This window comes from Pseudophryne corroboree (genome assembly GCF_028390025.1).
Source record: "Pseudophryne corroboree isolate aPseCor3 chromosome 3 unlocalized genomic scaffold, aPseCor3.hap2 SUPER_3_unloc_3, whole genome shotgun sequence".
NCBI classification, from domain to species: Eukaryota; Metazoa; Chordata; class Amphibia; order Anura; family Myobatrachidae; genus Pseudophryne; species Pseudophryne corroboree.
Genome location: NW_026967519.1, coordinates 369208 through 657565, shown reverse-complemented (window position 1 = coordinate 657565; position 288358 = coordinate 369208). Strand labels below are relative to the sequence as shown.

At 48.1% G+C, this 288358-nt stretch overlaps 2 protein-coding genes and 1 long non-coding RNA gene across 6 annotated transcripts; all 3 read right to left on the bottom strand.

The window, feature by feature from the left end:
- Nucleotides 1–21444: 21444 nt before the first annotated feature.
- On the bottom strand, nt 21445–23688 carry LOC134983992 (uncharacterized). The gene is made up of 3 exons (XR_010191703.1): nt 23627–23688; nt 23298–23319; nt 21445–21987 (listed from the first exon to the last, which is right to left on the bottom strand). It is a non-coding gene; the product is annotated as an uncharacterized LOC134983992 (long non-coding RNA).
- Nucleotides 23689–66219: 42531 nt separating this feature from the next.
- Nucleotides 66220–249786, bottom strand: LOC134983948 (zinc finger protein 420-like). Of its 4 annotated transcripts, XM_063949567.1 has the most exons (11): nt 249589–249781; nt 230320–230460; nt 222010–222201; nt 221619–221798; nt 220551–220742; nt 219710–219833; nt 219496–219593; nt 219284–219395; nt 165022–166127; nt 143142–143152; nt 66220–67099 (listed from the first exon to the last, which is right to left on the bottom strand). In XM_063949567.1, the coding sequence occupies exons 2-11, from the start codon at nt 230410–230412 to the stop codon at nt 66226–66228; spliced, it is 2982 nt and encodes a 993-aa protein (XP_063805637.1). In that variant the 5' UTR covers nt 230413–230460; nt 249589–249781; the 3' UTR covers nt 66220–66225. The 4 variants fall into 4 exon arrangements, with proteins under 4 accessions (XP_063805637.1, XP_063805634.1, XP_063805635.1 ...); XM_063949564.1 differs by lacking the exons at nt 143142–143152; nt 165022–166127 and having other exon boundaries at nt 66220–67460; nt 249589–249786; XM_063949565.1 differs by lacking the exons at nt 143142–143152; nt 165022–166127; nt 249589–249781 and adding an exon at nt 249310–249532 and having other exon boundaries at nt 66220–67460.
- On the bottom strand, nt 87116–96008 carry LOC134983995 (uncharacterized). The gene is made up of 6 exons (XM_063949654.1): nt 95833–96008; nt 95263–95451; nt 94730–94853; nt 94528–94613; nt 94316–94427; nt 87116–87285 (listed from the first exon to the last, which is right to left on the bottom strand). The coding sequence occupies exons 1-6, from the start codon at nt 95971–95973 to the stop codon at nt 87116–87118; spliced, it is 822 nt and encodes a 273-aa protein (XP_063805724.1). The 5' UTR covers nt 95974–96008.
- Nucleotides 249787–288358: the final 38572 nt, after the last annotated feature.

The following is a 288358-nucleotide window of genomic DNA, read 5'->3' as shown; positions in this document are numbered from 1 at the left end:
TCAGGAACCCTCCAATCAAGATCCAGACAGGGTAATCTACTGAAATGCCGTGCAGCTTGCATGCTGCACGGCCAGCACATCATAAGGTAATCAGGACAGACCCAGCAACGGGGAATGCGGCTGAACGTGGCGTCCCCGTTGCTAAGGTCATAGCGGCTCCGTGCGCCCGGCGTCTAGCGTTGCCAGGGAGCCGGCGGCTGAACGCGCACGGCGTCCCTGGTTGCTAGGCGCCGGGCCGCACCGCCGAGCGGACCCCGGCGCCTAACAGTACCCCCCCCTTGAGGAGGGGTCAAGGAACCCCTAAAGCCAGGTTTCTGAGGAAATTCTCGAAAAAATGCCCTTTTGAGCCTTGGGGCATGAAGGTCCTCATCCAGGACCCAAGACCTTTCCTCTGGCCCATAACCTCTCCAATGTACCAAAAAATAAAGCTGACCCCGGGACAACTTGGAATCGAGAACCTTCTCCACCAAGAACTCCTGCTGACCCTGTACATTTACTGGTGATCTCCCCTGAGATATTTTACGAGGAAATCTACTGGACGAAACATATGGTTTAAGCAATGAGCAATGGAAGGTATTTCCGATCCGTAAAGTTTTTGGTAAATGTAACCGGAAAGCAACTGGATTGACTTTTTTGATAATGAGAAATGGTCCAATAAATCTAGGACCCAATCTGGCTGAGGTTTGTCGAAGTTTAATGTTGCGAGTCGACAACCACACCCTGTCTCCTACTTTAAAAGTGCACGGCCGCCGGAGCCTGTCCGAAAAAATTTTTTCCCGGAAAGCTGCTTTTCTGAGAGCCAGGTGCACTTTTTTCCAAATAAGTTTAAGATGAGAGGTCAGGGCCAGAGAGGAGACAGAGGAATGTTGAAAAAATGAATTAGCTCTGGGGTGAAAACCAAAAACTGCAAAAAATGGAGACACATTGGTGGAGGAATGACAGGCATTATTATAAGCAAACTCCGCCAATGGAAGAAACTCAGACCAGTCATTTTGGAGTTTGGCCGAGTACAAACGCAAATATTGTTTAAGAGATTGGTTAACTCGCTCAGTCTGTCCATTGGATTGGGGATGATAGCCGGAGGTTAATGATAATTTCATCTTCAACGAAGCACAAAAAGACTTCCAAAATTGTGCAATGAATTGTGGACCCCTGTCAGAGACAATATCAGTGGGTAAGCCATGGAGTCTGAAATCATGGCGGAGGAACAAGACTGCCAATCCCTGGGCAGATGGCAATCGGGGAAGAGCAATGAAATGGGCCATTTTGCTAAAACGGTCCACTACCACCCATATGACTCGGCATCCGGCTGACAGAGGGAGGTCCACCACAAAATCCATGGAGATATGCGACCATGGCCTAAGAGGAACATTCAAGGGCATAAGTTGACCTATAGGCAAAGAACGGGGAACTTTATGCTGTGCACAGACCTGACACGAAAAAACAAACTCTTTAACGTCTTTGGAAAGACCAGGCCACCATACTGAGCGGGAGACTAATTCCAAAGTCTTAGCGATTCCCGGATGCCCGGCAACTTTGCTATCATGAAACTCCGTCAAAACAGTTGCTCTCAAAAACTCAGGGACAAAAAGACGACCAGCAGGAGTATTTCCAGGAGCTTGATGTTGAAGCAGCTTTAACTGGGTAAATACATCCTGTGTGAGGCCTGCCTGAATGACTGAAGACGGAAGTATGGGAGTAACAGGACTGTTGTCTTGAACTGGAAGAAAACTGCGTGACAGGGCATCTGCCTTAGTATTTTTGGAACCTGGCCTGAAGGTGATAATGAATTTGAAACGAGTAAAAAATAAAGCCCAACGAGCCTGCCGGGCATTCAGTCGTTTAGCTGATTCAATGTATTGAAGATTTTTGTGATCAGTCAAAACTGAAATGGTATGGGTCGCTCCTTCAAGCCAATGCCTCCACTCCTCGAAAGCCCATTTAGTAGCCAGCAATTCCCGGTTACCAACATCGTAGTTGGATTCTGCAGATGAGAATTTCCTGGACATAAAGGCACAAGGATGTAATTCAAGGGAATCAGGATCCTTCTGAGAAAGGATAGCCCCTACTCCAACCTCCGAGGCATCAACCTCAACAATGAAAGGCAATTCTGGGTTGGGATGTCTAAGGACGGGGGCTGAGACAAAGGCTTGTTTCAAGGCCTGAAAAGATAACTCAGCTTCACGTGACCAATTGGTAGGATCTGCTCCCTTCTTAGTCAGTGCCACAATGGGAGCTACTAGGTCAGAAAAAGAGTGAATAAATCTTCTATAGTAGTTCGCAAACCCTAAAAAGCGCTGAATTGCTTTTAAGTTGGTGGGTTGCGCCCAACTAAGGATGGCCTGGAGCTTCTTTGGTTCCATACGGAATCCCCGAGGGGAAATAATGTACCCTAAAAAGGATACCTCCGTAACATGAAATTCACACTTCTCCAGCTTGGCATATAGGTGATTTTCACGTAATTTCTTTAGCACCTGACGCACCTGGGTAACATGTTGTTCTACAGAGTCAGAATATATCAAAATATCGTCTAAATAGACTACAACGAACCTTCCAAGAAACTCACGGAGCACATCATTAATGAGATCCTGGAAAACTGCCGGAGCGTTAGACAGGCCGAATGGCATAACCAGATACTCATAGTGACCTGACTGAGTACTGAATGCCGTTTTCCACTCATCCCCTGACTTGATTCTGATGAGGTTATATGCTCCTCTCAGGTCAATCTTAGAAAAAATCACAGCCGAACGTAGCTGATCAAAGAGGACAGAGATCAGCGGCAGAGGGTAAGTATTCTTTACTGAGATTTTATTCAAAGCTCTAAAGTCAATGCAGGGTCTGAGTGAACCATTCTTCTTCTCTACGAAGAAGAAACCTGCACTTAAAGGGGATTTAGATGGCCTGATAAATCCTTTCCTAAGACTTTCTTTCACATACTCATTCATGGCCACAGTTTCAGGACCAGACAATGCATATAACCTTCCTTTAGGCAACGTGGCACCAGGAATTAACTCAATGGTACAATCATAAGGCCTATGGGGAGGCAAAATATCCGCATTGCCCTTGGAAAATACATCAATAAAATCCTGGTATTCCCCAGGAATAGGTGCAGGAACGGCGGCAGCTACTCGGATAGGAAGCGTAATACATTCTTTATTACAGATGGTACCCCATTGTAAGATCTCCCCAGACTGCCAATCAATGATGGGATTATGAAAGGCCAGCCAAGGGTGACCCAGAACCACAGGAACTGCTGGACAATGGGTAAGGAAAAACTCAATCTTTTCAGAATGCAGAGCTCCCACCGAGAGCAAAACAGGAGGTGTACATAGAGAAATAACCCCATTGGACAAGGGACTCCCATCTAAACCATGCATGGTGACACACCTACCCAAGGTTAACTGAGGAATACCTAAGGTCTTGGCCCATGTTAAATCCATAAAGTTTCCTGCAGCTCCACTGTCCACAAAAGCAGAGACCGAGGAACAGAGGCTGCCAAAGGAAACTTTAGCAGGAACCAACAGTGAATTATTTGAGGAGATGAGCTGCAGACCAAAGTGAACCCCCTCACAACTCACTTGGTCAGAAAGTTTCCCGACTTGTTCGGACAACTACGGGCAAAATGTCCCTTACCTCCACAGTATAAACAAAGACCAGAATTTTGCCTCCTGGTTCTTTCTTCAGGAGACAATTTGGAGAGACCAATCTGCATAGGCTCCTCTATGTCTACAGGAATGGAAGGAACACAAGGAGTAGACCCGACAAATGCCCCTTTTTCAGCCCTCCGCTCTCTGAGCCGACGATCTATCTTAATAGAGAGCTCCATGAGTTTATCGAGAGTCTCAGGAGCGGGATACTGAAGGAGACTGTCTTTTATAGATTCAGATAAGCCGAGGCGAAACTGACTGCGCAGGGCTGGGTCATTCCATCCACAGTCGTTCGACCAACGGCGAAACTCCGTACAATAATTCTCTGCGGGATTCCTACCCTGTCTAAGAGCACGCAACTGATTCTCCGCGGACGCCTCTCTATCAGGGTCGTCATACAATAGCCCTAAAGATTTTAAAAAGGCGTCTACAGACGATAAGGCCGGATCGTCTGTCTTTAAACCAAAAGCCCAGGTCTGAGGATCCCCCTGAAGCAGAGAAATAATAATTCCAACCCGCTGAGCCTCCGTACCTGAGGAGACTGGTCTTAAACGAAAATAAAGTTTACAAGACTCTTTAAAATTAAAAAACTGTTTTCTATCCCCAGAAAAACGGTCAGGCAGATGCATTTTTGGTTCAGGGATGACCCTCGGGGAAGTCCGTAACAGATCTTCCTGTGACCTCACCCGGAGGGACAGATCCTGAACCATCTGAGTAAGTTCTTGAATATGACTAACTAGAAGCTGGCCAGGATTTGGCCCAACACCGGCGGGATTCATAAGGCCGACAAATTCTCCCAACTGAATAAGTGAAAAAATTAACTCCTGTTAAGTTAAAAAAAATTTTTTTTTTTTTTTTTTGTTTGGCCGGTGATAATGTTATGATTCCTGTACTCCAGACCAGAGGAGATCTTATGGCAGAGGTCTGAGTACAGGGAAAATATGCTGGTTGTGGGAGCAGGAGAGCCTAGTAACCCCTGGCGCCCTAACTCCGTTGTCTCGCCCGTGTTATCAGAAATCCCCTGCGAGACTATGGTTGCTTGAGCCCATGGCAGCCGCGTTCGAAGGGCGGATTATGTCTGCCCAACCCCGATGCCCCCGCAGGTCTTAATGGGAGACAAGGGGAAATCCGAGACAGGGTGATAACAAGGGGCCCTCTGACTAAGCAACCAGGCCAGGGGTTACAAGCTAACTAACTTAAACCAAAGGTATGTGCGGACTAGCCGCCAGGGAAAAGGACAACCAAAGATCCCCTGATCCGTTACTCCTATCCAGCACCGCTGGATACCAGAGTGGATCTGTGGGAGCGGAATCCTCCGCAAAAGCTCCAGAACACAAGTAACTAAATAATAAACAGTAAGCGGACAAGCCGCAACACACGGCTGAGCCGCGACTCACGAACACCACAAGATGTTAAAGGTGCTCGGTCAGACTCCAGGAACAGATGACAAATTTCCGAGTAAGGATCTCTGAGGACAGGAACAACCGGACTGAGCAGGACTGGAAACTCTCTGTAGCAGACACAGGCAAACAGGAAGCTATCACCGGCGTCTGTAAGAAGTCCTGAGGGTGCCTTTATTCAGGAACCCTCCAATCAAGATCCAGACAGGGTAATCTACTGAAATGCCGTGCAGCATAAGGTAATCAGGACAGACCCAGCAACGGGGAACGCGGCTGAACGTGGCGTCCCCGTTGCTAAGGTCAGAGCGGCTCCGTGCGCCCGGCGTCTAGCGTTGCCAGGGAGCCGGCGGCTGAACGCGCACGGCGTCCCTGGTTGCTAGGCGCCGGGCCGCACCGCCGAGCGGACCCCGGCGCCTAACAGTGCTGTCCCGTTACCTGCACAGAGCTTCTGCATTGGCGGGTTGCTGCTGCAGGAAATGCTGCTTTTACTGCCGGCTTCATGTACTGTAAATTTTACTCTTCTGTCATACATCTATGCTCTCAGTACATTAAGTCCCTCATTTCCGGTCAGATTTTTCAACACTTGCTTCTCCGGCTGGGTCCACAGGTTATCCACAGGATAACATTGGGATATGCTGGAGTGTCAGTGGATTGACACCAAATCGATCATGAGCTTTATGGCCTCCCAGGATGCACCGGGCTCATCCATATAATCCCGCCCACCGACTCAGTCAAATCTGTTTTTTGTTTGGTGCGACAGGAGTCGGACCACGGTCACAGGGCGGCTGTGTTTGGCAGCCCTAAACTTTAAATTTGATTTATTTTTATAGTCTTACTATGTTTTCTGAGTGATCTTTCCTAACAGCGTCTTACACTCATATTGGAAAGAGTCGCTCCAACAACTCTCCGCCGGGCCGCAACAACGCTTACCCACGGTACAAGTGCTGTCTCGCCGGGCGTCTGTGTCGGATATTACTAGCAGGTCCAGCAGACGTTACCAGGCTGTGGCCGGAGCACGGGGAGAAGGTAAGGCATCGGTTCCGCTTAGAAGGGGAATACGGACACAGCCGCACTCATTTGGGAGGAGACTACCAAACAGTAGCTGGCGCACCATCACCACGGGTGCTTTAGCGATCATACGGCGCCAGGATTAGTTTAAGGCAGTGATCCCTAGGGTTGATGCCAGCAGTGGGGAGTCAGACGCTCTCCTGGTCGCCCCTCCCCCCAGTTCATGACCAGTTACCGTGCGTCTCCCGCCATGAACTGTTTACCTCACTTCCGTCTCAGACGCTACCATGAGGGGACTCGGTCGCTGCGTCTGTATACACTAAAGTTACCGCTAAGAGACTGGGTCGCAGACATGAGCATCTGCATACACTAAACGTTCACTGAGCGTCTGTATCCATGAAAAATATGGAGCGGTAGTGTACACTAGAAGCGTCTGGATCCACTCAGCAGTTTGTTAACATATTGATCGATCCTGGAAGTGGGGTGAGTCTCCCTGTATCCCACTCTACAGAGTAAGGGTTATACAGCACTAAATTTCTATCTACTGTGTTAGTATGAATAGTTAAGTTTAGTGCCTATTGCATATGAGTTTTGTACAATGCTGTGGTTTTCTCCGCAATTGCGTCTGAATACAATAAAATAACTGAATAATACAGAGAACAGTAAATGTATGCCTACATACTTGAAATGTATTGTAGTTGATAATATGCTCATATGACTAATAATATCATGTGGCTGACTGCTAGTGTGATTGCTGACTTTATATATGTTTGTCAGTGTTTTTCCTGAACCTCAATGCTGGTGCATGGGTTGGGGTCGGATTGATATCACTTTTTATGCAATATAAAGTGTTTTCAGTCACAGATTGTGTAGTACTGTGGATGAGTTGATTATTTATCATGTCTAAGAGCGGCAAAGGTGACAATGTTACTACAGTAACACCAACACTCAAAGCATGTTTATCCTGCAAGGTGGGGTTAATAACTCAATCCTTGGGAAATAATGGATTGTGTGCAAATTGCTTTTCATTTCAGCAGACTAATAGGCAGATCCCTGTTCAACAACAAATAGATCCACCCTGGGCCATGTTTGCACAGACTCTATAGACTCAGTATAGCTGACAGGTTGGCCCCTGCAGCTCCTATCGCAGGAATAGGTTACGCAGTTAACCCTTACATGCAGCTCCCATCTTATGGTATAGACCCTACAGCTTCTACATGTCAACAAGCTGATAAACCGAAGGTAAATATATCATCCAATTCGCAAGCTACACAGGAGGATACAACAGATGACGACTCCATATACTCTACTTCACCTTATGAAGCACAAATAGAGGGCTTCAGCTCAGAAGATATAGCTGAGTTAATTGGAGCAATGAAGGCTATTCTGTCTTTCCAGGGTCAGAGGAACTGACGGAAATTATGGAGGAGCCTTGGGCTACGCCCAATAAGAAATACAAATCCCAAGGAAATGGGATTCGTACTACCCTTTTCCAACTGGGGACTGTTTAAAAAGAGAAGTGCCTCCTAAAGTAGATACGCACGTCATTCGACTGGTGTGAAAATCCGTTTTACCTTTGCCTTCAACATCATTAAATGATGTCACAGACAGGAGAGTGGATGTTTTTTTTTTAATTTCCCTGTCAGGGGCAGTCATAAGGCCGTCCATAGCCTCGGCCTGGATGGCAAAAGCGGTAGTCGAATGGGCTGAAGAATTAGAGAATGGGCTTTTAGCAACTACGTGGGAGCAGGAGTCTCGTATAGCCCATATGAAACAGGCTGCACTATTTCTAGAAGAAGCAGCAATGGATATGGGTACGATTGCTTACAAAGCTTCAGCCTTAACAGTAGCCGCTCGTAGAGCAATTTGGCTACGTACATGGAAAGCTGATTCCGAATCCAAAAAGGTTCTGGAAGCTTTGCCTTTTGTTGGGAACATTCTTTTTGGTAAGAAATTGACAGAAATTCTGGAGTCAGAAGCTGAATCCAAGAAGGTGAAATTTCCTGCCAGTTATACTCCTAAACCTAGGGGTTCAGGTTTTAGGCCATTTCGGTGGCATGGTAAAACAAAAGGTAAGAATGAACCTAAGCAAATCCAGTACAATAAGTCTCTGGTAAAACGAGGAAGCAGTGTGCTACTAGAGGGCCAGCTTCCAAACCAGAACAGAAACCATCAGCCTGAGGGTGCGGGCCTCCACTTGGGGGACTCCAAGGTAGGGGGCCGTCTTCTTTAGTTTGCACACATATGGCAACAGTCGACAACAGACGCTTGGGTGCAAGAAGTGGTATCTCGGGGTTATGTTTTCCCATTCAAAAAACAGCCTCCTCTAAGGTTTTTTTGTACCAGCCCGTCTCGCATAAAGACGAGGGTCAGGGCACTGCAAGAAGCAATTCACAAATTGCTTCAGCCAGGAGTAATCATCCCAGTACCTCTGGAACCACGGAGGAAGGGGTTTTACTCCAACCTATTCTTTGTCCGGAAATCAAATGGGTCGTTTTTATCCATTCTCAATCTCAAAATGTTGAACAAATACATTTGGGTACCGAGGTTCCATATGGAAACATTACGTTTCATCATTTTGGCCATGGAACCAGGGAATTACATGGTATCTCTGGCTATACAGGATACTTACATGCATGTGCCAATAGCATTGTCCCATCAGTGTTATCTCAGGTTCGCTATCCTCCAGCAACATTTTCAGTTCCAAGCCTTACCCTTTGGGTTGGCCACAGCCCCCAGAGTATTCACCAAGATTATGGTGGTTATGGCAGCTTATCTCCGCAAACAGGGGATAAGAATATTTCCATACGTCGCCGATCTTTTAATCCTGGCACAGTCCCAGGAATTGATTTTGACTCATCTCCAACAGACAATAACTTGTCTACAAAAACATGGATGGCTCATAAATTGGGCAAAGTCGTCTCTAAAAACGGATGATTCACTTACGGGCTGTATTGGATTCAGGTCTGCAGAGGATAATTCTACCTGTGGGAAAAATATCCAAGATGCAGTTGATGATTCAGGTATTGTTGCACAGTCAAACAATATCAGTTCACACGGCTATGCGAGTGATGGGGTTGATGGTGTTGACATTCGACAGGGTGGAATATGCACAATTCCACTCAAGACCTTTACAACATCTGATTCTAACCAGATGGAATGGAGTAAATCAGACAATAAAGAAACAAGTTGTAGTACTTCCGGTAAGGGTAAAAAGATTGTTAGCCTGGTGGCTACAGACATCCCATCTAGACAAGGGGAGACCCTTTAGGGTATCAGATTGGGAGATCCTCACAACGGATGCCAGTCTTCAGGGCTGGGGAGCAGTGTCTGGAAAATTATGGTTCCAGGGACAATGGACCAAAAAAGAAAGTTGCCTGCCAATAAATTTGTTGGAATTACGAGCCATATACATGGCACTGATTCAGGCAAATGACATTCTGCAAGGAAAACCAGTCCAGATCCGCTTGGACAATGCAACGGCAGTAGCGTACCTCAACCATCAGGGAGGAACTCGCAGCCAAGGAGCAATGGAGGAGGTAAGTCACATACTAAAGTGGGCAGAACTCCATCTTCCAGCATTATCCTCAGTATTCGTTCCAGGAGTCCTAAACTGGGAAGTGGACTTTCTCAGTCGGCACACCATTTAGGAAACCGAATGGGCTCTACACCCGGAGGTCTTTCAGACTCTAGTAGACAAGTGGGGGTTGCCAGAGATAGATCTCATGGCGTCCCGTCTGAATCGCAAAGTTCCGGTATATGGGTCAAGAACAAAAGACCCCAGAGCGACCCTAGTGGAAATGGGAATTTCATCTGGCATATCTGTTTCCTCCAATCTCCCTGCTACCCAGGGTGGTGAGGAAAATAAAGCAAGCAAAGGATGCCGTGAGTCTAATAGCTCCGGCTTGGCCAAGGAGGCATTGGTACATAGATCTGCAGAGGATGTCGTTGGATGCACCAATTCTGCCCCCTCAACGTCCAGATCTACTAATGCAGGGTCCTTGTTGTCACAAGCATCTGGATCGGCTGTCTTTGACGGCATGGCTGTTGTAACCTCTATCATAAGATCTAGAGGTTTTTCACAACAGGTAATTCAAACAATGCTTAGAGCAAGGAAACCTTCCTCTGCTCGCATTTATCACAGAATATGGCAAGCCTATATTCATTGGTGCAGTGAAAGAAATATGAATCTAAGATCTTTCAGAGTATCCAGAATCTTAGATTTCCTTCAGGTAGGAATGGATAAGGGTTTGAAGGTGGCTTCCTTGAGAGTTCAAGTTTCAGCATTAACTGTATGGTTGCAAAAGAAAATTGCTGCTTTACAGGATGTGCGTCCTTTTTTTTCCAGGGAATGATGCGCATTCAGCCACCCTTTGTTCCTCCTGCAGTATCTTGGGATTTAAGTCTGGTTCTCAAAGCCCTCCAGGGTTCTCCGTTTTAACCACTTAAGTGGATCTTAAATGGTTGACAGCTAAAGTACGCTTTCTTCTGACTATGGCATCAGCTAGAAGAGAATCAGATTTAGGAGCGCTGTCGTGTAAGTCTCCTTTTCTGATTTTTTTTTTTTTTTTATCCAGATGAAGCAGTTCTCAGAACTAAATCTGGTTATCTTCCAATCGTGGTCTCTAAGTTTCACCTTAATGAAGAAATTGTGGTCCCGGCTTTTCAGGTAGCGGGACTGTCTGCGGGAGAAGCGTCGCTGGACGTAGTCCGTGCATTAAGAATCAACGTAGATCGTACCAGTGCTGTCAGAAAGACAGATTCTCTCTTCATTCTCTACGGATTTCATAAGAGGGGATGGCCTGCTACTAAACAGACGCTAGCAAGATGGCTTCGAATGACTATTTTTCAGAAGCATATTCTCAAGCTGATCTCCCTGTTTCGGCTAATGTCTCTGCTCACTCTACACGTAAGATAGGTCCTTCATGGGCAGCACAACATGGTGCTACTGCAGAACAGATATGTAAGGTAGCCACATGGTCTTCCATTAACACATTCATTAGACATTATGCCTTGGATACCTTTGCCTCTCATGACGCTGAATTCGGGCGAAAGGTTCTCCTGTCCAATCAGGAGCGTCCCCACCACTAAAAATTTGCTTTGGGAAATCCCAATGTTATCCAGTCTATAACCTGTGGACCAAGCCGGAGAAATATACATTATGGTAAGAACTCACCGTTGATAATGGTATTTCTCCTATGTCCACAGGGATCCCACCCAGACGCACCTGATTTGAGAATCTTTATACTCACTAACCTCTTCCCTCTTGTGTGGAAGGGTGTGCATGTGTGTTCTTCTCGCCTGAATAGGGTTCTACATAATGCTCCTGCCTAAATGCTTTGGAAACAACTGTCGGTGGGCGGGATTATATAGACGAGCCCGGTGCATCCTGAGTGGCCACAAAGCTCGTGATTGATTTGGTGCCAATCCGCTGACGCTCAAGCATATCCCAATGTTATCCTGTGGACAAAGGAGAAATACCGTTATCAACGGTAAGTTCTTACCATAACGTATATTTCTCTGACGTCCTAGTGGATGCTGGGAACTCCGTAAGGACCATGGGGAATAGCGGCTCCGCAGGAGACTGGCACAAAAGTAAAGCTTTAGGACTACCTGGTGTGCACTGGCTCCTCCCCCTATGACCCTCCTCCAAGCCTCAGTTAGATTTTTGTGCCCGGCCGAGAAGGGTGCACACTAGGGGCTCTCCTGAGCTTCTTAGTGAAAGTTTAGTTTTAGGTTTTTTATTTTCAGTGAGACCTGCTGGCAACAGGCTCACTGCATCGAGGGACTAAGGGGAGAAGAAGCGAACCTGCCTGCTTGCAGCCAGCTTGGGCTTCTTGGCTACTGGACACCATTAGCTCCAGAGGGACCGAACATAGGCCCAGCCTCGGAGTCCAGTCCCAGAGCCGCGCCGCCGGCCCCCTTACAGAGCCAGAAGAGGTCCGTAAAATCGGCGGCAGAAGACATCAGTCTTCACCAAGGTAGCGCACAGCACTGCAGCTGTGCGCCATTGCTCCTCATACACACCTCACACTGCGGTCACTGAGGGTGCAGGGCGCTAGGGGGGGCGCCCTGAGCAGCAATAAAAACACCTTGGCTGGCAAACATACATCACATATAACCCCCAGGGCTATATAGATGTATTTTAACCCCTGCCAGAATCCATAAAAATGCAGGAGAAAAGTCTGCGAAAAAGGGGCGGAGCCTATCTTCTCAGCACACTGGCGCCATTTTCTCTCACAGCTCCGTTGGAGGGAAGCTCCCTGGCTCTCCCCTGCAGTTACTACACTACAGAAAGGGGTTAAAAAAGAGAGGGGGGCACTAATTAGGCACAGTATTAATAAAACAGCAGCTATAAGGGGAAAAACACTTCTATAAGGTTATCCCTGTATATATATAGCGCTCTGGTGTGTGCTGGCATACTCTCCCTCTGTCTCGCCAAAGGGCTAGTGGGGTCCTGTCCTCTATCAGAGCATTCCCTGTGTGTGTGCTGTGTGTCGGTACGATTGTGTCGACATGTATGATGAGGAAAATGGTGTGGAGGCGGAGCAATTGCCTGTAATGGAGATGTCACCCCCTAGGGAGTCGACACCTGAGTGGCTGAGCTTATGGAAGGAATTACGTGACAGTGTCAGCTCTTTACAAAAGATTGATGACATGAGACAGCCGGCTACTCAGCCTGTGCCTGTCCAGGCATCTCGAAAGCCATCAGGGGCTCTAAAACGCCCGTTACCTCAGATGGCAGATACAGACGCCGACACGGATACTGACTCCAGTGTCGACGATGAAGAGACGAATGTGACTTCCAGTAGGGCAACACGTTACATGATTGAGGCTATGAAAAATGTTTTACATATTTCTGATAATACCAGTACCACTAAAAAGAGTATTATGTTTAGTGAGAAAAAACTGCCTGTAGTTTTTCCTGCATCTGAGGAATTAAATGAAGTGTGTGATGATGCGTGGGTTCCCCCCGATAAAAAACTGTTAATTCCTAAAAATTTATTAGCATCATACCCCTTCCCGCCAGAGGATAGGGCACGTTGGGAAACACCCCCTAGGGTGGATAAAGCGCTCACACGCTTGTCTAAACAGGTGGCACTACCGTCCCCGGATACGGCCGCCCTTAAGGAACCTGCTGACAGAAAGCAGGAAAATATCCTAAAATGTATATACACTCACACGGGTGTGATACTGCGACCAGCAATCGCCTCAGCCTGGATGTGCAGTGCTGGGGTGGCTTGGTCGGATGCCCTGACTGACAATATTGATACCCTAGATAGGGACAGTATATTACTGACTATAGAGCATTTAAAAGATGCATTTCTATATATGCGTGATGCACAGAGGGATATTTGCCGACTGGCATCAAGAGTAAGTGCGCTGTCCATTTCTGCCAGAAGAGGGTTATGGACAAGACAGTGGTCAGGTGATGCTGATTCCAAAAGGCATATGGAAGTATTGCCTTATAAAAGGGAGGAGTTATTTGGGGTAGGTCTAACAGACCTGGTGGCAACGGCTGGGAAATCCACATTTTTACCCCAGGTAGCCTCTCAACATAAGAAGACGCCGTATTATCAGGCGCAGTCCTTTCGGCCCCATAAGGGCAAGCGGGCAAAAGGCTCCTCTTTTCTGCCCCGTGGCAGAGGGAGAGGAAAAAGGCTGCAGCAAACAGCCAGTTCCCAGGAACAGAAGCCCTCTCCCGCTTCTGCCAAGTCCTCAGCATGACGCTGGGGCTTTACTAGCGGACTCAGGCACGGTGGGGGCCCGTCTCAAAAATGTCAGCGTGCAGTGGGCTCACTCACAGGTGGACCCCTGGATCCTTCAGGTGGTATCTCAGGGGTACAAATTGGAATTCGAGACGTCTCCCCCTCGCCGTTTCCTAAAGTCTGCTTTACCGACGTCTCCCTCCGACAGGGAGGCGGTATTGGAAGCCATTCACAAGCTGTATTCCCAGCAGGTGATAATCAAGGTACCCCTCCTACAACAGGGAAAGGGGTATTATTCCACGCTGTTTGTGGTACCGAAGCCGGACGGCTCGGTGAGACCTATTTTAAATCTGAAATCCTTGAACACTTACATACAAAGGTTCAAATTCAAGATGGAGTCACTCAGAGCGGTGATTGCGAACCTGGAAGAAGGGGATTATATGGCGTCTCTGGACATCAAGGATGCTTATCTCCATGTCCCAATTTACCATTCTCACCAAGGGTACCTCAGGTTTGTGGTACAGAACTGTCACTATCAGTTTCAGACGCTGCCGTTTGGTTTGTCCACGGCACCCCGGGTCTTTACCAAAGTAATGGCCGAAATGATGATACTCCTTCGAATGAAGGGAGTTTTAGTTATCCCTTACTTGGACGATCTCCTGATAAGGGCAAGATCCAGGGAACAGTTGGTAGTCGGGGTAGCACTATCTCAAGTAGTGTTGCGGCAGCACGGTTGGATTCTCAATATTCCAAAATCGCAGCTGAGCCCGACGACACGTCTTCTATTCCTAGGGATGATCCTGGACACAGTCCAGAAAAAGGTGTTCCTCCCGTAGGAGAAAGCCAGGGAGTTATCCGAACTAGTCAGAAACCTCCTAAAACCAGGCCAAGTGTCAGTACATCAGTGCACAAGGGTCCTGGGGAAAAATGGTGGCTTCCTACGAAGCAATTCCATTCGGCAGATTCCACGCAAGAACTTTCCAGTGGCACCTGCTGGACAAATGGTCCGGATCGCATCTTCAGATGCATCAGCGGATAACCATGTCACCAAAGACAAGGGTGTCTCTCCTGTGGTGGTTGCAGAGTGCTCATCTTCTAGAGGGCCGCAGATTCGGCATTCAGGACTGGGTCCTGGTGACCACGGATGCCAGCCTGCGAGGCTAGGGAGCAGTCACACAGGGAAAAAAATTCCAGGGCTTGTGGTCAAGCCTGGAGACATCACTTCACATAAATATCTTGGAGCTAAGGGCCATTTACAATGCCCTAAGCCCAGCAAGACCTCTGCTTCAAGGTCAGCCGGTGCTGATCCAGTCGGACAACATCACGGCAGTCGCCCACATGAACAGACAGGGCGGCACAAGAAGCAGGAGGGCAATGGCAGAAGCTGCAAGGATTTTTCGCTGGGCGGAAAATCATGTGATAGCATTATCAGCAGTGTTCATTCCGGGAGTGGACAACTGGGAAGCAGACTCGACCTCCACCCGGGAGAGTGGGGACTTCACCCAGATGTCTTCCACATGATTGTAAACCGTTGGGAAAAACCAAAGGTGGACATGATGGCATCCCGCCTAAACAAAAAATTGGACAGGTATTGCGCCAGGTCAAGGGACCCTCAGGCAATAGCTGTGGACGCTCTGGTAACACCGTGGGTGTACCAGTCAGTGTATGTGTTCCCTCCTCTTCCTCTCATACCAAAAGTACTGAGAATTATGAGACGGAGGGGAGTAAGAACTATACTCGTGGCTCCGGATTGGCCAAGAAGGGCTTGGTACCTGGAACTTCAAGAGATGCTCACGGAGGACCCGTGGCCTCTACCTCTAAGAAGGGACCTGCTCCAGCAAGGACCCTGTCTATTCCAAGACTTACTGCGGCTGCGTTTGACGGCAGGGCGGTTGAACGCCGGATCCTGAAGGAAAAAGGCATTCCGGATGAAGTCATCCCTACCCTGATCAAAGCCAGGAAGGATGTAACCGCAAAGCATTATCACCGCATTTGGCGAAAATATGTTGCGTGGTGCGAGGCCAGTAAGGCCCCGATGGAGGAATTTCAACTAGGTCGATTCCTGCATTTCCAGCAAACAGGAGTGTCTATGGGTCTAAAATTGGGGTCCATTAAGGTTCAAATTTCGGCCTTGTCGATTTTCTTCCAGAAAGAACTAGCTTCAGTTCCTGAAGTTCAGACGTTTGTCAAAGGGGTACTGCATATACAGCCTCCTTTTGTGCCTCCAGTGGCACCTTGGGATCTCAATGTAGTTTTGGGGTTCCTAAAGTCACATTGGTTTGAACCACTTGAATCTGTGGAGTTAAAATATCTCACATGGAAAGTGGTCATGCTGTTGGTCCTGGCCTCGGCCAGGCGCGTGTCAGAATTGGCGGCTTTATCCTGTAAAAGCCCTTATCTGATCTTCCATTCAGACAGGGCGGAATTGAGGACTCGTCCTCATTTTCTCCCTAAGGTGGTTTCAGCGTTTCATCTGAACCAACCTATTGTGGTACCTGGGGCTACTAGTGACTTGGAGGACTCCAAGTTGTTGGACGTAGTCAGGGCCCTGAAAATATATGTTTCCAGGACGGCTGGAGTCAGAAAATCTGACTCGCTGTTTATCCTGTATGCACCCAAGAAGCTGGGTGCTCCTGCTTCTAAGCAGACTATTGCTCGTTGGATTTGTAATACAATTCAGCTTGCACATTCTGTGGCAGGGCTGCCACAGCCAAAATCTGTAAAAGCCCATTCCACAAGGAAGGTGGGCTCATCTTGGGCGGCTGCCCGAGGGGTCTCGGCTTTACAACTTTGCCGAGCAGCTACTTGGTCAGGGGCAAACACGTTTGCAAAATTTTACAAATTTGATACCCTGGCTAAGGAGGACCTGGAGTTCTCTCATTTGGTGCTGCAGAGTCATCCGCACTCTCCCGCCCGTTTGGGAGCTTTGGTATAATCCCCATGGTCCTTACGGAGTTCCCAGCATCCACTAGGACGTCAGAGAAAATAAGAATTTACTTACCGATAATTCTATTTCTCGTAGTCCGTAGTGGATGCTGGGCGCCCATCCCAAGTGCGGATTATCTGCAATACTTGTACATAGTTATTGTTAACTAAATCGGGTTATTGTTGTTGTGAGCCATCTATCCAGAGGCTCCTCTGTTATCATGCTGTTAACTGGGTTTAGATCACAAGTTGTACGGTGTGATTGGTGTGGCTGGTATGAGTCTTACCCGGGATTCAAAATCCTTCCTTATTGTGTCAGCTCTTCCGGGCACAGTATCCTAACTGAGGCTTGGAGGAGGGTCATAGGGGGAGGAGCCAGTGCACACCAGGTAGTCCTAAAGCTTTACTTTTGTGCCCTGTCTCCTGCGGAGCCGCTATTCCCCATGGTCCTTACGGAGTTCCCAGCATCCACTACGGACTACGAGAAATAGAATTATCGGTAAGTAAATTCTTATTTTCCTCAGCTCACATTTTACATCCCCAGTCACCTCTCCAGCTTACTGGTGGTTATTCCATAAAAAGTTAAGAACATTGGTCTTTGTGAATCCTATAGTTTCCCTTTTAAATACTAAGGGCCGTGTTGCCAGCCGAAATCTGACTTTTTTTTCTTTCTAAAGAGTCAATCATTTATAAGGCGTGGTTATGGGGGTCATTCCGAGTTATCGTAGCTGTGTAAATTTAGCACAGCTATGATCATGTTCCCAGACATGCGGGGGGACGCCCAGCACAGGGCTAGTCCACCCCCCCCCTCCCCCGCACAAGTACAGAAGCATCGCACAGCGGCCATGCTTATGTACTTGTGGAGTAACTCCCGGACAGTGCAGCTCCTGCGGCTGGCCGGGAGTTGATCGTCGCTGCCCCTGGTCGCAGCGGCTGCGTGTGATGTCACCCAGCCGCTGCGGCCCGCCCCCCGCACGGTCTGGCCATGCCTGCGGCCAAACACTGTCGTGCCGCCCCCTCCCGCCCTGCGACCGCTTCTGCCTGTCAATCAGGCAGAGGCGATCGCTAGGCAACGACGCAGTTCCGACCCAATCGCTGCGATAAACTGCAGCGAGCGATCGGGTTGGAATGACCCCCTATGTCTTGGACATTTTTTAAAGCACCAGTTATTTACAAGTGTGACGGGCAACCCGCACCTCCGGCCACCTGGGACGGCATTACATCCGGCCCTAAATGTTACGTTTAGCCAAGACCTTGACAAAAAGGATTCATTTTCATCTAGGAGATGTGATCCATCCAGACCAGTCAGGATTTATATCCAATTACAGCAGATCTACAAACAAATGGGGATAAACATTATTCAAGCGTCTCATGACAATACAACAACTCCTATTGCTTCCAAAGATCACAGCCAAGTCATGTGACACTGCGGAGGGGAATTATATATGGAAAGTGATACACTGGTGTAACTCTGAGCAACTTTGTTTTATTGGAAATGATTCAAATATTTTTAAACCAATAAAGAAATTTTTCTGAACATACTTCACAGAGTGTATCTCTCTTACATAGTTACATAGTTGGTGAGGTTGAAAAAAGACAAATATCCATCGAGTTCAACCTGTATTATAAAATTAAGTATAATGTAGATGCAGTAACCTTGGATATTTCAATCAGTTAGGAATTTATCTAATCCACTTATTTAGTGAGTCCACCATTACTACTTCCTCTGGTAGATAATTCCAAATCCTTACTGCTCTTACTGTAAAGAACCCTTTCCTCCGTTGTGTATGAAATGTTTTTTTCTTCTAACCGCAGGGGGTGTCCTCCTGTCCTGTGTAGCATTTTTTTGATAAACAGATCATCTGATAAATCCTTGTATTGTCCCTTACAGTATTTATAAATAATATTAATAGGGGCGAGCGCAGAAAACGTTTTTGTTTTTTCTAGCACAAGTATTTCTTAACAAGTTCTTGTTGGATGTGAATGATAGCTGGCATAATATGATGTTCTAGCCGAAATCAACAATACTGTGCGATCTTTGGACTTTTGTGTCGTTTTCTGTGATTGAACGTCTGAAAGAAACGAGATATGCAGACAACAGATTTGTACAACGTCTTTGAATTTATTGTTTAATTACACTGTAATGTACACAATATTAATTTTCTTTTATATTTACGATTGTATGATACTTTGCTTCAATAAAAAGTTAAACAATTATATATTTTAAACCACTGCGACTGCGCTTACTGACACTTTTATATTCATCCTTGGTAGAGGCAAATGTCGAGGCTGACTCAGACATTGTGGCCCGATTCAGAGTTGGACCAGACGGCCATCTGCCCACTACAAAGGCCTTCCCTGGTATACATCATCACAAAATTTGGTGCATACATTTTAACACTAAAGACCGGATAATTTCTTAAAACAGTAAACATTTATTATCCACAAACCACCTACCGTAGTAATGAGCACACAAAATATATATTATGTATATACCTATACACAAAGTGATTGTTAAAGACACATAGAACTCACTAGTTAGTTACCACTACAGTTGGTGATTACTCATTAACCAATATCACCAGTTTTCGTTATTAATCCAGATCAGTGTTCAAAAAATAAGGGCCCTCATTCCGAGTTGATCGCTAAGTTTTTCGTTCGCACAACCTATTCGCAAAGTTGCGTTAACGTAGTAAATTAGCGAACAACCGCCCCCAACGTATTTTTGCTCATTCGTACGCAGTATTACACAAAGTGGGCGTACGCCAAATGACATCGCAGCAATGCGAAAACATCGCAGCAATGCGAAACCATCGCATTAACACATACTTCATCGTAAAAATACTAAGTTGTAGTAGATTTACACATTCATAATTAAAAGTGCTCACTTTTTCGCCCAAACGCACCACAATGGGTTTTTTTTCCTATTAAGTGGAATTACACCTTTCTGTTAAAAGTCCACAAGCCCTCCTCAATTACGAATCCAATTAGTGTAAGGAATTGTAATGTTCATGATCAATTAAGTCTTTTAAAAATACCTGAGGAACACTTTGTAGGCATAATTGTCCTGCAACATTTTATTTTTAAAAATATAAAGATAGATGTTTGAAATGTGCCTGGTCTAATTTTTTATAACATTTTTTTTGGTGTAGAGTTTAATTTTGTGAATGAAGGTGTTTGCATGTTTATTTAGACAATAACAATCTAATTTTTTTTATTTTTTTTTAACAACGTACATTAGATGTGTGAAATGTTTAAGGTAATAAATGTATGATAGGCAATCTGCTGTTCCTTTATTGCATTAATAAACACAACACCCGCTTAACTTGAATTATGATTATTTTTTATTTTATTTTTTAAAATTTGTTAAAATTTAAACTGAAAATATATAATTTTTAAAAATAAACAATCATGGAAATTTTTTAAGCTGCTCCACACAAGCCAGCAAGGATAGCAGATTTTGTTGCATGGTATCCAGAATGGCCGCAAAAGTTGTGGGATCTCCAACTGCAACATCTGTAATTAAGAGGCAACATAAACATTACTAACTTACTCACAATACCTATTCTACAAGCAAGGAACAAACCACACTTTAATGCAGGCCTGTCTAAACTGCGGCCCTCCAGCTGTTGTGAAACTACATATACCAGCATTCCTTGACACAGTTTTTGGGTCCGAGAATGCAAAAGCTGTGTCAGGGCATGCTTGGATGTTTAGTTTCTCAACAGCTGGAGTGCCGCAGTTTGGACTGGCCTGCTTTAATGGCAAAGTTACTACATCATGGCTGTTTTACTGAAAAATCATTAGCAGAACAACACACAAGCCTGCTCAGCATTTTTTTATTTTTTGGCTTTGAAAAGTGTACCAGACCATGGGATACATTTACTACTCTGTGAGTTCTATTTAAGTTAAAACGTTGACCATAGCAAACAATCCAAATTAAGAATATTATCTTGTAGAAGTGCTTTAAAAAATCAAGTATAATCTTATTGGTTGCTATGGGCAACATCCCATGTTAAAGAGAACTACCATCTTAGTAAATGTTACACCATGTTGGCATTCATTCACATCTGGAGTGACAAGAATTACGTTTTTGGGGGGTTGGCCCTGCATCATCACACTGCATATCAACATCTTCAGAAGGACAACATATCCTAGCATGCCCACAATCCCTGAAAGCTGCCCTTACTAAATAAGGTCAAACAGGTTTGAATGTATCCAAACATAATTTTCAGAGTGTAACTTTCACACCACAAATCATTGTGTCATTAGGCTGCCTAACAAAGTGAAGCATGTGATTTGTAAGTGCAAATATGAAGACTACACAGGCACAAGTGTAAAAGACCAACAACATACTAAACTCCACTCTGGTCTAACTGTTTCCATCAAAACCTAACACATATAAAGCCTGTTGTCCTGGCAAACCTGTCGACCAAATGAGTGTCGACCTACAGTGGACACACAAAACATTGGCTACATAAACACTGTACATATAATTTCACTCTCAAAAATGGAAATGCAACATGTAGATGATGAATAATCACACAAATAGTTGTCCTTGGTACAACAATTCCAACAGTACAACACTGCATGTTTTGTCATTGTAAGTGTTAGTAGGTTTTGTGTTTTTTGTTAACATGTTAAAACACTTACTTTCCTCTGCAACATGATGGCTTGCAGGAAACACATCTGGGGCTTCTTGTGCCCACTCACTGGGTGGGGAAGGCGGCTGGATGGGTGAAGGCGGGTGGATGGGGGAAGGAGGAGGGATTGGGGAAGGAGGAGGGATGGGGGAAGGAGGCTGGATGGGGGAAGGAGGCTGGATTGGGGATTTTTTTTCAGAGGGTGGGTCTGATTGTGAGGGCGAGGGGTGCGGAGAGAAAGTTAAGGCAATAGAGGGTGAGGGGGGCTGAGAAGGGGATTTTGAAGTGGAAGGAGAAGGGGTATGGGAAGGAGGAGAAGGGGTCACAGAAAGAGATGGAGAGGTGGGGTGAGAAGGGGAGTGGAAAGTGGAGTGGGCCTGGGAAGCTGAGGGGGCGTTGGAAGCTGAGGGGGACTGGGAAGCTGAGGGGGACTGGGAAGCTGAGGGGGACTGGGAAGCTGAGGGGGACTGGGAAGCTGAGGGGGAGTGGGAAGTTGAGGGGGCCTGGGAAGCTGAAGGGGCGTGGGAAGCTGATGTGGACTGGGAAGGGGAGGGGGATTGAGAAGGGGAGGGGGACTGGGAAGGGGAGGGGGATTGAGAAGGGGAGGGGGACTGGGAAGGGGAAGGGGGCTGCGATCTCTGCCGTTGTTGTCGTCCTATAATGTTAATTATTAAAAAATATAGTTATCATGTTAAATTACATAGTAAACATTTAGAAATTTCACTGTTCTGTTCCATGTAAAATAATAATTTTAATTTTTGGATTAAAAATTAACATTGTAAAAATCTCTTCATGTTGCCCACATCAAACTAAATGAGTCCAAAGTATTATTTTGAAGCTCATTTCTTAATCTCTTCCATTGAGTCATATTGCCTGGTCTAGGCAACCTCACCAGATCACTATTCCAGGCACCTTATTATATAGACAGCACTGATCTAGATTTTGGGGTCAGTTACCTTCCTGGTTATTAATTATGTCAAACATGCACTTGTTTGGTGGCACTTTGCTACAGTCAGTACTGTTTGCCCTAACCACACACACTGTCCTCTTTTCAAAAAAAGGACACTCAAGGTTGCAATTAGCCTACCACTTAGTGTAAATTGTGGGTAATTCCAAGGGGATTCCCGCAGGAATTTAGTTTGCAATTGGCCAAAACCATGTGCACTGCAGGGGAGGCAGATATAACATGTGCAGAGAGAGTTAGATTTTGGTGGGTTATTTTATTCTGTGCAGGGTAAATACAGGCTGATTTATTTTTACAATCCAAAATATTTTGCAGATTGAACACACCCCTCCCAAATCTTACTCTCTCTGCACATGTTAAATATGCTTCCCCTGCAGTGCACATGGTTTTGCCCAATTGTTCACTAAATTCCAGCTGCAAACAACTTGGAATTTCCCCCATTAGCACAATTTAGGCGAATAATCTTATGTAATGTAACTTACTTCGTGTATGCATAGTTCGTATTTGCTGGCGGATCTCCGCCAACAGATCGGGAGTCCTCCTGCGGAGATCACTCCACCTCCTCTCAAGTTGGATGATTGTCCGCCTGCTGCGGACGCGAGTCCGCAGCAGGCGGCGGACCTCCGCGTAGGCCTCGCGCTTAACCCGATTGGGGATGAAGCGCCCAACGCGGCCTACGCGGCGGTCCATCACCGCAACCAGCACGCGGAGCTCCCGCCTGGTGAACGGTGCTGCACGCATCATGGCAATGGCGTTTTCCTTATTTGGGCATATATTTATAGTGTCTTTTAGCATGTGATTGGTCCAAAATCTATGTTGTCATTTCTAATAACTTTATTGATCTTTGCAATGCTGTGAAGAGCAGAGTGTTATTTCGCACGAGCGGAAATACGCATTAGCAGAAGCAAATATTTATCATAAACCAAAAAAAAAAAAAAAACACAAACAGACACAGAGACACACAGTTTTTTTAAAATTACTATACATATATGTGTACTCACCACAGTTTGTGTGATCATTCAGCTGGACAGTCACAAAGTGGGCAACATTGATTATCATTTGTTTGTGTGTTTGTTTACATAATCAGGATTTGAGGATATAAAACAAATAAGGACACTATTTAGCAACATTACAGTATTTTGTTTTCTAACTAAACATTGTAAGCTTAACGTGTTTTTGGATTTTGGCGAGAATAAAAATTAACCATTCCAACACAACAAAAGCCTTACACAATCACTTTACAATATCATACAAAATGTCAACATTTTTAAAAAAACATAAGCATACTGTGTTATAAAATATGTTAAAATAGAAAAAAAAAACACTATACCTGAAATATTCGGCAACAATCCTTGCCCTGACTTGGCTCCCCCTCCGTGTAACACTCCCCCCACCAAAGTGTCGAACAACCCCTGGCTCCTCATCAGGCAATTCCTCTGCCTGAGGAAGCTCTACACTACTCCTTACCGCGATATTATGTAGTATTGCGCACAGGACCACTATTTTACTTGCCATCTCCGGCGAATACATGATGTCGCCACCAGTGCGGTGGAGCACACGAAACCGCCCTTTAAGGACACCAATTGTGCGCTCCACCAGCTGCCTAGTGGCAGTAAGCGCGGAGTTAAATGCCATCTGTGGTCCTGGCCTGGGATTACGGTAAGGAGTCATGAGCCAGGGGGTGCAAGGATATCCACGGTCTCCTGTTGGAAGAAAATCCAAAAATTAGAAATAGTATATTTGTCAAGTTACTTTTTTTGGTTTTAAAAATTTAAGCAACAACTCACCCAATAACCACATGTCTGCTCGTTGACTTGATCTTAATCTCTGCCATATCCCTGATTGTCTAATGACATATGCATCATGTGAACTTCCAGTAAACTTGGCATTCAGGGAAAGGATCTGGAGGGATGGCCCACAAACAACCATTACATTCAGAGAATGAAACAGTTTCCTGTTTCTATAAATTTCTTCATTATGTCTTGGTGGCTGAATAGCAACATGTGTGCCATCCACAACCCCAATAACATGTGGGAAGCGACTACCACCTTCCTCAAATTGCCGCTTCACCACATCTAGGGCACCAACATCCAAAGGCATATCAATGAATTGCTTCACCCGCTTTAGGAAAGCCTGGCAGACACGCCGCAGGACCTTACTGAACTGGCCCTGCGACATGCCAACCAGGTCTCCCACAACATGCTGATATGAGGCTGTAGCTAAAAAATGTAACACAGCAAGGAATTGTGTCAATGGTGGTATTGCTGTAGGATACCGAATTTCATACTCCAGATCACTCTCTATTATGGAGAGAGTGTCTAGGATTAGATGTGGTGGCAGCCTGTATCTACGCACCACCACATCATCTGGCATCCCAAAAAGTAGGACACGGGTTCTGAAAATTGGTGGCCTAGCACGCCTCCGTTGCCTTGGTTGATGAGGAGCCGGTTGTGGGGCTGGCGGTTGGGGTGGGAGTGCTGGCGTGGGTTGGGGAGGTAGGGCTTCGGCTGCGATAAATATTGACATAACACACTTTTTTGAGAAAAAAAATAAAAAAGTTGAATAATACAAAAACAAAGTGACAAAAATATACAAACAATAAATGTAAAAAAAAATGTGGTGTCAACTTACTGCAGGAGCGTACATTTTTTCTGAGTTCAATTCAGGAACAAAATTAAATTAAAAAAAAAAAAATATTATTTGGCAAAAAAATACATATTTCATTTAGAAAAATCCCCCAAAAAAATACCTTACAAATTTCAGAGCATCAAACACATCACAAACACCAAAAAAAAAAAAAACAACATTTAAAGAAAAAATACTTAAACAAAAAAAGGCATTTAGTAGCTAGTCCAGGAAAGAAAAACACTACTTTGCAGATCAATCCTGGTAACCCAAAAAACATTTATTTCCCAAATGGAAAACAAACATAATCACAACACTTTGAACAAACACAAACAGGCACCAACACAGGCCAAGGGCACTTACCTGCTCCAAAATAAAGAAAGTCTTGGTGTTCTGTAGCACACCAAGAAATGAAATTAATCAAGGGTTATTTCACCCAAAACAAAACACCTACAAGAGAACACAAATGACAGTCAAAAACAGCATACAGACCATTAAAACAAACAAGCACCAACACAGGCCAAGGGCACTTACCTGCTCCAAAATAAAGATAGTCTTGGTGTTCTGTAGCACACCAAGAAATGAAATTAATCAAGGGTTATTTCACCCAAAACAAAACACCTACAAGAGAACACAAATGACAGTCAAAAACAGCATACAGACCATTAAAACAAACAAGCACCAACACAGGCCAAGGGCACTTACCTGCTCCAAAATAAAGAAAGTCTTGGTGTTCTGTAGCACACCAAGAAATGAAATTAATCAAGGGTTATTTCACCCAAAACAAAACACCTACAAGAGAACACAAATGACAGTCAAAAACAGCATACAGACCATTAAAACAAACAAGCACCAACACAGGCCAAGGGCACTTACCTGCTCCAAAATAAAGAAAGTCTTGGTGTTCTGTAGCACACCAAGAAATGAAATTAATCAAGGGTTATTTCACCCAAAACAAAACACCTACAAGAGAACACAAATGACAGTCAAAAACAGCATACAGACCATTAAAACAAACAAGCACCAACACAGGCCAAGGGCACTTACCTGCTCCAAAATAAAGAAAGTCTTGGTGTTCTGTAGCACACCAAGAAATGAAATTAATCAAGGGTTATTTCACCCAAAACAAAACACCTACAAGAGAACACAAATGACAGTCAAAAACAGCATACAGACCATTAAAACAAACAAGCACCAACACAGGCCAAGGGCACTTACCTGCTCCAAAATAAAGAAAGTCTTGGTGTTCTGTAGCACACCAAGAAATGAAATTAATCAAGGGTTATTTCACCCAAAACAAAACACCTACAAGAGAACACAAATGACAGTCAAAAACAGCATACAGACCATTAAAACAAACAAGCACCAACACAGGCCAAGGGCACTTACCTGCTCCAAAATAAAGAAAGTCTTGGTGTTCTGTAGCACACCAAGAAATGAAATTAATCAAGGGTTATTTCACCCAAAACAAAACACCTACAAGAGAACACAAATGACAGTCAAAAACAGCATACAGACCATTAAAACAAACAAGCACCAACACAGGCCAAGGGCACTTACCTGCTCCAAAATAAAGAAAGTCTTGGTGTTCTGTAGCACACCAAGAAATGAAATTAATCAAGGGTTATTTCACCCAAAACAAAACACCTACAAGAGAACACAAATGACAGTCAAAACAAAGAAGCACAGGTTTATTTTCACAAATGGACTTGCAAAATATATATGTGTTTTAAAACTTTTAAAAATAAAAATATAAAAAAACACTTTTACAACAAAAAATTAACAAGACGAATTCCAGAATACTCACAAACGAAAAAACGCCAAAAAAATGCAACACTGTCTATATTCAAAACGCAAACAAAAGGACAAAGGTATGCTTGACAATTACTCACTCTGCAAATTCCTCTAGCACCTTCACGCACAAGCCAACAAACAACTGAAACTCCAAACTACCTACACTCACAGCGTGCAAAGTAGGCCCTTAAATAAGCAGTGCAATCATTAACCAGAATAACAGTGTACACCTGTGTGAATTAACGATTCGCACGTAGGTATATAAGCGCACACACCTCGGCGTACACATGTCATCACAAACATGGCTTCTCGTGAGCAAATCGCAGCAGAGATAGACCGCATTGCAGAGCAGCAGATGGCATTGCAGCAAAAACGCCTAGAGTGCCAAAGGCGCATGTTGGAATACGCCTCTGCGGATGTTGAGGCAGGACCTAGTACTCTGCAAATGTCTGCTTCTGAACCACAACAATTGAGTGGGGATACCCTGCCACACACACATAGTGACCAAACTGAGGGAGAATTGACTTTAGCCACACAAACACAACAGACAGAAGCTGCTAGTGAGGAGGAAGATGGAGATGACCAACAAGAAGAAACCTCACAGGCTACCTCCAGACGGAAAAAAAGACAGCCTGCATTCACTAAGAGGGAGTTGCGTGTCTTGGTCACGCAGGCCATGGCCAAAATACATAGAGGGCCAAAAAACATGGGGGCTGCTTCAAAAGAACGCATCTGGAGAGACATCACAAAATCTGTGAATGAAGTTGGCTCTGTCGTCAGAACATCGCAGGAAGTGAGACGACGGTAAGTGCATCTTGACAATCCTTTTTCTGTGCTAAGTTGTAAAAAAATGTAGTTACATGTGATGTTATGTCTAGCAAACACAAGCAGAACATGTGTGCTATATATTTACTTCGAACAATAATAATACTCAACTTTGTCCCTCTTTCACAATACATATGTAGGTGGGCCGACTTCAAATCCCGCCTGAAGGCAAAGAGGGCTGCGGAGTGGAATGCCTCAAGGGCTACAGGGGGGGGACCACCTGTCGCTGTGGAGTTTACTGACTTGGAGGAGATGGCGATGGACTGTGTCAGTTATGAGGAGGGCCAAGGGGTGTCTCATATGGACACGGACCTGCCTGAGATTCTGACGGGACATGACTTGGAAGGTAAGTTTAAACATTTTTATTTCTGTAATTTGAACTGTATTTATAATCTTAAACAAATTTTGTTTCCGTCTTTTTCCCCACACATTCTTCTATTTGCTTGCAACAAAACACAGCACAGGGTGGTGATCAGGTTGAGTCACAGGACGGTTATGTGGTTGAGGCTGAGGTGGAGGGACCTAGTGGGTCTGGCAGTGTGGGCCAACAAAACCTACCTCTGCAGGTTCCTACTGGCCCCCCCACCCAACCCTCTGCTATCCCGGAGATCCTGCTTGAAATTGCTAGGTATGGTGAGAGCCTAAATACGTTTCAAGACGGGGTCATCCGGGAGGTAAGCCAGATAGCTGTCCGGCTCACTGAGCTCCAAACCTGTGTTGAGCAAGGTGTTGCTCAACTCTGCCAAAGTCTGGCAGAGATCAGGCAGGGCCAAGAACAACTTGCCTCCTCAAACCAAAGCCTTGCAAATAACATCTTGCAAGGCCTCCAGGCCATCGCTGTCTCCCTTGCCCACAGTGGCAGAGAGCCAACCACATCGGCTCCCTCCCCTGCCCCTGCCCAGGAAGAACAGGCCACTGGGCAGGCCCAACGAAGGTCACTCCGCAGACCAAGCAAAGAAGATCAGCCTCAGGCGGGGAGAAAAAGAAGAAAGTGATGTCTCTCCAGATGGGCAGCACCCATGTTTTTGTTGTTGCCTCTATGTTATTTTGGAGTTGGCTTGTGTGGCCAGAATGGCTAACTCCCTCTTAGTGAAATGTCTTTTTTTCTGTTTGGAGGAATTGTAGCCTGTGAGTTTTTAATAAGAAACACCAGAGCCATCTTCCTCTTACTAGTGTGCTGTGTATTGTTGTGTTTGTGTGGTGGATCCTAATTCTTTCTCATTTGGTATAAAATTTGTGTGTGGCAGGGTGTGTTATATGTTTAATGTATGCTTTGAAAATATACTTTTGACAGAAGCAGAAATTTGCAGAGTACTGAGTTCTGATATATCATTATTGTCAGTGCCATCTGCTTGCTGCTTGGTCCATCTCTGCCTGTGAGACTCACGTGGAGCCATGTTGGTTAAATGTTGTGTAATATTATTACAGAAATTAAAAAAAAATTATTTAAATTTGTGCAGTTTCTTCAAGGTAATGCATTAGGTAAATCTTAGTTCCAGAAAGATTAGGTCAACATATAGACACTTGTAGACCAATCTGCAATTTCTCCTTTAAATTTTTTAAAAAAAAACAGGTATGCTTTGCACCACACTTTAATGTCCATATTAAGTAAACAGACACGACAAATTAATAAAATATCTATGGTCAACAGGACATCATTTAAAACATTGACAGATATTATAAACATATATTATTGTGACTTTTAAGACTAAATAATAGTGTATGCTGCATTATGTGGTTGTTGGGAAATTTTTAACAATGTAGCAGATTTCACTACCTTTAAATAATAATTTCACTTGTTTGTATTTAGTAGTCTAACACACATTAAAGCAAAAAACAAAATGCTTACACACCAACGTGAATCAAAATAACAACCTTATTTGACAGTGTGTGAGATTAATATGTGAGTAGAATAAACATGTAATGTGTGTTCAGACAATTGCTGGTTGGTAACTTTCATCTGCTCATTAATTAACAAGTAATTGGACATCAGATGAATGTGCTCTCCAATTAACTGCTAATTACTGCATACACACTTGTACCAGTACTTCGCAAATGTAGAGTAACTGCAGACCTACTCTGCTGCTGCGTGAATGTTGCTACGGTTTCCTATGTTAGTTTTAACAGCGACAATGTTTATTTGCGAAAAACACGCCCATTGCAAGTTGCATACTCCCACACTGTACGCCCACTTTCACGCCCATGTCGGAGCATTGCGAAGTCTCGCCTCCGCCACGCCCACGCCACTCCTCGTTTTCGTTTGCCAGTTACGGTTTTTTTTTTCAGAGTAATTTTGCACAGTTGTCGTACGTATGTACTCGCGCATGCGTAATCACGCATTTGCGCATGCGCAGAAACTTACATTTCGTACATTTGCGTTGCGATGACTCTTAGCGATCAACTCGGAATGAGGGCCAATATTCATGTTACTATTTGCAAATAAGTGCATTTATGTGTAATCACAATATCATCAATTATATAAGAATTATTGTACCATCTGTTATACTAAGCATTGTGATTTATAAAGGTATTTACAGATTATAGAGATACATCATTTCTCACATACAAACACCAAATAGAGGGTGAGCGCAGGTATCCAAAACCTGTACGATAATACTAGGCAGTGTTAACAAGTTAACAAATCGGCCAGTTATATCAGATAATTATTTAAATAGAAACAATATGTTATAGATTTAGAATCCACAAAAGACAGATAATCTGTTGATTGAGAATGGAAATAACAGATAGTATATGTCAGATACCACAAAACAAAATAATAAATGAAAATGCAAAAAATTGAAAATATGCTGGCCACTGTTGGAGTTGTAGCCCATATAGGAGAGCAAGACTCACATACAGATAGGATACTAAGCTCCAGTTAGCAATGGATACATTTGCATTCATAAGCTGCCTGTGTATGATGTTGCTGCCTGTGTGACCACAGAGCAGTGAAGGCTTACGATACTCTAGACAGTGGACAGGAGGATGAGTCAGTGCATAGTCAGGTGCAAGGAGCTGGCACCGTGCAGTCACTCCATGTGCGGACCCCCGTGTGGAAGACGCGTTTCGCCCGCTAGGGCTTGTTCACTTCCGGGTTTGTGAAACCCTCCCAGGCCTTAGGTCCTACTGAGATTGGCATTTAAGCAGGATTACATCAATATCATGGATGGCTGTTGCTCATGATCACTGTGAAAGATCTGTGGTCAGTAGAAAACCGGTACCAGCAACCATCTCTATGGGAGCATGGATACTGGGCGTGGCTTCTCAGAGCATTCCTTCATTAGTTAATGACATCTGCAGATGGTATGTACCTTTGTGTGACGCAGCGCAGGAGATGTATTATTTATTAACAGTTTCTTATATAGCGCAGAAAATTGTGTTGCACTTTACAATTGGAAACAATAGTGACAACACAAGACTGGGAAAGAACAGACATAGAGGTAGGAAGGCTGTGCTCACAAGCTTACACTCTATAGGGAAGTAGGCATTGATATAAAAGGATAGGTGTGATCTGTTGTATAATGGCCCACCAGATTGCAAAGGTTCTTGGTGGGCTGTATGAAGTGGTTACTCAGCAATGTTGGCCTGGGGTCAGGAGGATGGGAAAGTGAAGGAGAAAATATGTGTAGACTACCGTGGGGATGTAATTGGATAGGAAAGTTTATGAAGATTATTTGGGCAGTCACAGAATTTGATAGGCTTGCCTGGAGAGGTGAGATTTCAGGGAACGCTTGAAGGTTTGGAAACTAGAGGAGAGTCTTATTGTGTGTAGGAGGGCATTCCACAGAGTGGACAAAGAAAGTCCTGCATTTGTGAATGGGAGAAAATAATGAGCGTGGATGAGAGATATAGATCTTGTGAAGAGCGAAGAGATTGGGTTGGGAGATATTTTGAGATAAGAGATGTACGTTGGTGCAGTTTGGTTAATGTACGCGTGTGAGTAAAAGTATTTTATACTGAATCCGGTAGATTACAGGTAACCAATGGAGGGACTGGCAGAGTGGATCAGCAGAAGAAAGCTTGGTGAGGAAGATTAGCCTCACAGCTGCATTCAGAATGGATTGTAGTGGTGAGAGTCTCTTTATGCGAAGACCAGTAAGAAGACTATTGCAATAATCAATGCGGGAGATAATGAGAGCATGGATTAGAGTTTTTGCAATGTCTTGTGTAAAGTATGGTCGTATTTTGAACTTTTTTTTAGATGGATGTAACATGATTTTGAGACAGATTGAATCTGGGGAACAAAGGACAGTTCAGAGTCAAGAATGACACCTAGGCATCAAGCTTGTGGGGTAGGGTTGATTGTTGAGTTATTAACAGTGATAGAGATATCAGGTTGATAACTATTACTGGGCGGTGGCATAATTAATTCTGTTTTGGAAATATTAAGTTTGAGGTGGCGAAATGACATCCATGAGGAAACAGCAGAAAGGCATTCAGTGACATGGACCTATACAGATGGTGACAAATCTGGGAAGGATAGGTGGATTTGAGTATCATCCAAATAATGATGATACTGAAATCCAAAAGAGCTGATCAGTTTGCCAAGAGATGTGGTATAGAGTGAGAAAAGAAAAGGCCCTAGGAGAGGGCCTTGCGGTACTTCAACTGATAGAGGTAGTGGAGAGGAGGTGGATTCAGAGAAGCGGACACAGAACAGCTATTAGATAGGTAGGATGAGAACCAAGAAACCACGTTTGCATATTTATATTAAGACCTGCAAGAGCTGTAGAAATTCTACCCACGGCAACTGTGGTGAAAGGGCTTGTGTCTCACCACAGCTGCCCACATTTCTGTGGGATCAGCTCCCACCAAGAGAGAGGCAAACAAGGCCTGCACATTCTGCATCTGCAGTAGAAGTGTGGAACTCTGGTGCTTATGGGCTGCACAGCTCAAGGTGTAAAAAAAGAATTCCGGGTCTTCCAGCTCACCCAGAGCCAGCAGAAAGTCAGAAGCAGGAGAAGGGTTTAAAACTCCCCTCCACCCTCAGTCATCACACTTTTAAACTGTCAACCACCAGTAGACAGCGGTGGGATATTGTCCAAGGTGTTAATATTGTATACACTAGGTGTAAATAAAGAAAGGAGCAAGTATTTGTAATGAGCGCATGCGCAGAAGTCCCTAAGAGCACCACACATGGGTAATACTGTATACACACAAAGGCAGAGTAGCAATTGAGACGTACGGTATCAGAAATGTCTTGGAAAATTGTTGGGCATTCCTGGGCAATAATTGGAAAGTGGCTAACCAGATGCGCGGAGATGGCCCATCTTATGGGCATGTTATGGAAGTCACGGGCATGTAGCTGAAACGTTTGCATCCACAGATGCTCAACTGTTACCACTGGAAGCCATATTCAGACCGAAAATCTGCACCTGTCATATGGCTAGTGCAAGTTTCGATGGTGAGACCAATGGTTTCAGCTTGCAACGTTCCTGAGAAAATGGCTGTTTGGCAACAAAGTATTACAGCACTCAGGTGACTTGGCAATAGTCCGTACTAACACCTCATGTAGCACTTTATAACACTTATACTGCCTTTCACCCATGTAACACTTTTACCACTTAAGCTGCTAGTTCTTAATAATGTAACACTTTTTAAAACTTATACTGCTACTTCTTACTAGTGTGATGCCTTGAAGCGATTGGGTTGTGCTGGAGCTGGAAGTCCCGTGTTCTGGACTTGAACCTTAGGAATGTTAGAGACCCTCTTGATGAGGTCGCAGTAGGTGGACCCATATAATACTTTTTGTCCAAAATGATTCGAAGAACCTCAATTCTACTTCATGTTGAATTGCAGAGTTTATTATAATTATTCTTATTACCATTGTTCTTTGAGTACATTCATACATCCAAATATACTAACGGTTTACTCAGAGGTTACTGCAGACTCTTACCAAGTCACCTGAGTGCTGTAATACTTTGTTGCCACACAGCCGTATTATCAGGTATAGTCACTCATGGATAGATTATGAAAAAGAGGATTATTGGGGGTCATTCCGAGTTGATCGCTCATTGTTTTTTTTTCCGCAACGGAGCGATCAATCGCTAACGCGCATGCGCAATGTCCGCAGTGCGACTGCGCCAAGTAAATTTGCTATGCAGTTAGGATTTTCACTCACGGCTTTTTCATCGTTCTGGAGATTGTAATGTGATTGACAGGAAGTGGGTGTTACTGGGCGGAAACTGGCCGTTTTATGGGTGTGTGCGGAAAAACGCTACCGTTTCTGGGAAAAACGCGGGAGTGGCTGGAGAAACGGAGGAGTGTCTGGGCGAACGCTGGGTGTGTTTGTGACGTCAAACCAGGAACGACAAGCACTGAACTGATCGCAGATGCCGAGTAAGTGTGGAGCTACTCAGAAACTGCTATGAGGTGTGTAATCGCAATTTTGAGAATCTTTCGTTCGCAATTTTAAGAAGCTAAGATTCACTCCCAGTAGGCGGCGGCTTAGCGTGTGCAATGCTGCTAAAAACAGCTTGCGAGCGAACAACTCGGAATGAGGGCCATAGACAATTAGAGGAGAAATCCACCTACAGAAAATTAAGGAATAATCAAACAGATTTATTCCTAACCAAGCCAAGAGCGTTGAAAGAAATATATGAACAAAATGGAACCCTAAGTAAAACTGAAGTGAAGTTCCTAATACCAGAAGAGCCATTGTACTAGTGTTATATATGCACCCATAGTTGCATAATGATCTAAATAATTCTCCAGACTGTCCTATAGTGTCTGGAATTGGATCAATAAGTGCTAATTTATCACAGTATGTAGATTACCACCTCCAACCTTTGGTAGCATATAACAGGTCACATCTAAAAGACACTAGAGACTTCCTGAACATACTTACTAATATTGTATGGGAAGATCTCTGGCTTGTAAGTGCCAATGTGAGCTCTCTATACACAATTATTGAACATACACAGGGAATAAAAGCATTGTCCAGAAGCTTAGAGCAAACATAAATAGAAAAGTACTTACAGGAATTAAAAGTCAAAGATATAACTTACATTTTACATCTGAATTCTTTTTTGTTTAAAGGCACTTCTAATTTACAGAAAAGAAGAACAGCCATGGGCACCAGGTTTGCTCCAAGTTATGCCAATATATTTATGGGGAAGTGGGAGGATCAAAACATCTGGAATAACAACCTATTCGGAGCAAACCTAGTGATCTGGTCACAATATATTGATGACTTTTTTTGTTTGGCAAGGGGATTCCTCTATGTTGGAATCTTTTTTTGAATATTATAATAATAATAATAATACCAATAACATCCAATTAAGCTTTGACAAAAACCAGGCATCAGTTATATAAAGGATAATAATATTCAAACATAAAAAATCAAAAGAGCATGTTATGTATCACCTCTTACAGTTTTCCTCTTCAATAGCAGGCAGACAATTTAAATGTTTAAAGCGCAACTCCACAGTGTTGAGTACGTTTGAAGAACAGGCTTTAGACATGAAACAGAAATTGATCTCCTGTGGTTATGATAAGGAAAGAGTAGAGGAGGACCTTAAAAAAGTTAATAAGATTGATAGAAAAGAACTTCTAACTGTAAATAAGAAGGGAAAAGATGAACCACCTGAAAACTCATGGCCACTGATTACTAATTACAATGCACAGCACAAATAATTAGAAATGGTACTTAGAAAGCATTGGTCCTTGCTGTCTAGAGATCCTGTTTTGGGATTGTTAATCTCATTCACATCTCTCCCACAAACTCACACCCCCTATCCTGTGCCCTCTGGAATGCTACAGATCTGTTTGTAACAAACTGGTCCCCACTCATGACCTTTTCATTTCCAACTCCCTGCACCTACTAGTCATTACTGAAACCTGGATTACTCCCTCTGACACTACTTCTCCTGCTGCTCTCTCTGCTGGGGGCCTCGCATTCACACACACACACACACACACACACACACACCACGACCTGGGGGTCACCATGGGGATGGTGCTGGGATCCTTTTACCTTCTAGTTACTCCTACCAACTCATACCACCAGAACCATCCCTTACATTCTCTACATTAGAGGTCCATACCCCCCTGGCATTGCCTCCAAATTAATCGACAACTTTGCCTCCTGGCTTCCTCACTTCTGACATTACCTCCATTATCCTAGGTGATTTCAACATCCCTATCGATATCCCCACACAATCCCCTGCCTCTAAACTCCTTAACCTCACCTCTTCACTTGGTCTCTCCCAGTGGACCTCCTCACCCTCCTATGTGAAAGGGAGCTCACTGGATCTGGTCTTCACTCACCGTTGTGGTATTTCTGACTTTCCAACTCCCCATTTCCCCTCTCTGACCACCACCTGCTCTTCTTTAACCTATCTCTCTCTGCTTCCCCATCTCTACCTCCTAAGGCTACCATCACTAAGCGTAACATTGAGTCTACTGACACCACATTCCTTTCCTCCCTGTTTGACTCACTCCTCTCCTATTCTCTCTCTCTCATGCCCTAAACGAGCCACTTAGGTATACAATGCATCCCTTCTGCTCTTGACTCTGTCGCTTCACCAACCACTATTCACCCTCGCAAATTAACACCTCAACCCTGGCACACTGGAGGAAATCACACTCTAAGGCAGACTTCCTCCATTTCAAACTTATGCTCTCATCCTTAAATGCTGCCCTTTCTCTTGCTATACAGTCATACTTCAAAAACATCATCTCCTCACAGTCTTCCAACCCCCAGTGCCTCTTTGCCACGCTGAACTCACTCCTCTGCCCACCTCCACCTCGTCTCCGCTCCTCACTCTCTGCTCTTGACTTTGCCACTTACTTCATATCCAAAATTGACTGCATACCTCAGGACATCACATCACACAAGACCATCAGCAACCAGCCTCCTCCCATAACTTACCACCCCTCCCCATCCCTCTCACCAACTCCTAAATCTTTCTCCCATACAGTACATCTGGTGAGGAAGTCATAACCCTCATTCGTTCCTCTCCCCATACCACCTCCCCTCTTGACCCTATCCCCTCCCGCCTCCTCCGCTACCTCTGTCACGCTCGTCTTGAGTTGGGTATCTGACAACTGATCAATGACAGAACGAAACACGGAGGAAAGATTAGTTCAGCTTTAATGAGACTTAAATCATACACAACGACTAGGAGATAAGTATAAGTGAATTCTGAAGGACGGAATGTTCGTGACTATTAAACAATGATGAAGAATACTGAATGAAGAAGTGATTTATGATTTGGAAACAATGCCGAAGTTCACTGAATGAAGAGATGACTTGTAATTTGTAAACAATGCTGAAGAACACTGAATGGAGAGATGACTTGTGATTTGTAAACAATGCTGAAGAGCACTGAATGGAGAGATGACTTGTGATTTGTAAACGATGCTGAAGAGCACTGAATGGAGAGATGACTTGTGATTTGTAAACGATGCTGAAGAACACTGAATGGAGAGATGACTTGTGATTTGCAAACGATGCTGAAGAACACTGAATGGAGAGATGACTTGTGATTTGTAAACAATTCTGAAGAACACTGAATGGAGAGATGACTTGTGATTTGTAAATGATGCTGAAGAACGCTGAATGGAGAGATAACTTGTGATTTGTAAACAATGCTGAAGAACACTGAATGGAGAGATGACTTGTGATATGATGTTAAAGAGAAGATCGCTGTGAGCACCGTCAGCAAACGGAGACCCTCTACAGGATAGTGAACCCAGTGGTTAAACTGCAAGAGGCGGTGGACTTAGAGCAAAGGACTGCAATAACAGGATTGACAACCGGGCGGCCACAGCAGAACCAGGATTCCAGGGATTAACCTGGGAGCACAGAGCTTGAGCACCTTACAGCAGCAAGTAACTTGAAACACTGGCACCATAGCTAAGCATCCACCCCTTTTTATAAGGGAAGACTGCATCGGATTGGCTGGATGCGAACTGGGATACCTATTGGCTAGGCTTGATCTCCAACATGGCTGCTCCCTGCACAGAGAACACATGTGGAACCAGCACACAGCCACTACCTCTGGCCTCAGCCATCCAGACACCGCACTCCAGCAACAGGACACCGGTAAACAGACAGCTCCGGCTGCCATGCTCTGCTCCCCAGGACCCGGATCCCGACCTCCAGATGCCCGGCAGCTGCACCAGAGGACCTCGTTGCCGCAGCTCCTATCCGTCGCAGCCACACCCGCCAACCAACAGGAAGGTCGCAGGGACCAGAACCGGAGGTAAGACTCCAGATGCTGACACTCTCCTTCTGCCTGTTCCCATCTTTCCCACCTTCTCAATCTCTCCCTCTCATCAGGCACTGTCCTCTCTGCCTTCAAGCATGCACTCATCTTCTATTCTTAAAAAACCTACCCTTGATCCACTATCTCCAACTACCGACCCATCTCTCTTCTCCCTTTTGCCTCCAAACTCCTTGAACGTATTGTCTACAACCGCCTTACTTCCTTTCTTTCCGCACACTCACTGCTTGACCCATTCCAGTCTGGCTTCCATCCTCTCCACTCCACTGAAACTGCCCTTACAAAAGTCTGCAATGACCTCCATGCTGCTAAATCTAAGGGCCACTGCTCTCTACTTATTCTTCTTGATCTCTCTGCTGCTTTTGACACTGTGGGCCACCCTCTCCTACTGCAAATCCTTCACTCTATTGGTCTGCATGATACTGCCCTCTCTTGGCTGTCTTCCTACCTCTCTGACCATTCATTCTCTGTCTCCTCTCATGACTCCACCTCCCCCTCACTTCCACTAAATGTAGATGTACCCCAAGGCTCTGTCTTTGGTCCTCTTCTTTTCTCTCTCTATACATCCTCAATAGGTATACAGGGGAGGGGTCCTGGGGTGCACACCGGTAATGAGAGGTGCGACCCTGCGGAGACCTTTCAGTAGAACTGCATACAAAGAAAAAGGTTGCAGGTGCACAATTCAAACATTACCAATTTATTAATAATAATTATTGCAATAAAATTTTGCATTTTAAGCGAGGTTCTTCGCATAGTTATGGCCATAAGTAACGGCTTGCCCACCGCGTCCAGGTGACCTCATTAGTCGGGCAAGTCCCTAACATTTTAGAGGGTACAAGTCTAGGGTGCAGGACCCCCCAAAATGAAGCAGCTGAGTGGCCCCAGGGCAACACAAAAGTGAAAAAATATATAGTGAAAATAGGTTAGTGAGAGAGGCTGCTGAAAACAGCAAGGGTAAATTAGTGAGAGGTAATGAAGGGGGAGATAAAGTAGTGAGAGGTAAAGTAGTGAAAAGTGAAGGTAGGAAATTAATTACATTAAAACAAAACATACGATAGGGATGAAAGTAAATATGAAAATAAGTGTTAATATGTGTTGCTCCTGAGGCAAAACAGCCACAACAGTCCAGGGGGACCCACACCCCGGAAATGCACCTGCACCTCTCACAAACCTGCCGTTTTCATCTAAACAATATTTCCAGGATCAGACCCTTTCTCACCCAGGATGCTACTAAGTCCCTTATCTACTCACTGGTCATCTCCAGACTGGACTACTGTAATCTCCTCCTGACTGGCATTCCTGACAAATACCTCTCTCCACTCCAATCTATCCTCAATGCTGCTGCCCGCCTCATTTTCCTCACCAAACACACTACGTCCACCTCTCCTCTCCTACAGGCCCTCCACTGGCTTCCCTTCCCTTTCAGAATCCATTTCAAGCTTCTCACACTCACTTACAAAGCCCTCACCCACTCCTCTCCCATGTACATCTCTGACCTTATCTCCCTTTACACTCCCACCCGTATTCTTTGCTCTGGTAATGCATGCCACCTCTCCTGCCTACTGATCACTTCCTCCCACTCCTACCTCCAAGATTTCTCACGTGCTGCTCCAATTCTCTAGAATTCCCTACCTCTCCGCCTCTCTACAAAACTTCAAACGGGCTCTCAAGACCCACTTCTTCACCAAACCCAGCCAAATCTCATCCAAACCCTCTGTTCCACGCTCTCCATGTACCCCGTTTGTGTCACCACTGTCTGTCTACTCCTCACCTTTAGAATGTAAGCTCTCACGAGTAGGGCCCTCTTCCCTCATGTGCTTATCCTTTCTTACTTTAATAATCTTCAACTGCACCAAATCCAGCAGTCCTCTGCCACCTGATACTTATTTCAGTGTTATCTGCTGATGTAGTTATGTTTATTTACCCTGTATTTGTCCTATATTGTCTTCAACTGTAAGTTGCTATTTTCCTGTTTTGATTATTTGTTTATGAACTCTGTAACTGGTCGCTGCGGAACCCTCGTGGCGCCATATAAATAAAAGATAATAATAATAATAATAATAATAAAATAATACCAAAGAAGCCGGCTTATATTTATAGAAAATCTTCAAGCCAAAAATATTATCTAGTGACCAGTGCACATTTAGAGAAAGAATATAAACCTGGACAGGTCCTTTCAGTAGGCTTCTATAGATGTGGGGGATGTGCTGGATGCCGGAGCATCAAAGGGACCACAATGAAAAAATGTGATTCGGCTATAATTAATGGCAGGAACATGTTAAATAATTTATTACCTGGAACAAAAAAGAAGTGATTTATGCTATACAATGCAGCTGTGATAAACTTTATATAGGGAGAACCACAAGAACCCTAAGAATAGGGGAACACATGAGAAATATTGAGAGGTTTAGGAACCCATTCGCTGTCTGCACACTTTAAAAAAAGAACACTCTTCCTCCGGAGAAAATATAAGAAACGTTTCTAGCAGAAAACAGGTCAAAAAGAATGTAAGATGTAGCTCACATACTCAGAATATTGCTAAAACAGAAATAAAACTAATTTATTTATACAATATTCACATGCCTTGTGGTCTAAACAGTGATTTAGAAGTAGTGGTTGTTATGATTTTTTTATGTTAGGTCTGTTTACGTGGGATTATTAAACTGCTTAACATTGGCCCTCATTCCGAGTTGTTCGCTCGGTATTTTTCATCGCATCGCAGTGAAATTCCGCTTAGTACGCATGCGCAACATTCGCACTGCGACTGCGCCAAGTAATTTTACAATGAAGATAGTATTTTTACTCACGGCTTTTTCTTCGCTCCGGCGATCGTAGTGTGATTGACAGGAAATGGGTGTTACTGGGCGGAAACACAGCGTTTTATGGGCGTGTGGATGAAAACACTACCGTTTCCGGAAAAAACGCAGGAGTGGCTGGAGAAACGGGGGAGTGTCTGGACGAACGCTGGGTGTGTTTGTGACGTCAAACCAGGAACGACAAGCACTGAACTGATCGCAGATGCCGAGTAAGTGTGGAGCTACTCTGAAACTGCTAAGTAGTTTGTTATCGCAATATTGCGATTACATCGTACGCAATTTTAAGAAGCTAAGATTCACTCCCAGTAGGCGGCGGCTTAGCGTGTGCAACTCTGCTCAATTCGCCTTGCGACCGATCAACTCGGAATGAGGGCCATTGTTTTCTATTTACCACTTTTTGTTAATGTTTTAGGAAGGATTCTGCCTTCTAAATTTGTAAAATTTTAGTATTTTTAGTGTGGACAAATGACTATAAACCTTTTACAATACACGGACTTCAACAAAATGGCAGCCACAACCCATCAAAGATGGACATCAAACTACAACAAGATGGCCACCACATCAAACCAGGTTCCTAGACATCTATCATCGCATCACTTCTGGGGAAGTGTGGCACGTCCTGGCCGCCGGCTCCATGGCAACCTGGATGCTTAGCCGGTGCAGCGGGTGGGGTTGACGCTAGACAACGTCAGCCCAGCGGCTTCTGTGAGTTACCTGGTTACGCAGACGCCAGGCACTCACAGGAAGACAGCAGGACGTGCAATGGGGCAGCTGCATGGAATTGTTATCAAGGGCAGGCTTGGCTTCATGGAAATGCTTATTGGCTTATACTCCTTTTATCTTCCTGGTCTGCCTCTCACTCCTTGCTGGTCATAGTTCCTGGCTGCAGCAGGATCCCTTGTCTCTTGGTTCTAGCACTAGCCGTGGATACCTTTGTCTGGTTATCTTACAACCGTCCTTTGCAGAATTCCTGTGTCCAGCTCTGTCAGTTGTACTATCTGTCTCATTGCTTATTTGTTATTTCTGCTATTACTACCCCTCATCTATTTACTATACAGTCCTGTGTTTTCTCTGTGATCTATTTCTCCTGCAAACCTTCAGTACTCTCACTGCCAGTAGCTCCACCTGTTGGTTCAGAGCTTTCAGTGTTTTCGTGCTCTCACTTCTTTACAATCCAGTCCATTTCTCTGACATCCTAGTGGATGCTGGGTACTCCGTGAGGACCATGGGGTATAGGCGGGCTCCACAGGAGACTGGGCACTCTAAAAGAAAAATTAGGTACTATATCTGGTGTGCACTGGCTCCTCCCTCTATGCTCCTCCTCCAGACCTCAGTTAGTTAGTATCTGTGCCCGGCCAGAGCTGGATCCACTCTAGGGGCTCTCCTGAGCTTCCTAAAAAGAAAGTATTTGTTAGGTTTTTTATTTTCAGTGAGATCTGCTGGCAACAGACTCACTGCTTCATGGGACTTAGGGGAGAGAAGCGAACCTACCTGCTTGCAGCTAGCTTGGGCTTCTAAGGCTACTGGACACCATTAGCTCCAGAGGGATCGAACACAGGCCCAGTCTCGGTCGTCCGGTCCCGGAGCCGCGCCGCCGTCCCCCTTGCAGAGCCAGAAGACGGAAGAACCAGGAGAAAATCGGCAGCTGAAGACTCCGGTCTTCAGTAAGGTAGTGCACAGCACTGCAGCTGTGCGCCATTGCTCCCACAGCACACCACACGCTCCGGTCACTGGTGGGTGCTGGGCGCTGGGGGGGGGGGGGGGCGCCCTGGGCAGCAATAATATTACTTTTTGGCAATAAAAACACACATAATACAGTCTAGCACTGAATATGTGTAAAAAACTCCGCCATTAAACTACATAAACGGACAGAAGCCCGCCGCTGAGGGGGCCGGGCCTTCTTCCTCAGCACACCGGCGCCATTTTTTCTTCACAGCTCCGCTGGAAGGAAGCTCCCCAGGCTCTCCCCTGCAGTATCCTGGTACACAAAGGGTGGAAAGAGAGGGGGGGCACATAAATTTAGGCGCAAAAATTGTATATACAGCAGCTACTGGATAAACACTGAGTTAGAGTGTAATCCCTGGGTTATATAGCGCTGGGGTGTGTGCTGGCATACTCTCTCTCTGTCTCTCCAAAGGGCCTTGTGGGGGAACTGTCTTCAAATAGAGCATCCCCTGTGTGTGTGGTGTGTCGGTACGCTTGTGTCGACAAGTCTAAGGTAAAAGGCTCCTCTAATGAGGTGATAGAGCGGATATGTGTGTGGGAGGGTGTCTCCGTCGACAACGCCGACACCTGTTTGGATATGTGTAAGTGCTGAGGTAAACTTATTGCACAAAAGGTTAGGGAACAGAAAGGAAATCTACCCTGGTCTGTCCCTATGTCACAGACACCTTCAGAGTCTCACAATGCTCACTATCCAAATTGACAAACACTGGTATCGACACGGAGTTTAACTCCACTGTCGACTATGATAATGCAAAGTTACAGCCAAGAGGGCTAAAAAAATATTCAATATATGATTATTTGAATACAAGATGATTTGAATATCACTGATGACTCATCTGTCCCTGACACGAGAGTACACATGTTAAGAGGAAGAATGCCGAGGTAAATTTCCCTCCTCTCATGAGGAAAAAGAGCGGGAAACTCCAGACAAGAGACGGCAGCTTCCCACAAGAGAATTCTCAGACTGTATCCTTTTCCCACTATGGCCAGGATGTGTTGAGAATCTTCCCCTAGGGTGTCCTGTTTGCAACAGCTATTCTCAGGGATCCTGCAGTTAGTGTGCACATTATATTAGACTACCCAGACCGGCGATTGTGTCGGCATGGGTTTATAGCGCTGTGGCAGCATGGACAGGTACCTTATCAGCAGAGATTGAGACCCTAGTATGCATATAAATATATTAAGATGCTGTCTTAAGTGATAGATATATAATTATAAAGCATGCCCAAAGGGACATGAGTATACTGGGTCCTAGAGTCAAAGCTATGTCGATTTCTGCTTGACGTGTCCTGTAGAATATATATTGGACAGATGATGCCGACTTAAGAGGCATATGGAAGGCTGAGGATTGAGTGGAGAAAGGTTCTCGGGCCTGGTCTCCACAGCTATAGTGGGTAATTCTGCTAGTTTGCCCTATATTCCTGCACAGCTTAGGAAAGCACAACATTATTAAATGCAGCTTTCGAATAAAGAAACAAGAAAGTCTGAGGTGCATTCTTTCTTGTCAGAGCTGGGGGCAGAGGAAAAGAAGCTGTACAACACAGCTAGTCCCCAGGAACAGAAGTCCTCCCCGGCCTCTACAAAAATCCACCGCATGTCGCTGAGGCTCCATAGGCGGAGCTAGGCACGGTGGGGACACGCCTTCGTAAGTTCAGTCACAAGTGGGTTCACTCCCTGTTAGATCACTGAGCAACAGAAATTGTGTCACAGGATTACAGGCTGGACTGTGAGAAGATGCATCCTCACCGATGGCCTGGCGGGCTTCCCCCCGAAGAGAGGGAGCCAGTGTTAACTGCAATTCACAAATTGTATCTTCAACAGGTGGTGGTCAAGGGTCCCCTCCTTAAACAAGAGGGTGTTATAATTCGACCATGTTGTAATTCCGAAACCAGACGGTTCGGTTAGACCCATATTTAATTAAAATCCCTGAACATATACCTGAAAAGTGCACAAAAAAGAGATTTGGAGAGGAGTGTACAGCGCTGAAAGACCCTTAAAATCCGGATAGTGTATATATATAAAACACAAAAAGGATTATTCTATCCTTTGTACATAAAAATGGGCAGTAATCCAAGCTCTAACAAATAGCTTAGTGGATAATTAGTGAAAAAGCATATGATATAGAGAGCATTAATTAGAGCAGTTGGTAATCGTTATGCAAACTTCTATCCTTTGTACATAAAAATGGGTAGTAATATAAGCTCTAATAAATAGCTTAGTGGATAATTAGTGAAAAAGCATATGATATAGAGAGCATTAATTAGAGCAGTTGGTACTCGTTATGCAAACTTGATATCCAGCTGATTGTCAGTAGTGAGATCGGTTTAAACAGAATCTCTGTTTTTTGCTGTGCTCACTGTGAAACTGACACTCACTTTAAAAAAAACAATACCGTTCACTGAAAGGTATCTTTGTATTCCTTAATCCCATCTGGTGTCATCAGGATTCAGGACTCCAACAGACCAATCACAAATGGATAAAAAGAAGTACCCCTTAGGGAATTTATTCACAAAGACGTAACAAATTTTTCTTTAAAAAAGGAAGGAGAACACGGAACGCATACCCGCTCCCAGACAGAGGCTGTGCTTCACCACTGAGATGTCCGGAATATCTCAGTCCGCTGTAACGGCAAACAGCCTCAGGCGTGCGGGTAAGTTGCGGCTCTCTCCTGGATCAGCTCCCACGTCACTACAGCATCAACCGGTTTCGGGGGTCCGCCCCCTTTCTCAAGATACACTGTAGTAGATCCGGATCTTCCTTATATGCTCTTAATTGGGTTCTGATTGGATCATTCTCAATGAGGTCATTGTAGGCGGATAGTTTTAAATTCAATCACACACCCATTCAGACCATTATATGTTGCACTATTACATTGACATTCGTCTAAATATACAGCAAATACAATATACATGCCAATTTGCACAATAGTAAATAAATAATAAAAAGCATCTGTTTAATTAACAATAAATACTAAAAAAACATACAATATGAACAGGGGAGTATAGTTATTTGTTATTTACCTGGCACCTATCACCTAGTACCATTTCTTTTATGTGTTGCCTTGGAGTTGTGGTGAAAACTCTATTTACTAGTGTGACAGAATGCATTGGTTTGCGTATTGATAAGGTATCTACTGACCTATTGTTTCTGTATTACAGGAACTTTACAGCGGCTGCTGTGTGATTCTGTGCAAGCTGAAGCCTGTTCCTGTATATGATCTAGTGCTGGGAGGTTGTTTTATTCTGGACCAGCAATCCACCTACCTGTCCTATGAGGAGAAGCATCTGCTCGCTCTCACCACTTGTCAGTCACTGCTACCACAGACGCATTCATTGGAGACTAGAGTCCAAACATTTCCCAGATCAGTCACTGCTGATTTCCCCCCAGGAGCTGGAGGTAATTGGCTTTTATTGCTGGATTATCTGGAAAATATACCTACCTAGGAGGTGGCGTAACGTGAGTAACGCAGCAAATCGCCCCAGATAACCATTACTGGACAGGACTCTTTGGAAACTCAGATTTCACATCACTAATCAATGTACAGTGGCTGGTAGATGCCATCAGGTAACAGCTATTTTTGAACACGGATCTGGATTAATAACAAACACTGGTGATATTGGTTAATGAGTAATCACCAACTGCAGTGGTAACTAACTAGTGAGTTCTAGATGTCTTTAACAATCACTTTGTGTATTATATATTTTATGTGCTCATTACTACGGTAGGTGGTTTGTGGATAATAATAAGAATTTACTCACCGGTAATTCTATTTCTCGTAGTCCGTAGTGGATGCTGGGACTCCGTCAGGACCATGGGGATTAGCGGCTCCGCAGGAGACAGGGCACAAAAGTAAAAGCTTTAGGATCAGGTGGTGTGCACTGGCTCCTCCCCCTATGACCCTCCTCCAAGCCTCAGTTAGGATACTGTGCCCGGACGAGCGTACACAATAAGGAAGGATTTTGAATCCCGGGTAAGACTCATACCAGCCACACCAATCACACCATATAACCTGTGATCTGAACCCAGTTAACAGTATGATAGCAGAGGAGCCTCTGAAAGATGGCTTCCAACAATAACAACCCGATTTTTTTGTAACAATAACTATGGCCCTCATTCCGAGTTGATCGGTCGCAAGGCGAATTTAGCAGAGTTGCACACGCTAAGCCGCCGCCTACTGGGAGTGTATCTTAGCATCTTAAATTTGCATACGATGTAATCGCAATATTGCGATTACAAACTTCTTTGCAGTTTCAGAGTTGCTCCACACTTACTCGGCATCTGCGATCAGTTCAGTGCTTGTCGTTCCTGGTTTGACGTCACAAACACACCCAGCGTTCGCCCAGACACTCCCCCGTTTCTCCGGCCACTCCTGCGTTTTTTCCGGAAACGGTAGTGTTTTCAACCACACGCCCATAAAACGCCGTGTTTCTGCCCAGTAACACCCATTTCCTGTCAATCACACTACGATCGCCGGAGCGAAGAAAAAGCCGTGAGTAAAAATACTATCTTCTTAGCAAAATAACTTGGCGCAGTCGCAGTGCGACTATTGCGCATGCGTATTAAGCGGATTTTCACTGCGATGCGATAAAAAATAACGAGCGATCAACTCGGAATGAGGGCCTATGTACAAGTATTGCAGACAATCCGCACTTGGGATGGGTGCCCAGCATCCACTACGGACTACGAGAAATAGAATTACCGGTGAGTAAATTCTTATTTTCTCTGACGTCCTAAGTGGATGCTGGGACTCCGTCAGGACCATGGGGATTATACCAAAGCTCCCAAACGGGCGGGAGAGTGCGGATGACTCTGCAGCACCGAATGAGAGAACTCCAGGTCCTCCTTAGCCAGGGTATCAAATTTGTAGAATTTTACAAACGTGTTCTCCCCTGACCACGTAGCTGCTCGGCAAAGTTGTAATGCCGAGACCCCTCGGGCAGCCGCCCAAGATGAGCCCACCTTCCTGGTGGAGTGGGCATTTACAGATTTAGGCTGTGGCAGGCCTGCCACAGAATGTGCAAGTTGGATTGTGCTACAAATCCAACGAGCAATCGTCTGCTTAGACGCAGGAACACCCAACTTGTTGGGTGCATATAGTATAAACAGCGAGTCAGACTTTCTGACTCCAGCCGTCCTTGAAATATATATTTTTAATGCTCTGACAACGTCCAGCAACTTGGAGTCCTCCAAATCGCTAGTAGCCGCAGGCACCACAATAGGCTGGTTCAAATGAAACGCTGAAACCACCTTAGGGAGAAATTGAGGACGCGTCCGCAGTTCTGCCCTGTCCGAATGGAAAATCAGATATGGGCTTTTGTACGATAAAGCCGCCAATTCTGATACTCTCCTGGCTGAAGCCAGGGCCAGTAGCATGGTTACTTTCCATGTAAGATATTTCAAATCCACCGATTTGAGTGGCTCAAACCAATGGGATTTGAGAAAATCCAAAACTACATTGAGATCCCACGGTGCCACTGGAGGTACCACCGGGGGCTGTATATGTAGTACTCCTTTGACAAAAGTCTGGACTTCAGGAACTGAAGCCAATTCTTTCTGGAAGAAAATCGACAGGGCCGAAATTTGAACCTTAATGGACCCCAATTTGAGGTCCATAGACAATCCTGTTTGCAGGAAATTCAGGAATCGACCCAGTTGAAATTCCTCCGTCGGGCCCTTCCTGGCCTCACACCACGCAACATATTTTCTCCAAATGCGGTGATAATGTTGTGCGGTCACTTCCTTCCTGGCCTTAATTAGAGTAGGAATGACTTCCTCTGGAATGCCTTTTTCCCTTAGAATCCGGCGTTCAACCGCCATGCCGTCAAACGCAACCGCGGTAAGTCTTGGAATAGACAAGGTCCCTGCTGAAGCAGATCCCTTCTTAGGGGTAGAGGCCACGGATCTTCCGTGAGCATCTCTTGAAGTTCCGGGTACCAAGTCCTTCTTGGCCAATCCGGAGCCACGAGTATTGTTCTTACTCCCCTTTGCCGTATAATTCTCAGTACCTTTGGTATGAGAGGCAGAGGAGGAAACACATACACTGACTGGTACACCCACAGTGTTACCAGAGCGTCCACAGCTATTGCCTGAGGGTCTCTTGACCTGGCGCAATACCTGTCCAGTTTTTTGTTGAGGCGGGACGCCATCATATCCACCTTTGGTTTTTCCCAACGGTTCACAATCATGTGGAAGACTTCCGGATGAAGTCCCCACTCTCCCGGGTGTAGGTCGTGTCTGCTGAGGAAGTCCGCTTCCCAGTTGTCCACTCCCGGAATGAACACTGCTGACAGTGCTATCACATGATTTTCCGCCCAGCGAAGAATCCTTGCAGCTTCTGCCATTGCCCTCCTGCTTCTTGTACCGCCCTGTCTGTTTACGTGGGCGACTGCCGTGATGTTGTCCGACTGGATCAACACCGGCTGACCCTGAAGCAGAGGTTTTGCCAGGCTTAGAGCATTGTAAATCGCTCTTAGCTCCAGTATATTTATGTGAAGAGACGTCTCCAGGCTTGACCACACTCCCTGGAAGTTTCTTCCCTGTGTGACTGCTCCCCAGCCTCTCAGACTGGCATCCGTGGTCACCAGGACCTAGTCCTGTATGCCGAATCTGCGGCCCTCTAACAGATGAGCACTCTGCAACCACCACAGAAGAGACACCCTTGTCCTTGGAGACAAGGTTATCCGCTGATGCATCTGCAGATGCGATCCGGACCATTTGTCCAGCAGATCCCACTGAAAAATTAGTGCGTGGAATCTGCCGAATGGAATCGCTTCGTAAGAAGTCACCATTTTTCCCAGGACTCTTGTGCATTGATGCACAGACACTTTTCCTGGTTTTAGGAGGTTCCTGACAAGTTCGGATAACTCCCTGGCTTTCTCCTCCGGAAGAAACACCTTTTTCTGAACAGTGTCCAGAATCATTCCCAGGAACAGCAGACGTGTCGTCGGGGTCAATTGAGATTTTGGAAAATTCAGAATCCACCCGTGCTGTTGAAGCACTACTTGGGTTAGTGCTACTCCGACCTCCAGCTGTTCTCTGGACCTTGCCCTTATCAGGAGATCGTCCAAGTAAGGGATAATTAATACGCCTTTTCTTCGCAGAAGAATCATCATTTCGGCCATTACCTTGGTAAAGACCCGAGGTGCCGTGGACAATCCAAATGGCAGCGTCTGAAACTGATAATGACAGTTTTGCACCACGAACCTGAGGTACCCTTGGTGTGAAGGGCAAATTGGGACATGCAGGTAAGCATCCTTGATGTCCAGGGACACCATAAAGTCCCCTTCTTCCAGATTCGCTATCACTACTCTGAGTGACTCCATCTTGAACTTGAATTTTTGTATGTACAGGTTCAAAGATTTCAGATTTAGAATAGGTCTTACCGAGCCGTCCGGCTTCGGTACCACAAATAGTGTGGAATAATACCCCTTTCCCTGTTGTAGGAGGGGTACCTTGACTATCACCTGCTGAGAATACAGCTTGTGAATGGCTTCCAATACCGTCGCCCTGTCTGAGGGAGACGTTGGCAAAGCAGACTTTAGGAAACGGCGAGGGGGAGACTTCTTGAATTCCAACCTGTAACCCTGAGATACTACCTGCAGGATCCAGGGGTCCACTTGTGAGTGAGCCCATTGTGCGCTGAAATTCTTGAGTCGACCCCCCACCGCCCCTGAGTCCGCTTGTAAAGCCCCAGCGTCATGCTGAGGGCTTTGCAGAAGCCGGGGAGGGCTTCTGCTCCTGGGAGGGAGCTGCTTGCTGCACTCTCTTACCCTTTCCTTTGCCTCGGGCAGATATGACTGTCCTTTTGCCCGCTTGTTCTTATAGGAACGAAAGGACTGCGGCTGAAAAGACGGTGTCTTTTTCTGTTGGGAGGGGACCTGAGGTAAAAAGGTGGATTTCCCGGCTGTTGCCGTGGCCACCAAATCCGATAGACCGACCCCAAATAATTCCTCCCCTTTATACGGCAATACTTCCATATGCCGTTTGGAATCCGCATCACCTGACCACTGTCGCGTCCATAAACTTCTTCTGGCAGATATGGACATCGCACTTACTCTCGATGCCAGAGTGCAAATATCCCTCTGAGCATCTCGCATATAAAGAAAAGCATCCTTTAATTGCTCTATAGTAAATAAAATACTGTCCCTATCCAGGGTATCAATATTTTCAGTCAGGGAATCCGACCAAGCCACCCCAGCACTGCACATCCATGCTGAGGCGATGGCTGGTCGCAGTATAACACCAGTATGTGTGTATATACTTTTCAGGGTAGTTTCCAGCCTCCTATCAGCTAGATCCTTGAGGGCGGCCGTTTCAGGAGACGGTAACGCCACTTGTTTTGATAAGCGTGTGAGTGCCTTATCCACCCTAGGGGGTGTTTCCCAACGCGCCCTAACCTCTGGCGGGAAAGGGTATAATGCCAATAACTTCTTTGAAATTAGCAGTTTTCTATCGGGGTTAACCCACGCTTCATCACACACGTCATTCAATTCCTCTGATTCAGGAAAACTACAGGTAGTTTTTTCGCACCCCACATAATACCCCTTTTAGTGGTACTTACAGTATCAGAGATATGCAAAGCCTCCTTCATTGCCGTTATCATATAACGTGTGGCCCTACTGGAAAATACGTTTGTTTCTTCACCGTCGACACTAGATTCGGTGTCCGTGTCTGGGTCTGTGTCGACCGACTGAGGTAAAGGGCGTTTTACAGCCCCTGACGGTGTTTGAGACGCCTGGACAGGTACTAACTGGTTTGCCGGCCGTCTCATGTCGTCAACCGATTTTTGTAGCGTGCTGACATTATCACGTAATTCCATAAACAAAGCCATCCATTCCGGTGTCGACTCCCTAGGGGGTGACATCACCATTACCGGCAATTGCTCCGCCTCCACACCAACATCGTCCTCATACATGTCGACACACACGTACCGACACACAGCAGACACACAGGGAATGCTCTGATCGAAGACAGGACCCCACTAGCCCTTTGGGGAGACAGAGGGAGAGTTTGCCAGCACACCCCAAGCGCTATAAATATATAGGAACAACCCTACAGAAGTGTTGTTTCCTTTATAGCAGCTTAATATATCAATATCGCCAAAAAAATGCCCCCCTCTCTGTTATTTTACCCTGTTTCTGTAGTGCAGTGCAGGGGAGAGTCCTGGGAGCCTTCCTCGCAGCGGAGCTGTGCAGGAAAATGGCGCTGTGTGCTGAGGAGATAGGCCCCGCCCCCTATTTCGGCGGGCTCTTCTCCCGGTGTTTGTGAGACCTGGCAGGGGTTAAATACATCCATATAGCCCCAGGGGCTATATGTGATGTATTTTTTAGCCAGAACAAGGTATTATCATTGCTGCCCAGGGCGCCCCCCCCAGCGCCCTGCACCCTCAGTGACCGCTGGTGTGAAGTGTGCTGACAACAATGGCGCACAGCTGCAGTGCTGTGCGCTACCTCATGAAGACTGAAAAGTCTTCTGCCGCCGGTTTCTGGACCTCTTCACTCTTCGGCATCTGCAAGGGGGTCGGCGGCGCGGCTCTGGGACCGGACTCCATGGCTGGGCCTGTGTTCGATCCCTCTGGAGCTAATGGTGTCCAGTAGCCTAAGAAGCCAATCCATCCTGCACGCAGGTGAGTTCACTTCTTCTCCCCTAAGTCCCTCGTTGCAGTGAGCCTGTTGCCAGCAGGACTCACTGAAAATAAAAAACCTAATAACTTTTTCTAAGCAGCTCTTTAGGAGAGCCACCTAGATTGCACCCTGCTCGGACGGGCACAAAAACTTAACTGAGGCTTGGAGGAGGGTCATAGGGGGAGGAGCCAGTGCACACCACCTGATCCTAAAGCTTTATTTTTGTGCCCTGTCTCCTGCGGAGCCGCTAATCCCCATGGTCCTGACGGAGTCCCAGCATCCACTTAGGACGTCAGAGAAAAATATTTACTGTTTTAAAAAACGATCCGGTCTTTAGTGTTAAAATGTATGCACCAAATTTTGTGATGATGTATACCAGGGAAGGCCTTTGTAGTGGGCAGATGGCCGTCTGGTCCAACTCTGAATCGGGCCACAATGTCTGAGTCAGCCTCGACATTTGCCTCTACCAAGGATAAATATAAAAGTGTCAGTAAGTGCAGTCGCAGTGGTTTAACTTTTTATTGAAGCAAAGTATAATACAATCATAAATATAAAAGATAATTAATATTGTGTACATTACAGTGTAATTAAACAATAAATTCAAAGACGTTGTACAAATCTGTTGTCTGCATTTATCTCGTTTCTTTCAGACGTTCAGTCACAGAAAACGACACAAAAGTACAAGGATCGCACAGTATTGTTGATTTCGGCTAGAACATCATATTATGCCAGCTATCATTCACATCCAACAAGAACTTGTTAAGAAATACTTGAGCTAGAAAAAACAAAAATGTTTTCTGCGCTCGCCCCTCGCCCCCCCATGGGACATATAAAATGGGTATCACAGAGAAATAGGTGGATGACCTTCCGATACGCTGGTCATATACCACAAAGTGTTGGTTAGGGAGGTGTGAATGTGTCATCTTACTGAAGCAGATAACGTTGCTATGTAACTCTCCCACACTTCAACATATTGCTTTACTTTTCTGTCCTTCTCTAGAGCCACTCCCACCCATTCCACTGGAAAAAGGTAAAACGGCTTTGCTAGGAATAAGGGTAATGACGGAGGCTCTGGGTGGAGCCACACTTGTAGTATGGATTTGCGTGCTGCTACAAGTCATTTTTTGCCACCTTCTGACATGGCTTGGTCATTTAAAAAATACCAAAGATTGCCCATTCTGGCAACAGGTGTAAATAGTTTACCAGGCAACATATCTACATATTTGTACCCAGAAGCTTCCAATCAGGGGGCATAACCAAAAACTATGATAAAGGTCTGCTCGAGAATCTCCGCATTTCCAGCAATTATGAGTGGTTGAAAGAACTATTAAAAATATTTATGAGAGAGAAAATGTAAAGTTATGCACTTTGGGATTAAGAATAATCGGGCAGCATATAAACTAAATGGCAAAAATGTAGGGATAACGGTGGTTGGAAAGGATTTGGGTGTGCTCATCGATTATAGACTCAGCAGCAGTACGCAATGTCAAAATGCAGCAACAAAAGCAAATAAGGTGTTAGCATGCATAAAACGGGGGATGGAGACAAGGGATGAGAGCGTAATCCTGCCATTGTATAAATCATTGGTGCGGCCACACCTGGAATACTGTGTACAGTTCTGGCCACCTCACTATAAAAAGATATCTTGGAACTAGAAAGGGTTCAGAGGCGAGCCACCAAACTGGTTAAGGGAGGCACTGAATTATGAGGAAAGACTCACAAGGTTAGATATGTTTACACTGGAAAAGAGGCAGCTGAGAGGGAACATTATTAATATTTATAAATACTGTACGGGACAATACAAGGATTTTTCAGATGATCTGTTTATCAAAAAAATGCTACACAGGACACCCCCTGAGGTTAGAAGAAAAAAAACATTTCATACACAACAGAGGAAAGGGTTCTTTACAGTAAGAGCAGTAAGGATTTGGAATTATCTACCAGAGGAAGTAGTAATGGTGGACTCACTAAATAAGTGGATTAGATAAATTCCTAACTGATAGAAATATCCAAGGTTACTGCATCTACATTATATTTAATTTTATAATACAGGTTGAACTCAATGGATATTTGTCTTTATTCAACCTCACCAACTATGTAACTATGTAAGAGAGATACACTCTGTGAAGTATGTTCAGAAACATTTCTGTATTGGTTTCAAAATATTTGAATCATCTCCAATAAAACAAAGTTGCTCAGAGTTACACCAGTGTATCACTTTCCATATATAATTCCACTCCGCAGTGTCACATGACTTGGCTGTGATCTTTGGAAGCAATAGGAGTTGTTATATTATCATGAGACGCTTGAATAAGGTTTATCCCCATTTGTTTGTAGATCTGCTGTAATTGGATATAAATCCTGACTGGTCTGGATGGATCACATCTCCTAGATGAAAATGAATCCCTTTTCTCTGACGTCCTAGTGGATGCTGGGAACTCCGAAAGGACCATGGGGAATAGCGGCTCCGCAGGAGACTGGGCACAACTAAAGAAAGCTTTAGGTCACCTGGTGTGCACTGGCTCCTCCCACTATGACCCTCCTCCAAGCCTCAGTTAGATTTTGTGCCCGGCCGAGGTTGGATGCACACTAGGGCCTCTCCTGAGCTTCTAGAAAGAAAGTATAGAATTAGGTTTTTTATTTTCAGCGAGACCTGCTGGCAACAGGCTCACTGCAGCGAGGGACTAAGGCAGGCCTGGCCAACCTGTGGCTCTCCAGCTGTTGTAAAACTACAAGTCCCATCATGCTTTGCTACAGTTTTGCTATTAGGGAAGGATAAAACTGTGGCAGGGCATGCTGGGATGTGTAGTTTCACAACATCTGGAGAGCCACAGGTTGGCCAGGCCTGGACTAAGGGGAGAAGAAGCGAACCTGCCTGCTTGCAGCCAGCTTGGGCTTCTTAGGCTACTGGACACCATTAGCTCCAGAGGGATCGACCGCAGGCCCGTCCTTGGTGTTCGGTCCCGGAGCCGCGCCGCCTTCCCCCTTACAGAGCCAGAAGCAAGAAGAGGTCCGGAAAATTGGCGGCAGCAGACATCAGTCTTCACCAAGGTAGCGCACAGCACTGCAGCTGTGCGCCATTGCTCCTCATACACACTTCACACTCCGGTCACTGAGGGTGCAGGGCGCTTGGGGGAGGGGGGGGGGGGGGGGGGCGCCATGAGCAGCAATAAAAACACCTTGGCTGGCAAAAATACCACAATATATAGCCCCAGAGGCTATATATGTGGTAAATACCCCTGCCAGAATCCAGAAAAAAGCGGGAGAATAGTCCGCGGAAAAGGGGCAGAGCTATCTCCTTCAGCACACTGGCGCCATTTCTCCCTCACAGCTCCGCTGGAAGGAAGCTCCCTGGCTCTCCCCTGCAGTCTACACTACAGAAAAGGGTAAAAAAGAGAGGGGGGGCACTAAATTTAGGCGCAGTACATATATATATATATATATATATATATAGATAAAAGCAGCTATAGGGGACATAATTCAGTTAGTCCCTGCATTATATAGCGCTCTAGTGTGTGCTGGCATACTCTCACTCTGTACCCCCAAAGGGCTTTTGTGGGTCCTGTCCTCTGTTAGAGCATTCCCTGTGTGTGTGCGGTGTGTCGGTACGGCTGTGTCGACATGTTTGATGAGGATAATGATGTGGAGGTGGAGCAGATGCCTATAGAAGGGATGTCACCCCCTGCGGGGCAGACACCTGTGTGGATGGGCTTATGGAAAGAATTGAGTGCAGGACAGCCGGCTTCTCAGCTCGTGCCTGTCCAGGCGTCTCAAAGGTCATCAGGGGCTCTAAAACGCCCGCTACCGCAGATGGCAGACGCAGATGTCGACACGGATACTGACACCAGTGTCGACGACGATGAGTCTAATCTAATGTCCACTAAGGCCATTCGCTGCATGATTGAGGCAATGAAAGAGGTGTTACACATTTCTGATATAAATCCAGGTACCACTAAAAAGGGTATTATGTTTGGGGAGAAAAAACTACCCGTAGTTTCTCTGACGTCCTAGTGGATGCTGGGAACTCCGTAAGGACCATGGGGAATAGCGGCTCCGCAGGAGACTGGGCACATCTAAAGAAAGCTTTAGGATCACTTGGTGTGCACTGGCTCCTCCCCCTATGACCCTCCTCCAAGCCTCAGTTAGATTTCTGTGCCCGACGAGAAGGGTGCACACTAGGGGCTCTCCTGAGCTCTTTGTGAAAGTTTTAGTTTAGGTTTATTATTTTCAGTGAGACCTGCTGGCAACAGGCTCACTGCATCGAGGGACTAAGGGGAGAAGAAGCGAACTCACCTGCGTGCAGAGTGGATTGGGCTTCTTAGGCTACTGGACATTAGCTCCAGAGGGACGATCACAGGTTCAGCCTGGATGGGTCCCGGAGCCGCGCCGCCGGCCCCCTTACAGAGCCAGAAGAGCGAAGAGGTCCGGAAAAATCGGCGGCAGAAGACGATCCTGTCTTCAGATAAGGTAGCGCACAGCACCGCAGCTGTGCGCCATTGCTCTCAGCACACTTCACACTCCGGTCACTGAGGGTGCAGGGCGCTGGGGGGGGCACCGCCCTTAGACGCAATAAATCGATAAAAACCTTATATGGCTAAAATAAATGCATCACATATAACTCCTGGGCTATATGGATGCATTTAACCCCTGCCAAAACATACAGAAAAAGGATGATAAGGACGCCGAGAAAGGGGCGGAGCCTATCTCCTCAGCACACTGGCGCCATTTTCCCTCACAGCTCAGTTGGAGGGAAGCTCCCTGGCTCTCCCCTGCAGTCACTACACTACAGAAAGGGGTTAAAAAAAGAGAGGGGGGCACAAATTAGGCGCAGTATAAACAATACAGCAGCTATAAAGGGAAAAACACTTATATAAGGTTGTCCCTGTATATATATAGCGCTCTGGTGTGTGCTGGCAAACTCTCCCTCTGTCTCCCCAAACGGCTAGTGGTGTCCTGTCCTCTATCAGAGCATTCCCTGTGTGTGTGCTGTGTGTCGGTACGTTTGTGTCGACATGTATGAGGAGAAAAATGATGAGGAGACGGAGTAGAGTGTCTGTAATAGTGTTGTCACCCCCTAGGGGGTCGACACCTGAGTGGATGTACTGTTGAAATTGCGTGACAGTGTCAGCTTTGTATAAAAGACAGTGGTTGACATGAGACAGCCGGCTACTCAGCTTGTGCATGTCCAGACGTCTCATACAGGGGCCCTAAAGCGCCCGTTACCTCAGATACAGACGCCGACACGGGTACTGACTCCTGTGTCGACGGTGAAGAGACAACCGTGATTTCCAATAGGGCCACACATTGCATGATTGAGGCAATGGAAAAAGTTTACACTTTTCTGATAATATGAATACCACCAAAAAAAGGGGTATTATGTTTGGTGAGGAAAAACTTCCTGTAGTTTTCCTGAATCTGAGAAATAAAATGAGGTGTGTGATGATGCGTGGGTTTCCCCCCGATAACAATTGATAATTTCTAAAAAGTTATTGGCAGTATACCTTTTCCCGCCAGAGGTTAGGGTGCGTTGGGAAACACCCCCTAGGGGGGATAAGGTGCTCACACGCTTGTAAGAACAAGGGCTCTACCCTCTCTTGAGATGGCCGCCCTTAAGGATCCTGCTGATAGAAAGCAGGAGCGTATCCTAAAATGTATTTACACACATACTGGTGTTATACTGCGACCAGCAATCGCCTCAGCCTGGATGTGCAGTGCTGGGTTGGCGTGGTCGGATTCCCTGACTGGAAATATGATATCCTAGATAAGGACAGTATATTATTGCCTATAGAGCAATTAAAAGATGCATTTCTATATATGCATGATGCACAGCGGAATATTTGCCGACTGGCATCAAGTATAAGTGCGTTGTCCAATTATTCCAGTAAAGTGGTCAGGTGATGCGGATTCCAAACGGCATTTGGAAGTATTGCCTTAAAAGAGGGGATGTACCCCAGGTCGCCTCTCAAAATAAGACGCCGTATTATCAGGCGCAGTCCTGGTTGGCAAGCGGACAAAAGGGTTCCTCTTTTCTGCTCGTGACAGAGGGAGAGGAAAATGGCTGCAGAGATCAGCCAGTTCCAAGGAACAGAAACCCTTTTCCGCCTCTGCCAAGCCCTCAGTATGACGCTAGGGCTTTACAAGTTCAGGCACGGTGGGGTCCCGTTCTCAATGAATTTCAGTGCGCAGTGGGCTCACTCGCAAGTAGACCCCTGGATTCTTCAGATAATATTTCAGGGGTACAAATTGGAATTCGAGACGTATTCCCCTCGCCGTTTCCAAAAGTCTGTTTTACCGACGTCTCCCGCTGACAGGGAGGCAGTTTTGGAAGCCATTCACAAGCTGTATTCCCAGCAGGTGATAATCAAGGTACCCCTCCTGCAACAGGGAACGGGGTATTATTCCACACTATTGTGGTACCGAAGCCAGACGGCTCGGTGAGACCGATTTTAAAATCTAAAATCTTTGAACACTTGCATACAGAGGTTCAAATTCAAAATTGAGTCACTCAGAGCAGTGATTGCAAACCTGGAAGAAGGGGACTACATGATGTCTCGGGACATCAAGGATGCTTACCTTCATGTCAAAATTTACCCTTCTCACCAAGGGTATTTCAGGTTATGGTACAGAACTGTATCAGTTCGGACGCTGCCGTAGGGATGGTCCACGGCACCCCGGGTCTTTACTGAAGTAATGACCGTAATGATGATATTCCTTCGAAGGAAGGGAATTTTAGTTATCCTTTACTTGGACGATTCCCTGATAAGGGTAAGATCCAGGGAACAGTTGGAGATCGGTGTAGCACTATATCAGGTAGTGATGCGGCAGCACGATTGGATTCTCAATATTCCAAAATCGCAGCTGGTTCCGACGACTTGTCTTCTGTTCCTAGGGATGATCCTGGACACAGTCCAGAAAGAAGGTGCTTCTCCCGGAGGAGAAAGCCAGGGAGTTATCCGAGCTAGTCAGGAACCTCCTAAAACCGAACCAAGTCTCAGTGCATCAATGCACAAGGGTTCTGGGTAAAAATGGTGGCTTCCTACGAAGCAATCCCATTCGGCAGATTCCACGCACAGTGGAACCTACTGGACAAATGGTCCGGGTCGCATCTTCAGATGCTTCAGCGGATAACCCTGTCACCAGGGACAAGGGTATCCCTCCTGTGGTGGTTGCAGAGTGCTCATCTTCTAGAGGGCCGCAGATTCGGCATTCGGGACTGGGTCCTGGTGGCCACGGATGCCAGCCTGCGAGGCTGGGGAGCAGTCACACAGGGAAGGAATTTCCAGGGCTTATGGTCAAGCCTGGAGACATCTCTTCATATGAACATTCTGGAACTAAGGGCCATTTACAATGCCCTAAGTCAAGCGAAACCCCTGCTTCAGGGTCAGGCGGTATTGATCCAATCGGACAACATCACGTCAGTCGCCCACGTAAACAGACAGGGCGGCACGAGAAGCAGGAGGGCAATGGCAGAAGCTGCAAGGATTTTCGCTGGGCGGAAAATCATGTGATAGCACTGTCAGCAGTGTTCATTCCGGGAGTGGACAACTGGGAAGCAGACTTCCTCAGCAGACACGACCTTCACCCGGGAGAGTGGGGACTTCACCCAGAAGTCTTCCACCTGATTGTAAACCGTTGGGAAAAACCAAAAGGTGGACATAATGGCGTCCCGTCTAAACAAAAAACTAGACAGATATTGCGCCAGGTCAAGGGACCCTCAGGCAATAGCGGTGGACGCTCTGGTAACACCGTGGGTGTACCTGTCAGTGTATGTGTTCCCTCCTCTGCCTCTCATACCAAAAGTACTGAGAATCATAAAGGAGGAGAGGAGTAAGAACTATACTCGTGGTTCCGGATTGGCCAAGAAGGACTTGGTATCCGGAACTTCAAGAGATGCTCACGGACGAACCGTGACCTCTACCTCTAAGAAAGGACCTGCTCCAGCAGGGGCCTTGTCTGTTCTAAGACTTACCGCGGCTGCGTTTGACGGCATGGCGGTTGAACGCCGGATCCTGAAGGAAAAAGGCATTCCAGATGAAGTCATCCCTACCCTGGTCAAGGCCAGGAAGGACGTAACCGCAAAACATTATCACCGCATTTGGCGAAAATATGTTGCGTGGGGTGAGGCCAAGAAGGCCCCTACAGAGGAATTTCAACTGGGTCGTTTCCTCCATTTCCTGCAAACAGGACTGTCTATGGGCCTAAAATTAGGGTCCATTAAGGTTCAAATTTCGGCCCTGTCGATTTTCTTCCAAAAGAACTGGCTTCAGTGCCTGAAGTTTAGACATTTGTAAAAGGGGTACTGCATATACAGCCTCCTTTTGTGCCTCCAGTGGCACCTTGGGATCTCAATGTTGTGTTGAGTTTCCTAAAGTCACATTGGTTTGAACCACTCACCACTGTGGACTTAAAATATCTCATGGAAGTGACGAGTTAGCCCTGGCTTCAGCCAGGCGTGTGTCAGAATTGGCGGCTTTATCATATAAAAGCCCTTACTTAATATTTCATTCTGACAGGGCAGAATTGAGGACTTGTCCTCAATTTCTACCTAAGGTGGTTTCTGCATTTCACATGAACCAACCTATTGTGGTACCTGCGGCTACTAAGGACTTGGAGGATTCCAAGTTGCTTGACGTGGTCAGGGCCCTGAAAATATATGTTTCCAGGACGGCTGGAGTCAGAAAATCTGACTCGCTGTTTATCCTGTATGCACCCAACAAACTGGGTGCTCCTGCTTCTAAGCAGACGATTGCTCGTTGGATTTGTAGTACAATTCAGCTTGCACATTCTGTGGCAGGCCTGCCACAGCCAAAAATCTTATAATGCCCACTCCACAAGGAAGGTGGGCTCATCTTGGGCAGCTGCCCGAGGGGTCTCGGCTTTACAACTTTGCCGAGCAGTTACTTGGTCAGGAGCAAATACGTTTGTAAAATTCTACAAATTTGATACCCTGGCTGAGGAGGACCTGGAGTTCTCTCATTCGGTGCTGCAGAGTCATCCGCACTCTCCCGCCCGTTTGGGAGCTTTGGTATAATCCCCATGGTCCTTACGGAGTTCCCAGCATCCACTAGGACGTCAGAGAAAATAAGAATTTACTTACCGATAATTCTATTTCTCGTAGTCCGTAGTGGATGCTGGGCGCCCATCCCAAGTGCGGATTGTCTGCAATACTGGTACATAATTATGGTTACCAAAAAATTCGGGTTATTGTTGTAGTGAGCCATCTTTTCTAGAGGCTCCTCTATTTTCATGCTGTTAACTGGGTTCAGATCACAAGTTGTACAGTGTGATTGGTGTGGCTGGTATGAGTCTTACCCGGGATTCAATATCCTTCCTTATTGTGTACGCTCGTCCGGGCACAGTATCCTAACTGAGGCTTGGAGGAGGGTCATAGGGGGAGGAGCCAGTGCACACCAGGTGATCCTAAAGCTTTCTTTAGATGTGCCCAGTCTCCTGCGGAGCCGCTATTGGTCCTTACGGAGTTCCCAGCATCCACTACGGACTACGAGAAATAGAATTATCGGTAAGTAAATTCTTATTTTTTCCCCCATCAGAAGAATTAAATGAAGTGTGTGAAGAAGCGTGGGCTTTCCCTGATAAAAAATTGGTAATTCCTAAGAAGTTACTAATGGCGTTCCCTTTACCGCCAGAGGATAGGTCACGTTGGGAAACACCTCCTAGGGTGGATAAAGCGCTCACACGTTTGTCTAAAAAGGTGGCACTACAGTCTCCGGATACGGCCGCCCTCAAGGAACCTGCTGATAGAAAGCAGGAGGCGATCCTGAAGTCTGTATACACACACTCAGGCATTATACTTAGACCAGCTATTGCGTCAGCATGGATGTGCAGTGCTGCCGCTGCGTGGTCAGATAACCTGTCAGAAAATATTGACACACTAGACAGACACTATTCTGCTAACCATAGAGCATATCAAAGACTCAGTCTTATACATGAGAGATGCACAGAGGGAGATTTGCCGGCTGGCATCTAAAGTAAGTGCATTGTCCATTTTTGCTAGGAGAGGCTTATGGACTCGGCAGTGGACAGGGGATGCAGATTCAAAAAGGCACATGGAAGTTTTGCCTTGTAAGGGTGAGGAGTTATTTGGGGATGACCTCTCGGACCTAGTTTCCACAGCAACATCTGGGAAGTCAGCATTTTTACCCCATGTTCCCTCACAGCCTAAGAAGGCGCCGTTTTATCAGGTTCAGTCCTTTCGGACCCAGAAAAACAGGCGTGGAAAAGGCGGGTCTTTTCTGTCCAGAGGCAGAGGTAGGGGAAAAAGGCTGCAACAAACAGCAGGTTCCCAGGAGCAAAAGTCCTCCCCCGCTTCTTCTTCCAAGTCCACCGCATGACGGTGGGGCTCCACAGGCGGAGCCAGGTACGGTCGGGGGCCGCCTCAAGAATTTCAGCGATCAGTGGGCTCGCTCACAGGTGGATCCCTGGATCCTTCAAATAGTATCTCAGGGGTACAAACGGGAATTCGAGGCGTCTCCACCCCACCGGTTCCTAAAATCTGCCTTGCAGATTGCTCCCTCAGACAGGGAGGCGGTGCTAGCGGCAATTCACAAGCTGTATTCCCAGCAGGTGGTAATCAAGGTGCCCCTACTTCAACAAGGCCGGGGTTACTATTCCACACTATTTGTGGTACCGAAACCGGACGGTTCGGTGAGACCAATTTGAAATTTGAAATCCTTGAACACATACATAAAAAAATTCAAGTTCAAGATGGAATCGCTCAGGGCGGTTATTGCAAGTCTGGACGAGGGGGATTACATGGTATCCCTGGACATCAAGGATGCTTACCTGCATGTCCCCATTTACCATCCTCACCAGGAGTACCTCAGATTTGTGGTACAGGATTGCCATTACCAATTCCAGACGTTGCCATTTGGACTGTCTACGGCACCGAGGGTGTTTACCAAGGTAATGGCGGAAATGACGATACTCCTTCGAAAAAAGGGAGTTTTAATTATCCCGTACTTGGACGATCTCCTAATAAAAGCGAGGTCCAAGGATCAGTTGTTGGTAGGAGTAGCACTATCTCAGGAGGTGCTGCACCAGCACAGTTGGATTCTGAATATTCCAAAATCACAGCTGGTTCCGACGACACGTCTACTGTTCCTGGGTATGATTCTGGATACAGTCCAGAAAAAAGTGTTTCTCCCGGAGGAGAAAGCCAAGGAGCTGTCATCTCTAATCAGAGACCTCCTGAAACCAAAACAGGTATCGGTGCATCACTGCACGCGGGTCCTGGGAAAGATGGTAACTTCTTACGAAGCAATTCCTTACGGCAGGTTCCATGCCAGAATCTTTCAGTGGGACCTGCTGGACCAATGGTCCGGATCGCATCTCCAAATGCATCGCTTAATAACCCTGTCTCCAAGAACCAGGGTGTCTCTGCTGTGGTGGCTGCAGAGGGCTCATCTTCTAGAGGGCCACAGATTCGGTATACAGGACTGGGTCCTGGTGACCACGGAAGCCAGCCTTCGAGGCTGGGGGGCAGTCACACAGGGAAGAAACTTCCAAGGACTGTGGTCGAGTCAGGAGACTTCCCTACACATAAATATTCTGGAACTAAGGGCCATTTACAATGCCCTAAGTCAGGCAAAATCCCTGCTTCTACATCAGCCGGTACTGATCCAATCAGACAACATCACGGCAGTCGCTCATGTAAATCGACAGGGCGGCACAAGAGCAGGATGGCAATGGCAGAAGCCACAAGGATTCTCCGTTGGGCGGAAAATCATGTACTAGCACTGTCAGCAGTGTTCATCCCGGGAGTGGACAACTGGGAAGCAGACTTTCTCAGCAGACACGACCTCCACCCGGGAGAGTGGGGACTTCATCCAGAAGTCTTCCAAATGATTGTAAATCAATGGGAACGGCCACAGGTGGACATGATGGCGTCCCGCCTAAACAAAAAACTAGAGAGATATTGCGCCAGGTCAAGGGACCCTCAGGCGATCGCTGTGGACGCTCTAGTGACACCGTGGGTGTACCAGTCAGTTTATGTGTTCCCTCCTCTGCCTCTCATACCAAAGGTATTGAGAATAATAAAAAAACGAGGAGTAAGAACAATACTCGTGGTTCCGGATTGGCCACGACGAGCGTGGTACCCGAAACTTCAAGAGATGATCTCAGAGGACCCATGGCCTCTGCCGCTCAGACAGGACCTGCTGCAGCAGGGGCCTTGTCTATTCCAAGACTTAACGCGGCTGCGTTTGACGGCATGGCGGTTGAACGCCGGATCCTGAAGGAAAAGGGCATTCTGGAGGAAGTCATTCCTACGCTGATTAAAGCCAGGAAAGATGTAACTGCAAAGCATTATCACCGCATATGGCGGAAATATGTTGCTTGGTGTGAGGCCAAAAAGGCCCCAACAGAGGAATTTCAACTAGGTCGATTTCTGCACTTCCTACAAGCAGGAGTGACTATGGGCCTGAAATTAGGCTCCATTAAGGTACCGATCTCGGCTCTGTCGATTTTCTTCCAGAAAGAACTAGCTTCACTGCCTGAAGTTCAGACGTTTGTGAAGGGAGTGCTGCATATTCAGCCCCCGTTTGAGCCTCCAGTGGCACCTTGGGATCTCAACGTGGTGTTGAGTTTCTTAAAATCTCATTGGTTTGAGCCACTTAAAACCGTGGATCTAAAATATCTCACGTGGAAAGTGGTCATGTTATTGGCCTTGGCTTCGGCCAGGCGTGTGTCAGAATTGGCGGCTTTGTCGTGTAAAAGCCCTTATCTGATTTTCCATATGGATAGGGCAGAATTGAGGACTCGTCCCCAGTTTCTCCCTAAGGTGGTATCAGCTTTTCACTCGAACCAACCTATTGTGGTGCCTGCGGCTACTAGGGACTTGGAGGAGTCCAAGTTACTGGACGTAGTCAGGGCCTTGAAAATTTATGTTTCCAGGACGGCTAGAGTCAGGAAAACTGACTCGCTATTTATCCTGTGTGCACCCAACAAGCTGGGTGCTCCTGCTTCTAAGCAGACTATTGCTCGCTGGATCTGTAACACGATTCAGCAGGCGCATTCTGCGGCTGGACTGCCGCATCCTAAATCAGTAAAAGCCCATTCCACAAGGAAGGTGGGCTCATCTTGGGCGGCTGCCCGAGGGGTCTCGGCTTTACAACTTTGCCGAGCTGCTACTTGGTCAGGGGCAAACACGTTTGAAAAATTCTACAAATTTGATACCCTGGCTGAGGAGGACCTTGAGTTCTCTCATTCGGTGCTGCAGAGTCATCCGCACTCTCCCACCCGTTTGGGAGCTTTGGTATAATCCCCATGGTTCTTTCGGAGTTCCCAGCATCCACTAGGACGTCAGAGAAAATAAGATTTTACTCACCGGTAAATCTATTTCTCGTAGTCCGTAGTGGATGCTGGGCGCCCATGCCAAGTGCGGATTGTCTGCAATACTTGTACATAGTTATTGTTAACTAAAGGGTTATTGTTGAGCCATCTGTTGAGAGGCTCAGTTGTTTTCATACTGTACACTGGGTATAGTATCACGAGTTATACGGTGTGATTGGTGTGACTGGTATGAGTCTTACCCGGGATTTATAAATCCTTCCTTATTGTGTACGCTCGTCCGGGCACAGTGTCCTAACTGAGGCTTGGAGGAGGGTCATAGTGGGAGGAGCCAGTGCACACCAGGTGACCTAAAGCTTTCTTTAGTTGTGCCCAGTCTCCTGCGGAGCTGCTATTCCCCATGGTCCTTTCGGAGTTCCCAGCATCCATTACGGACTACGAGAAATAGATTTACCGGTGAGTAAAATCTTATTTTGTCAAGGTCTTGGCTAAACGTAACATTTAGGGCCGGATGTAATGCCATCCCAGTTGGCCAGAGGTGAGGGTTGCCCGTCACACTTGGACATTTTTTAATGCGCCAGTTATTTACAATACATAGGGGGTCATTCCAACCCGATCGCGCGCTGCAGTTTATCGCAGAGATTGGGTAGGAACTGCGTCATTGCCTGATTGACAGGCAGAGGCGGTCGCAGGGCGGGAGGGGGCAGCACGACGGTGTTTGGCCATCCTTATGGGGGTGCAGTCCGGCAAACGAAGGTGTGGCCAGACCGTGTGGGGGGGGGGGGGGGGGGGGGGGGGCGTGCGACATCACACACAGCCGCTGCGACGATCAACTCCCGGCCAACTGCAGGAGCTGCGCTGGCCGGGAGTTACTCCACAAGTACATAAACATGGCCGCTGTGCGATGCTTCTGTACTTGTGCTGTGAGCGGACTGTATCCCTCTCCTATAACTATAACTCCCTCTCCTTACACTCAGACCTATATCATGGGTTCACTCTTGTGTGACTTTTCTGATGTTTAGTAAGTACTGAATTGCATGTAAAGCATTTCCCGCATTCAGAGCAAGAATACGGTCTCTCTCCGGTGTGACGTCTCTGATGTATAACAAGTCCTGTATTACTTTTAAACCCTTTCCCACATTCCGAGCAAGAATACGGTCTCTCACCTGTGTGACGTCTCTGATGTCTAACAAGTTCTGATTTATATCTAAAACCTCTCTCACATTCAGAGCAGGAATATGGGTATGCTCCTGTGTGAATCATCTGATGTCTAACAAGTAGTGCATTTACTTCAAACCCTTTCCCACATTCTGAGCAAGAATATGGTCTCTCTCCGGTGTGACGTCTCTGATGTACAACAAGTTGTGAATTACGTGTAAAGCATTTCCCACATTCCGAGCAAGAATACGGTGTCTCTCCGGTGTGAAGACTCTGATGTCTAACAAGATGTGGATGGCGTGTAAAACATTTCCCACACTCAGAGCAGGAATATGGTCTCTGCCCCGTGTGACTTTTCTGATGTCGAGCAAGATCTGATTTCCGTGTAAAAGATTTCCCACAAGCAGAGCAGGAAAATGGTTTCTCTCCGGTATGGCTTCTCTGATGTTCAACAAGATCTGTATTACTTCTATACTCTTTATCACATTCCGAGCAAGAATATAGTCTCTCACCTGTGTGACTTCTCTGATGTTTAACAAGTAGAGATTTAATTGGAAAACATTTCTCGCATTCCAAGCAAGAATAAGGTCTCTCACCTGTGTGACTTCTCTGATGTATAACAAGTTCTGATTTAGATCTAAAACATTTCTTACATTCAGAGCAGGAATATGGGTATGCTCCTGTATGAATCATCTGATGTCTAACAAGATGTGAATTTACTTTAAAACATTTCCCACATTCTGAGCAAGAAAACAGTTTTTCATCTGTATGAATCATCTGATGTACAAGAAGTTCTGAATTACTTCTAAACCCTTTCCCACATTCTGAGCAGGAATATGGTGGCTCTCCTGTGTGACTCATCTGATGTATAACAAGGTCTGAATTAAGAGTAAAACATTTTTCACATCCAGAGCAAGACGCATTTGTAATGCAGTTGCTTTTTATATGAGTAGATATTTTCTGTGTATGATCTGCGGCTGTATACATGTCAGTATGTGTGAGGTCTCCATCACATGAGACTGATTCCTCCTTTATATCAGTAGATGGATCTTTAGAGGAGTCTGTGGGTAAAAATATAGGAGGTTAGTCATTCAATGTAATTGTCCAATTCACTCCATGTGCTAACCAGCCCTTTCCTGGTGTACAGCCATACATCTGAATCTGTGAGGCCTGAGACACTCATCGAAATGTGCACCAGCCCTACGGTAGGTGCAAATTCTTCATCTGAGCAGGGTTGGCTGGTTTAAACCAAATGTTTTTTTTGTTTGTTTTTTTAAACACATTCTATTTTTTATTTTTTTTATCATGCTGTGACCACAGGCACGGTGCCGTGACTTCTTAAAAAAAGCCTATTACCTGTATAATGGAATCCCCCTGGTATTATTCCACATTCTTGTTGCTTGGATCTTCATTTGAGTGAGCTGAACCAATGCAGTAAATTCACACACAACAGAGAAATAGGTAAGATGGGAGGGTGAACCAGATCAGAGAGTTACTAAATCTTCCTAGCATCAGCTAAGACTCCACAAACTCCTCCCCAACAATCCTAAAGTACAGGAGAAAACCATAACTAATATTCTCATTTTCACTTATCTCGGAGTGTAATTTGTATATGTTTTAATATATTTAGTCTACCTACATATATTCAGATGAAATAGGAATAATAAGCAGTAAAAACTAAGAATTTACTCACCGGTAATTCTATTTCTCGTAGTCCGTAGTGGATGCTGGGTACTCCGTAAGGACCATGGGGGGTATAGACGGGCTCCGCAGGAGACTGGGCACTCTTAAAAGAAAGATTAGGTACTATATCTGGTGTGCACTGGCTCCTCCCTCTATGCCCCTCCTCCAGACCTCAGTTAGGGAAACTGTGCCCGGAAGAGCTGACATTACTAGGAAAGGATTTGGAATCCAGGGTAAGACTCATACCAGCCACACCGTACAATTCGTGATAACTATACCCAGTTAACAGTATGAAAGAAGAATGAGCCTCATTAACAGATGGCTCAAAACAATAACCCTTTTGTTAAGCAATAACTATATACATGTATTGCAGAGAGTCCGCACTTGGGACGGGCTCCCAGCATCCACTACGGACTACGAGAAATAGAATTACCGGTGAGTAAATTCTTATTTTCTCTGACGTCCTAGTGGATGCTGGGTACTCCGTAAGGACCATGGGGATTATACCAAAGCTCCCAAACGGGCGGGAGAGTGCGGATGACTCTGCAGCACCGAATGAGCAAACTCAAGGTCCTCCTCAGCCAGGGTATCAAACTTGTAGAATTTTGCAAAAGTGTTTGAACCCGACCAAGTAGCAGCTCGGCAAAGATGTAAAGCCGAGACCCCTCGGGCAGCCGCCCAAGAAGAGCCCACCTTCCTCGTGAACTGGGCTTTTACGGATTTAGGATGCGGCAGGCCAGCCGCAGAATGAGCAAGCTGAATCGTGTTACAGATCCAGCGAGCAATAATCTGCTTTGAAGCAGGAGCACCCTGCTTGTTGGGTGCATGCAGGATAAATAGCGAGTCAGTTTTCCTGACTCCAGCCGTCCTGGAAACATAGATTTTCAGAGCCCAGACTACGTCCAGCAACTTGGAATCCTCCAAGTCTCGATTAGCCACAGGCACCACAATAGGTTGGTTCAAATGAAACGCTGATACCACCTTATGAAGGAATTGAGGACGAGTCCTCAATTCTGCCCTGTCCATATGGAAAATCAGATATGGGCTTTTATACGACAAAGCCGCCAATTCTGACACCTGCCTGGCCGAAGCCAAGGCCAACAGCATGACCACCTTCCACGCGAGATATTTTAACTCCACGGTCTTAAGTGGCTCAAACCAATGTGATTTTAGGAAATCCAACACCACGTTGAGATCCCAAGGTGCCACCAGAGGCACAAAAGGGGGCTGAATATGCAGCACTCCCTTAACAAACGTCTGAACTTCAGGCAGTGAAGCCAGTTCTTTTTGAAAGAAAATAGATAGGGCCGAAATCTGGACTTTAATGGATCACAATTTTTGGCCCATAGTCACTCCTGACTGTAGGAAGTGCAGAAATCGACCCAGATGAAATTCCTCTGTTGGGGCCTTTCTGGCCTCACACCAAGCAACATATTTTCGCCATATGCGGTGATAATGTTTTGCTGTCACGTCCTTCTTAGCTTTTATCAGTGTAGGAAAGACTTCCTCTGGAATGCCCTTTTCCCTTAGGATCCGGCGTTCAACCGCCATGCCGTCAAACGCAGGCGTGGTAAGTCTTGGAACAGACAGGGTCCCTGCTGCAGCAGGTCCTGTCGGAGCGGCAGAGGCCATGGGTCCTCTGAGATCATTTCTTGAAGTTCCGGGTACCAAGTTCTTCTTGGCCAGTCCGGAACGATGAGTATAGTCCTTACTCCTCTCTTTCTTATTATCCTCAGTACCTTGGGTATGAGAGGAAGAGGAGGGAACACATAAACCGACTGGTACACCCAAGGTGTCACTAAAGCGTCCACAGCTATCGCCTGAGGGTCCCCTTGACCTGGCACAATATCTTTTTAGCTTTTTGTTGAGGCGGGATGCCATCATGTCCACATGTGGTCGTTCCCAACGGTTTACAATCAGCTTGAAGACTTCTGGATGAAGTCCCCACTCTCCCGGGTGGAGGTCGTGTCTGCTGAGGAAGGCTTCCTAGTTATCTACTCCCCGAATGAACACTGCTGACCGTGCTAGCACGTGATTCTTCGCCCATCGAAGAATCCTTGTGGCTTCTGCCATTGCCATCCTGCTTCTGTGCCGCCCTATCGATTTACATGGGCGACTGCCGTGATGTTGTCTGACTGAATCAGCACCGGTTGGTTTTGAAGCAGGGATTCTGCTTGACTCAGGGCATTGTAAATGGCCCTTAGCTCCAGAATATTTATGTGTAGGGAAGTTTCCTGACTCAACCATTGTCCTTGGAAGTTTCTTCCCTGAGTGACTGCCCCCCAACCTCGGAGGCTTGCATCCGTGGTCACCAGGACCCAGTCCTGTATGCCGAATCTGCGGCCTTCGAGAAGATGAGCAATCTGCAGCCACCACAGCAGAGACACCCTGGCCCTCGGGGACAGGGTGATCAACCGATGCATTTGAAGATGCGATCCGGACCACTTGTCCAATAGATCCCACTGGAAGATCCTTGCATGGAACCTGCCGAAGGGAATCGCTTCGTAAGAAGCTACCATCTTTCCCAGGATTCGCGTGCAGTGATGCACCGACACCTGTTTTGGTTTCAGGAGGTCCCTGACCAGAGATGATAATTCCTGGGCCTTCTCCTCCGGGAGAAACACCTTCTTCTGTTCTGTGTCTAGAATCATACCCAGGAACAGCAGACGCGTCGCAGGAATCAGCTGTGACTTTGGGATATTCAGAATCCAGCCGTGCTGATGCAGCACTTCCTGAGATAGTGCTACGCTGATTAGCAACTGTTCTTTGGACCTCGCCTTTATCAGGAGATCGTCCAAGTACGGGATAATTATAACTCCCTTCTTTCGAAGGAGTATCATCATTTCGGCCATTACCTTGGTAAATACCCTCGGTGCCGTGGACAGACCAAACGGCAACGTCTGGAATTGGTAATGACAGTCCTGTACCACAAACCTGAGGTACTCCTGGTGAGGTGGGTAAATGGGAACATGTAGGTATGCATCCTTGATGTCCAATGACACTATAAAATCCCCCTCTTCCAGGCTTGCAATAACCGCCCTGAGCGATTCCATCTTGAACTTGAACTTCCTTATATAAGTGTTCAAGGATTTAAAATTTAGGATGGGTCTCACGAACTGTCTGGTTTCGGTACCACAAACAATGTGGAATAGTAACCCCGCCCCTGTTGAAGGGGGGTACCTTGATTATCACCTGTTGGAGGTACAGCTTGTGAATAGCTGCCAGTACTACCTCCCTTTCTTTGGGAGCAGCCGGTAAGGCTGATTTGAGGTAACGGCGAGGGGGAGTGGCCTCGAACTCCAGCTTGTATCCCTGAGATACCACTTGCAGAACCCAGAGATCCACCTGTGAGAGAACACACTGGTCGCTGAGGTTCCAGAGACACGCCCCCACCGCACCTGGCTCCGCCTGTGGAGCCCCAGCGTCATGCGGTGGACTTAGAGGAAGCGGGGGGAGGATATTTGTTCCTGGGAACTGGCTGTCTGGTGCAGCTTTTTCCATTTTCCCTTGCCTCTGGGCAGAAAGGAAGCGCCTCTGACCCGCTTGCCTTTTTGGGGCCGAAAGGACTGTACCTGATAATACGGTGCTTTCTTAGGCTGTGAGGAAACCCGAGGTAAAAATGTCGACTTCCCAGCTGTTGTTGTGGATACGAGGTCCGAGAGACCATCCACTAAACAATTCCTCACCCTTATAAGGCAAAACCTCCATGTGCCTTTTAGAATCAGCATCACCTGTCCACTGCCGAGTCCATAATACTCTTCTGGCAGAAATGGACATTGCATTAATTCTAGATGCCAGCCGGCAAATATCCCTCTGTGCATCTCTCATATATAAGACTACGTCTTTAATATGCTCTATGGTTAGCAAAATAGTATCCCTGTCTAGGGTATCAATATTATCTGACAGGGTATCGGACCAAGCTGCTGCAGCACTACACATCCATGCTGAAGCAATTGCAGGTCTCAGCATAGTACCTGAGTGTGTATATACAGACTTCAGGATAGCCTCCTGCTTTCTATCAGCAGGCTCCTTTAAGGCGGCCGTATCCTGAGACGGCAGTGCCACCTTTTTTGACAAGCGTGTGAGCGCCTTATTCACCCTAGGGGTTGTCTCCCAACGCAACCTGTCCTCTGGCGGGAAAGGGTACGCCATCAGTAACTTTTTAGAAATCACTAGTTTCTTATCGGGGGAACCCAACGCTTCTTCACACGCTTCATTCAACTGATGGGGGAAAAACCACTAGTTGCTTTTTCTCCCCAAACAGAATACCCTTTTTAGTGGTACCTGGGTTAATGTCAGAAATGTGCAACACATTTTTCATTGCCGTAATCATGCAACGGATGGCCCTTGTGGATTGTACATTAGTCTGATCCTCGTCGACACTGGAGTCAGACTCCGTGTCGACATCTGTGTCTGCCATCTGAGGTAGCGGGCGTTTTTGAGCCCCTGATGGCCTCTGAGACGCCTGGGCAGGCACGGGCTGAGAAGCCGGCTGTCCCACAGCTATTATGTCATCGAACCTTTTATGCAAGGAGTTGACACTGTCGTTTAATACCTTCCACATATCCACCCACTCTGGTGTTGGCCCCGCAGGGGGTGACATCACACTTATCGGCACCTGCTCCGCCTCCACATAAGTTTCCTCATCAAACATGTCGACACAGCCGTACCGACACACCGCACACACACAGGGAATGCTCTGACTGAGGACAGGACCCCACCAAGTCCTTTGGGGAGACAGAGAGAGACTATGCCAGCACACACCACAGCGCTATATAATGCAGGGATGCACACTATACAGAGTGATTTTTCCCCTATAGCAGCTTATATACACAGTTATGCGCCTAAATTTATGTGCCCCCCTCTCTCTTTTACCCTAGAAGTCTGGAACTGCAGGGGAGAGCCTGGGGAGCGTCCTTCCAGCGGAGCTGTGAAGAGAAAATGGCGCTGGTGTGCTGAGGAAGACAGCCCCGCCCCTTTCTCGGCGGACTTCTCCCGCTTTTTTATATGCGTTATGGTGGGGGATTATGCACATATACAGTATATTGGCTGTATTATGTGCTATTTAGCCATGTAAGGTACTCTAATTGCTGCCCGCTAGCTGCAAGCAGGTAGGTTTGCTTCTCTCCCCTCAGTCCCTCGTAGCAGTGAGTCTGTTGCCAGCAGATCTCACTGAAAATAAAAAACCTAACAAATACTTTTTCTAAGAAGCTCAGGAGAGCCCCTAGTGTGCATCCAGCTCTGGCCGGGCACAGATACTAACGGAGGTCTGGAGGAGGGGCATAGAGGGAGGAGCCAGTGCACACCAGATATAGTACCTAATCTTTCTTTTAAGAGTGCCCAGTCTCCTGCGGAGCCCGTCTATACCCCCCATGGTCCTTACGGAGTACCCAGCATCCACTAGGACGTCAGAGAAAATGGTTTTATTGAAAGATGTAACATTAACCCTTTCAGTGGTAACTTTTTTGAATTTTGTCACGCCTCCCAAGATTGTTTTTTTATATTTTTTACCTGTTGTTGCCAGGGGTTTCATGTGCATTGCCAGGGGTTTTACACACTAGGTGTCATACTCTTTGACAGGGTTTTCATGCACTAAGGGGGTCATTCCGAGTTGATCGTAGCTGTGCTAAATTTAGCACAGCTATGATCATGTTCCCAGACATGCGGGAGGACGCCCAGCACAGGGCTAGTCCGCCCCACATGTCTATCTGCCCTTCCCCACACAAGTAAAAAAGCATTGCACAGCGGCGATGCTTTTGTACTTGTTGAGTAACTTCCGGCCAGCGCAGCTCCTGCGGCTGCCCGGGAGTTGCCCGTCGCATCGGCTGCATGTGACGTCACGAAGCCGCTGCGGCCCGCCCCCCGAATGGTCTGGCCACGCCCCCACATGGTCCAGCCACGCCCTTATAATGGCCCCGCCCGCCCACTGCCTGTCAATCAGGCAGAGGTGATCGATAGGGAACGACGGCCTTTGCCCATTCGGCATGCTGCGGCGTCTGCGCAGTTACGAACCGATCGCTGCGATAAACTGCAGCAAGCAATCGGGTCGGAATGACCCCCCTAAGATCCATGCTCGTTGGCAAGGGGAAAGCTAGTTGCCGAGGGGATGCTCGTTGCAAAGGAATGCGTACACACTAGGCTGTTTTATAATTCCGGTGCGTTGGATCGTCAGCTATGTCGTGCAGTGTATACCTTAATGCAAAAAAAGAAAAAGAAAAACTACTTTCAAGTAAAAAAGAATATATGATTCTCATACGTCCTAGAAGATGCTGGGGTCCAATTTAGTACCATGGGGTATAGACTGGTCCCTTGGGAGCCATGGGTACTTTAAGAGTTTAAATAGTGTGGGCTGGCTCCTCCCTCTATGCTCACTCCCGCAGCACTGCCGCCACCCCCTAACAGAGTCAGAAGATACGGTGGTGAGTAGGATGCCAACGCCCCGGTAAGCGAGGAGCCGGTAAGAATGGCGGCATTAGGGTGGGAGCGCAGCACTGATGCTGCGCTCTGGAAGGCTCAGAGGTACGTGTGCGGTGCTGTGAGGGGCGTCCTGGGCCAGCGCAATACCCTAAAAACTGGTCACAGAAAGCTACAGGGGCTTGTACTACTGTTAGCTGCAGTTTCACCTCCGGCCAGTATAATACCATAAGTGTGGGAAGGCGCGCCATTACAGTGGGCGGGGCTTGTCCTCAGAGAGGATCCAGCACTCACCAGCACCATTTTCTCCCTGCAGATCACACACAGAGACACTGACAGGGAGCGCTGCCCTCCACATAACTCCAGCTATCCTGTGCGGTACCAGGGGTTATAGAAGGGAGGGAGCGTGTTTTGTTAACTGTTTGAAGTTACTCCAGTCAGCGCCAGGCATTTATTATATAACTGCCTACTGGGGCGCTGTGTGTGCTGGCTCCTCATATTCTGTGTCTCTCTGAAAGACTCTGTGGGGAAACGGTCTCTACATTTTTGTGTGTGTGTCCTGTGCTGCAGAGTGTTTCTCTTCTCCAGAGGAGTCTATTCCATGTACTCAGGAATGCAATATACTGTCTCAGCCTTCTGAAGCCGAACCACCGGAATTAGATTTTCTGGATAGAAGGGACATTGAAATGTTTTTACGTCACATACAGGATTCTGCAGGTTTCATGGTGGAGGCCATGAAGGACCTGGGTCATCTGAATGCAAGGACGTCTTCCATGGCTGTCTCGGCACGCAGGGGTCTCTGGCTACGCCAATGGTCTGGGGATGAGGAATCCAAGAAAAGCGTGGAGAACCTACCCTTCACAGGTCAGGCTCTGTTTGGGGAGGCATTGGATGCGTGGATTTCCACGGCAACCACAGGTAAGTCAACCTTTCTTCCCTCAGCCACCCCACCGACGAGAAAATCTTTTCTTACGTCTACAATGCAGTCCTTTCGGACTGCAAAAGGTTAAAAAGGCCAAGTTCCACTTTCTTCAGAGGTGGTCGAGGGAAATCCAGAAAACCTGCATCAACAGGTTCCCAGGAACAGAAGCCTGGTTATGCTTCCTCAAAATCGTCAGCATGACGGTGGATCTCCCAGCCTGGAGATCGGGCAGATGGGAGCATGACTGAGAAATTTCAGTCACGTCTGGGCGTCATCAGGCCTGGACCCCTGGGTGCAAGATATTGTGTCCCAGGGGTACAGACTGGAGTTTCAAGAACTCCCACCTCACAGATTCTTCAAATCAGGCGTACCAGCTTTGCTGACAGAAAGGACTATCCTACAGGAAGCCATTCAAAAATTGGAAAAGGCAAATGTCATTGTTCCAGGTCCACATCATCTGAAAAAATAAGATTTTAAACCTACCGATAAATATTTTTCTCCTAGTTCGTAGAGGATGCTGGGGACTCTTTAAGGACCATGGGGTTTAGATGGGCTCCACAGAAGACATGGGCACTTTAAGACCTTTTAATGGCTGTGAGCTGGCTCCTCCCTCTATGCCCCTCCTCCAGACCTCAGTTATAGGAACTGTGCCCAGAGGAGATGGACATTTTGAGGAAAGGATTTTGTTAATTAAGGGTGAGATACATACCAGCTCACACCACAACACACCGTACAACCTGGGATATAACTAAACCAGTAAACAGTATGAACAAATAAGATCAGCAACAGGTTGATCTGAACTGCAACACAACCCTTGTGTAGACTTATCAATAACTATGTACAAGTACTGCAGATTTATTCCGCACTGGGACGGGCGCCCAGCATCCTCTACGGACTAGGAGAAAAAGATTTACTGATAGGTTTAAAATCTTATTTTCTCTTACGTCCTAGAGGATGCTGGGCACTCCGTAAGGACCATGGGGTTTATACCAAAGCTCCAGACCGGGCGGGAGAGTGCGAATGACTCTGCAGCACCGATTGAGCAAAAAAAGAGAGGTCCTCATCAGCCAGGGTATCAAACTTATAGAATTTAGCAAAAGTGTTTGAACCCGACCAAGTAGCTGCTCGGCAAAGCGGTTATGCCGAGACGCCTCTGGCAGCCGCCCAAGAAGAGCCCACCTTCCTAGTGGAATGGGCCTTTACCGATTTTGGTAACGACAATCCAGCCGTAGAAGGGGCCTGCTGAATCGTGTTAAAGATCCAGCGTGCGATAGTCTGCTTGGAAGCAGGAGCACCAACCTTGTTGGCTGCATATAGGATACACAGAGCCTCCGTTTTCCTAATACGAGACGTTCTGGCTACATAGATTTTTAAAGCCATGACTACATCAAGGTACTTGGAATCCTCCACCGGCACTACAATAGGTTGGTTCATGTGAAACGACGAAACCACCTTAGGTAGAAATTGTGGACGAGTTCTCAATTCTGCTCTATCCACATGGAAAATCAGATAGGGGCTCTTGTAAGACAAGGCCGCCAATTCTGACAGCCTCCTTGCAGATGCCAAGGCCAATAACATGACCACTTTCCAAGCGAGAAATTTTAACTCAACAGTTTGAAGTGGTTCAAACCAATGTGATTTAAGGAACTGTAACACCACGTTAAGGTCCCACGGTGCCACTGGGGGCACAAAAGGAGGTTGGATGTGCAGTACTCCCTTCACAAAAGTCTGCACTTCTAGAAGAGAGGACAGTTCCTTCTGAAAAAATATTGATAAGGCCGAAATATGCACCTTAATGGAGCCTAACTTTAGGCCCATATCCAGCCCCGCCTGTAGAAAATGGAGAAAACGACCCAGCTGAAAACCTCCGTAGGAGCATTCTTGGATTCACACCAAGACACATAATTCCTCCAGATACGGTGATAATGTTTCACCGTTACCTCCTTCCTAGCTTTAAGCAGAGTAGGGATGACCTCTCCTGGAATACCTTTCCTAGCTAGGATTTGGTGTTCAACCGCCATGCTGTCAAACGTAACCGCGGTAAGTCTTGAAACACACACAGCCCCTGTTGTAACAGGTCCTCTCTTAGAGGAAGAGGCCAAGGATCTTCTGTGAGCATTACCTGAAGATCTGGAAACCAGGCCCTTCGAGGCCAGTCTGGAACAATGAGTATCGTTTGAACTCTTGTTCTTCTTATGATCCTCAATATCTTTGGGATGAGTGGAAGTGGAGGGAACACATAGACCGACTGATAAACCCACGGTGTCACTAGTGCGTCTACTGCTATTGCTTGAGGGTCCCTCGACCTGGAACAATACGTCCGAAGCTTTTTGTTGAGGCGTGACGCCATCATGTCTATTCGAGGGAGTCCCCAACCATTTGTCACTTCTGCAAAGACCTCTTGATGAAGCCCCCACTCTCCTGGATGGAGATCGTGTCTGCTGAGGAAGTCTGCTTCCCAGTTGTCCACTCCCGGGATGAAAACAGCTGACAGAGCGCTTACATGATTTTCTGCCCAGCGAAGAATCCTGGTGGCCTCCGCCATCGCTGCTCTGCTTCTTGTTCCGCACTGGCGGTTTACATGTGCCACGGCTGTGATGTTATCTGACTGGATCAGTACAGGTAGGTTGCGAAGAAGATGCTCCGCCTGTCTCAGGCCGTTGTATATGGCCCTCAATTCCAGCAAATTTATGTGCAGACAAGCCTCCTGGCTTGACCATATTCCCTGAAAATGTTTTCCTTGTGTGACCGCTCCCCAGCCTCGGAGGCTCACATCCGTGGTCACCAGAACCCAATCCTGGATTCCGAACCTGCGACCCTCTAGGAAGTGAGCACTGTGGAGCCACCACAGGAGATATCCTGGCCCTGGGGGACAGGCTCATCATCCGATGCATTTGGAGATGGGACCCTGACCATTTGTCCAGTAGGTCCCACTGAAATGTTCTTGCATGGAACCTGCCAAACGGAATGGCCTCGTAGGCCGCCACCATCTTTCCCGACACTCGAGTGCATTGATGAATCGACACTCTTTTTGGTTTCAGCAGATCCCTGACCATGTTCTGGAGTTCCAGAGCTTTTTCCATTGGGTCCAGAATCATGCCCAAAAACGACATTCGAGTTGTCGGCATCAACTGCGACTTTGGCAAATTTAATAGCCAGCCATGTTGTTGTAGTACCCTCAGAGAGAGTGCCACGCTTTTCAGTAACTGGTCTCTTGATCACGCCTTTATCAGGAGATTGTCCAAGTACGGGATAATTGTGACACCTTGCTTGCGCAGGAGCACCATCATTTCCGCCATTACCTTGGTGAAAATCCTCGGGGCCATGGAAAGCCCAACCGGCAACGTTTGAAATTGGTAATGACAATCCTGCACAGCGACTCTCAGGAACGCCTGATGAGGAGGATATATGGGGACATGAAGGTATGCATCCTTTATGTCTAGTGACACCATAAAATCCCCCCCGTCCAGACTGGAAATCACTGCCCGGAGAGATTCCATCTTGAATTTGAATCTTTTCAAATACAGGTTGTCAAAGTCAGAAAAATATCCCCATACACACTGCCATATTTGCACCTCACCCTGGTACGCCCTGCGCATGCGTGCGCTTTCCCGTGATAGCGCATACCCGCTGTTGCGTGCACCCGCTCTCACTCGGTATGCGTATTTACGGTAAAGAGTATGTATTCGTAGCGTGCGACCCAATAGTTCCATATTCTCCCAATTAATGTAGTTTGTAGACCATGGTCCCTTTGATAGATTCTGAAAGTTTGGTTAATATAGAATGTCCCTGAACGGAGGAATCCCTCTTTGTATTGTGCGAAGGGTCTAACAGGAGTCATACAGCAGTGTTTGGTACCCATCGGAAGAGTATTTAAATAGCAATATTCCGGTGTTGGTTTGGAGCGTATTAATCGCTCGTGCGAATAGTTATGGACATAAGAAGTTTATGTCCATTACTATTATTTACTCTTACTCAGGTATGCGGCGGGAAACCTAGTTTCCCACCCACCTGAGCTGTTTGAAATCGTCACAGCCCACCTGTATGAATCAACCTATGACCTTTTGTTATGATGCGAAGCCGAATTCCTGCGTCCAATGGACAATGAGATTGTAGGGACCATTGGACTGCATTGTGTGTGTAGCATAAAAGACGGGCCTGTGGCATCCAGCTTTCACTTCTCTTCAACGATTCTCATTGCTGACAATCGGGAGCTGGATGTCCAGAGGCGCTTGCGATCGTTACCCTTGTGCGTAAGTTTCTCTCCGTAATCATATTGTCTTACTGTGAGCCATTTCTCTCATATCTCTCTCTCTCTCCCTCTCTTCTCTGTCTCTCGTATTTTCCCTTGATTAGATTGTATTGTATTGTATTTATTGTGTAGTTATTTGGTTAGGAAGTCTCTGTTATATTGTAGTGTATCATTTGTACTGTGATTCCTTTTTGCAAGTATATTAGTTATAATACATATAATAGGCTTTGGACCCTAAACAAGTATCTGTGTATTTTCTCATAGTGTTAAGTGTTCACAGAGCGTCAGTGACGCTCAAGCAGCTTTGTAGTTAATCAGGTTACACCAGGTTGCACTTACACATTGTCTCTACATAAAAGTATACTGTATTTCTCATTGTTTAAGGTATAGATATCAAGGTATAGCGTTGTGAGCGTCTGCGCCGCTGGTGATCTCCTCGTGGTCTCAAGCGTCCGCTACGCCATAGCGAATCATTACGTTAGTCACAGCCAATAGCGTGTCTGCCTGTGATCTCTGGGCCGTGAGCGAAAGCGACGCTTGAGCGTCTCGCCTACGGCTGAGCGATCGATACGCAACTAGCGTACCCTTACGGTACTTCTTACGTAGTCAGCGTACAGTGTTCTTAGACCTCATAAAGGGTTGTTTATACGATAAAAGAATTCAGCTTTATCAAGGTTTAGGGATTTTAGGTTCAGAATTGGTCTGACCGAGCCGTCTGGCTTCGGGACCACAAATAGAGTTGAATAAAACCCCTTTCCCTGTTGCAACAGGGGAACCGTGATAATCACTTGCTGTTGACACAGCTTTTGTATCGCAGCTGAAACTATTTCTCTCCCTGGGAGAGAAGCTGGTAAGGCAGATTTGAAAAATCGGTGTGGAGGCACGTCTTTGAACTCCAGTCTGTATCCTTGGGTTACAATTTCTAGCACCCAAGGATCCAAGAGTTCGAATGAATCCAGACCTGGCTGAAGACGTGCCCCCACCGGTGCGGACTCCCGCAGCGGAGCCCCAGCGTCATGCAGTGGATTTGGTAGAGGCCGGAGAGGACTTCTGCTCCTGGGAACTAGCCGCAGCTGGGTGTTATTTTCCCTCTACCCTTGCCTCTGGCGATGAATGATGATCCACGTCCCTTTCTGAATTTATGAGACCGAAAGGACTGCATCTGGTATGGAGGCATTTTCTTTTGCCGTGGGGGAACAAAAGGCAAAAAGAAGACTTACCCGCGGTAGCTGTGGAAACCAGGTCCGCGAGGCCGTCCCCAAACAAAAGTTCACCCATGTACGGCAAGGCCTCCATAAGTCTCTTGGAGTCAGCATCACTAGTCCATTGACAGGTCCACAACGCCCTCCTAGCTGAAATTGCCATGGCATTGGCCCTTGATCCCAAGAGGCCAATATCTCTCGCAGCCTCCCTTAGGTATAACGCTGCGTCCTTGATGTGACCCAATGTCAACAATACACCCTCCCTGTCGAGGGTGTCCATGACAGATGACAAGTTATCTGCCCATCCTGCAATCGCACTACTCACCAATTCCGACGCTACCGCCGGTCTGAGCAGGGTTCCCGTAGTTGCATAAAATAGATTTCAAGGTAGTTTCCTGCCTGCGATCCGCAAGATCCTTTAGTGTCGCCGTGTTTGGAGACGGTAGAGCCACCTTTTTGGATAAACGCGTCAAAGCCTTATCTACCGTGGGTGACGATTCCCACCATAACCTGCCCTGTGAGAGGAAAGGATACGCCATAACAATTCTCTTAGGAATCTGCAGTCTTTTGTCTGGAGTTTCCCAAGCTTTTTCAAATAGAGCGTTCAGCTCATGGGATGGGGGAAATGTTACCTCAGGTTTCTTCTCCTTAAACATACAGACCCGTGTGTCAGTCACAGAAGGGTCCTCTGTGATATGTAATACATCTTTTATTGCAATAATCATGTACTGAATACTCTTGGCCACCCTTGGGTGTAACCGAGCGTCATCATAGTCGACACTGGAGTCAGAATCCGTGTCGGTATCAGTGTCTACTATCTGGGTAAAGGGACGTTTCTGGGACCCTGATGGGTTCTCTGACATTAATATCCATGGATTGTCTCCATGCTTGGTTCTGGGACTCAGATTTGTCCAACCTTTTATGTAATAAAGCCACACTTGCATTCAAAACATTCCACATGTCTACCCAATCAGCAGTCGGCGGTGCCGACGGAGCTACTATTACATTCTGCTCCGCATCCTTTCTGGAAGAGCCTTCCGCCTCAGACATGTCGACACACACGTATTGACACCCCCACACACACTGGGATATAGGGGACAGACCCACAGTAAGGTCCTTTAGAGAGAGAGACAGAGAGGGAGTTTGCCAGCTCACACCCAGCGCCACTGCAGTCTGAAATATTAATAATGTCCCAGACCTGTAAGCGCTTTTTGTATCACACTATCACCAAATTAATGTGCCCCCCCCCCCCCCTCCCTGATTTGCACCCTGTTACTTGTATACAGCGGTGAAGGGAGTCCGGGAGCAGCGTCTCTGCAGCAAGCTGTGGAGAAAATGGATCTGGTTAGAGCTGAGGGACTAAGCTCCGCCTCCCTCGATGGCACGCTTCGGTCCCGCTAATTTTTATACTGGCGGGGGTCTGTATATACTGCCCATGCAGTACCTATGCGTGCCAGTGAACGTTTATGAGGTAATTATTGCTGCCCAGGGCGCCCTCCCTGCACCCTTGCTGTGCCTCGTGTGTGTGTGTGTGTGTGTGAGCAATGGCGCGCTGCGCGGTACCTCACGAAGATCTGAAGTCTTCTGCTGCCTTTGAAGTCTTCTTGCTTCTCATACTCACCCGGCTTCTATCTTCCGGCTCTGTGAGGAGGACGGCGGCGCGGTTCTGAAACGAACAGCTAGGCGTACCAAGTGCTGCGACCCTCTGGAGCTAATGGTGTCCAGTAGCCTAAGAAGCAGAGCCTATCAGTAAAGTAGGTCTGCTTCTCTCTCTCCTCAGTCCCACGAAGCAGGGAGCCTGTTGCCAGCAGTGCTCTCTGAAAATAAAAAACCTAACAAAGTCTTTTTCCAGAGAAACTCAGTAGAGCTCCCCTAGTGTGCGACCAGTCTCCTCTGGGTACAGAATCTAACCGAGGTCTGGAGGAGGGGCATAGAGGGAGGAGCCAGTTCACACCCATTAAAAGGTCTTAAAGTGCCCATGTCTCCTGCGGAGCCCGTCTATACCCCATGGTCCTTACGGAGTCCCCAGCATCCTCTAGGACGTAAGAGAAACATGGGTTACTACTCAAACCTATTTGTGGTACTGAAACCGGATGGTTCGGCGACGCCAATATTGAACCTAAAATCTTTAAACCCCTATTTGGAGGGAATTCAAGTTCAAAATGGAGTCTCTGAGAGCGGTCATCTCAAGTCAGGAGGAAGTGGAATTCCTGGTATCCCTAGATATAAAGGATGCATAACTTCACATTCCGATTTGGCCGCCACACCAGGCTTATCTCAGATTTGCTCTGTTACTATCAGTTACAGGCACTGCCATTTGGCCTCCCCACGGCACAGAGAGTGTTCACCAAAGTAATGGCAGAAATTATGCTACTCCTCCGCAAGCAGAGAGTGAACATAATTCCATATCTGGACGATCTACTGATAAAAGCATCTTCCAGGGAGAAAATGTTACAGAACATTGCTCTCACAACTCGAGTACTCCGGGATCATGGCTGGATCCTGAATCTTCCAAAGTCACATTTGGAGCAGACAAGGAGATTGTCTTTTCTAGGGATCATCCTCGACACGGAAGTGCAGGTGTTTCTACCGGTGGAGAAAGCGTTGGTGATACAATCAATGGTCCGGGATGTCTTGAAGCCAACCTGGGTATCGGTTCATCAGTGCATTCGCCTTCTGGGGAAGATGGTTGCCTCTTACGAGGCTCTACAGTACGGAAGATTTCATGCACGGTCCTTCCAACTGGATCTCCTGGACAAATGGTCGGGGTCTCTACTTCACATGCACCAGAGGATACGTCTGTCTCCGAAAGCCAGACTCTCGCTCCTCTGGTGGCTGCAAACCTCTCACCTACTAGAGGGCCGCAGGTTCGGGATTCAGAATTGGATTCTTCTAACCACGGATGCAAGTCTCAGAGGTTGGGGAGCAGTCGCCCAAGGGGAAACCTTCCAGGGAAGGTGGTCAAGTCTGGAAACCATTCTTCCAATAAACATTCTGGAACTACCGCCTGTAGAAGACCGTTGTACATGGCCCTTAGTTCCAGAATGCACATCTTCTGCAAGATCGTGCCATTCAGGTTCAGTCGGACAACGTCACAGCGGTGTCCTACATAAAACAGGCAGGGCGGAACGAAGAGCAGAGCTGCAATGTCAGAGGTAACAAGAATCATCCTCTGGGAGGAAAGACACGCAGCGGCGCTGTCAGCAATCTTCATTCCAGGAGTGGACAACTGGGAAGCGGACTTCCTCAGCAGACACGATCTATATCCGGGGGAGTGGGGCCTACACCCAGAGGTGTTTGCAGAGGTGACAAGTCTTTGGGGCTTACCTCAAATAGACATGATGGCCTCACGCCTCAACAAGAAGCTTCGGCTGTACTGTTCCAGGTCGAGGGATCCACAGGCAGTGGCAGTGGACGCCCTGGTAACTCCGTGGGTGTTCAAGTCAGTGTACGTATTCCCTCCACTCCTGCTCATCCCAAGGATTCTCAAACTAATCAAAAGAACAAGAGTTCAGGCGATCCTCATTGCTCCGGGCTGGGCAAGAAGGGCTTGGTACGCGGATCTTCTGGAGTTACTACTGGAAGATCCGAGTCCTCTTTGAGAGGACCTTCTGCAACAGGGGCCGTTCGCTTATCAAGACTTACAACGGCTATGTTTGACAGCATGGAGGTTGAACACCAGATCTTAGCTCGGAAGGGCATTCCGAACAAGGTTATTCCTACCCTGATACGGGCTAGGAAGAGAGTAACGTCAAGACCTTACCATAGGATTTGGAAAAAGTATGTGTCTTGGTGTGAATCCAAGAAGTTTCCTACGATGGAATTTCAACGTGGGCGGTTTCTCCTCGCCCTGCAAGCAGGAATGGATGTGGGCCTGCGCTCCATAAAAGTCCAGATTTCGGCCTTGTCCATTTTCTTCCAGAATATCAATTGGCTGCCCTTCCTGAGGTTCAGACTTTCTTGAAAGGGGTTCTGCACATCCAACCTCCCTTTGTGCCGCCTACGGAACCTTGGGATATTAACGTGGTGCTGCAGTTCCTGCAATCGGATTGGTTCGAACCTTTACAGGAGGCTGAAGTCAAGTTTCTTACTTGGAAGGCTGTCACACTGTTGGCATTGGCATCTGCTAGACGTGTGTCAGAATTGGGGGCATTGTCCTGCAAGAGCCCCTACTTGATTTTCCATGAAGATAGAGCTGACCTCAGGACGCATCAGCAGTTTCTTCCAGAGGTTGTGTCGGCTTTTCATATCAACCAACCTATTGTGGTGCCAGTGGCTACTGACTCCTCAATTACCTCAAAGTCCTTAGATGTTGTGAGGGCTTTGAAGATTCATGTGAAGAGAACTTCTCGTCACAGAAAGTCGGACTGTCTGTCTGTTTGTCCTTTATGATCCCAACAAGATTGGGTGTCCTGCTTCTAAGCAGATGATTTCTCGCTGGATCAGGTTCACTATCCAGCATGCTTATTCTACGGCAGGATTGCCACGTCCAAAATCGGTTAAGGCTCACTCTACTCATAAAGTGGGTTCTGCCTGGGTGGCTGCCCGGGGTGTCTCTGCTTTACAACTTTGCCGAGCAGCTATTTGGTCTGGGTCGAACACGTTTGCAAAGTTTTACAAGTTCGATACTTTGGCCTCTGAGGACCTTAAGTTTGGTCAATCTGTTCTGCAGGAGCCTCCGCGCTCTCCCTCCCATACTGGGAGCTTTGGTACATCCCCATGTCACTAATGTGGACCACAGCATCCTCTAGGACATATGAGAAAATAGGATTTTAATAACCCACCGGTAAATCCATTTCTCGTAGTCCGTAGAGGATGCTGGGCGCTCTCCCAGCGCTTCATTTTCCTGCAGTTGTTACTTGGTTCAGTACTGCCTTGTTACTTGGTTAAGTAATGTTGTTCAGCGGTTGTTGACTTGTTTCAAGCTAGTTAGCTTGGTTGTCTGTTATGTGTGAGCTGGTGTGAATCTCACCACTATCTGTGTATTTCCTTCTCTCGAAGTATGTCTCCTCGGGCACTATTTCTAGACTGGGTCTGGTAGGAGGGGCATAGAGGGAGGAGCCAGCCCAGACTATTAAACTCTTAAAGTGCCCATAGCTCCCAAAGGACCCGTCTATACCCCATGTTACTAATGTGGACCCCAGCATCCTCTACGGACTACGCAAAAAGGATTTACCGGTAGGTAATTAAAATCCTATTTTTTTCCCAACCCCGCATCTATGATTTACTATGTAATCAGTGGAACATCTCTGTACGCAACCACCTTTAGCAACACACCCATAAAATGCTACCTGTACGTGCATCTTTTTATTCACGCCCCACCCCGCGTTACAGTTCACATTTTCCAGACCACCTAGCAGGTGCACAGGTGTATTCATTACTCACACATCTTAAAAGATCCACAGGTGGAGCTAGTTACATCACTTGTGATTCTGTGAGGAGACCTGGAAAGCGTTAACTGTTGGTAACTCTCTAGGACTGGAGTTGGCTACCCCTGCTCTATATCCTACTGGTAATGGTTGGATAACTACATTATTTTATTTTATAATTGTTTAACTCCTAAACCAGGTTATTGCCTTAACCCACTAATTGTTGTGTGCTTACTATAGTGGTGCTCCAAAGTTTGTGAACCCTTCAGAATTTTCTACATTTCTGCTGAAATTTGGACTAAAACTACCTCAGATTTTCAGTCCTAAAACTAGATAAAGAGAACCAAATCAAATGAGACAAAGAAATGAGACGTGCTCATTTTTATATTGAGGAATGATCCAATATCACATATCTATAAGGGGCATAAGTATGTGAACCTTTGCTTTCAGTATTTGCTTTCAATAACTACATCTGTTTCCAGTAATTGTTGATTAGTCCTGATCATCAGCTTGGAGGAATTATACCCCATTCCTCTGCAAAACAGCTTCACCTCTGTTATGATGTGGAATGACCTGAAGCGAGCAACATTTCGATTGGATTAAGGTCAGGACCTTGACTTGGCCAATCCAAAACTTTACATTTATTCTTCTTTAACCCTTCATTGGTCAAATGACTTGTGTACTTGCTGTATGACCCACGTTCTCCTGAGATACAGCTCATGGACCTTTAGAATATTCTGGTATAATTCAAAATTCATTGTCACATCAATGATGGCAAGTGATCCTGGGTCAGATGCAGCAAAACAGGCCCAAACCATGATACCACCAGCACCACCGTGTTTATGAGGTGTTTATGCTGGAATGCAGTGTTCTCCTATCTCCAAACATAACACTTCTCATTTAAGCCAAAGAGCTCTATTGTGGAATCATCTGTCCACAAAACATTGTTCCAATAGCCTTCTGGATTGTGCAGGTGATCTTTAACAAACTGCAGATGGGCAGCAATGTTTCTTTTTGGAGAGCAGCTGATTTCTGTTTGCAATCCTGCCATGCACACAGAATTGTTGTTAAGTGGTCTCATTAACATTAGCTAATGTGAGAAAGGCCTTCAGTTGCTTAGCGGTTACCATGGGTTCCTTTGTGACCTTGTAAACTTTTAGACGCCTTGCTCTTGGCGTAATCTTTGTTGGTCGACCACTCTTGGGGAGGGTAATAATGGTCTGGAATTTCCTCCATTTGTATTCAATCTGACTGTTGATTGGTGGAGTCCAAACTCTTTAGAGATGGATTTGTAACCTTTTCCAGCCTGATGAGCATCAACAACTCTTCTTCTGAGGTCCTCAGAAATCTCCTTTGTTCATGGCATGATAGACTTCCTCAAACGTGTTGTGAACAACCGACTGATAGATCCCTGTTCTTTTAAAAAGACAGGTTGTCCACGCACACCTGATTGTCATCCCATAAATTGGAAATACCTTACTCTAATTTCACTTTCAAAATATCTGCTAAGCCTAAAGGTTCACATACTTTTGCCACTCACAGATACGTGATATTGGATAATTTTCCTCAAAAAAAAAAAAATATAAAAAAATGAGCACGTCTATTTTTTTTGTCTCGTGTGTGATTTGGTTCTCTTTATCTTCTTTTAGGACTTGTGTGAAAATCTGAGGTCGTTTTAGGCCAAATTTCAGCAGAAATATAGAAAATGCTGAAGGGTTCACAAACTTTCAAGAACCACTGTATGTCTTCTATCTGTATGTCGGACATTTCAACTAAACACATTTTGAAAAAAAAAAAAAAAAAAAAAACACGTTATCCTTACATTATAATACATATAATTTATAGTAGTCCATGGACTTAAACTCTTGCAGTGCTGGTGGTACTGGGAATTTCCTCTCCCGGACCACGTGTTCTGCAATTCACACACATTGCCACTGGTGCAGCCCTGTAGCTTCTATGCCCGATTTTACACCGTACAGCACTGAGGGACAAAGCAGCAGGAAGCAATGTGGGGCTGTGGTGAAACATATAAATACGTTTTTTTTAACATTTAATTTTACATTTTAGTTATTTATACATGACGCCTAGTGCCGACACTGCCCATAATGGCACCACCCCAGAGGGCGTACCATTCTGAGACCATGCCCACCATCATGGCTATGTGGAACAGGGTCCCAGCCACAGTAAGAAAGTATTAGAAGCCAAGGAGCATGTAGGTTCCAGCTAGATCTGTGGATAAGAAGCCTCCACTCTCCTGAAACTAAGGGGTTATATTTACTGAAGTGCGGGTTTTAGATTCTAATTGTCTTCTAGAAGGTGCTAGATAAATAAGGAGAATGTGATTGGTCGCTATGGAAAACATCCCAACTTCTGCAGACCCACACATTAGTAAATATACCCCTTAGCATTACCAAACATACTCCTAAGCATGATCACTTTTCTGGACAGTAAGACAATGGGATTAATGTATCAAGAAGTAAAAAATAGGATTTCAATTATCTACCGGTAAATCCTTTTCTCGTAGTCCATAAGGGATATTGGGGAGACTTAATACGATGGGGTATAGACGTGGTCCAAAGGATCCGGTGCACTTTATATTTCTTCACTAGGTGTGCTGGCTCCTCCCCTCTATGCCTCCTCCTACAGGCAGTTATAGGTAAAATAGTGCCTGAAGGAGAAAGGACATATACGAGAGAAGGAAACATGATAACAAAGAGTGGTAAGATTTATATACCAGCACACCACGACCATATAACAACCGGCAATGGCCGGCAACAACAACATCTGAACAGGTAACCACATAACGAGAACCTGCAGAAAAGTCAACGCACTGAGGCAGGCGTCCAATATCCCTTATGGACTACGAGAAAAGGATTTACTGGTAGGTAATTCAAATCCTATTTTCTCTAGCATCCATAAGGGATATTGGGGAATCTAGTACGATGGGAACGTACCAGAATGGGCAGGAACGTGTGGAGACTGCTTCAGCACCGCCTGCCCAAACTGGGTATACTCTTTGGCCAGGGCATCAAACTTGTAGAACTTAACAAATGTTTTCTTCCCCGACCAGGTAGCTGCTCAGCACAGTTGCAAGGCTGAGACTACACTTAGGAACAGGTAAAGCTGCCGACACATGGGCCTGTTGGATAGTAAGCCTAATCCAACGAGCAATGGACTGCTTCGAAGCAGGACAACCCTTTTTCTGGGCATCCTAGAGCACGAACAAAGGATCCGTCTTTCTGATCCGAGCCGTTCGCTTGCTATAGATCTTCAAAGCTCGTCCATCATCTAAAGCCTCCAGAGGAGGAGAAGAGTCAGAATTTGAAGGAACCACAATAGGTTGATTCGGTGAAACGCGGAGACAACCTTCGGCAGGAACTGCTGTCCTGTACAGAGCTCCACTCTGTCCTCGTAAAAGTCCAAGTAGGGACTCTTACACGATAAGGCCCCCAATTCTGAGACACTTTGAGCAGAAGCCAGAGCCAATAACATCACAGTCTTCCACGTGAGGTACTTGTCTTCAACCGTCATCAGAGGTTCAAACCAGAAGGACTGTAGAAATTCCAACACTACATTCAAATCCCAGGGTGCCGTAGGCGGCACAAAAGGAGGTTGGATGTGGAGTACCCCTTGCAAGAAGGTCTGAACTTCTGACAACATTGTCAATTTCTTCTGGAAGAAAATGAAGAGATCCGAAGTCTGCACCTTAAATGGAACCCAGGCATAAGCCCTTATCCACATCAGCCTGCAGGAAACATAAGAAAAGTCCCAAGTGGAACTCTGCAGGTGGATATGTGTGTTTCTCGCACCAAGAGACATATCTCTTCCAGATATGATGATAATGTTTTGACGTCACAGGTTTCCTGGCCTGAACCATGGTAGCAATAACCTTTTTGGAAAGGCCCTAGGATGTTCCGCTCAACCTCCCTGCCGTCAATTGAAGACGTCGTAAGTCCGGGTAGATGAACGGTCCCTGTTGAAGAAGATCTCTTCTTAGTGGGAGAGGCCAAGGGTCTTCGACGGACATGTCCAGAAGATTTACGTACCACGCCCTCTGAGCCCAAACAGAAGTGCCTGGACTCCTTAATTCCCGATTCGCTTTAGCACCCTTGGGAGCAACGGAATCGGGGGAACCAGGTAGACCAGCCGGTAAGGCCAAGGTGACGTCAGTGCATCCACTGTCCTCGCCTGAGGGTTCCTTGTTCGTGAGCAATACCAGTGAAGCTTCTTGTTGAGTCGAGAAGCCATCATGTCTATTTGCGGGCAGCCCCACCGGTTGATGACCTGATGGAACACCTGCTGGTGAAGTCCTCACTCCCCCAGGTGGAGATCGTGACGACTTAAGAAATCCGCTTCCCAGTTTACCACACCCGGAATGAAGATTGCCGACATTGCTCTTGCATTTCTATCTTCCCAGGGGAGTATGTTTGACACTTCTCGCATGCAGGCTCTGCTTTTTGTCCCTCCTTGCCGATTGATGTACGCCACGGCTGTGGCGTTGGCCGACTGTACTTAGATCGCGTGATCCCTGAGCAGAGGAGAGGCCTTAAGCAGAGCTTTCTAGATCAACGGAAGTTCCAGAAAGTTGCGGCTTTTCATGGGCTGACCACCTGCCATGGAACTGCGCCCCTTGGGTGACAGCTCCCCATCCACTTAGACTAGCATCTGTCGTAAGGAGGGTCCAATCTTGGATCCCAAAACTCCGGCCCTCCAGTAGATTGGAGGACTGCAAGCCACCACAAGAGGGAAATCCTGGCCTGAGGTGACAGCCGAATCATCCGGTGCATCTGTAGATGTGATCCGGACCACTTGCTCAGGAGATCCAACTGAAATGTTCTGGCACGGAACCTCCCATATTGGATCGCCTCGTATGAGGCGACCATCTTTCCCAACAATCTTATGCAAAGATGGATGAACACTCGAGTAGGTCAGAGCACCATGCAGACCATCTCCTGAAGTGTTCTCGCCTTGTCCCCTGGTACCTTCTAGGCCACAGTATCCAGCAACATCCCCAGGAACAGGAGCCTTTGAGTTGGCTCCAGGTGGGACTTCTGTAAGTTGAGGATCCACCCATGGTGTGACAGAAGGTGGATAGTGCGGTCGATATGGAGCAATAAAAGCTCCCTATATCTTGCTTTTACCAGAAGATCGTGAAGGTAAGGGACAACATTGACCCCCTGGACCATTATCTCCGCCATCACCTTTACGATTAACCTCGGAGCTGTGGACAGGTCAAAGGGCAGGGCCTGGAACTGGTAGTGATCGTCCAGCAGGGCAAACCTCAGGTACGGTTGTGAGGTGGTCAAATCGGAATATGAAGGTAAGCATCCTTGATGTCCAAGGAGACCATGAATTCCTGTTCCTCCAGGCCCGCAATCACTGCTCGCAAGGATTCCATTTTGAACTTGAAAACCTTCAGGTAAGGATTCAAGAACTTCAGATTCAAAATGGGCCTTACCAAACCATCCTGTTTTGGTACCACAAACAGGTTGGAGTAATAACCCTTGCCTCGTTGTGGTATTGGTACTGGAACAATGACGTAGGACTGGACCAACTTTTGGATGGCCTGTTGTAACATAACCTGCATAGCCATCAAAGCTGATAAGCTTGATTTGAAAAATCGTTGGGGAGGAGCACCGTCGAACTCCAGCTTGTAGCCCTAAGAAATGAGATCTCTGACCCAGGTATACTGGCAGGAAGCCTACCAGACGCGGCTGAAGTGACGCAGTCGAGCTCCCACCTCGAGATCCCCTCGGGGTGGGTGGGCACCGTCATGCTGAGGTCTTAGTGGAAGCAGAACTGGTGGTCTGTTCCTGAGAGCTGGTGCTTGCAGGTTTTCTTGACTTACATCTGGTGCCTCTATTCGTATTTGAGGCACCTCTGGCCTTAGAACGAAATCTGTAAGACCGAAATGACTGCATAGACAGCCCCGTGCAGGAGCGTCTCGCCGGCGGGGCCACAGAGGGGAGAAACGTGGATTTCCCAGCCGTATCTTTGGAAATCCACGCATCCAACTCAACCCCAAAGAGCCATTCCCACCGAAAAGAGGAGGGAATTCACACTGCGTTTTGATTCTGCATCCGCAATCCAATGACGCAACCACAAAGCCCTGCACGCCGACATTGCCATGGCAGAAGTACTAGCATTAATATTTCCCATCTCCTTGAGCGAGTTACACAGGACGCGTGTAGTGTCCTGAATGTGCTTGAGGAGAGTCACCATAGTGACCGGCACATAACTCTGGAGAGGCCTTCCTGAATCTGAGTAACCCACATATGAATGACATGGGTCATCCAGCTATGACCGGCCTCTGTGATACACCTGCTGCCACGTAAATAGATTTTAGCGTAGTCTGTATTTTCCGGTTCCCAGGATCCTTCATGGTAAAGGAGCCCGGGACAGGCAGCACCGCCTTTTTAGACAGTCGAGAGACTGATACCTCAACCCCTGGGGCTTCCACCCAAAACTTCCTGCCTTCAGGAGGAAATGGGAAAGTGCGCAGCGTCCTCTAGAGGGAGCTTTAACACGTCCCGTATAGCCAAAATTAGGGGTTCAATACCCCGAGCAGAATTGGAATCCCCACTAATGGGATCCAAGTCTTCCAATCTTCCTGTATATCCTCATCTGTATCAGAGAGTAGAGCAGGTAAACCACGCTTTTGTGGACCTGCATGAGAGAGAGCGGGGCTGTGTAACATCTGCCCTAGCAGCTAAGTCTGCAACAGCTTGTTGTAGTAGCCGAGTTTTATGTACATTAGCAGTGAGCTGGGATGACATATCAGACATCATAGTTTGAAGAGACTCTAGCCAGTGGGGCACTGGACCCTCTCCCACAGCCCCTTCACTGATTTGTGAAGATTGGCTGCATTGTTCACAAAGAAACAGAATCAGATGACAATAGAGAGAATCTGGTGTGACATACACGGCATAGTTTGTGTTTACCCAAGATTCACAGTAAGCACAGTAGAGGGGAGGAGCCAGCACAGCCAGTGAAGAAATTTAAAGTGCATCGGCTCTTTTGGACCCCGTCTATACCCCATCGTACTAGATTCCCCAATATCCCTTATGGATGCTAGAGAAAGAGTGGAGATGTGGACCACGAGAAAAGTTGCCCCTAGCAACCAATCAGCTTTGAGGTAGCATTTATATAGCATCACATATATATGTATAACATACATTAGTGCTGGTATACGACTTGTCTCAGACGCAAATCAGAAAAGTATTTCATATACAGATATTATTACTCTTATTGCAAAGGGAGGACAATATGTAATGTCAGGAGGATCTTGGGATATGTGACACCACATCTCTTTCCACTATTCAGAGAATGAATGGCTACAATGTTTCAAAGGTCAGAAAGATGTTACACCTAGTGTTGTATACCAAACACCAGAGAGTGTGGGGAGGAGACTGGTCAGATCTCTGGGCTGGTAACACACAGTGACATGATGTGAGGAGGAGAGCAGGAGTATAATAGGTTCTGATGGCTCCTGATGTATGAGATACACCAGAGAGTGTGTGGAGGAGACTGGTCAGATCTCTGGGCTGGTAACACACAGTGACATGATGTGAGGAGGAGAGCAGGAGTATAATAGGTTCTGATGGCTCCTGATGTATGAGATACACCAGAGAGTGTGTGGAGGAGACTGGTCAGATCTCTGGGCTGGTAACACACAGTGACATGATGTGAGGAGGAGAGCAGGAGTATAATAGGTTCTGATGGCTCCTGATGTATGAGATACACCAGAGTGTGTGGGGAGGAGACTGGTCAGATCTCTGGGCTGGTAACACACAGTTACATGATGTGAGAGGGAGAGTAGGAGTATAATAGGGGCTGATGGCTCCTGATGTATGAGATACACCAGAGAGTGTGTGGAGGAGACTGGTCAGATCTCTGGGCTTGTAACACACAGTGACATGATGTGAGGGGGAGAGCAGGAGTATAATAGGGGCTGATGGCTCCCGACTCCAATGGGCAGATACTTTGCCCTTATTAGTCTGTACTAACAGTAGATGGTGGAGAATAACAGATTGCTGTAGTGACTGAACAAGGAGAATATGTGATTATTACTCACCTGTGCTGATATCTGTAGGGATTTCCTCCTCCTTACACTGCTGATCACCCATCACATGTGTCTGCTCTTCTACTTTTATATCTTCTACTTTAACATCAATAAGATCTTCACCCTAAATAACATAAAAATATCAGTGTTCAATATTCAAACACCTTCAGTACAGATCCTTAAGTGTATATTCATCTGTATTTCAGTATTGTGTGAGACCCTACCCGTCTCTCCTGTGGGACACTGTGATTCTCCTCTGTATGGTCCTGGGAATAAAGAGGACCTGGGGTATTCCTGTTACTGGACCCATCTGTAGGAGACGCACAGTGACTGAGTACATTGTATATATGTGATTATCAGATGATGTGTATCTAGGTGGTCCCATAGCTGCTCTCTCCATTACACTACACGACAGTCTCCTCTTACCCAGTGATGTGAGGGGCCGGTGATTCTCCATCGTCACGTCCTTGTACAGACCCCTGTGTTCCTCTATATACTCCCACTCCTCCATGGAGAAATAGACAGTGACATCCTCACACCTTATAGGAACCTGACACACACAATGATACAGTCATTACCCAGACACATTCCCCGGTGTTACTGTATAATGTCCCATTCCCAGCAGTCACCTCTCCAGTCATCACCCAGATACATCCCCTGGTGTTACTGTATAATGTCCCATTCCCAGCAGTCACCTCTCCAGTCATCACCCAGACACATCCCCTGGTGTTACTGTATAATGTCACATTCCCAGCAGTCACCTCTCCAGTCATCACCCAGTCACATCCCCCGGTGTTACTGTATAATGTCCCATTCCCAGCAGTCACCTCTCCAGTCATCACCCAGACACATCCCCTGATGTTACTGTATAATGTCCCATTCTCAGCAGTCACCTCTCCAGTCATCACCCAGACACATCCCCTGGTGTTACTGTATAATGTCCCATTCCCAGCAGTCACCTCTCCAGTCAGCAGCTGAATGATCTTGTTGGTGAGATCCAGGATCTTCTGGTGATTGTGCCTCTCATGTATCAGTGAGTGAGCTAGAGGCACCGTGATGGGGCTCTGGGTCCTCCCCAGTCCTGACACACGGTGATGGCTGCTGGGTGTCTCACACTCTCCAGATGTTCCCTTCACTACTGTGTGATCCTGTGTACAACATTCATTAAATTCTACCATGTGAACAGTAGATGCTTACATACATGTACCGTGTCATTATTACTAATAAAACCTGCTGAATTAGAAGAAAGCGAAATCTGCATATTGGGCTGATGTATCAGATAGTAAGGAGTAAATTGATTTTGCACATTCTGGTCAGTTCAGGGTCACCGACAAGACTCAGAGATTAAAAAAATATTCATATAAAGTTTGATTGGAGAAATAAATAATGAAAAGAAAACATCACATGTAAATAGAATCTATAATCGCCTCCTTCACTATTTTATCACCAATGTCCTATGTACCTATAATCTGCAGGCCTCTGCTGTCATGTATGAGACAAGAGGACATGACATTCCCAGAAACCCTCACCTCTCCAGTCAGCAGACAGATGATGTCCAGGAAGAGATTTATTATCCTCTCAGTCATATCCATCTTCAATGCCTGGTGATTCTCCATCATCACGTCCTTGTACAGGCCCCTGTGTTCCTCTATATACTCCCACTCCTCCATGGAGAGATAGACAGTGACATCCTCACACCTTATAGGAACCTGACACACACAATGATACAGTCATCACCCAGACACATCCCCTGATGTTACTGTATAATGTACCATTCCCAGCAGTCACCTCTCCAGTCATCACCCAGACACATCCCCTGGTGTTACTGTATAATGTCCCATTCCCAGCAGTCACCTCTCCGGTCATCACCCAGACACATCCCCTGGTGTTACTGTATAATGCCCCATTCCCAGCAGTCACCTCTCCAGTCATCACCCAGACACATCCCCCGGTGTTACTGTATAATGCCCCATTCCCAGCAGTCACCTCTCCAGTCATCACCCAGACACATCCCCTGGTGTTACTGTATAATGCCCCATTCCCAGCAGTCACCTCTCCAGTCATCACCCAGACACATCCCCTGGTGTTACTGTATAAAGTCCCATTCCCAGCAGTCACCTCTCCAGTCAGCAGCTGAATGATCTTGTTGGTGAGTTCTAGTATCTTCTGGTCACTGTGCCTCTCATGTGTCAGTGAGCGAGGTGGAGGCACCGTGATGGGGCTCTGGGTCCTGCTCAGTCCTCCTGACACACAAGGATGGCTACTGGGTGTCCCACACTTCCCAGATGTCTTCCTCACTACTGTGTGATCCTATGTATTGAGAGAGCCATCAATAAAACTGAATGGAAAACGACATCTATATCTCATGCCTAAAGCTGGCGTCATTATAACCAACAGTATGTTAAAAGTAAAACCTGGTAAAAGAATGCAAAAGGACCATGTCACCGCTCTCCACAACTGCTCCAGTGGGGTACCATGGCAAACCAGCCAAGAGGCCACGATCATACAAGTCGAATGAGCCCAGAGGGACGTCGGACAGGCGCATCGGGAGATAGATATGCCTGACGAATAGTGGCAGTAATCCACTGAGCAATAGATCCTTTGGAGGCTAGTCAGCCACAATTGGGAGCTACCACAAGGATCAAAAGTAAAAATTGAAAGCAAGATCTCTTGGTTCAAATGGAAAGCACCTTAGGTAAAAAGAGGTCTTCGTCCGTAACACCACCCTATCAGAATTAAGGATAAGTAAGGGAGGCTTAGAAGACAGGGCCACCAATTCCAATATCCTCACAGAAAAGGCAATACCTAGGAGGAAAACCACCTTCAAGGTAAAGTAGCAGAATTTCACTATCTCAAGAGGCTCAAAAAGGAGGTGAAGAGTCTCCATAACTAAAATTTAAATTCCATGAAGGGATAGGAAGAATGTATGACGGGAGTATATGAAGGACCTCTTAAAGGAAAGCTTGCACAGCCGGAATGAAAGTCATCTTTGGAAAAGGACTGAAAGTGCAGACACTTGTCACTGTCACTCTCTCTCACCTCCCCAGTTATGTCCCTGTGTTAGACACTCCCAGATCTCACCTCCCCAGTCAGGTCCCTGTGTTAGTAATACGAATATGAGTGATGTCACTGTGACACTCCCGGGATGAGCATTTGTATTCACACTGAAAGTATTACGCTTTTCCTGGACAATGCGGCAATAATTCAGTGAGACGCCCAGTCATGGAGCGCTATTAACAGCTTGTCCACACTGAAATAATCAGTAACAATTAAAGTGGGCACAACTCTACTGTGACAAAATACAACATGGATACATTTGTATATAAATTGGCTTGTGTGGGCAACATAGTGTAGAGTTCAGAGAACAGAGGATTGTTGAACCATATCTGCGCAGCTAACTCTAATCAATTGATATCTTCATAAGTTTATGAGCAGTTGTATCCACACTGACAGCACGAGATTGATACTAAGAATCTGCCTTCTTGGGACAGTCATTATTAAAAATTAAGACTGCAAGAGAACTGATTTATATACATCCTAATTAACTTTGTATGTGAACACAAAGGCTGATATTACAGCGAATAATAGAGTTTAAATATATTAATTTTGTGACTGACAGTATAGTTATCGACATTTTGAATCACAAATGAAGTAAATATCAGGAGTGTTCATTGACATCCCGGTACTATATATTTTAATTCTTTTTTCTTTTCTTTATATCTATCTTTTAATATTTCACCTTTTTAGCTTCAATAGATGGGGATTTATTAATTGCATATATCTAATAAAAGTTATGTTTTATAATTGACCATTACATTAGAGTGTTGTTTTAGGTGGGGAATAATTAATCAATTCATAATCTAACTAATATATATATATATATATATATTGTGAATGGTCATGGTGACTGAGGCCACGGACCATGGACCCCCTCACCACAGAAGCAGGCGGCACTCCACGGATTTGATGGTGAAAAATTTTTTTATGAAGCAAAATACATGACAAGTCCAACGTTTCAACACCGCAATGGGTATTTTTGTCAAGGACACATGGTTTGCACCATGTGTCCTTGACAAAAACACCCATCGCGGTGTTGAAACGTTGGACTTGTCATGTATTTTGCTTCATAAAATTTTTTTTCACCATCAAATCCGTGGAGTGCCGCCTGCTTCTGTGGTGAGGGGGTCCATGGTCCGTGGCCTCAGTCACCACGAACATTCACACCGTGTATGCATCTGAGGAGGGCACCCCGGTCTGTATCCACGTTGCTCCTGAGTGCCAACTATTTCTACTATATATATATATTTATTTATTAATTAAAGATATATTTGATATTGATTGCGAAACTCTAATCGCCGTTGAGCACAATAATGCTACCACCTTTCCTCTGGTAGCACGCGCCCATACATGGCTACAATTTCTTTTGGGTTGACATTGTGAATGGGATGTAACCGTCGAATTGAACTTGCGCGGGAACGTTTGTCTGTCTGTCTGCCCCTCACCTTTCCCGTCAGCAGCTGGATGACCTCCACAGTGAGGTTTAATATCCTTTCAGTCACATGACTCCTGTCCTTGTCCATCCTCCGTGACATCATTTACGTGACTTCTAGTAAAGGGTCTCCGGTTCCTCACAGCTAAATGGTCTAAGAATAAATGTAATAATTAAAATAAATATCAGAGAGAGTTTACAAGTACCATAGTCATACAGCAACTCTGTATTACTATCTGCATAATTCATTCTTCTAGTCTCACACATTAAGATTCCTTATAGAGCTCTGGGGGAGATTCATTCAGGCTTAAGGTCTGAATACGGACACAGACCAGTCTGAAACTTAATTCCAAATTGGAACTTTTAAAAAAATAAATCCCATCTCTTTGACCGACTCGCAGTCATCCGCATTGTCAGATCTGGAGCTGCGACTCCCTCCCGTCATAGCTGCCTGAGATGTGACTGGAGTGCGGCCGGAGGTGTTACTTCCCTGACAGTGCAGAAAACACTAATGATCGCAGCACAATGGAAATGTATTGAAGTTAATGGCCGGACTGTGCAGCTAATGAGGCCCCAGGTGGCTTCCGGCATCTGACCTGCTCCATAAAACAGACGCAAACTATATAAATATAATCTTATCTCCAAACATATAGATAAAAGTGCCCATCCCCAATTGTTCATCCCAGAGACAATGTGGTGTGTAAAGTGTGCTGATAAGCAGTGCTCCTGCTGTGTTCATATATACGGAAAAATGGGGGCGCTATTCCCATTTGCCACCAATTGAGCGCCATCATTAGCAGCTTCACATGACCCGGTTCCCATCACTCTGGGGGCGTGTCCAGCGTTCTCCGAGCTGCTGAGCTGCCACCGGACCCTTCCAGCACTGTTTAGGTGACGTGCACATTTCCTCCCCCAACCTTCCCTCTCCGCAGGATGCTGGCGTTAGTAGGTTGGATGGTGGAGTAGTGCCCGAGAAGAGGGAAGAGGAGGGGGGGGGGGGGGAATTGGCTGTTGACCCTTTGACCCGAATGGCCTTTTGACCTAAGTACACCAGAGTACATTGCATCCGGGAAGTATTCACAGCGCTTCACTTTTTCCACCTTTTGTTATGTTACAGCCTTATTCCAAAATTGAACAAATTCTTTTCTCTCGAAATTCTACACAATACCCCATAATGACAACATGAAAAAAGTTTGAGATTTTTGCAAATTTATTACAAATAAAAAAACTAAGAAATCACATGTACATAAGTATTCACAGCCTTTGCCATGAAGCTCAAAAAGGAGATTTATGGTAGACTTAACATTGTTAAAGCTCTTTCTGCGAGGTACACTGGATTCCACAGGGAAAACATTGGGTGTAGAGTGGACCCAGAGAAGCACCAACAAGCTAAAGCTTTAGGCTGTCCCAGGAAGTATTGGGGGGGGGGGGGGGGGACGGGACTCCTCTATAACCCCACCTCCAGGCACTGTGAGCTCAGTTTTATTAACCAGTCCAATGCAGGAGAAGGTAAAAGAAAAGGTAGATGTTAGTCACACGACAGGAGAAGGTACCAGCAGCTAATGCCATACAAACCCATAGAAGCTAGGTGCGTCAGGGTGGTCGCCCAGTGGAACCCAGTGTACCTCACAGAAAGATTTAACAATGGTTAGTCTACCATAAATCCCCTTTTCTGCAGCAGGGAACACTGTGTTCCACAGGGAAAACGTTGGGTGATATCCTAAAGCAGTTCCTCAAGGGAGGGGACGCGCCTTAGCGGGTATGAGAACCCGGCGTCCAAAGGAAGCATCCTGGGAGGCGGAAGTATCAAAGGCATAGAACCTTATGAACGTGTTCACTGAGGACCACGTAGCCACCTTGCACAATTGTTCCGTGGATGTGCCACGGTGTTCCGCCTACGAAGGTCCACCAGACCGAGTAGAATGGGCTTTAATGTCAACAGGAGCTGGGAGTCCAGCATGCGCATACGCTTGTGCAATCACCATTCTAATCCATCTGGCCAAGGTTTGCTTATTCGCAGGCCAGCCACGTTTGTGGGAACCATATAGTACGAAAAGGTTATCTGACCTCCTAATAGAGGCAGTCCTCTCTACATAAACACGGACAGCCCTTACCACATCCGTAGACCGCTCTTTGGGAGACAAGTCAGAAGAGATAAAGGCCGGAACAACAAGCTCTTGGTTAAGGTGATATGATGACACCACCTTAGGTAAATAACCAGGGAGAGTTCTAAGAACTACCCGGTTATGATGAAATATCAGACAGGCGCTTTGTCCTGTCGTCCACCCTAAGTCCAACACCCTTCTAGCAGAGCCAAAAGCCAGTAGAAACAGGACCTTGGTCGTGAGCCATTTTAGGTCCACCATCTCAAGAGGTTCAAATGGAGACTCTTGCAGCGCTTTCAGAACAATAGACAGATCCCATGGAGCCACAGAAGGGACAATGGGAGGCTGAATTCTTAACACACCCTGAGTGAATGTATGAACTTCAGGAATAGATGCAATCTTTTTCTGAAACCAAACAGTGTTAGGGTCTCCTGCCCTGTGCTGCCACGTCGTCAAGGCAACCGGGAGACAAATGCTAGCAGAGTAACCTGAGCGCAGCTGATACTCCGGTTCGGGTCTTTTGCTGTGCAGTGGTTACAGGCTCTGTGCACGGCAGGGGATCCGGTGCTGGTTTTTGTGCTCACAGTCTGTGAGGTCTGAGTGGGGCGTGGACAGCACCTGCTATATAAGGCCTCTTCTCAGGTTAAGCAGATGCTGAATCTTTGTTGGTTAGTCAGTTCCTGAAAGTTAGCCAGTACTGTGTAGCTTTGTATTTGTTGTTGCTTACTGCAAATAGGCCTGGGGATTTGGTACTACACTCTGCCAATCCAGACCTAGCAGTAAGACTGGAGTCAGTCGTTTAACTTGCTGGGGTTCTTTTGCTACTCTGTGAACTTAGCAAGTTTGCGGCTGTATTCTCAGATTTGCCTGCTTAAATCCTGTCTCACTGTGCAAGGTGTTCAGGTGTCAGTTTAGTGGCAGTAAGATGAACCTGTGCACTGCAAGTGAGGATTAGGATTGTGGAGACTCTCCTTGTGTCTATCATTCCATCTTTGACCAAGGAGTTTACTGCCACACCCGTTGGTAACCCTTTAGGGTTTTGCTGTTGTCCTTAGCAACAGCATTTCGGGTTCTCTACGTATTAAAACACAACATCTTGCTTTTTCCATCTGAGCATTACTAATACTAGGGAGACACCCAGTTTTTTAGCCTCTGGGCTTCTCTGTTCACTTTGTGTTTATTTTGTTACCCTATCACCTTCTGTGTACGTAATGTCATATTCCCCAGTCTGTCTGAGTTCATTTGTTTTGCATCCCTATCCGTTCAAACACCAGTACATTCCTGCAGGCACTGGTGTGCATAACAGCTCAGACACCAGTACATTCCTGCAGGCACTGGTGTGCATAACAAACAGACAACAAGGTAGATAAATGAACCTTGAGGGAGGCCAGATGAAGGCCTAAACCCAGGTCTTGTTGTAGAAAAGCCAAGATTCTAGAAGTTTTGAATCTGTAGGCATCAAAATTCTTATCAGCACACCAGGTGAAGTAAGAATTCCAAAATATAAAAAGTACTAAATTGCGCTATGAACGGGATTTTTTTAGCAGCTCAGTTCAAGGTTTTCATATAGTGTAAAAGTAAAAAAGCGCTTGATATGTGTAAATATGTGTATGCGCAAAACCTGTGAAAAAAGAAAGATTAGTAAAAAATGTTTACAGCCCTTTTTGGACTATTTGGGACTGGATTGCAGTTCAGCCAAAAAGAAGATCAGGATAACTATCTACCCCTATCAAAATAATCAGTCCGTAAGTTGTAAATGACTGATATTTATATTAGGAGTATCTTAACCCTGTTCGTTCTTGCTTCTTAGCAGCGGTCCCGACACCCATGGTACAAGGTGTTGTTGTTAGGTAGGCGGCTGATGTCTAGCCGCTCTTTGATCAGCGGCTGGCGGACTTGATTGGCGGCTAGCTGGCTGCTAGTTCCCCGTCCAAGCGGCTGGCGGCTTTAATTAGCGGCTAGCTGGCTGCTAGTTCCCCGTCCAAGCGGCTGGCGGCTTTAATTAGCGGCTGGCTGGCTGCTGGTTCCCCGTCCGTGTTCCACAGTCTGATTTTGCAAATTCGGTGCACAGTAGGGGTTCCTTAGTGTATAACCCAACGCGTTTCAGGCATAAGCCCTTCATCTAGGATAACTGATGGACTTCCTCAATCCCTTTTTATAGGATAAAAAAAACTTTATTAAAAAACGGAAATTCAATTAAAACAGGCGGTTACCATGTGTCCTGATTTTTTGTTAGGAGTGAAAAAGCAGAAAGCTGTCCATAAAATTACTTTTTTCTTTCGATGTTTATCTGGTTTTGCGCAATTCTAATAAGGTGATATGTATATAATATATTTATACTAATTTATAAAAAGGCATTAAGTTCTAGGTCAATGTATAAACCCTTGGGAGTTAACGTATCCATGAAATAAATCCATTTGGTTTCTTTTTGTCTCAAAATTTGTGAAATGTCGCCTCCTCTCCAATTATTTTCCACCCTTTGTATGCCCATACATTTTAACTTTGAAGCATCTTTAGTATGACAGTCTAAAAAATGTTTGGACACACTGTGGGTCTCCAAGCCTTTTTTAGTATTTAGTATGTGCTCAGATATGCGAATCTTCAATTTTCTTTTAGTCTGTCCTATGTATCGGTGTCCACAAGGGCACTCTAACATGTAGATTACCTTTTCGGTGTCACAAGTAATTCTACCTTTTACATCAAATTCTTTTTTTGTGACATTGGATTTGAATTTCTTTATGGGCTGTACTGATGTTTGCTTGGTTGTCTTACATGCTACACATTTTAAGCAAAAGAAACTTCCCTGATTTTCCTTTAATTTGGTGTCTTCAGATGGTAAATAACTTCTAACCAGACTCTGTTTTAGATTCTGTGCCTTTTTATATATGATCTGTGGTTTATCTTTGATCAGTGGTTTTAACTTGGTATCCAGTTGTAAAATATCTCCACGTTCCTGCATCCGGAGATCCACCTTGACGCAGAGAGAGGTCAGTTCGTCCAACGAATCCGGGAGTTCCCTAGTGACCAGCTCATCCTTCAGGCGATCAGAGAGACCGTTCCAGAAAGCAGCTCTCAGGGCGTCATTATTCCAGCGAAGTTCAGAAGCAATGGTCTGAAAATGAACCACGTACTGGCCCACGGATCGGGAGCCCTGACGGATGCGTAGCAAGTCAGAAGAGGCCGTGGTCATCCTGCCGGGCTCGTCGAAAATTCTTCGGAAGGACGTGATGAACTCAGTGTAATTGGAAACCAATGAATCAGATCGTTCCCATAGTGGAGACACCCAATCCAATGCAGAACCTTCAAGCAAAGAAATAATATATGCCACCTTGGACCTGTCTGTGGGAAAATTATGTGCGAGTAGCTCAAAATGAACTTCGCATTGGTTTAAGAAACCTCGACAATTTTTGGGATTCCCATTATAATGGGAAGGGGTAGAGAGTTGAAGGTGCGGACTGATACCAGCCAATGGTTGAACATTGCTGGGGGCGGCAACTGGTGCGGCTACGGGAATCAGGGCCGGAATTACAGAAGCTAAGGATGCTTGAATCTGATCCAGACGACCGGACAACTCCTGGAGGTACTGCATCACTTAGCCCTGTGCTGCTTCCTGACTTTGCACGCGGGAAGCCAAGTTCTGGATGGCACTTCAGTCCGTGTTCCGATCCCCCGGGTCCATGAGGCCTGAGTATACTATCACTGACCTGGTTTGGAGGTGTTGTGGACTCGGGGTTTCTTCCGGTGACCGGGAAGAGGAACCGCAACTGGGACGCAGCAGAGACGGCCGAATATAGGTTTTCCTCATGCAGGATTTGGTCGGCAGACAGGAGGCACGTGTGGACGCTGGAGGTCTTCTGAAAGACAGAACTTGAAAAGGCGTTGATGAATCGGTGAAGAGTATCAGATGCTGGAGACACCAACCGCGCTTGAGAGCACTGGGTGCTTGGAGGCACCGAGGTGCTTGTAGGCGCTGAAGTGCTTGGAGGCACGGAGGTGCTTGGAGGCACGGAGGTCACAGCTTCTGTAGCAGAATAGATGATACTCAGGCGCCGGAGCTCTGCCCGGCGTCTGAATTTGAACTTCCCGCCAGCGTCTGATTGGAGAAGCGCTTGATGACGTCACCCGCACCTTCAGTGAACGCCGGGCGTATCCGTGACGTTCACACTATGAGCGCTGGACGGAGCGCCGGGAGCCGGGGACCGCCAGCGAGGACGGCTGCCCGGAGATCCAGCGCCCCCGGAGAGGCAATTACGGCGGCGGCATGACAGTCTGGGCGTTGAGGAAGTAGAAGAGGACGCTCTGTCGACAGACCCTGCAGGTTTTAGAACCAATGCCGTCTAGGCCACGCTGGAGCGACTAGAATTAGTATTCCTCCTTCTTGCTTGAACTTCCGCAGGACACTCGGCGGGAGTGACACTGGAGGGAACACGTATGGCAGCCGAAAGTTCCATGGAATGGCTAGTGCGTCCACTAACGCTGCTCGAGGATCCCTGTTCCTTGATCCCAAGACCGGAACTTTGTGATTGTGTCGAGACACCATCAGGTCTATGTCGGGTAGGCCCCACCTGTCCACTAGGAGTTGAAAGACTTCCGAATGAAGACTCCACTCTCCAGCATGTACGTTCTGGCGACTGAGGAAGTCCACTACCCAGTTTAGGACGATCGGTATGAAAACTGACTATATTGCTGGCAGATGGCGTTCCACCCAACAAAGGATCTTTGACACTACCAACATTGCCATGCGGCTTCAAATGCCGCCTTGATGGTTTTTGTATGCCACCGTGGTGGCGTTGTCGGACCGTACTTGAACAGGTTGTTCTGTAGTAGAGGTGGGGCGAGGGTTAATGCATTGAACACCGCCAGCAACTCCAGAATGTTTATCGAAAGGAGTGATTCTTCTCTGGTCCAGCAACCCTGGAAATAGTGTTGCTCCAACACCGCACCCCATCCCCGCAGGCTGGTATCTGTTGTCAACAGGACCCAGTTGGGGATCCAGAAGGGATGACCCCTGGTCAGTTGCTGATCCTGGATCCACTAGGTCAGTGATATCCGAACCTCCGGAGTCAAAGTGATCATGTGAGTCCTGATCCGATGAGGTAGGCCATCCCACTTGGAAAGGATTAACCTCTGCAGAGGACGTGAATTAAATGGGGTGTACTCCACCATGTCGAATGTCGACACCATTAGGCCAAGCACTTGCATCACAGAGTGTAACGACACTCTGTAGCAGGTAAGGAAGTATCTTATCCTGTCCTGACGTTTCAGGACTTTCTCCAGAGACAAGAACAGACATTGACTTTGTGTGTCCAGGAGTCCTCCCAGGTGCACCATGCTCTGAGCTGGGACCAGCGAGGATTTCTTCCAATTGATCAGCCACCCGTGGGCTTGTAGGAAGCTTACTATCAGTTGTAGATGACTGAGGAGGACATCGTGGGAGTTTGCCAGGATCAGCAGGGTCATCTAGATATGGCAGGATCCTGATTCCCTGACGACGGAGATGCGCCGTCATTACGGCCATGACCTTGGTGAAAATCTGACGAGCTGTAGCCAGTCCAAATGGCAGAGCCTGGAACTGATAGTGTAAATTGCCAATAGCAAACCGCAGATATTGCTGATGTGACTTGGCAATAGGTATATGCAGGTACACATACTCTCACAAACTTGTTTAGTGATTTGAGGTTGAGGATAGGCCGGAAGGACCAATTCGGGTTCGGTATTAGAAACAGGGTCAAGTCGTTACCACTGCCTCTCTGGGACAGAGGTACCGGCACTACCACTCCTGTATCCAGGAGAGAACTCACAACTTGCTGCAAAGCTTGCGCCTGTAACTGATCCCAGGGGATGACAGTGGCGCAAAAATGGTGAGGGGGGACGCCTCTTAAACGAGACTACATACCCGTGAGAGACAACTCCTCGCACCCATGCGTCTGAAGTGGTCTTTAACCAGACCTGGGTGAACTGCAGAAGTCAGCCTCCCACCCAGGGGGAAGCCCGCCCCGTCAGGTGGCAGGCTTGTCTTGTTTAGACGCAGGCTGACGGGGCGCTCAGGACTGCTTTGTCTTGAGCTAAGTGGTTATGCCTGACCTTTTGCTTTCCCTTGAGGCCGAAAGGAACGAAAAGTGGTACCTTCTGCCTTCTGTGCAGAAGAATTAGTATTTGTGAGGAAGGCAGTCTTAGCAACCGCCAGTTCAGACCCAATTTTATTTAGGTCTTCTCCAACTAAAATGTCTCCCTTAAAAAGGGAGTACCTCCAAAGGTCTTTTTGGAGTTCAGGTCCACCTTCCATGACCTTAAACACAGAATACGGCTAGCCAGGACAGACGTAGTCGACACCTTGACCGCCAACGCACCCGCCTCAGAGGACGCCTCCTGTAATAGGTGGCGCTGTAATGTGAGACAGGTATTGTCTGGCACTGACAGATATATCGTCGGGCAGCTCATCCTCTATTGCCTGAACCCATGCTTCAAAACCTTTAGCAGCCCAAGGCGGCAATAGTGGGTCTACGTACAGCACCTGTAAGGGAGCAAATAGGATTTCAGGCATCCCTCCACACACTTATCTTTCGTTTCTTTCAGAGAAGTGACAGTAGTGACAGGCAGAGTGGATGACACCACTAGGCGGGTGACATGAAAATACACCGGCGGTGAATTTTCCCCACTTGTTACATAACTCTGCAGGGGGAGGATAGCGAGTCAAGGCCCGCTTAGAGAGAGAGGGAACTTTTTTTCCCTGGATTAGCCCAGGGTTCCTGCCGGATGTCCACCAAATTGTAAGAACGGAGTAATAGATCTTTAACCACCTTCTGCCTCTTAAACAAATCAGTTTTCTTAGTGACAGTAGTGGATTCCTCATCATCATCAGTGTTTTGTAGGACTTGCTTAATAGCAACCACTAGAGCAGGAACATCAATCTGCAGTTCAGAGTCCTTGTCAGAAAAACTGATTCAGTGTCTGACAGGACAGTACCCTCCTCTTCAGATGAAACATCTGAGAGATTCGTGGATTCAGAGGAAGAAGCAGCCCGCTTAGATGACCCAGAGACACGGGAGTGACCTGAGGTAGATTAACCGCAACTGGTTAGACCAGAGGTTCTCAATCTCGGTCCTCGGGAGCCCACACAGTGCATGTTTTGCAGGTAACCCAGCAGGTGCACAGGTGTATTAATTACTCACCGACACATTTTAAAAGGTCCACAGGTGGAGCTAATTATTTCACTTGCGATTCTGTAAAGAGACCTGCAAAACATGCACTGTGTGGGCCCCCGAGGACCGAGTTTGAGAACCTCTGGGTTAGACAAACCATCCGCTCAAGGCGGATTCATCACAGGGACAATTTGAGGCTGTAATGGCACAGGTGGTCCCATAGGGGGCGTCAAGCTTTCCACTAGAGTACCCAGTAGGTTTGAGAACGTAGCCCAGTATGGCTCCTGATTGGGTACAGGAGCTACGGACTGACTGAGGAAAGTATGACAGAGTAAACAGACCATCATACACAGATTCCCCGCTCAGGTAAATCTGTGGAGCATACTCTGCACGATGCAGGAGCGCCCCAGATTTCCCGCTCTTTCTGTAAGACATTGTACACAAATGCAACACAGAGCGATTTAGTAAGATGAAACCAGACAGAGTAGAATACCTGCCAATAAATCCGTTAGTATGTGACGGAGTCCCAAGTACACAACACCTGTGATTAATTCCGGTATTATGTGACTGAATACACAGTAGATCACCCGTAAAAGGTAAATACTGTGACGCAGTATATAAATGACCCTGACGCATCTAGTCCTTAGGGAAAGTGAAACCTCACAGCAGATACAGGCACACACAGTCACAGTGACAATGCAGATAATTATCAGTTATGACAATAAAACTGCACTGGACTAGTATACAATACTATATTTTATATATATATATATATATATATATATATATATATATATAATAAGATTTTACTTACCGATAAATCTATTTCTCGGAGTCCGTAGTGGATGCTGGGGTTCCTGAAAGGACCATGGGGAATAGCGGCTCCGCAGGAGACAGGGCACAAAAAGTAAAGCTTTTCCGATCAGGTGGTGTGCACTGGCTCCTCCCCCTATGACCCTCCTCCAGACTCCAGTTAGGTACTGTGCCCGGACGAGCGTACACAATAAGGGAGGATTTTGAATCCCGGGTAAGACTCATACCAGCCACACCAATCACACCGTACAACTTGTGATCTAAACCCAGTTAACAGTATGATAACAGCGGAGCCTCTGAAAGATGGCTTCCTTCAACAATAACCCGAATTAGTTAACAATAACTATGTACAATTTATGCAGATAATCCGCACTTGGGATGGGCGCCCAGCATCCACTACGGACTCCGAGAAATAGATTTATCGGTAAGTAAAATCTTATTTTCTCTATCGTCCTAGTGGATGCTGGGGTTCCTGAAAGGACCATGGGGATTATACCAAAGCTCCCAAACGGGCGGGAGAGTGCGGATGACTCTGCAGCACCGAATGAGAGAACTCCAGGTCCTCCTTAGCCAGAGTATCAAATTTGTAAAATTTTACAAACGTGTTCTCCCCTGACCACGTAGCTGCTCGGCAAAGTTGTAATGCCGAGACCCCTCGGGCAGCCGCCCAAGATGAGCCCACCTTCCTTGTGGAGTGGGCCTTTACAGATTTAGGCTGTGGCAGGCCTGCCACAGAATGTGCAAGTTGGATTGTGCTACAGATCCAACGAGCAATCGTCTGCTTAGACGCAGGAGCACCCATCTTGTTGGGTGCATACAATATAAACAACGAGTCAGATTTTCTGACTCCAGCTGTCCTTGCAATATATATTTTTAATGCTCTGACAACGTCCAGTAACTTGGAGTCCTCCAAGTCACTTGTAGCCGCAGGCACTACAATAGGCTGGTTCAGATGAAATGCTGACACCACCTTAGGGAGAAAATGCGGACGAGTCCGCAGTTCTGCCCTGTCCGAATGGAAAATCAGATATGGGCTTTTGTAAGATAAAGCTGCCAATTCTGACACTCTCCTGGCAGAAGCCAGGGCTAGAAGCATGGTCACTTTCCATGTGAGATATTTCAAATCCACCTTTTTTAGTGGTTCAAACCAATGAGATTTTAGGAAGTCCAAAACCACATTTAGATCCCACGGTGCCACTGGAGGCACCACAGGAGGCTGTATATGCAGCACTCCCTTAACAAAGGTCTGGACTTCAGGGACTGAAGCCAATTCTTTTTGAAAGAAAATCGACAGGGCCGAAATTTGAACCTTAATAGATCCCAATTTGAGACCCATTAACAATCCTGATTGCAGGAAATGTAGGAATCGACCCAGTTGAAATTCCTCCGTCGGAGCACTCCGATCTTCGCACCACGCAACATATTTTCGCCAAATTCGGTGATAATGTTGCACGGTTACTTCCTTCCTTGCTTTAATCAAAGTAGGAATGACTTCTTCCGGCATGCCTTTTTCCTTTAGGATCCGGCGTTCAACCGCCATGCCGTCAAACGCAGCCGCGGTAAGTCTTGAAACAGACAGGGACCCTGCTGAAGCAAGTCCCTCCTTAGAGGTAGAGGCCACGGATCTTCCGTGATCATCTCTTGAAGTTCCGGGTACCAAGTCCTCCTTGGCCAATCCGGAACCACTAGTATCGTTTTTACGCCTCTTTGCCGTATAATTCTCAATACTTTTGGTATGAGAGGCAGAGGAGGAAACACATACACCGACTGGTACACCCAAGGCGTTACCAGCGCGTCCACAGCTATTGCCTGCGGATCTCTTGACCTGGCGCAATACCTGTCCAGTTTTTTGTTGAGGCAAGACGCCATCATGTCCACCATTGGTCTTTCCCAACGGGTTACCAGCATGTGGAAGACTTCTGGATGAAGTCCCCACTCTCCCGGGTGAAGATCGTGTCTGCTGAGGAAGTCTGCTTCCCAGTTGTCCACTCCCGGGATGAACACTGCTGACAGTGCTATCACATGATTCTCTGCCCAGCGAAGAATCCTTGCAGCTTCTGCCATTGCCCTCCTGCTTCTTGTGCCGCCCTGTCTGTTCACATGGGCGACTGCCGTGATGTTGTCCGACTGGATCAATACCGGTTTTCCCTGAAGCAGAGGTTCTGCCTGGTTTAGAGCATTGTATATTGCTCTTAGTTCCAGAATGTTTATGTGAAGAGACGTTTCCAGGCTCGTCCATACTCCCTGGAAGTTTCTTCCTTGTGTGACTGCTCCCCAGCCTCTCAGGCTGGCGTCCGTGGTCACCAGGATCCAATCCTGTATGCCGAATCTGCGGCCCTCCAATAGATGAGCACTCTGCAACCACCACAGAAGAGACACCCTTGTCCTTGGAGACAGGGTTATCCGTAGGTGCATCTGAAGATGCGACCCTGACCATTTGTCCAACAGATCCCTTTGGAAAATTCTTGCGTGGAATCTGCCGAATGGAATCGCTTCGTAAGAAGCCACCATTTTTCCCAGGACTCTTGTGCATTGATGTACAGACACCTTTCCTGGTTTTAGGAGGTTCCTGACAAGCTCGGATAACTCCTTGGCTTTTTCCTCCGGGAGAAAAACCTTTTTCTGAACCGTGTCCAGAATCATCCCTAGGAACAGCAGACGAGTTGTCGGCATTAACTGGGATTTTGGAATATTCAGAATCCACCCGTGCTGTTTTAGCACTTCTTGAGACAGTGCTAATCCCATCTCTAGCTGTTCTCTGGACCTCGCCCTTATTAGGAGATCGTCCAAGTATGGGATAATTAATACGCCTTTTCTTCGAAGAAGAATCATCATCTCGGCCATTACCTTTGTAAAGATCCGAGGTGCCGTGGACAATCCGAACGGCAGCGTCTGAAACTGATAGTGACAGTTTTGTACAACGAACCTGAGGTACCCCTGGTGTGAGGGGTAAATTGGAACGTGGAGATACGCATCCTTGATGTCCAAGGATACCATAAAGTCCCCCTCTTCCAGGTTCGCTATCACTGCTCTGAGTGACTCCATTTTGAACTTGAACTTCTTTATGTACAGGTTCAAGGACTTCAGATTTAGAATAGGCCTTACCGAGCCATCCGGCTTCGGTACCACAAAAAGAGTGGAATAATACCCCTTCCCTTGTTGCAGAAGAGGTACCTTGACTATCACCTGCTGAGAGTACAGCTTGTGAATGGCTTCCAACACCGTCTCCCTTTCGGAGGGGGACGTTGGTAAAGCAGACTTCAGGAAACGGCGAGGTGGATCTGTCTCTAATTCCAACCTGTATCCCTGAGATATTATCTGCAGGATCCAGGGATCTACTTGCGAGTGAGCCCACTGCGCACTGTAATTTTTGAGACGACCGCCCACCGTCCCCGAGTCCGCTTGAGAAGCCCCAGCGTCATGCTGAGGCTTTTGTAGAAGCCGGGGAAGGCTTCTGATCCTGGGAAGGAGCTGCGTGTTGCTGTCTCTTCCCTCGACCTTTGCCTCGTGGCAAATATGAATAGCCCTTTGCTCTCTTATTTTTAAAGGAACGAAAGGGCTGCGGTTGAAAAGTCGGTGCCTTTTTCTGTTGGGGAGTGACTTGAGGTAGAAAGGTGGATTTCCCGGCCGTAGCCGTGGCCACCAAATCTGATAGACCGACTCCAAATAACTCCTCCCCCTTATACGGCAAAACTTCCATATGCCGTTTTGAATCCGCATCGCCTGTCCACTGTCGCGTCCATAAAGCTCTTCTGGCCGAAATGGACATGGCACTTACCCGTGATGCCAGTGTGCATATATCCCTCTGTGCATCACGCATATAAAGAAATGCATCCTTTATTTGTTCTAACGACAGTAAAATATTGTCCCTGTCCAGGGTATCAATATTTTCAATCAGGGACTCTGACCAAACTACCCCCGCACTGCCCATCCAGGCAGTTGCTACAGCTGGTCGTAGTATAACACCTGCATGTGTGTATATACTTTTTTGGATATTTTCCATCCTCCTATCTGATGGATCTTTAAGTGCGGCCGTCTCAGGAGAGGGTAACGCCACTTGTTTAGATAAGCGTGTTAGCGCCTTGTCCACCCTAGGAGGTGTTTCCCAGCGCTCCCTAACCTCTGGCGGGAAAGGGTATAATGCCAATAATTTCTTTGAAATTATCAGCTTTTTATCAGGGGCAACCCACGCTTCATTACACACGTCATTTAGTTCTTCTGATTCAGGAAAAACTATAGGTAGTTTTTTCATACCCCACATAATACCCTGTTTAGTGGTACCTGTAGTATCAGCTAAATGTAACGCCTCCTTCATTGCCAAAATCATATAACGTGTGGCCCTACTGGAAAATACGGTTGATTCGTCACCGTCACCACTGGAATCATCGCCTGTGTCTGGGTCTGTGTCGACCGACTGAGGCAAAGGGCGTTTCACAGCCCCTGACGGTGTTTGAGTCGCCTGGACAGGTACTAATTGATTGTCCGGCCGTCTCATGTCGTCAAACGACTGCTTTAGCGTGTTGACACTATCCCGTAGTTCCATAAATAAAGGCATCCATTCTGGTGTCGACCCCCTAGGAGGTGACATCCCCATATTTGGCAATTGCTCCGCCTCCACACCAATATCGTCCTCATACATGTCGACACACACGTACCGACACACAGCAGACACACAGGGAATGCTCCTAACGAAGACAGGACCCACTAGCCCTTTGGGGAGACAGAGGGAGAGTTTGCCAGCACACACCAAAAGCGCTATATATATATCAGGGATAGCCTTATAATAAGTGCTCCCCTATAGCTGCTTTGTTATATAAAAATATCGCCATAAATTTGCCCCCCCTCTCTGTTTTACCCTGTTTCTGTAGTGCAGTGCAGGGGAGAGACCTGGGAGCCGTCCTGACCAGCGGAGCTGTGAGAGGAAATGGCGCCGTGTGCTGAGGAGATAGGCCCCGCCCCTTTTCCGGCGGGCTCGTCTCCCGCTATTTTGAGAAATCAGGCAGGGGTTAAATATCTCCATATAGCCTCTAGGGCTATATGTGAGGTATTTTTAGCCTTTATAGGTACTCATTTTGCCTCCCAGGGCGCCCCCCTCCCAGCGCCCTGCACCCTCAGTGACTGCCGTGTGAAGTGTGCTGAGAGGAAAATGGCGCACAGCTGCAGTGCTGTGCGCTACCTTTAGAAGACTGCAGGAGTCTTCAGCCGCCGATTCTGGACCTCTTCTGTCTTCAGCATCTGCAAGGGGGCCGGCGGCGCGGCTCCGGTGACCATCCAGGCTGTACCTGTGATCGTCCCTCTGGAGCTTGATGTCCAGTAGCCAAGAAGCCAATCCATCCTGCACGCAGGTGAGTTGACTCCTTCTCCCCTCAGTCCCTCGCTGCAGTGATCCTGTTGCCAGCAGGAATCACTGTAACATAAAAAACCTAGCTAAACTTTCTCTAAGCAGCTCTTTAGGAGAGCCACCTAGATTGCACCCTTCTCGGCCGGGCACAAAAATCTAACTGGAGTCTGGAGGAGGGTCATAGGGGGAGGAGCCAGTGCACACCACCTGATCGGAAAAGCTTTACTTTTTGTGCCCTGTCTCCTGCGGAGCCGCTATTCCCCATGGTCCTTTCAGGAACCCCAGCATCCACTAGGACGATAGAGAAATATTTATTTATTTATTTATTTATATTATTTATTAACACAGCACAGTCCTAGACCGGAGGTATTTATCTATATCACAATACTCGTACAATGGGGGTCATTCCGAGTTGATCGCTAGCTGCCGTTCGCAGGGCAGCGATCAGGCTAAAAATCTGCATTTCTGCGCATGTCCAGCAATGCGCACACGCATCATACGGGTACAATGCCCGTTGTCGTTGTGCACAGGTTCTAGCGATGTTTTCAGTCTCACTGACGGCCGCAAGAAGATTGACAGGAAGAGGGCGTTTCTGGGTGTCAACTGACCGTTTTCAGGGAGTGTTTGCAAAAACGCAGGCGTGGCTGGGCGGGTGTATGACGTGAAATCCGGACACTAATAGGCTGCAGTGATCGCAAGCGCTGAGTAGGTTCAGAGCTACTCAGAAACTGCACAAACTGTTTTTGCAGAGCTCGGCTGCACATGCGTTCACACTTCTGCTAAGCTAAAATACACTCCCCAGTGGGGGGCGGCATAGCGATTGCACGGCTGCTAAAACTAGCGAGCAATCAACTCGGATGACCCCCAATATATCCTGTATTTGGTACACTTTTTCTTAATGAACGCTGTCTGTACATGTAGAATACTCAAGTGTTTGTAAAACCACAGCGCTGTATACAGGCGGCTTTACAAGGGAGACCTTGCCCTGCAGTCCTGGAGACCAGCTGCAGCTATTCCTAAGATGACGCCCAGCGTCTCAGTCAGGGAGTGAGGGAGAGTGTGAGGAAGCTCCATGGCGGGAAAATCTGCAGTAGATGGTGCCCTGGGCTGGGGAGGGGCTACAGGTCAAGTGCCGGCTCCCCTATGCTGGGCCTCACTGCCTGGTACTACGCAGCCTTACTAACAGGGGCGTTAGTACACCCGACCTGTACTCCTATGTCCTGGTGGATATAGTGGGGTCCCTGTGCGTAACAGCTGCGAAGATGGCGTCGCAGTCCATCTCCCTAGACTGCGATCATAGCACGAGTTAGTGGAGGGTCCCGTCTGGGGGACCCTCTTACCTCCTCCCTGTAGCAGCCACGCGAACCAGAAGAGCGTCTGCAACCGTGTGCCTAGAACCAGAGAGTATCCGCCGCAAGTACCCACGAACTGAGCCGCGGGAGTATGCGACACCACTTGGGAGGTGACGGAGACGCAGCACTGAATGTCACTCTGATGTAGAGATGTGCCCTGCATCGCAGGGCACATCAGAGCAGCAGCGACGGGTGTTCGGTGCAGGGACCGCGTATTGGTTCCCTGCACCGGACCAGAGGCGGAGACGAGCAGAGCCGCAGCAGCGGCGCTTCAAACTTGGTGGTATTGGCAGCCAATCTGAAGCGCTGGCAGCGGGATTTCAAATCTAGCGCCGTCCACAAGCCAATCACGGCTCGCGGGGCGCCGGCCAATCACGTGTGGGTGCGGCGATCCAATCGGTGCTCACCGCGTAATAGGCCCCGCCCCCAGGGTGTGATGTCAGACGCCGCCGGGAGCAAGAGAAGACGGGAGGCCGCGCTGAAGAACGGCGAAGAGCCGGGCGGTGCTGAAGAGGAGAGTACGCCGCGGGAACAGCTCCGGTGGCTGCGGAAGAGGCCAGAAGACACCGGGCTCTAGAGAGAAGATGTCAAGCGGCGGCTGGGCGCTGAGAAGAGGCGGCAGGACGGGCCAGCGGCAGAACAGCGCAGCTGAGGACCCGGAGAGGCCACCAGGGGAGGAATGCAGAAGAGCCAACGAAACTCCCCCCTGGTGCCTCTCCCACCGTAACAGGTAGGCCCTCGGTGAGGGCACCGGTTAATCCCTTCCTCCCTAGAGCACCAGGGAACGGGCATTAGGCCCGTGGGCACAGTCAGGCCACAGGCCTGTGGCGCTGCAGACAGGCACTAGGCCCATGGGTAATAGCAGGCATTAGGCCTGAGCTACATTAGAGGGCATTAGGCCCTAGTTTGCGGCCACTAGGGATATAAGGTGACCGTGGGCATTAGGCCCAGGTCACCCCACGAGCCCAAAGTTAGGCGGGCGCTAGGCCCAAGGACAAAGTCAGGCCTCTGGTCAGTAAGGGGGCAGTAGGCCCAAGTAAGTGTACGGGAGGTGGGTAGGCTGTACGGCGCCCACTCCCCAGAGAGCAGGTAGGAATTTAAAAGGACAGCACCATTTAACCTTGTACTGTGATATTGTGTTGTGTGTGGTTTCCATGCAGGTTTGCTGATAGTTTGTGTCTAGTTTGTTGCACCACACACACACACAGCTAGTTTGAGGGCTCTGGCGTTATAGTTAGTGTAGCGGTGTTACACCAGTATAGAGTTGGGCCCTGCACGGCTGTTGTTTCTCTGCCTCCTTACAGGGACCTGTAAGTGGAGAAGGAGTTTGCAGTGCAAGATTGGCAACGGTGAGAGTAACATCTGTGTCCGTCTATCTGTCCCCTGAACGCCGGAATAGGGTTTTGCTCACGGACGTGAGAACCCCCTTTTATCAACTACGCGCGAGTGTGTGTGAAAATTGGGTGGCTGAGGCTGTGATGACCTTTCACCCAAACGGTGAAGGTCACCACCACCCCTGGGGTATCCCCTTTTCCGGTGGAAGAAGGATTGATACCCCCCCTTAAGTTGGTTTACTTTCTCCCCAGTTCGTCCGTCGTCGGCTCCGAGAGGGGATCACCGTGTCCGGGTCCAACTGAAGATTTCCAGGTCCGTTGAAGGTTCCGTGACCTGAGGGCGAGAGAGTGCGGCGCCTGGTGAGTAGTGAGTCTACACCTGCACGGCAGCAGGCACTACACCGCAGCGCCACCCTCTTACACCGACATGTAACTGCGCTGCAGCTCTTGAAGTCTTTTTTACTTTTCTTCAGGCAGCCCTTCAGTTAGTGACCGCCCCCAATGCATCCTGGGACAGCCTAAAGCTTTAGTCTGTTGGTGCCTCTCTGGATCAAGATCCCACTCTACACCCCGATGTTTTCCTTGTGGAATACACAGTGTACCCTGCTACAGAAATTAAGCTATAAACATGTTCCAAACAGCAGCAGCTGCTGTATACCAGTATGACAATCGCCAAGTCCGATAGCGTGTGTCTTTCTGCACAGCTGAGGACAGGGGCCGCCCGCCATCAATGGGATTATCGGATAGAACCATCGATGGTATGAAGATATGCGAGCGCACCATCGATGGTCACTGCCGAACGCGGCGCGGGACAACTGGCGCCCCCCACCCTAGTCCACCTGCCATCACCCGCGCACCCCACCCGCTCCCCTGTCACCCGCTGCCGCCGCCGAACCCCCCTCCCGCACAACACGGCGGCCGCAATAACAAGTTCATGTCGCAGCATGCTGCAGCTGCAACGCTTACCTGCAAGACACCTGTACAGGAACTCCAACTCCCGGGATGCAGCGCGGCGGCTGTATATACGGGGAGTGCGGTCACTGAGTCATCATTACCATACAGGGGCGGGGCCTCTGCTTCACGCGGCTGGGGGCGGGGACTGGTGACGTAATTCCCTCTTGTCCCGCCCCCATTGTATGACTGCCGCAGCAGTCACACTCCTGTATATGTGTCAGTGTCACACGTGACATGTATAGTACACACATAGCAGCAGCAGCATCACTGTAATAGTCATTCTATACCCAGTCTCCCCCTCCCTAATTATACCTGCCCCATCCCTGTGCTCCCTGTATACTGCCCCTCCCCACTGTCCTGCACCCTACACACCCCTCCTCTTCTGTCTGCCCCCCACGTGCCCCCTTCTTTTCTGTCTGCTTCCCACACGCCCCCTCCTCTTCTGTCTCGCCCCTCCTGTTCTGTCTGTTTCCCACACGCCCCCTCCTTTTCTGTCTGTGCCCCACACGCCCCCTCCTCTTCTGTCAGTGCCCCACACGCCCCCTCCTCTTCTGCCTGCGCCCCACACACCCCCTCCTCTGTCTGCCCCCCACATGCCCCCTTCTTTTCTGTCTGTTTCCCACCCTCTTCTGTCTACCCCCCAAAGGCCCCCTCCTCTTGTCTGTGCCCCACACGCCCCCTCCTTTTCCGTCTGTACCCCACACGCCGCCTCCTTTTCCGTCTGTGCCCCACACGCCCCCTCCTTTTCCATCTGTGCCGCACACGCCCCCTCCTTTTCCGTATTTGCCCCACACGCCCCCTCCTCTTCAGTCAGTGCCCCACACGCCCCCTCCTCTTCTGCCTGCGCCCCACACACCCCCTCCTCTTCTGTCTGCCCCCCACGTGCCCCCTTCTTTTCTGTCTGTTTCCCACACGCCCCCTCCTCTTCTGTCTACCCCCCAAAGGCCCCCTCCTCTTGTCTGTGCCCCACACGCCCCCTCCTTTTCCGTCTGTGCCCCACACTCCCCCTCCTTTTCCGTATTTGCCCCACACGCCCCCTCCTCTTCTGTCAGTGCCCCACACGCCCCCTCCCTTTCTGCCTGCGCCCCACACGGCCCTCCTCTTCCGTCTGTGACCCACATGCCCCCTCCTCTTCTGTCTGTGCCCCACACGCCCCCTCCTTTTCTGTCGATTACCCACACGCCCCCTCCTCTTCTGTCGGTGCCCCACACGCCCCCTCCTCTTCTGTCTGTGTCCCACACGCCCCCTCCTCTTCTGTCAGTGCCCCACACACCCCCTCGTCTTCTGTCTGTGTCCCACACGCCCCCTCCTCTTCTGTCGGTGCCCCACACGCCCCCTTCTCTTCTATCTGTGCTCCACACGCCCCCTCCTCTTCTGTCGGTGCCCCACACGCCCCCTCCTCTTCTGTCGGTGCCCCACACGCCCCCTCCTCTTCTGTCTGTGTCCCACACGCCCCCTCCTCTTCTGTCTGTGCCCCACACGCCCCCTCCTCTTCTGTCTGTGCCCCACACGCCCCCTCCTCTTCTGTCGGTGCCCCACACGCCCCCTCCTCTTCTGTCTGTGTCCCACACGCCCCCTCCTCTTCTGTCTGTGCCCCACACGCCCCCTCCTCTTCTGCCTGCGCCCCACACCCCCCCTCCTCTTCTGTCTGCCCCCCACGTGCCCCCTTCTTTTCTGTCTGTTTCCCACACGCCCCCTCCTCTTCTGTCTACCCCCCAAAGGCCCCCTCCTCTTGTCTGTGCCCCACACGCCCCCTCCTTTTCCGTCTGTGCCCCACACGCCCCCTCCTTTTCCGTATTTGCCCCACACGCCCCCTCCTCTTCTGTCAGTGCCCCACACGCCCCCTCCCTTTCTGCCTGCGCCCCACACGGCCCTCCTCTTCCGTCTGTGACCCACATGCCCCCTCCTCTTCTGTCTGTGCCCCACACGCCCCCTCCTTTTCTGTCGATTACCCACACGCCCCCTCCTCTTCTGTCGGTGCCCCACACGCCCCCTCCTCTTCTGTCTGTGTCCCACACGCCCCCTCCTCTTCTGTCAGTGCCCCACACACCCCCTCCTCTTCTGTCTGTGTCCCACACGCCCCCTCCTCTTCTGTCGGTGCCCCACACGCCCCCTTCTCTTCTGTCTGTGCTCCACACGCCCCCTCCTCTTCTGTCGGTGCCCCACACGCCTCCTCCTCTTCTGTCGGTGCCCCACACGCCCCCTCCTCTTCTGTCTGTGTCCCACACGCCCCCTCCTCTTCTGTCTGTGCCCCACACGCCCCCTCCTCTTCTGTCTCTGCCCCACACGCCCCCTCCTCTTCTGTCGGTGCCCCACACGCCCCCTCCTCTTCTGTCTGTGTCCCACACACCCCCTCCTCTTCTGTCTGTGCCCCACACACCCCCTCCTCTTCTGCCTGCGCCCCACACCCCCCCTCCTCTTCTGTCTGCCCCCCACGTGCCCCCTTCTTTTCTGTCTGTTTCCCACACGCCCCCTCCTCTTCTGTCTACCCCCCAAAGGCCCCCTCCTCTTGTCTGTGCCCCACACGCCCCCTCCTTTTCCGTCTGTGCCCCACACGCCCCCTCCTTTTCCGTATTTGCCCCACACGCCCCCTCCTCTTCTGTCAGTGCCCCACACGCCCCCTCCCTTTCTGCCTGCGCCCCACACGGCCCTCCTCTTCCGTCTGTGACCCACATGCCCCCTCCTCTTCTGTCTGTGCCCCACACGCCCCCTCCTTTTCTGTCGATTACCCACACGCCCCCTCCTCTTCTGTCGGTGCCCCACACGCCCCCTCCTCTTCTGTCTGTGTCCCACACGCCCCCTCCTCTTCTGTCAGTGCCCCACACACCCCCTCCTCTTCTGTCTGTGTCCCACACGCCCCCTCCTCTTCTGTCGGTGCCCCACACGCCCCCTTCTCTTCTATCTGTGCTCCACACGCCCCCTCCTCTTCTGTCGGTGCCCCACACGCCCCCTCCTCTTCTGTCGGTGCCCCACACGCCCCCTCCTCTTCTGTCTGTGTCCCACACGCCCCCTCCTCTTCTGTCTGTGCCCCACACGCCCCCTCCTCACCAGTCTGTGCCCCACACGCCCCCTCCTCACCAGTCTGTTCTCCACATGCACCATCCTGACAAGTCTGTGCCCCACATGCCTCTTCCTCATCAGTATATGCCCCACATACACTATATGGACAAAAGTACTCAGACGCCTGACCATAACACCAACAGAGACTGTAATGACATTGTAGTCACATACATATACTGTAATATGGAGCTGGTCCCCCTTTTGCACATATAACAGCTCCCACTCTTCTTGGAAGGCTTTCCACAAGATCTTGGGAGTGTTTCTGTGGGAATTTGTGCCCATTCATTCTGTAGAGCATTTATGAGGTCAGGCGTTGATGTTGGAGGAGAAGGCCTGGCTCACAGTCTCCGTTCCAGATCATACTAAAGGTGCTCGATGGGGCTGAGGTCAGGGCTCATCACACCATGGGGGTCATTCTGACCTGATCGCTCGCTGCAGTTCTTTGCAGCCATCAGGTCAGAACTGCGCCGGCGCCACAGTGCACCGGCGCATGGCTGTCATTGCCTAGCGATCGCCTCTGCCTGATTGACAGGCACAGGCGGTCGCTGGGCGGCACGGCGGCATTTGACCGCCGTTTTAGGGGCGCGGTCCAGCCAACACAGGCGCGGCCGGACCGCGTGGGGGGCGGGCTGCAGCGGCTGCGTGACGTCACACGTATTCGCTGTGACGAGTAACTCCCGGCCAGCCGCACGAGCTGCACTGGCCAGGAGTTACTCTTCAAGTACAAGAGCGGCAATGCTTTTATACTTGTGCGGGGAAAGGGGGGGCGGCCAGACATGCGGGGCGTACTAGCCCTGTGCTGGGCGTCCCCCCGCATGTCTGGGAAGATGTTTGTAGCTGCTACGATCAGGTCGGAATGACCCCCCATCTTTATAGTCCTTGCTTTGTGCACTGGGGCACAGTCATGTTGGAATAGAAAATGCCTTCCCCAAACTGTTACCACTAGATTGGAAGCATAGCGTTGTCCAGAACATAGGGGGTAATTCCAAGTTGATCGCAGCAGGAAATTTTTTAGCAGTTGGGCAAAACCATGTGCACTGCAGGGGGGGTAGATATAACATGTGCAGAGAGAGATAGATTTGGGTGGGGTGAGTTCAATCTGCAATCTAAATTGCAGTGTAAAAATAAAGCAGCCAGTATTCACCAGGGACGTGCGGTGAGCTAAATGTCTTAGGAAGCACTGGCTAACCCCAGAGCCAGATTTGCATGCAATATATGAGCCAAAGGGTACATCTGGGCATTATACACAGGTGCAGTATTATAAACTCCTGGAAATCTGGTGAGTTTTGATCAGAGATGTGTGGAAAGGATACACAGGTGAGGCACTGCCTCACCTGCCATAGACTTTTTACTCCAGAGTTTGGGCTATAAAAACTATTAGAATAATGCAAAGAAGATATTTCAAACAAATTCTCAGTATTTTTCATATATTTTATTCAGTCAAAACTCTGGTTTAAACGTAAGTATGACAGGAAAGGCTCTGCCTCACCCCACCGCACGTCACTGGTATTCACCCTGCACAGAAACAAAATAACACACCCAAATGTAACTCTCTCTGCAAATGTTATATCTGCCCCCCCTGCAGTGCTCATGGTTTTGCCCAACTGCAAACAAAAGTTCCTGCTGCGATCAACTCAGAATTACCCCCATATTGCTATGCTGAAGCATTAAGATTGCCCTTCACTGGAGATAAGGGGCCTAGCCCCACCCCTGAATAACAGCCCCCTACCATTATCCCTCCACCAATCTTCACAGCTGGCATAATGCAGTCAGGCAGGTAACGTTCTCCCAGCATGCACCACACCCAGACTCGCCCATCTGACTGCCATACAGAAGCCTGATTCATCATTCCACAGACCACGTTTCCACTGCTCCACAGTCCAGTGTCGTGTGCTTTACACCCCTCCATCCCACGCTTGGCATTGGACTTGGTGATGTGAGGCTTGTATGCAGCTGCTCGGCCATGGAAACCCATTCCATTAAGCTCCTGCCGCACAGTTGTGTCAGTGGAAACTCTTCAGCTATGGAATCAGCAGAGTGTTGGTGACTTTTACGCACCATGCGCCTTAGCAGTCGGTTACCCCACTCTGTGATTTTACAGTGTGTTCCGCTTTGTGGCTGAGTTGCTGTTGTTCCTAAACGTTTCCACTTTGTAATAATATCACTTACAGGTGACCGTGGAATATCCAGCAGGGAGGAAATTTCACACACCGTCTTATTGTAATGGTGGCGTCCTATCACATCACCACGCTGGAAGTCACTGAGCTCTTCAGAACGACCCATTTTGTATCACAATTTTTTTCAAATAGGGACTGCATGGCTAGGTGCTGGATTTTATACACCTGTGACAACGGCTCTGACTGAAACACCTGAATTCAACATTAACAGGAGGAGCCAAATACTTTTATCCATATAGTGTATCTTTTCCATCACCAGCCTGTGCCCCACATGCCCCCTCATCACCAGCCTGTGCCCCACATGCCCCCTCACCAGTCTGTGAGCCACATGCCTCCTCCTTGTCTGTGCCCCACATGCCCCCTCCTCACTAGTCTGTGACCCACATGCCTTCTTCTCGCCAGTCTGTACCCTACAGAATAATACCCTGAGATTACAATATAGAGTATCAGTCTGCAGCACAGTGGGCCTAATTCCGATGTACTTTGCACATGAGCCAGACCCTTACCAAAATGGAGATTTCATGGCCTCTTATAGCATCTGCGGTGGCTGGCTTGAGCCCTAGGCGGTCACAACCTTGACGTTGACGAACCTTCGGCCTTAATTTGTCCCTCGGTCTTCATTAGCTAGACTATTTGTGAAACTCTCCCAGACCTTAGGTCCTACTTAGATTGGCATTTAAGCAGAATGACATCAATATCATGGGTGGCTGCTATTCATGATCACTGTGAAAGATCTGTGGTCAGTAGAAAACCGGTACCAGCAACCACCTCTACGGGAGCATGGATACTGGGCGTGGCTTCTCAGAGCATTCCTTCATTAGTTAATGACATCTGCAGATGGTATGTACCTTTGTGTGACGCAGCTCTGGAGAGGTATTATTTATTTATTAACAGTTTCTTATATAGCTCAGAAAATTGTGTTGCACTTTATAATTGGAAACAACAGTGATAACACAAGACTGGGAAAGGACAGACAGTCATAGAGGTGGGAAGGCTGTGCTCACAAGCTTACACTCTATAGGGAAGTAGGCATTGATATAAAAGGATAGGTGTGATCTGTTGTATAATGGTCCACCAGATTGCAAAGGTTCTTGGTGGGCTGTATGAAGTGGTCACACAGCAATGTTGGCCTGAGGTCAGGAGGATGGGAAAGTGAAGGAGAAAATATGTGTACACTACCGTGGGGATGTAATTGGATAGGAAAGTTTATGAAGATTATTTGGGCAGTTCCAGAATTTGATAGGCTTGCCTGGTGGGATGAGTTTTCAGGGAACGCTTGAAGGTTTGGAAACTAGAGGAGAGTCTTATTGTGTGTAGGAGGGCATTCCACAGAGGGCCACGTCTAGCAGAGTTTGAGGATCCGACAGCTGAGATTTGCTAAAGGAGGAGGCAGGCTGTGGAAGAACAAGATGAGGGGGTTGGATGTAGTTCCTTCGCATGGGACAGGGAGCAATGAAGAACGTAGGCGGGGTTTGAGAGTCAATGGAAAGTATTTATTATGTACAGAGCTGAGGTAGAGAACTGAGGTTGGTGAACGGTGACTTGAGAACGAAGTTGTAGACAAAGAACCGTGGAACTGTGAGTGAGGGTAAAAACGTGGCTGAAGACAAGAACCGTGGACTGTGACTTATAAGATGAGACTGCAGATGAAGAGCTGAGAACTGTGGACAGTAGTTTGGGTCGTGGCTGGAGACTAAAAACGGTAGACTGTAGCTAGAAAGATGAAGCTGGAGATAACGAGCTGTGGACTGTGAACGGTGGTTCGAGGACTTGGCTGGGAGCAATTATCTGCAGACTGTGGCTTGGAGAATGAGGCAAGAAACCCGGGGTCGTCCGTGCCCAAAGGGTCTTACTGGACCGGGTTTTCCAAGAGCGTCTCCATGGGCAGCAGCAGGCTAGGGACGGCAGGACAGCAGCAACTGAGAACTGGCAAAGCAGGGTTAGAAGTACCAGAATACAGCAGGAATCCTGGGAGCACAGGCTAAGCACCTAAAACAGGGTTGGAACTTGAAGCACTGGCATCCCTGTCCTAAACCAGCTCCCTTTTAAAGGAAGACGTCTCCCTGGATTGTGTCAGGATTCTGTAACTTTGTCTGTCCCCGGAGGGGGCCCTAGTGGGTCCGTGTAGGAGTGATAGAGGAAACGGGGAGACTGATGAAAAGTTCCGCGCATGTGCGCTTGATATTTATTATCACACTGTCAGGTCTCTGGGTTTTGTCTGTCCCCGGTGGGGGCACTAGTGGGTCAGTGTTGGTGCGATGTACAAAGCGGGGAGGCAATATGAAAGTCCAGCGCATAAGCGCTGATGTTTATTACACAGGTATCACAGAGTAGATGGTATAGCAGTGAATGATAAACTGAAACCAGGCAATAAAGTAACAGTGATTGGTAATTGAATCCAAAACAACTGAAAAGTCTCTTGCAACAGATATATAAAGTGACTTGATGCCAGGGACGTGCAGTCAGGGGAGGCAGGGGAGGCAGTGCCTCCCCTGTCATTCATTAATGATTAAAATAATACATAAAGATACATATGACACATATTCTGTGTCATATGTATCCTGTTTATATTATTCTAATAATTTTACTGTATTAAAGTAGATTGGGAGGCACTGATATCAAGTGCCTCCCGAGACAGCGTGTAGACAGTGGGAACGGGGGATAATGCCGGGGGCGGGGCCAAGCGCTGGGCTGAAATAGCCCATTACAAAATACAATGAAAGCGGCACTTATGTAAGTGCCTCGCTGGCAGGGAAAGCACGCCCCTGCTAGCGAGGCACATTTGATTGGACAGCGGATCCAGTGCTGGATCCGCTGGCCCAATCATCAATAAGCAGTGGCAGGACAAGGAAGGGACTCAGAGCTCCCCTCTCTTCCTCTCCCGCCAGCACCCGCCATCACCTCCCCGCACCCGGTGATTTAGAGGTCGAAGAACCGGGGAGGGGGCAGAGCTGAGTGTCGCCGTGCAGCAGCAGCTAATCTGCACAGCGGCGGCGGTAAACCCAGATCCAGGGAGGAAATTGTGCGGCGGCCGGCGCTCTCCTCCTCCGCTCTCTCACAGGCAGAAACCCCAATGCCTGCTGCAATCTCCTGGCGGTGGTTTCTGCACGGGTCCCAGCGCTGCCTGCTCCAGCCCAGACTGCTCTAACATGTTATCTCCGGAGAGGGCCCACCGCCACAAATCAGGTACTTCCACTTGTTGATACCCAGATCATATTTGCAGCCTTATCTGGGTGTCAGTGATGCCGGAGAGGGGATGGGGGGGGGGGGGTTGCTACAAAGTGAGCTGCTCCTGCGCTCTGAACAGCCTGGGTCTGCCTGTGGTACCCCTCATCATGTCATATATTGCTGCCGTAATGTGTAACAAGGGGGACGCTATCTGCCGTAATGTGTAACAAGGGGGACGCTATCTGCCGTAATGTGTAACAAGGGGGACGCTATCTGCCGTAATGTGTAACAAGGGGGACGCTATCTGCCGTAATGTGTAACAAGGGCACGCTATCTGCCGTAATGTGTAACAAGGGGGACGCTATCTGCCGTAATGTGTAACAAGGGCACGCTATCTGCCGTAATGTGTAACAAGGGCACGCTATCTGCAGTAATGTGTAACAAGGGCACGCTGTCTGCCGTAATGTGTAACAAGGGGGACGCTGTCTGCCGTAATGTGTAACAAGGGCACGCTATCTGCCGTAATGTGTAACAAGGGCACGCTGTCTGCCGTAATGTGTAACAAGGGCACGCTGTCTGCCGTAATGTGTAACAAGGGCACGCTGTCTGCCGTAATGTGTAACAAGGGGGACGCTATCTGCCGTAATGTGTAACAAGGGCACGCTGTCTGCCGTAATGTGTAACAAGGGCACGCTGTCTGCCGTAATGTGTAACAAGGGCACGCTGTCTGCCGTAATGTGTAAAAAGTGCACGCTGTCTGCCGTAATGTATAAAAGGGGGACTGTCTGCCGTAATGTGTAAAAGGGGCTCTACCTGGTGTAGTGGCGCAACTTTGCAGCGTAATTTGAATAATGGAGACTACTGTGCACCGTAGTATGAATTGGTATTATTTTGTGGCCACACCCCTTCCCTATGAAGCCTTGCTCCTATACATTTTTCACGCGCCTACGGCGCGCACTGCCCCTATCTTGCATGGGAAGGGGGGCGCCAATGCCGTTTCTTGCACACAGAGCTAAAATGCCTAGTTACAGCACTGATGGAACGCAGCTACTACACCTATGCCCTGAGCACAGCACTGGCATCCAAGAGCCCGTGAGCTCTGGGCTCTGCAGGGACCACGGAGAAGCAGCAGGTAGGGAGGGCTGGGGGCCCCAAATTGGTGGTGGGAGATTAGAAGAGATTGTACAGTATAGCATTTAGCTTTTTTTCTTTGGTCCACTTGTAGTGAGGGATTCAGTATGAGATGCCAGCGCTTGGGATCCCAGCGATCAGAAGACAGACGCTGGGATCCTGAAGTTTACAATGCAGAGAGGGGTGAGTTGAGGGTGTTCTCCCCTAACCTTCCCTTGCCCCAGCCTAACCCTAACCTCCCCCTATAGTTCCTAACCTCCCTGTGACGTTACCTAAACAGAACCCTCCCAACCAGCAGCCTAACCCTAACCTCCCTGCACACTAACCTCCCTGTGACGGTACCTAACCCTCCCTCTCCGCAGCCTAACGCTAACATCCCTGCGGCGGTACCTAAACCTAACTCTCCCTCTCTGCAGCCTAATCCTTCCCGTTGATGCCTAACCCTAACCTCCCCAGTGGTCTGCTAAAGTACTATGTGTAAGACTGTAGGAGGTGATGATTATACGGTATATATATTTAAAATTAGATAATATATAATTACGAGGCCAGTCCCACTTTCCTAGGAGTGTGCGCGCCTTCATTGCACACATTGGGGGGAGAGGGGGTGCTTCAACAGATCTCGCTCAGAATGCCAGTAGTTTTGGACCCAGGCCTGGCTGCTCTCCGGGTTCTTTGCAATCTGTCCTGTAATCACAGTACTGTACATACACATTTCCTGCAGTACCAGAACCCCCCCCCCCCCCCCTGTGCATTCTAATGTATTTGTTTTCCCTAAAAAGTGAGCTGAGGTTTGTGTTCTTGTGCGACTGGGGATGTACTTGAGAAGCCAGTGCCTCCCCAGCCATTGACCTCACCGCACGTCACTGCTTGATGCTGAATGTAAATGAAATAAACAGAACTCCGGTAAAACTTGAAAAACACACAGTCTCTGTATAGCAAAGTCCTTATGGCTGCACTAGGCCCAAGCAGGAGACAGTCTCTATGCAATGAGATGAAATACTTGCAGAGATGCACAGATGGTATGCAATTAGCAGTGCACAGGTAGTAATGAATGAAACACCTGAGGAGAGTCTCTTACTGCTTGATGAGCTGGTAACTGGCTGTGGATGAAGTCTGAAGAAAACAGGAGAGCTGAAGTGAGATGAGATGACAGGAGGTAACCACGGGGAATCGCTGGAAACAGGAACACAGGAACACAGGAGTCCGGAGAACAAGGCACACCGTATGTGACTCGTTGTCTGAGGCAATGTGAGTGAGCCACGGACTGGGAGTTATACCCATGGCTCTGCAGTGATTGGTCACTGAACTCTGGGTGGAGACACAGTGCTGGATTGCACACCAGGATCCACTGAGTGCAGGAGTCATGGCAACGACCACACAGGCAGGACGCCGGCACACAGCAGAATGCACACAGGACCAGACTCAGGGGTACTCAGCAATGCGGAAGATGATGCTTGCGGTCCATACACACCTGCAGCCGCAACTGGGGCCATGACCTCCGGAGGCCTGCACACCAGCGCGCTGGTAGGTGAGACGTAGCAGAGCGCCGATTCCTGACAGTACCCCCTCCTTTATGGGTGGGCACCGAACACCCACGAGGCTTGGCAGGGAAGAGTCTGTGGAAAGCTTGAACCAACCGTGGAGCATGGACATCCGTGGCGTTTACCCAACTCCTCTCTTCAGGACCATATCCAGACCAGTCAATCAGGTATTGCAAATGACCATAATGATGTCGAGAGTCTAAGATCTTCTCCACCTCGTATTCCACGCCCCGATGAGTTTGTACCTTTGGAGCTGCTGGAAGCGTTCTCTGGAAACGATTGAGAATTAGTGGTCTGAGGAGAGAAATATGGAATGAGTTGGGAACTTTAAAAAAAGCAGGCAGTTTTAACTTATAAGCCACTGGATTAATAACACTTTCCACCGGGAATGGCCCAATAAACCGTGGAGCAAATTTAATTGATGGAACTCTGAGACGGAGATTTCGGGTAGATAACCAGACTTTGTCGCCCGGTTTTAAACTAGGAACTGCTCGTCTCTTTCGATCAGCAAATATCTTATACCGTTGAGAAACTTTTTGAAGAGATAAATGAATCTTCTTCCAAATTTGAGCGAACCGCTGAAGAGCAGAAGCAGCCGCAGGCACATCTATGACGGGTAACTCTTGGAAATCAGGTACTCTAGGATGCTGTCCATAAACTGCGAAAAAAGGAGTTGTATCTGTAGAAGTATGATAACGAAAATTATGAGCAAACTCTGCCCAGGGCAATAATTCTACCCAGTCATCCTGTGAAGAAGAAATATACAGTCTCAAATAGGTCTCAAGCTCTTGATTTACCCTCTCTGTCTGCCCATTTGTTTGAGGGTGATAGGCCGTAGAGAATTTCAGTTTTACTTGTAGCGCAGAACACAGAGCCCTCCAGAACTTGGCCACAAATTGTACACCTCGGTCAGATATAATTTCTGTTGGAAGTCCATGTAACCTAAATATTTCGTGACAAAACAACTGTGCCAATTTTGGAGCAGAGGGTAACCCCATGAGTGGAATGAAGTGCGCCATTTTTGAGAACCTATCGACTACTACCCAGATGGTGTCATACCCCTTGGATGGAGGGAGATCTGAAATAAAATCCATCGATAAGTGAGACCAAGGGCGCCTGGGAATGGAATTGGGTAACAATTGGCCTGCGGGAGCCTGACGAGAAACTTTATGTTGAGCACATTTGGAACATGAAGCTATAAATTCTTGAATATCTGTTTTCATTCGAGGCCACCAATACGTTTGGGACAGGAACTTAAAAGTCTTGAGAACCCCAGGGTGACCATTAAATTTGGACGTATGAGCCCAGGACAGGAGATTTGAACGGAGCTCTGGAGAGACAAACATCTTGCCTGGAGGTGGAACTTGCGACACCCCTGTAGCTGCGAAAACCACAGGATTTAATACTGGTCGAGCAGCCTGTTCGGAAGATTCCTCATTTGAGCTCATAGAGCGAGACAAAGCATCTGCTTTAACGTTTTGTGAGCCAGGCCTAAACATTAATTTAAAGTCAAAACGGGAAAAGAATAGGGCCCACCTTGCTTGCCGAGGATTCAGGCACTGTGCAGCTTTCAGGTAAAGAAGGTTCTTGTGATCCGTGTAGATGGTAATAGGGAATCTCGTACCCTCCAGCAGATACCTCCATTCTTCAAGGGCCAATTTGATTGCCAACAGCTCCTGGTCACCGATGGTATAGTTAATTTCAGCGGGTGAGAATCTACGAGAGAAAAACCCACAGGGGTGAGTCTTACCATCAACGCCCACCTGGGACAGGACTGCGCCCATGCCAACCGTTGAGGCATCTACTTCCAGGATGAAGGCCTTATTGACATCCGGCTGTTGTAACACAGGAGCTGAAATAAAAGCTTGTTTAATTTTATGAAAAGCAGATAGTGCAGCGTCAGACCATTGGGAAGGATTCCCCCCTTTCCGGGTAAGGCAGGTGATTGGAGCTATTAACGTGGAGAAGCCTTTAATAAACTTTCTGTAGTAATTAGCAAAGCCTATGAAACGTTGAACTGACTTGAGTGTTGTTGGAAGAGCCCAGCTCACTATAGCTTCCAGTTTAGCTGGGTCCATTTGAAGATCTGTTCCGGAAATAATGTATCCCAAGAAAGATATTGAAGAAGCTTCAAATGTGCATTTGGACAGCTTGCCATACAGATGATTCTGTCGAAGACGTCGAAGAACCTCTTTTACTTGTTGGCGATGAGAAACTAAATCACGAGAGAATATCAAGATGTCATCGAGGTAAACTACCACACATTTATACAGGAGATCTCTGAATACTTTGTTGACAAAGTTTTGAAACACGGCCGGGGCGTTACTCAAGCCGAAGGGCATCACTAGATATTCATAGTGGCCGTCACGAGTATTGAAGGCGGTTTTCCACTCATCACCACTTCGAATCCTGATAAGATTATAAGCCCCGCGAAGATCCAGTTTCGTGAAGATGGACGCACCTCTAACTCTGTCGAACAACTCTGTGATGAGAGGTAACGGGTAGCTATTTTTAATCGTGATGTAATTTAAACCCCGATAATCGATACAGGGACGAAGTCCTCCATCTTTCTTCTTGACGAAGAAGAATCCAGCACCAGCTGGTGAAGAGGATGGACGCATGAACCCTTTCTGTAAATTTTCTTTAATGTATACACTCATTGCTTGGGTCTCTGGAACTGAAAGAGGGTATGTACGCCCTCTAGGCGGCTTGCTTCCTGGAACCAAATCAATGGGACAATCCCACTCTCGATGGGGAGGTAAGACATCCGCTGCTTTCTCACTGAAGACGTCAGTGAATTCCTGATAGGCCTCCGGAAGGCCAGACTGAGACTTTACACTTGAAGACTTGATTGGAAGTACTTGAGCCAGACATGACTGATGACAAGAGGAACTCCATGCTGTTAACTGTAATGTAGACCAGTCAAATTGTGGATTGTGCAATTGAAGCCAAGGCATACCCAGTACGATCTCATAGCCAGCTTTAGGTATAACCAGGAACTCAATAAGCTCGGAATGCAGGAAGCCTACTCCCAGAACCACTGGCTTCGTTTGCTGAATGATGGAACCTTCAGGAATACGGCTTCCGTCCACGGCAGTGAGATATACTGGACGACACAGTTTAGACACTGGGAGATGAAGTCTATCCACTGCAGCTTGTGTGATAAAATTCCCAGCAGCACCACAATCCACTAAGGCGGACAGAGACTGGAGTCCATCTGGCATTTCCAAAGTGACAGGTAATGTAAGGTCTTGAAAAGAAGGAGCTTTATTCAAGGTCCCTAACTTGACTCCTCCTCTACAAGTTAGGACCTGGCGTTTCCCGACCGAGCAGGACAGGAACCAATCAGATGACCAGCAGCAGCACAATAGAGACACAGTCTTTCCTTTAATCTTCTGGACCGCTCCTCAGGTGTTAAACGAAACTTGTTTACCTGCATGGGTTCATCAGCAATAATAGGTAGAGACTGTACAGGAGGCATAGCTCGGTGCTTGCGAAGATCACCTCGAGAGCGTTCACAGGCTCGCTCGCGTAAACGTAGATCCAACTTGACGCAAAGGGAAATTAGAGCTTCCAGTTGCTCTGGTAAGTCTCGGGTAGTCAACTCATCCTTTATGCGGTCAGAGAGACCATGCCAGAAGGCGGCAACCAATGCCTGGTTGTTCCACTTCACCTCTGATGCCAATGTCTGGAACTGGATAACGTACTGACCCACAGTACGTGTTCCCTGGCGGATCTGAAGGAGGTCTGAAGAAGCAGAGGTCGTACGCCCAGGTTCGTCAAAGATGCGTCGGAATGCGGCAACAAACTTTGTATAGTTGTTCAACAAAGCATCTGCTCGCTCCCACAGCGGAGAGACCCAGTTCAGGGCAGAGCCGGCTAAAAGAGAAACAATATAAGCCACCTTGGTTCTAGGTGTTGGAAAGTTCTGTGGTTGCAATTCAAAATGAACCTCGCATTGATTCAAAAATCCACGACACATCTTAGCATTACCATCAAATTTACTTGGAGTAGGTAGATGGATGCGAGACATTGGAACAGGAGCAACTGGAGAGCTAGAAACTGTGGAACTAGGAACAGGAGCAGAAACTGATGAGGACACTGAAGAAACTGAAGTTGGAAATGACTGTTGCAGAGTATCTAAGCGAGAAGACATTTCTTGCAGAAATTGTATAATCTGCTGCTGCGCAGCCTCTTGACCATCTAGTCGCGACACTAAGCCTTGGAGTGTCCCTGACCCCACACTCTGACCACCGTCCGGGTCCATGGCCTCAGACAAACTGTCAGGTCTCTGGGTTTTGTCTGTCCCCGGTGGGGGCACTAGTGGGTCAGTGTTGGTGCGATGTACAAAGCGGGGAGGCAATATGAAAGTCCGGCGCATAAGCGCTGATGTTTATTACACAGGCATCACAGAGTAGATGGTATAGCAGTGAATGATAAACTGAAACCAGGCAATAAAGTAACAGTGATTGGTAATTGAATCCAAAACAACTGAAAAGTCTCTTGCAACAGAAATATAAAGTGACTTGATGCTGAATGTAAATGAAATAAACAGAACTCCGGTAAAACTTGAAAAACACACAGTCTCTGTATAGCAAAGTCCTTATGGCCGCACTAGGCCCAAGCAGGAGACAGTCTCTATGCAATGAGATGAAATACTTGCAGAGATGCACAGATGGTATGCAATTAGCAGTGCACAGGTAGTAATGAATGAAACACCTGAGGAGAGTCTCTTACTGCTTGATGAGCTGGTAACTGGCTGTGGATGAAGTCTGAAGAAAACAGGAGAGCTGAAGTGAGATGAGATGACAGGAGGTAACCACGGGGAATCGCTGGAAACAGGAACACAGGAGTCCGGAGAACAAGGCACACCGTATGTGACTCGTTGTCTGAGGCAATGTGAGTGAGCCACGGACTGGGAGTTATACCCATGGCTCTGCAGTGATTGGTCACTGAACTCTGGGTGGAGACACAGTGCTGGATTGCACACCAGGATCCACTGAGTGCAGGAGTCATGGCAACGACCACACAGGCAGGACGCCGGCACACAGCAGAATGCACACAGGACCAGACTCAGGGGTACTCAGCAATGCGGAAGATGACGCTTGCGGTCCATACACACCTGCAGCCGCAACTGGGGCCATGACCTCCAGAGGCCTGCACACCAGCGCGCTGGTAGGTGAGACGTAGCAGAGCGCCGATTCCTGACACACACAGGGATAACGGATGACAGGAACAATGAATAATAACTTAATCCGATAAATGAATATTTCAAAAGTCACTGGTAACAAATGAGCAATGAAGATGAACTTGTAACTTGATATAAATGATAAGGCAATAATGAAATCAGATGCAGCAAACGAAACTCCGATATATAACAAACAGCAATCAAAGCACACAGTCTCTGTAGAAGCACACATCTTTAAGCCAAGCAAGGCCCTAGCAGGAGACAGTTCTAACACAGCAAGTTGTTAAGTGCTGAATGCAATGCACAATGCTAGATGCTGGTAATCAGGTGCACAGGCTGAGTAATGGAAGAACACCTGAAGAAAGTCTCTTACTGCAAGTGTTTGTGGCAAACTGTGGCTGGAGTTCATAGCAAACTGAAGACTGAAGAATGACAACAAGGAAACCACAGAAAACAGGAACACAGGAACTTGCACACTGAATGTGACTCGCAGGAGAGCTGGAGTGGTTGCTGGTACTTGTAGTTCCACAGGAACAGGGAAACAATTTGGAGATGCCAGAAATAGGAGACTGCTGGAAACAAAGGATTGAAGACTGGAACCTGGAACTGGAAAGGAACTGGAACGGAACTGCTGGGACCTGTAGTTCCACAGGTCCAATATACAGGGGTATCTCTGCAGACAGAGGACTGCAAACAGGAGACGCCTGTTCACAGAATGTGACGTGTTGCCAAGGCGATGAGACTGAGCCAGGAACTGGAGTTTATACCCCTTGGTCTGTGATGATTGGATGTTGTATTTGTGAGAACACACCCCGCTGGATTGGGTGTTCAGATCAGCTGTGAGTTAGCTGAAGCACTGTGTACTCCAGGCTGCAGTAGACTGAAAACTGGAACTGAACTGAACTGCTGGAACCTGTAGTTCCACAGTAGTGATGTGATGGAGAATGCAGATACTTGACAGATTGGCTGGAAAACTAGGAACAAGAATTATGTCAGAAACTTGGTCTCCAATATGGCGGCGCCCAGTAATGTAGACCTTTTCAAACAACATGCTGCTTATTGCCCCTGGTCTCCTAGGCAGTGGTTTAGCGAGAGGGAGCCGCTGCAGCGGCGTATCGCCACCACAAGCGGACCCCCTCAGCGACATTACCGCTGCCTGTACCCCTGAACCCAGCACTGCAGCCCTCCACTGCCGCTGCCCAGACGCCCGTGAAGCCCGTCCCGCGGTCCCAGCGATCCGGAAGACCTCCGACGCTGACAGAGTGGACAAAGAAAGTCCTGCAATTGTGAATGGGAGCGAATAATGAGAGTGGATGAGAGATATAGATCTTGTGAAGAGCGAAGAGATTGGGTTGGGAGATATTTTGAGATAAGAGATGTATGTTGGTGCAGTTTGGTTAATGTACGCGTGTGAGTAAAAGTATTTTATACTGAATCCGGTAGATTACAGGTAACCAATGAAGGGACTGGCAGAGTGGATCAGCAGAAGAAAGCTTGGTGAGGAAGATTAGCCTCACAGCTGCATTCAGAATGGATTGTAGTGGTGAGAGTCTCTTTGTGCGAATACCAGTAAGAAGACTATTGCAATAATCAATGCGGGAGATAATGAGAACATGAATTAGAGTTTTTGCAATGTCTTGTGTAAAGTATGGTCGTATTTTGAATGTATTTTTAGATGCATGTAACATGATTTTGAGACAGATTGAATCTGGGGAACAAAGGACAGTTCACAGTCAAGAATGACGGGGTAGGGTTGATTGTTGAGTTATCAACAGTGATAGAGATATCAGGTTGATAACTATTACTGGGCGGTGGCATAATTAATTCTGTTTTGGAAATATTAAATTTGAGGTGGCGAAATGACAACCATGAGGAAACAGCAGAAAGGCATTCAGTGACATGGACCTATACAGATGGTGACAAATCTGGGAAGGATAGGTGGATTTGAGTATCATCCAAATAATGATGATACTGAAATCCAAAAGAGCTGATCCGTTTGCCAAGAGATGTGGTATAGAGTGAGAAAAGAAAAGGCCCTAGGAGAGGACCTTGCGGTACTTCAACTGATAGAGGTAGTGGAGAGGAGGTGGAGTCAGAGAAGCGGACACAGAACAGCGATTAGATAGGTAGGATGAGAACCAAGAAACCACGTTTGCATATTTATATTAAGATCTGCAAGAGCTGTAGAAATTCTACCCACGGCAACTGTGGTGAGAGGGCTTGTGTCTCACCACAGCTGCCCACATTTCTGTGGGATCAGCTCCCACCAAGAGAGAGGAAAACAAGGCCTGCACATTCTGCATCTGCAGTAGAAGTGTGGAACTCTGGGGCTTATGGGCTGCACAGCTCAAGGTGAAAAAAAAGAATTCCGGGTCTTCCAGCTCACCCGGAGCCAGCAGTAAGTCAGAAGCAGAAGGGTCTAAAACTCCCCTACACCCTCAGTCATCACACTTTTCAACCACCAGTAGACAGCGGTGGGATATTGTCCAAGATGTTAATATTGTATACACTAGGTGTACATAAAGAAAGGAGCAAGTATTTGTAATGGTGCATGCGCAGAAGTCCCTAAGAGCACCACACATGGGTAATACTGTGTACACACAAAGGCAGAGTAGCAATTGAGACGTACGGTATCAGAAATGTCTTGTAAAATTGTTGGGCATTCCTGGGCAATAACTGGAAAGTGGCTAACCAGATGCACGGAGATGGCCCATCTTATGGGCATGTTATGCAAGTCGCGGGCATGTAGCTGAAACTTTGCATCCACAGATGCTCAACTGTTCACACTGGAAGCCATGGGGGTATTTCCAAGTTGATCGCAGCAGGATTTTTGATAGCAATTGGTCAAAACCATGTGCACTGCAGGGGAGGAAGATATAACATGTGCAGAGAGAGTTAGATTTGGGTGGGTTATTTTATTTCTGTGCAGGGTAAATACTGCCTGCTTTATTTTTACACTGCAAATTAGATTGCAGATTGAACACACCCCACCCAAATCTAACTCTCTCTGCACATGTTATATCTGCCTCTCCTGCAGTGCACATGGTTTTGCCCAATTGCTATCAAAAATCCTGCTGCAATCAACTTGGAATTACCCCCCATATTCAGACCAAAAATCTGCACCTGTCATGTGGCTAGTGCAAGTTTCGATGGTGAGACCAATGATTTCAGCTTGCAATGTTCCTGATAAAATGGCTGTTTGGCAACAAAGTAATACAGCACTCAGGTGACTTGGTAGTAGTCCGTACTAACACCTCATGTAGCACTTTATAGCACTTATACTGCCTCTGACTCATGTAACACTTTTACCACTTAAGCTGCTAGTTCTTATTAATGTAACACTTTTTAAAACTTATACTGCTACTTCTTACTAGTGTGATGCCTTGAGGCGGTTGGGTTGTGCTGGAGCTGGAAGTCCCGTGTTCTGGACTTGAACCTTAGGAATGTTAGAGACCCTCCTGATGAGGTCGCAGTAGGTGGGTCCATATAATATTTTTTGTCCAAAATGATTCTAAGAACCTCAATTCTACTTCATGTTGAATTGCAGAGTTTATTATAATTACTCTTATTAGCAGTGTTATAATAATAATAATAATAATAATAATAATTTTATTTATATAGCCCTCTTTCTCCAATAGGACTCAAGGCGCTTAACAGATACATAGCATAATATAGTACAGAAAATAATGAAGTACAGAACAGATTTTCATAAAATACAGAAGCATGGAGATACTAAAGGGACATTCTGAAAATGCTTGCGTAAACAGGAAAGTCTTGAGTCTATTTTTGAAGGATTCTATAGTTGGGGCCTCTTGAACTGTGCGGGGAAGTGAGTTCCATAGAGTCGGAGCCGCATGACTAAAAGCTCGACCCCCAGATGAATTACGGGAGATTCTAGGTACTGCTAAAAGTCCTTCATCTACAGATCGCAGTAATCGAGTGGGGAAGTATGGGGTCAGTAGCTGCTTCAGGTACTTTGGGCCCTGGTCATGTAGTGCTTTGAAACTCAGTAAGCTAATCTTGAAGACGATTCGCCATCTTACAGGCAGCCAGTGAAGGGAGTAGAGTATGGGTGTTATGTGGTTAGAACGGGGCTGGTTGGTTAACAGCCTGGCAGCTGTGTTTTGCACTAGCTGTAAGAGGTGCAATTCTTTTGCTGGGAGACCAAGGTAGAGGGCATTACAGTAGTCTAATCGAGATGATACAAATGCATGTATGACTTTTGGCAGATCATCTGGGGGAATTAAGTGCTTGATTCTGGCTATGTTCCTCAGGTGAAAGAATGAGGATTTGATTGTGGCTGATATCTGATGCTTAAGTGTCAAGTCACCATCTAGGACAACGCCAAGATTCCGCACACGATCAGTGGTTTGTGATTCTGAATCCCGAGTGTTCTTAGAGTATATACATACATACAAATATACTGACGGTTTACTCAGAGGTTACTACAACTCTTACCAAGTCACCTGAGTGCTGTAATACTTTGTTGCCACACAGCCGTATTATCAGGTATAGTCGCTCATGAATACAATAGATTATGAAAAAAGATTATAGACAATTAGAGGAGAAATCCACCTACAGAAAATGAAGTAATAATCCAACAGATTTATTCCTAACCAAGTCAAGAGCAGTGATAGAAATATATAAACAAAATGGAACCCTAAGTAAAACTGAAGTGAAGTTCCTAATACCAGAAGAGCCCATTGTACCAGTGTTATATATGCGCCCATAGGTGCATAATGATCTAAATAATCCGCCAGGCTGTCCTATAGTGGTTTGGAATTGAATCAATAAGTGCTAATTTATCACAGTATGTAGATTACCACCTTCAACCTTTGGTAGCATAAAACAGGTCACATCTAAAAGACACTAGAGACTTCCTGAACATACTGACTAATATTGTATGGGAAGATCTCTGGCTTGTAAGTGCCAATGTGAGCTCTCTATACACAATTATTGAACATACACAGGGAATAAAAGCATTGTCCAGAAGCTTACAGCAAACATAAGGACTTGCAGGAATTTAAAGTCAAAGGTATAATAATAATAATAATAATAATAATACCAAAAACATCCAATTAAGATTTGACAAAAGCCAGGCATCAGTTATATAAAGGATAATAATATTCAAACATCAAAAGCGTATGTCATATATCACCGCTCACAGTTGTCATCTTGCTAACTGGATACATTCAATACCAGGCGGACAATTTAAATGTTTAAAGCGCAACTCCAGTGTTGAGTACGTTTGAAGAACAGGCTTTAGACATGAAACAGAAATATATCTCCTGTGGTTATGATAAGGAAAGAGTAGAGGAGGACTTTAAAAAAGTTGATAAGATTGATAGAAAAGAACTTCTAACTGTAAATAAGAAAGGAAAAGATGAACCGCCTGAAAATAAGTACTCATGGGCACTGATTACTAATTACAATGCACATCACAAATAATTAGAAATGGTACTTAGAAAGCATTGGTCCTTGCTGTCAAGAGATCCTGTTTTGGGATTGTTAATCTCATTCACATCTCTCCCACAAACTCACACCCCCTATCCTGTGCCCTCTGGAATGCTACAGATCTGTTTGTAACAAACTGGTCCCCACTCATGACCTTTTCATTTCCAACTCCCTGCACCTACTAGTCATTACTGAAACCTGGATAACTCCCTCTGACACTACTTGTCCTGCTGCTCTCTCTGCTGGGGGCCACACACACACACACACACACACACACACACACACACACACACACACACACACACACACACACACACACACACACACACACACACACACACACACACACCACGACCTGGGGGTCACCATGGGGGTGGTGTTGGGATCCTTTTACCTTCTAGTTACTCCTACCAATTCGTACCACCAAAACCATCCCTTACATTCTCTACATTTGAGGTCCATGCTATACGTCTCTAACAACCAGTCCATCTTAGAGTAGCTGTCATTTACCACCCCCCTGGCATAGCCTCCAAATTCGTCGACAACTTTGCCTCCTGACTTCCACTCTGACATTCCCTCCATTATCCTAGGCAATTTCAACATCCCTATCAATATCCCCACATAATCCCCTGCCTCTAAACTCCTTAACCTCACCTCTTCACTTGTTCTCTCCTAGTGGACCTCCTCACCCTCCCATGTGAATGGGAGCTCACTGGATCTGGTCTTCACTCACCGTTGTGGTATTTCTGATTTTTCCAACTCCCCATTTACCCTCTCCAGGGCCGAAACTAGGGGGGGGGGGGGGGCTAGGGGGGCATACGCCCTGGGCGCCGGATTTGTATGGGCGCGAGATTCCCATTCAGCACCCTCAGACAGCTGCAGTAAGTCCCCGCTGTCTGAAATCTCTGCTTTCTCCTTTGCCGGCATCAGAGATTTACGGATCCATAATGCTGTCTGCTGCAGTCTAGATCAATCGACTGCAGAGCAGCGTATAGTGAGCGTGCCAGATCCCAGGCCAGCAGCAGCAGCAGCATATATCACACTGACAGCGTGCAGGATGTCCTATGAAGCTCTCTGTAGCAGCACAGCCCACATCCCAGGCAGCAGTCTCCTATCCTACAGACGTAAACCATGTATGTACAGTGCTATTATATGGGTCCTCTATCAGTATCTGCATACTGTCTATACCTGTAGCTGCAAACGTCTCTAGTGCTTATTAGGGTCATTAGATGGCTCTATGCAGTGGGATTTTTTTTAAATTCACTAACTTTCTTTTTTTAAAGCTAATTTAATATATTCTGTATGATGCAGTATCTTTCTCTCTCTCTCTCTCTCTCTCTCTCTCTCTCTCTCTGTTATACCGGCACTCACATGTTCACACATAGAATACTTCGCCAAGTGTTCTCCAGTTGTGCTGCCCTCAGGCAGTGCGTCTAATAGCGCCGCCTTTTAACAGATATATAGATATATATATATACACACACACACACATATTTCTTAAACCACCACTGCTCCATTAGTTGCTGCGCTGATCGCACTGTCAGGATTAACTGTTCAACCCCCCTAAAACAATAATCTAGATCCGCCCCTGCCTGCACGCATTACTGCTGTGTAGCACAATATGTATATGGGATACTAATGTGCAGTATATTGTGAATAAGGGGCTCTATTGTGTAATATGTGTGGCGTAATTTGGATTTATTGTTTTTTGTATGGGGGGGGAGGGGGCAAACTACTGCCTCGCCCCGGGTGCCGAAAATCCTAGTTTCGGCCCTGCCCTCTCTGACCACCACCTGCTCTTCTTTAACCTATCTCTCTCAGCTTCCCCATCTCTCCCTCCTAAGGCTACCATCACTAAGCGTAACATTGAGTCTACTGACACCACATTCCTTTCCTCCCTGTTTGACTCACTCTTCTCTCCTATTCTCTCTCTCATGCCCTCAACAAGCCACTTCCATATACAATGCATCCCTTACTTCTGCTCTTGACTCTGTCGCTCCACCAACCACTATTCACCTTCGCAAATTAACACCTCAACCCTGGCACACTAGGGGAAGTCACACTCTATTGCAGACTTCCTCTATTTCAAACTTATTCTCTCATCCTTCAATCCTGCCCTTTCCCTTGCTATACAGTTATTCTTCAAGAACCTCATCTCCTCCCAGTCTTCCAACCCACAGTGCCTCTTTGCCACTCTCAACTCACTCCTCTGCCCACCTCCACTTCGTCTCCGCTCCTCACTCTCTGCTCTTGACTTTGCCACTTACTTCACGTCCAAAATTTACTCCATATGTCAGGACATCACATCACACCAGACCATCAGCAACCAGCCTCCTCCCATAACTTACCACCCCTCCCCATCCCTCTCACCAACTCTTAAATCTTTCTTACATACATCTGGTGAGGAAGTCATGGCCCTCATTTGTTCCTCTCCCCATACCACCTCCCCTCTTGACCCTATCCCCTCCCGCCTCCTCCGCTACCTCTCTCTCTGTCACGCTCGGCTTGAGTTGGGGATCCGACGACTGATCAATGACAGAACAAAACACTAAGGAAAGATTAGTTCAGTTTTAATGAGACTTCAATCATACACAACGGCTAGGAGATAAGTCTGAGTGAATTCTGAAGGACGAAATGTTCGTGACTAGTAAACAATGATGAATATTGAATGAAGTGATTTATGATTTGTAAACAATGCCGAAGTTCACTGAATGACTTGTGATTTGTAAACAATGCTGAAGAACACTGAATGGAGATGACTTGTAATTTGTAAACGATGCTGAAGAACACTGAATAGAGAGATGACTTGTGATTTGTAAATGTGCTGAAGAACACTGAATGGAGAGATGACTTGTGATTTGTAAACAATGCTGATTTGTAAATGATGCTGAAGAACACTGAATGGAGAGATAACTTGTGATTTGTAAACAATGCTGAAGAACACTGAATGGAGAGATGACTTGTGATATGATGTTGAAGAGAGGATCGCTGTGAGCACCGTCAGCAAACGGAGATCCTCTACTGGATAGTGGACCCAGTGGTTGAATTGCAAGAGGCGGTGGACTTAGAGCAAAGGACTGCAATAACAGAACTGACCACCGGGCGGCCACAGCAGAACCAGGATTCCAGGGGTTAACCTGGGAGCACAGAGCTTGAGCACCTTACAGCAGCAAGTAACTCAAAGCACTGGCACCATAGCTAAACATCCACCCCTTTTTATAAGGGAAGACTGCGCCAGATTGGCTGGACGCGAACTGGGATACCTATTGGCTAGGCTTTGTCTCCAACATGGCTGCTCCCGACACAGAGGACACACGTGGAACCAGCACACAGCCACTACCTCTGGCCTCAGCCTTCCAGATGCTGCACTCCAGCAACAGGACACCGGGAAACAGACACCTCCGGCTGCCATGCTCCGCTCCCCAGGACCCGGATCCCGGCCTCCAGATGCTCGGCAGCCACACCAGAGGACCAGCTCCTATCCATCGCAGCCACACCAGCCAACCAACAGGAAGACCGCAGGGACCAGAACCGGAGGTAAGACTCCGGATGCTGACACTCTCCTTCTGCCTGTTCCCATCTTTCCCACCTTCTCAATCTCTCCCTCTCATCAGGCACTATCCTCTCTGCCTTCAAGCATGCACTCATCTCTCCTATTATTAAAAACCTACCTTGATCCAGGCACTTTCTCCATCTACTGACCAATCTCTCTTCTCCCTTTTGCCTCCAAACTCTTTGAGCGTATTGTCTACAACCGCCTTACTTCCTTTCTTTCCTCACACTCACTGCTTGACCCATTTCAGTCTGGCTTCCATTCTCTCTACTGAAACTGGCCTTACAAAAGTCTGCAATGACCTCCATGCTGCTAAATCTAAGGGCCACTACTCTCTACTTATTCTACTTGATCTCTCTGCTGCTTTTGACACTGCGGACCACCATCTCCTACTGCAAATCCTTCACTCCATTGGTCTGCATGATACTGCCCTCTCTTGGCTGTCTTCCTACCTCTCTGACCATTCATTCTCTGTCTCCTCTCATGACTCCCCCTCTTCTCCACTAAATGTAGGTGTACCCCAAGGCTCTGTCCTTGGTCCTCTTCTTTTCTCTCTCTATACATCCTCACCAGGTAAGCTCATTAGTTCTTTTGATTTCCAATATCATCTCTATGCTGATGACTCAAATCTATCTTTCCTCCCCTGACCTCTCCACTGCTCTCCTCACTCGTATCTCCAACTGTATCTCTGCTATCTCTGTTTGGATGTCGCAGCGCTTTCTTAAACTTAACATGTCTAAGACTGAGCTGATCATCTTCCCTCCCTCCCGCATAACCTCACCTCCCACAATCTCCTTATCTATTGATGTCACTACTATCTCCTCTAGCCCCCAAGTGCGCTGTCTTGGAGTAATCCTTGACTCCTCCCTCTCCTTCAAACCACACAATCAGCACCTCTCACAAACCTGCCGTTTTCATCTAAAAAATATTTCCAGGATCAGACCCTTTCTCACCCAGGATGCTACTAAGACCCTTATCCACTCACTGGTCATCTCCAGACTGGACTACTGTAATCTCCTCCTGACTGGCATTCCTGACAAATACGTCTCTCCACTCCAATCTATCCTCAATGCTGCTGCCCGCCTCATTTTCCTCACCAAACACACTACGTCCACCTCTCCTCTCCTACAAGACCTTCACTGGCTCCCCCTTCCCTTTCAGAATCCATTTCAAGCTTCTCACACTCACTTACAAAGCCCTCACCCACTCTTCTCCCATTTACATCTCTGACCATATCTCCGTTTACACTCCCACCCGTCCTCTTCGCTCTGGTAATGCCCACCGCCTCTCCTGCCTACTGATTACTTCCTCCCACTCCTACTTCCAAGATTTCTCATATGATGCTCCAATTATCTGTAATTCCCTACCTCTCCCCTCAGAATCTCCACCTCTCTACAAAACTTCAAACGGGCTCTCAAGACCCACTTCTTCACCAAACCCAGCCAAATCTCATCCAAACCCTCTGTTCCACATTCTTTATGTACCCCGTTTGTGTCACCCCTGTCTGTCTACCCCTCACCTTTAGAATGTACACTCTCACGAGTAGGGCCCTCTTCCCTCATGTGCTTATCCTTTCTTACTTTAATAATCTTCAACTGCACCAAATCCAGCAGTACTCTGCCATCTGATACTTATTTCAGTGTTATCTGCTGATGTAGCTATGTTTATTTACCCTGTATTGTCCTATATTGTCTTCAACTTTAAGTTGTTGTTTTCCTGTTTTGATTATTTGTTTATGTACTCTGTAATTAGGCGCTGCGGAACCCTTGTGGCGCCATATAAATAAAAGATAATAATAATAATAATAATAATAAAATAATACCAAAGAAGCCGGCTTATATTTATAGAAAATCTTCAAGCCTAAAATATTATCTAGTGACCAGTGCACATTTAGAGAAAGAATATAAACCTGGACAGGTCCTTTCAGTAGGCTTCTATAGATGTGGGGGATGTGCTGGATGCCGGAGCATCAAAGGGACCACAACAAAAAAATGTGATTCGGCTATAATTAATGGCAGGAACATGTTAAATAATTTATTACCTGGAACAAAAAAGAAGTGATTTATGCTATACAATGCAGCTGCAATAAACTTTATATAGGGAGAACCACAAGAACCCTAAAAATAAGAATAGGGGAAAATGAGAAATATTGAGAGGTTTAGGAACCCATTCGCTGTCTGCACACTTTAAAAAAAGAACACTCTTCCTCCGGAGAAAATATAAGGAACGTTTATAGCAGAAAACAGGTAAAAAAGAATGTAAGATGTAGCGCACATACTCAGAATATTGCTAAAACAGAAATAAAACTAATTTATTTATACAATATTCACATGCCTTGTGGTTTACAGTGATTTAGAAGTAGAGTGGTTATGATTTTTTTTATGTTAGGTCTGTTTACGTGGGATTATTAAACTGCTTAACATTGTTTTCTATTTACCACTTTTTGTTAATGTTTTAGGAAGGATTCTGCCTTCTAAATTTGTAAAATTTTAGGATTTTTAGTGTGGCCAAATGACTATAAACCTTTTACAATACACGGACTACTACAAAATGGCAGCTACAACCCATCAAAGATGGACATCAAACTACAACAAGATGGCCACCGCATCAAACCAGGTTCCTAGACATCTTTGAGTAAAATGACGCTATCATCACTTCTGGGGAAGTGTGGCACGTCCTGGCCGCCGGCTCCATGTCAACCTGGATGCTTAGCCGATGTGGCGGGTGGGGTTGACGCTAGGCAACGTCTGCCTGGTGGCTTCTGTGCGTTACCTGGTTACGCAGACGCCAGGCACTCACAGGAAGACAGCAGGACGTGCAGTGGGGCAGCTGCATGGAATTGTTATCAAGGGGAGGCTTGGCTTAATGGAAATGCTTATTGGCTTATACTCCTTTTATCTTCCTGGTCTGCCTCTCACTCCTTGCTGGTCATAGTTCCTGGCTGCAGCGGGATTCCTGGTCTCTTGGTTGTAGCACTAGCCGTGGATACCTTTGTCTGGTTATCTTACAACCGTCCTCTGCAGAATTCCTGTGTCCAGCTCTGTCAGTTGTATTATCTGTCTCATTGCTTATTTGTTATTTCTGCTAATACTACCCCTCATCTATTTACTATACAGTCCTGTGTTTTCTCTGTGATCTATTTCTCCTGCAAACCTTCAGTACTCTCACTGCCAGTAGCTCCACCTGTTGGTTCAGAGCTTTCAGTGTTTTCGTGCTCTCACTTCTTTACAATCCAGTCCATTTTACAGCTGCCTTGTCGTTGTCTGGGACACTCCTGTCTAATATCTCTGGCTCTCCCACATTTCCCTTACTAGTGTTATTCTCTTACTTTTGCCTTATCTTTGTGCTACTCCTCTCTTGTGTACAAGGGTCATTGCCCAGAAGATCTCTGGAAACCTCAGCCTCCTCGGACAGAAGATTCTTCAGTCATAACACAACCCCGTTACTCTTCACACTCCAGGTGGAGGGACAGAGCTGTATGCGGAACATTCTTGATATGCCTCTTGTTGTGAGTGCATAGAAGTGGGGGCCACCCCAATAACTGACAATTTAAGGAGGTGAATTGTACCCATGAATAGAAATTCAATATAATATACACACTGAGAAACTGTTATTATACATTGGTTAAACAGTATTTATGTACTACTTAATCATCAGATTGAGAACCATCTACAGAATATGAACAGGGGAGTATAGTTATTTGTTATTTACCTGGCGCCTATCACCTAGTACCATTTCTTTTATGTGTTGCCTTGGAGTTGTGGTGAAAACTCTATTTACTAGTGTGACAGAATGCATTGGTTTGCGTATTGATAAGGTATCTACTGACCTATTGTTTCCGTATTATCAGGAACTTTACAGCGGCTGCTGTGTGATTCTGTGCAAGCTGAAGCCTGTTGCTGTATATGATCTAGTGCTGGGAGGTTGTTTTATTCTGGACCAGCAAACCACCTACCTGTCCTATGAGGGGAAGCATCTGCTCGCTCTCACCACGTGTCAGTCACTGCTACTACAGACGCATTCATTGGAGACTAGAGTCCAAACATTTCCCAGATCAGCCACTGCTGATTTCCCCCCAGGAGCTGGAGGTAATTGGCTTTTATTGCTGGATTATCTGGAGAATATACCTACCTAGGAGGTGGCGTAACGTGAGTAACGCAGCAAATCGCCCCAGATAACCATTACTGGACAGGACTCTTTGGAAACTCAGATTTCACATCACTAATCAATGTACAATGGCTGGTAGATGCCATCAGGTAACAGCTATTTTTGAACACGGATCTGGATTAATAACAAACACTGGTGATATTGGTTAATGAGTAATCACCGACTGCAGTGGTAAATAACTAGTGAGTTCTAGATGTCTTTAACAAGCATTTTGTGTATTGGTATATACATAATATATATTTTATGTGCTCATTACTACGGTAGGTGGTTTGTGGATAATAAATATTTACTGTTTTAAGAAACGATCCGGTCTTTAGTGTTAAAATGTATGCACCAAATTTTGTGATGATGTATACCAGGGAAGGCCTTTGTAGTGGGCAGATGGCCGTCTGGTCCAACTCTGAATCGGGCCACAATGTCTGAGTCAGCCTCAATATTTGCCTCTACCAAGGATAAATATAAAAGTGTCAGTAAGTGCAGTCGCAGTGGTTTAACTTTTTATTGAAGCAAAGTATCATACAATCGTAAATATAAAAGATAATTAATATTGTGTACATTACAGTGTAATTAAACAATAAATTCAAAGACATTGTACAAATCTGTTGTCTGCATTTATCTCGTTTCGTTCAGACGTTCAGTCACAGAAAACGACACAAAAGTACAAGGATCGCACAGTATTGTTGATTTTGGCTACAGCATCATATTATGCCAGCTATCATTCACATCCAACAAGAACTTGTTAAGAAATACTTGTGCTAGAAGAAACAAAAATGTTTTCTGCGCTCGCCCCTCACCCCCCCATGGGACATATAAAATGGGTATCACAGAGAAATAGGTGGATGACCTCCCGATACTCTGGTCATATACCACAAAGTGTTGGTTAGGGAGGTGTGAATGTGTCATCTTACTGAAGCAGATAACGTTGCTATGTAACTCTCCCACACTTCAACATATTGCTTTACTTTTCTGTCCTTCTCTAGAGCCACTCCCACCCATTCCACTGGAAAAAGGTAAAACAGCTTTGCTAGGAATAAGGGTAATGACGGAGGTTCTGGGTGGATCCACACTTGTAGTATGGATTTGCGTGCTGCTGCACTTACTGCTACAAGTCATTTTTTGCCACCTTCTGACATGGCTTGGTCATTTCAAAAATACCAAAGATTGCCCATTCTGGCAACAGGTGTAAATAGTTTACCAGGCAACATATCTACATATTTGTACCCAGAAGCTTCCAATCAGGGGGCATAACCAAAAACAGTGATAAAGGTCTGCTCGAGAATCTCCGCATTTCCAGCAAAAATATTTATGAGAGAGAAAATGTAAAGTTATGCACTTTGGGATTAAGAATAATCGGGCAGCATATAAACTAAATGGCAAAAATGTAGGGATAACGGTGGTTGAAAAGGATTTGGGTGTGCTCATCGATTATAGACTCAGTAGCAGTACGCAATGTCAAAATGTCAAAATGCAGCAACAAAAGCAAATAATAAGAATTTACTTACCGATAATTCTATTTCTCGTAGTCCGTAGTGGATGCTGGGAACTCCGTAAGGACCATGGGGAATAGCGGCTCCGCAGGAGACAGGGCACATCTAAAGAAAGCTTTAGGATCACCTGGTGTGCACTGGCTCCTCCCCCTATGACCCTCCTCCAAGCCTCAGTTAGGATACTGTGCCCGGACGAGCGTACACAATAAGGAAGGATTTTGAATCCCGGGTAAGACTCATACCAGCCACACCAATCACACTGTACAACTTGTGATCTGAACCCAGTTAACAGCATGATAATAGAGGAGCCTCTAGAAAAGATGGCTCACTACAACAATAACCCAAATTTTTTGGTAACAATAATTATGTACCAGTATTGCAGACAATCCGCACTTGGGATGGGCGCCCAGCATCCACTACGGACTACGAGAAATAGAATTATCGGTAAGTAAATTCTTATTTTCTCTGACGTCCTAGTGGATGCTGGGAACTCCGTAAGGACCATGGGGATTATACCAAAGCTCCCAAACGGGCGGGAGAGTGCGGATGACTCTGCAGCACCCAATGAGAGAACTCCCGGTCCTCCTCAGCCAGGGTATCAAATTTGTAGAATTTTACAAACGTATTTGCTCCTGACCAAGTAACTGCTCGGCAAAGTTGTAAAGCCGAGACCCCTCGGGCAGCTGCCCAAGATGAGCCCACCTTCCTTGTGGAGTGGGCATTTACAGATTTTTGGCTGTGGCAGGCCTGCCACAGAATGTGCAAGCTGAATTGTACTACAAATCCAACGAGCAATAGTCTGCTTAGAAGCAGGAGCACCCAGCTAGTTGGGTGCATACAGGATAAACAGCGAGTCAGATTTCCTGACTCCAGCCGTCCTGGAAACATATATTTTCCGGGTCCTGACAACGTCTAGCAACTTGGAGTCCTCCAAGTCCCTAGTAGCCGCAGGCACCACAATAGGTTTGGTTCAGGTGAACGCTGAAACCACCTTAGGGAGAAACTGAGGACGAGTCCTCAATTCCGCCCTGTCCGAATGGAAAATCAGATAAGGGCTTTTACAGGATAAAACCACCAATTCTGACACGCGCCTGGCCCAGGCCAGAGCCAACAGCATGACCACTTTTTCTGTGAGATATTTTAACTCCACAGATTTAAGTGGGTCAAACCAATGTGACTTTTGGAACCCAAAAACCACCTGGAGATCCCAAAAGTGCCACTGAAGGCACAAAAGGAGGCTGTATATGCAGTACCCCTTTAACAAATGTCTGAACTTCAGGGACTGAAGCTAGTTCTTTTTTGGAAGAAAATTGACAGAGCCGAAATTTTAACCTTAATGGACCCCAATTTCAGGCCCATAGATACTCCTGTTTGCAGGAAATGTAGGAATCGACCCAGTTGAATTTCCTCCGTCGAGCCTTACTGGCCTCGCACCACGCAACATATTTTCGCCAAATGCGGTGATAATGTTTTGCGGTTACATCCTTCCTGGCTTTGATCAGGATAGGGATGACTTCATCCGGAATGCCTTTTTCCTTCAGGATCCGGCGTTCAACCGCCATGCCGTCAACGCAGCCGCGGTAAGTCTTGGAACAGACAATGTCCTTGCTGGAGCAGGTCCCTTCTTAGAGGTAGAGGCCACGGATCCTCCGTGAGCATCTCTTGAAGTTCCGGTTACCAAGTCCTTCTTGGCCAATCCAGAGCCACTAATATAGTGCTTACTCCTCTCCATCTTATCAATCTCAGTACCTTGGGTATGAGAGGCAGAGTAGGGAACCCATACACTGATTGGTACACCCACAGTGTTACCAGAGCATCTACAGCTATTGCCTAAGGGTCCCTTGACCTGGCGCAATACCTGTCGAGTTTTTCCCAACAGTTTATAATCATGTGGAAGACTTCTGGGTGAAGTCCTTACTCTCCTGGGTGGAGGTCGTCCACTCCCGGAATGAAAACTGCTGACAGTGCTATCACATGGTTTTTCGCCCCGCGAAGAATCCTTGCAGCTTCTGCCATTGCCCTCCTGCTTCTTGTGGCACCCTGTCTGTTTACGTGGGTGACTGCCGTAATGTTGTCCCAGTCGGACAACACCGGCTGACCTTGAAGCAGAGGTCTTGCTAAGCTTAGAGCATTGTAAATGGCCCTTAGCTTCAGGATATTTATGTGAAGTGATGTCTCCAGGCTTGACCATAAGCCCTGGATATTCCTTCCCTGTGTGACTGCTCCCCAGCCTCGCAGGCTGGCATCCGTGGTCACCAGGACCCAGTCCCGAATCTGCGGCCCTCTAGAAGATGAGCACTCTGCAACCACCACAGGAGGGATACCCTTGTCCCTGGTGACAGGGTTATCCGCTGATGCATCTGAAGATGCGACCCGGACCATTTGTCCAGTAGGTTCCACTGGAAAGTCTTGCGTGGAATCTGCTGAATGGGATTGCTTCGTAGGAAGCCACCATTTTTACCCAGAACCCTTGTGCATTGATGCACTGAGACTTGGTTCGGTTTTAGGAGGTTCCTGACTAGCTCGGATAACTCCCTGGCTTTCTCCTCCGGGAGAAACACCTTCTTTCTGGACTGTGTCCAGGATCATCCCTAGGAACAGAAGACAAGTCGTCGGAACCAGCTGCGATTTTGGAATATTGAGAATCCGATCGTGCTGCCGCAACACTACCTGAGATAGTGCTACACCGATCTCCAACTGTTCCCTGGATCTTACCCTTATCAGGGAATCGTCCAAGTAAAGGATAACTAAAATTCCCTTCCTTCGAAGGAATATCATCATTTCGGTCATTACTTCAGTAAAGACCCGGGGTGCCGTGGACCATCCCTACGGCAGCGTCTGAACTGATAGTGACAGTTCTGTACCATAACCTGAGATACCCTTGGTGAGAAGGGTAAATTTTGACATGAAGGTAAGCATCCTTGATGTCCCGAGACATCATGTAGTCCCCTTCTTCCAGGTTTGCAATCACTGCTCTGAGTGACTCAATTTTGAATTTGAACCTCTGTATGTAAGTGTTCAAAGATTTTAGATTTTAAAATCGGTCTCACCGAGCCGTCTGGCTTCGGTACCACAATAGTGTGGAATAATACCCCGTTCCCTGTTGCAGGAGGGGTACCTTAATTATCACCTGCTGGGAATACAGCTTGTGAATGGCTTCCAAAACTGCCTCCCTGTCAGCGGGAGACGTCGGTAAAACAGACTTTTGGAAACGGCGAGGGGAATACGTCTCGAATTCCAATTTGTACCCCTGAAATATTACCTGAAGGATCCAGGGGTCTACTTGCGAGTGAGCCCACTGCGCACTGAAATTCATTGAGAACGGGCCCCCACCGTGCCTGAACTTGTAAAGCCCTAGCGTCATACTGAGGGCTTGGCAGAGGCGGAAAAGGGTTTCTGTTCCTGGGAACTGGCTGATCTCTGCAGCCATTTTCCTCTCCCTCTGTCACGAGCAGAAAAGAGGAACCCTTTTGTCCGCTTGCCAACCAGGACTGCGCCTGATAATACGGCGTCTTATTTTGAGAGGCGACCTGGGGTACATCCCCTTTTTTTTAAGGCAATACTTCCAAATGCCGTTTGGAATCCGCATCACCTGACCACTTTACTGGTATAATTGGACAACGCACTTATACTTGATGCCAGTCGGCAAATATTCCGCTGTGCATCATGCATATATAGAAATGCATCTTTTAATTGCTCTATAGGCAATAATATACTGTCCTTATCTAGGATATCATATTTCCAGTCAGGGAATCCGACCACGCCAACCCAGCACTGCACATCCAGGCTGAGGCGATTGCTGGTCGCAGTATAACACCAGTATGTGTGTAAATACATTTTAGGATACCCTCCTGCTTTCTATCAGCAGGATCCTTAAGGGCGGCCATCTCAAGAGAGGGTAGAGCCCTTGTTCTTACAAGCGTGTGAGCGCCTTATCCCCCCTAGGGGGTGTTTCCCAACGCACCCTAACCTCTGGCGGGAAAAGGTATACTGCCAATAATTTTTTAGAAATTATCAATTGTTATCGGGGGGAAACCCACGCATCATCACACACCTCATTTTATTTCTCAGATTCAGGAAAACTACAGGAAGTTTTTCCTCACCAAACATAATACCCCTTTTTTTGGTGGTATTCATATTATCAGAAAAGTGTAAACTTTTTCCATTGCCTCAATCATGCAATGTGTGGCCCTATTGGAAATCACGGTTGTCTCTTCACCGTCGACACAGGAGTCAGTATCCGTGTCGGCGTCTGTATCTGAGGTAACGGGCGCTTTAGAGCCCCTGTATGAGACGTCTGGACATGCACAAGCTGAGTAGCCGGCTGTCTCATGTCAACCACTGTCTTTTATACAAAGCTGACACTGTCACGCAATTTCAACAGTACATCCACTCAGGTGTCGACCCCCTAGGGGGTGACAACACTATTACAGACACTCTACTCCGTCTCCTCATCATTTTTCTCCTCATACATGTCGACACAAACGTACCGACACACAGCACACACACAGGGAATGCTCTGATAGAGGACAGGACCCCACTAGCCCTTTGGGGAGACAGAGGGAGAGTTTGCCAGCACACACCAGAGCGCTATATATATACAGGGATAACCTTATATAAGTGTTTTTCCCTTTATAGCTGCTGTATTGTTTATACTGCGCCTAATTTGTGCCCCCCTCTCTTTTTTAACCCCTTTCTGTAGTGTAGTGACTGCAGGGGAGAGCCAGGGAGCTTCCCTCCAACTGAGCTGTGAGGGAAAATGGCGCCAGTGTGCTGAGGAGATAAGGACGCCGAGAAAGGGGCGGAGCCTATCATCCGTTTTTCTGTATGTTTTGGCAGGGGTTAAATGCATCCATATAGCCCAGGAGTTATATGTGATGCATTTATTTTAGCCATATAAGGTTTTTATCGATTTATTGCGTCTCAGGGCGCTGCCCCCCCAGCGCCCTGCACCCTCAGTGACCGGAGTGTGAAGTGTGCTGAGAGCAATGGCGCACAGCTGCGGTGCTGTGCGCTACCTTATCTGAAGACAGGATCGTCTTCTGCCGCCGATTTTCCGGACCTCTTCGCTCTTCTGGCTCTGTAAGGGGGCCGGCGGCGCGGCTCCGGGACCCATCCAGGCTGAACCTGTGATCGTCCCTCTGGAGCTAATGTCCAGTAGCCAAGAAGCCCAATCCACTCTGCACGCAGGTGAGTTCGCTTCTTCTCCCCTTAGTCCCTCGATGCAGTGAGCCTGTTGCCAGCAGGTCTCACTGAAAATAATAAACCTAAACTAAAACTTTCACAAAGAGCTCAGGAGAGCCCCTAGTGTGCACCCTTCTCGTCGGGCACAGAAATCTAACTGAGGCTTGGAGGAGGGTCATAGGGGGAGGAGCCAGTGCACACCAGGTGATCCTAAAGCTTTCTTTAGATGTGCCCTGTCTCCTGCGGAGCCGCTATTCCCCATGGTCCTTACGGAGTTCCCAGCATCCACTAGGACGTCAAAGAAAAGGTGTTAGCATGCATAAAACGGGGAATGGAGACAAGGGATGAGAGCGTAATCCTGCCACTGTATAAATCATTGGTGCGTCCACACCTGGAATACGGTGTACAGTTCTGGGCACCTCACTATAAAAAGATATCTTGGAACTAGAAAGGGTTCAGAGGCGAGCCACCAAACTGGTTAAGGGAGGCACTGAATTATGAGGAAAGACTCACAAGGTTAGATATGTTTACACTGGAAAAGAGGCAGCTGAGAGGGGACATTATTAATATTTATAAATACTGTACGGGACAATACAAGGATTTATCAGATGATCTGTTTATCAAAAAAATGCTACACAGGACACAAGGACACCCCCTGAGGTTAGAAGAAAAAAAACATTTCATACACAACGGAGGAAAGGGTTCTTTACAGTAAGAGCAGTAAGGATTTGGAATTATCTACCAGAGGAGGTAGTATTGGTGGACTCACTAAATAAGCTTAAAAATAAGAATTTACTCACCGGTAATTCTATTTCTCGTAGTCCGTAGTGGATGCTGGGAACTCCGAAAGGACCATGGGGAATAGCGGGCTCCGTAGGAGGCTGGGCACTCTAGAAAGATTTATGACTACCTGGTGTGCACTGGCTCCTCCCACTATGACCCTCCTCCAAGCCTCAGTTAGGACACTGTGCCCGGACGAGCGTACACAATAAGGAAGGATTTTGAATCCCGGGTAAGACTCATACCAGCCACACCAATCACACCGTATAACTCGTGATATTAAACCCAGTTAACAGTATGAAACAACTGAGCCTCTCAACAGATGGCTCAACAATAACCCGATTTAGTTAACAATAACTATGTACAAGTATTGCAGATAAACCGCACTTGGGATGGGCGCCCAGCATCCACTACGGACTACGATAAATAGAATTACCGGTGAGTAAATTCTTATTTTCTCTGACGTCCTAGTGGATGCTGGGAACTCCGAAAGGACCATGGGGATTATACCAAAGCTCCCAAACGGGCGGGAGAGTGCGGATAACTCTGCAGCACCGAATGAGAGAACTCCAGGTCCTCCTTAGCCAGGGTATCAAATTTGTAAAATTTTGCAAACGTGTTTGCCCCTGACCAAGTAGCTGCTCGGCAAAGTTGTAAAGCCGAGACCCCTCGGGCAGCCGCCCAAGATGAGCCCACCTTCCTTGTGGAATGGGCATTGACAGATTTTGGCTGTGGCAGGCCTGCCACAGAATGTGCAAGCTGAATTGTACTACAAATCCAATGAGCAATAGTCTGCTTAGAAGCAGGAGCACCCAGCTTGTTGGGTGCATATAGGATAAACAGCGAGTCAGATTTTCTGACTCTAGCCGTCCTGGAAACATATATTTTCAGGGCCCTGACAAAGTCTAACAACTTGGAGTCCTCCAAGTCCCTAGTAGCCGCAGGCACCACAATAGGCTGGTTCAGGTGAAACGCTGACACCACCTTAGGGAGAAACTGGGGACGAGTCCTCAATTCTTCCCTATCCATATGGAAAATCAGATAAGGGCTTTTACAAGACAAAGCCGCCAATTCTGATACTCGCCTGGCAGAAGCCAAGGCCAATAACATGACCACCTTCCACGTGAGATATTTCAGATCCACGGTTTTTAGTGGCTCAAACCAATGTGATTTTAAGAAACTCAATACCACGTTGAGATCCCAAGGTGCCACAGGGGGCACAAACGGGGGCTGAATATGCAGCACTCCTTTTACAAATGTCTGAACTTCAGGTACTGAAGCTAGTTCTTTTTGAAAGAAAATCGACAGAGCCGAGATCTGTACCTTAATGCAGCCCAGTTTTAGGCCCATATTTACTCCTGCTTGCAGGAAATGCAGAAATCGACCTAGTTGAAATTCCTCTGTTGGGGCCTTTTCGGCCTCACACCATGCAACATATTTCCGCCATATGCGGTGATAATGATTTGCTGTAACCTCTTTCCTGGCTTTAATAAGTGTAGGAATGACTTCCTCCGGAATGCCCTTTTCCTTCAGGATCCGGTGTTCAACCGCCATGCCATCAAACGCAGCCGCGGTAAGTCTTGGAACAGACAGGGCCCCTGCTGTAGCAGGTCTTGTCTGAGCGGCAGAGGCCACGGGTCCTCTGAGATCATCTCTTGAAGTTCCGGGTACCACGCTCTTCTTGGCCAATCCGGAACCACGAGAATTGTGTTTACTCCTCGCTTTCTTATTATTCTCAATACCTTTGGTATGAGAGGCAGAGGAGGGAACACAAACTGACTGGTACACCCACGGTGTCACCAGAGCGTCCACAGCTATCGCCTGAGGGTCTCTTGACCTGGCGCAATACCTCTCTAGTTTTTTGTTTAGGCGGGACGCCATCATGTCCACCTGTGGACGACCCCACTGATTTACAATCATTTGGAAGACTTCTGGATGAAGTCCCCACTCTCCCGGGTGGAGGTCGTGCCTGCTGAGAAAGTCTGCTTCCCAGTTGTCCACACCTGGAATGAATACTGCTGACAGTGCTAGTACATGATTTTCCGCCCATCGGAGAATTCTTGTGGCTTCTGCCATTGCCATCCTGCTTCTTGTGCCGCCCTGTCGATTCACATGGGCGACTGCCGTGATGTTGTCTGACTGGATCAGCACCGGCTGGTGTAGGAGCAGGGATTTTGCTTGACTTAGGGCATTGTAAATGGCCCTTAGTTCCAGAATATTTATGTGAAGGGAAGTCTCCTGACTTGACCATAGTCCTTGGAAGTTTCTTCCCTTTGTGACTGCCCCCCAGCCTCACAGGCTGGCATCCGTGGTCACCAGGACCCAGTCCTGTATGCCGAATCTGCGGCCCTCCAGAAGATGAGCGCTCTGCAGCCACCACAGAAGGGACACCCTGGTTCTTGGAGACAGGGTTATCAAGCGATGCATCTGAAGATGCGATCCGGACCACTTGTCCAACAGGTCCCACTGAAAAATTCTGGCATGGAACCTGCCGAATGGAATTGCTTCGTAAGAAGCTACCATCTTTCCCAGGACCCGCGTGCAGTGATGCACCGATACCTGTTTTGGTTTCAGGAGGTCTCTGACTAGAGAAGACAACTCCCTGGCTTTCTCCTCCGGGAGAAACACTTTTTTCTGGACTGTGTCCAGAATCATCCCCAGGAACATTAGACGTGTCGTCGGAACCAGCTGTGACTTTGGGATATTCAGAATCCAGCCTTCCTGAGATAGTGCTACTCCCACCAACAACTGTTCCTTGGACCGTGCCTTTATTAGGAGATCGTCCAAGTACGGGATAATTAAAACTCCCTTTTTTCGAAGGAGTATCATCATTTCCGCCATAACCTTGGTAAATACCCTCGGTGCCGTGGAGAGTCCAAACGGCAGCGTCTGGAATTGGTAATGGCAATCCTGTACCACAAATCTGAGGTACTCCTGGTGAGGATGGTAAATGGGGACATGCAGGTAAACATCCTTGATGTCCAGGGAAACCATGTAATCCCCCTCGTCCAGGCTTGCAATAACCGCCCTGAGCGATTCCATCTTGAACTTGAATTTTTTTATGTACACGTTCAAGGATTTCAAATTTAAAATGGGTCTCACCGAACCGTCCGGTTTCGGCACCACAAATAGTGTGGAATAGTAACCCCGGCCTTGTTGAAGTAGGGGTACCTTGATTATCACTTGCTGGGAATACAGCTTGTGAATTGCCGCTAGCACCGCCTCCCTGTCTGAGGGAGCAATCGGCAAGGCAGATTTTAGGAACCGGTGGGGTGGAGCCGCCTCGAATTCCAGCTTGTACCCCTGAGATACTAATTGAAGGATCCAGGGATCCACCTGTGAGCGAGCCCACTGATCGCTGAAATTCTTGAGGCGGGCCCCCACCGTACCTGGCTCCGCCTGTGGAGCCCCACCGTCATGCGGCAGACTTGGAAGAGGAAGCGGGGGAGGACTTTTGTTCCTGGGAACCTGCTGTTTGTTGCAGCCTTTTTCCCCTACCTCTGCCTCTAGACAGAAAAGACCCTCCTTTTCCACGTTTGTTTTTCTGGGTCCGAAAGGACTGAACCTGATAAAATGGCGCCTTCTTAGGCTGCGAGGGGACATGGGGTAAAAATGCTGACTTCCCAGACGTTGCTGTGGAAACTAGGTCGGAGAGACCATCCCCAAATAATTCCTCCCCCTTATAAGGCAAAACTTCCATGTGCCTTTTGGAATCTGCATCTCCTGTCCACTGGCGAGTCCATAAACATCCCCTAGCAGAAATGGACAATGCACTTACTTTAGATGCCAGCCGGCAGATTTCCCTCTGTGCATCTCTCATATATAAGACTGAGTCTTTGATATGGTCTATGGTTAGCAGAATCGTGTCTCGGTCTAGTGTGTCAATATTTTCTGACAGTTTATCCGACCACGCAGCGGCAGCACTGCACATCCATGCTGACGCAATAGCTGGTCTAAGTATAATGCCTGAGTGTGTATATACAGACTTCAGGATCGCCTCCTGCTTTCTATCAGCAGGCTCCTTAAGGGCGGCCGTATCCTGAGACGGTAGTGCCACCTTTTTAGACAAACGTGTGAGCGCTTTATCCACCCTAGGGGGTGTTTCCCAACGTAACCTATCCTCTGGCGGGAAAGGGAACGCCATTAGTACCTTCTTAGGAATTACCAATTTTTTATCAGGGGAAGCCCACGCTTCTTCACACACTTCATTTAATTCATCTGACGGGGGAAAAACTACGGGTAGTTTTTTCTCCCCAAACATAATACCCTTTTTTGTGGAACCTGGATGTAAATCAGAAATGTTTAACACCTCTTTCATTGCCTCAATCATGCAGTGAATGGCCTTAATGGGCATTAGATTCGACTCATCGTCGTCGACACTGGTGTCAGTATCAGTGTCGACATCTGCGTTTGCCAACTGAGATAGCGGGCGTTTTAGAGCCCCTGATGACCTTTGAGACACCTGGACAGGCACGAGCTGAGAACTCGGCTGTCCCACAGTTGGCATGTCGTCAAATTTCTTATGTAAGGAGTCTATACGTGCACTCATTTCTTTCCATAAGCTCATCCACTCAGGTGTCTGCCCCCCAGGGGGTGACATCCCTTCTAAAGGCATCTGCTCCGCCTCCACATCATTATCCTCATCAAACATGTCGACACAGCCGTACCGACACACCCCACACACACAGGGAATGCTCTAATAGAGGACAGGACCCACAAAAGCCCTTTGGGGGGACAGAGTGAGAGTATGCCAGCACACACCAGAGCGCTATATAATGCAGGGACTCACTGAGTTATGTCCCTAATAGCTGCTTTTCTATATAAATATATATACTGCGCCTAAATTTAATGCCCCCCCTCTTTTTTTTACCCTTTTCTGTAGTGTAGTCTGCAGGGGAGAGCCAGGGAGCTTCCTTCCAGCGGAGCTGTGAGGGAAAAATGGCGCCAGTGTGCTGAGGGTGATAGCTCCGCCCCTTTTCCGCGGCCTATTCTCCCGCTTTTTTATGGAATCTGGCAGGGGTATTTACCTCATATATAGCCCCTGGGGCTATATATTGAGGTATTTTTGCCAGCCAATGTGTTTTTATTGCTGCCTCAGGGCGCCCCCCCCCAGCGCCCTGCACCCTCAGTGACCGGAGTGTGAAGTGTGTGAGGGGAGCAATGGCGCACAGCTGCAGTGCTGTGCGCTACCTTGGTGAAGACTGAGTCTTCATGCCGCCGATTTTCCGGACCATCTTCTTGCTTCTGGCTCTGTAAGGGGGACGGCGGCGCGGCTCCGGGACCGAACATCAAGGCTGGGCCTGCGGTCGATCCCTCTGGAGCTAATGGTGTCCAGTAGCCTAAGAAGCCCAATCCGGCTGCAAGCAGGCGAGTTCGCTTCTTCTCCCCTTAGTCACTCGCTGCAGTGAGCCTGTTGCCAGCAGGTCTCACTGAAAATAAAAAACCTAAGTCTATCTTTCTTTCTAAGAGCTCAGGAGAGCCCCTTGTAGTGCCAATGGGAGATCCTGGGGGTGGCTCCCTGGTAAGTTAGCTCTCTGTCTGGAAATGTTTTAGTAATGACCTTTATCATGAGGCGTACTGTGACAAATTACATGGCCCAATGTGGGCACTGCTATTAAGTAGTGACAATGCTAAATTCCCTTGTCGTATAAACAACCCTTTATGAAGTCTAAGAACACTGTACGCTGTTTACTTAAGAAGTACCGTAATGGTACGCTAGTTGCGTAACGATCGCTCAGCCGTAGGCGAGACGCTCAAGCGTCACGTTCGCTCACGGCCCAGTGATCACAGGACACGTTATTGGCTATGACTAGAGTAATGATTCGCTATGGCGTAGCGGACGCTCGAGACCACGAGGAGATCACCAGCGGCGCAGACGCTCACAACGCTATACCTTTATGTCTAAACCTTATACCAATGAAATACACGGAATACCTTAATGTGAATACAGGGTGTAAGTGCAACCTTGTGTAACCTGACTAACTACAAAGCTGCTTGAGCGTCACCGACGCTCAAGTGAACACTTAACACTATAGGAAATACACAGATACTGGTTTAGGGTCCAAAGCCTATTAACTGTATTATATCTAGTATACTTGTAAAAAGGGGATAACAGTACAAATGATACACTACAATATAACAAAGACTTCCTAACCAAAATACAATACTATCTAATACAATACAATACTAGTCTAGGGGAGATACGAGAGAAAGAGAAGGGAAAGAGAGAGAGACGGAGAGAGATGAGAGAAATTGGCTCACAGTAAGATAATGATTATGGAGAGAAACTTACGCACAAGGGTAAACGATCGCATGCGCCTGGACATCCAGCACCCGATTTTCAGCAATGAGAACCGTTGAAGAGTGAGAGCTGGATGTGGTCGGCCTGCCTATTTATGCCCCACACACAATGCAATCTCATAGTCCCTACAATCCCATTGTCCATTGGATGAAGGAATTCGACCCTGTATCACAACAAAAGGTCATAGGTTGATTCATACAGGTGGGCTGTGACGATTTCCAACAGCTCAGGTGGGTGGGAAACTAGGTTTCCCGCCGCATACCTGAGTATGTGTAAATAATAGAAATGGACATAAACTTCTTATGTCCATAACTATTCGCACGAGCGATTAATACGCTCCAAACCAACACCGGAATATTGCTAATTAAATACTCTTCCGATGGGTACCAAACACTGCTGTATGATTCCTGTTAGACCCTTCGTACAATACAAAGAGGGATTACTTTAAACAGGGACCTTCTATTTTAACCAAACTTTCAGAAACTATCAAAGGGATCATGATCTATAAACTACATTAATTGTGAAAATATGTAACGAATGAGTCGCACGCTACGACTACATAAACTCTACCGTAAATACGCATACCGCGCCTGCGAGTGCACGCTATTGCGGGTATGCGCCTTCACGGGAGAGCGTACGCATGCGCAGCACGGACCAGTGTGCGGTGCAAATATGGCAACGTGCATGGGGATATTTTTCTGACTTTGACAGTAGTTAGGACTGCTGTATCAGAGAAGCCGTGAAGTGGCCAGCAGCTTAAACATGTGTTTGCAAACATTTGTGACAAATTCTCTGAATTTTATTACCAGATAGATTCAGGGATGGTTACAGGTAATTTTCAGTGTGCGGAAGGGAATTTGGGGGTGGGGATTTGCACCCCCCTTCCTCTTTGTTTGTCTATATAAATATATATACTGCGCCTAAATTTAATGCCCCCCCTCTTTTTTTTACCCTTTTCTGTAGTGTAGTCTGCAGGGGAGAGCCAGGGAGCTTCCTTCCAGCGGAGCTGTGAGGGAAAAATGGCGCCAGTGTGCTGAGGGTGATAGCTCCGCCCCTTTTCCGCGGCCTATTCTCCCGCTTTTTTATGGAATCTGGCAGGGGTATTTACCTCATATATAGCCCCTGGGGCTATATATTGAGGTATTTTTGCCAGCCAATGTGTTTTTATTGCTGCCTCAGGGCGCCCCCCCCAGCGCCCTGCACCCTCAGTGACCGGAGTGTGAAGTGTGTGAGGGGAGCAATGGCGCACAGCTGCAGTGCTGTGCGCTACCTTGGTGAAGACTGAGTCTTCATGCCGCCGATTTTCCGGACCATCTTCTTGCTTCTGGCTCTGTAAGGGGGACGGCGGCGCGGCTCCGGGACCGAACATCAAGGCTGGGCCTGCGGTCGATCCCTCTGGAGCTAATGGTGTCCAGTAGCCTAAGAAGCCCAATCCGGCTGCAAGCAGGCGAGTTCGCTTCTTCTCCCCTTAGTCCCTCGCTGCAGTGAGCCTGTTGCCAGCAGGTCTCACTGAAAATAAAAAACCTAAGTCTATCTTTCTTTCTAAGAGCTCAGGAGAGCCCCTAGTGTGCATCCAACCTCGTCCGGGCACAGAAATCTAACTGAGGCTTGGAGGAGGGTCATAGTGGGAGGAGCCAGTGCACACCAGGTAGTCATAAATCTTTCTAGAGTGCCCAGCCTCCTTCGGAGCCCGCTATTCACCATGGTCCTTTTCGGAGTTCCCAGCATCTACTAGGACGTCAGAGAAAATGGATTAGATAAATTCCTAACTGATAGAAATATCCAAGGTTACTGCATCTACATTATATTTAATTTTATAATACAGGTTGAACTTGATGGATATTTGTCTTTATTCAATCTCACCAACTATGTAACTATGTAAGAGAGATACAATCTGTGAAGTATGTTCAGAAACATTTCTTTATTGGTTTAAAAATATTTGAATCATTTCCAATAAAACAAAGTTGCTCAGAGTTACACCAGTGTATCACTTTCCATATATAATTCCCCTCCGCAGTGTCACATGACTTGGCTGTGATCTTTGGAAGCAATAGGAGTTGTTGTATTGTCATGAGACGCTTGAATAATGTTTATCCCCATTTGTTTGTAGATCTGCTGTAATTGGATATAAATCCTGACTGGTCTGGATGGATCACATCTCCTACATGAAAATGAATCCTTTCTGTCAAGGTCTTGGCTAAACGTAACATTTAGGGCCGGATGTAATGCCGTCCCAGTTGGCCGGAGGTGCGGGTTGCCCGTCACACTTGTAAATAACTGGTGCTTTAAAAAATGTCCAAGACATAGGGGGTCATTCCAACCCGATCGCTCTCTGCAGTTTATCGCAGCGCAGCGATTGCGTCGGAACTGCGTCGTTGCCTAGCGATCGCCTCTGCCTGATTGACAGGCAGAGGCGGTTGCACAGAAGGAGGGGGCAGCACAGCAGTGTTTGCCCGCCATTATGGGGGTGCGGTCCGGCCAACGTAGGCGTGGCCAGACCGTGCAGGGGCCGGTCCGCGCAACATCATACACAGCCGCTGCGACCAGGGGCAGAGACTATAAACTCCCGGCCAGCCGCAACAGCTGCGGAATGACCCCCATAACCACGCCTTGTAATTGATTGACGCTTTTAAAAAAAAATCAGATTTCGGCTTGCAACACGGCCCTTAGTATTTAAAAGGGAAATTATAGGATTCACAAAGACCAATGTTCTTAATTCTTTATAGAATAATCACCATTAAGCTGGAGAGGTGACTGGGGATGGCAATGTAAAATGTGAGCTGAGGAAAGGGGGGAGTAGACGACAAGAACCATAGGCTGTCAGGACACAAGTACTGTTAGGACAAACGGTAAAAATTGAATGTGGCAAAGAGGAAACAAGTGTTGAAAAATCTGACCGGAAATGAGAGACTTAATGTACTGAGAGCATAGATGTATGACAGAAGAGTAAATGTACAGTACATGAAGCCGGCAGTAAAAGCAGCATTTCCTGCAGCAGCAACCCGCCAATGCAGAAGCTCTGTGCAGGTAACGGGACAGCACAGTGTGCCAGGTGTGGTGTGAAGAGTGTCAGTGGCCAAAGATTTGTCCGGAGCAGCGGTGTCTAGGACATACGAGAAAGTGTGTTTTTGGAAGAAGATAGAGTAGGGACATAAAATAATAAAAAAGGAAGAAAACATGGCAGGTTAGGTGAATTATGGGTGCTTTGCATGAGGGAGGTACTAGAGAAAGGGATGGGTTGAAGCAAAGGAGGTTGCTATCAAAGAGAGGAGAGAAAGTTGGAAAATTTGGAGCAGAGATGGAAGAAGATAAGTCTAATTAATTATATGTCCAATGAGAGAGGATAAAAGAGTGAGGAGAAGAAGACCAGTGGCAGCTAACCTGTTAATGGGAATGTTGACATGGACTACAGATATATTCTATGGAAAGGATCATAAAATTGGGAGAAGATGAATGACTGCAATGCTGTCACTCACATGCTAGGAAGTTGGAGATCCTATACTGTCAGCTAGGAATGGTTCTAACTGGGACAGAAGCCTAAAGCCCAACGTGTGCTCCTTCCGTGGAATTGCGGGAATCCCTTTTGGTGCTGAATCTTGATAGCGGGTGGAGGATGAGGACTGGAAGAAAACCAATTAATGACAAAGGAGGATGTAGAAGAGATACACAGAAAACGTAGGGAACCAGTAAAGGAGCTGGTACCATATAGCGGGGTGTGAATTTCATGCTGGGAAATCTAGGCGTAAGCTTCAAGATAACCGGACTCAGGCTCGGTGCAGAGTTTATTAATACTTGTTATTATTAGTAATAATCACACATTCTGCGGTGCAGAACATAAACATGTAAAACATTTCTTACACAGAAAATGAAATATGAGCATGCTCCTGGGTGACCGCACTCGTGTAAAAGTTCTGTCTTACTATAACTCCCTATCCTTACACTCAGACCTATATCATGGGTTCACTCTTGTGTGACTTTTCTGATGTTTAGTAAGTACTGAATTGCATGTAAAGCATTTCCCGCATTCAGAGCAAGAATACGGTCTCTCTCCGGTGTGACGTCTCTGATGTATAACAAGTCCTGTATTACTTTTAAACCCTTTCCCACATTCCGAGCAAGAATACGGTCTCTCACCTGTGTGACGTCTCTGATGTCTAACAAGTTCTGATTTAATTGAAAAACCTCTCTCACATTCAGAGCAGGAATATGGGTATGCTCCTGTGTGAATCATCTGATGTCTAACAAGTAGTGCATTTACTTCAAACCCTTTCCCACATTCCGAGCAAGAATACGGTCTCTCTCCGGTGTGAAGTCTCTGATGTATAACAAGATGTGGATGGCTTGTAAAACATTTCCCACACTCAGAGCAGGAATATGGTCTCTGCCCCGTGTGACTTTTCTGATGTCGAACAAGAGCTGATTTAAGTGTAAAAGATTTCCCACAATCAGAGCAGGAAAATGGTTTCTCTCCAGTATGCATTCTCTGATGTCTAACAAGTTCTGAATTACTTATACACACTCTCTCACATTCCGAGCAAGAATATAGTCTCTCACCTGTGTGACTTCTCTGATGTCTAACAAGTAGTGATTTAATTGGAAAACATTTCTCGCATTCCAAGCAAGAATAAGGTCTCTCACCTGTGTGACTTCTCTGATGTATAACAAGTTCTGATTTACATCTAAAACATTTCTTACATTCAGAGCAGGAATGTGGGGATGGTCCTGTATGAATCATCTGATGTTTAACAAGATGTGAATTTACTTTAAAACATTTCCCACATTCTGAGCAAGAAAACAGTTTTTCATCTGTATGAATCATCTGATGTACAAGAAGTTCTGAATTACTTCTAAACCCTTTCCCACATTCTGAGCAGGAATATGGTGGCTCTCCTGTGTGACTCCTCTGATGTATAACAAGGTCTGAATTAAGAGTAAAACATTTTTCACATCCAGAGCAAGACGCATTTGTAATGCAGTTGCTTTTTATATGAGTAGATATTTTCTGTGTATGATCTGCGGCTGTATACATGTCAGTATGTGTGAGGTCTCCATCACATGAGACTGATTCCTCCTTTATATCAGTAGATGGATCTTTAGATGGGTCTGTGGGTAAAAATATAGGAGGTTAGTCATTCAATGTAATTGTCCAATTCACTCCATGTGCTAACCAGCCCTTTCCTGGTGTACAGCCATACATCTGAATCTGTGAGGCCTGAGACACTCATCGAAATGTGCACCAGCCCTACGGTAAGTGCAAATTCTTCATCTGAGCAGGGTTGGCTGGTTTAAACCAAATGTTTTTTTTTGGTTTTTTTTTTAAACACATTCTATTCTTTATTTTTTTTATCATGCTGTGACCACAGGCACGGTGCCGTGACTTCTTAAAAAAAGCCTATTACAGGTTGAGTATCCCTTATCCAAAATTAAAAATCCCACATTTTTGGCTCCCCTACTGAGATAATGACACATATATATGTATATTATATCTATATAATATATCTATATATACACATCATATATAATATAGATGTCATTATCTCAGTAGGGGACCCAAAAATGTAAGATTTTTAATTTTGGATAAGGGATACTCAACCTGTATAATGGATTCCCCCTGGTATTATTCCACATTCTTGTTGCTTGGTTCTTCATTTGAGTGAGCTGAACCAATGCAGTAAATTCACACACAACAGAGAAATAGGTAAGATGGGAGGGTGAACCAGATCAGAGAGGTAATAAATCTTCCTAGCATCAGCTAAGACTCCACACACTCCTCCCCAACAATCCTACATACTTTGTATGTTTTAATATATTTAGTCTACCTACATATATTCAGATGAAATAGGAATAATAAGCAGTAAAAAATGGTTTTATTGAAAGATGTAACATTAACCCTTTCAGTGGTAATTTTTTTTCATTTTGTCACGCCTCCCAAGATTGTTTTTTATATTTTTTACCTGTTGTTGCCAGGATATTCATGTGCATTGCCAGGGGTTTTACACACTAGGGGTCATACTCTTTGACAGGGTTTTCATGCACTAAGGGGGTCATTCCGAGTTGATCGTAGCTGTGCTAAATTTAGCACAGCTATGATCATGTTCCCGGACATGCGGGGGGATGCCCAGCACAGGGCTAGTCCGCCCCGCATGTCTATCTGCCCTTCCCCACACAAGTAAAAAAGCATTGCACAGCGGTGATGCTTTTGTACTTGTTGAGTAACTTCCGGCCAGCGCAGCTCCTGCGGCTGCCCGGGAGTTGCTCGTCGCATCGGCTGCGTGTGACGTCACGAAGCCGCTGCGGCCTGCCCCCCGCATGGTCTGACCACGCCCCCCACATGGTCCAGCCACGCCCCCATAATGGCCCCGCCCACCCACTGCCTGTCAATCAGGCAGAGGTGATCGCTAGGGAACGACGGCCTTTGCCCATTCGGCATGCTGCGGCGCCGGTGCAGTTACGAACCGATCGCTGTGATAAACTGCAGCAAGCAATCGGGTCGGAATGACCCCCCTAAGATCCATGCTCGTTGGCACGGGGAAAGCTAGTTGCCGAGGGGAATGCTCGTTGCAAAGGAATGCGTACACACTAGGCTGTTTTATAATTCCGGTGCGTTGGATCGTCAGCTATGTCGTGCAGTGTATGCCTTAATGCAAAAAAAGAAAATAAAAACTACTTTCAAGTAAAAAAGAATATATATGATTCTCATACGTCCTAGAAGATGCTGGGGTCCAATTTAGTACCATGGGGTATAGACTGGTCCCTTGGGAGCCATGGGCACTCTAAGAGTTTAAATAGTGTGGGCTGGCTCCTCCCTCTATGCTCACTCCCGCAGCACTGCCGCCACCCCCTAACAGAGCCAGAAGATACGGTGGTGAGTAGGATGCCAACGCCCCGGTAAGCGAGGAGCCGGTGAGAATGGCGGCATTAGGGTGGGAGCGCAGCACTGATGCTGCGCTCTGGAAGGCTCAGAGGTACGTGTGCGGTGCTGTAAGGGGCGTCCTGGGCCAGCGCAATACCCTAAAAACTGGTCACAGAAAGCTACAGGGGCTTGTACTACTGTTAGCTGCAGTTTCACCTCAAGCCAGTATAATACCATAAGTGTGGGAAGGCGCGCCATTACAGTGGGCGGGGCTTGTCCTCAGAGAGGATCCAGCACTCACCAGCGCCATTTTCTCCCTGCAGATCACACACAGAGACACTGACAGGGAGCGCTGCCCTCCACATAACTCCAGCTATCCTGTGCGGTACCAGGGGTTATAGAAGGGAGGGAGCGTGTTTTGTTAACGGTTTGAAGTTACTCCAGTCAGCGCCAGGCATTTATCATATAACTGCCTACTGGGGCGCTGTGTGTGCTGGCTCCTCATATTCTGTGTCTCTCTGAAATACTCTGTGGGGAAACGGTCTCTACATTTTTTTGTGTGTGTGTCCTGTGCTGCAGAGTGTTTCTCTTCTCCAGAGGAGTCTATTCCATGAACTCAGGAATGCAATATACTGTCTCAGCCTTCTGAAGCCGAACCACCGGAATTAGATTCTCTGGATAGAAGTGACACTGAAATGTTTTTACGTCACATACAGGATTCTGCAGGTTTCATGGTGGAGGCCATGAAGGACCTGGGTCATCTGAATGCAAGGACGTCTTCCATGGCTGTCTCGGCACGCAGGGGTCTCTGGCTACGCCAATGGTCTGGGGATGAGGAATCCAAGAAAAGCGTGGAGAACCTACCCTTCACAGGTCAGGCTCTGTTTGGGGAGGCATTGGATGCGTGGATTTCCACGGCAACCACAGGTAAGTCAACCTTTCTTCCCTCAGCCACTCCACCGACGAGAAAATCTTTTCTTACGTCTACAATGCAGTCCTTTCGGACTGAAAAAGGTTAAAAAGGCCAAGTTCAACTTTCTTCAAAGGTGGTCGAGGGAAATCCAGAAAACCTGCATCAACAGGTTCCCAGGAACAGAAGCCTGGTTATGCTTCCTCAAAATCGTCAGCATGACGGTGGACCTCCCACCTGGAGATCGGGCAGATGGGAGCATAACTGAGAAATTTCAGTCACGTCTGGGCGTCATCAGGCCTGGACCCCTGGGTGCAAGATATTGTGTCCCAGGGGTACAGACTGGAGTTTCAAGAACTCCCACCTCACAGATTCTTCAAATCAGGCGTACCAGCTTTGCTTACAGAAAGGACTATCCTTCAGGAAGCCATTCAAAAATTGGAAAAGGCAAATGTCATTGTTCCAGGTCCACATCATCTGAAAAAATAAGATTTTACTCACCGGTAAATCTATTTCTCGTAGTCCGTAGTGGATGCTGGGAACTCCGTAAGGACCATGGGGAATAGCGGCTCCGCAGGAGACTGGGCACAACTAAAGAAAGCTTTAGGACTACCTGGTGTGCACTGGCTCCTCCCACTAGGACCCTCCTCCAGACCTCAGTTAGGATACTGTGCCCGGAAGAGCTGACACAATAAGGAAGGATTTTGAATCCCGGGTAAGACTCATACCAGCCATACCAATCACACCATATAACTCGTGATACTATACCCAGTTAACAGTATGAACTATAACTGAGCCTCTCAACAGATGGCTCATAACAATAACCCTTTAGTTAGGCAATAACTATATACAAGTATTGCAGACAATCCGCACTTGGGATGGGCGCCCAGCATCCACTACGGACTACGAGAAATAGATTTACCGGTGAGTAAAATCTTATTTTCTCTGTCGTCCTAGTGGATGCTGGGAACTCCGTAAGGACCATGGGGATTATACCAAAGCTCCCAAACGGGCGGGAGAGTGCGGATGACTCTGCAGCACCGAATGAGAGAACTCAAGGTCCTCCTCAGCCAGGGTATCAAATTTGTAGAATTTTGCAAACGTGTTTGCCCCTGACCAAGTAGCAGCTCGGCAAAGTTGTAAAGCCGAGACCCCTCGGGCAGCCGCCCAAGAAGAGCCCACCTTCCTTGTGGAATGGGCTTTTACAGATTTAGGATGCGGCAGTCCAGAAGCAGAATGCGCCAGCTGAATTGTGCTACAAATCCAGCGAGCAATGGTCTGCTTAGAAGCAGGAGCACCCAGCTTGTTGGGTGCATACAGGATAAATAGCGAGTCAGTTTTCCTGACTCCAGCCGTCCTGGAAACATAAATTTTCAAGGCCCTGACTACGTCCAGTAACTTGGAATCCTCCAAGTCCCTAGTAGCCGCAGGCACCACAATAGGTTGGTTCAAGTGAAAAGCTGACACCACCTTAGAGAGAAACTGGGGACGAGTCCTCAATTCTGCCCTATCCATATGGAAAATAAGATAAGGGCTTTTACATGACAAAGCCGCCAATTCTGAAACACGCCTGGCCGAAGCCAAGGCCAATTTCTCACCACTTTCCACGTGAGATATTTTAAATCCACGGTTTTAAGTGGCTCAAACCAATGTGATTTTAGGAAACTCAACACCACGTTAAGATCCCAAGGTGCCACTGGAGGCACAAAAGGGGGCTGAATATGCAGCACTCCCTTTACAAAAGTCTGAACTTCAGGCAGTGAAGCCAGTTCTTTCTGGAAGAAAATCGACAGAGCCAAAATCTGGACCTTAATGGAACCCAATTTTAGGCCCATAGTCACTCCTGACTGTAGGAAGTGCAGAAATCGACCCAGCTGAAATTCCTCTGTTGGGGCCTTCCTGGCCTCACACCACACAACATATTTTCGCCAAATACGGTAACTTCTTTCCTAGCTTTAATCAGCGTAGGAATGACTTCCTCCGGAATGCCCTTTTCTTTTAGGATCCGGTGTTCAACCGCCATGCCGTCAAACGCAGCCGCGGTAAGTCTTGGAACAGACAGGGCCCCTGCTGCAGCAGGTCCTGTTTGAGCGGTAGAGGCCATGGGTCCTCTGATATCATTTCTTGAAGTTCTGGGTACCAAGCTCTTCTTGGCAGATCCGGAACCACGAGTATCGTTCTTACTCCTCGTCTTCTTATTATTCTCAGTACCTTTGGTATGAGAGGCAGAGGAGGGAACACATAAACCGACTGGTACACCCACGGTGTCACTAGAGCATCCACAGCTATCGCCTGAGGGTCCCTTGACCTGGCGCAATATCTCTCTAGCTTTTTGTTTAGGCGAGACGCCATCATGTCCACCTGTGGCCTTTCCCAACGGTTTACAATCAGTTGGAAGACTTCTGGATGAAGTCCCCACTCTCCCGGGTGTAGGTCGTGTCTGCTGAGGAAGTCTGCTTCCCAGTTGTCCACTCCTGGAATGAACACTGCTGACAGTGCTAACACGTGATTTTCCGCCCATTGGAGAATCCTTGTGGCTTCTGCCATCGCCATCCTGCTTCTTGTGCCGCCCTGTCGGTTTACATGGGCGACTGCCGTGATGTTGTCTGATTGGATCAGTACCGGCTGGTTTTGAAGCAGGGGCCTTGCCTGACTTAGGGCATTGTAAATGGCCCTCAGTTCCAGAATATTTATGTGTAGGGAAGTCTCCTGACTTGACCAAAGTCCTTGGAAGTTTCTTCCCTGTGTGACTGCCCCCCAGCCTTGAAGGCTGGCATCCGTGGTCACCAGGACCCAGTCCTGTATGCCAAATCTGCGGCCCTCTTGAAGATGAGCATCTGCAGCCACCACAGCAGAGATACCCTGGTCCTTGGAGACAGGGTTATCAGCCGATGCATCTGAAGATGCGATCCGGACCACTTGTCCAATAGGTCCCACTGAAAAGTTCTTGCATGGAACCTGCCGAATGGAATTGCTTCGTAGGAAGCTACCATTTTTCCTAGGACTCGCGTGCAGTGGTGCACCGATACCTGTTTTGGTTTAAGGAGGTCTCTGACTAGAGATGACAGCTCCTTGGCTTTCTCCTCCGGGAGAAACACTTTTTTCTGGTCTGTATCCAGAACCATCCCCAGGAACAGTAGACGTTTCGTTGGAACCAGCTGTGACTTTGGAATGTTTAGAATCCAACCGTGCTGTTGTAGCACTTCCCGAGATAGTGCTACCCCGACCAACAACTGCTCCTTGGACCTCGCCTTTATCAGGAGATCGTCCAAGTACGGGATAATTAAAACTCCCTTTTTTCGAAGGAGTATCATCATTTCCGCCATTACCTTGGTAAATACCCTCGGTGCCGTGGACAGCCCAAACGGCAGCGTCTGGAATTGGGAATGACAATCCTGTACCACAAATCTGAGGTACTCCTGGTGAGGATGGTAAATGGGGACATGCAGGTAAGCATCCTTGATGTCCAGGGATACCATGCAATCCCCCTCGTCCAGGCTTGCAATAACCGCCCTGAGCAATTCCATCTTGAACTTGAATTTTTTTATGTACACGTTCAAGGATTTCAAATTTAAAATGGGTCTCACCGAACCGTCCGGTTTCGGTACCACAAACATTGTGGAATAGTAACCCCGTCCTTGTTGAAGTAGGGGCACCTTGACTATCACCTGCTGGGAATACAGCTTGTGAATTGCCTCTAGCACAGCCTCCCTGCCTGAGGGAGTTGTCGGTAAGGCAGATTTGAGGAAACGGCGGGGGGGGGGGGGGGGGGGGGGAGACGTCTCGAATTCCAGCTTGTACCCCTGAGAAACTACTTGAAGGATCCAGGGGTCCACCTGTGAGCGAGCCCACTGATCGCTGAAATTTTTGAGGCGGCCCCCCACCGTACCTGGCTCCGCCTGTGGAGCCCCACCGTCATGCGGCGGACTTGGAGGAAGCGGGGGAGGGCCTTTGTTCTTGGGAACCGGCTGTTTGTTGCAGTTTTTTTCCCCTACCTCTGCCTCTGGGCAGAAAGGACCCGCCTTTTCCCCGCCTGCTTTTCTGGGGCCGAAAGGACTGTACCTGATAATACGGCGCTTTCTTAGGCTGTGAGGGAACATGGGGCAAAAATGCTGACTTCCCAGCTGTTGCTGTGGAAACTAGGTCGGAGAGACCATCCCCGAATAACTCCTCACCCTTATAAGGCAAAACTTCCATGTGCCTTTTAGAATCTGCATCCCCTGTCCACTGCCGAGTCCATAAGCCTCTCCTGGCAGAAATGGACATTGCGCTTATTTTAGATGCCAGCCGGCAGATATCCCTCTGTGCATCTCTCATGTATAAGACTGAGTCTTTAATATGCTCTATGGTTAGCAATATAGTGTCCCTGTCTAGGGTGTCAATATTTTCTGACAGGGAGTCTGACCACGCAGCTGCAGCACTGCACATCCATGCTGAAGCAATAGCTGGTCTCAGTATAATGCCTGAGTGTGTATATACAGACTTCAGGATCGCCTCCTGCTTTCTATCAGCAGGCTCCTTAAGGGCGGCCGTATCCGGAGACGGTAGTGCCACCTTCTTTGACAAGCGTGTGAGCGCTTTATCCACCCTAGGGGGTGTCTCCCAACGTGACCTATCCTCTGGCGGGAAAGGGTACGCCATTAGCAACCTTTTAGAAATCACCAATTTTTTTAATCGGGAAAAGCCCACGCTTCTTCACACACTTCATTTAATTCTTCAGACGGGGGAAAAACCACTGGTAGTTTTTTCTCCCCAAACATAATACCCTTTTTTGTGGTACCTGGGGTAATATATCAGAAATGTGCAATACATTTTTCATTGCCTCAATCATGTAACGAGTGGCCCTATTGGACATTACATTAGTCTCTTCGTCGTCGACACTGGTATCAGTATCCGTGTCGACATCTGTGTCTGCCATCTGAGGTAGCGGGCGTTTTAGAGCCCCTGATGGCCTTTGAGACGCCTGGGCAGGCACGAGCTGAGAAGCCGACTGTCCCGCATTTGGCATGTCGTCAAATTTTTTATGTAAGGAGTCGACACTTTCACGTAATTCCTTCCATAAGTCCATCCACTCAGGTGTCCGCCCCGCAGGGGGTGACATCACATTTATAGGCATCTGCTCCGCCTCCACATAAGCCTCCTCATCAAACATGTCGACACAGCCGTACCGACACACCGCACACACACAGGGAATGCTCTGACAGAGGACAGGACCCCACAAAGCCCTTTGGGGAGACAGAGAGAGAGTATGCCAGCACACACCAGAGCGCTATATAATACAGGGACTAACTGAATTATATCCCCTTATAGCTGCTATAATAATTATACTGCGCCTAAATTTAGTGCCCCCCCTCTCTTTTTTTACCCTTCTGTAGTGTAGACTGCAGGGGAGAGCCAGGGAGCTTCCTTCCAGCGGAGCTGTGAGGGAGAAATGGCGCCAGTGTGCTGAGGGAGATAGCCCCGCCCCTTTTTCGGCGGACTTCTCCCGCGTTTTTAAAACTCTGGCAGGGGTATTAATTTACACCTATATAGCCTCTGGGACTATATATGTGATAAAGCTCAATATTTATCGTATATACAACCCTTTATGAGGTCTAAGAACACTGTACGCTGTTTACTTAAGAAGTACCGTAAGGGTACGCAAATTGCGTAACGATCGCTCAGCCGTAGGCGAGACGCTCAAGCGTCACGTTCGCTCACGGCCCAGAGATCACAGGCAAGCACTCTGTTGGCTATGACTAACGTAATGATTCGCTATGGCGTAGCGGACGCTCGAGACCACGAGGAGATCACCAGCGGCGCAGACGCTCACAACGCTATACCTTTATGTCTAAACCTTTTATTAATGAAATACACAGAATACCTTAATGTGAATACAGGGTGTAAGTGCAACCTTGTGTAACCTGACTAACTACAAAGCTGCTTGAGCGTCACCGACGCTCAAGTGAACACTTAAAACTATGAGAAAATACACAGATACTGGTTTAGGGTCCAAAGCCTATTATCTGTATTATAACTATTATACTTGCAAAAAGAATCACAGTACAAATGATACACTACAATATAACAGAGACTTCCTAACCAAATAACTATACAAGAAATACAATACAATACTATGCTGATCTAATGCAATACAATACTAGTCAATGGGAGATACGAGAGAAGGAAAAGAGAGAGAGAGAGAGAGAGAGATACATATATATATGAGAGAAATGGCTCACAGAAAGACAATGATTACGGAGAGAAACTTACGCACAAGGGTAAACGATCGCATGCGCCTGGACATCCAGCACCCGATTTTCAGCAATGAGAACCGTTGAAGAGTGAGCGCTGGATGTGGTCGGCCTGCCTATTTATGCCCCACACACAATGCAATCTTACAGTCCCTACAATCCCATTGTCCATTGGACGTCGGAATTCGGCCCTGCATCATAACAAAAGGTCATAGGTTGATTCATACAGGTGGGCTGTGACGATCTCAAACAGCTCAGGTGGGCGGGGAACTAGGTTTCCCGCCGCATACCTGAGTATGAGTAAATAGTAGAAATGGACATAAACTTCTTATGTCCATAACTATTCGCACGAGCGATTAATACGCTCCAAACCAACACCGGAATATTGCTATTTAAATACTCTTCCGATGGGTACCAAACACTACTGCATGACTCCTGTTAGACCCTTCCTACGATACAAAGAGGGATTCCTCAGCTCAGGGACATTCTATATTAACCAAACTTTCAGAATCTATCAAAGGGACCATGATCTACAAACTACATTATTACTGAAAATATGTAACGAATGAGTCGCACGCTACGATTACATAAACTCTACCGTAAATACGCATACCGTGCGCCCGCGGGTGCACGCTATTGCGGGTATGCGCCTTCACGGGAGAGCGTACGCATGCGCAGCGCAGACCAGTGTGCGGTGCAAATATGGCAACGTGCATAGAGATATTTTTCTGACTTTGACAGTCCACCCTTTGGCAGTCAATAATAACTGCCACTTCCTGAAAACATTTCAAAAGGAGAAAAATATATGTCAGGGGTTAATTCATTTCCATGGTTGGGTAAGGGAGGAGAGAGGAGTAGGTGTGAAGAGGGTATGACCTAGTGTGATAGCAGAAGCATGTGTGTATGAGTCCATGTTTGGGGGGTCATGTATCATCGTGCCGTACGTGTTGTAAATCAAGCTTCGAGGTATTGCGAAGTATACATTTGAATTCCTTCTTATCCCGTGGTACAGGTCTGTGGATGGGCTGTCAAACTTTACCGAGCTCATTTCGGCTTTCAGTTGTAACAAAATGGGGATGCACATTTTAGTTGATGATACATGAATGGGGGAAGTATGTGGTTGCTGATATCTGTGCCTGTATTCCCTATACTATGTGTGTTATTACCTGAGGGTTGTAGGGATGAAGATGAAGAACACTTATGGAAAATGCAATGATATTCTATGTCAGGTAAATGTACATCTGTCGTCGAAGTTTTGTTCGGTATCAGTTGAAAGTCGTCTTCTTTGCGCTGTTTTGCTCCTTAGGCATGAGCAACAAGCTTTGTCAGTGCCATCAGATTTACAAAAATGTTGGGCTAGCGTGAGTTTAAAAATACTAGGGAAACTGGGGATCCATGGCAAAGTTCATCAAGTGTCCATATCATAGGTTGTCAAAACTTCATCTTTGGTGCTTGTCTGTTGTCTGTATAGTGTCTCGTCAACTTCCTCGTCCAAGGGGGTCTTTGTATCTTGGAGAAAAGCAGAAAAACAGGTGAAAGAAACGGACCGTATAATCGCATTTTCATCACATTCTGGTTTCTATCATTGGGTCATAAATCAAATCCAGGTTAATTACAGTTTCCTCACTCCTCAAGCTCATCACTTTTGTACTTTGTTTGCACCTCATTAAAGCCTGCCCGCATCTAAATATCAATCCAATAGATATAGCAACACCTAAGATACATAGGAGGAACTTTCCAACATCCATTATGACTCCTTGAGCCCAGTCTCCTAAACCGGAGAACCAATTTCGCGGGTTCAACCATGACACCCAACCAGTCAGCTCATTACCTACAGCAGCAAGGGTGAGATTGTGTTTTCGACGAAATTCCCACTTCAATTGGAGAATATCGTCCATCTTTTGGTCTATGACCTCTACTGGATCCTCGGTGCTATTGGTGATATACGTGCAACACTTTATGCCGTACTGTGTTGCCAATGTAACACAATATCCGCCTGTTACTGCTGTAAGATAATTAAGAACCATTCTATGCTGAACTAGTTCTGTTTTATAAGCTTGAAGTTCTCTTCCAGTGTATCTGAATGTGTCATCATACATTTCAGTGATATTATCTAACAAATTGGCGAGTGCGGAAATGTATCTATAATTCATCACTCCTCGAGCGGTGCGAGTGAAATCTAACGCTACCAGAACCTGAATCCCGGTGGATTCATGGATAAGATCAGAGGCCGGGTGCTCTAACCTTTCTGACAGTTGTCTTTTAACTCGGTGCTCGTAATGAGTGTGAGTATAAGGAGCTTGGGCACCACGGTGTATGTCCTTCATTTTGTCATGTGTAACAGTCATCACTTCAGGCAATACTTTTCCAATATAACACAATCCTTCAGAGTTTGGGGCAAGCCACTTGTACGCCTTTCTCCCGCATATGAAATATGCATCATCGGGGAGAACATATGGGACAGAGAAGGACATTACCATATTACACACCTTCCAGGTGAATTCTCCTGACCCTAATTCTTCCATCTGCTTAATGCACGTATCGGTTTGTACGATATGTGCACAGTATCCTGGTGATACCTCTCCAACTCTAGTAATCCTATTTCCTAAGGTATATCGATACCGGAAAGATTTTCCTCTACTGGCTATGTGGCGTACAAGCTCTGTATCTGTAGGCATTCTATCTGCTCTGTGTGAAAAGGTCATGGTAAGGTTGCTCCATGACACTTCCCAATTTCCCGGCTTACGGGGATTGGAGATATTAAAACATAAGAGGGACCTATCCACATGGTATTGGTGGAGCTTCAAACTAGGAGGGCTGGAGATGTTAAACCTCCGGTCCACCGGTCTCCCACTGCTTAGCTCAAGTACCTCCCCTAACGTTAAAGGAAATGGCACTAGCCCTGATTTGCTATGACCCTGAGGTACTTGAGAGCATACCCAACAATCTGTTTGGTTTAATACGTTACCCACTAAGGAGCGATAGTCACTCAATGGATGCCGGTCCATATGGATATTAAAACTGGATTGGCATTTCTTTATGCACCCATCCTCAATCAAATTGTCACAGAGCCTACAGATACAGTTTTCTTCAGCTAACAATCCATCACAATTTCTTCTATCGGATCGTTTTCTGATACTCGCCTTTGCTTGTTGGCTTGGTTGATCTTGGAAAACTGCGCCTCCATCATCATAATCGGAACCCATTCCAGAACCTCTCTCGACCTCTATGGTACTCTCGCCGGAACAGACTGCTCTGGTCAACATCATGGTTAACATCAAAATCCGGATCACAGTCTCTTGGGGCAAGTCCATCTTTGAGGAGGAAATAGAGAAGAATGAGAAGGGGGAAAAAGAAATTTTTAAGGGAGAGGGGGATGGGAAGTGGAGAAAACAATAAAAGGGAGAAGGGGGTCAACAACTGCTTTCGGTCTTCAAGGCTCAGGTGCCGCCTCAGTCCTCCTGGAACAGACACTCCAGTGATACAACCTCTACCGTCTGTTCCTTATCACGGGACTTCTCTGGATCAGCAACCTTTTTGCAGTGGGATGAATGGACCCAAGTCTCTCTCTCAGCAACCTTCAATGCTGTGGTGCTAGTCAATAAGACCTGGTATGGTCCTTCCCATCTATCAATAAGACAACCTGAGCGTAGAAAATTTCGTATCATTACATAATCCCCAGGCTCAATGTCATGACAATTACTATCTGGTAAATCAGGAATCACCAACTTCAGATTATCATTTTGATTCCTCAACTGTTTACTCATGTTAATCAAGTATTTTACAGTTACTTCATTGTTACATTTCAAATCATCCTGAGGGTTAATCATGACATGCGGTTGTCGACCAAACAAGATTTCAAAAGGGGACAGATTAAGAGGGGACCTGGGAGTGGTTCTGATACTGTACAATACAATGGGTAAAGCTTCTGGCCATGTCAATCCTGTCTCTGCCATCACTTTACTCAATTTATTTTTAATAGTGCTGTTCACTCTTTCGACCTTCGCACTCGCCTGTGGACGGTACGGAGTGTGCAGCTTGCTATCAATTCCCATCAACTTACACATTCCTTGAAAGACATCACCTGTAAAATGGGTACCCCTATCACTTTCAATGATTCTAGGGATACCATATCTACATACAAATTCCTGCACAATTTTCTTAGCTGTAAACATAGCGGTATTTGTAGCTGCTGGAAATGCTTCGACCCAATTCGAGAAAACATCTATACAAACAAGTACATATTTCAAATTTCGACATGGGGGTAATTGAATGAAGTCAATTTGTATTACCTGGAAAGGGCCGCCGGCAGGTGGGATATGGGATGGTTCTGTAGGTATTGCTTTTCCAATATTCTTTCTCAGACAGGTAAGGCATGACATTGCTCTTTTACCCGCATGAGAGGAGAATCCTGGGGCGCACCAGTATGCTCTTACCAATTTGCACATCCCCTCCCTGCCTAGATGAGTCAGCCCGTGAGCTGCTTCAGCCAGACATGGAAGGTATGTCCTGGGGGCCACTGGTTTACCATGTCCATCCGTCCAGAGCCCTGAGGACTCCTGGCCATATCCCTTTGCCTTCCAGACTGCCTTTTCCTGTGTGGAACACAAATTCTGCATCTCACACAACTTCTGTGTGTTGATGGTATTAAATACCATCAGTTGTGTGGTGTCTGTCTGTATGGGGGTAGCAGCTGCTAACTTAGCAGCTTCGTCTGCTCGGCTGTTACCAAGTGATACCGGGTCTTGGCTATATGTATGTGCTTTACATTTGATAACAGCCACTCTGTCGGGTTCCTGTATCGCTGTTAGAAGCCTTTTTATGTGAGTTGCGTGCGCTACCGGTGTACCAGCTGCCGTCATGAAATTTCTGAGGCGCCATAGGGCTCCGAAATCATGGACTACCCCGAATGCGTATCTAGAATCGGTGTAGATATTGGCTGACTTACCCTTAGCCAATTCACATGCTCTGGTTAGGGCGACCAGTTCAGCAACCTGGGCTGAGTGAGGTGGGCCTAGCGGTTCAGCTTCTATGGTGTCTTGGTCATCTACGACTGCGTATCCAGTACACAAGTCTCCCGAGTCTGACTGTCTGTGACAACTACCGTCCGTGTAGAACGTGAGTTCTGCATCTTCCAGTGGGTTGTCACTGATGTCAGGCCTTGCGGTAAAATTTTGGGTCAAATATTCCATACAATCATGTGTATCTTCCTTTGTATTGAATCCTCCTTCCCCAGCACTCTCACCTTCCACCCTTTGTGCCTGACCAGGCACACCTGGGAGATATGTTGCAGGATTTAATGCACTGCATCTCCTTATGGTGATGTTTACGGGGGCCATTAGTGCCAATTCCCATCTTGTAAACCTCGCTGATGAGACGTGTCTGGTTTGGGCAGAATTCAATAAGGCTGATACTGCATGTGGCGTATGGATTGTGAGGTTGTGGCCTAGCACGACGTCTTCGCTTTTTGTCACTAGCAATGCTATCGCAGCAACGCTTCGCAAGCATGTGGGGAGGGATCGCGCTACCGTGTCTAGCTGAGCGCTGTAGTATGCAACTGGCCTGCTGGCATCACCGTGTTTTTGGGTTAGTACACCTGCTGCACAACCAGCACTTTCTGTTCCGTATAGTTCAAAGGGTTTCCCATAGTCTGGCATACCTAGTGCTGGCGCCTGCGTTAGGCACTGTTTGAGTCTCTCAAATGCTGTTTCGGATTCGTCTGTATGCGAGATCCTATCAGGTTTGTTTGAGGAGACCATTTCCTGCAAAGGTAACGCCAATATGGAAAACCCTGGGATCCAATTACGGCAATACCCACACATTCCTAAAAACGTCCTGATCTGTTGCTGGGTTTGTGGCAGTGTCATGTCTCTAATTGCTTGGATTCTATCAGCGGTCAGGTGTCTCAGTCCTTGTGTTAGACAGTGTCCCAAATATTTTACCTTAGTTTGGCATAATTGCAACTTGTCTTTGGACACCTTGTGTCCGGTGTCTGAAAGATGAAACAGGAGCTGTTTCGTATCCTTCAGAGATGCTTCCAGTGAATCTGAACACAGTAATAAATCGTCCACATACTGTATCAATACTGATCCACTGTCTGGTTGGAAAGACTGTAAACAATCATGCAAAGCCTGAGAAAATATACTTGGACTATCTATGAAACCTTGGGGTAATCGAGTCCACGTGTATTGGACTCCTCTGTATGTGAATGCAAACAAATATTGGCTGTCAGGGTGCAGAGGTACCGAAAAGAAAGCGGAGCAGAGGTCAATAACAGTGAAAAATTTGGCAGTGGGAGGGATTTGCATTAGGATGACAGCTGGATTTGGCACTACGGGGAACTGACTCTCAACTATTTTGTTAATCCCCCTTAGATCCTGCACTAGCCTGTAACCCCTCCCCCCACTCTTCTTAACAGGGAAGATGGGACTATTGGCAGTGCTGGACGTTCTTACTAGAATGCCCTGTTGTAGCAAGCGCTCTATTACTGGGTAAACTCCTAACTCCACCTCTGGCTTCAGAGGATATTGTGGGATTTTTGGAGCTATCCTACCATCTTTTACTTGTACCACTACTGGAGCTACGTTTGCCATTAATCCAGTGTCCTGTCCGTCTTTTGTCCAAAGTGACTCTGGTATCTGAGATGTCATCTCTTCTATTTGGGATGGATTCCTATTTGTCATAATGGTATGTGACATTAATTTTGATGGGGAGTCTAACATGTCTCGCACTTCCTGAGCGTGTTTCTCAGGTATGTCCAAGAATACACCTTCAGGAGTACAATAAATGACGCACCCCATTTTACACAGTAAGTCTCTTCCCAGGAGATTGGTTGGTGCCGATGCAGCCAGCAAAAAGGAATGTTTGGTATGCAAAGGCCCTATTGTAATCTCGGCTGGTTTGCTAACAGGGTAGTGCTGGACTACTCCTGTTACTCCCATGGCTGGAATTGTCCTACCAGTGGTTCTCATGCCCACTGTCGAATTTATCACTGACTTGGCCGCCCCTGTGTCTACAAGAAAGTTTAAAGTTTTACCAGCTACATTGATTGCGACCTCGGGTTCACTTTCAAGGTTGGCAATCAATTTCACCGGCTGCAGATTACAGGTATGGCCACACCCCTATTGGGTATGGTGACCTCCCTGAATCCCGCTGGCAGCAACTATTTGTGAGGGAGATAGTTGGGAACTACCAGAGGCATGCCAGTCTCTGTTTGGGGGATATCTTTTTGTTTCCCCTGTATGTGGCTCATAGCTCCGTTTCTGCGGACCTTGCTCCCAATGTCGTGTGTCGTGTCGTTGTCTAGGGGTTTGGTATGAGTTTCGTGGATTCTTTACTCTACAATCTCGTGCCATGTGTCCCTGTTTGTGACAAGAATAACAAGTAACCATACTTGACTTACCCACAGGATTTGGTGATACAAACAAAGGCTGCCTTGTGGTCAGAGCCTGTATACTTACTGACATTAATTTGTCACCTTGTTGTTCCCTGTGTCTGGTGATGTTTCTGTCGTGATCAATAGCAGCCTCTCTCAAAGTAGCCACAGACAGACCTCGCCAACAAGGTTGCGTGGTCTGTACCCTAGTCTTCAATGACTCTTTTAAACCATCCATCAGTACCGATACTGCTACTTCCCGATGGTTTGTGTCTGTTTTAATGTCCTCTATACCTGTGTATTTTGCCATTTCTAATAATGCTCTGTGAAAATACTCTGCAGCTGTCTCTGACTCCTTCTGTTTAATGGAGAATATCTTATTCCATTTAGCTACTGCTGGGAAATACTCTTTTAGCTGCAAGTTTATTCTTTTCACATTATCTTGGTTGTACACATCTGTAAGAGGTACATCATGATCTAGTCCGCAATCAGCCAAAAATTGAGTTGCGTCGACATTTGAGGGTAAACATGCTCTCAGCAATATCTGCCAGTCTTTATTGTTGGGCTCTACAGTGTTACCTAAGTCTCTGATGTATTTTTGACTGGCAACTAAGTCTTTTCTAGGGTCAGGAAATTCAGACACTATGGTCCTTAATTCCATTCGGGAAAATGGAGTGTACATGGCGATGTTCCTAATGGGAGTGGCTCCTGATGCGTCTGTTTTCCCATTTGGTACTGCTATTACTCTAACAGGTGTGATTCTAACAACCTCATTCTGTGTAGATTCTACAGGCTGTGGTGAAATAGTTTCAGCATAATGCATGGTGCCGTACTTACCAGTTGATACGACCTCACCTATCCCTCCGCTAGGGACCTTTACTAATCTCGTGGGTGGAGCTGTGCCTACTGTGGTCTCTGCTATGGTGGCTGCTAGAGAGAGCGCTGAAATCGTTGCCGATTCGTCCTCTTGATCACACTCCTGAGGAAAGTTCAAAACAGGGTACAACTTGCACGGGTCAATACTTGCATGGGTTAATGAGTTAACATTATCATTAACATTTACACAGTTACTAAGTGATTTTGTGTTACACCTTAGTGCGTCTTTCTCCGTAATCAACTTCTCTCCTGATATATATGGTGGCGGCGGGGCCGTGGCAATTAATTTTCTGTTAGTGCCAGATCCCGCCGCCTGAGCCAAACCTCTCTGTATCTCACCTTCCTGTTGCCACAACTGTAAATAATCATAATGCTGAATTCGTCTCTTTGTTGATTTTATGAGACATATCCTCCTCCTTAAATTTTGTAACACTTCTGAGCTGAAGCTCCCTATTCTTGGGAATTTCTCCCCGTCATGCACAGTCATTCTCTCCCATTCATCACATAAAGTTTCTGTGTGACTTCCATATTTCTCACACATGATATACCTGGCCGACCCAATTGGCCGGACCACTGAATCAACCCGAACCGAGGTTGATCGCCCCCTACCTGAACAAGTGGCCCCCATAGTTCGAAAGTGTTGCTTTATTTAGCCAACCCTTTACGAAAAACCAAATGCCAATAATAGGCTGACGGTGGCGGTTTACCGAGTACCCCACTCACTCGCCCACGCCGACCTATACGACCTGATCACACCGATATGGTGCTGGCGTACTCGACCTAGGGCCCCTATGGAACCTTCGGTTTACTGGAACATATGAGGGTTACCCGCAGGACACTTACTCTTTCCAGTAAAGGTGGGGTTGTTAGATAGTTCCTGAGTGACCAGCGAACTTCCCTTAAAATAAAAAAAATTACACAAATCACGTCAGAATGTACAAATAGCGTTTGTGACCCCTTTACTCTAATGGTATTAGGTCAGATTACTAACTACTGCACACACTTACGTGCGGTCCAGTCGTTCAGTACACAAACAACTAAGCTTATGTACGGAAAGACCAATGGAATCGAAACTTACGACTGCGAATTCCTTCAGCCAGAGCTTATATGGCCTATATGGGTGTTGCACCAACCCTTTTCGGTGTTGTGCCTGTGAACTGTATAGCGGACTTCCTTGTCGGCTGTACCTGGACCTCCTGGTCTGTTATGACCTCCTGGTCTTGTTACAGTATGACCTCCTGGTCTTGTTACAGTATGACCTCCTGGTCTGCTATACTCTAATGCTCAAAATTGTATTTAACCAGAGATGCCTCCCTAGCCACCGTGCACGTCACTTACACGCATGTACCTCACGAGTACTCGACTTTTCTTGTGGTTCAACCTTTAAAATTGTAAAAACACTCACTCATCACATGTACACTTTTGTTTCTATTTCTATTTCTGCGCAGAAAATTTTCTTCAGCCCAGCTGTGTTACTAATTAGGAGCAGGATCTGTTAATTTAAATTTTTGGATTTCCAAAAATAGACTTGCGTTATTTACCGCCTGTTGCGCTATTTACCGCTGTGCGTTACTTATCACGTTGCGTTAAAAATCAACTTATCGTGACTTGAGCTACGTGGGCGTAACCGGACGCTACGTTGCGTAATGAACGCTGCGTGCGTCGGCCTTTGGATTGCGTACGCTAGTCTTTGTTAGAGACACGTGTACGCAAAACAAAGATCCACCGTAACACAATATACTTTTATCAATGTAAACGATCCCTGATCATCTACCGCGTACCCCACTGGCTTTGCCTTATCTCCCAGGCAAACCTGTGTGTTTGTCTACACTTTTAACTATTACCTCTATCCTTAAACTATGAAATAACAGCAAGTCTCTTTTAGCACTTTTCTATCAACTATAAAAACTGGCAGACAGGATGGTGATATACGACAAATGAAATACACAGATGGAAAAGAAGTGCAGATATATATGTATGCGTGCGTATATACGCAAGACAGAAGAAAAATAAACAGTTTAAAAAAAAAAAAAAAAAAAAAAACACAAGCGTTTTGTTCTTACCTCCGGTTCCCGGATTCCTTCAGCACTCGTTATCTAAGCGAAGCAGACGCTTATCCCGTCAGCACTACGAGACAACCTCCCGCCCTTTGCTGAGGGATAATGTCTGCTGATCTACCTAGTGCAGATATGTGAAGGACAGGACGAGCCGCCAATTGATAAAGCTCAATATTTATCGTATATACAACCCTTTATGAGGTCTAAGAACACTGTACGCTGTTTACTTAAGAAGTACCGTAAGGGTACGCAAATTGCGTAACGATCGCTCAGCCGTAGGCGAGACGCTCAAGCGTCACGTTCGCTCACGGCCCAGAGATCACAGGCAAGCACTCTGTTGGCTATGACTAACGTAATGATTCGCTATGGCGTAGCGGACGCTCGAGACCACGAGGAGATCACCAGCGGCGCAGACGCTCACAACGCTATACCTTTATGTCTAAACCTTTTATTAATGAAATACACAGAATACCTTAATGTGAATACAGGGTGTAAGTGCAACCTTGTGTAACCTGACTAACTACAAAGCTGCTTGAGCGTCACCGACGCTCAAGTGAACACTTAAAACTATGAGAAAATACACAGATACTGGTTTAGGGTCCAAAGCCTATTATCTGTATTATAACTATTATACTTGCAAAAAGAATCACAGTACAAATGATACACTACAATATAACAGAGACTTCCTAACCAAATAACTATACAAGAAATACAATACAATACTATGCTGATCTAATGCAATACAATACTAGTCAATGGGAGATACGAGAGAAGGAAAAGAGAGAGAGAGAGAGAGAGAGAGAGATACATATATATATGAGAGAAATGGCTCACAGAAAGACAATGATTACGGAGAGAAACTTACGCACAAGGGTAAACGATCGCATGCGCCTGGACATCCAGCACCCGATTTTCAGCAATGAGAACCGTTGAAGAGTGAGCGCTGGATGTGGTCGGCCTGCCTATTTATGCCCCACACACAATGCAATCTTACAGTCCCTACAATCCCATTGTCCATTGGACGTCGGAATTCGGCCCTGCATCATAACAAAAGGTCATAGGTTGATTCATACAGGTGGGCTGTGACGATCTCAAACAGCTCAGGTGGGCGGGGAACTAGGTTTCCCGCCGCATACCTGAGTATGAGTAAATAGTAGAAATGGACATAAACTTCTTATGTCCATAACTATTCGCACGAGCGATTAATACGCTCCAAACCAACACCGGAATATTGCTATTTAAATACTCTTCCGATGGGTACCAAACACTACTGCATGACTCCTGTTAGACCCTTCCTACGATACAAAGAGGGATTCCTCAGCTCAGGGACATTCTATATTAACCAAACTTTCAGAATCTATCAAAGGGACCATGATCTACAAACTACATTATTACTGAAAATATGTAACGAATGAGTCGCACGCTACGATTACATAAACTCTACCGTAAATACGCATACCGTGCGCCCGCGGGTGCACGCTATTGCGGGTATGCGCCTTCACGGGAGAGCGTACGCATGCGCAGCGCAGACCAGTGTGCGGTGCAAATATGGCAACGTGCATAGAGATATTTTTCTGACTTTGACATATGGTGTAGATTTGCCAGCCAAGGTGTGTTATATTGCACTCAGGGCGCCCCCCCCCCAACGCCCTGCACCCATCAGTGACCGGAGTGTGAGGTGTACATGAGGAGCAATGGCGCACAGCTGCAGTGCTGTGCGCTACCTTGGTGAAGACTGAAGTTTTCTGCCGCCGATTTTCCGGACCATCTTCATGCTTCTGGCTCTGTAAAGGGGACGGCGGCGCGGCTCCGGGAACGAACACCAAGGTCGGGTCCTGCAGTCGAACCCTCTGGAGCCAATGGTGTCCAGTAGCCTAAGAAGCCCAAACTACCACCAGTTAGGTAGGTTCGCTTCTTCTCCCCTTAGTCCCTTGTAGCAGTGAGTCTGTTGCCAGCAGATCTCACTGTAAAATAAAAAACCTAAAATATACTTTCTTTCTAGGAGCTCAGGAGAGCCCCTAGTGTGCATCCAGCTCAGCCGGGCACAAGATTCTAACTGAGGTCTGGAGGAGGGTCATAGTGGGAGGAGCCAGTGCACACCAGGTAGTCCTAAAGCTTTCTTTAGTTGTGCCCAGTCTCCTAAGGAGCCGCTATTCCCCATGGTCCTTACGGAGTTCCCAGCATCCACTAGGACGTCAGAGAAATAAGATTTTAAACCTACCGATAAATATTTTTCTCCTAGTCCGTAGAGGATGCTAAGGACTCTGTAAGGACCATGGGGTATAGATGGGCTCCACAGGAGACATGGGCACTTTAAGACCTTTTATTGGCCGTGAACTGGCTCCTCCCTCTATACCCCTCCTCCAGACCTCAGTTATAGGAACTGTGCCCAGAGGAGATGGACATTTTGAGGAAAGGATTTTGTTAAGTAAGGGTGAGATATATACCAGCTCATACCACAACACACCGTACAAGCTGGGATATAACTAAACCAGTTAACAGTATGAACAAATAAGATCAGCAACAGGTTGATCTGAACTGCAACACAACCCTTGTGTAGACTTATCAATAACTATGTACAAGTACTGCAGATTTATTCCGCACTGGGACGGGCGCCCAGCATCCTCTACGGACTAGGAGAAAAAGATTTACCGATAGGTTTAAAATCTTATTTTCTCTTACGTCCTAGAGGATGCTGGGCACTCCGTAAGGATCATGCTCAAAGCTCCAGACCGGGCGGGAGAGTGCGAATGACTCTGCAGCACGATTGAGCAAAAAAAGAGAGGTCCTCATCAGCCAGGGTATCAAACTTATAGAATTTTGCAAAAGTGTTTGAACCCGACCAAGTAGCTGCTCAGCAAAGCTGTTATGCCGAGAGGCCTATGGCAGCCGCCCAAGAAGAGCCCACCTTCCTAGTGGAATGGGCCTTTACCGATTTTGGTAACGACAATCCAGCCGTAGAAGGGGCCTGCTGAATCGTGTTAAAGATCCAGCGTGCGATAGTCTGCTTGGAAGCAGGAGCGCCAACCTTGTTGGCTGCATATAGGATACACAGAGCCTCCGTTTTCCTAATACGAGCTGTTCTGGCTACATAGATTTTTAAAGCCCTGACTACATCAAGGTACTTGGAATCCTCCAAGACATCCGTAGCCACCGGCACTACAATAGGTTGGTTCATGTGAAACGACGAAACCACCTTAGGTAGAAATTGTGGACGAGTTTTCAATTCCGCTCTATCCACATGGAAAATCAGATAAGGGCTCTTGTAAGACAAGGCCGCCAATTCTGACACCCTCCTTGCATGACCACTTTCCAAGTGAGAAATTTTAACTCAACAGTTTGAAGTGGTTCAAACCAATGTGATTTAAGGAACTGTAACACCACGTTAAGGTCCCACGGTGCCACTGGGGGCACAAAAGGAGGTTGGATGTGCAGTACTCCTTTCACAAAAGTCTGCACTTCTAGAAGAGAGGACAATTCCTTCTGAAAAAATATTGATAAGGCCGAAATATGCACCTTAATGGAGCCTAACTTTAGGCCCATATCCAGCCCCGCCTGTAGAAAATGGAGAAAACGACCCAGCTGAAAACCTCCGTAGGAGCATTCTTGGATTCACACCAAGACACATAATTCCTCCAGATACGGTGATAATGTTTCACCGTTACCTCCTTCCTAGCTTTAAGCAGAGTAGAGATGACCTCTCCTGGAATACCTTTCCTAGCTAGGATTTGGTGTTCAACCGCCATGCCGTCAAACGTAACCGCGGTAAGTCTTGGAACACACACGGCCCCTGTTGTAACAGGTCCTCTCTTAGAGGAAGAGGCCAAGGATCTTCTGTGAGCATTTCCTGAAGATCTGGATACCAGGCCCTTCGAGGCCAGTCTGGAACAATGAGCATCATTTGAACTCTTGTTCTTCTTATGATCCTCAATATCTTTGGGATGAGTGGAAGTGGAGGGAACACATAGACCGACTGATACACCCACGGTGTCACTAGTGCGTCTACTGCTATTGCTTGAGGGTCCATCGACCTGGAACAATACGTCCGAAGCTTTTTGTTGAGGAGTGACGCCATCATGTCTATTTGAGGGAGTCCCCAACCGTTTGTCACTTCTGCAAAGACCTCTTGATGAAGCCCCCACTCTCCTGGATGGAGATCGTGTCTGCTGAGGAAGTCTGCTTCCCAGTTGTCCACTCCCGGGATGAAAACAGCTGACAGATCGCTTACATGATTTTCCGCCCAGCGAAGAATCCTGGTGGCCTCCGCCATCGCTGCTCTGCTTCTTGTTCCGCACTGGCGGTTTACATGTGCCACGGCTGTGATGTTATCTGACTGGATCAGTACAGGTAGGTTGCGAAGAAGATGCTCCGCCTGTCTCAGGCCGTTGTGTATGGCCCTCAATTCCAGCAAATTTATGTGCAGACAAGCCTCCTGGCTTGACCATATTCCCTGAAAATGTTTTCCTTGTGTGACCGCTCCCCAGCCTCGGAGGCTCACATCCGTGGTCACCAGAACCCAATCCTGGATTCCGAACCTGCGACCCTCTAGGAAGTGAGCACTGTGGAGCCACTACAGGAGATATCCTGGCCCTGGGGGACAGGCTTATCATCCGATGCATTTGGAGATGGGACCCTGACCATTTGTCCAGTAGGTCCCACTGAAATGTTCTTGCATGGAACCTGCCAAACGGAATGGCCTCGTAGGCCGCCACCATCTTTCCCGACACTCGAATGCATTGATGAATCAACACTCTTTTTGGTTTCAGCAGATCCCTGACCATGTTCTGGAGTTCCAGAGCTTATTCCATTGGGAGAAAAACCCTCTGCCGTTCTGTGTCCAGAATCATGCCCAAAAACGACATTCGAGTTGTCGGCATCAACTGCGACTTTGGCAAATTTAATAGCCAGCCGTGTTGTTGTAGTACCCTCAGAGAGAGTGCCACGCTTTTCAGTAACTGGTCTCTTGATCTCGCCTTTATCAGGAGATTGTCCAAGTACGGGATAATTGTGACACCTTGCTTGCGCAGGAGCACCATCATTTCCGCCATTACCTTGGTGAAAATCCTCGGGGCCGTGGAAAGCCCAACCGGCAACGTCTAAAATTGGTAATGACAATCCTGCACAGCGACTCTCAGGAACGCCTGATGAGGAGGATACATGGGGACATGAAGGTATGCATCCTTTATGTCTAGCGACACCATAAAATCCCCCCGTCCAGACTGGAAATCACTGCCCGGAGAGATTCCATCTTGAATTTGAATCTTTTCAAATACAGGTTTAGGGATTTTAGGTTCAGAATTGGTCTGACCGAGCCGTCTGGCTTCGGGACCACAAATAGAGTTGAATAAAACCCCTTTCCCTGTTGCAACAGGGGAACCGTGATAATCACTTGCTGTTGACACAGCTTTTGTATCGCAGGTGAAACTATTTCTCTCTCTGAGAGAGAAGCTGGTAAGGCAGATTTGAAAAATCGGTGTGGAGGCATGTCTTTGAACTCCAATCTGTATCCTTGGGTTACAATTTCTAGCACCCAAGGATCCAAGTTCGAATTAATCCAGACCTGGCTGAAGACGTGCCCCCACCGGTGCGGACTCCCGCAGCGGAGCCCCAGCGTCATGCGGTGGATTTGGTAGAGGCCGGAGAGGACTTCTGCTCCTGGGAACTAGCCGCAGCTGGTGTTCTTTTCCCTCTACCCTTGCCTCTGGCGATGACGGATGATCCACGTCCCTTTCTGAATTTATGAGACCGAAAGGACTGCATCTGGTATGGAGGCATTTTCTTTTGCTGTGGGGGAACAAAAGGCAAAAAGAAGACTTACCCGCGGTAGCTGTGGAAACCAGGTCCGCGAGGCCGTCCCCAAACAAAAGTTCACCCATGTACGGCAAGGCCTCCATAAGTCTCTTGGAGTCAGCATCACCAGTCCATTGACGGGTCCACAACGCCCTCCTAGCTGAAATTGCCATGGCATTGGCCCTTGATCCCAAGAGGCCAATATCTCTCGCAGCCTCCCTTAGGTATAACGCTGCGTCCTTGATGTGACCCAATGTCAACAATACACCCTCCCTGTCGAGGGTGTCCATGTCAGATGACAAGTTATCTGCCCATCCTGCAATCGCACTACTCACCAATTCCGACGCTACCGCCGGTCTGAGCAGGGTTCCCGTAGTTGCATAAATCGATTTCAAGGTAGTTTCCTGCCTGCGATCTGCAAGATCCTTTAGTGTCGCCGTGTCTGGAGACGGTAGAGCCACCTTTTTGGATAAACGCGTCAAAGCCTTATCTACCGTGGGTGATGATTCCCACCATAACCTGCCCTGTGAGAGGAAAGGATACGACATAACAATTCTCTTAGGAATCTGCAGTCTTTTGTCTGGAGTTACCCAAGCTTTTTCAAATAGAGCGTTCAGCTCATGGGATGGGGGAAATGTTACCTCAGGTTTCTTCTCCTTAAACATACAGACCCGTGTGTCAGGGTCAGAAGGGTCCTCTGTGATATGTAATACATCTTTTATTGCAATAATAATGTACTGAATACTCTTGGCCACCCTTGGGTGTAACCGAGCGTCATCATAGTCGACACTGGAGTCGGAATCCGTGTCGGTATCAGTGTCTGCTATCTGGGTAAAGGGACGTTTCTGGGACCCTGATGGGTTCTGTGACACATTAATATCCATGGATTGTCTCCATGCTTGGTTCTGGGACTCAGATTTGTCCAACCTTTTATGTAATAAAGCCACACTTGCATTCAAAACATTCCACATGTCTACCCAATCAGCAGTCGGCGGTGCCGTCGGAGTCACTATTACATTCTGCTCCGCATCCTCTCTGGAAGAGCCTTCCGCCTCAGACATGTCAACACACACATACTGACACCCCCACACACACTGGGATATAGGGGACAGACCCACAATAAGGTCCTTTAGAGAGACAGAGAGGGAGTTTGCCAGCTCACACCCAGCGCCACTGCAGTCTGAAATATTAATAACGTCCCAGACCTGTAAGCGCTTTTTGTATCACACTAGTACCAAATTAATGTGCCCCCCCCCCCCCTCCCTGATTTGCACCCTGTTACTTGTATACAGCGGTGAAGGGAGTCCGGGAGCAGCGTCTCTGCAGCAAGCTGTGGAGAAAATTGATCTGGTTAGAGCTGAGGGACTAAGCTCAGCCCCCCTCGATGGCGCGCTTCGGTCCCGCTAATTTTTATACTGGCGGGGTTCTGTATATACTGCCCATGCAGTATCTATGCGTGCTGCCAGTGAACTTTAATGAGGTAATTATTGCTGCCCAGGGCGCCCCCCCTGCGCCCTGCACCCTTGCTGTGCCTCGTGTGTGTGTGTGTGTGTGTGTGTGTGTGTGGGAGCAATGGCGCGCTGCGCGGTACCTCATGAAGATCTGAAGTCTTCTGCTGCCTTTGAAGTCTTCTTGCTTCTCATACTCACCCGGCTTCTATCTTCCGGCTCTGTGAGGAGGACTGCGGCGCGGCTCTGAGACGAACAGCTAGGCGTACCATGTGCTCCGACCCTCTGGAGCTAATGGTGTCCAGTAGCCTAAGAAGCAGAGCCTATCAGTAAAGTAGGTCTGCTTCGCTCTCCTCAGTCCCACGAAGCAGGGATCCTGTTGCCAGCAGTGCTCTCTGAAAATAAAAAACCTAACAAAGTCTTTTTCCAGAGAAACTCAGTAGAGCTCCCCTAGTGTGCAACCAGTCTCCTCTGGGTACAGAATCTGAGGTCTAGAGGAGGGGCATAGAGGAAGGAGCCAGTTCACACCCATTAAAAGGTCTTAAAGTGCCCATGTCTCCTGCGGAGCCCGTCTATACCCCATGGTCCTTACGGAGTCCCCAGCATCCTCTAGGATGTAAGAGAAACATGGGTTACTACTCAAACCTATTTGTGGTACCGAAACCGGATGGTTCGGTGACGCAAATATTGATCCTAAAATCTTTAAACCCCTATTTGAGGGAATTCAAGTTCAAAATGGAGTCTCTGAGAGCGGTCATCTCAGGTCAGGAGGAAGTGGAATTCCTGGTATCCCTAGATATAAAGGATGCATAACTTCACATTCCGATTTGGCCGCCACACCAGGCTTATCTCAGATTTGCTCTGTTACTATCAGTTACAGGCACTGCCATTTGGCCTCCCCACGGCACAGAGAGTGTTCACCAAAGTAATGGCAGAAATGATGCTACTCCTCCGCAAGCAGAGAGTGAACATAATTCCATACCTGGACGATCTACTGATAAAAGCATCTTCCAGGGAGAAAATGTTACAGAACATTGCTCTCACAACTCGAGTACTCCGGGATCATGGCTGGATCCTGAATCTTCCAAAGTCACATTTGGAGCCGACAAGGAGATTGTCTTTCCTAGGGATGATCCTCGACACGGAAGTGCAGAAGGTGTTTCTACCGGTGGAGAAAGCATTGGTGATACAATCAATGGTCCGGGATGTCTTGAAGCCAACCTGGGTATCGGTTCATCAGTGCATTGGCCTTCTGGGGAAGATGGTTGCCTCTTACGAGGCTCTACAGTACGGAAGATTTCATGCACGGTCCTTCCAACTGGATCTCCTGGACAAATGGTCGGGATCTCTACTTCACATGCACCAGAGGATACGTCTGTCTCCGAAAGCCAGACTCTCGCTCCTCTGGTGGCTGCAAACCTCTCACCTACTAGAGGGCCGCAGGTTCGGGATTCAGAATTGGATTCTTCTAACCACGGATGCAAGTCTCAGAGGTTGGGGAGCAGTCGCCCAAGGGGAAACCTTCCAGGGAAGGTGGTCAAGTCTGGAATCCATTCTTCCAATAAACTTTCTGGAACTACCGCCTGTAGAAGACCGTTGTACATGGCCCTTAGTTCCAGAATGCACATCTTCTGCAAGATCAAGCCATTCAGGTTCAGTCGGACAACGTCACAGCGGTGTCCTATATAAACAGGCAGGGCGGAACGAAGAGTAGAGCTGCAATGTCAGAGGTAACAAGAATCATCCTCTGGGAGGAAAGACACGCGGCGGCGCTGTCAGCAATCTTCATTCCAGGAGTGGACAACTGGGAAGCGGACTTCCTCAGCAGACACGATCTCTATCCGGGGGAGTGGGGCCCTACACCCAGAGGTGTTTGCAGAGGTGACAAGTCTTTGGGGCGTACCTCAAATAGAATGATGGCCTCACGCCTCAACAAGAAGCTTCGGCGGTACTGTTACAGGTCGAGGGATCCACAGGCAGTGGCAGTGGACGCCCTGGTAACTCCGTGGGTGTTCAAGTCAGTGTACGTATTCCCTCCACTCCTGCTCATCCCAAGGATTCTCAAACTAATCAAAAGAACAAGAGTTCAGGTGATCCTCATTGCTCCGGGCTGGGCAAGAAGGGCTTGGTACGCGGATCTTCTGGAGTTACTACTGGAAGATCCGAGTCCTCTTCGAGAGGACCTTCTGCAACAGGGGCCGTTCGCTTATCAAGACTTACAACGGCTATGTTTGACAGCATGGAGGTTGAACACCAGATCTTAGCTCGGAAGGGCATTCCCAACAAGGTTATTCCTACCCTGATACGGGCTAGGAAGAGTAACGTCAAGACCTTACCATAGGTTTTGGAAAAAGTATGTGTCTTGGTGTGAATCCAAAAAGTTTCCTACAATGGAATTTCAACTTGGGCGGTTTCGCCTCTCCCTGCAAGCAGGAATGGATGTGGGCCTGCGCTCCATAAAAGTCCAGATTTCGGCCAGAATCAATTGGCTGCCCTTCCTGAGGTTCAGACTTTCTTGAAAGGGGTTCTGCACATCCAACCTCCCTTTGTGCCTCCTACGGCACCTTGGGATCTTAACGTGGTGCTGCAGTTCCTGCAATCGGATTGGTTCGAACCTTTACAGGAGGCTGAAGTCAAGTTTCTTACTTGGAAGGCTGTCACACTGTTGGCATTGGCATCTGCTAGACGTGTGTCAGAATTGGGGTCATTGTCCTGCAAGAGCCCCTACTTGATTTTCCATGAAGATAGAGCGGACCTCAGGACGCATCAGCAGTTTCTTCCAAAGGTTGTGTCGGCTTTTCATATCAACCAACCTATTGTGGTGCCAGTGGCTACTGACTCCTCAATTACCTCAAAGTCCTTAGATGTTGTGAGGGCTTTGAAGATTCATGTGAAGAGAACTTCTCGTCACAGAAAGTCAGATTGTCTGTTTGTCCTTTATGATCCCAACAAGATTGGGTGTCCTGCTTCTAAGCAGATGATTTCTCGCTGGATCAGGTTCACTATCCAGCATGCTTATTCTACGGCAGGATTGCCGCGTCCAAAATCGGATAAGGCCCACTCTACTCATAAAGTGGGTTCTGCCTGGGTGGCTGCCCGGGGTGTCTCTGCTTTACAACTTTGCCGAGCAGCTATTTGGTCTGGGTCGAACACGTTTGCAAAGTTTTACAAGTTCGATACTTTGGCCTCTGAGGACCTTAAATTTAGTCAATCTGTTCTGCAGGAGCCTCCGCGCTCTCCCTCCCATACTGGGAGCTTTTGTACATCTCCATGTGACTAATGTGGACCACAGCATCCTCTAGGACATATGAGAAAATAGGATTTTAATAACCCACCGGTAAATCCATTTCTCGTAGTCCGTAGAGGATGCTGGGCGCTCTCCCAGCGCTTCATTTTCCTGCAGTTGTTACTTGGTTCAGTACTGCCTTGTTACTTGGTTAAGTAATGTTGTTCAGCGGTTGTTGACTTGTTTCAAGCTAGTTAGCTTGGTTGTCTGTTATGTGTGAGCTGGTGTGAATCTCACCACTAGCTGTGTATTTCCTTCTCTCGAAGTATGTCTCCTCGGGCACTATTTCTAGACTGGGTCTGGTAGGAGGGGCATAGAGGGAGGAGCCAGCCCAGACTATTAAACTCTAAAAGTGCCCATGGCTCCCAAAGGACCCGTTTATACCCCATGTTAGTAATGTGGACCCCAGCATCAGAGCCGTAACTACGTGTGTGCCAAGGGGGCTTGGCACACAGCGCAGTTGCCCTGGGGGCGCACGGCCAGCGGCATGTAATGAGTCAAATTGACTCATTACATGCCGCCTCCGTGCGCCGCGCTGTGAAGCTGAAGACATCAGCGGAGGCCGGAGGCAGCGGAGAAGGAGGAGGGAGGGGGAGCAGGGAGCCGCAGCAGCGCTATGTTATTGGTAGTAAGCGCCGCTGCAGCATCCCCCTCTCCTTCCGTATTGGCTGCCCGGCAGCCAATACAGAAGGAGAGGGGGATGCTGCAGCGGCGCTTACTACCAATAACATAGCGCTGCTGCGGCTCCCTGCTCCCCCTCCCCCCTCCTCCTTCTCATCTCACTGCCGCCACCGAGGGAGCAGCACGAGGAGCCTGTCAGCGGGGAGAAGGTAAGTATACCCCCCCCCCTCTCTCTCTCTCTCTGTCTGTCTCTCTCTCTCTCTCTGTCTCTCTCTCGGACACCGCCTGCCGCAATGTGTAAAAAATGGGACTGGCTGCCGCAATGTGTAAAATGGGACTGGCTGCCGTAATGTGTAAAAAATGGGACTGGCTGCAGCAATGTGTAAAATGGGACTGGCTGCCGCAATGTGTAAAATGGGACTGGCTGCAGCAATGTGTAAAATGGGGTCCTGGCTGCCGCAATGTGTAAAATGGGACTGGCTGCCGCAATGTGTAAAAAAGGGGGACTGGCTGCCGCAATGTGTAAAATGGGACTGGCTGCCGCAATGTGTAAAAAATGGGACTGGCTGCCACAATGTGTAAAATGGGACTGGCTGCCGCAATGTGTAAAAAAGGGGGACTGGCTGCCGGAATGTGTAAAATGGGACTGGCTGCCGCAATGTGTAAAAAATGGGACTGGCTGCCGCAATGTGTAAAATGGGACTGGCTGCCGGAATGTGTAAAATGGGACTGGCTGCCGGAATGTGTAAAATGGGACTGGCTGCCGCAATGTGTAAAAAATGGGACTGGCTGCCGCAATGTGTAAAAAATGGGGACTGGCTGCCGCAATGTGTAAAATGGGGTCCTGGCTGCCGCAATGTGTAAAATGGGACTGGCTGCCGCAATGTGTAAAAAGGGGGACTGGCTGCCGTAATGTGTAAAAAGGGGGACTGGCTGCCGCAATGTGTATAAAGGGGAACACCGTCTGCCGTAATGTGTAAAAATGGGGACGCTGTCTGCTGTAATTGTAAAAAAGGGACGCTGTCTGCCGCAATGTGTAAAAAGAAGGACCGGCTGCCGCAATGTTTTAAAAGGGAGACTGGCTGCTGTAATGTGTAAAAAGGGGGACTGGCTGCCGCAATGTGTAAGAAAGGGTCCTGGCTGCCGCAATGTGTAAAAAGGGAGACTGGCTGCCGCAATGTGTAAAAAGGGGGACTGGCTGCCGCAATGTGTAAAAAGGGGGACTGGCTGCCGCAATGTGTAAAAAGGGGGACTGGCTGCCGCAATGTGTAAAAAGTGGGACACTGTCTGCTGTAATGTATAAAAGGGGCTCTACCTGGTGTAGTGGCGCTACTGTGCAGCGTAATTTGAATAATGGAGACTACTGTGCACCGTAGTATGAATTGCTATTATTTTGTGGCCACGCCCCGTCCCCGTGAAGCCACGCCCCTAGAATTTTTTTGCGCACTGCCCCTATCTTACATGGGGGGGGGGGAGGCGCCACGGTTGTTTCTTGCACACAGCGCTAAAATGCCTAGTTACGGCACTGCCCAGCATCCTCTACGGACTACTCAAAAAGGTTTTACCGGTAGGTAATTAAAATCCTATTTCTCTGACGTCCTAAGTGGATGCTGGGACTCCGTAAGGACCATGGGGAATAGCGGCTCCGCAGGAGACAGGGCACAAAAGTAAAAGCTTTAGACCTAGGTGGTGTGCACTGGCTCCTCCCCCTATGACCCTCCTCCAAGCCTCAGTTAGTTCTTTGTGCCCGGCCGAGAAGGGTGCAATCTAGGTGGCTCTCCTGAGCTGCTTAGAAGTAAAAGTATACTTAGGTTTTTTTATTTTCAGTGAGTCCTGCTGGCAACAGGCTCACTGCAACGTGGGACTAAGGGGAGAAGAAGCGAACTCACCTGCGTGCAGAGTGGATTGGGCTTCTTGGCTACTGGACATTAGCTCCAGAGGGACGATCACAGGCCCAGCCATGGATGGGTCCCAGAGCCGCGCCGCCGGCCCCCTTACAGATGCTGAAGCAAGAAGAGGTCCAGAAATCGGCGGCAGAAGACTTTCCAGTCTTCATAAGGTAGCGCACAGCACTGCAGCTGTGCGCCATTGCTCTCAGCACACTTCACACTTCGGTCACTGAGGGTGCAGGGCGCTGGGGGGGGGCGCCCTGGGCAGCAATGAAATTACCTATTTTGGCAAAAAATACATCACATATAGCTCCTGGGCTATATGGATGTATTTAGCCCCTGCCAGTTTTCCAGAAAAATGCGGGAGAAGAGCCCGCCGAGAAGGGGGCGGGGCCTATCTCCTCAGCACACAGCGCCATTTTTCCCACACAGCTCCGCTGGTAGGAAGGCTCCCAGAATCTCCCCTGCATCCTGCACTACAGAAACAGGGTAAAAAAGAGAGGGGGGCACTTATTTGGCTAAATATACAGATATAAGCAGCTATAAGGGATAGACACTTATTGTAAGGTTGTCCATATACATATATAGCCCTCTGGTGTGTGCTGGCAAACTCTCCCTCTGTCTCCCCAAAGGGCTAAGTGGGGTCCTGTCCTCTATTAGAGCATTCCCTGTGTGTGTGCTGGGTGTCGGTACGTGTGTGTCGACATGTATGAGGAGGAAAATGATGTGGAGGCGGAGCAATTGCCTATAATGGTGATGTCACCCCCTAGGGAGTCGACACCTGAATGGATGGCCGTATTTAAGGAATTACGTGACAGTGTCGGCACGTTACAGAAAACTGTTGACGACATGAGACAGCCGGCAGCTCAGTTAGTGCCTGTCCAGGCGTCTAAAACACCGTCAGGGGCTATAAAACGCCCGTTACCTCAGTGGGTCGACACGGACCCAGACACAGACACTGACTCCAGTGTCGACGGTGAGGAAACAAACGTGATTTCCAGTAGGGCCACACGTTACATGATCACGGCAATGAAGGAGGCTTTGCATATCTCTGATACTGCAAGTACCACGAAAAGGGGTATTATGTGGGGTGTGAAAAACCTACCCGTAGTTTTTCCTGAATCAGATGAATTGAATGAAGTGTGTGATGAAGCGTGGGTTTCCCCCGATAAAAGATTGCTAATTTCTAAAAAATTATTGGCACTATATCCCTTCCCACCAGAGGTTAGGGCTCGTTGGGAAACACCCCCTAGGGTAGATAAGGCGCTCACACGCTTATCAAAACAAGTGGCGTTACCGTCTCCAGAAACGGCCGCCCTTAAGGAGCCAGCAGATAGGAGGCTGGAAAATATCCTTAAAAGTATATACACACATACTGGTGTTATACTGCGACCAGCAATCGCCTCAGCCAGGATGTGCAGTGCTGGGGTGGCGTGGTCAGACTCCCTGACTGAGAATATTGATACCCTAGACAGGGACAGTATTTTATGGACTATTGAGCAATTAAAAGATGCATTTTTATATATGCGTGATGCACAGCGAGATATTTGCACTCTGGCATCAAGAGTAAGTGCGCTGTCCATTTCTGCCAGAAGAGGGTTATGGACGCGACAGTGGTCAGGTGATGCGGATTCAAAACGGCACATGGAGGTATTGCCGTATAAAGGGGAGGAGTTATTTGGGGTCGGTCTATCAGACCTGGTAACCACGGCAACGGCTGGGAAATCCACATTTTTACCTCAAGTCACCTCTCAGCAGAAAAAGACACCGTCTTTTCAGCATCAGTCCTTTCGTTCCCATAAAGGCAAGCGGACAAAAGGCCAGTCATATCTGCCCCGGGGCAGAGGAAGGGGGAAAAGACTGCAGCAGACAGCTTCTTCCCAAGAACAGAAGCCCTCTTCCGCTTCTGCCAAGTCCTCAGCATGACGCTGGGACCTTACAAGCAGACTCCGGTACGGTGGGAGGTCGTCTCAGAAATTTCAGCGCGCAGTGGGCTCACTCGCAAGTGAACCCCTGGATCCTGCAAGTAGTGTCTCAGGGGTACAAATTGGAATTCGAGACGTTTCCCCTTCGCCGGTTCCTGAAGTCTGCTTTACCAACAGCTCCCTCAGACAGGGAGGCGGTATTGGGAGCCATTCACAAGCTGTACTCCCAACAGGTGATAATAAAAGTACCCCTCCTACAACAAGGGAAGGGGTATTACTCCACACTGTTTGTGGTACCGAAACCAGACGGTTCGGTGAGACCGATTTTAAAATCTAAAATCTTTGAACACTTATATCAAAAGGTTCAAATTCAAGATGGAATCACTCAGAGCAGTGATAGCGAGCCTGGAAGAAGGGGACTATATGGTGTCTCTGGACATCAAGGATGCTTATCTCCATGTCCCGATTTGCTCCTCTCACCAGGGGTATCTCAGGTTCGTGGTACAGAACTGTCATTATCAGTTTCAGACGCTGCCGTTTGGATTGTCCACGGCACCCCGGGTCTTTACCAAGGTAATGGCCGAAATGATGATTCTTCTTCGAAGAAAAGGCGTATTAATTATCCCTTACTTGGACGATCTCCTGATAAGGGCAAGGTCCAGAGAACAGTTAGAAGTCGGAGTAGCACTATCTCAAGAAGTACTACAACAGCACGGGTGGATTTTAAATATTCCAAAATCGCAGCTGATTCCGACGACACGTCTGCTGTTCCTAGGGATGATTCTGGACACAGTCCAGAAAAAGGTGTTTCTCCCGGAGGAGAAAGCCAGGGAGTTATCCGAGTTAGTCAGGAACCTCCTAAAACCAGGAAAGGTGTCAGTGCATCAATGCACAAGGGTCCTGGGAAAAATGGTGGCTTCTTACGAAGCGATTCCATTCGGCAGATTCCACGCAAGAATTTTTCAGTGGGATCTGCTGGACAAATGGTCCGGATCGCATCTTCAGATGCATCAGAATATAACCCTGTCTCCAAGGACAAGGGTATCTCTTCTGTGGTGGCTGCAAAGTGCTCATCTTCTAGAGGGACGCAGATTCGGCATTCAGGACTGGGTCCTGGTGACCACGGATGCCAGCCTGAGAGGCTGGGGAGCAGTCACACAAGGAAGAAACTTCCAGGGAGTGTGGTCAAGCCTGGAGACTTCACTTCACATAAATATACTGGAACTAAGGGCAATTTACAATGCTCTAAGCCTAGCAAGACCTCTGCTTCAGGGTCAGCCGGTGTTGATCCAGTCGGACAACATCACAGCAGTCGCCCACATAAACAGACAGGGCGGCACAAGAAGCAGGAGGGCAATGACAGAAGCTGCAAGGATTCTGCACTGGGCGGAAAATCATGTGATAGCACTGTCAGCAGTGTTCATTCCGGGAGTGGACAACTGGGAAGCAGACTTCCTCAGCAGACACGACCTACACCCGGGAGAGTGGGGACTTCATCCGGAAGTCTTCCTCATGATTGTGAACCGTTGGGAAAAACCAAAGGTGGACATGATGGCGTCACGCCTCAACAAAAAACTAGACAGGTATTGCGCCAGGTCAAGAGACCCGCAGGCAATAGCTGTGGACGCTCTGGTAACACCTTGGGTGTTCCAGTCGGTGTATGTTCCCTCCTCTGCCTCTCCTACCCAAGGTACTGAGAATTATAAGACGGAGAGGAGTAAGAACTATTCTAGTGGCTCCGGATTGGCCAAGAAGGACTTGGTACCCGGAACTTCAAGAGATGCTCACAGAGGACCCGTGGCCTCTGCCGCTAAGAAGGGACCTGCTTCAGCAGGTACCCTGTCTGTTCCAAGACTTACCGCGGCTGCGTTTGACGGCATGGGGGTTGAACGCCGGATTCTGAAGGAAAAAGGCATTCCAGATGAAGTTATTCCTACCCTGATTAAAGCTAGGAAGGATGTAACCGCACAGCATTATCACCGTATTTGGCGAAAATATGTTGCGTGGTGCGAGGCTAAAAAGGCCCCGACAGAGGAATTTCAACTAGGTCGTTTCCTACATTTCCTGCAAACAGGACTGTCCATGGGCCTAAAGTTAGGGTCCATTAAGGTTCAAATTTCGGCCTTGTCGATTTTCTTTCAGAAAGAATTGGCTTCAGTTCCTGAAGTCCAGACTTTTGTCAAGGGGGTACTGCATATACAGCCTCCCTTTGTGCCCCCGGTGGCACCCTGGGATCTCAATGTAGTTTTGGGATTACTAAAATCACATTGGTTTGAACCACTTGCCACTGTGGAATTAAAATATCTCACATGGAAAGTGGTAATGTTGTTGGCCCTGGCTTCTGCCAGGCGCGTATCTGAATTGGCGGCTTTATCCTATAAAAGCCCTTACCTGATATTTCATTCTGATAGGGCGGAATTGAGGACTCGTCCTCAATTTCTTCCTAAGGTGGTTTCAGCGTTTCACCTAAACCAACCTATTGTGGTGCCTGCGGCTACTGGGGACTTGGAGGACTCCAAGTTGCTGGACGTAGTCAGGGCCCTGAAAATATATGTTTCCAGGACGGCTGGAGTCAGGAAATCTGACTCGCTGTTTATTTTGTATGCACCCAACAAGCTGGGTGCTCCTGCTTCTAAGCAGACTATTGCTCGTTGGATTTGTAGTACAATTCAGCTTGCACATTCTGTGGCAGGCCTGCCACAGCCAAAATCTGTCAATGCCCACTCCACAAGGAAGGTGGGCTCATCTTGGGCGGCTGCCCGAGGGGTCTCGGCTTTACAACTTTGCCGAGCAGCTACGTGGTCAGGGGAGAACACGTTTGTAAAATTCTACAAATTTGATACCCTGGCTAAGGAGGACCTGGAGTTCTCTCATTCGGTGCTGCAGAGTCATCCGCACTCTCCCGCCCGTTTGGGAGCTTTGGTATAATCCCCATGGTCCTTACGGAGTCCCAGCATCCACTTAGGACGTCAGAGAAAATAAGAATTTACTTACCGATAATTCTATTTCTCGTAGTCCGTAGTGGATGCTGGGCGCCCATCCCAAGTGCGGATTGTCTGCAATACTTGTACATAGTTATTGTTAACAAAATCGGGTTATTGTTGTAGTGAGCCATCTTTACAGAGGCTCCTCTGTTATCATACTGTTAACTGGGTTCAGATCACAAGTTGTACGGTGTGATTGGTGTGGCTGGTATGAGTCTTACCCGGGATTCAAAATCCTTCCTTATTGTGTACGCTCGTCCGGGCACAGTATCCTAACTGAGGCTTGGAGGAGGGTCATAGGGGGAGGAGCCAGTGCACACCACCTAGGTCTAAAGATTTTACTTTTGTGCCCTGTCTCCTGCGGAGCCGCTATTCCCCATGGTCCTTACGGAGTCCCAGCATCCACTACGGACTACGAGAAATAGAATTATCGGTAAGTAAATTCTTATTTTTTTCCCCAACCCCGCATCTATGATTTACCATGTAATCAGTGGAACATCTCTGTACGCAACCACCTTTAGCAACACTCCCATAAAATGCTACCTGTACGTGCATCTTTTTATTCACGCCCCACCCCGCATTACAGTTCACATTTTCCAGACCACCTAGCAGGTGCACAGGTGTATTCATTACTCACACATTTTAAAAGATCCACAGGTGGAGCTAGTTACATCACTTGTGATTCTGTGAGGAGACCTGGGAAGCGTTAACTGTTGGTAACTCTCTAGGACTGGAGTTGGCTACCCCTGCTCTATATCCTACTGGTAATGGTTGGATAACTACATTATTTTATTTTATAATTGTTTAACTCCTAAACCAGGTTATTGCCATAACCCACTAATTGTTGTGTACTTACTATAGTGGTGCTTCAAAGTTTGTGAACCCTTCAGAATTTTCTACATTTCTGCTGAAATTTGGACTAAAACTACCTCAGATTTTCAGTCCTAAAACTAGATAAAGGGAACCAAATCAAATGAGACAAAGAAATGAGACGTGCTCATTTTTATATTGAGGAATGATCCAATATCACATATCTATGAGGGACATAAGTATGTGAACCTTTGCTTTCAGTATTTGCTTTCAATAACTACATCTGTTTCCAGTAATTGTTGATTAGTCCTGAACATCAGCTTGGAGGAATTATACCCCATTCCTCTACAAAACCGCTTCACCTCTGTTATGTTGCTCGCTTCAGGTCCTTCCACATCATTTCGATTGGATTAAGGTCAGGACCTTGACTTGGCCAATCCAAAACTTTACATTTATTCTTCTTTAACCCTTCATTGGTCAAATGACTTGTGTACTTGCTGTATGACCCACGTTCTCCTGAGATACAGCTCATGGACCTTTAGAATATTCTGGTATAATTCAAAATTCATTGTCACATCAATGATGGCAAGTGATCCTGGGTCAGATGCAGCAACACAGGCTCAAACCATGATACCACCACCACCACCACCACCACCACCACCACCACCACCACCGTGTTTATGCAGGAATGCAGTGTTCTCCTTTCTCCAAACAGAACGCTTCTCATTTAAGCCAAAGAGCTCTATTGTGGAATCATCTGTCCACAAAACATTGTTCCAGTAGCCTTCTGGATTGTCCAGGTGATCTTTAAACTGCAGATGGGCAGCAATGTTTCTTTTTGGAGAGAAGCTGATTTCTGTTTGCAATCCTGCCATGCACACAGAATTGTTGTTAAGTGGACTCATTAACATTAGCTAATGTGAGAAAGGCCTTCAGTTGCTTAGCGGTTACCATGGGTTCCTTTGTGACCTTGTAAACTTTTAGACGCCTTGCTCTTGGCGTAATCTTTGTTGGTCGACCACTCTTGGGGAGGGTAATAATGGTCTGGAATTTCCTCCATTTGTATACAATCTGACTGTTGATTGGTTGAGTCCAAACTCTTTAGAGATGGATTTGTAACCTTTTCCAGCCTGATGAGCATCAACAACTCTTCTTCTGAGGTCCTCAGGAATCTCCTTTGTTCATGGCATGATAGACTTCCTCAAACGTGTTGTGAACAACAGACTGATAGATCCCTGTTCTTTTAAAAAGACAGGTTGTCCATGCACACCTGATTGTCATCCCATAAATTGGAAATACCTTACTCTAATTTCACTTTCAAAATATCTGCTAAGCCTAAAGGTTCACATACTTTTGCCACTCAGATACGTGATATTGGATCATTTTCCTCAAAAAAAATATTTTAAAAAATGAACACGTCTATTTTTTTTTGTCTCATGTGTGTGATTTGGTTCTCTATCTTCTTTTAGGACCTGTGTGAAAATCTGAGGTCGTTTTAGGCCAAATTTCAGCAGAAATATAGAAAATGCTGAAGGGTTCACAAACTTTCAAGAACCACTGTATGTCTTCTATCTGTATGTCGGACATTTCAACTAAACACATTTTGAAAAAAAAAAAAAAAACCACACGTTATCCTTACATTATAATACATATAATTTATAGTAGTCCATGGACTTAAACTCTTGCAGTGCTGGTGGTACTGGGAATTTTCTCTCCCGGACCCCGTGTTCTGCAATCCACACACATTGCCACTGGTGCAGCCCTGTAGCTTCTATACCCGATACTGTACCGCACAGCACTGAGGGACTCAGCAGCCGGAAGCAATGTGGGGCTGTGGTGAAACATATAAATACGTTTTTCTTAATTAATTTAACATTTTAGTTATTTATACATGACGCCTAGCGCCGACACTGCCCATAATGGCACCACCCCAGAGGGCGTACCATTCTGAGACCATGCCCACCATTATGGCTACGTGGAACAGGGTCCCAGCCACAGTAAGAAAGTATTAGAAGCCAAGGAGCATGTAAGTTCCAGCTAGATCTGTGGATAAGAAGCCTCCACTCTCCTGAAACTAAGGGGTTATATTTACTGAAGTGCGGGTTTTAGATTCTAATTGTCTTCTAGAAAGTGCTAGATAAATAAGGAGAATGTGATTGGTCGCTATGGAAAACATCCCAAATTCTACAGACCCACACATTAGTAAATATACCCCTTAGCATTACCAAACATACTCCTAAGCATGATCACTTTTCTGGACAGTAAGACAATGGGATTAATGTATCAAGAAGTAAAAAATAGGATTTCAATTATCTACCGGTAAATCCTTTTCTCGTAGTCCATAAGGGATATTGGGGAGACTTAATACGATGGGGTATAGACGTGGTCCAAAGGATCCGGTGCACTTTATATTTCTTCACTAGGTGTGCTGGCTCCTCCCCTCTATGCCTCCTCCTACAGGCAGTTATAGGTAAAATAGTGCCTGAAGGAGAAAGGACATATACGAGAGAAGGAAACATGAAAACAAAGAGTGGTAAGATTTATATACCAGCATGCCACGAACATATAACAACCGGCAATGGCCGGCAACAACAACATCTGAACAGGTAACCACATAACGAGAACCTGCAGAAAAGTCAGTCAACACACTGAGGCAGGCGCCCAATATCCCTTACAGACTATGAGAAAAGGATTTACTGGTAGGTAATTCAAATCCTATTTTCTCTAGCATCCATAGGGGATATTGGGGAATCTAGTACGATGGGAACGTCGCAAAGCTTCCAGAATGGGCAGGAACGTGTGAAGACTGCTTCAGCACCGCCTGCCCAAACTGGGTATCCTCTTTGGCCAGGGCATCAAACTTGTAGAACTTAACAAATGTTTTCTTCCCCGACCAGGTAGCGGCTCAGCACAGTTGCAAGGCTGAGACTACACTTAGGAACAGGTAAAGCTGCCGACACATGGGCCTGTTGGATAGTAAGCCTAATCCAACGAGCAATGGACTGCTTCGAAGCAGGACAACCCTTTTTCTGGGCATCATAGAGCACGAACAAAGAATCAGTCTTTCTGATCCGAGCCGTTCGCTTGCTATAGATCTTCAAAGCTCGTCCATCATCTAACGCCACCAGAGGAGGTGAATAGTCAGAATTTGAAGGAACCACAATAGGTTGATTCAGTGAAACGCGGAGATAACCTTTGGCAGGAACTGCTGTCCTGTACAGAGCTCCACTCTGTCCTCGTAAAAGTCCAAGTAGGGACTCTTACACGATAAGGCCCCCAATTCTGAGACACTTCGAGCTCAAGCCAGAGCCAATAACATCACAGTCATCCACGTGAGGTACTTGTCTTCAACCATCATCAGAGGTTCAAACCAGGAGGACTGTAGAAATTCCAACACTACATTAAAATCCCAGAGTGCGGCACAAACAGGGAGCTCTCCACTCCCTGAGGAAATTATCCCTCTCTTTCCCTCCCCAGACCACTTTTTCAACCCACCAAACTATCTACTACCCCTCCGGGACCCCCTCACACCGGTGGACCTGTGCTGCGGAGTCGGGAAGCCGGTATACTGGCTTCTGCGGACTGCGGCCTACGCACCCACCTGAAGCCGGGGCCTCGATTTCCGGCGATACCCGTCGTGGAGGGCGTCCGCCCTTGGAGCCCCTGGAGTGCCCTCACAGGACCCCCATCCCTGCTTTAAACACCCGGACCTCCCTTACCTGGCACCGGGGATCGGCGGTGCTGCGGGAGGAGGAAGAATCCGGGCGGACGCGGCTGCGGGAGGCACGGAGCCCTGACGGCGGCGGCCATCTTGGACCTCGGGACCCGGGCGGAGAAGCGGAGGACCTGCGACCTGGAGTGCCCGTCTGCGTGAAGGTGAGCCGCTTTCACCGACCCTTGCTCCCCGCTGCAGTCCCTCATCCTGCACCATACCCCACAGCACCCGCAGACGGCCGACGGCCCAGCCACGCTCGAGGGGTTGGACGCAGCTCCATCCCCCCCCTCCTGCGACCTTAATCACACTAAGGCTGAGGGGATCTCCTCCACTCCTGCTACTCACCTGGAAGCCGGCTCGGACCACCCTCAACCTCCGGCTCTCTGCAACCCGCTCCAGCGGCGGCCCTCTGGACGCTAATCTCCGTTAATAATGCACATCTCGGTGGCCTGGCACGGGAGGAGAGCACTCGCAGCCTGAGAGAGCTCCTGCCTTATAACATCTAAAAACCCCTCCAGGACTGCTTAGACCTGCTCCTTATTATTACCCTCACCCACCAATCCTCCCCTCAACACCCCGCTCTCGCCAGACCTAAACCGGGGAGTCAGGGAGCACTCCCGCGGACTACGGCCTAAACACAAGGTGAAAGCCGGGACCTCGAGTTTGGCGGGGGTCGCACCGGAGGCCCGGAGACACCTATACCCAGCCAGATCCCCTTCAACACCCGCTCTCGTTAGACCTGGACCGCGGAGTCGGGGAGCACCGTGGACGCTCCCGCGGATTGCGGCCCGGTAACAGGGAGAAAGCCGGGACCTCGATTTTGGCGGCTGCCGCACCGGAAGTCCGGCGACTCAGCAGACACCCGCCTCCCTACCAGATCTCCGGGAACTGCGGTAAGTCTCTCGGCGCCATCACCAACACGAAAGGGATAGGGCCACAAACAACACCCCAGTGATTAGAAAGGACGCTCCCGCTGAGCGCGGCCCAGTGAAGATAAAAACCGGGGCCTCCATCTCGGTCGCTGTCGCGCCGAACACCCGGCGACCCCACCGACGCCCACCTCCCGGCCGGACTCAGGGAGACCGTGAAGAGACCCCTGGCAATATCTCTCACACCCTTATCAGAGTGGGACCGAGGCCGCGGACGCCGGCCCGCTGGATCAGAGGGAGAACTAGGGAGATGACCACCGTGTCCCCCTAACAACATCCACAGACCCTGCGGACCGCCTGGCTGGTGGCGCCCGACCCCAAAGCGGACCAGACAAGAACCGGGGCCTTGCTTTGCCCATTGCCACATCGGACACCCGGAAGTCCCGCCGCCCTAGAAAACTTTTAGAGGCCGAGGCAAGACACTCAACACCAACACCGGCACCCCACCTCTGAGAGACCGAAGCCGCAGACACCAATCCGCTGCATCGAGGGAAGACCGACGGCGCACACAGACCCTACAACACGCCTGAATAGTGACACCTAACTTCACGGCGGCTGTGGAAATAAATCATTAAATCCACCACAACCCTTATCCTTACCTCTGACAACCTCCCCAACATCTATCAAGAGATACCGGTGACCCCCCCACCCTGATCTCTGCAGTAGTGCGCTAGATGCCACAGTCGATGAACACCTGCAACGCACTAAATGAAGACCTGCAATAAATGACCACCTAGCACATGAGACCCATCACATCATTTACTACCTAAGCACCTAGTGTCTTTAGCCTTAACCCCCTCCTCTGGGCGATCCTGCATGGAAAAATTCTTGATTCCTCTACCCGTAATGCCCGCAGGGACTGATCAGCAAGCTCGAGAGGACACCCCGGAAATAGACACATCGGACTCGGATCACTCTACTACACGCTCGCATTCCAGAAGCTCCCGCAAATCCAAACCGCCTGCTAAACAACCCAAAATGAAACATAAAGACCTACTGGCGGTACTAGGCCCTCTTCTCGACGAGAAACTAGCGGGCATAAAGGAGGCTATCGAATCATCATCAACGCTATTAACCCAACACTCCACTCGCCTTGATGAGGCAGAGCAAAGGATCTCGGCCCTAGAGGATGACCTGACTGAAGCTCAAAGATCCCTACAGGCGAAACAACTCGAAGTCGCGGATCTCTCGGATAAACTCGATGACCTGGAAAATCGTAGCAGACGAAACAACCTACGAGTCATCGGTATCCCCGAATCCGTAAAAGGCCACGAACTCATGGATCTCCTCTCGCTAACCATCCCAGAACAACTGTCCATGAACCTCAAGGGATCTCCTCTGATCATCGAAAGAGCACACAGATTAGGCCCGGAACGGAAAAACTCATCAGGCCGCCCACGCCCGGTCATCATGAGGATCTTAAATTACGCAGATAAAACGAGACTCCTAGACCAATACCGAAAAATAACCAATCTGTCGTTCAACGGAGAACGCCTTCTCATCTTTCAAGACTTCTCAGCTGTAGTGGCGGCGAAACGCAAAGACTTTGCCCCCATATGCAAACACCTCTTTGAGGCAAAGATCAAATTTGCACTACTATATCCAGCACGCCTCAGAGTCTTTGAAGATGGACGCCCGAAGTTCTTTGAAGATCCAGACGAAGCTAGGCTGCATTTCGCCCTTCCTTCCACTTGATCATCACGTGACTCTTTTCAATAATGGCTAAACACTATCCGAACCTTAATTTCGGGTCTCAGATGCAGAATACACGGAGTGCGAATATCCCGCACCCATGTATATTTTCTGTTGTTTAGGTTTCCATAGCTGGAAACTACTTATGTTATTGTTTATATGTTTTGTTGGTTGTGCCTGCCTGGGTAGGGACCCCCTCCCCCCACTGGGAGACTCCCCCCCCGTTCACTGGGTCGGGGTGGGACCCCATCTTATCCTTTCAACCCTACTAATGATATTTTTCCCGATGGGAGTGGGATAATATGCCCTCCGACTCCCACCCACAAACTCCTATAGACGTAGACCCAGTGGCCACAACACTCCACACGGTATCTTGGAACGTAGAGGGCCTTAATCACCCGGTCAAACGGAAAAAAGTGCTGACTCATTTGAAATGTATGTCTCCTCAGATTGTATTTTTACAGGAGACGCACTGGTTAGATGATCCTAGACACACCCTCCGTGCCCCGTGGATAGGAAGTTGCATATCGTCTCCCTATCACACGAAAGCCAGGGGTGTAGCGATTCTAATACATACCAACCTACAGCACACAATCCTCAGAAAACAACTTGACCCAGAGGGTAGATTTTTATTATTAGATATAAACATCCAAAACACAACATACACTCTCCTCAACGTATATGCACCAAATACCTCACCTGATTCTTTTTTTGCAGACCTGCTATCGACCCTTATTACCTGGGGAGGCCAAAACTTGATAGTTGGCGGGGACTTTAACACGGTCGTCGACCCATCCATGGACAGATCTAGGGTGAGTGTTACTACCTCTACTTCCCACACACACCTGCTCTCCTCCTTCTGTACCCAACTAAACCTCCTAGACCCGTGGAGAGTACTCCACCCCACCCAAAAAGACTATTCCTTTTACTCCCACCCTCATTCATCCCACTCCAGAATCGACTACATCTTCACCGGCACCAATCTTCTACCCAAAATCACTCACACATCTATCGAAAACATTATCATCTCGGACCACGCCCCTATATCTCTCCGCCTCCAGCTAGGATCACAAGAACGCACCGCCTTGAGATGGCGATTTCCAGCCTATCTCCGCCAGTCCACTGACTTTACGCTTCACCTCAAACAGTCCTGGCATAACTACACCTCGGACAATGGCGCCCAACAATCAGACTCACCAATCTTTTGGGGGGCGGCAAAGGCCGTCCTGAGGGGACACATCATGTCCTATACACACGCCAAACGGAAAAAATTTTCCTCCCAACTACACGCCCTGAGCTCCACCCTCACCTCTACATACCGTAGCTACACACAACATGACACCCCCGCCCACAAAGAGGCATACCTCTCAGCCAAGCTAGTATATGATACATTCCTCACGGAACGGGCTCAGCTCTCCTACGACTATCAGCGGAATAGACTCCATAGATGGGGTAACAAATCAGGCAAATTATTAGCAAATCTAATCAAAGGACCCAAATCTCGTAACTGGGTCAATGCGATCACACACGCGGACAAATTGACCACATCCCTTGACCTCATTTGTTCAGAATTTAGAAACTTCTACCAATCTCTATATACCAAAGGCCCTGATGATTCTGCTGCCAACCACTCATTTTTGAAAGAGGCAGACCTCCCCATTTTGACTCAAGAGGAGAGAGAATCCCTAGATAAACCGATAACAGTGGAGGAGGTGGTGGAGGTCATTAAGACCCTACCAAACAATAAAAGCCCCGGCCCAGATGGTTATGGAGCGGAATTTTATAAAATACTAAGAGAAGAACTCGCCCCTACCCTCACATCACTCTATAACCATATTCTCACCTCCAAACAAATCCCCATTAGATTTAACGAAGCCACAATTATTGTAATACCAAAACCAGGCAAAGACCCCTCCCTGCCTGGGTCTTACAGACCAATCTCACTCCTTAACCAAGACTTCAAAGTCCTCACCAAATTGATGGCCAACCGACTACAGCTATGCCTTTCCCGTATTATATTGCCAGCGCAGATGGGATTTCTTAAACACAGACAATCAGTACGTGGCATCAGAGTGGCGCTGGCAGCCATCACCCACTCCCACACCAACAATATCACAGACAACATCCTAATCAACCTGGACGCTGAAAAAGCCTTTGACAAAATTGCCTGGCCACACTTAGCAAGAGTTCTACTCTACCAGCAATTTGGCGAGACGTTTCGGGGACTGGTTGAATCTCTCTACATTAACCCATCTGCACAGGTGATAGTCAACAATACCCCCTCCCCACCCTTTCTCCTAGAGAGAGGAACTAGACAGGGCTGCCCCCTCTCCCCCCTCCTCTTCAACATCGCCCTAGAACCCCTTATACGATATATCATCAACTTACCCACCTTCCACGGTATAAAAATTGGCAATAGGGAAATTAAACTTATGGCATTCGCAGACGACATCCTCATACTTACCTCTAATCCACGACAGTCGGTAATGGCACTTCAAGAAGCTATTGCCCGTTTTTCCTCTTTTGCAGGCTTCACCGTCAATTTTGACAAGTCGGAAGCATTGGCCATATTTCCCCAGATCACCAAAGGCTGGGATACCCCCTTCCCATTCCGATGGGCTAGCACCCACATTACATACTTAGGCATCATACTTCCCGCTGACCCCACCCATCTATACACTGACAACATCCACCCAATCCTCAATAAGATCCAGACAGAACTCACCCTATGGCAAACACTACCTTTAAATCTATTGGGACGCTGTAATTTGGTCAAGATGGTTAGTTTCCCCAGACTGCTCTACGCCCTGCAGATGTTGCCCATCATACTCTCAAAAGCTGATGTATCTCATCTTAACTCCTCGATATCGAAATTTATCTGGGCCAATAAACGACCCAGGATAAGTCTATTTAAATTAACCCAAACAATACAGAACGGGGGGGTGAATCTGCCGAGCGTGGAACAGTACAACCATGCTTGTCTCCTCCGATTTGCCGTGGACTGGATCCACGGAACATCCACCTTTACCGACTCACTAGTCGACTCCCAATTCTGTACTCCCCTATCCCTCAGCTATATCCTCCATGCAAACAAATCTGAAATATCCAACCTTCGTCTGGATAACCCTCTATTAACCTCAACTATTATAGCATGGAGACTCTCCCGCAGATCTCTCAAGCTACACCACACCTACTCACTTTTTCTTCCTTTAGTCGGAAACACACAATTCCAAAATGCTCAGGCCCACATCCCCTTTACCAATTGGCACGCTTTAGGTATCACATGTATAGGAAACCTCCTCGACTCCAACAAAAAAATACTCACTTTCACGGAGATATCAACCAAATATGGAATTAGCCCCCGCCATCGCTTTCATTTTTACCAAATATCACACTATATACAGTCGACTCTCCCACATCTTACTCCCCCAGACCTGGTCAACTCTCTAGACACACTTCTGCGCACAGGGACCTGCTCCATCTCAGCAATATATACCCGCATACGCACGGAACATATACCCACCACAGATCTCACACAAATACAAACATGGTCCACCCAAATCCCATCCATGTCCCCGGAGAACATAATGGATAGCTTTGCGAGCTCCCTTAAACTTATCCCTGCCAGCCTCTATCAAGAAATGACATACAAAATACTACACAGAGCCTACATATCACCAAGGAGGAGCCATCTGATGGGCTTGTCCGACTCGGCTAAATGCTTAAAATGCTCTTCATTAACAGCAGATCTTATGCACTGTTTCTGGCACTGCTGCCATATTCAAGAATTTTGGACAGAACTACATACATATGGAACTGCCGAGTTGGGCTTGCGCTTTCAATGCACTGCCTCCTGGGCGCTATTCGGGCATATCCGTGATCAAAACGATATTCCCTCTCGAGACACGAAACTAATTATGATCCTCTCAGCGGTGGGCAGAAAGGCCATATTACAACAATGGATATCCAATACCCCCCCCACACTACCTCTAGCTACCTCCAGACTATTATTCCTATTCACGATGGACTGGCTAGAGACCTCCCTTAACAAAGAAATATTAACCCCCACCCTGTTTCACTGCTGGCGACGATTTATCAACACACTACCTACCCCGACAAAAATAGCCATCAAACAAAGCTTTCACTGCACCACCTGGTACGGACACCAGATCCTAGCAGACGACCCCCCCATTGCGCTTCCATGAATACACTCTAGCCTCCTCTCTTCTTCCTCACCTTCCATTCTTCTCTTGTTCTCATGCTTTCTACCCCCTCTCATCACCTCAACTCTGATCGCCAACACTCGACCCTCAAGCTCTCACATCCACCTCCCCCTACTCCCTAACACTGGACACCTATCGTCTATCTCTTCTTATCACACTGTTGATATCTCCGTGGATGGGTCGGCGGCTCCTGGGCCCAGGCAGGTACGGTTATTATCAATAATGTTAATAATGTTGTTGATATTGTTAGTGTTTTTATTATTTTAGGATTTAGCGATCCCCAAAGGGGGAGCCGCATTAATATGCTTTACTGTTAGGCAAAGAATCTGCTAATTAGCAGGGACACATTAGCTGTCCCATCATATTTCATGTTTGTTAATTTTGCTATTTGGTTACACAACACCAGGATATAACATATATCTAGACATCTCGATGTAAAAAGTGAAAATGCGAGGTTCTCTGTTTTTGGATATTCTTTTTCTTTTTATACACGACTGTTCCGGGTGGCTAATGTGGCCCCAGGTGCAGTTGAACTATATGTCATTCATATGCCATTACCTGTTATGTTTCAATATGCCTTTTCGACCTCAATAAAAATATTTTGGAAAAAAAAAAAAAAATCCCAGAGTGCCGTAGGCGGCACAAAAGGAGGTTGGATGTGGAGTACCCCTTGCAAGAAGGTCTGAACTTCTGGCAACACTGCCAATATCTTCTGGAAGAAAATGAAGAGATCCGAAGTCTGGACCTTAATGGAACCCAGGCATAAGCCCTTATCCACACCAGCCTGCAGGAAACGTAAGAAAAGTCCCAAGTGGAACTCTGCAGGTGGATAGGCGTGTTCCTCGCACCAAGAGACATATCTCTTCCAGATATGATGATAATGTTTTGACGTCACAGGTTTCCTGGCCTGAACTATGGTAGCAATAACCTTTTTGGAAAGGCCCTAGGATGTTCCGCTCAACCTCCATGCCGCCAATTGAAGACGTCGTAAGTCCGGGTAGACGAACGGTCCCTGTTGAAGAAGATCTCTACTTAGTGGGAGAGGCCAAGGGTCTTCGATGGACATGTCCAGAAGATTTGCGTACCACGCCCTCTGAGCCCGAACAGAAGTGCCTGGACTCCTTGATTCCCGATTCGCTTAAGCACACTTGGGAGCAACGGAATCGGGGGAACCAGGTAGACCAGCCGGTAAGGCCAAGGTGACGTCAGTGCATCCACTGTCCTCGCCTGAGGGTTCCTTGTTCGTGAGCAATACCAGTGAAGCTTCTTGTTGAGTCGAGAAGCCATCATGTCTATTTGCGGGCAGCCCCACCGGTTGATGACCTGATGGAACACCTGCTGGTGAAGTCCTCACTCCCCCAGGTGGAGATCGTGACGACTTAGGAAATCCGCTTCCCAGTTTACCACATCCAGAATGAAGATTGCCGACATTGCTCTTGCATTTCTATCTTCCCAGGGGAGTATTTTTGACACTTCTCGCATGCAGGCTCTGATTTTTGTCCCTCCTTGCCGATTGATGTACGCCACGGCTGTGGCGTTGGCCGACTGTACTTAGATCGCGTGATCCCTGAGCAGAGGAGAGGCCTTAAGCAGAGCTTTGTAGATCGACGGAAGTTCCAGAAAGTTGAGGCTTTTTATGGGCTGACCACCTGCCATGGAACTGCGCCCCTTGGGTGACAGCTCCCCATCCACTTAGACTAGCATCTGTCGTAAGGAGGGTCCAATCCTGGATCCCAAAACTCCGGCCCTCCAGTAGATTGGAGGACTGCAAGCCACCACAAGAGGGAAATCCTGGCCTGAGGTGACAGCCGAATCATCCGGTGCATCTGTAGATGTGATCCGGACCACTTGCTCAGGAGATCCAACTGAAATGTTCTGGCACGGAACCTCCCATATTGGATCGCCTCGTATGAGGCGACCATCTTTCCCAACAATCTTATGCAAAGATGGATGCACACTAGAGTAGGTCAGAGCACCATGCAGACCATCTCCTGAAGTGTTCTCGCCTTGTCCCCTGGTACCTTCTAGGCCACAGTATCCAGCAACATCCTCAGGAACAGGAGCCTTTGAGTTGGCTCTAGGTGGGACTTCTGTAAGTTGAGGTTCCACCCATGGTGTAACAGAAGGTGGATAGTGCGGTCGATATGGAGCAACAAAAGCTCCCTATATCTTGCTTTTACCAGAAGATTGTCAAGGTAAGGGACAACATTGACCCCCTGGACCATTATCTCCGCCATCAGCTTTATGATTAACCTCGGAGCTGTGGACAGGTCGAAGGGCAGGGCCTGGAACTGGTAGTGATCGTCCAGCAGGGCAAACCTCAGGTACGGTTGTGAGGTGGTCAAATCGGAATATGAAGGTAAGTATCCTTGATGTCCAAGGAGACCTTGAATTCCTGTTTCTCCAGGCCCGCAATCACTGCTCGCAAGGATTCCATTTTGAACTTAAAAACCTTCAGGTAAGGATTCAAGAACTTCAGATTCAAAATGGGCCTTACCAAACCATCCTGTTTTGGTACCACAAACAGGTTGGAGTAATAACCCTTGCCTCGTTGTGGTATTGGTACTGGAACAATGACGTAGGACTGGACCAACTTTTGGATGGCCTGTTGCAACATAACCTGCATAGACTTCAAAGCTGGTAAGCTTGATTTGAAAAATCGTTGGGGAGGAGCACAGTCGAACTCCAGCTTGTAGCCCTGAGAAATGAGATCCCTGACCCAGGTATACTGGCAGGAAGCCTACCAGACGCGGCTAAAGTGACGCAGTCGAGCTCCCACCTCGAGATCCCCTCGGGCTGGGTGGGCACCGTCATGCTGAGGTCTTAGTGGAAGCAGAACTGGTGGTCTGTTCCTGAGAGCTGGTGCTTGCAGGTTTTCTTGACTTACCTCTGGTGCCTCTATTCGTATTTGAGGCACCTCTAGCCTTAGAACAAAATCTGTAAGACCGAAAGGACTGCATAGACAGCCCTGCGCAGAAGCGTCTCGCCGGCGGGGCCACAGAGGGGAGAAACGTGGATTTCCCAGCCGTATCTTTGGAAATCCACGTATCCAACTCAAACCCAAAGAGCCATTCCCACCGAAAAGAGGAGGGAATTCACACTGCGTTTTGATTCTGCGTCCGCAATCCAATGACGCAACCACAAAGCCCTGCGTGCCGACATTGCCATGGCAGAAGTACTAGCATTAATATTTCCCATCTCCTTAAGCGAGTTACACAGGAGGCGTGTAGTGTCCTGAATGTGCTTGAGGAGAGTCACCATAGTGACCGGCACATAGCTCTGGAGAGGCCCTCCTGAATCTGAGTAACCCACATATGAATGACATGGGTCATCCAGCTATGACCAGCCTCTGTGATACACCTGCTGCCACGTAAATAGATTTTAGTGTAGTCTGTATTTTCCGGTTCCCAGGATCCTTCATGGTAAAGGAGCCCGGGGCAGGCAGCACCGCCTTTTTAGACAGTCGAGAGACTGATACCTCAACCCCTGGGGCTTCCACCCAAAACTTCCTGCCTTCAGGAGGAAATGGGAAAGTGCGCAGCGTCCTCTAGAGGGAGCTTTAACACGTCCCGTATAGCCAAAATTAGGGGTTCAATACCCCGAGCAGAATTGGAATCCCCACTAATGGGATCCAAGTCTTTCAATCTTCCTGTATATCCTCATCTGTATCAGAGAGTAGAGCAGGTAAACCACGCTTTTGTGGACCTGCATGAGAGAGAGCGGGGCTGTGTAACATCTGCCCTAGCAGCTAAGTCTGCAACAGCTTGTTGTAGTAGCTGAGTTTTAAGTACATTAGCAGTGAGCTGGGATGACATATCAGACATCATGGTTTGAAGAGACTCTAGCCAGTGGGGCACTGGATCCTCTCCCACAGCCCCTTCACTGATTTGTGAAGATTGGCTGCATTGTTCACAAGAAACAGAATCAGATGACAATAGAGAGAATCTGGTGTGGCATACACTGCATAGTTTGTGTTTACCCAAGATTCACAGTAAGCACAGTAGAGGGGAGGAGCCAGCACACCCAGTGAAGAAATTTAAAGTGCACCGGCTCTTTTGGACCCTGTCTATACCCCATCGTACTAGATTCCCCAATATCCCTTATGGATGCTAGAGAAAGAGTGGAGATGTGGACCACGAGAAAAGTTGCCCCTAGCAACCAATCAGCTTTGAGGTAGCATTTATATAGCATCACATATATATGTATAACATACATTAGTGCTGGTATACGACTTGTCTCAGACGCAAATCAGAAAAGTATTTCCTTTACAGATATTATTACTCTTATTGCAAAGGGAGGACAATATGTAATGTCAGGAGGATCTTGGGATATGCGACACCACATCTCTTTCCACTATTCAGAGAATGAATGGCTACAATGTTTCAAAGGCCAGAAAGATGTTACACCTAGTGTTGTATACCAAACACCAGAGAGTGTGGGGAGGAGACTGGTCAGATCTCTGGGCTGGTAACACACAGTGACATGATGTGAGGGGGAGAGCAGGAGTATAATAGGGGCTGATGGCTCCTGACTCCTCCAATGGGCAGATACTTTGCCCTTACTAGTCTGTACTAACAGTAGATGGTGGAGAATAACAGATTGCTGTAGTGACTGAACAAGGAGAATATGTGATTATTACTCACCTGTGCTGATATCTGTAGGGATTTCCTCCTCCTTACACTGCTGATCACCCATCACATGCGTCTGCTCATCTACTTTTATATCTTCTACTTTAACATCAATAAGATCTTCACCCTAAATAACATAAAAATATCAGTGTTCAATATTCAAACACCTTCAGTACAAATCCTTAAGTGTATATTCATCTGTATTTCAGTATTGTGTGAGACCCTACCAGACCCTCCTGTGGGACACTGTGATTCTCCTCTGTATGATCCTGGGAATACAGAGGACGGAGACATCTCTCTGGGGTATTCCTGTTACTGGCCCCATCTGTAGGAGACACACAGTGACTGAGTACACTGTATATATGTGATTATCAGATGATGTGTATCTAGGTGGCCCCATAGCTGCTCTCTCCATTACACTATATGACAGTCTCCTCTTACCCAGTGATGTGAGGGGCCGGTGATTCTCCATCATCACGTCCTTGTACAGACCCCTGTGTTCCTCTATGTACTCCCACTCCTCCATGGAGAAAGAGACCGTGACATCCTCACACCTTATAGGAACCTGACACACACAATGATACAGTCATCACCCAGACACTTCCCCTGGTGTTACTGTATAATGCCCCATTCCCAGCAGTCACCTCTCCAGTCACATCCCCTGATGTTACTGTATAATGCCCCATTCCCAGCAGTCACCTCTCCAGTCATCACCCAGACACATCCCCTGGTGTTACTGTATAATGCCCCATTCCCAGCAGTCACCTCTCCAGTCATCACACAGACACATCCCCTGGTGTTACTGTATAATGTCCTATTCCCAGCAGTCACCTCTCCAGTCATCACCCAGACACATCCCCTGGTGTCACTGTATAATGTCCCATTCCCAGCAGTCACCTCACCAGTCATCACCCAGACACATCCCCTGGTGTTACTGTATAATGCCCCATTCCCAGCAGTCCCCTCTCCAGTCACATCCCCTGATGTTACTGTATAATGCCCCATTCCCAGCAGTCACCTCTCCAGTCATCACACAGACACATCCCCTGGTGTTACTGTATAATGTCCTATTCCCAGCAGTCACCTCTCCAGTCATCACCCAGACACATCCCCTGGTGTCACTGTATAATGTCCCATTCCCAGCAGTCACCTCTTCAGTCATCACCCAGACACATCCCCTGGTGTCACTGTATAATATCCCATTCCCAGCAGTCACCTCTCCAATCATCACCCAGACACATCCCCTGGTGTTACTGTATAATGGCCCATTCCCAGCAGTCACCTCTCCAGTCAGCAGCTGAATGATCTTGTTGGTGAGATCCAGGATCTTCTGGTCATTGTGCTTCTCATGTATCAGTGAATGAGGTGGAGGCACCGTGATGGGGCTCTGGGTCCTGCTCAGTCCTCCTGACACACGGTGATGGCTGCTGGGTGGCTCACACTCTCCAGATGTTCCCTTCACTACTGTGTGATCCTGTGTACAACATTCATTAAATTCTACCATGTGAACAGTAGATGCTTACATACATGTACCGTGTCATTATTACTAATAAAACCTGCTGCATTAGAAGAAAGCAAAATCTGCATATTGGGCTGATATATCAGATATAAAAAAGGGGAGGTAGAGGACTGCTGCGCCTCAGAGAGCTGCAGTAGGGATACCAACAGATGATCACTCAATCACCCTGGAACACAATGCACAAGAAAATAAGGGATCCCTTCTGCGCTCATCCAACAACAATAAACAGTAATGCAATAAATGATAGGTTCCCAATGGATAAGTCTATGACTAAATTATAGTCTCTTTTAGTTCTTATACAAAGCGGAAGTGCTGGATGTAGGGAGACTCAATGCATACCGTACTCACAAGGAGTCGTGGTATGTCCCGCATGTAGAGGTGTCTTAAGTCGCTTGGTTCTTCTTTACCTTCTCCGAGGTGGAAAGTTCTTATCCTCGTAGTTGGATGACCTTAAATGCAGAGATCCGGTAGCGGAGCCAGATGGGTCATAGACTTATCCATTGGGAACCTATCATTTATTGCATTACTGTTTATTGTTGTTGGATGAGCGCAGAAGGGATCCCTTATTTTCTTGTGCATGATATATCAGATAGTAAGGAGTAAATTGATTTTGCACATTCTGGTCAGTTCAGGGTCATCAACAAAACTTAAAAGATTAAAAAAATAATCATATAAAGTTTTATTGGAGAAATAATGAAAACATCACATATAAAAATAATCTATAATCGCCTCCTTCACTATTTTATCACCAATGTCCTATCTGCCTATAATCTGCAGGCCTCTGCTGTCATGTATGAGACAAGAGGACATGACATTCCCAGAATCCCTCACCTCTCCAGTCAGCACACAGATGATGTCCAGGAAGAGATTTATTATCCTCTCAGTCATATCCATCTTCAATGCCTGGTGATTCTCCATCATCACGTCCTTGTACAGACCCCTGTGTTCCTCTATATACTCCCACTCCTCCATGGAGAGATAGACAGTGACGTCCTCACACCTTATAGGAACCTGACACACACAATGATACAGTCATCACCCAGACACATCCCCTGGTGTTACTGTATAATGTCCCATTCCCAGCAGTCACCTCTCCAGTCACCACCCAGACACATCCCCTGATGTTACTGTATAATGTCCCATTCCCAGCAGCCACCTCTCCAGTCATCATCCAGACACATCCCCTGGTGTTACTGTATAATGCCCCATTCCCAGCAGTCACCTCTCCAGTCAGCAGCTGGATGATCTTGTTGGTGAGCTTCAGGATCTTCTGGTCACTGTGCCTCTCATGTGTCAGTGAGCGAGGTGGAGGCACTGTGATGGGGCTCTGGGTCCTGCTCAGTCCTCCTGACACACAAAGATGGCTACTGGGTGTCTCACACTTCCCAGATGTCTTCCTCACTACTGTGTGATCCTATGTATTGAGAGAGCCATCAATAAAACTGAATGGAAAACGACATCTATATCTCATGCCTAAAGCTGGCGTCAATATAACCAACAGTATGTTAAAAGTAAAACCTGGTAAAAGAATGCAAAAGGACCAGGTCACCGCTCTCCACAACTGCTCCAGTGGGGTACCATGGCAAACCAGCCAAGAGGCCACGACCATACAAGTCGAATGAGCCCAGAGGGACGTCGGACAGGCGCATCGAGAGATAGATATGCCTGACGAATAGTGGCAGTAATCCACTGAGCAATAGATCCTTTGGACGCTATTCAGCCACAATTGGGAGCTACCACAAGGATTTAAAAGTAAAAATTGAAAGCAAGATCTCTTGGTTCAAATGGAAAGCACCTTAGGTAAAAAGATGTCTTCGTCCGTAACACCACCCTATCAGAATTAAGGATAAGTAAGGGAGGCTTAGAAGACAGGGCCACCAATTCCAATATCCTCACAGAAAAGGCAATACCTAGGAGGAAAACCACCTTCAAGGTAAAGTAGCAGAATTTCACCATCTCAAGAGGCTCAAAAAGGAGGTGAAGAGTCTCCATAACTAAAATTTAAATTCCATGAAGGGATAGGAAGAATGTATGACGGGAGTATATGAAGGACCTCTTAAAGGAAAGCTTGCACAGCCGGAATGAAAGTCATCTTTGGAAAAGGACTGAAAGTGCAGACACTTGTCACTGTCACTCTCCCTCACCTCCCCAGTTATGTCCCTGTGTTCGACACTCCCAGATCTCACCTCCCCAGTCAGGTCCCTGTGTTAGTAATACGAATATGAGTGATGTCACTGTGACACTCCCAGGATGAGCATTTGTATTCACACTGAAAGTATGACGCTTATCCTGGACAATGCGGCAATAATTCAGTGAGACGCCCTGTCATGGAGCGCTATTAACAGCTTGTCCACACTGAAATAATCAGTAACAATTAAAGTGGGCACAATTCTACTGTGACAAAATACAACATGGATACATTTGTATATAAATTGGCTTGTGTGGGCAACATAGTGTAGAGTTCAGAGAACAGAGGATTGTTGAACCATATCTGCACAGCTAACTCTAATCAATTGATATCTTCATAAGTTTATGAGCAGTTGTATCCACACTGACAGCACGAGATTGATACTAAGAATCTGACTTCTGGGAACAGTCATTATTAAAAATTAAGACTGCAAGAGAACAGATTTATATACATCCTAATTAACTTTGTATGTGAACACATAGGCTGATATTACAGCGAATAATAGAGTTTAAATATATTAATTTTGTGACTGACAGTATAGTTATCGACATTTTGAATCACGAATTAAGTAAATATCAGGAGTGTTCATTGACATCCCGGTACTATATATATTTTAATTCTTTTTTCTTTACTTTATATCTATATTTTAATATTTCACCTTTTTAGCTTCAATAGATGGGGATTTAATAATTGCATATATCTAATAAAAGTTATGTTTTAGAATTGACCATTAAAATAAGATTTTACTCACAGGTAAATCTATTTCTCGTAGTCCGTAGTGGATGCTGGGAACTCCGTAAGGACCATGGGGAATAGCGGCTCCGCAGGAGACTGGGCACAACTAAAGAAAGCTTTAGGACTACCTGGTGTGCACTGGCTCCTCCCACTATGACCCTCCTCCAGACCTCAGTTAGGATACTGTGCCCGGAAGAGCTGACACAATAAGGAAGGATTTTGAATCCAGGGTAAGACTCATACCAGCCACACCAATCACACCGTATAACTCGTGATACTATACCCAGTTAACAGATGGCTCATAACAATAACCCTTTAGTTAGGCAATAACTATATACAAGTATTGCAGACAATCCGCAGTTGGGATGGGCGCCCAGCATCCACTACGGACTACGAGAAATAGATTTACCAGTGAGTAAAATCTTATTTTCTCTGACGTCCTAGTGGATGCTGGGAACTCCGTAAGGACCATGGGGATTATACCAAAGCTCCCAAACGGGCGGGAGAGTGCGGATGACTCTGCAACACCGAATGAGAGAACTCAAGGTCCTCCTCAGCCAAGGTGTCAAATTTGTAAAATTTTGCAAACGTATTTGACCCTGACCAAGTAGCAGCTCGGCAAAGTTGTAAAGCCGAGACCCCTCGGGCAGCCGCCCAAGAAGAGCCCACCTTCCTTGTGGAGTGGGCCTTTACAGATTTAGGATGCGGCAGTCCAGCCGCAGAATGCGCCAGCTGAATTGTGCTACAAATCCAGCGAGCAATAGTCTGCTTAGAAGCAGGAGCACCCAGCTTGTTGGGTGCATACAGGATAAAAAGCGAGTCAGTTTTCCTGACTCCAGCCGTCCTGGAAATATACATTTTCAAGGCCCTGACTACGTCCAGCAACTTGGAATCCTCCAAGTCCCTAGTAGCCGCAGGCACTACAATAGGTTGGTTCAAGTGAAAAGCGGATACCACCTTAGGGAGAAACTGGGGACGAGTCCTCAATTCTGCCCTATCCATACGGAAAATCAGATAAGGGATTTTACACGACAAAGCCGCCAATTCTGACACACGCCTGGCCGAAGCCAAGGCCAATAGCATGACCACTTTCCACGTGAGATATTTTAGATCCACGGTTTTAAGTGGCTCAAACCAATGTGATTTTAGGAAGCTCAACACCACGTTGAGATCCCAAGGTGCCACTGGAGGCACAAAAGGGGGCTGAATATGCAGCACTCCCTTTACAAATGTCTGAACTTCAGGCAGTGAAGCCAGTTCTTTTTGGAAGAAAATCGACAGAGCCGAAATCTGGACCTTAATGGAACCCAATTTTAGGCCCATAGTCACTCCTGACTGTAGGAAGTGCAGAAATCGACCCAGCTGAAATTCCTCAAATGGGGCCTTCCTGGCCTCACATCACGCAACATATTTTCGCCAAATACGGTGATAATGGTTTGCGGTTACTTCTTTCCTGGCTTTAATCAGCGTAGGAATGACTTCCTCCGGAATGCCCTTTTCTTTTAGGATTCGGTGTTCAACCGCCATGCCGTCAAACCCAGCCGCGGTAAGTCTTGGAACAGACAGGGCCCCTGCTGAAGCAGATCCTGTCTGAGCGGCAGAGGCCATGGGTCCTCTGATATCATTTCTTGAAGTTCTGGGTACCAAGCCGTTCTTTGCCAATCCGGAACCACGAGTATCGTTCGTACTCCTCATCTTCTTCTTATTCTCAGTACCTTTGGTATGAGAGGCAGAGGAGGGAACACATAAACCGACTGGTACACCCACGGTGTCACTAGAGCGTCCACAGCTATTGCCTGAGGGTCCCTTGACCTGGCGCAATCTCTCTCTAACTTTTTGTTTAGGCGGGACTCCATCATGTCCACCTGTGGCCTTTCCCAACGGTTTACAATCAGTTGGAAGACTTCTGGATGAAGTCCCCACTCTCCCGCGTGTAGGTCGTGTCTGCTGAGGAAGTCTGCTTCCCAGTTGTCCACTCCCGGAATGAACACTGCTAACAGTGCTAAGACGTGATTTTCCGCCCATCGGAGAATCCTTGTGGCTTCTGCCATCGCCATCCTGCTTCTTGTGCCGCCCTGTCGGTTTACATGGGCGACTGCCGTGATGTTGTCTGATTGGATCAATACCGGCTGGTTTTGAAGCAGGGGCCTTGCCTGACTTAGGGCATTGTAAATGGCCCTCAGTTCCAGAATATTTATGTGTAGGGAAGTCTCCTGACTTGACCAAAGTCCTTGGAAGTTTCTTCCCTGTGTGACTGCCCCCCAGCCTCGAAGGCTGGCATCCGTGGTCACCAGGACCCAGTCCTGTATGCCGAATCTGCGGCCCTCTTGAAGATGAGCACTCTGCAGCCACCACAGCAGAGATACCCTGGTCCTTGGAGACAGGGTTATCAGCCGATGCATCTGAAGATGCGATCCGGACCACTTGCCCAAGAGGTCCCACTGAAAAGTTCTTGCATGGAACCTGCCGAATGGAATTGCTTCGTAGGAAGCTACCATTTTTCCCAGGACTCGTGTGCAGTGATGCACCGATACCTGTTTTGGTTTCAGGAGGCCTCTGACTAGAGATGACAGCTCCATGGCTTTCTCCTGCGGGAGAAACACTTTTTTCTGGTCTGTGTCCAGAACCATCCCCAGGAACAGTAGACGTGTCGTAGGAACCAGCTGTGACTTTGGAATGTTTAGAATCCATCCGTGCTGTTGTAGCACTTCCCGAGATAGTGCTACCCCGACCAACAACTGCTCCTTGGACCTCGCCTTTATCAGGAGATCGTCCAAGTATGGGATAATTAAAACTCCCTTTTTTCGAAGGAGTATCATCATTTCTGCCATTACCTTGGTAAACACCCTCGGTGCCGTGGACAGCCCAAACGGCAGCGTCTGGAATTGGTAATGGCAATCCTGTACCACAAATCTGAGGTACTCCTGGTGAGGATGGTAAATGGGGACATGCAAGTAAGCATCCTTGATGTCCAGGGATACCATGTAATCCCCCTCGTCCAGGCTTGCAATCACCGCCCTGAGCGATTCCATCTTGAACTTGAATTTTTTTATGTATATGTTCAAGGATTTCAAATATAAAATGGGTCTCACCGAACCGTCCGGTTTCGGTACTTCAAAAATTGTGGAATAGTAACCCCGTCCTTGTTGAAGTAGGGGCACCTTGACTATCACCTGCTGGGAATACAGCTTGTGAATTGCCTCTAGCACAGCCTCCCTGCCCGAGGGAGTTGTCGGCAAGGCAGATTTGAGGAAACGGCGGGGGGGAGACGTCTCAAATTCCAGCTTGTACCCCTGAGATACTACTTGAAGGATCCAGGGATCCACCTGTGAGCGAGCCCACTGATCGCTGAAATTTTTGAGGCGGCCCCCAACCGTACCTGGCTCCGCCTGTGAAGCCCCACCGTCATGCGGCGGACTTGGAGGAAGCGGGGGAGGACTTTTGTTCCTGGGAACCGGCTGTTTGTTGCAGCTTTTTTCCCCTACCTCTGCCTCTGGGCAGAAAGGACCCTCCTTTTCCCCGCCTGCTTTTCTGGGGTCGAAAGGACTGTACCTGATAATACGGCGCTTTCTTAGGCTGTGAGGGAACATGGGGCAAAAATGCTGACTTCCCAGCTGTTGCTGTGGAAACTAGGTCTGAGAGACCATCCCCGAATAACTCCTCACCCTTATAAGGCAAATCCTGGCAGAAATGGACATTGCACTTATTTTAGATGCCAGCCGGCAGATCTCCCTCTGTGCATCTCTCATGTATAAGACTGAGTCTTTAATATGCTCTATGGTTAGCAATATAGTGTCCCTGTCTAGGGTGTCAATATTTTCCGACAGGGAGTCTGACCACGCAGCTGCAGCACTGCACATCCATGCTGAAGCAATAGCTGGTCTCAGTATAATGCCTGAATGTGTATTTACAGTGATGAGCGGGTTCGGTTTTACTCGGTTTTACTCGGTTCTCAAAACAGAACCTTATGGGCTATCCAAAACACGTGACATCCGTGAGCCAATAAGATGCCGTTTTGAGAACCGAGTAAAACCGAGTAAAACCGAACCCGCTCATCACTAATTTACAGACTTTAGGATCGCCTCCTGCTTTCTATCAGCAGGCTCCTTTAGGGCGGCCGGAGACGGTAGTGCCACCTTCTTTGACAAGCGTGTGAGCGCTTTATCCACCCTAGGGGGTGTCTCCCAACGTGACCTATCCTCTGGCGGGAAAGGGTACGCCATTAGTAACTTTTTAGAAATTACCAATTTTTTATCGGGGAAAGCCCACGCTTCTTCACACTTCATTTAATTCTTCAGATGGGAGAAAAACCACTGGTAGTTTTTTCTCCCCAAACATAATACCCTTTTTTGTGGTACCTGGGGTAATATCAGAAATGTGTAAATACATTTTTCATTGCCTCAATCATGTAACGAGTGGCCCTATTGGACATTACATTAGTCTCTTCGTCGTCGACACTGGTATCAGTATCCGTGTCGACATCTGTGTCTGCCATCTGAGGTAGCGGGCGCTTTAGAGCCCCTGATGGCCTTTGAGACGCCTGGGCAGGCACGAGCTGAGAAGCCGGCTGTCCCGCATTTGGCATGTCGTAAAAAATTTTTATGTAAGGAGTCGACACTTTCACGTAATTCCTTCCATAAGTCCATCCACTCAGGTGTCCGCCCCGCAGGGGGTGACATAACATTTATAGGCATCTGCTCCGCCTCCACATAAGCCTCCTCATCAAACATGTCGACACAGCCGTACCGACACACCGCACACACACAGGGAATGCTCTGACAGAGGACAGGACCCCACAAAGCCCTTTGGGGAGACAGAGAGAGAGAGTATGCCAGCACACACCAGAGCGCTATATAATACAGGGACTAACTGAATTATATCCCCTTATAGCTGCTATAATAATTATACTGCGCCTAAATTTAGTGCCCCCCCTCTCTTTTTTACCCTTCTGTAGTGTAGACTGCAGGGGAGAGCCAGGGAGCTTCCTTCCAGCGGAGCTGTGAGGGAGAAATGGCGCCAGTGTGCTGAGGGAGATAGCCCCGTCCCTTTTTCGGCTGACTTCTCCCTCGTTTTTGAAACTCTGGCAGGGGTATTAATTTACACCTATATAGCCTCTGGGGCTATATATGGTGTAGATTTGCCAGCCAAGGTGTGTAATATTGCCCTCAGGGCGCCCCCCCCCAGCGCCCTGCACCCATCAGTGACCGGAGTGTGAGGTGTACATGAGGAGCAATGGCGCACAGCTGCAGTGCTGTGCGCTACCTTGGTGAAGACTGAAGTCTTCTGCCGCCAATTTTCCAGACCATCTTCTTGCTTCTGGCTCTGTAAGGGGGGCGGTGGCGCGGCTCCGGGAACGAACACCAAGGACGGGTCCTGCGGTCGATCCCTCTGGAGCTAATGGTATCCAGTAGCCTAAGAAGCCCAAGCTAGCTGCAAGCAGGTAGGTTCGCTTCTTCTCCCCTTAGTCCCTCGTTGCAGTGAGCCTGTTCCCAGCAGATCTCACTGTAAAATAAAAAACCTAAAATATACTTTCTTTCTAGGAGCTCAGGAGAGCCCCTAGTGTGCATCCAGCTCGGCCGGGCACAAGATTCTAACTGAGGTCTGGAGGAGGGTCATAGTGGGAGGAGCCAGTGCACACCAGGTAGTCCTAAAGCTTTCTTTAGTTGTGCCCAGTCTCCTGCGGAGCCGCTATTCCCCATGGTCCTTACGGAGTTCCCAGCATCCACTAGGACGTCAGAGAAATTAGAGTGTTGTTGTAGGTGGGGAATAATTAATCAATTCATAATCTAACTACAGTATTTGCTGGCGTATAAGATGACTTTTTTGCCCTGAAAAACATGCCTCCAAGTGGGGGGGGGGTCGTCTTATACGCCAGGTGCACTTCAGTTGGGATAGACATAGCTGCCATAGTGGCCTTCCGATACTCGCCCGGTGCCCATAGTGGCCTCCCGATGCCCGGCCACCTCATTCTACATACCATCCAGTATCGCGCGGTATCCAGTGCGGCCGCGGCGGGTCACTAGTGCCAATTACAGGGAGATGCAGGGACTGGCCGGAGGCGCTGCGGTCGCGTTGTGGCCGTACAATGGTGACAATGACAGGTACTGTAATGGCACTAATAGTAATGGCACTCATGTGACACCGGTAACAATAAATGCACACAGGGGTATACTTTTATACATTTTACAACTTTCTCCTCGCCCCCTCCCCCCTTCTTATGCATACCTTGATAAATACTCCCTATCCAAATCTCTTATCAGATCATAATATACAGTATGTCACAAATCTGATGTTCTTTTACGTTTTATTTGGTGTGTGGAAGGGGGTAGTCTTATACGGCGAGTATATAACAAACTCTATATTTTGAGTGGAAATGTTGGGGGTCGTCTTATACGCCGGCAAATACGGGTATATATATATATTTATTAAAGATATATTTGATATTGATTGTGAAACTCTAAAATCGACGTTGTGCACAATAATGCTACCACCTTTCCTCTGGTAGCACGCCCCCATACATGGCTACAATTTCTTTTGGGTAGACATTGTGAATGGGATGTAACCGTCGAATTGAACTTGTGCGGGAACGTTTGTCTGTCTGCCCCTCACCTTTCCTGTCAGCAGCTGGATGACCTCCACAGTGAGGTTTAATATCCTTTCAGTCACATGACTCCTGTCCTTGTCCATCCTCCGTGACATCATTTATGTGACTTCTAGTAAAGGGTCTCCGGTTCCTCACAGCTAAATGGCCTAAGAAAAAATGTAATAATTAAAATATCAGAGAGAGTTTACAAGTACCATAGTCATACAGCAACTCTGTATTACTATCTGCATAATTCATTCTTCTAGTCTCACACATTAAGATTCCTTATAGAGCTCTGGGGGAGATTCATTCAGGCTTAAGGTCTGAATACACACACAGACCAGTCTGATACTTAATCCCAAATTGGAACTTTTAAAATAAATAAATCCCATCTCTTTGACCTACTCGCAGTCATCCGCATTGTCAGATCTGGAGCTGCGACTCCCTCCCGTCATAGCTGCCTGAGATGAGACTGGAGTGCGGCCGGAGGCGTTACTTCCCTGACAGTGCAGAAAACACTAATGATCGCAGCACAATGGAAATGTATTGAAGTTAATGGGTGGACTGTGCAGCTAATGAGGCCCCAGGTGGCTTCCGGCATCTGACCTGCTCCATGAAACAGACGCAAACTATATAAATATAATCTTATCTCCAAACATATAGATAAAAGTGCCCATCCCCAATTGTTCATCCCAGAGACAATGTGGCGTGTAAAGTGTGCTGATAAGCAGTGCGCCTGCTGTGTTCCTATATACGGATAAATGGGGGCGCTATTCCCATTTGCCACCAATTGAGTGCCATCATTATCAGCTTCACATGACCCGGTTCCCATCACTCTGGGGGCGTGTCCAGCGTTCCCCGAGCTGCTGAGCTGCCACCGGACCCTTCCAGCACTGATTAGATGACGTGCACATTTCCTCCCCCAACCTTCCCTCTCCGCAGGACGCTGGCGTTAGTAGGTTGGATGGTGGAGTAGTGCCCGAGAAGAGGGAAGAGGAGGGGGGGGGGGGGGGGGGATTGGCTTGGAAGTGTCGACTTTTTGGCTGTTGACCCTTTGACCCGAATGGCCTTTTGACCTAAGTACACCAGAGTACATTGCATCCGAGAAGTATTCAAAGCGCTTCACTTTTTCCACCTTTTGTTATGCAACAGCCTTATTCCAAAATTGAACAAATTCTTTTCTCTCGAAATTCTACACAATACCCCATAATGACAACATGAAAAAAGTTTTTTAGATTTTTTGCAAATTTATTACAAATAAAAAACTAAGAAATCACATGTACACAAGTATTCACAGCCTTTGCCATGAAGCTCAAAAAGGAGATTTATGGTAGACTTAACATTGTTAAATCTCTTTCTGCGAGGTACACTGGATTCCACAGGGAAAACATCGGGTGTAGAGTGGATCCAGAGAAGCACCAACAAGCTAAAGCTTTAGGCTGTCCCAGGAAGTATTGGGGGGGCTCCTCTATAACCCCGCCTCCAGGCACTGTGAGCTCAGTTTTGTTAACCAGTTCAATGCAGGAGAAGGTAAAAGAAAATAAGAATTTACTTACCGATAATTCTATTTCTCGGAGTCCGTAGTGGATGCTGGGGTTCCGAAAGGACCATGGGGAATAGCGGCTCCGCAGGAGACAAGGCACAAAAAGTAAAGCTTTAGGATCAGGTGGTGTGTACTGGCTCCTCCCCCTATGACCCTCCTCCAAGCCTCAGTTAGGATACTGTGCCCGGACGAGCGTACACAATAAGGAAGGATTTTGAATCCCGGGTAAGACTCATACCAGCCACACCAATCACACCGTACAACTTGTGATCTGAACCCAGTTAACAGTATGATAACAGAGGAGCCTCTGAAAAGATGGCTCACTACAACAATAACCCGATGTAGTTAACAATAACTATGTACAAGTATTGCAGACAATCCGCACTTGGGATGGGCGCCCAGCATCCACTACGGACTCCGAGAAATAGAATTATCGGTAAGTAAATTCTTATTTTCTCTATCGTCCTAGTGGATGCTGGGGTTCCGAAAGGACCATGGGGATTATACCAAAGCTCCCAAACGGGCGGGAGAGTGCGGATGACTCTGCAGCACCGAATGAGAGAACTCCAGGTCCTCCTTAGCCAGGGTATCAAATTTGTAGAATTTTACAAACGTGTTCTCCCCTGACCACGTAGCCGCTAGGCAAAGTTGTAATGCCGAGACTCCTCGGGCAGCCGCCCAAGATGAACCCACCTTCCTTGTGGAGTGGGCATTCACAGATTTTGGTTGTGGCAGGCCTGCCACATAATGTGCAAGCTGAATTGTACTACAAATCCAACGAGCAATAGTCTGCTTAGACGCAGGAGCGCCCAACCTGTTGGGAGCATATAGTATAAACAGTGAGTCAGATTTTCTGACTCCAGCGGTCCTTGAAATGTATATTTTTAGAGCTCTGACAACGTCCAACAACTTGGAGTCCTCCAAGTCGCTTGTAGCCGCAGGCACCACAATAGGCTGGCTCAGGTGAAACGCTGATACCACCTTAGGGAGAAAATGCGGACGAGTCCGCAGTTCTGCCCTGTCCGAATGGAAAATCAGATATGGGCTTTTGTAAGATAAAGCTGCCAGTTCTGACAGTCTCCTGGCCGAAGCCAGGGCTAGTAGCATGGTCACTTTCCATGTGAGATATTTCAAATCCACATTTTTTAGTGGCTCAAACCAATGAGATTTGAGAAAATCCAATACTACATTAAGATCCCACGGTGCCACTGGAGGCACCACCGGGGACTGTATATGCAGTACTCCCTTGACAAAGGTCTGGACTTCAGGAACTGAAGCCAATTCTTTCTGAAAGAAAATCGACAGGGCCGAAATTTGAACCTTAATAGATCCCAATTTGAGACCCATAGACAATCCTGTTTGCAGGAAATGTAGGAATCGACCCAGTTGAAATTCCTCCGTCGAGGCCCTCCGAGCCTCGCACCACGCAACATATTTTCTCCAAATACGGTGATAATGTTGTGCGGTCACTTCCTTTCTTGCTTTAATCAAGGTAGGAATGACTTCTTCCGGAATGCCCTTTTCCTTTAGGATCCGGCGTTCAACCGCCATGCCGTCAAACGCAGCCGCGGTAAGTCTTGAAACAGACAGGGTCCTTGCTGAAGCAGGTCCCTTCTCAGAGGTAGAGGCCACGGATCCTCCGTGAGCATCTCTTGAAGTTCCGGGTACCAAGTCCTTCTTGGCCAATCCGGAGCCACGAGTATCGTTCTTACGCCTCTTTGCCGTATAATTCTCAATACTTTTGGTATGAGAGGCAGAGGAGGAAACACATACACTGACTGGTACACCCAAGGAGTTACCAGCGCGTCCACAGCTATTGCCTGCGGATCTCTTGACCTGGCGCAATACCTGTCCAGTTTTTTGTTGAGGCGAGACGCCATCATGTCCACCATTGGTCTTTCCCAACGGGTTACAAGCATGTGGAAAACTTCTGGATGAAGTCCCCACTCTCCCGGGTGAAGGTCGTGTCTGCTGAGGAAGTCTGCTTCCCAGTTGTCCACTCCCGGGATGAACACTGCTGACAGTGCTATCACATGATTTTCCGCCCAGCGAAGAATCCTTGTAGCTTCTGCCATCGCCCTCCTGCTTCTTGTGCCGCCCTGTCTGTTTACGTGGGCGACTGCCGTGATGTTGTCCGACTGGATCAGCACCGGTTGTCCTTGAAGCAGAGGTTCTGCCTGGCTTAGAGCATTGTAGATTGCTCTTAGTTCCAGAATGCTTATGTGAAGAGACGTCTCCAGAGTCGACCACACGCCCTGGAAGTTTCTTCCCTGTGTGACTGCTCCCCAGCCTCTCAGGCTGGCATCCGTGGTCACCAGGATCCAATCCTGTATGCCGAATCTGCGGCCCTCCAATAGATGAGCACTCTGCAACCACCATAGAAGGGATACCCTTGTCCGCGGAGACAGGGTTATCCTCTTGTGCATCTGAAGATGCGACCCGGACCATTTGTCCAGCAGATCCCACTGGAAAATTCTTGCGTGGAATCTGCCGAATGGAATTTCTTCGTAAGAAACCACCATTTTTCCCAGGACTCTTGTGCATTGATGTACAGACACCTTTCCTGGTTTTAGGAGGTTCCTGACAAGTTCGGATAACTCCTTGGCTTTCTCCTCCGGGAGAAATACCTTTTTCTGAACCGTGTCCAGAATCATCCCTAGGAACAGCAGACGTGTTGTCGGGATTAACTGGGATTTTGGAATATTCAGAATCCACCCGTGCTGCTTTAGCACTAATTGAGACAGTGCTACTCCCATCTCTAGCTGTTCTCTGGACCTTGCCCTTATTAGGAGATCGTCCAAGTATGGGATAATTAATACGCCTTTTCTTCGAAGAAGAATCATCATCTCGGCCATTACCTTGGTAAAGACCCGAGGTGCCGTGGACAATCCAAACGGCAGCGTCTGAAACTGATAGTGACAGTTCTGTACGACGAACCTGAGGTACCCCTGGTGTGAGGGGTAAATTGGAACGTGGAGATACGCATCCTTGATGTCCAAGGATACCATAAAGTCCCCCTCTTCCAGGTTCGCTATCACCGCTCTGAGTGACTCCATCTTGAACTTGAACTTTTTTATGTACAGGTTCAAGGACTTCAGATTTAGAATAGGTCTTACCGAGCCATCCGGCTTCGGTACCACAAATAGAGTGGAATAATACCCCTTTCCTTGTTGTAAAGGGGGTACCTTGACTATCACCTGCTGAGAGTACAGCTTGTGAATGGCTTCCAAGACCGTCACCCTGTCGGAGGGGGACGTTGGTAAAGCAGACTTCAGGAAACGGCGAGGTGGAGACGTCTCGAATTCCAACCTGTAACCCTGAGATATTATCTGCAGGATCCAGGGTTCCACTTGCGAGTGAGCCCCCTGCGCGCTGAAATTCTTGAGACGACCCCCCACCGCCCCCGAGTCCGCTTGAGAGACCCCAGCGTCATGCTGAGGCTTTTGCAGAAGCGGGGGAGGGCTTCTGTTCCTGGGAAGGAGCTGCCTGCTGCAGTCTCTTCCCCCTTCCTCTGCCTCGTGGCAGATATGAATAGCCCTTTGCTCTCTTGTTTTTAAAGGAACGAAAGGGCTGGGGCTGAAAAGCCGGTGTCTTTTTCTGTTGGGGAGTGACCTGAGGTAAAAAATAAGAATTTACTTACCGATAATTCTATTTCTCGGAGTCCGTAGTGGATGCTGGGGTTCCTGAAAGGACCATGGGGAATAGCGGCTCCGCAGGAGACAGGGCACAAAAAGTAAAGCTTTCCGATCAGGTGGTGTGCACTGGCTCCTCCCCCTATGACCCTCCTCCAGACTCCAGTTAGGTACTGTGCCCGGACGAGCGTACACAATAAGGGAGGAATTTTGAATCCCGGGTAAGACTCATACCAGCCACACCAATCACACTGTACAACCTGTGATCTGAACCCAGTTAACAGTATGATAACAGCGGAGCCTCTGAAAAGATGGCTCACAACAACAATAACCCGATTTAGTTAGCAATAACTATGTACAAGTATTGCAGATAATCCGCACTTGGGATGGGCGCCCAGCATCCACTACGGACTCCGAGAAATAGAATTATCGGTAAGTAAATTCTTATTTTCTCTATCGTCCTTGTGGATGCTGGGGTTCCTGAAAGGACCATGGGGATTATACCAAAGCTCCCAAACGGGCGGGAGAGTGCGGATGACTCTGCAGCACCGAATGAGAGAACTCCAGGTCCTCTTTTGCCAGGGTATCAAATTTGTAGAATTTTACAAACGTGTTCTCCCCCGACCACGTAGCTGCTCGGCAAAGTTGTAATGCCGAGACCCCTCGGGCAGCCGCCCAAGATGAGCCCACCTTCCTTGTGGAATGGGCCTTAACAGATTTAGACTGTGGCAGGCCTGCCACAGAATGTGCAAGTTGAATTGTGCTACCAATCCCACGAGCAATCGACTGCTTAGAAGCAGAAGCACCCAGCATTGTTGGGTGCATACAGGATAAACAGCAAGTCAGATTTCCTGACTCCAGCCAACCTGGAAACTATATTTTCAGGGCCCTGATAACATCCAGCAACTTGGAGTCCTCCAAGTCCCTAGTAGCCGCAGGTACCACAATAAGCTGGTTCAGGTGAAACGCTGACACCACCTTAAGGAGAAACTGGGGACGAGTCCGCAGCTTTGCTCTGTCCGAATGGACAATCAGATATGGCTTTGTGAGATAAAGCCGCCAATTCTGACACTCGCCTGGCCGAGGCCAGGACCAACAGCATGGTCATTTTCCATGTGAGATATATCAAATCCACAGATTTGAGTTGTTTAAACCAATGTGATTTTTTAGGAATCCCAAAACTACGTTGAGATCGCCCAGTGCCACTGGAGACATCAAAGGGGCTGTATATGCAGTACTCCCTTAACAACTTCTGGACTTCAGGAACTGAAGCCAATTTCTTTCTGGAAGAAAATCAACAGGCCGAAATTTGAACCTTAATGGACCCAATTTGAGACCCATAGACACTCCTGTTTGCAGGAAATGTAGAAATTAACCTAGTTGAAATTCTTCCGTGGAGCCTTCCTGGACTCACACCCTGGCACATATTTTCACCTAAGTGGTGATAATGTTGTGCGGTCACCTCCTTCCTGGCTCTGACCAGGGTAGGGATGACCTCTTCCGGAATGCCTCTTTCCCTTAGGATCCGGCGTTCACCCGCCTTGGCGTCAACGCAGCTGCGGTAAGTCCCGGAACAGACACGGTTCTTGCCGAATCAAGACCCTTCTTAGTATCTCTTGAAGTTCCGGGAACCAAGTCCTTCTTGGCCAAACCGGAGCCACGAGTATAGTTCTTACTCCTCTCCTTCCTATCATTTTCAATACATTGGGTATGAAAAGCAGAGGATGGAACACATACACCGACTGGTACACCGACGGTGTTACCAGAGCGTCCCAGCTATTGCCTGAGTGTCTCTTGACCTGGCGCTTCAGGTGGGACGCCATCATAACCACCTTTGGTCTTTCCCAACGGTTTACAATCATGTGGAAACTTCCAGATTAAGTTTCCACTTTTCCGGGTGGAATTCATTTATGCTGAGGAAATCTTCCCAGTTGCCCACTCCCGGAATGAACACTGCTGACAGTGTTATCACATGATTTTCCGCCCAGCGAAGAATCCTTGCTGTCATTGCCCTCCTGCTTCTTGTGTCGCCCCGTCTGATAACGTGGGCGACCGCCATGATGATGTCCTACTGGATCAGCACCGGTTGACTTTGAAGCAGGAGTCTTCCTAGGCTCAGAGCATTGTAAATTGCCCTTAGCTCCAGTATATTCATGTGGAGAGAAGTCCCCAGACTTGACCACACTTCCTTGGAAATTTTTTTTCCTTGTGTGACTACTCCCCAGCCTCTCAGGCTGGTATCCGTGGTCCCCAGAACACAGTCCTGAATGCTGAGTGTGCTGCCCTCTAAAAGATGAGCACTCTGCAGCCCCCACAGAAGAGACACCCTTGTCCTTGGAGACAGGATTATCCGCTGATGCATCTGAAAATGCGATCCGGACCATTCGTCCAGCAAATCCCCTGAGATCTGCCGAATGGAATCGCTTCGTAAGAAGCCACCATTTTTCCCAGGACTCCTGTGCATTGATGCACTGATACTTGGCCTGGTTTTAGGAGGTTTCTGACTAGGTCGAATAACTCCTTGGCTTTTTCCTCCCGGAGGAACACCTTTTTCTGGACTATGCCCAGAATCATTCCTAGGAACAGCAGACGTATCGTCGGAAAACAGCTGCGATTCTTGGAATATTTAGAATCCAGTCGTGCTGTCGTAGAACTACTTTAGATAGTGCTCTTCCGACCTCCAACTGTTCTCTGGAACTTGCCCTTTTCAGGATATCGTCCAAGTAAGGGATAATTTAGATGCCTTTTTTCTTTGAAGAAACATCTTTTCGGCCATTACCTTGGTAAAAGGCCCGGGGTGCCGTGGATAATTCAAACGGCATCGTCTGAAACTGATATTGACAGTTCTGTACCACGAACCAGAGGTACCCTTGTTGAGAAGGGCAAATTTGGACATGGAGGTAATCCTTGATGTCCAGGGACACCATATAGTCCCCTTTTTTCCGGTTCGCTATCACTGCTCTGAGTGACTCCATCTCGATTTGAACCTTTTATGTAAGTGTTCAAAGATTTCAGTTTAGACTATGTCTCACCAAGCCGTCTGGCGTCAGTACCACAATATAGTGTGGAAAAATAATACCCTTTTCCTTGTTGTAGGAGGGGTACTTTGATTATCACCTGCTGGATATACAGCTTGTGAATTGTTTCCAATGCTGCCTCCCTGTCGGAGGGAGCCGTTGGTAAAGCAGACTTCAGAAACCTGCGAGGAGAAGATGTCTCGACTCTCCAATCTGTACCCCTGGGATAATACTTGTACTATCTAGGGGTCAACCTGCGAGTGATCCCACTGCGCGCTGAGACTCTTGAGACTACCCCCCCACCTTGAGTCCGCTTGCATGGCCCCAGCGTCATGCTGAGGACTTGGCAGACGCGGTGGAGGGCTTCTTTTCCTGGGAAGGGGCTGCCTGCTGCAGTCTACTTCCCTTACCTCTATGTCTGGGCAGATATGACTGGCCTTTTGCCTGCATGCCCTCATGGGAAAGGAAGGATTGAGGCTGAAAAGACGGTGTCTTTTTCAGCTGAGATGTAACTTGGGGTAAAAAGGTTGGATTTCCCAGCTGTTGCCGTGGTCCCCAGGTCCGATGGACCGACCCCAACTAACTCCTTCCCTTTATACGGCAATACTTCCATGTGCCGTATGGGATCTGTATCACCTGACCACTGTCGTGTCCATGACATCTTCTGGGTGATATGGACAACGTACTTATCTTGATGCCAGAGAGCAAATATCCCTCTGTGCATCTCACGTACATATATATAGAATGCATCCTATTAAATGCTCTATATGAATAAAATATTTTCAGTCAGGGAATCCGACCAAGCCAACCCAGCACTGCATCTCCAGGCTGATGGCGATCGCTGGTCGCAGTATAACCACCGTATGTGTGTATATACTTTTTAGGATATCTTTCCAGCTTCCTATCAGCTGGCTCCTTGAGGGCGGCCGTATCTGGAGACGGTAACGCCACTTGATAAGCGTGTGAGCGCCTTATCACCCTAAGGGGTGTTTCCCAACGCGCCCTAATTTCTGGCGGGAAAGGGTATAACGCCAATATTTGCTATCGGGGTAACCCCACGCATCATCACACACTTCATTTTATTTTATCTGATTCAGGAAAAACTACAGGTAGTTTTTTCACTCCCACATAATACCCTTTTTTGTGGTACTTGTAGTATCAGAAATATGCAACACCTCCTTCATTGCCCTTAACGTGTGGCCCTAATGAGAAATACGTTTGTTTATTCACCGTCGACACTGGATTCAGTGTCCGTGTCTGTGTCGACCGACTGAGGTAAATGGGCGTTTTTAACGCCCCTGACGGTGTTTCTGAGACGCCTGGACCGGTACTAATAGTTTGTCGGCCGTCTCACGTCGTCAACCGACCTTGCAGCGTGTTGACATTCTCACGTAATTCTCTAAATAAGCCATCCATTCCGGTGTCGACTCCCTAGAGAGTGACATCACCATTACAGGCAATTTCTCCGCCTCCTCACCAACATCGTCCTCATACATGTCGACACACACGTACCGACACACAGCACACACACCGGGAATGCTCTGACAGAGGACAGGACCCACACTAGCCCTTTGGGGAGACAGAGGGAGAGTTTGCCAGCACACACCAAAACGCTATAATTATATAGGGACAACCTTATATAAGTGTTTTCCCTTATAGCATCTTTATATATATCTCAATATCGCCAAAATCAGTGCCCCCCCTCTCTGTTTTAACCCTGTTTCTGTAGTGCAGTGCAGGGGAGAGCCTGGGAGCCTTCTCTCCAGGCTTTCTGTGAGAGAAAATGGCGCTGTGTGCTGAGGAGATAGGCCCCGCCCCTTTTTCGGCGGGCTCGTCTCCCGCTATTTAGTGAATCTTGGCAGGGGTTAAATATCTCCATATAGCCTCTGGGGGCTATATGTGAGGTATTTTTCGCCAAAAAAGGTTTTCATTTGCCTCCCAGGGCGCCCCCCTCCCAGCGCCCTGCACCCTCAGTGACTGCCGTGTGAAGTGTGCTGAGAGGAAAATGGCGCACAGCTGCAGTGCTGTGCGCTACCTTTAGAAGACTGCAGGAGTCTTCAGCCGCCGATTCTGGACCTCTTCTTACTTCAGCATCTGCAAGGGGGCCGGCGGCGCGGCTCCGGTGACCATCCAGGCTGTACCTGTGATCGTCCCTCTGGAGCTGATGTCCAGTAGCCAAGAAGCCAATCCATCCTGCACGCAGGTGAGTTCACTCCTTCTCCCCTAAGTCCCTCGTTGCAGTGATCCTGTTGCCAGCAGGACTCACTGTAAAATAAAAAACCTAAGCTAAACTTTCTCTAAGCAGCTCTTTAGGAGAGCCACCTAGATTGCACCCTTCTCGGCCGGGCACAAAAATCTAACTGGAGTCTGGAGGAGGGTCATAGGGGGAGGAGCCAGTGCACACCACCTGATCGGAAAGCTTTACTTTTTGTGCCCTGTCTCCTGCGGAGCCGCTATTCCCCATGGTCCTTTCAGGAACCCCAGCATCCACAAGGACGATAGAGAAAGGTGGATTTCCCGGCTGTAGCCGTGGCCACCAAATCCGATAGACCGACCCCAAATAACTCCTCCCCTTTATACGGCAAAACTTCCATATGCCGTTTTGAGTCCGCATCACCTGACCACTGTCGCGTCCATAAATTTCTTCTGGCCGAAATGGACATAGCACTTACCCGTGATGCCAGTGTGCAAATATCCCTCTGTGCATCACGCATATAAAGAAAAGCATCCTTTATCTGCTCTAAAGACAGTAAAATACTGTCCCTATCCAGGGTATCAATATTTTCAATCAGGGACTCTGACCAAGCTACCCCAGCACTGCACATCCAGGCTGTCGCTATAGCTGGTCGTAGTATAACACCTGTATGTGTGTATATACTTTTTTGGATATTTTCCAGCCTCCTATCTGCTGGATCTTTAAGTGCGGCCGTCTCAGGAGAGGGTAACGCCACTTGTTTTGATAAGCGTGTGAGCGCCTTGTCCACCCTAGGAGGTGTTTCCCAGCGCGCCCTAACCTCTGGCGGGAAAGGGTATAAAGCCAATAACTTTTTTGAAATTAGCAGTTTTTTTATCGGGGGTAACCCACGCTTCATCACACACCTCATTTAATTCATCTGATTCGGGAAAAACTGTAGGTAGTTTTTTCGCACCCCACATAATACCCTGTTTTGCGGTACTTGTAGTATCAGAAATATGTAACGCCTCCTTCATTGCCAAAATCATATAACGTGTGGCCCTACTGGAAAATACGGTTGATTCGTCACCGTCGCCACTGGAGTCAGTGCCTGTGTCTGGGTCCGTGTCGACCGACTGAGGTAACGGGCGTTTTACAGCCCCTGACGGTGTTTGAGGTGCCTGGACAGGTGCTGATTGATTGTCCGGCCGTCTCATGTCGTCAACCGACTGCTTCAGCGTGTTGACACTATCACGTAATTCCATAAATAAAGCCATCCATTCTGGTGTCGACTCCCTAGGGGGTGACATCCCCATATTTGGCAATTGCTCCGCCTCCACACCAATATCGTCCTCATCCATGTCGACACACACGTACCGACACACAGCAGACACACAGGGAATGCTCTTATAGAAGACAGGACCCCACTAGCCCTTTGGGGAGACAGAGGGAGAGTTTGCCAGCACACACCAAAAGCGCTATATATGACAGGGATAGCCTTATAATAAGTGCTCCCTTATAGCTTTATATATATATATATATATTTTTGCCACAATTTTGCCCCCCCTCTCTTGTTTTACCCTGTTTCTGTAGTGCAGTGCAGGGGAGAGCCTGGGAGCCTTCCTGACCAGCGGAGCTGTGTGAGGAAAATGGCGCTGTGTGCTGAGGAGATAGGCCCGCCCCTTTTTCGGCGGGCTCGTCTCCCGCTCTTCAACGGATTCTGGCAGGGGTTAAATATCTCCATATAGCCCCCGGAGGCTATATGTGAGGTATTTTTTGCCAAATAAAAGGTTTTCATTGCTGCCCAGGGCGCCCCCCCCCCCCAGCGCCCTGCACCCTCCGTGACCGCAGTGTGAAGTGTGCTGAGAGCAATGGCGCACAGCTGCAGTGCTGTGCGCTACCTTAAGAAGACTGAGGAGTCTTCTGCCGCCGATTTCTGGACCTCTTCTCCTTTCGGCATCTGCAAGGGGGCCGGCGGCGCGGCTCCGGTGACCCATCCAGGCTGTACCTGTGATCGTCCCTCTGGAGCTAATGTCCAGTAGCCTAAGAAGCCAATCCATCCTGCACGCAGGTGAGTTCACTTCTTCTCCCCTAAGTCCCTCGATGCAGTGATCCTGTTGCCAGCAGGACTCACTGTAAAATAAAAAACCTAAACTAAACTTTTCTAAGCAGCTCTTTAGGAGAGCCACCTAGATTGCACCCTTCTCGGACGGGCACAAAAACCTAACTGAGGCTTGGAGGAGGGTCATAGGGGGAGGAGCCAGTACACACCACCTGATCCTAAAGCTTTACTTTTTGTGCCTTGTCTCCTGCGGAGCCGCTATTCCCCATGGTCCTTTCGGAACCCCAGCATCCACTAGGACGATAGAGAAAAGGCAGATGTTAGTCACATAGAACCACATTCTCACGACAGGAGAAGGTACCAGTGGCTAATGCCATACAAACCCATAGAAGCTAGGTGCGTCAGGGTGGTCGCCCAGTGGAACCCAGTGTACCTCACAGAAAGATTTAACAATGGTTAGTCTACCACAAATCCCCTGTTCTGCAGCAGGGAACACTGTGTTCCACAGGGAAAACGTCGGGTGATATCCTAAAGCAGTTCCTCAAGGGAGGGGACGCGCCTTAGCGGGTATGAGAACCCGGCGTCCAAAGGAAGCATGCTCTGAGGCGGAAGTATCAAAGGCATAGAACCTTATGAACGTGTTCACTGAGGACCACGTAGCCACCTTGCACAATTGTTCCGTGGATGTGCCACGGTGTTCCGCCTACGAAGGTCCACCAGACCGAGTAGAATGTGCTTTAATGTCAACAGGAGCTGGGAGTCCAGCATGCGCATAGGCTTGTGCTATCACCATTCTAATCGATCTGGCCAAGGTTTGCTTATTCGCAGGCCAGCCACGTTTGTGGGAACCATATAGTACGAAAAGGTTATCCGACCTCCTAATAGAGGCAGTCCTTTCCACATAAACACGGAGAGCCCTTACCACATCCGTAGACCGCTCTTTGGGAGATAAGTCAGAAGAGATAAAGGCCGGAACAACAAGCTCTTGGTTAAGGTGATATGATGACACCACCTTAGGTAAATAACCAGGGAGAGTTCTAAGAACTACCCGGTTATGATGAAATATCAGACAGGCGCTTTGTCCTGTCGTCCACCCTAAGTCCAACACCCTTCTAGCAGAGCCAAAAGCCAGTAGAAACAGGACCTTGGTCGTGAGCCATTTTAGGTCCACCATCTCAAGAGGTTCAAATGGAGACTCTTGCAGGGCTTTCAGAACAATAGACAGATCCCATGGAGCCACAGAAGGGACAATGGGAGGCTGAATTCTTAAACACACCCTGAGTGAATGTATGAACTTCAGGAATAGATGCAATCTTTTTCTGAAACCAAACAGACAACAAGGTAGATAAATGAACCTTGAGGGAGGCCAGATGAAGGCCTAAACCCAGGTCTTGTTGTAGAAAAGCCAAGATTCTAGAAGTTTTGAATCTGTAGGCATCAAAATTCTTATCAGCACACCAGGTGAAGTAAGAATTCCAGAATATAAAAAGTACTAAATTGCGCTATGAACTGGATTTTTTTAGCAGCTCAGTTCAAGATTTTCATATAGTGTAAAAGTAAAAAAGCGCTTGATATGTGTAAATATGTGTATGCGCAAAACCTGTGAAAAAAGAAAGATTAGTAAAAAATGTTTACAGCCCTTTTTGGACTATTTGGGACTGGATTGCAGTTCAGCCAAAAAGAAGATCAGGATAACTATCTACCCCTATCTAAATAATTAGTCCGTAAGTTGTAAATCACTGATATTTATATTAGGAGTATCTTACCCCTGTTCGTTCTTGCTTCTTAGCAGTGGTCCCGACACCCGTGGTACAAGGTGTTGTTGTTAGGTAGGCGGCTGATGTCTAGCCGCTCTTTGATCAGCGGCTGGTGGCTTTGATTGGCGGCTAGCTGGCTGCTAGTTCCCCGTCCAAGCGGCTGGCGGCATTAATTAGCGGCTGGCTGGCTGCTGGTTCCCCGTCCGTGTTCCACAGTCTGATTTTGCAAATTTGGTGCACAGTAGGGGTTCCTTAGTGTATAAACCAACGCCTTTCAGGCATAAGCCCTTCATCTAGGATTACTGATGGACTTCCTCAATCCCTTTTTATAGGATAAAAAAAACTTTATTCAAAAAACGGAAATTCAATTAAAACCAGGCGGTTACCATGTGTCCTGATTTTTTGTTAGGAGTGAAAAAGCGGAAAGCTGTCCATAAAATTACTTTTTTCTTTCGATGTTTATATGGTTTTGCGCAATTCTAATAAGGTGATATGTATATAATATATTTATACTAATTTATAAAAAGGCATTAAGTTCTATGTCAATGTTTAAACCCTTGGGAGTTAACGTATCCATGAAATAAATCCATTTGGTTTCTTTTTGTCTCAAAATTTGTGAAATGTCGCCTCCTCTCCAATTACTTTCCACCCTTTGTATGCCCATAAATTTTAACTTTGAAGCATCTTTAGTATGACAGTCTAAAAATTGTTTGGACACACTGTGGGTCTCCAAGCCTATTTCAGTATTTAGTATGTGCTCAGATATGCGAATCTTCAATTTTCTTTTAGTCTGTCCTATGTATCGGTGTCCACAAGGGCACTCTAACATGTAGATTACCTTTTCGGTGTCACAAGTAATTCTACCTTTTACACCAAATTCTTTTTTTGTGACATTGGATTTGAATTTCTTTATGGGCTGTACTGATGTTTGCTTGGTTGTCTTACATGCTACACATTTTAAGCAAAAGAAACTTCTCTGATTTTCCTTTAATTTGGTATCTTCAGATGGTAAATAACTTCTAACCAGACTCTGTTTTAGATTCTGTGCCTTTTTATATATGATCTGTGGTTTATCTTTGATCAGTGGTTTTAACTTGGTATCCAGTTGTAAAATATCTCCACGTTCCTGCATCCGGAGATCCACCTTGACGTAGAGAGAGGTCAGTTCGTCCAACGAATCCGGGAGTTCCCTAGTGACCAGCTCATCCTTCATGCGATCAGAGAGACCGTTCCAGAAAGCAGCTCTCAGGGCGTCATTATTCCAGCGAAGTTCAGAAGCAATGGTCTGAAAATGAACCACGTACTGGCCCACGGATCGGGAGCCCTGACGGATGCGTAGCAAGTCAGAAGAGGCCGTGGTCATCCTGCTGGGCTCGTCGAAAATTCTTCGGAAGGACGTGATGAACTCAGTGTAATTGGAAACCAATGAATCAGATCGTTCCCATAGTGGAGACACCCAATCCAATGCAGAACCTTCAAGCAAAGAAATAATATATGCCACCTTGGACCTGTCTGTGGGAAAATTATGTGCGAGTAGCTCGAAATGAACTTCGCATTGGTTTAAGAAACCGACAATTTTTGGGATTCCCATTATAATGGGAAGGAGTAGAGAGTTGAAGGCGCGGACTGATACCAGCCGATGATTGAACATTGCTGGGGGCGGCAACTGGTGCGGCTACAGGAATCGGGGCCAGAATTACAGAAGCTAAGAATGCTTGAATCTGATCCAGACGACCGGACAACTTCTGGAGGTACTGCATCACTTAGCCCTGTGTTGCTTCCTGACTTTGCACGCGGGAAGCCAAGTTCTGGATGGCACTTCAGTCTGTGTTCCGATCCCCCGAGTCCATGAGGCCTGAGTATACTATCACTGACCTGGTTTGGCGGTGTTGTGGACTCTGGGTTTCTTCCGGTGACCGGGAAGAGGAACCGCAACTGGGAAGCAGCAGAGACGGACGAATATAGGTTTTCCTCATGCAGGATTTGGTCGGCAGATAGGAGACACGTGTGGACGCTGGAGGTCTCCTGAAAGATAGAACTTGAAAAGGCGTTGATGAATCGGTGAAGAGTATCAGATGCTGGAGACACCAACCGCGCTTGAGAGCACTGGGTGCTTGGAGTCACCGAGGTGCTTGTAGGCGCTGAAGTGCTTGGAGACACGGAGGTGCTTGGAGGCACGGAGATCACAGCTTCTGTAGCAGAATAGATGATACTCAGGCGCCAGAGCTCTGCCCGGCGTCTGAATTTGAACTTCCCGCCAGCGTCTGATTGGAGAAGCGCTTGATGACGTCACCCGCACCTTCAGTGAACGCCGGGCGTACCAGTGACGTTCACACTATGAGCGCTGGACGGAGCGCCGCGAGCCGGGGACCGCCAGCGAGGACGGCCGCCCGGAGATCCAGCGCCCCCGGAGAGGCAATTACGGCGGCGGCGGCATGACAGTCTGGGCGTTGAGGAAGTAGAAGAGGACGCTCTGTCGACAGACCCTGCAGGTTTTAGAACCAATGCCATCTAGGCCACGCTGGAGCGACTAGAATTAGTATTCCTCCTTCTTGCTTGAACTTCCGCAGGACACTCGGCGGGAGTGACACTGGAGGGAACACGTATGGCAGCCGAAAGTTCCATGGAATGGCTAGTGCGTCCACTAACGCTGCTTGAGGATCCCTGTTCCTTGATCCCAAGACCGGAACTTTGTGATTGTGTCGAGACACCATCAGGTCTATGTCTGGTAGGCCCCACCTGTCCACTAGGAGTTGAAAGACTTCCGAATGAAGACTCCACTCTCCAGCATGTACGTTCTGGCGACTGAGGAAGTCCACTTCCCAGTTTAGGACGATCGGTATGAAAACTGACGATATTGCTGGCAGATGGCGTTCCACCCAACAAAGGATCTTTGACACTACCAACATTGCCATGCGGCTTCAAATGCCGCCTTGATGGTTTTTGTATGCCACCGTGGTGGCGTTGTCTGACTGTACTTGAACAGGTTGTTCTGTAGTAGAGGTGGGGCGAGGGTTAACGCATTGAACACCGCCAGCAACTCCAGAATGTTTATCGAAAGGAGTGATTCTTCTTTGGTCCAGCGACCCTGGAAATAGTGTTGCTCCAACACCGCACCCCATCCCCGCAGGCTGGTATCTGTTGTCAACAGGACCCAGTTGGGGATCCAGAAGGGATGACACCTGGTCAGTTGCTAAGCTAAAATACACTCCCCAGTGGGGGGGGCGGCATAGCGTTTGCACGGCTGCTAAAACTAGCGATCAACTCGGAATGACCCCCAATATATCCTATATTTGGTACACTTTTTCTTAACGAACACTGTCTGTACATGTAGAATACTCAATTGTTTGTAAAACCACAGCGCTGTATACAGGCGGCTTTACAAGGGAGACCTTGCCCTGCAGTCCCGGAGACCAGCTGCAGCTATTCCTAAGATGACGCCCAGCGTCTCAGTCAGGGAGTGAGGGAGAGTGTGAGGAAGCTCCAGGGCGGGAAATCTGCAGTAGATGGTGCCCTGGACTGGGGGGGAGGGGCTACAGGTCAAGTGCCGGCTCCCCTATGCTGGGCCTCACTGCCTGGTACTACGCAGCCTTACTAACAGGGGCGTTAGTACACCCGACCTGTACTCCTATGTCCTGGTGAATATAGTGGGGTCCCTGTGCGTAACAGCTGCGAAGATGGCGTCGCAGTCCATCTCCCTAGACTGCGATCGTAGCGCGATTTAGTGGAGGGTCCCGTCTGGGGGACCCTCTTACCTCCTCCCTGTAGCAGCCACGCGAACCAGAAGAGCGTCTGCAACCGTGTGCCTAGAACCAGAGATTATACGCCGCAAGTACCCACGAACTGAGCCGCGGGAGTATGCGACACCACTTGGGAGGTGACGGAGACGCAGCACTGAATGTCACTCTGATGTAGAGATGTGCCCTGCATCGCAGGGCACATCAGAGCAGCAGCGACGGGTGTTCGGTGCAGGGACCGCGTATTGGTTCCCTGCACCGGACCAGAGGCGGAGACGAGCAGAGCCGCAGCAGCGGCGCTTCAAACTTGGTGGTATTGGCAGCCAATCTGAAGCGCTGGCAGCGGGATTTCAAATCCAGCCCCGTCCACAAGCCAATCACGGCTCGCGGGGCGCCGGCCAATCACGGGTGGGTGCGGCGATCCAATTGGCGCTCACTGTGTAATAGGCCCCGCCCCCGGGTGTGATGTCAGATGCCGCCGGGAGCAAGAGAAGACGGGAGGCCGCGCTGAAGAACGGCGAAGAGCCGGGCGGTGCTGAAGAGGAGAGTACGCCGCGGGAAGAGCTCCGGTGGCTGCGGAAGAGGCCAGAAGACACCAGACTCTACAGAGAAGATGTCAAGCGGTGGCTGGACGCTGAGAAGAGGCGGCGGGACGAGCCAGCAGCAGAACAGCGCAGCTGAGGACCCGGAGAGGCCCCCAGGGGAGGAATGCAGAAGAGCCAACGAAACTCCCACCTGGTTCCTCTCCCACCGTAACAGGTAGGCCCTCGGTGAGGGCACCGGTTAATCCCTTCCTCCCTAGAGCACCAGGGATCGGGCATTAGGCCCGTGGGTACAGTCAGGCCAAAGGCCTGTGGCGCTGCAGACAGGCACTAGGCCCGTGGGTAATAGCAGGCATTAGGCCTGAGCTACATTAGAGGGCATTAGGCCCTAGTGATATAAGGTGACCCTGGTCACTGCCGAATGCCCGGCGGGTAGATGCTAGAATCAAGTGGGCTAAGGGACCTTTTCCGTAAAGGGGAGGAGTTACGACGCAAGGGGGAGGAGCTAGGCCAGCGGGATAGTTCCTCTACTATCCACGCCACCAACTATTACCTTTAGTAATTAGGTGCTGAGCGAAGCGGAGCGAGCGTACTTTTCGGGTACCCTGTTCGCCCGTAGCTCCTCCCCTAGAAACGTCACAAGGTCCCTTCAGCCACTCCGATATAGAACCAACCGAACGCGGCGCGGGACAACTGGCGCCCCCCATCCTGAGTCCACCTGCCATCACCCGCTCTCCTGTCACTCGCTGCCGCCGCCGAACCCCCCTCCCGCACAACACGTTGGCCGCGATGACAAGTTAATGTCCCAGCATGCTGCAGCTGCAACGCTTACCTGCAAGACGGGAACTCCAACTCCCGGCATGCAGCGCGGCGGCTGTATATACGGGGAGTGCGGTCACTGAGGCCTCATTACCAGACAGGGGCGGGGCCTCTGCTGGGGGCGGGACTGGTGACGTAATTCCCTCTTGTCCCGCCCCCATTGTATGACTGCCGCATGGTAGCGTCTAGGATGGCTTCGCCGGAAGGACCTAGGGCACGTCAGGCAGTGGGCGGTTTTGGGGGCGGAGTCGATAGAAGCGTCGCGCGCGCGTGATCATTTCTCTTCATCATAAAGACCACGTCCTTATGGCGAAGAGAAAATATACTCAACCACTGCCGCAGCAGTCACACTCCTGTATATGTGTCAGTGTCACACATGTATAGTACACACATAGCAGCAGCAGAATAGTCATTCTATACCCAGTCTCCCCCTCCCTTATTATACCTGCCCCATCCCTGTGCTCCCTGTATACTGCCCCACCCCACTATCCTGCACCCCACACACCCCTCCTCTTCTGCCTGCCCCCACATGCCCCCTCCTCCACTGTCTGCCCCCTACACGCCCCCTCCTTTTCTATCAGTACCCCACACGCCCCCTCCTGTTCTATCAGTACCCCACACGCCCCCTCCTTTTCTGTCTGTGCTCCACACGCCCCCTCCTTTTCCGTCTGTGCCCCACACGCCCCCTCCTTTTCAGTATTTGCCCGACACGCCCCCTCCTCCTCTGTCAGTGCCCCACACGCCCCCTCCTCTTCTGCCTGCGCCCCACACACCCCCTCCCCTGTCTGCCCCCCACATGCCCCCTTCTTTTCTGTCTGTTTCCCACACGTCCCCTCCTCTTCTGTCTACCCCCCAAAGGCCCCCTCCTCTTGTCTGTGCCCCACACGCCCCCTCCTTTTCTGTCTGCCCCCCAAATGCCCCCTCCTTTTCTGTCTGTGCCCCACATGCCCCCTCCTCTTCTGCCTGCGCCCCACACACCCCCTCCTCTGTCTGCCCCCCACATGCCCCCTTCTTTTCTGTCTGTTTCCCACACGCCCCCTCCTCTTCTGTCTTCCCCCCAAAGGCCCCCTCCTCTTGTCTGTGCCCCACACGCCCCCTCCTTTTCCGTCTGTGCCCCACACGCCCCCTCCTTTTCAGTATTTGCCCGACACGCCCCCTCCTCTTCTGTCAGTGCCCCACACGCCCCCTCCTCTTCTGCCTGCGCCCCACATGCCCCCTCCTCTTCTGTCTGTGACCCACATGCCCCCTCCTTTTCTGCCTGCGCCCCACACGCCCCTCCTCTTCTGTCAGTGCCCCACACGCCCCCTCCTCTTCTGTCTGTGCTCTACACGTCCCCTCCTCTTCTGTCTGTGCTCCTCACGTCCCCTCCTTTTCTATCTGCCCCCCAAACGCCCCCTCCTTTTCTGTCTGTGCCCCACAAGCCCCCTCCTCTTCTGTCAGTGCCCCACACGCCCCCTCCTCTTCTGCCTGCGCCCCACACCCCCCCTCCTCTGTCTGCCCCCCACATGCCCCCTTTTTTTCTGTCTGTTTCCCACACGCCCCCTCCTCTTCTGTCTTCCCCCCAAAGGCCCCCTCCTCTTGTCTGTGCCCCACACGCCCCCTCCTTTTCCGTCTGTGCCCCACACGCCCTCTCCTTTTCCGTATTTGCCCGACACGCCCCCTCCTCTTCTGTCAGTGCCCCATACGCCCCCTCCTCTTCTGCCTGCGCCCCACACGCCCCCTCCTTTTCTGTCGATTACCCACACGCCCCCTCCTCTTCTATCTGTGCCCCACACGCCCCCTCCTTTTCTGTCGGTGCCCCACACGCCCCCTCCTCTTCTGTCTGTGCCCCACATGCCCCCACCTTTTATGTCTCTGCCCCACACGCCCCCTCCCTTTCTGTCGATTACCCACATGCCCCCTCTTCTGTCAGTGCCCCACATGCCCCCTCCTTTTCTGTCTGTTTCTCACACGCACCCTCCTCTTCTGTCTACCCCCCAAAGGCCCCCTCCTCTTGTCTGTGCCCCACATGCCCCCTCCTTTTCCGCCTGTGCCCCACACTCCCCCTCCTTTTCCGTCTGTGCCCCACACGTACCCTCCTTTTCCGTATTTGCCCCACACGCCCCCTCCTCTTCTGTCAGTGCCCCACGCGCCCCCTCCTCTTCTGCCTGCGCCCCACACACCCCCTCCTCTGTCTGCCCCCCACATGCCCCCTTCTTTTCTGTCTGTTTCCCACACGCCCCCTCCTATTCTGTCTACCCCCCAAAGGCCCCCTCCTCTTGTCTGTGCTCCACCCGTCCCCTCCTTTTCTGTCTGCCCCCCAAATGCCCCCTCCTTTTCTGTCTGTGCCCCACATGCCCCCTCCTCTTCTGCCTGCGCCCCACACACCCCCTCCTCTGTCTGCCCTCCACATGCCCCCTTCTTTTCTGTCTGTTTCCCACACGCCCCCTCCTCTTCTGTCTACCCCCCAAAGGCCCCCTCCTCTTGTCTGTGCCCCACACGCCCCCTCCTTTTCCGTCTGTGCCCCACACGCCCCCTCCTTTTCCGTCTGTGCCCCAACTGAACGATAAGTAGGCGGACACTGCCTGCTAGTGTCCGCCTACTGCGCCGGCAGCATGAAAAGCCCCCCCCCAATCACCTGTGACAGCGGTCCTGAAAAGGGGGCGGAGCTAAGGTGTCATGGCGGGGCGGAGCTACACGGAATAGAGGGGCGGAGCTACACAGGACCAGACAGCTTTGCAGTGACGGCCAGCCAGACTTGGTAAGTGGAGGGTGAGAGAGAAGTGAGTGTGTGTGTGTGTGTGTGTGTGTGTGTGTGTGTGTGTGTTTGTATATATGTGTGAATTGTGTGTGTGTGTGTTTGTATATATATGTGTGTGTGTGTGTGTGTGTGTTTGTATATATGTGTGAATTGTGTGTGTGTTTGTATATATATGTGTGTGTATGGTGTGTGTGTGTGTGTGTGTGTGTGTGTGTGTGTGTGTGTGTTTGTATATATGTGTGAAGTGTGTGTGTGTGTGTGTGTGTGTATGGTAGAGGTGTGTGTGTGTGTATATATGTCTGTGTGTGTGTGTGCGTGTGCATGGTGGGGTGTGTGTGTGTGTGTGTGTGTTTGTATATATGTGTGAATTGTGTGTGTGTGTGAGGTATGTCTGTGTGTGCGCGCTTTATGGACGCCACTGCTGGGGGGGCCATTACATGCAAGGACGCTACTACTATAGGGGGGCATTACGTATAAGGACGCTACTATTGCTGGGGGGGGGGGGGCATTACATATAACGATACTACTGCTGGGGGGGCATTATGTATAAGGACGCTACTATTACTGGGGGGGCATTACCTATAACAATGCTACTACTACTGGGGGGCATTATGTATAAGAACGCTACTACTACAGGGGGCATTACATATAACGATGCTACTGCTACTGGGGGGCATTATGTATAAGAACGCTACTACTACAGGGGGCATTACATATAACGATGCTACTGCTACTGGGGGGCATTATGTATAAGGAGGCTACTAATACTGGGGGGGCATTACATATAAGGACGCTACTACTGGGGGGGCATTATGTATAAGGACTCTTACTACTGCGGGGCATTATGTATAAGGATGGTGCTACTACTACTGGGAGGGCATTACATGTAAGGATGCTACTACTACTGGGGGGGCATTATGTATAAGGACTCTTACTACTGCGGGGCATTATGTATAAGGATGGTGCTACTACTACTGGGAGGGCATTACATGTAAGGATGCTACTACTACTGGGGGGGCATTATGTATAAGGACTCTTACTACTGCGGGGCATTATGTATAAGGATGGTGCTACTACTACTGGGAGGGCATTACATGTAAGGATGCTACTACTACTGGGGGGGCATTATGTATAAGGACGGTACTACTACTGGGGGCACATTACGTATAAGGATGCTACTACTACTGGGGGGGCATTATGTATAAGGACGGTACTACTACTGGGGGCACATTACGTATAAGGATGCTACTACTACAGGGGGGGCATTACGTATAAGGACGCTGGATCAGATGAGTATAATTATCTTTTATTTTCAGGTACCCGTGGATTCTACTTGGAGAAAAGGACCGACTGCTTCGTGTCAACATAGGTAAGTATGTGTGTGTCGACATGTGTGAAATAAAGTTTTACTGTCACGGTGTGTGTCTCCTGTTTTTATTCGGGTATTTTTTTTCCATTAGAACTACAGGTACCACCGGGCCCGTTTTTCTCCCGCATGCTGGTACTTGTGGTTCTCCAAGTACCAGCTTGTGGGGGAGGCTTGCTGGGACTTGTAGTACTACTGGGAAAAACAATATTCTTTCAATTTTCTCAAGTCTATCAGCCCCCCATCCGCAGCCTTTGGATGGGGGGGACAGCCTCAGGCTTCACCCCTGGCCCTTGGGTGGCTGGGGGGGACGGGTCCCCTTGATTGAAGGGGTCCCCACTCCCCCAGGGTGCCCCGGCCAGGGGTGACTAGTTGGATATTTAATGCCATGGCCGCAGGGCACTGTATAAAAGTGACCCCCGGCTGTGGCATTATCTGTCCAGCTAGTGGAGCCTGATGCTGGTGTAAAAAATATGGGGGACCCCTACTCTTTTTGTCCCCCGTATTTTTTGCACCAGCACCAGGCGCAGAGCCCTGTGCTGGTTTTAAAAATACGGGGGATCCCCTGTCCCTTTTTCCCCTGGATTTTTAGAACCAGGACCGGCTGGAAGAGCCCGAAGGCTGGTTATGCTTTGGAGGGGGGACCCCACGCAATTTTTTTTCGGGTTTTTCCCATACCATTTAAAAAAAAAATATATATATATATATATATATATATATATAAATATATATATATAATCTTTTTAAAAATATATAAATAATACTTGTGCCTCCAAAAAAAGAGGGCACCAGGCAAGCTGTACATTTTACTACATTGGGAGCCCAACCATGCTGGTATCCATAGTTCAGTATAAAAATAAGTAAATCTAATAAATGTATGCTGGTGAAAAAAAAGCCCAGTTTCACTGAAAAAAAGACACTTCAGCATGTTTTGAAATTAAAAAACAAAACAAAACTAAAGAACTGTAGGCAGGCACGGTCCGCCTACTTCGGTGACATCACAAGTTGGACAGAAGTTGGAAGGTTGGTTGGTCTGATGAAAAGTTGGTTAGATGTGTGGAGCACTGGTAAAAAGTTGGTGAGATGTGTGGGGCACTGTTTTAGTTGAACAGACAAGTTGGATGGTTGGAAGTTTGGAGTGTTGGAGAAAAGTTGGTCTGATGTATGGCTAGCATTAGACTGTGTGCCCAGAAGTGAATCGACACACACTAGGGGAGCTCTCCTGGGTTTCTCTAAAAGACTTTGTTAGGTTTTTTATGTTCAGGGAGACCTGCTGGCTACAGGCTCCCTGCAGCGTGGGAGTGAGGGGGCAGAAGCAGGACCTACTTCTGTGAGTTTCAAGGCTCTGCTTCTCAGCTACTGCACACCATTAGCTGCAGAGGGTTCGATCACTTGGTGCGCCTAGCTGCTTGTTCCCGGAGCCACGCCGTCACCCCCTCACAGAAGCCAGAAAGTATGAGAAGAACAGAAGACTTCAGTGACGGCAGAAGACTTCAGTAACGGAGGTACAGTGGTAGTGCTGCGCTCCATGCTCCCACACACCAACGCACTCACAGGGTGCAGGGCGCTGGGGGGGGGAGCGCCCTGGGCAGCAGTTACTGGGTTTTCCTAAAGGGGCTGACACAAAAGTGGATTAATGCCTGGGCACTGTAGTCCTACCCCCGTCAGCTATACCCTACCTACCCACCCCCCCACCCACACAGCCAGCTTCCCAGGCTTATTCATGAGGGATATATATTTTTATTTATGTTTATTAACATTATTCTGGGTCCGGGGTTTTGGCGCTCGTTCCCTCCACCCCCCCCCCCCTCTCCCCCCGCCCGGCAGCTCAGTGGCGCATTACGTGCCGTTACCTAACCGCCACTAAGCTTCCCGCCTAGCGCGCCCGACGGGGCCGAGTCGCTTCGCCCCGGACCCCGCCAGCATGCTCCCACAGCACGCCGGTCTCCGAAGGAGCGGAGACGGAAGGGAGTGCGCTAGGGGGGAACACAGCGGTGCAGGTAAGCGGTAGCGGGCGGCTCCGGGGCTCCGTGTATCGGACCCCGCCGGCGGTTGCAGCGCACTGTGCGCTAGTTGTTCAGCAGGCCCCATGGGTGCAGGGCGCTGGGGGGGAGCATCCTGGGCAGCATTTCTAAATTTTCCCTAGCGGGGGATTATGCCCGGACTCCGGGTATCTTCACCCGCCGGGTGTCACGATCCGGGTATCTGGACGCCATTACTTACCCTTCAGATGCCTCCTAAGGCGGGCTCAGCGTTCCAGGACCGGATTCCGCTGTTCCTGAGTTTCCACATGCAGAGTGTCAGAGTGGTGTTTTCATCAGCCGCGGCCTCCGCTGTGCCCGCGTGGTTAAATGTGCATCTATCAGCCTGGCGTCTCCTGTCTCCGGTGGCCGGCGCCGCCATTACTGTTTCCCAGACCACATGGATTACAAACCAAACTTCCCTCCAAGTGTCTGCATGGGCGCAGCCATCTTGGATTCTGTCATCTGATCGTTTCCACCAATCTGCTGTCTGTATTGTTGATTTGCATAATTGCCTAGCCAACCCCTTCCTTGCTGCAGGTATAAGTAAGCTGTGCCTGAGCAAGGAAGACGTCAGTGCTTTGGTTGTCAAACCTAGTTCCTGTTTGTCTCTCTCCTGTGATTGTCTTCCAGGTTCCAGCTCCTGTCTCAAGACTTCCACCATAGAGACCCGCACCAGCATTCCACCTGCGGTGTAGCCTGACTCTCCAATCCATTGTGGATTCATCTGTTTCCAGTTACAACATTACCTGCTTCCAGCTCAGCTTCCAGCAGAGTACAGCTTCCCTTAAAGGGCCGGTGTCCTTTTTACACTTTACCACTCTCCACCGGTATTATTATTTCTCCGCTCTCAAGTTCTACATTTCAGTTCATATTTCATCGCTCCCAAGTTCATTTATTATTTAACTGGTTCCAGCCAGTATCCACTCCGTGCTAACAACAGTCTGGTTCCAGCCAGTATCCACAGCAGCTGTTTTACCTTCAGCAACCCAGCTTTTCCTGGAACATCAGCTGGCACAATCCTGGGTTATCTCCATTGCTACAGTCGGGCCTGGTAAGGACTTTCCATCTAGAAGATCATAAGAACTATCTCACACTACCAGTGCCCTGTGGCTCCTGCCATCCTGTAGTACTCAGGAACTGTATTTATTCTTTGCTGACTTTTACGTTTTATTTTACTGCTGCTGTGTTGCGGAGTTGTCATAATAAACATCATTGACTTTTATCCAAGTTGTCGTGGTCACGCCTTCGGGCAGTTATTATTCATGTTACTTACATGTCCAGGGGTCTGATACAACCTCCCAGGTTCCGGTACATCTCAGCCCCTACAACTGAGGCTGCCTCCCGTCAGCTCAGGCCCTCAGTTGTGACAGTAAGCACTGACCTAATGAATCCAGCCGGAGACCAGGATCAAGCGGCCAGGCCGATGCAAGAACTGGCAGCCCGACTAGAACATCAGGAGGCTGCACAGGGCCACATCATCCGCTGTCTCCAGGATCTCTCTACTCGGCTGGATGGGATTCAGACAACTCTCCGTGGATCAGGCGCGTCTGGTGCGTCAACCACAGTGACTCCAGCTATAACCCCACCCACCTTACCCATTTCTGCTCCACGTCTTCATCTTCCAACGCCAGCAAAATTTGACGGATCTCCAAGATTCTGCAGGGGATTTCTCAACCAGTGTGAGATTCAGTTTGAGCTACAACCTGGCAATTTTCCCAGTGACCGTACAAAAATTGCCTACATTATTTCTCTTCTCAGTGGCTCAGCCCTTGATTGGGCATCACCGTTATGGGAGAGGTCCGACACCCTGCTATCTTCTTACACTGCATTCGTGTCAACATTCAGGCGCATCTTCGACGAGCCAGGCCGGGTAACTTCAGCTTCGTCTGAGATTCTCCGTTTACGCCAGGGATCACGTACTGTAGGACAATATCTTATACAGTTCCAGATCCTGGCATCCGAACTGGCATGGAACGACGAGGCCCTGTATGCTGCATTCTGGCATGGTTTATCCGAGTGTATTAAAGATGAGTTAGCTACCAGAGACTTACCCTCCAAGTTAGATGAGCTAATCTCACTTTGTACGAAAGTTGACTTACGTTTCAGAGAGAGAGCAACTGAGCGTGGAAGATCATCTGCTCCAAAATCTTCTGCTCCTCCTCCTCGCCAACTGTCATCAACCAAAGATGAACCCATGCAAATTGGCCGTTCCCGTTTAACTCCTGCTGAGCGCCGAAGACGTCTCTCCGAGTTTCTCTGTCTGTATTGTGCAGCTCCGTCTCACACCATTAATGCCTGTCCCAAACGTCCGGGAAACTCCAAATCCTAGCTCGCCAAGGAGAGGGCCGGCTAGGAGTAATGATCTCCTCTCCATCTCCTCAAGATTGTAAACTCCCAGTCTCGCTTCAAGTTGCTCAACGTTATCAGAACGTCATTGCCCTCCTGGATTCCGGAGCAGCTGGGAACTTTATTACCGAAGCCTATGTTAAACGGTGGTCCCTACCCACCGAGAGACTTCCTTCGTCCTTTTCCTTAACTGCTGTGGATGGCAGTAACATTTTTGATACAGTTATTTCTCTAAGGACTCTACCAGTTCGTCTGAGAGTGGGAGTTCTTCATTCCGAACTTATTTCACTTTTAGTGATTCCAAGAGCCACACATCCTGTGGTCCTGGGCCTTCCATGGCTCCGTCTTCACAATCCTACAATTGATTGGACGACTACGCAAATCCTGGCATGGGGTTCCTCCTGTACTAAGACATGTTTGTTTAAAGTGTTGCCTGTCTGTTCTTCCTCCCCCAGGTCGTCTGATGTTCCACCTCCTCCATATCAAGATTTCACGGATGTGTTCAGTAAAGCTTCTGCTGATATCCTTCCTCCTCATAGAGAATGGGACTGCCCGATTGATCTCGTTCCAGGGAAGGTTCCACCTCGAGGCCGAACTTATCCGTTGTCTCTCCCCGAGACGCATTCTATGGAGGAATACATTAAAGAGAACCTAGCAAAGGGGTTAATTCGACCTTCTTCTTCTCCAGCCGGCGCAGGCTTCTTTTTTGTAAAGAAGAAAGATGGTGGTCTGCGGCCGTGCATCGACTACAGAGGTTTGAACGACATTACCATCAAGAACCGCTATCCTTTACCCCTGATTACTGAGCTCTTTGACAGAGTTAGCGGAGCTACCATCTTTACAAAGCTGGACCTGAGAGGTGCATACAATCTCATCCGGATCCGTGAGGGTGACGAGTGGAAGACCGCATTTAACACCCGTGACGGACATTATGAGTACCTCGTCATGCCCTTCGGATTGAGCAATGCTCCAGCTGTCTTCCAGCATTTCGTCAATGAGATCTTCAGAGACATTCTATACCGTCATGTCGTGGTCTATCTAGATGATATCCTCATTTTTGCCAACGATTTAGAGGAACATCGTTTCTGGGTAAAGGAGGTTCTGTCCCGTCTCCGTGTCAATCATCTCTACTGCAAATTAGAGAAATGCGTCTTTGAAGTCAAGTCCATTCCGTTTCTAGGGTACATTGTGTCCGGTTCCGGACTAGAGATGGATCCTGAGAAACTACAAGCAATCCAGAATTGGCCGGTACCCTTAACCCTCAAAGGGGTCCAGAGGTTCTTAGGGTTCGCCAATTATTACCGAAAGTTTATACGAGACTTTTCCACCATTGTGGCGCCTATTACTGCTTTCACCAAGAAGGGTGCTAACCCGTCCAAGTGGTCTGAAGAAGCCATGCAAGCTTTTCATCTTTTAAAACAGAGGTTCATCTCTGCACCTGTCCTGAAACAGCCTGACATCAACTCTCCTTTCATCTTAGAGGTGGATGCCTCCTCCGTTGGAGTAGGAGCGGTGTTATCTCAGAGGGCTAAAGATGGTCATTTACATCCTTGCAGTTTCTTCTCACGGAAGTTCTCCCCAGCGGAGCGCAACTATGCCATTGGCGACCAGGAGTTGCTAGCCATCAAGCTCGCTCTAGAGGAGTGGAGATATCTGTTGGAGGGAGCTTCTCATTCAATCACCATCCTTACAGACCACAAGAACCTTCTATATCTAAAAGGCGCACAATGTCTCAACCCTCGTCAGGCCAGATGGGCACTTTTCTTTTCCAGGTTCGACTTTAAACTCCAGTTCTGTCCGGGCTCTCAGAATCGCAAGGCCGATGCCCTTTCCCGCTCATGGGAGCAAGAAAATGAGTCAGAGTCTTCAGACAAGCATCCTATTATAAATCCGTTGGCATTCTCCACGGTAGGGATGGACTCTACGCCCCCATCAGGGAAAAGTTTTGTGAAGCCGACACTAAGGAAGAAGCTCATGCATTGGGCCCATGCTTCCCGTTTTGCCGGACATACAGGTATCCAAAAAACCCTGGAGTTTATCTCTAGGTCCTATTGGTGGCCAACTCTGAAAAAGGACGTTTTGGAGTTTATTGCATCTTGCCCAAAGTGTGCTCAACATAAAGTATCCCGCCAGTCACCTGCGGGGCAACTGGTTCCACTATCTGTTCCCCGTCGACCATGGACCCATTTGTCGATGGATTTTATTACAGATTTGCCCATGTGCAACAAGTTCAATACCATCTGGGTGGTAGTTGACCGGTTCACCAAGATGGCACACTTCATTCCTCTCACCGGTCTTCCGTCAGCTTCCAAGTTGGCTCAAGTATTCATACAAGAGATCTTCCGACTCCACGGTCTTCCAGAAGAAATTATCTCAGATCGAGGAGTTCAATTCACAGCCAAATTCTGGCGAAGTTTATGTCAAGTCCTCCAAGTCAAGTTAAAGTTTTCCACGGCTTACCATCCTCAGACCAATGGTCAAACTGAGAGGGTGAATCAGGACTTGGAGGCCTTCCTCCACATCTATGTGTCCTCCTCTCAAGATGACTGGGTTCAATTACTTCCCTGGGCCGAGTTCTGTCATAACAACCAGTATCATTCTTCATCTTCTTCAACACCATTCTTCACCAACTTTGGATTCCACCCTAAAGTCCCTGAGTTCCAACCGCTTCCAGCAACTTCTGTTCCCGCAGTGGATATCACCTTGCATCAGTTTGCCAATATCTGGAAGAGCGTACGATCAGCTCTGCTCAAGGCATCGTTCAGGTACAAGAAGTTTGCGGATAAGAAGCGTCGAGCAGTTCCTGCTCTCAAGGTGGGTGATCGGGTATGGTTATCCACGAAGAATTTGAGGTTAAGAGTTCCCAGTATGAAGTTTGCACCTCGCTACATCGGTCCTTTTAAAATTGATCAAGTCATCAATCCTGTTGCTTACAGACTCCAGTTACCTCCCTTCTTAAAAATACCCAGGACATTCCATGTTTCCCTGTTGAAACCGCTAATCTTGAATCGGTTTCATTCCTCACTTCCACCAACTCCGAAAGTCCAAACTCAACGAGGCGTTGAGTATGAAGTGGCCAAGATCCTGGACTCACGTCACCGTTACGGTCAACTTCAGTATCTCATTGACTGGAAGGGCTATGGTCCTGAAGAACGCTCTTGGACCAATGCCTCTGACGTCCATGCTCCTGCCTTGGTCCGAAATTTCCACGCAAAGTTTCCTTTAAAGCCTAAGAAGTGTCCTGGGGCCACTCCTAAAGGGGGGGGTGCTGTCACGATCCGGGTATCTGGACGCCATTACTTACCCTTCAGATGCCTCCTAAGGCTGGCTCAGCGTTCCAGGACCGGATTCCGCTGTTCCTGAGTTTCCACATGCAGAGTGTCAGAGTGGTGTTTTCATCAGCCGCGGCCTCCGCTGTGCCCGCGTGGTTAAATGTGCATCTATCAGCCTGGCGTCTCCTGTCTCCGGTGGCCGGCGCCGCCATTACTGTTTCCCAGACCACATGGATTACAAACCAAACTTCCCTCCAAGTGTCTGCATGGGCGCAGCCATCTTGGATTCTGTCATCTGATCATTTCCACCAATCTGCTGTCTGTATTGTTGATTTGCATAATTGCCTAGCCAACCCCTTCCTTGCTGCAGGTATAAGTAAGCTGTGCCTGAGCAAGGAAGACGTCAGTGCTTTGGTTGTCAAACCTAGTTCCTGTTTGTCTCTCTCCTGTGATTGTCTTCCAGGTTCCAGCTCCTGTCTCAAGACTTCCACCATAGAGACCCGCACCAGCATTCCACCTGCGGTGTAGCCTGACTCTCCAATCCATTGTGGATTCATCTGTTTCCAGTTACAACATTACCTGCTTCCAGCTCAGCTTCCAGCAGAGTACAGCTTCCCTTAAAGGGCCGGTGTCCTTTTTACACTTTACCACTCTCCACCGGTATTATTATTTCTCCGCTCTCAAGTTCTACATTTCAGTTCATATTTCATCGCTCCCAAGTTCATTTATTATTTAACTGGTTCCAGCCAGTATCCACTCCGTGCTAACAACAGTCTGGTTCCAGCCAGTATCCACAGCAGCTGTTTTACCTTCAGCAACCCAGCTTTTCCTGGAACATCAGCTGGCACAATCCTGGGTTATCTCCATTGCTACAGTCGGGCCTGGTAAGGACTTTCCATCTAGAAGATCATAAGAACTATCTCACACTACCAGTGCCCTGTGGCTCCTGCCATCCTGTAGTACTCAGGAACTGTATTTATTCTTTGCTGACTTTTACGTTTTATTTTACTGCTGCTGTGTTGCGGAGTTGTCATAATAAACATCATTGACTTTTATCCAAGTTGTCGTGGTCACGCCTTCGGGCAGTTATTATTCATGTTACTTACATGTCCAGGGGTCTGATACAACCTCCCAGGTTCCGGTACATCTCAGCCCCTACAACTGAGGCTGCCTCCCGTCAGCTCAGGCCCTCAGTTGTGACAGTAAGCACTGACCTAATGAATCCAGCCGGAGACCAGGATCAAGCGGCCAGGCCGATGCAAGAACTGGCAGCCCGACTAGAACATCAGGAGGCTGCACAGGGCCACATCATCCGCTGTCTCCAGGATCTCTCTACTCGGCTGGATGGGATTCAGACAACTCTCCGTGGATCAGGCGCGTCTGGTGCGTCAACCACAGTGACTCCAGCTATAACCCCACCCACCTTACCCATTTCTGCTCCACGTCTTCATCTTCCAACGCCAGCAAAATTTGACGGATCTCCAAGATTCTGCAGGGGATTTCTCAACCAGTGTGAGATTCAGTTTGAGCTACAACCTGGCAATTTTCCCAGTGACCGTACAAAAATTGCCTACATTATTTCTCTTCTCAGTGGCTCAGCCCTTGATTGGGCATCACCGTTATGGGAGAGGTCCGACACCCTGCTATCTTCTTACACTGCATTCGTGTCAACATTCAGGCGCATCTTCGACGAGCCAGGCCGGGTAACTTCAGCTTCGTCTGAGATTCTCCGTTTACGCCAGGGATCACGTACTGTAGGACAATATCTTATACAGTTCCAGATCCTGGCATCCGAACTGGCATGGAACGACGAGGCCCTGTATGCTGCATTCTGGCATGGTTTATCCGAGTGTATTAAAGATGAGTTAGCTACCAGAGACTTACCCTCCAAGTTAGATGAGCTAATCTCACTTTGTACGAAAGTTGACTTACGTTTCAGAGAGAGAGCAACTGAGCGTGGAAGATCATCTGCTCCAAAATCTTCTGCTCCTCCTCCTCGCCAACTGTCATCAACCAAAGATGAACCCATGCAAATTGGCCGTTCCCGTTTAACTCCTGCTGAGCGCCGAAGACGTCTCTCCGAGTTTCTCTGTCTGTATTGTGCAGCTCCGTCTCACACCATTAATGCCTGTCCCAAACGTCCGGGAAACTCCAAATCCTAGCTCGCCAAGGAGAGGGCCGGCTAGGAGTAATGATCTCCTCTCCATCTCCTCAAGATTGTAAACTCCCAGTCTCGCTTCAAGTTGCTCAACGTTATCAGAACGTCATTGCCCTCCTGGATTCCGGAGCAGCTGGGAACTTTATTACCGAAGCCTATGTTAAACGGTGGTCCCTACCCACCGAGAGACTTCCTTCGTCCTTTTCCTTAACTGCTGTGGATGGCAGTAACATTTTTGATACAGTTATTTCTCTAAGGACTCTACCAGTTCGTCTGAGAGTGGGAGTTCTTCATTCCGAACTTATTTCACTTTTAGTGATTCCAAGAGCCACACATCCTGTGGTCCTGGGCCTTCCATGGCTCCGTCTTCACAATCCTACAATTGATTGGACGACTACGCAAATCCTGGCATGGGGTTCCTCCTGTACTAAGACATGTTTGTTTAAAGTGTTGCCTGTCTGTTCTTCCTCCCCCAGGTCGTCTGATGTTCCACCTCCTCCATATCAAGATTTCACGGATGTGTTCAGTAAAGCTTCTGCTGATATCCTTCCTCCTCATAGAGAATGGGACTGCCCGATTGATCTCGTTCCAGGGAAGGTTCCACCTCGAGGCCGAACTTATCCGTTGTCTCTCCCCGAGACGCATTCTATGGAGGAATACATTAAAGAGAACCTAGCAAAGGGGTTAATTCGACCTTCTTCTTCTCCAGCCGGCGCAGGCTTCTTTTTTGTAAAGAAGAAAGATGGTGGTCTGCGGCCGTGCATCGACTACAGAGGTTTGAACGACATTACCATCAAGAACCGCTATCCTTTACCCCTGATTACTGAGCTCTTTGACAGAGTTAGCGGAGCTACCATCTTTACAAAGCTGGACCTGAGAGGTGCATACAATCTCATCCGGATCCGTGAGGGTGACGAGTGGAAGACCGCATTTAACACCCGTGACGGACATTATGAGTACCTCGTCATGCCCTTCGGATTGAGCAATGCTCCAGCTGTCTTCCAGCATTTCGTCAATGAGATCTTCAGAGACATTCTATACCGTCATGTCGTGGTCTATCTAGATGATATCCTCATTTTTGCCAACGATTTAGAGGAACATCGTTTCTGGGTAAAGGAGGTTCTGTCCCGTCTCCGTGTCAATCATCTCTACTGCAAATTAGAGAAATGCGTCTTTGAAGTCAAGTCCATTCCGTTTCTAGGGTACATTGTGTCCGGTTCCGGACTAGAGATGGATCCTGAGAAACTACAAGCAATCCAGAATTGGCCGGTACCCTTAACCCTCAAAGGGGTCCAGAGGTTCTTAGGGTTCGCCAATTATTACCGAAAGTTTATACGAGACTTTTCCACCATTGTGGCGCCTATTACTGCTTTCACCAAGAAGGGTGCTAACCCGTCCAAGTGGTCTGAAGAAGCCATGCAAGCTTTTCATCTTTTAAAACAGAGGTTCATCTCTGCACCTGTCCTGAAACAGCCTGACATCAACTCTCCTTTCATCTTAGAGGTGGATGCCTCCTCCGTTGGAGTAGGAGCGGTGTTATCTCAGAGGGCTAAAGATGGTCATTTACATCCTTGCAGTTTCTTCTCACGGAAGTTCTCCCCAGCGGAGCGCAACTATGCCATTGGCGACCAGGAGTTGCTAGCCATCAAGCTCGCTCTAGAGGAGTGGAGATATCTGTTGGAGGGAGCTTCTCATTCAATCACCATCCTTACAGACCACAAGAACCTTCTATATCTAAAAGGCGCACAATGTCTCAACCCTCGTCAGGCCAGATGGGCACTTTTCTTTTCCAGGTTCGACTTTAAACTCCAGTTCTGTCCGGGCTCTCAGAATCGCAAGGCCGATGCCCTTTCCCGCTCATGGGAGCAAGAAAATGAGTCAGAGTCTTCAGACAAGCATCCTATTATAAATCCGTTGGCATTCTCCACGGTAGGGATGGACTCTACGCCCCCATCAGGGAAAAGTTTTGTGAAGCCGACACTAAGGAAGAAGCTCATGCATTGGGCCCATGCTTCCCGTTTTGCCGGACATACAGGTATCCAAAAAACCCTGGAGTTTATCTCTAGGTCCTATTGGTGGCCAACTCTGAAAAAGGACGTTTTGGAGTTTATTGCATCTTGCCCAAAGTGTGCTCAACATAAAGTATCCCGCCAGTCGCCTGCGGGGCAACTGGTTCCACTATCTGTTCCCCGTCGACCATGGACCCATTTGTCGATGGATTTTATTACAGATTTGCCCATGTGCAACAAGTTCAATACCATCTGGGTGGTAGTTGACCGGTTCACCAAGATGGCACACTTCATTCCTCTCACCGGTCTTCCGTCAGCTTCCAAGTTGGCTCAAGTATTCATACAAGAGATCTTCCGACTCCACGGTCTTCCAGAAGAAATTATCTCAGATCGAGGAGTTCAATTCACAGCCAAATTCTGGCGAAGTTTATGTCAAGTCCTCCAAGTCAAGTTAAAGTTTTCCACGGCTTACCATCCTCAGACCAATGGTCAAACTGAGAGGGTGAATCAGGACTTGGAGGCCTTCCTCCGCATCTATGTGTCCTCCTCTCAAGATGACTGGGTTCAATTACTTCCCTGGGCCGAGTTCTGTCATAACAACCAGTATCATTCTTCATCTTCTTCAACACCATTCTTCACCAACTTTGGATTCCACCCTAAAGTCCCTGAGTTCCAACCGCTTCCAGCAACTTCTGTTCCCGCAGTGGATATCACCTTGCATCAGTTTGCCAATATCTGGAAGAGCGTACGATCAGCTCTGCTCAAGGCATCGTTCAGGTACAAGAAGTTTGCGGATAAGAAGCGTCGAGCAGTTCCTGCTCTCAAGGTGGGTGATCGGGTATGGTTATCCACGAAGAATTTGAGGTTAAGAGTTCCCAGTATGAAGTTTGCACCTCGCTACATCGGTCCTTTTAAAATTGATCAAGTCATCAATCCTGTTGCTTACAGACTCCAGTTACCTCCCTTCTTAAAAATACCCAGGACATTCCATGTTTCCCTGTTGAAACCGCTAATCTTGAATCGGTTTCATTCCTCACTTCCACCAACTCCGAAAGTCCAAACTCAACGAGGCGTTGAGTATGAAGTGGCCAAGATCCTGGACTCACGTCACCGTTACGGTCAACTTCAGTATCTCATTGACTGGAAGGGCTATGGTCCTGAAGAACGCTCTTGGACCAATGCCTCTGACGTCCATGCTCCTGCCTTGGTCCGAAATTTCCACGCAAAGTTTCCTTTAAAGCCTAAGAAGTGTCCTGGGGCCACTCCTAAAGGGGGGGGGTGCTGTCACGATCCGGGTATCTGGACGCCATTACTTACCCTTCAGATGCCTCCTAAGGCTGGCTCAGCGTTCCAGGACCGGATTCCGCTGTTCCTGAGTTTCCACATGCAGAGTGTCAGAGTGGTGTTTTCATCAGCCGCGGCCTCCGCTGTGCCCGCGTGGTTAAATGTGCATCTATCAGCCTGGCGTCTCCTGTCTCCGGTGGCCGGCGCCGCCATTACTGTTTCCCAGACCACATGGATTACAAACCAAACTTCCCTCCAAGTGTCTGCATGGGCGCAGCCATCTTGGATTCTGTCATCTGATCATTTCCACCAATCTGCTGTCTGTATTGTTGATTTGCATAATTGCCTAGCCAACCCCTTCCTTGCTGCAGGTATAAGTAAGCTGTGCCTGAGCAAGGAAGACGTCAGTGCTTTGGTTGTCAAACCTAGTTCCTGTTTGTCTCTCTCCTGTGATTGTCTTCCAGGTTCCAGCTCCTGTCTCAAGACTTCCACCATAGAGACCCGCACCAGCATTCCACCTGCGGTGTAGCCTGACTCTCCAATCCATTGTGGATTCATCTGTTTCCAGTTACAACATTACCTGCTTCCAGCTCAGCTTCCAGCAGAGTACAGCTTCCCTTAAAGGGCCGGTGTCCTTTTTACACTTTACCACTCTCCACCGGTATTATTATTTCTCCGCTCTCAAGTTCTACATTTCAGTTCATATTTCATCGCTCCCAAGTTCATTTATTATTTAACTGGTTCCAGCCAGTATCCACTCCGTGCTAACAACAGTCTGGTTCCAGCCAGTATCCACAGCAGCTGTTTTACCTTCAGCAACCCAGCTTTTCCTGGAACATCAGCTGGCACAATCCTGGGTTATCTCCATTGCTACAGTCGGGCCTGGTAAGGACTTTCCATCTAGAAGATCATAAGAACTATCTCACACTACCAGTGCCCTGTGGCTCCTGCCATCCTGTAGTACTCAGGAACTGTATTTATTCTTTGCTGACTTTTACGTTTTATTTTACTGCTGCTGTGTTGCGGAGTTGTCATAATAAACATCATTGACTTTTATCCAAGTTGTCGTGGTCACGCCTTCGGGCAGTTATTATTCATGTTACTTACATGTCCAGGGGTCTGATACAACCTCCCAGGTTCCGGTACATCTCAGCCCCTACAACTGAGGCTGCCTCCCGTCAGCTCAGGCCCTCAGTTGTGACACCGGGGCACCACAACATGAGCACTGTGCTCAGGGGCTCCCACACACCAACAGTTCCGTGGGTGCGGGGTGGGGGGGGGGGCGCCCTGAGCTGCGTGTAGTATTGTATATATAGGTTTATATACATGAGATATAGCCCTGTATACCTTAAATGCAGTTTATGTTAGGCGGGCGTAAGCGCGCTGGGAAGAGCGGAGCTTAGCCTTAACATAGGAGTCGACGCCATATTTACTAGGTCCCCGCCAAAATTATTTCCTGAAAGTGGGGGACTCAGTGTTCTTAATGCTATAGGGTAATGTAGCATTATGTTATTTAATGGGCGCATACTACTGGTGGTGTTAACACGAAGTCATTGTTTTCCTTTTCTCTGACGTCCTAGTGGATGCTGGGAACTCTGTAAGGACCATGGGGATAGCGGCTCCGCAGGAGACTGGGCACAAAAGAAAAGCTTTAGGACTACCTGGTGTGCACTGGCTCCTCCCCCTATGACCCTCCTCCAAGCCTCAGTTAGATTTTTGTGCCCGACCGAGCAGGGTGCAATCTAGGGGGCTCTCCTGAGCTTCTTAGAGAAAAGTTAGTTTTAGGTTTTTTATTTTCAGTGAGACCTGCTGGCAACAGGCTCACTGCATCGAGGGACTAAGGGGAGAAGAAGCAAACCTGCCTGCTTGCAGCCAGCTTGGGCTTCTTAGGCTACTGGACACCATTAGCTCCAGAGGGACCGAACACAGGCCCAGCCTCGGAGTCCGGTCCCAGAGCCGCGCCGCCGGCCCCCTTACAGAGCCAGAAGCAAGAAGAGGTCCGGAAAATCGATGGCAGAAGACATCAGTCTTCATCAAGGTAGCGCACAGCACTGCAGCTGTGCGCCATTGCTCCTCATGCACACCTCACACTGCGGTCACTGATGGGTGCAGGGCGCTGGGGGGGGGGGCGCCCTGAGCAGCAATAAAAACACCTTGGCTGGCAAAAATACATCACATATAGCCCCCAGGGCTATATGGATGTATATTAACCCCTGCCAGATTCCTGAAAAAAGCGGGCAAAAAGTCAGCCGAGAAGGGGGCGGAGCCTATCTCCTCAGCACACTGGCACCATTTTCCCTCACAGCTCCGCTGGAAGGACGTCTCCCTGACTCTCCCCTGCAGTCCTGCACTACAGAAAAGGGTAAAACAAGAGGGGGGGGCACTAATTAGGCGCAGTAATAATACAAACAGCAGCTATAAGGGGAAAAACACTCTGTATAGTGTTATCCCAGTATATATATAGCGCTCTGGTGTGTGCTGGCATACTCTCCCTCTGTCTCCCCAAAGGGCTAGTGGGGTCCTGTCCTCTATCAGAGCATTCCCTGTGTGTGTGCTGTGTGTCGGTACGATTGTGTCGACATGTATGAGGAGGAAAATGATGTGGAGGCGGAGCAATTGCCTGTAATGGTGATGTCACCCCCTAGGGAGTCGACACCTGAGTGGATGGGCTTATGGAAGGAATTACGTGACAGTGTCAGTTCTTTACAAAAGACAGTTGATGACATAAGACAGCCGGCTACTCAGCTTGTGCCTGTCCAGGCGTCTCAAAGACCATCAGGGGCTCTAAAACGCCCGCTACCTCAGATGGCAGATACAGACGCCGACACGGATACGGACTCCAGTGTCGACGATGAAGAGACTAATGTAACTTCCAGTAGGGCCACACGTTACATGATTGAGGCTATGGAAAATGTTTTACACATTTCTGATAATACCAGTACCACTAAAAAGGGTATTATGTTTGGTGAGAAAAAACTACCTGTAGTTTTTCCTGCATCTGAGGAATTAAATGAAGTGTGTGATGAAGCGTGGGTTTTCCCCGATAAAAAACTGATAATTCCTAAAAGGTTATTGGCATCATACCCCTTCCCGCCAGAGGATAGGGCACGTAGGGAAACACCCCCTAGGGTGGATAAAGCGCTCACACGCTTGTCTAAACAGGTGGCACTACCGTCTCCTGATACGGCCGCCCTTAAGGAACCTGCTGACAGAAAGCAGGAGAATATCCTAAAATGTATATACACTCACACGGGTGTGATACTGTGACCAGCAATCGCCTCAGCCTGGATGTGCAGTGCTGGGGTGGCTTGGTCGGATTCCCTGACTGACAATATTGATACCCTAGATAGGGACAGTATATTACTGACTATAGAGCATTTAAAAGATGCATTTTTATATATGCGTGATGCACAGAGGGATATTTGCCGACTGGCATCTAGAGTAAGTGCGCTGTCCATTTCTGCCAGAAGGGGGTTATGGACTCGGCAGTGGTCAGGTGATGCTGATTCCAAAAGGCATATGGAAGTATTGCCTTATAAGGGGGAGGAGTTATTTGGGGTAGGTCTATCAGACCTGGTGGCAACGGCTGGGAAATCCACATGTTTACCCCAGGTAGCCTCTCAACATAAGAAGACGCCGTATTATCAGGCGCAGTCCTTTCGGCCCCATAAGGGCAAGCGGGCAAAAGGCTCCTCATTTCTGCCCCGTGGCAGAGGGAGAGGTAAAAGGCTGCAGCAAACAGCCAGTTCCCAGGAACAGAAGCCCTCTCCCGCTTCTGCCAAGTCCTCAGCATGACGCTGGGGCTTTACAAGCGGACTCAGGCACGGTGGGGGCCCGTCTCAAGAATTTCAGCGCGCAGTGGGCCCACTCACAAGTGGACCCCTGGATGGGGTGGTATCTCAGGGGTACAAATTGGAATTCGAGACGTCCCCCCCTCGTCGTTTCCTAAAGTCTGCTTTACCGACGTCTCCCTCCGACAGGGAGGCGGTATTGGAAGCCATTCACAAGCTGTACTCTCAGCAGGTGATAATCAAGGTACCCCTCCTGCAACAGGGAAAGGGGTATTATTCCACACTATTTGTGGTACCGAAGCCGGACGGCTCGGTGAGACCTATTTTAAATCTGAAATCCTTGAACACTTACATACAGAGGTTCAAATTCAAGATGGAGTCACTCAGAGCGGTGATCGCGAATCTGGAAGAAGGGGATTATATGGTGTCTCTGGACATCAAGAATGCTTACTTACCTCCATGTCCCAAGTTACCCTTCTCACCAAGGGTACCTCAGGTTTGTGGTACAGAACTGCCACTATCAGTTTCAGACGCTGCCGTTTGGATTGTCCACGGCACCCCGGGTCTTTACCAAAGTAATGGCCGAAATGATGATACTTCTTCGAAGGAAAGGAGTTTTAATTATCCCTTACTTGGACGATCTCCTGATAAGGGCAAGATCCAGGGAACAGTTGGTAGTCGGAGTAGCACTATCTCAAGTAGTGCTGCGGCAGCACGGTTGGATTCTCAATATCCCAAAATCGCAGCTGATTCCGACGACACGTCTTCTATTCCTAGGGATGATCCTGGACACAGTCCAGAAAAAGGTGTTTCTCCCGGAGGAGAAAGCCAGGGAGTTATCCGAGCTAGTCAGAAACCTCCTAAAACCAGGCCATGTCTCAGTGCATCAATGCACAAGGGTCCTAGGAAAAATGGTGGCTTCCTACGAAGCAATCCCATTCGGCAGATTCCACGCAAGAACATTCCAGTGGGATCTGCTGGACAAATGGTCCGGATCGCATCTTCAGATGCATCAGCGGATAACCCTGTTCCCGAGGACAAGGGTGTCTCTCCTGTGGTGGTTGCAGAGTGCTCATCTTCTAGAGGGCCGCAGATTCGGCATTCAGGACTGGGTCCTGGTGACCACAGATGCCAGCCTGAGAGGCTGGGGAGCAGTCACACAGGGAAGAAATTTCCAGGGCTTGTGGTCAAGCCTGGAGACATCACTTCACATAAATATCCTGGAGTTAAGGGCCATTTACAATGCTCTAAGCCAAGCAAGACCTCTGCTTCAAGGTCAGCCGGTGCTGATCCAATCGGACAACATCACGGCAGTCGCCCACGAAAACAGACAGGGCGGCACAAGAAGCAGGAGGGCAATGGCAGAAGCTGCAAGGATTCTTCGCTGGGCGGAAAATCATGTGATAGCACTGTCAGCAGTGTTCATTCCGGGAGTGGACAACTGGGAAGCAGACTTCCTCAGCAGGCACGACCTCCACCCGGGAGAGTGCGGACTTCACCCAGAAGTCTTCCACATGATTGTAAACCGTTGGGAAAAACCAAAGGTGGACATGATGGCGTCTCGCCTCAACAAAAAACTGGACATGTATTGCGCCAGGTCAAGGGACCCTCAGGCAATAGCTCTGGATGCTCTGGTAACACCGTGGGTGTACCAGTCAGTGTATGTGTTCCCTCCTCTGCCTCTCATACCCAAGGTACTGAGAATTATAAGACGGAGAGGAGTAAGAACTATACTCGTGGCTCCGGATTGGCCAAGAAGGACTTGGTACCCGGAACTTCAAGAGATGCTCACAGAGGACCCGTGGCCTCTGCCTCTAAGAAGAGACCTGCTCCAGCAAGGACCCTGTCTGTTCCAAGACTTACCGCGGCTGCGTTTGACGGCATGGCGGTTGAACGCCGGATCCTGAAGGAAAAAGGCATTCCGGAAGAAGTCATCCCTACCTTGATCAAAGCCAGGAAGGATGTAACCGCAAAGCATTATCACCGCATTTGGCGAAAATATGTTGCGTGGTGCGAGGCCAGGAAGGCCCCAACGGAGGAATTTCAACTCGGTCGATTCCTGCATTTCCTGCAAACAGGAGTGTCTATGGGCCTCAAATTGGGGTCCATTAAGGTTCAAATCTCGGCCGTGTAGATTTTCTTCCAGAAAGAACTGGCTTCAGTTCCTGAAGTTCAGACGTTTGTCAAGGGGGTGCTGCATATACAGCCTCCTTTTGTGCCTCCAGTGGCACCTTGGGATCTCAATGTAGTTTTGGGGTTCCTAAAGTCACATTGGTTTGAACCGCTTAAATCTGTGGATTTAAAATATCTCACTTGGAAAGTGGTCATGCTGTTGGCCCTGGCTTCGGCCAGGCGCGTCTCAGAATTGGCGGCTTTATCTTGTAAAAGCCCTTATCTGATTTTCCATTCGGACAGGGCGGAATTGAGGACTCGTCCTCAGTTTCTCCCTAAGGTGGTGTCAGCGTTTCACCTGAACCAGCCTATTGTGGTGCCTGCGGCTACTAGGGACTTGGAGGACTCCAAGTTGCTAGACGTTGTCAGGGCCCTGAAAGTATATGTTTCCAGGACGGCTGGAGTCAGAAAATCTGACTCGCTGTTTATCCTGTACGCACCCAACAAGCTGGGTGCTCCTGCTTCTAAGCAGACCATTGCTCGCTGGATCTGTAATACAATTCAGCTTGCGCATTCTGTGGCAGGCCTGCCACAGCCAAAATCTGTAAATGCCCACTCTACAAGGAAGGTGGGCTCATCCTGGGCGGCTGCCCGAGGGGTCTCGGTGTTGCAACTTTGCCGAGCTGCTACTTGGTCAGGGTCAAATACCTTTGTAAAATTTTACAAATTTGACACTCTGGCTGAGGCGGACCTTGGGTTTTCTCATTTGGTGCTGCAGAGTCATCCGCACTCTCCCGCCCGTTTGGGAGCTTTGGTATAATCCCCATGGTCCTTACGGAGTTCCCAGCATCCACTAGGACGTCAGAGAAAATAAGAATTTACTTACCGATAATTCTATTTCTCGTAGTCCGTAGTGGATGCTGGGCGCCCATCCCAAGTGCGGATTGTCTGCAATACTTGTACATAGTTTTTGTTACAAAAATCGGGTTATTATTGTTGTGAGCCATCTTTCAGAGGCTCCTCTGTTATCATGCTGTTAACTGGGTTCAGATCACAGGTTGTACGGTGTGATTGGTGTGGCTGGTATGAGTCTTACCCGGGATTCAAAATCCTTCCTTATTGTGTACGCTCGTCCGGGCACAGTATCCTAACTGAGGCTTGGAGGAGGGTCATAGGGGGAGGAGCCAGTGCACACCAGGTAGTCCTAAAGCTTTTCTTTTGTGCCCAGTCTCCTGCGGAGCCGCTATCCCCATGGTCCTTACGGAGTTCCCAGCATCCACTACGGACTACGAGAAATAGAATTATCGGTAAGTAAATTCTTATTTTTTTCACAATACTTATGTCGACAGATGTGAGGATTTGGTCGACAGCTCCTGTGGGGATGACTGGCGTTTTCGCCGACACTGGCCAGTATTTGGTTTAAACACTTAAGTTTAAGCAGGTGGCTTTTGTGTACTTAAAAATAAGTAAGCACGTTAGAGGGGACACGACAGTCGGTCGATGTCCTGTCGGCGTCAATTGTATTACCTGGGGAAGACTTTTACAGACTGTAAATGCCTTGTACCTATATTGCTTTGTATATATATATATATAGATATATATATAATATGTAGCGGGAGTCTTATTACATTTGTAGAGGTATGCTTTCCTCAGACCCCTTAGGGGGCCCAGAATATTATTATTTTGGCCCGTTTACTAGTCCGTGCTGTCGACATTTACTCCGTTTCTGTCGACCGTAAAGTTCCTGGTAGTTTCACATCGGGGGCACGTCAGTACATGGTCATACACTTTCACAACACACTACTGTCACTAGGGACCTGACGGGTCTGGGTAATCCACTTGCGTATAGGTTACGTCTATACGTATATATGTGTAGATATAACTTTGAGTGCCGGCCACATGATTGTATAGATATAACTTTATATATGTATCATTACGATACGGGTGTTGTATTGTGTATTACATTATGTATATCCATGAATGCCGAGATAATGGTATTCTCATGTACTGACCGCACTGTTGATTAAGTTATAGTTTGTCCAGGACGAGTTGGTTTCGATCCTCTCAAGGAGTCTGAATATTAGTCTCTTCACAACGCGGAGAGAAAAGTGTGGCAGTCAACTCCTGATCGACGCAGGGTCGTTCGCAAAGGATCATACACAGGCAGCTAAGTGAAAGTTTATTTCTATGTTTTGACATTATATGTAATGTACGCACTTGGGGGAGTGCGATAGTTGGGTCAGCATCCACTGGACTGATCCTACTCAGGGGGCGTAGGCTTGCCTATGTTTATTTTTTCCTTATAACATTACAGCAGGCTGTCACGGGACAGCAGGTGGTGTGACCGGAAAAATGCGGAAGAGGTCTCCGGGAGATGCTGGTGAGAGATATATAGCTGCTGGTGTGGCCTCTCTTCAGTCAATCTCGGCGGTATCCGCTGGTAAGTCTAAATTAGTGAATTAGCCTCCTTTACAACGGTTGGCGACGCATTCTTTTGTGGGATGCAGTCGTTTTCACCTGTTCGATACCGTTCTTTTTTCCTTTTCTGTGAAGACAGTGGAAGGTGAAAAGGTAAGTGTTCTGCAGCCTTGTTAGGTTCTCAGAAGTGGACGTAGTTTCTGTTTCCACTACCTACACCACTTATCGCTGAGTCTATCTGACTGGTCCCCGCTCCGGTGACCACTTGTTTACCAATTTTCAGTTAGTCCAGGAATAGACTAGGACCTGTGAGTTATTTATAGAAGCCAAAGGGGAACATTCTGAGCTACGGTTGTTTCCCCTTGCTATTTTATCTAATAGATCTTGCCTTTCCTCTATGGAAGGAGGTAGCACGCGACGCCATACAAATGTGCGTCAAGTTCAGGACATTGGTTGTCCTTGTAAGATCCCCAGCATCCTCTACGCGGTGCATGTCGTTGTTTATCCCTGACTGTTCTTCGGCGCAGGGATTGGCCTGGTGTTACCAATGACGCAGATGTCTGAAGTGGGTTTCAGAGTTGATACTGACCGGTTAGGGTTAGGTGTTTTTCCTGTGGAAAGAGGTCTGGGGATCCAGAGTGCAATCGGCTTTGAGGTGACACCTCATCAATAAGTTCCATTAATAAGACAGATGGTTGCGGCATAAGAAGCCTTTTGCAGTGAGCAGGTCTAATACCAGAGCGGGTTTCATGGGACCGGTTAGAAATGTGGTCCAGGTCTCACCTGCGCATGCACCGGACTATAATCAAAATGGCCAGGACTTCGCTCCTGTGCTGTTTGCTCGGTTCTTTCCTTCTAGAGGAATGAAGGTTAGGGATCCAGGTTTAGATCCTGGTGTCTGTGCATTCAGATCTCCGAAGCTGGAGAGCAGTCCTTTGCAAGGGACGTATTTCCAGAGTGTGTGGTCAAGTTGGGAAGCTTGTCTACTGTAAGTTTTCTTGAAATATTCTTCATGTTCTGTCCGTATTAATTCTGCCAGACGACTTATCAGCAATGGCATAAGTAAGCCGCTAGTGCGGAACAAGGAAAATGCGGAACTGACAGAAGATGCACAGTTTGCAGTTGAGTGGGATGTCTGGTAAAAGCTATATTAGCAGCCTTCGTTCCGGAGGCAAACAACGGAGAAATAAATTTCCTCTGCGGACACGATATCCAGCCGGGAAAAATTCTGTCATCATCGAGATGCTTTCCCGGACGTGACAAGTCTTTGTGGAGTGTCGCAATTGGTCATGTTGGCGTCTCTCTTCAATGAGAGGCCTCGAGGAGATTGTTCCAGGTTAAGGGACACTCAAGTTATAACAGTAGACATCCTCGTGACACCGTGGGTGTTTTTAGTCGGTCTAGGTGGCTTCTCCGTTTTCACCTTTCTGACAGTGGTAAGCGTAAGATGATCTGAGGCTCCGATGATCCTCTTAAAATACGGTTTAGTCAGCGAGGGTTGGCTATCCAGTTTTTCATAAGAAATTACTGCCCTCTTCCTTTACGTGAGGTAATGTTACAATAAGATCATGGCGTGTATTAGCGACGAGACGGTTGAAGGTCATGTCCTAAGTCGAAAGGTTGTTCCCAGTGAAGTAGTTTCTTCAAATATTTAGGCTACGACAGAACTAACGGCACAACGCTTCCACCATTGTTGGAGTAATTATGTGTCTCGGTGTGTAGCCAGGAAGGCTCCTTTGGAGGACTTTCAGCTAGCTCGTGCTTAGCCATGCAAGCCGAGGTGGAGGAAAGCCTAATAAGTTCCTGTACGAAATGTCTCTCTTGGAAAGTCGTCAGGCTATTGACTTTGACGTCCGCAAGGCGGGTGTCGGAAGTGGTGGTCTTGGCTCACAAGAGCCTTGTTTGATCTTTCAGGTGGATAGAGAGGAATTGAGTTCCCGGTTGGTACTTCTACCAATAGTGTTTTCTGGCTTTCACAGAAATCGGCCTATGTTGATGCTGGGGCTTACTTAGGCATTAGCTGGTTCAAATTCCCTTGGTCTAGTCTGGGATTGGAGTAGGTAGGTCATCACCTTGGCTCACTTTGGAAAAGCAGAGGCCCTGTGGGTCTGGTGTGTTCCCATCTTGATTTGGGAGACTGTTTATACAGTCAGTTACATGCTGAATCTGTGATTGAAGCTTGACATGTTCGTTCTGCGACTGCTTTGTCATCACCAAAGTCGGTGGAGGTTTCTTCCTTTGCGAAGATGGGTTTTTTCTTGGGCGGATGCCGAGGAGTCTCGGCGGTTCAGCTATTGCCGAGCGAATTCTTGATCGGGGTCAAACGCTTTTACTATGCTTTACAAGTTTGATACCCTGATTTTGGGGACCTTATGTTTGCTCACTCGGTGCTGCAGAGTAGTCCGCACTCTCCCGCCCGTTTTGGAGCTTTGGTATAAACCCCATGGTCCTTTTGGAGTCCCCAGCATCCTCTAGGACGTAGGAGAAAATAGGATTTTGGTACCTACCAGTAAATCCTTTTCTCTTAGTCCGTAGAGGATGCTGGGCGCCCGACACAGTGTGTTCTGTGTCTGCAGTTATTGCTTTTGGTTACAACCTGGTGGTGTGTCTTTTCGGTAGGGCGGTGGCTACCGTTGTTCATGCCATGGCATGCGGGGTCTTAATTTCGCTTATGTGGACACACCGTTTGTGTTACATATTTTTCAGCATGTGGCTGTGTTTTGTTCATGCCGTTGCCTGGTATTCTACTGAATGCCACGTTCTACGGTGTGTTTGAGGTGTGAGCTGGTATGACACTCACTGTGTTTGTAACAATAAATTCTTTCCTCGAAATGTCCATCTCTTCTGGGCACAGTTTTCTAACTGAGGTCTGGAGGAGGGGCATAGAGGGAGGAGCCAGTTCACACCCAGTTTTAAGTCTTTATAGTGTGCCCAAGCTCCTGCGGATCCGTCTATACCCCATCGTCCTTTTGGAGTCCCCAGCATCCTCTACGGACTAAGAGAAAAGGATTTACCGGTAGGTACCAAAATCCTATTTTCCGGCAATAAGTCCCCACTCCAATTTTCATATATTTTTTTTTACCATAGAGATGGAAAAAAAGAAAGTGATATATGGTGAAGTACTTTAGAAATTAGTTCTGTTTATATTAATTCAATGAACTCAAATATCTCGAAATTAATCTAACAACGTGGAATCCCCCTAAATTTGCAGACCCACGTACCAGATTAAGTGGGGTGTCAGTCGTGCCCACCCAAATACGCCTGTGGTATTGCTTTTACTGACTCCCAGTAGGTCTCCTCCAGGTTAGTCCACCACTTCTCCACTCCGTTTTGAGTTAAATCACCAAAAAGTAGGAAGAAAATGGCGACATATAGTGAAGTACTATTTGTTATAGTGTCCAAACTGTATATTTTATTGGGTTTAAAATGCAACAGAAAGTCTCTCTTAAAACTCCACATGTGTCATCAAAGTGCAAATTTGCAAGAATAAATAATTAATATTGTAAAAATAATTTTTCAATCCACCACAGATTAGTGGACCCATGTACCAGAGTTGTAGGGGTGTATCAAATGTCCACCCAAAAACGCATCAAATATTGCTCCCCGGGGTTTACAGCAATAATCTGCGGATTCCCTTCTGTCTGTGCCCCACACGCCCCCTCCTTTTCTGTCGATTACCCACACACCCCCTCCTCTTCTGTCAGTGCCCCACACGCCCCCTCCTCTTCTGCCTGCGCCCCACCCCCCCTCCTCTGTCTGCCCCCCACATGCCCCCTTCTTTTCTGTCTGTCTCCCACACGCCCCCTCCTCTTCTGTCTTCCCCCCAAAGGCCCCCTCCTCTTGTCTGTGCCCCACACGCCCCCTCCTTTTCAGTCTGTGCCCCACACGCCCACTCCTTTTCCGTCTGTGCCCCACACACCCCCTCCTTTTCCGTATTTGCCCGACACGCCCCCTCCTCTTCTGTCAGTGCCCCATACGCCCCCTCCTCTTCTGCCTGCGCCCCACACGCCCCCTCCTCTTCTGTCTGTGACCCACATGCCCCCTCCTTTTCTGTCTGTGCCCCACACGCCCCCTCCTTTTCTGTCGATTACCCACACGCCCCCTCCTCTTCTGTCTGTGCCCCACACGCCCCCTCCTTTTCTGTCGGTGCCCCACACGCCCCCTCCTCTTCTGTCTGTGTCCCACATGTCCCCACCTTTTATGTCTGTGCCCCACACGCCCCCTCCTTTTCTGTCGATTACCCACACGCCCCCTCCTCTTCTGTCAGTGCCCCACACGCCCCCTCCTTTTCTGTCGATTACCCACACGCCCCCTCCTCTTCTGTCAGTGCCCCACACGCTCCCTCCTCTTCTGTCTACCCCCCAAAGGCCCCCTTCTCTTGTCTGTGCCCCACATGCCCCCTCCTTTTCCGTCTGTGCCCCACACGCCCCCTCCTTTTCCGTCTGTGCCCCAACACGCACCCTCCTTTTCCGTATTTGCCCCACACGCCCCCTCCTCTTCTGTCAGTGCCCCACACGCCCCCTCTTCTTCTGCCTGCGCCCCACACACCCCCTCCTCTGTCTGCCCCCCACTTGCCCCCTTCTTTTCTGTCTGTTTCCCACACGCCCCCTCCTCTTCTGTCTACCCCCAAAGGCCCCCTCCTCTTGTCTGTGCCCCACACGCCCCCTCCTTTTCCGTCTGTGCCCCACACGCCCCCTCCTTTTCCGTATTTGCCCCACACAACCCCTCCTTTTCTGTCAGTGCCCCACATGCCCCCTCCTCTTCTGCCTGCACCCCACACACACCCTCCTCTTCCGTCTGTGTCCCACATGACCCCTCCTTTTCTGTCTGTGCCCCACACGCCCCCTCCTTTTCTGTTGATTACCCACACGCCCCCTCCTCTTCTGTCGGTGCCCCACATGCCCCCTCCTCTTCTGTCTGTGTCCCACACGCCCCCTCCTCTTCTGTCGGTGTCCCACACGCCCCCTCCTCTTCTGTCTGTTTCCCGCACGCCCCCTCCTCTTCTGTCTGTGTCCCACACACCCCCTCCTCACCAGTCTGTTCTCCACATGCACCATCCTGACAAGTCTGTGCCCCACATGCCTCTTCCTCATCAGTATATGCCCCACATACACTATATGGACAAAAGTATTCGGACGCCTGACCATTACACCAATACGGACTGTAATGACAATGTAGTCACATACATAGTGGTTAAAGTGGGCCGGAGCGGGGCGGAACTGCGTTCCAACATTCTAATTGAAGGCGGAACCAGTTCCGCCTCCGCCCGGCCACCAAAAAGTGAAAGCTTCAGGACCCTGCTTTACTTTAAAGTTCATATCTGCATAAGCAGCTGCCAGCCAATCTCTCCTCCAGCTTCAGAGCCAATCACGGCTCGTGGACCGCCAGCCAATGAGAAGCTGCAAAGTGGCAGCTTTTCATTGGCTGAAGGTCCGGCGATCCGTGATTGCTTCGAAAGAGCGGCCCCTTTTGAATAGCAGGCAGTGCGCCAGGAAGCCGATCTGTGACAGTAATGTCAGGACTGTCTGGCGGCGTCATGATGCTCCAGGCTCCGACGAGGGGGGGATGTGGAGGACGAGGACGAGCGGGGAGATTAGAGCAGCAGGGGTTGAGATAGCGGGGCCAGGAGGATCATGAAAAAGCCAGAGGCAAGATGGGCGGAGGGGATGATTAGAGGAGCAGCGGGTGAGATAGGTGGGGGGATGATGAGAGGAGCAGGAGTGAGATAGGTGGGGGGATGATGAGAGGAGCAGGAGTGAGACGGCAGGGGATGATGAGAGGAGTAGGAGTGAGATGGCAGGGGATGATGAGAGGAGCAGGAGTGAGACGCAGGGGATGATGAGAGGAGCAGGAGTGAGACGGCAGGGGATGATGAGAGGAGCAGGGGTGAGATTGGTGTGGGGATGATGAGAGGAGCAGGAGTGAGACGGCAGGGGATGATGAAAGGAGCAGGAGTGAGACGGCAGGGGATGATGAGAGCAGCAGGAGTGAGACGTCAGGGGATGATGATAGGAGCAGGAGTGAGACGGCAGGGGATGATGAGAGGAGCAGGAGTGAGACGCAGGGGATGATGAGAGGAGCAGGAGTGAGACGGCAGGGGATGATGAGAGGAGTAGGAGTGAGACGGCAGGGGATGATGAGAGGAGTAGGAGTGAGACGCAGGGGATGATGAGAGGAGCAGGAGTGAGACGGCAGGGGATGATGAGAGGAGCAGGAGTGAGACGGCAGGGGATGATGAGAGCAGCAGGAGTGAGACGTCAGGGGATGATGAGAGGAGTAGGAGTGAGACGGCAGGGGATGATGAGAGGAGCAGGAGTGAGACGACAGGGGATGATGAGAGGAGCAGGAGTGAGACGTCAGGGGATGATGAGAGGAGTAGGAGTGAGACGGCAGGGGATGATGAGAGGAGCAGGAGTAGACGTCAGGGGATGATGAGAGGAGCAGGAGTGAGACGCAGGGGATGATGAGAGGAGCAGGAGTGAGACGGCAGGGGATGATGAGAGGAGCAGGAGTAGACGGTAGGGGATGATGAGAGGAGCAGGAGTGAGACGACAGGGGATGATGAGAGGAGCAGGAGTGAGACGTCAGGGGATGATGAGAGGAGTAGGAGTGAGACGGCAGGGGATGATGAGAGGAGCAGGAGTAGACGTCAGGGGATGATGAGAGGAGCAGGAGTGAGACGCAGGGGATGATGATAGGAGCAGGAGTGAGACGGCAGGGGATGATGAGAGGAGCAGGAGTGAGACGCAGGGGATGATGAGAGGAGCAGGAGTGAGACGGCAGGGGATGATGAGAGGAGTAGGAGTGAGACGGCAGGGGATGATGAGAGGAGTAGGAGTGAGACGCAGGGGATGATGAGAGGAGCAGGAGTGAGACGGCAGGGGATGATGAGAGGAGCAGGAGTGAGACGGCAGGGGATGATGAGAGCAGCAGGAGTGAGACGTCAGGGGATGATGAGAGGAGTAGGAGTGAGACGGCAGGGGATGATGAGAGGAGCAGGAGTGAGACGACAGGGGATGATGAGAGGAGCAGGAGTGAGACGTCAGGGGATGATGAGAGGAGTAGGAGTGAGACGGCAGGGGATAATGAGAGGAGCAGGAGTAGACGTCAGGGGATGATGAGAGGAGCAGGAGTGAGATGCAGGGGATGATGAGAGGAGCAGGAGTGAGACGGCAAGGGATGATGAGAGGAGCAGGAGTGAGATGGCAGGGGATGATGAGAGGAGCAGGAGTAGACGGCAGGGGATGATGAGAGAAGCAGGAGTAGACGTCAGGGGATGATGAGAGGAGCAGGAGTGAGACGGCAGGGGATGATGAGAGGAGTAGGAGTGAGACGGCAGGGGATGATGAGAGGAGTAGGACTGAGACGGAGGGGATGATGAGAGGAGTAGGAGTGAGACGGCAGGGGATGATGAGAGGAGCAGGAGTAGACATCAGGGGATGATGAGAGGAGCAGGAGTGAGACGCAGGGGATGATGATAGGAGCAGGAGTGAGACGGCAGGGGATGATGAGAGGAGCAGGAGTGAGACGCAGGGGATGATGAGAGGAGCAGGAGTGAGACGGCAGGGGATGATGAGAGGAGTAGGAGTGAGACGGCAGGGGATGATGAGAGGAGCAGGAGTGAGACGGCAGGGGATGATGAGAGGAGCAGGAGTGAGACGGCAGGGGATGATGAGAGGAGTAGGAGTGAGACGCAGGGGATGATGAGAGGAGCTGGAGTGAGACAGGAGGGGGTGATGAGAAGAGCAGGAGTGAGACGGCAGGGATGATGAGAGGAGCAGGAGTGAGATGGCAGGGGATGATGAGAGGAGCAGGAGTGAGACGGCAGGGGATGATGAGAGGAGTAGGAGTGAGACGGCAGGGGATGATGAGAGGAGTAGGAGTGAGACGGCAGGGGATGATGAGAGGAGTAGGAGTGAGACGGCAGGGGATGATGAGAGGAGCAGGAGTGAGACGGCAGGGGATGATGAGAGCAGCAGGATTGAGACGTCAGGGGATGATGAGAGGAGTAGGAGTGAGACGGCAGGGGATGATGAGAGAAGCAGGAATGAGACGGCAGGGGATGATGAGAGGAGCGGGAGTGAGACAGCAGGGGATAATGAGAGGAGCAGGAGTGAGACGGCAAGGGATGATTAGAGGAGCAGAAGTGAGACATCAGGGGATGATGATAGGAGCAGGAGTGAGACGGCAGGGGATGATGAGAGGAGCAGGAGTGAAACATCAGGGGATAATGAGAGGAGCAGGAGTGAGACGGCAGGGGATGATAAGAGGAGCAGGAATGAGACGGCAGGGGATGATGAGAGGAGTAGGAGTGAGACGTCAGGGGATGATGAGAGGAGCAGGAGTAGACGTCAGGGGATGATGAGAGGATTAGGAGTGAGACGGCAGGGGATGATGAGAGGAGCAGGAGTAGACGTCAGGGGATGATGAGAGGAGCAGGAGTGAGACGTCAGGGGATGATGAGAGGAGTAGGAGTGAGACGGCAGGGGATCATGAGAGGAGAGGGAGTGAGACGGCAGGGGATGATGAGAGGAGCAGAAGTAGACTTCAGGGGATGATGAGAGGAGCAGGAGTGAGACGGCAGGGGATGATGAGAGGAGCAGGAGTGAAACATCAGGGGATAATGAGAGGAGCAGGAGTGAGACGGCAGGGGATGATAAGAGGAGCAGGAATGAGACGGCAGGGGATGATGAGAGGAGTAGGAGTGAGACGTCAGGGGATGATGAGAGGAGCAGGAGTGAGACGTCAGGGGATGATGAGAGGAGTAGGAGTGAGACGGCAGGAAATCATGAGAGGAGAGGGAGTGAGACGGCAGGGGATGATGAGAGGAGCAGAAGTAGACGTCAGGGGATGATGAGAGGAGCAGGAGTGAGATGTCAGGGGATGATGAGAGGAGTAGGAGTGAGACGGTAGGGGATGATGAAAGGAGCAGGAGTGAGACAGCAGGGGATAAAGAGAGGAGCAGGAGTGAGACGGCAGGGGATGATGAGAGGAGCAGGAGTGAGACGGCAGGGGATGATGAGAGGAGCAGGAGTGAGACGTCAGGGGATGATGAGAGGAGTTGGAGTGAGACGGCAGGGGATGATGAGAGGAGCAGGAGTAGACGTCAGGGGATGATGAGAGGAGCAGGAGTGAGATGCAGGGGATGATGAGAGGAGCAGGAGTGAGACGGCAGGGGATGATGAGAGGAGCAGGAGTAGACGGTAGGGGATGATGAGAGGAGCAGGAGTGAGACGTCAGGGGATGATGAGAGGAGTAGGAGTGAGATGGCAGGGGATGATGAGAGGAGTAGGAGTGAGGCGGCAGGGGATGATGAGAGGAGACGGCAGGGGATGATGAGAGGAGCAGGAGTGAGACGGCAGGGGATGATGAGAGGAGTAGGAGTGAGACGGCAGGGGATGATGAGAGGAGACGGCAGGGGATGATGAGAGGAGCAGGAGTGAGACGGCAGGGGATGATGAGAGGAGCAGGAGTGAGACGGCAGGGGATGATGAGAGGAGTAGGAGTGAGACGCAGGGGATGATGAGAGGAGTAGGAGTGAGACGGCAGGGGATGATGAGAGGAGCAGGAGTGAGACGGCAGGGGATGATGAGAGGAGCAGGAGTGAGACGGCAGGGGATGATGAGAGGAGTAGGAGTGAGACGGCAGGGGATGATGAGAGGAGTAGGAGTGGGACGGCAGGGGATGATGAGAGGAGTAGGAGTGAGACGGCAGGGGATGATGAGAGGAGCAGGAGTGAGACGGCAGGGGATGATGAGAGGAGCAGGAGTGAGACGGCAGGGGATGATGAGAGCAGCAGGAGTGAGACGGCAGGGGATGATGAGAGGAGCAGGAGTGAGACAGCAGGGGACGATGAGAGGAGCAGGAGTGAGACGGCAAGGGATGATTAGAGGAGCAGGAGTGAGACGTCAGGGGATGATGATAGGAGCAGGAGTGAGACGGCAGGGGATGATGAGAGGAGCAGGAGTGAGACGCAGGGAATGATGAGAGGAGCAGGAGTGAGACGGCAGGGGATGATGAGAGGAGTAGGAGTGAGACGGCAGGGGATGATGAGAGGAGTAGGAGTGAGACGCAGGGGATGATGAGAGGAGCAGGAGTGAGATGGCAGGGGATGATGAGAGGAGCAGGAGTGAGACGGCAGGGGATGATGAGAGCAGCAGGAGTGAGACGTCAGGGGATGATGAGAGGAGTAGGAGTGAGACGGCAGGGGATGATGAGAGGAGCAGAAGTGAGACGACAGGGGATGATGAGAGGAGCAGGAGTGAGACGTCAGGGGATGATGAGAGGAGTAGGAGTGAGACGGCAGGGGATGATGAGAGGAGCAGGAGTAGACGTCAGGGGATGATGAGAGGAGCAGGAGTGAGACGCAGGGGATAATGAGAGGAGCAGGAGTGAGACGGCAGGGGATGATGAGAGGAGCAGGAGTAGACGGTAGGGGATGATGAGAGGAGCAGGAGTGAGACGTCAGGGGATGATGAGAGGAGTAGGAGTGAGACGGCAGGGGATGATGAGAGGAGTAGGAGTGAGACGGCAGGGGATCATGAGAGGAGACGGCAGGGGATGATGAGAGGAGCAGGAGTGAGACGGCAGGGGATGATAAGAGGAGTAGGAGTGAGACGGCAGGGGATGATGAGAGGAGACGGCAGGGGATGATGAGAGGAGCAGGAGTGAGACGGCAGGGGATGATGAGAGGAGCAGGAGTGAGACGGCAGGGGATGATGAGAGGAGTAGGAGTGAGACGCAGGGGATGATGTGAGGAGCAGGAGTGAGACAGCAGGGAGTGATGAGAAGAGCAGGAGTGAGACGGCAGGGGATGATGAGAGGAGCAGGAGTGAGATGGCAGGGGATGATGAGAGGAGCAGGAGTGAGACGGCAGGGGATGATGAGAGGAGTAGGAGTGAGACGGCAGGGGATGATGAGAGGAGTAGGAGTGAGACGGCAGGGGATGATGAGAGGAGTAGGAGTGAGACGGCAGGGGATGATGAGAGGAGCAGGAGTGAGACGGCAGGGGATGATGAGAGCAGCAGGAGTGAGACGTCAGTGGATGATGAGAGGAGTAGGAGTGAGACGGCAGGGGATGAAGAGAGAAGCAGGAATGAGACGGCAGGGGATGATGAGAGGAGCGGGAGTGAGACAGCAGGGGATGATGAGAGGAGCAGGAGTGAGACAGCAGGGGATGATAAGAGGAGCAGGAATGAGACGGCAGGGGATGATGAGAGGAGTAGGAGTGAGACGTCAGGGGATGATGAGAGCAGCAGGAGTAGACGTCAGGGGATGATGAGAGGATTAGGAGTGAGACGGCAGGGGATGATGAGAGGAGCAGGAGTAGACGTCAGGGGATGATGAGAGGAGCAGGAGTGAGACGTCAGGGGATGATGAGAGGAGTAGGAGTGAGACGGCAGGGGATCATGAGAGGAGCAGGAGTTAGATGGCAGGGGATGATGAGAGGAGCAGAAGTAGACGTCAGGGGATGATGAGAGGAGCAGGAGTGAGACGTCAGGGGATGATGAGAGGAATAGGAGTGAGACGGTAGGGGATGATGAAAGGAGCAGGAGTGAGACAGCAGGGGATAATGAGAGGAGCAGGAGTGAGACGGCAGGGGATGATGAGAGGAGCAGGAGTGAGACGGCAGGGGATGATGAGAGGAGCAGGAGTGAGACGTCAGGGGATGATGAGAGGAGTAGGAGTGAGACGGCAGGGGATGATGAGAGGAGCAGGAGTAGACGTCAGGGGATGATGAGAGGAGCAGGAGTGAGATGCAGGGGATGATGAGAGGAGCAGGAGTGAGACGGCAGGGGATGATGAGAGGAGCAGGAGTAGACGGTAGGGGATGATGAGAGGAGCAGGAGTGAGACGTCAGGGGATGATGAGAGGAGTAGGAGTGAGACGGCAGGGGATGATGAGAGGAGTAGGAGTGAGGCGGCTGGGGATGATGAGAGGAGACGGCAGGGGATGATGAGAGGAGCAGGAGTGAGACGGCAGGGGATGATGAGAGGAGTAGGAGTGAGACGGCAGGGCATGATGAGAGGAGACGGCAGGGGATGATGAGAGGAGCAGGAGTGAGACGGCAGGGGATGATGAGAGGAGCAGGAGTGAGACGGCAGGGGATGATGAGAGGAGTAGGAGTGAGACGCAGGGGATGATGAGAGGAGTAGGAGTGAGACGACAGGGGATGATGAGAGGAGCAGGAGTGAGATGGCAGGGGATGATGAGAGGAGCAGGAGTGAGACGGCAGGGGATGATGAGAGGAGTAGGAGTGAGACGGCAGGGGATGATGAGAGGAGTAGGAGTGGGACGGCAGGGGATGATGAGAGGCGTAGGAGTGAGACGGCAGGGGATGATGAGAGGAGCAGGAGTGAGACGGCAGGGGATGATGAGAGGAGCAGGAGTGAGACGGCAGGGGATGATGAGAGCAGCAGGAGTGAGACGTCAGGGGATGATGAGAGGAGTAGGAGTGAGACGGCAGGGGATGATGAGAGAAGCAGGAATGAGACGGCAGGGGATGATGAGAGGAGCGGGAGTGAGACAGCAGGGGATAATGAGAGGAGCAGGAGTGAGACGGCAAGGGATGATTAGAGGAGCAGAAGTGAGACATCAGGGGATGATGATAGGAGCAGGAGTGAGACGGCAGGGGATGATGAGAGGAGCAGGAGTGAAACATCAGGGGATAATGAGAGGAGCAGGAGTGAGACGGCAGGGGATGATAAGAGGAGCAGGAATGAGACGGCAGGGGATGATGAGAGGAGTAGGAGTGAGACGTCAGGGGATGATGAGAGGAGCAGGAGTAGACGTCAGGGGATGATGAGAGGATTAGGAGTGAGACGGCAGGGGATGATGAGAGGAGCAGGAGTAGACGTCAGGGGATGATGGGAGGAGCAGGAGTGAGACGTCAGGGGATGATGAGAGGAGTAGGAGTGAGACGGCAGGGGATCATGAGAGGAGAGGGAGTGAGACGGCAGGGGATGATGAGAGGAGCAGAAGTAGACGTCAGGGGATGATGAGAGGAGCAGGAGTGAGACGGCAGGGGATGATGAGAGGAGCAGGAGTGAAACATCAGGGGATAATGAGAGGAGCAGGAGTGAGACGGCAGGGGATGATAAGAGGAGCAGGAATGAGACGGCAGGGGATGATGAGAGGAGTAGGAGTGAGACGTCAGGGGATGATGAGAGGAGCAGGAGTGAGACGTCAGGGGATGATGAGAGGAGTAGGAGTGAGACGGCAGGAAATCATGAGAGGAGAGGGAGTGAGACGGCAGGGGATGAT

Coding starts and splice junctions, on each gene's coding strand:
- LOC134983995 (XM_063949654.1), bottom strand. CDS start 95,973: ATGGAGGAGTGGGAGTATATAGAGGAACACAGGGGCCTGTACAAGGAC. Junction 95,452..95,832: donor TCTGTCTGCTGACTGGAGAG/GTGAGGGTTTCT, acceptor TGTTGTACACAG/GATCACACAGTAGTGAAGGG. Junction 94,614..94,729: donor CCGGCCCCTCACATCACTGG/GTAAGAGGAGAC, acceptor CGTCTCCTACAG/ATGGGTCCAGTAACAGGAAT.
- LOC134983948 (XM_063949567.1), bottom strand. CDS start 230,412: ATGATGTCACGGAGGATGGACAAGGACAGGAGTCATGTGACTGAAAGG. Junction 221,799..222,009: donor TCCAGCTGCTGACTGGAGAG/GTGACTGCTGGG, acceptor TGTGTGTGTCAG/GTTCCTATAAGGTGTGAGGA. Junction 219,594..219,709: donor CCGGCCCCTCACATCACTGG/GTAAGAGGAGAC, acceptor TGTCTCCTACAG/ATGGGGCCAGTAACAGGAAT.